Genomic DNA, 283,550 nt, shown 5'->3' with positions numbered 1-283,550 from the left:
TTCACCCCCATGTGTTGATGCAAGGCGTCCGCCATTTGCTGGCAAGTCATTCCTGTGTTGGGACACAGTGTTTGTCTGGCTGTGACCTAGGCCATATGGGCAGAGGGCATTGTTGTCTGCTTTGGAGTCGCACTATGTGATTCTTGGTGCCCAGCCTCCCGCCATCCGGGTTACCGTGTCATGTGTTGTTGTCTTCTGTGGCCTGTGACTTGACATTGTCCAGCTGGGTGCATGGGGCATGGTGGCAGCAGTGGCATGTGCCTGCTCATGGAGTGTGGTTGAGTAATGCGATGGCTTGTGGTGGTTGCGTGCCTGTTATTAATTTTGGTTGTGGTTGCAGTTCCCCCCATGTGAGGTGTGTTGTTTGTGTACTCACCCGGGTCTCGGAGTCCTTCTACTCCTTCAACTGCCTCCACCGGCAGTATGGCCATCACCCTCTCCTCCCAGGGATGGTACTGTACGGCTCTGCGGGAGGGCCCTCCTCCGGTGGCGTTGGCCTGGTCGTGTTCCTCCTGCCTCTTGGCTCTGACCCTCCTCCGCAGATCGTACCACCTGTTCTGGCAATCCTGCTTGGTCCTCCTGGTGTCCGCAACAGCATTCACAGCATCGACGATGGTCTGCCACATGGCTGTTTTGGCTGCCTGGCTGGTGCTTCTGACCAATGTTCCAAAGATCTGTGGCTCGACTCTGAGGATTTGATCAACAAGGACCTCCAACTCTCGGTGACTGAACTTTGGATTCTTGGTAGTGGGCATGGTGAGGGGTGTGGGTGGGGATGGTGTGGGTGTGGGGGGGTGTGTGGATGTTGGGGGGGGGTGTGGATGGTTGTGTGTGTGTGTGAATGTGATGAGAGGGTGTTTGTGAGGGTGGTCGTGTGAAGGTGTGCAAGTGTAAGGTGTGGTGTAGCTTGTAGTCTGGTTCTGTGGTGTCTGGCAGCAGTGAGTCTGTTGCAAAGGCTCATGGTTTGTGTGTGTGGGCCCTTTTTATTGGTCCATGGGTGGGTGTGGCAGTTTTTGAATTTTGGGTGGGTGTGTTATAAGGAGTGGTGGTGTATTGGGCCTCTGTTTGTTTTTGGCAGTTGCAGGTCAGTGATTGTGTTATTTTAGTGGTTGTTGGCCATGTTTAGTGGCTGTGTGCCTTTCGAATGGTGTATTGTTGTGTTGTTTTATTTTGTCCTGGTTGTGTACGTGCGTTTTGAGCGTGTGTACGGTGTGTACATGGGCCATTTGGTTGTACGATTTTGTCCTTGTGTGTGGCTTTGTAAGACTCGTACATGCGGTTGTGATGTTGGGGCATGGGGTGCGCTCCGTACTTAGGAGGTTGTGTTGGGGGTGCGCCAGGAACGTACTGGGGTGGGGGTACGACTGGAACGTACTGGGGTGTGGGTAGACGGGGCTATGACACGTCCTGGGGTGGGGGTACGACTCGAACGTACTGGGGTGTAGGTTCACGGTGGTACGACACGTCCAGGGGTGGGGGTACGACTGGAACGTACTGGGGTGTAGGTACACGGGGGGTACGACACGTACTGGGGTGGGGGGGTGTACATTGACGGTGGTACGACACGTACTGGGGTGGGGGGGGTGTACATTGACGGTGGTACGACACGTACTGGGGTGGGGGTACGACTGGAACGTACTGGGGTGTACATGGACGGTGGTACGACACGTCCAGGGGTGGGGGGTGTACATTGACGGTGGTACGACACGTACTGGGGTGGGGGGGTGTACATTGACGGTGGTACGACACGTACTGGGGTGGGGGTACGACTCGAACGTACTGGGGTGTAGGTTCACGGTGGTACGACACGTCCAGGGGTGGGGGTACGACTGGAACGTACTGGGGTGTAGGTACACGGGGGGTACGACACGTACAGGGGTGGGGGGTGTACATTGACGGTGGTACGACACGTACTGGGGTGGGGGTACGACTCGAACGTACTGGGGTGTAGGTTCACGGTGGTACGACACGTCCAGGGGTGGGGGTACGACTGGAACGTACTGGGGTGTAGGTACACGGGGGGTACGACACGTACTGGGGTGGGGGGGTGTACATTGACGGTGGTACGACACGTACTGGGGTGGGGGGGTGTACATTGACGGTGGTACGACACGTACTGGGGTGGGGGTACGACTGGAACGTACTGGGGTGTACATGGACGGTGGTACGACACGTACAGGGGTGGGGGGTGTACATTGACGGTGGTACGACGCGTACTGGGGTGGGGGTACGACTGGGACGTACTGGGGTGTAGGTAGACGGGGCTATGACACGTACTGGGGTGGGGGTTCGACTGGAACGTACTGGGGTGTACCTAGACGGGTGGGGGTATACATATACGGGGGGTACGTGTCGGACGTACGGGGGCTGGGGGAGTGTTGGGCGCGTATGCGGGCACATGTCTCCATGGTTGCTGTAGGAGTTCGGTGCGGACGGTGTTTTTTCCATACGGTTGTAACCTCGGACGCACGGGATGGATCGTGATTCCTCGGTCGGACTTGGATTTTCACGTTTGTACGGTAAATCGTCCGAGGACGTGTCGGACACATTTTCCGACACGAGGACGTGTGGGGAATGATTCCCAGTGCGGTTCGTATGGACTTTTTACCATGCGAATCGTGATTGCCAGTTCGTACGCCACTTGTACGATTCGTACGGTAAAAAGACCCGATACGAGTCGCACGGGGGAATTTTTTACCGGATCGTGATCGGCACCAGGGTGTTAGTAATAGTTTGTATACGGTTTTATAATTTACGTTGTGTTCCGTGTTTGTGGCTTTGTTAGTGTTTTGTTATTTAGGTGTGTTAAAGTTTTATAGTGTTTGAATAATGTTTGTAGTGATGTTTTTAGGTGCATTATGTGTGTTTGTGTGTGGGTGGGAATGTTTGTTTCTCTTTTGTAGGTTTTACGGAGAAGATATTTTCGTCTCTTTCAAACACCTTTTTTTTTTTAAGGAAGTGTGGATTAGTAGTGTTTACTAATCTTTATTTTACACTTCCTTTATTGTTCGGGTTTCCAGGAGCGGTTATTTACCTTTTTAATATTTTTCGGGATTTTTATGGTTAATGGATAGTCCTTTTTTGGCGTAGACGTTTTTTTCGAAAAACAGTTGTATTTTTCCATTTTATTTGGATTTCTTTTTGATACCTATGGATTTTGAACTACCTGGATTTATTTGGAAGGAATGTTATTATCCCATTGGAGCAACTACACAGGTAAGTTTATTTAAATATTGTAATTGTGGGTGGGCAAATCTTATATATTTAATATTGTTGTTGTGTACTTGGTTTGTTTAATTATGTTGTCTAAATATATGTAGATATAAACTATTTATATATTTTAGACCACATAATTAAATATGTGATTTAATAAAGTGGTTTATTTATGTTGTGATAGTTGTTTTAGTAGAATTGTGGGTTAATATTTTGGAAAGGGTTTAGAAGAGAGTTTGAGCTATTATATTTAAGTACTCAAGTCCTCTTGTGGATGGGTATAGCTCTACCTGTTGTTGTAGGTAATTATACATTTGAGTAGTTTGTCTAGATTGTTTTGGTTTTAATTGTAGGACAGATTGATGCATTCTTAATTCTTGGAAACTTTGTTCCTTTTGTATGGCAATTAGTAGTTTTTGTAGTGTTGGAGTTGTTCTCCCAGTAGAAGTTAGGAATGCATTATGCCAGCCCTCGACGGCGTTGTTAGTTTTGGCTTGTTGGTTGAGTGTACTTACATCTACATTACACCAAGGTATTTGGAACTTGGGCTGACGTCTATGGCCTGATCTGTGTAGTCTCCCCACCCAGGTATCCTCAAAATAATCTAAGAGGGGAGATAACTTTACTTCATTTTGTTTGTAGAATGGACTTTCTAATAAAAGATTGTAATGTTCTGCAACATCTGTGGTTGGTACATAAGCTAGGGCTGTTAGAAGTTTTATTTGATGTGCAAAACTTATGTTTGTGGCATATTCTACACATAGGTGCCGATTACGATCCTGTAAAAACCGCGTACGAACCGTCGGTCGGAGCGAATTCCCCGTCCGACTCGTACCCGGTCGTAAAACTTTACAAACATGGAATTACGATTCGCACGGAAACACCATTTCCGTACGAATCGTAAAAAACACCGACCGACGAAAATATACATACGAATGTGATCCGGGAATGCTGCGACGTGACGTCAGGACGCTGTCAGGCAGCGTTTCACGAACCAGGAATTACGGTTCAAACCGACAGCAGTCCGGACGGCAATATTTTCACGGCACCCAAAAAGTGCCGCAAAAGCGAAGTACGGCGCGAATCGACCAGAGTAGGTGGCCCGGTACGCACCGTACCCCCCCCCAGCCCCCGTAGGTACGCGCCGACCCCCCCCAGCCCCCGTAGGTACGCGCCGACCCCCCCCCAGCCCCCGTTGGTACGCGCCGACCCCCCCCCAGCCCCCGTAGGTACGCGCCCACCCCCCCCCCAGCCCCCGTAGGTACGCGCCGACCCCCCCCAGCCCCCGTAGGTACGCGCCGAGCCCCCCCCAGCCCCCGTAGGTACGCGCCGACCCCCCCCCAGCCCCCGTAGGTACGCGCCGACCCCCCCTGTGTGTACACCCGTGTACGGTGCGTACCCCCCCGTGTACGTTCGAGTCGAACCCCCCCCGTGTACGTTCGACTCGTCCGCCAACCCGTGTACGTTCGAGTCGTCCCCCCACCCGTGTACGTTCGAGTCGAACCCCCCCGTGTACGTTCGAGTCATACCCCCACCCGTGTATGTACGGTGCGTACCCCCAGCGCGTAGCGCTGGGGGTACGCACCGTACATACACGGGTGGGGGTACGACTCGAACGTACACGGGTGGGGGGACGACTCGAACGTACACGGGTGGGGGGACGACTCGAACGTACACGGGGGGGTACGCACCGTACATACACGGGTGGGGGTACGACTCGAACGTACACGGGGGGGTTCGACTCGAACGTACACGGGTGGGGGGACGACTCGAACGTACACGGGGGGGGGTTCGACTCGAACGTACACGGGGGGGACGACTCGAACGTACACGGGTGGGGGGACGACTCGAACGTACACGGGGGGGGTTCGACTCGAACGTACACGGGGGGGTACGCACCGTACATACACGGGTGGGGGTACGCACCGTACACGGGTGTACACACAGGGGGGGTCAGCACGTACCTACGGGGGCTGGGGGGGGGTCGGCGCGTACCTACGGGGGCTGGGGGGGGGTCGGCGCGTACCTACGGGGGCTGGGGGGGGGTCGGCGCGTACCTACGGGGGCTGGGGGGGGGTCGGCGCGTACCTACGGGGGCTGGGGGGGGGTCGGCGCGTACCTACGGGGGCTGGGGGGGGGGTCGGCGCGTACCTACGGGGGCTGGGGGGGGTCGGCGCGTACCTACTGGGGCTGGGGGGGGGGGTATGGCACGTACCGGGCACCTGTTTGGACGTCTTCATGGTTGTTATGGGAGTTCGGTGCGGACGGTCTTTTCACCATACGGTTGTACATTCGGACGCCCGGGATGGATCGTGATTCCCCGGTCGGACTTCACCTTTCACGTTTGTACGGTGAATCGTACGAGGACGTGTCGGACACATTTTCCGACCCGAGGACGTGTGGGGAAATATTCCCAGTGCGGTTCGTATGGACTTTTTACCATGCGAATCGTGATTGCCAGTTCGTACGGCACTTGTACGATTCGTACGGTAAAAAGACCCGATACGAGTCGTACGGGGACATTTTTTACCGGATCGTGATCGGCACCTTAGTGAAGATTTTTGTAAATGTCTCCATATACATTGGTTTAGATGGAAGTAACATCCTTGGATAGCTGTATGGGGGTACAGTTTTAGAATGCAATTTATCATGGCTTGCTCAAAGTCTATGATAATTCTTTGAGGGTAAAAATCATTTGATTCTTGTTTTAGTTTTCCTAGCATTTCATTATATGTTGTGTTTTGTTTGTTAGGTAATAGTGCATAAATTAAAGGTATGGAAGTGTTGTGATATTGACCGTGTATTGTGTAAAGCTGGTAGAATGGTTTTGGGCATATTGTAAAGGTGCCATCCATCCTCCATGTTTGGCATTGTTGGAGTTTAGTTATATTGTTTGCAGTAGCAAACATTATGATTCTTTTTTCAGTGCTTTTGTTATCAAAAAAAATAAAAGGTTCATTATTGTGGGTGATAGTTAATTCTGGTGGAATGATGATATCTTGAAAAGTTTTAGGGGATGGTATAGTTGTCGTGGTTGATTTTTTGGTCCTAGCAATTGTTCTTTTTATAGAAGCAATTGATGGTAATTGGCCTCTTGCTTCTTTGGGCACTCTAGGTAATAGTTCTTTTAGGATTACACTTGTAGCAGTTTGTGAACCAGTGCTTAATTCTTTTATATTTTCAAGGGTTGATCTGACTTCTATTTCAGAGAGATTGGGTGGATGGTTATGCTCTCTTGTATATAGTACAGTTGTTTCTCTTGTTGTTGCTCGTCCGTAGCATTTGTTAGAATAATATTTAGAACACTTCCAGTTCACTTTTCGGTCCGTCTGCTTTTCTTGGGTGTATGTGTAACCCATGTAACACAATAGGAATTTTCCTTTCTGCGAAGTTATAAATTGGGCTTCTTCTGTCATCTTGATGTGTTAGAAATCTGGAACAAATGTATATGAAAATATATGCAATTGTACTTTATATATTTCTATAAAAATAGGAAACAAAAAACTATTTTATATATACTTACCAAGTGTTTTAGGTTGTATTTGAATGAAGATGTTCTTTGTAGACAAAATGCTGTTTAGTTGATGTAGTCTCTGAAAGTTAAAGAAGATATATTGTTTTGGTTGGTTTACTTTTTTAAGTGGGGTGGTATTGCTGTTTGGTATAGACTATTTTTTTTGTAGAAACTTTTTTTATTGTTTTACAAATCAACAACTCAAAAACATTCCCCTGCCTTCACCCGTCCCGGAAGTACCACACATTTATCATCAAGACCAATTATTCAGGAGAAGGAACAACCTTCCCACCCAGTTCTCTACCCCCCCCTCTCCCACCCCATGTCAATGTACCCCTGTCCTCTACCCCTCTTCCTATGTGCCCCTCCTCCCTAATAAATAAGATGCAGGAACCCAACCTCTCCCTAAGCAAACAGAGCCTTCCCTAATGCCGAGTGGTATAGATTATAGGTGTTTATTTATACAGGTTTTTAAAAACTTAAAAAAGAGAACATGGATTTGTTTAGGGGTTTAGGATGTTTTGGCGTTTGAGTAGGATTTAATTAATATTTTATAAAGTATTTTCATAGTATACTTACTTTTTAGTGAGTCCTTTCTGGCAATCTTCAATATTTTCTTTAGCTGTTTTGAGTAATATCTGTAGTGGAAACATAAAGAGATGGAATATATAAGTTAGTTATTTAATTGAGTAAAGATAAATTAGTGTTTTAGTTTAATTTGGTAGTTTAGTTAGAAAAGATTATTTACTTACGTTTTTAGAATAGTAGTAGGATGTAGGTTTCTTCTGTTTAGCAGAGTTTCTTCTTCGTTCAATGCTTTGGTTTAAGGCACAGTAGAAGACTTGTTTTAATTGGTTTATATAGTGGTTTTAAATTGTTTCTTGAATGTTATTGGTTGTTTTCTGTATGTGGCCTTTCTATTGGATGGTTTGAATTTTTTCAAGTTAATTGGTTTTGTTTTTATGGAAAATGCTAAGTAAGAGTATATTTAGTTTTAAAGGAGGAGAGTTTTAAATAATTATATATAAAAAGATTGTTTATAATGTGTTGTAATTGTGTAAAATGTGTTCGAAATGTGTATGTGATAATTATTTCAGTGTTTTTTTATTATGTTGTTAAATATTTAGATCGTTATAAATGTAATGTTTATGTTTAAGTAGAATATAATTGGAAAATGTATGTTTTCGCAAAATATTGTATTGATGTTGTTTAAAGTATTGGTTTTATTAGTATTAGAATTGTCGATATATTTAAAAAAAACAATATTATTGATGTCTATATTTTGGTTATCGATATTTGTTACATTTGTTATATTTATTTAATTATGTCGATATTTAGTATTGCGATATTGATGTGTGCGATATTAGTGTGATCGATATAATTGTATTACGATATTGTAGTGTCGATATTAGTGCAGTTTTTTAATTAAGTATACAATGTCGATAATTTTGATGTCGATATATTTGATGCGATATTTGTGTAGTTCGATAATGTGTCTTTCGATAATATGTCAGAGATCCACCCAAATTGGTATAGAGAGACAAAAGTAGATGATACGAATGTTTATTTGTGGTAGTGGGGGAGAGCAGTTAGGCTTATCAGAGGGTAGTGCTAAGCTTTTGTTTTACTCACAGAGGCAATAAAAGAGACACACACTCAAGAACAAATCCTTTGGGATTTAGGTAAGTAGCAAGGGCAGGCCCAATGTTCCACTAGCAGATTCTCTGGAGCAACCCGGATTCGGCCGGGAGCAGGGTGCTGAGGTCGTTGGTTGCTGGTGTGCTAAGAAGAAGGGGGCCACTTGAAAACACACTTTGAGAGGGAACTTAAAGGTAACTCGATGGGTCCCATTCAAGGGAACAGATTGCAAGGGCTTCAGGACCATGGGAGCACAGCTAGTTTGTCGGTACCCAGGTCGGGCGGGCTGGGTACAGAGAAGATGGGTCAGCCAGGCGGCACGCTCCAAGATGTCCTCCAGGTCAGGAGCAGGTAGATTGGAGAGGCGATTCCAGGACAGCTAGGCCACTCACAAAGTGGGTCTCAGGGGTCTCAACATCTCTCAATAGGTGCTTGCTTCCTGGGCACTTTCGGTTTGAACTCTTCATCTCGGTGAATGCTGCAGAGGGTCCGGAACCCCGGGTATTAATGCGGCACATCTCCTGTAGATCCTAGTGTTTCCACACTTGGAGGGGAGACAGATTTGATCCTTTGGGGATGGTGTACCATTTGTGGTTTGAGTGCTGCATCTGAGTCGCCGGCAAGCAGCAAGTCAGTGAAACCAGATTTTGCGATTCTGTGTCTGTAGCTACAGGGGAGCAGAACCTCCACTCCAAAGGAGTTATTTTACAATTTGTAGAAGGCTGTAGGAGTTCTGGGGTTCTTGCCATCCTCCCAGTTGCAGGTAGAGACAACATACCATGATTGTTGAGTCCTTAAGGCAGGCAGGGTTTGGTGCCAATTTTCTGCAGCAGTCCTCGGGTCAACAGCTCTCCTTTGTCCTTTTCCTCTCTGTGACCATTGAATCTAAGTTGCAAGGTCCAGGTATGGCACCTAAATACTAAATTTAGGGGCATTAAAGGGGGCGACAGGTAGTAGCCAAAGGGCTACCTACCTTTAGGATGTCTACCCCCTCTAAGTGACCACTTCCTGTGGGAAGGGGCACTACCCTAACCTTAATTAGCTAAGCCCCTCTCAAAACAAGATAGAGGGAAATGAAAAGTGGACTCCACCTTAAGGATGGTGCTGGCTGAATGTGGATTAACCTGCTAATTTACCTAATTTGTCCGCCTGACCTTGCATCAAATGTGGAGCAGGAAAGGATGGTTGGCATCCTCCACTTTCTGGAGATGCCCTGGGTTGCAATTTCAAAGGCAGCACCACCTTTGAAGCTTCCTGCCCTGGAAGGCCATCCTGGCCTGGGTGAGGTGTGAAGCACCCCCGCCCAGAGCAGTCTTTGTTCCTGGCCTCTGAGAGCACTAGCTCTCACCCCATGAGGTCAGAAACATGTCTGGTAGTGGAAGGCTGGCAAAGACTAGTCCGAGACCACACCAGTGCTTGGTAGGTTTTCAGGGGACCCTCTAATGTCCCTTGTGTGTATTTTTAAATAAATCCATCCCTGGAAGATTTATTAGGACAGGATATTTAGTACCAAACATTTTAGGGTACAGTGAAGCCATCATGGAGCTAGAAAACTCGTGAAGACAAGTATCCATCCCATGTACTCTCGATAGCTTCCCTGTGCACTTATACAAGAATGGACTGAGATATTATAGGGTCATATCTGCTCATGCAGATATGACCACACATGGGATTCAGTGCACCTACCTTAGGACTCTAAGGCCTGCAGTAGGGGTGGCTTACCTATACCTCATACAGTGTTTGTGGACATGGCACACGATAATGTGTGCCATGTAGTATCTTCCGTTTTCTCAGTACCAAGGCATGCAGTCTGCAATGGCAGTTTGCATGGTCCTAGTGAGGGATCTCTAGGGTGGCACAATTTGTGCTGCAGCCCTAGTGGACCCTCTTCAGTCCCAATGCCCTAAGTACCAGTAGTACCATTTACTCAAGACCTATAGGGGTTGTTGAAGTTGTGCCAATTGTGGTACAGTTTTAGGGAAAGAACATTGGTACTGGAATCTTGGTTAGCAGGGACCTAGTATACCTCAGTCAAATATGCATCAAAATTAGGCAAAAGTGGGAGGGTACTGCAACAAACACCTAGTTTCTCACACAAGCTGTCTGCCCCGCCCACAGGCCAAGAGACTCAGCTAAACCTAGGAGAGTCTTCCTAGTCTTGTAGGCGAGGAAGAGTATAGAAACTGGCTAGGTTGTTGCAGGGCCTACTCTGCCTTACATCCTCCTGCCCAGGTCTGTCCCTCTGGGGAGCTGGCCTACCTCAGCAGTTTCAGGACCCAATTTAAAATGCTCTTTGTCTATCCCTTTAGTGTACCCACCCAATCGTTTTTGTTTGGGATCAGAGGTGTCAACCTCTGCTAATTCTAACTTAGCCAGGGCAACCCCTAGCATTACCCAGAGAGGTTACCCACACCTTCAGTAACCCCACCAGGACTAACAGGATCCGGGGCCTAGCTTACTATTTGACATTGGGTCCGACCTCCATGCCAAGGACAGTGCAGCCATGAAGGCTAACACTCAGCAGAGGCCACTGACAGCTGCCAGTGCCCAGAACCACACCTTTAGCTCTTCACTGACAGGTGAAGGAACTAACTTACAGACTTACAGGTTTTCTGGAGTTGAGTTCGCCTATTTGCTGCTTTAGAGTGGGTGATACTACCTCCTGTAGTAAATACCATTCTTCCACCCTAGGTTCTAACAGCTGAGGAGCCACCAACTCAAGCTGATCAGCTGCATGACTAGTCAGGACTTCTTGTGGGGCAGGTGGGGCTGCACCAGTGCCACTTTTGTAGTTCTCCTCTACTTGGGTAGAACCTCCCTGGCTTACTGGAACTGAGGCTAACAGTTGCCCATCTTTCCTATGCTTTCTCTTGCTCTTTTTCTTGTGGGGCTTACCTGCACTAGCTGCAGGTTCAGCAACCCCCCCCCCCGCCCAGAATCCTTGAGTGAGGACTGGCGCTGGACCAATACCTCTCCTTGGCTCAGACCAATCTCCGGGATTTCCAAGGAGACAGTCTAGTGGGAGGTCTTTACTGACTACCACGCTTCTCAAACTAAGGGACCCAGTTATTTCTAGAGACACTACAGTCACAGGCCTAATAGTGACCTCCCCTGGGATAACCCTTACTCTTTTTGTCTCACCTGGGATATACTCGTTGGAGAGAACCAGCCTGTCATGCACAACAGTGTGACTGGCACAGGTATATATCAATTCAAGCTTTATTTCCAATGATACCAAAAATTAAAAACAATTTTTGTCATCAACATTCCCAGTAAATGAAATAACAATTCATCAATTGACAACACTATTCGAATTTACAATGGACAATACAATTTACAATTAATTAATGAAAAGCAGTAACATTAACCAATAAAACTGATAAGGCTCTTAAAAAATATATATATAAAATCTTTTGTTCCTTTTTATCATTTCTCAAACTCTTTGCTGCTTCTAGGATATCTTCCATGGGCTTGATCATGCTGAATCCCTAACAGGGGATGAGTCTTCCTCAGTATTACCTGTGGGCCCGGTCGTCTGCTTTTTGGAAAGATTTGTGCGAATTCTCCAAGACCAACGTAAAAATTTAGCAATAGCTATTACATATGGCTCGTTGTTGTTGGTCATAAGGATGCACAAAGCTGTAGCGCTCGACCGTGTGCTCATATTGGAGCAGATTGGTTTTAACCATTTTTTACGGGGGATTTTATATACTGGACAAACAAATAAGATATGTGATACCGTTTCATCCTGCTCTTTACAGCACAAACATTTACTGTTGCTCATACTAGACCATTTTCTAGTATAAAAATTGACCAGGAGGCTGCCTACCCTAAATTGGAAATATAGTCTCTTATCACTGGGTAAAGTTATAAAATCCCAAACGTTTTCATATTTGGGAACAATCTTATGCTCCAGAAACAGACCAGTCAGTGAATTTGCCTTTTTGAAGTGTATATGGTCTGCTTTAACCATCGACCAATATGCCTCCTTAAATTCATTTTTTGATGGAAACTGGTTGCCTACCGGGTCCTCCCATAGATGACCCATTCCCATATCTACCAGCATAGTCTTAACCCTTTGGAGCCAGAAAACCTTACATGATTTATCTGCATCGATTACATCCTTCGCTGCCATTGCATAATGTGTGAGTTCTGGAGTGGACCACAATCGGCGCCAAAATGCTACTGGTCTGAATCGTACTTCCTGCACCAGCAAATTGCAGCCCAAGTCGGATAGCAGGGGTGTTAATGGGGTGCTTTGTGGTAGTCCAGTCAGAGCTCTCACATATTTATTCTGGGCCAGTACTAAAGGAGAGAGGTTGTTGAAGCCCCAAAGTTCTGCACCATACATTATGGAGTACCTGATCTTGGTGTTATAAATCTTAATTGCTGGACCTGTGGGCTTGGTATGGGAGAGATTAAATTCTTTTAATAGGACCCCGGCTAGTTGACTGTGTTTAAGGCCCTTGAGATCTATATGAGGCTTCCAATTTAGTTTTCTGCTCAGGGTAATCACCTAAGTATGCAAACACGTGCTTGTGTAAGACCATACATTTTGTCTTGTCTACGTTAACCACCAGGTTGTGATCTTGGCAGAACACCTCGAATCGCCTAAGTGCTCTATCTAGCCCTGCCTGTGTCTTCGAAATAATCAGGGTGTCGTCCGCAAACATAAGTAACAGTATTTTGGTGCCAGCAAGGGATGGGAGCATCTGTCGGGTGTGTAAGAAAATAATTTACGACCCCATTAATAATAATGAAAATAAGGTTGGGGCTAGAACACACCCTTGCCCCTCCCCTTTGAAAACCAGAAATCGTGGGGTTACATCTCCCTGGGTGCCACATCGGACTTGTGCAAAATTGTCCTCGTGCAATCGCACTACCATAGATAAAAGTTCTGCTGACATCCCTAGGTGATGCAATACTTCCCATAGCTTTTTAGGCGGGACCATATCAAAAGATGACTTAAGGACTACAAAAGCTGCATAGATGGTACCACCTGCTATTACAACAATACGCCAATAAATTAATAAAAAACGGAAAACTTGGTCAACGGTGCTTATATGAGAACGAAATCCTGCCTGAAGGGGGGATAATATATCTTTGGTTTCAATCCACTCCTGTATCCTGCTCAGCACTAGCCTTGCAGTAATCTTTTGTATGGAATCAATAAGGCTAATCGGCCTGTAATTGCTGGGGCAGGAACTATCCTCCTTTTTAGGTCTCGCTGGCGTTGCAGCGCGAAGCGCTGCCGTCAACGAGACTATTGTTGCCGTGTTTACTCCCAAGGGAGACAGACCTGGGCACGAGCCGATTCTGGTCTGGGCACGAGCCGATTCTGGTCTGTGAACGCGCTTCACAGTGGAACAGCTTGTGCGCATTAATTCCAGTTGAGTGCTCGTCTCCGGAAGACGTGCTGCGCCGATTCTGGTCTGGGCACGAGCCGATTCTGGTCGGTGAACGTGCTTCACAGTAGAACAGCTTGTGCGCGTTAATTCCAGTTGAGTGCTCGTCTCCGGAAGACGTGCTGCACATTAATTATAGTTGACTGCTCCAGCAGCCTGGGGCGCCTGTCGACATGCTGTGCTAATGATTACTGTGGGGTCTCATGCTGTGATAATTCTCACTTTCTGTGTTGTGATCGGGAGCAGGCGTATTACTGGCGCCACCGCCACGCCTTCATTAGTCATAAAAGCTGCATGGCAAGCGATAATTAGGGCGGCATGTTTTAGGACATTTTTAGCAATTACTTTGTTTACTTAGTGCTATTAGTGATATCTTTCGTGCATCCAATGCTCTATTTAAACGTGCAGCACTGAACATTTTCAAAGAAGGCGAATCAGCGACATTCATTGGAGACACGACCTATTTGAAGACGCTTGTTTTACTGGGGTAAGTTCTGTGAACTGTTTAGTTTGTTTACTTTATTATAGTATAACTGGCAGGGTTGGCTAAATTATGCGAGAAACGGAAAAATATGCAGGAGATGATGGTATGAGGCAAGTGTGGCAAATGTATAATTATGCGTACACCATATAAAAGCAAGTTGCAAAATGTCCGGTGTTGGGCGGATGGGTTCACTGTGCTGTTGCGTCGCCTGTAGGTGTGGTTATGAGTGCATGTGACTAGCTGGCGACATGTCCTTGTACTGTTACTTGCCTTTGCACTTGTTTTTTTTTTGCATATATATATAGCACGAACTCGACCCGAAGTTTATTGGAGCGCTTTACACGAGCACCGTATTTACATTACACATTCAGGCACGGGGAGATTAAGTGATTTGCCCAGAATCACAGGATGTTGATGCGACCTCGGGGCTCATACTCTGGTTTCCAGCACCAAAGTCGGCAGTTTAGCCGACGGACCACATCCTCGCCCTTGCCCTGCTGATTTTCAGGGACGGCTGCTCTGTCTTCACAAGGGTCGGGCGAACTATGACTCCGCTGCCTGACCTGGAACAGATCTGTTAGGTGTTTGTATTTATTTTGTTCGGTTTTTTTATTTAGCGCAAACTCAATCCGTAGGTATTGGAGCACTTTACATGTATACCACATCCATTATAGAAGGACACATTCATGTTTTGTAGGTACGTGGATGTTAAGTTACTCATAACCGTCGGAGCCAAGGCTGGTCTCTCTACCTCTGTGACTCCGGTTGCTGCTCGCGCCTCGTGTATAGCTGGTTTTCCTAGTTATCTGGCGAATACAAAAGCGGGCTTTGCTGTGTTTCTGTTTAAAGGCTACACATAAGGGGCTCAACTGATCGAATTGTAACCAGCTGTCCAACACAATACCGGCAGAAGGGCTCAGTGAGACGTACACTCGTAAGGGGCAGAGGTTACACTCCCGGCAAGTCTGCCTCAGCCTTCATTCTTCCGAGGTGGATCAATTGAATACCATTGATTGGGTAGTAGTTATATCTGTTAACCGAGCGTAGAAATGGAGCAAATTTAATACGGAGGGCTATTTGAAAAGTATAATTTTTTTCCAGTGTGCCAGATGAATTTGTCTTTATGTTCTTGGGAATTATAAGAATCTTGTAGTGTGTACATCAGGCAGGTCATGTGTCTTTGGAAAACTAGCACCTTTTTGTGATATTGTAGTTGCATGATAGTTTCACATTATAATAGTGGGGGCTCGGATGTCAAACCTCCTTTCCGGGTGTTGGTCCTTGCCAGCAGTCATCACCTACTGCCAAAGACCTGCTTTTTAAAATGTATATCACCTGTCCACCTCCTTCCCCTTCCGGTACCCCCCTCACTAGTGCCCTCTCTGCCTTTCGTTTTCACCCTTCCAGCCTCTCTTCCCCCGTTCTCTCTCGGTCCGCCATTTCTCTCCATGCCCTCATTTCTCTCTCCCTGTGCCCCCTTTCTCTCTCTCCCTGTACCCCCCTTACTCTCCATCCCATTTTCCCGTGACCCATAGCTTTGGCTGCAGGTGAGTTGGCATAACTCCTGTGAGAGAAGTGTCTCTAGATTAGGTGGCACGTGCCCCTGCTGGGACCATGGTCAGGCGTTTGTCTGTTACACAGAAAACCACGTCTCCGTTAGACTGCAGTTTGAGAGTATTTTTGGTTATTGTGTTTATTTACTGTACCAAATGAATCATGGTGGAACCGGGAATCTTATGCCAGAGCATCCCAGGAATCCAAAAAGTAAAACTGAAAAAACACATTTTGGAGAAAAATCATGTGATGTTGCAGAAATCGCTTCATCTCTTAGTGGTGTTTAATGTAGGTTAATTTACAAACCCCAGCCATCATATAAGGTCTCTGGAATGCCTTAGACCTGGCAGAGTCTCTTGATGCCCATGAGCAACAGTAAAGAGCATGTTCACCGCTGAAGAGAGTGACCACTTCACCATTCATCCCTTTGTGCCTGCAAACAGAGCTGAATACTTCACCTTTCACCACTTTGCATCTGCAAACAGAGCTGACCACTTCACCAGCTGAACAACATTTGCACAAGCGTCGCTGACACCCCGTACTACCGATTTTTTTATTGCATATGATGCCCCAATTACTTCAAGTACATTTGTTGTGATCGGTAGTCCCTGTCCCCTGCTATACATTCCATCGTAAATTTTTAGATCCTGTTTTTTGTATTTTTATTCATCCATTCACACTCCTTTACGTTAAAATAGCCATAGCTTTACTGTACAGTTGCTAGAATAGCTTATAATATGGTATAGTGTGTAATTTTTAAATAATCACTCCACTGCAAACAAAAACATTGATAAAAAACACTGCCATTTACAATGCCAGTAGCTCCAACTGCAACAAATGCGAGACCTATTGCATTGCAAATGCTTGTTTATAGATAGGAAGGATTTCCGCACCACGCCAAGATTCTGGGATAGGGGCTCCATTTGCAATAGCATTTGCTAACCAAAGAATATACCGTACCCAGTTCTCTTTATCATGAACAAACAGGCCTGCAGGGATACGATCTAAACCTGGTGCTCTCCCCCTGGGTACTGCCTTCAGAGCGTCCTCCACCTCTTCTTGAGCAAATAACAGAGGCAGGTCAGCCTTGGAAATTTTAAAATAAGTATCATCACCATCTTTGGCGGCAAATTGCTCCTCAAAAAAGGAGACCCGCGTGGCCGGGGCAACCTGATTATGCGGCTTTTGCCCTGACCCAACATTCCCCTATTTAACCAGATTCCAAAAAGTCTGCATATTTTTTCCCTTGCTAGCCTGGTGGAGCTCTAACCATCTTTGCTCGTCCCAATCCATTTTTGCTGCTACTTAGGTGGTCTTGTAAAAAGTTCAGGCGGTTCTTATTCTCCCCATGTCTTTGGATTTGATGGCTACAGACAACTGCCTATATGCCTCTCTGCAGCCTTTATTATACCACCTGTCCTGCCTAACTGATCCTTTGTAAAAAAGGGATTGATGTTTGCAAACACATCATCATGAACTTTGGTGATTGTGGCGTTACTGTTCTCTTGTGCTGTCATATTATGAAAATCTACTAGCGTTCTCTCCACAGCTGCTTTCGCTTGTGTGAGAGATTTTACATTAGTTACAATCCTACCCCATTTCACCCACCTCAGGTTGTTGCATAATAGAACTTCCGCGGTTTACTCGCAGATGTTGTTCGCAGAGGCTTTTTAGAACCCAGGGACAGCATCGATAGCACAAGCGGATTGTGGTCGCTTTCGTTACGCTCACATACCACCATATCTATGAGGGCTGACCATTGTTCGAGGTTGATGAGAATGTAGTCTATACGGCGACTTCTCAAACCGTTGCTATATGTGGGGGAGCCCAGCCTATCTGAGGGCGTTCTTCCATTAGCAGCCCTAAGTCCCTTCTCCAAGCATAATGCTTTTAATTGTAAAGCGGCCTCAGTCCATTTTCTTATTGGTGACAACTCTAGTGAGGAAATGCTCCATTGGGCATCTTCCTCCTCACTGAGATTGCCATCCTCCCTATCGAGGGGTTCGAAAGTAGTATTAAAATCTCCTACAATCACCACATTACTTGCGCCTTTAAGGTCGCCTAAAAGTTGATCTAATTTGGTAATTGTGATAGATTGCCTTCCTCTAGCAAGCCCCCTCGCATACACATTTATCAGTATTAAGTGATGCGTGTTATTTAAACTTAGGGAAATGGCCATAATATCGGGGCTGTCGACATGGACTTCATCAATTTTGTAACTTATACACTGTTTCACCCAGATAGTAAGACCTCCAGAGGGTCTGCCCTTCTGCCCCCCTACTGCCGGTTTAAAAAAATGTAAGTAACCTACGGGAAAAATCTGATTTAAAGACCACGTTTCTTGGCATCTCAGGGCAGTGGCCGGGATTCCATTCACCAGTAGGTGGTGGAAGTGTATACTCCCCTTTGGAATCATTAGCTCACCTTTAGGGCCCACTTCAAATGTTAAAGGCTAGCGTTACCTCCTCATCTGAAGAGTTACCCTCATAAACTACACTACCAACCCCTGAAGGTGTACTGGTGAGTTTGGTTTCAGGACAACAAGGGCCCCTGGCTAGGTGCCATGTCTTGTTACAGTTAAGGCACCAAGCCTTCTTGGGGTCCCAGTTCTTACCCTGGTACCCACCTTTGTTTTGTGAGGTATTTTGGGGCCCACCCTCCTGGACTGGTTTTTGGGGGCCTACAGAGGACTCCTTAGTTTTATCTTTTTCAGAGTAGTCCACTTTCTTCTCTGGGGGGGTCTTTGTGGCCTCTTTCTTTTGGTCACCCCCACCATGTCTAATATTGGACACTCTGGTTCTTCCCCAACTCTTGGGGAGAGACTAGGCCCAGGTCCACTAGGTATTGATGCAACCTTTCCTACACGCAATTACTTATCAAGGGTTCTTTTATGATCAAATTGTAAAGCCAATCATAATCATGCAATTTGCTACCTTTTAACCAACCACTTAGTGTTTTCAATGAAAAGTATACTAATTCAACCCAGAACTAACTGTGGGTTTTCTGAGCCGCCCTGAATTTAATTGTATACTCTTCAGTGGGGAGTTCAAAGCCCTCAATCAGGTTAAGCTTCATGGGGTCATAAGACTTAGCATCTTCTTCATTCAATGCCAAGAGTCTATCCCTGCATTTACCTGAGAAAAGTTCCCACAAGAGAGAGCTCCAGTGCTTTTTGGCAACGGTTCTGCTAATGCAGACTATCTCAAAAGCAGTAAATCATTTGGTGATCACCCTCTGCATATTTAGGGACAACTCATTTGAGAAGTTAAGGGTCAAAGAATCCCTCTCTCTCCCTAGGTAGTATGATAATTCTGCCACCACACATATGTCCTAGGCCCATCTCCTTTCTTTGCTTCTCTGTGTCCAGGAGTTGGGCTTCTAAGTTCAACTATCAGGCCAGTCTTTCTAGGACAAGCACTTCCTCTGAGGGAGCTTTCACTTCTGAGGCAGTGGTCCCCACCACCTCCTCAGCATCTTCTGCTGTATGATTCTCTTGGGAATCAATTTCATCCGCTGGATGATCTTTCTCATGTTCTGCCAAAAGTTTCATAAGCTTTTCTTTGGTAGCATGAGCTCAGGTTTTAACACCATAGACCCTACAGAAGGCACATAGCTGGGAGTATGACAACTCCATGTATGGTGTAAGGTCGAGGTCCTGAACTTGTTCCTGTGGGGTAGTAATTTTTCACTAAAGCTGGGACCTTTTTTTTGTCCTAGCTATAGTAGGATTTTTCAATTCTGAGTACAGGGACTTACCCTGGGCCCTCACAGTTAATTTTAAAATGTAGACAAATTGACCAGTCAAAACAAACAATTGGCTAAAGACAATTTTGGGATTTAATAATGTGGTCACTTATTGACAGTGTAATATCAGTAAACTCAAAGATGTAGACCCCACGTTTGATCCACCAGCTGGCTCTCTAAATAGCACACTAAAATGAGGTATATATACTCAGCAGAGAATCCAGTGAAACCCAGGTTGGTATACAGAGGCAAAAGTAGATAAAACGAATGCTCTATTTTTATATTGTAGGCGAGCAATTAGGCTTATCAGAGGGTAGTGCTAAGCATTTATTGTACTTACAAAGGCAACAAATAAGACACACACTCAAGAATAAATCTGAGACCAATTTACAAAAATAACACCGATTTGTATGACATTTTTAAGACCAAGAACTTCATTCTACATTAAGTACTTTTTAAGATAAACATTTTTCAAATTCGCTAAATAAATCATATTTGTGCGCAATGATGCACCCAGTGGCGTAGCTGGGGGGGGGCGGTGAGGGCAGTCCGCCCCAGGCGGCACTATTTTGGGGGCGGACAAAGGCATTCAGATAAGGTTCGGCTTGCTTTCGTTGATGTTCAGGGACGGGCAGAGAAGGAATAGGACTCGGGCAATGTCCTCTTCTTTTTTGTGCTGGCAGCTGTCCCCCCCATCTTCCTATTATTCCCTCTCTTTCTGTCTTGCTCCTCACTTACTGAAAACCGTAACTTGAAGAAACAGTTCACAACCTCTCTTTCCTTCTTTCATTTAGTTGCTTCCCTGTGAAATGGATCCAAAAAAGAAAAACACTCTTGCGGGAAATGCCCTTTTTCTGACATTTATCTATTCCAAAGTGCAGCGGGATGCAGAGAAATAGAAGGTTTTAAACATGAAAAATAAATACATAACTAAATAAAGCAAGACAGAGTGGTTGCAAAGTGGCCAGATTCGTTTTATTCACATCCAAACACATCAGCCTCACTTCACAGACTTTGCAGTGAAGCGCTACTTTTGTTTTCTCGTCTTTCTTTGAACAGCATTGTTGTCCCCAGGTGGGGAAGTGCACCATTCCTGGAGGTACTGCAATACCTGGTTGATGAATAGATTGGAAAACAAAATGTGTAACATGGCTCTGTGTTTATGGATGTGGTATTTTTAAACCATACTGCTTACGTTTATTAAGGATATAAGCAATGGACATTGAAACGGTTCCCTTCAGGGCCCTGTAGTCATGTCCTTAACTTTTCAGGTAAAAGCACTCGCTGATTTCTGAATAGTGAGTGAGAGATCGTTAAGGTAACCATGTTGTTTCTGCTTACATTTCACATGCTTTACTTAATCTTGCATTCCCTATGAGTGTTTGCTTTTACTTTTTTTTTTTAGGCAGCATATTACTCTTATCAAGTGCATAATTTGAATTGAGCCACATCCAAGTGTTTATAGTGGGCACAATTAGGTTGTAGCTGAAGGCAGTGTGTGTTTCTCTCAGTGGGGTAGTATGGTGTTCAGTGGGGGAGAGGATGTGGCACTATGGCCAGAGCTGTCGAATTTGGAACTGGGGAACTGGGTTTAGCCTTTATGACCAGTCCACCAGACCACTCTACTGAGGGAGCATATTCCCATGCTAGACCTTACAAGGCCCCACTAGACCTTAGAAGGCTTGATGTCTTAGCACAAGCAGGTGTACCCTAGTGGTGTCAATTGTGAGTTATCCTTGAAGGCCTGTCCACCACAATCCATAATGAAGTTCATCTCCAGTCTTGCGGGCAGGCCTACGAAGCAACACACCCTAGAGCAACAGTGATCCAGTCACTGTGACTCTGTCACTGAGGTCACATGAAGCTTGAGCAGGTTAAGGTGGTGCAAACGGTGTGAACGCACTGGGTACCTATTTCGGGTGGGTGCGTAGTGTTTGCAAGTATATTATGGTTTAAAAAAAACTTGCTGCCACCTTCCTGGCCTCCAGCAATTTTCAGAAACAATAAAAATGTCATGATAACTTCGGTGATTAATGTTCTTCCTAGAGAGAGATTCGAGTTTTGTCTAGTGGAAGGGCAGACTCCTTGAAAGGTAGCACAGAGGGTTAATATGCCTACTGCAAAGAACATGTACCATGCAGATCACAAATTGCACTGCTTTAATGTGGGGACCATGATGAATGGTCATTTAATGTCAGCTGTAGATGATGGATCCCTGAACAGTGACATGTATGTGCTTGTTTGCATTGTGCTGAGGGGATTACCAGGTAATTGTTCACGCAGCTCTATGATGGATGTCACATGCGGTTTTTCTGAGTCCCCAGATAGATCATGCAGTCTGTGTGTTCTCTTTTGTACTGCCAGTCACTGACAGTCACCGGTGTATTCAACTGTGTAGCCTTGGACCGTGTCATGTATGTGCATGTAACTTGCATGATTGAGGTAACTATTAGCGGCGATACGTGTCTCTCGGTCCTCTTTCAAGTGCTTGCCGTCCTTTTTGTCCAGCTGCCCCTCCCCCCCCCAACAGGGCGGCAATCTGAGGGATAGCCCCAGTCGCCACAAGCTCTAGCTACGCACCATTGATGTAAATGGGAGAAAATTGAAAAATGCATATAAAATCACACAGTTGGATGTCAAGGTTCACCTTCTGAATTTAGGTAAGTAGCACAGCCAGGCCCAATGTTCCACCAGCAGATTGTCTGGAGCTTCCGGGATTCAGCCGGAAGCAGGGTGCTGAGGTCGTTGGTAGATGGTGCGCTATGAAGATAGGGGCCACTTGAAAACACACTGCATAAGGGGACTTAAAGGAAAGTCTGATGGGTCCCACTCGAGGGAGCAAGTTTCAAGGGTATCAGGAGCAAAGTTGGTTGATCGGTACCTAGGCCGGGCGGGCTGGGTGCAGAGCAGATAGGTCAGCTGGGAAGCGCAGGTCAAGATGTACTTGCAGTCAGGAGCCAGCAGCTTGGAGAGGCAATTTTGGGACAGCTGGGCCACTCACAAAGTGGGTCTCAGGGGTCTTCATGTCCCTCAACGGGTGCTTGCTTCCTGGGCAGTTGGAGCCCGGATTGGACTCTTCACGTCAGTGAAGGTTGCAGAGGGTCTAGTACCCTGGGTATTGGTACAGCATGGCTCTGGTAGATCCTGGTGTCTCCATACTTGAAGGGAAGACAGACTTGATCCTCCGAGGCTGGTGTACCACTTGTGGTTTGGGTGCTGCGTCAGAGTGGCCACGAATCAGCAAGTCGCTGAAACCGGATTCTACGGTTCGGTACCTGCAGCTGCAGGGGAGCGGTACAGCTACTCCAAGATAGTTCTTTGGTGATTTGTAGAAGGCTGGAGGAGCTCTGGGGTTCTTGGAGGCCTCACAGTTGCAAGACGAGACAGCATACCACAATTGGCAAGACCTTAAGGCAGCAGGCAGGGTTTGGTGCCAAAGTTCTGCAGCAGGTCTTCCGTCCTCGGGTCAGCAGCTCTTCTTTGTCCTTTTTCTTCTCTGTGTCAGTTGAATCCAAGCTGCAAGGTCCAGGGATGCCACCTAAATACTAAATTTAGGGACATTAAAGGGGTGACAGGTAGTAGCCAATGGGCTATCTACCTTTAGGGTGTCGGCACCCTCTAAGTGACCACTTCCTGTGGGAAAGGGCACCACCCTGACCCTAATTGGCTAATTGCCTCTCAAACCAAGATGGAGGGAAATTAAAAGTGGGCTCCACATTGCCCGCCCCACCTTAGGGGTGGTGCTGGCTGAATGGGAACACACCTCCTAATTTACCTAATTTTCCCACCTGTCCTGCTAAATGTGGATCAGGAAAGGTGGGTTGGCATCCTCCACTATCTGGAGATACCTGGGTTGCATTTCAAAGGCCGCATCGCCTTTGAAGCTTCCTTCTCTAGAAGGCCATCTTGGCCAATTGGGAGGTTTGAAACACCCCCGCCTAGAACAGGCTTTGTTCCTGGCTTCTGAGAGTACTGGCTCTCTCCCTATGACTAGTCAGAGACCACACCAGTGCTTGGTAGGATTTCTGGGGACCCTCTAAGGTGTCCCCTGTGGGCATTTCTTAATAAATCCCAAACCTTGCATTAGTGAGGATTTATTAAGACAAGATGTTTGGTATCAAACATCTTAGGGTACAGTGAACCCATCATGGAGCTAGGAAACACGTGATGACAAGTCTCCAGCCCATGTACTCTCTATTGCTTCCCTGTGCACTTATAATATCGAAGAAAGGACTTAGATATTATATGGTCATATCTGCTCAATGTGGCCCCTTCGTTTGAAGTATGCATGCAGGTTTGGCCATCTGACTTCCTACGGCCAGCCTGACATGCGTCATTGAAGCTTCTCCAACACAGCTGTCTTAAACAGCTGGGTTGGAGAGCAGGTAAAGGCCTCAAGTGCCTTTTGGAGTGCTGAGGCAGCCTGTTCCATGCAATCCAGATGCTTCTCTCATGCTGCTTCTCAGCATGAGAGCAGCATCTGGATTCGATAAGGTAGTTGGCTGTGTGACGTCACCTCGCTCTCCAAGGAGTCTGGAGTCAGGGACTGAGAGCATCAAGGATGTACTGTAGGACAAGGTAAGTAACTTTTTTTTCATAGATGTTTATTTTAATGTGTTTTATTGTCATTGTTTAATGTATGTAGCACCCCGTCCCACTGTATTTTGATGCCACCAACCGCCACTGCTCTTGACCCACTTCCAATCACTCTCAGAAGCATTCCTGTAGCCCAGCCAATCACTCTCACTACCCAGAAATGTTCCGGGCAATACTACCTGGTAACAAAATGTAGTTGGGGCTGGGTGAGGAGTTGGTCTGCCGCACTGAGGGCCCCAAAGGAACAATTGATGCAGGGGGAATGAAGCAAAGGGGGGCCTCTTAGAAGAAAGAGGCACCCCGTCAGGCACACGCCGATCAGAGACAATTTCGGTCTCACACAACAAAGAGTTGCAAATGCTGGACCTCCCTGGAAATTAGGTGGTGCATGAAGATATGATTCGCACCAGACAAATCCGGTCACACACAATGAAATGTTGCAAATTCAGTATCTCTCCGGAAATGAGGCACAATGTCTGGTGCGCAATGATACGAGTCGCACCATACATTTCCGGTCACACAAACAGGCTCAAGTTGAGCACGAGGTAGAATGAGTCACTATTATGGGTACACCCTCACCTGTGAGGGTTGCACCCTGTGAATAGGACAATCCATGCAATCAGCATGCAGCCAGCGTGTCGCATGAGAGAGATGCGGCTCGATCGACGAAGCGGGCCACGCTGCATCCTGCAACTGGTAAATCCACTCACCACCAACAGGACGCTTAGGCATGTTGAGGTTCCCACGATGCAGGGGCCCCATTCCTTTGATGCAGGCACTGCTTTTGGGGCTCTGCACAAGGCAATATGGCCTCCAGGTACAGTTCGAAGTTTCAAGCTCACGCCGCTCTACCAATTGGAATCCAGCAGACGATGTGGGCACTTAAGAGGGAACCACTCTCCAGCTGTCACAGGTAGATGGTGTGAGTACCTCGCGGGAGGTGTTTGATGTCCCTGAGACCTCCACAAGAGAACATGGGGCAAGCCAACAGCCCTTGGAGAGCACACTTCAGTGCGTCACACACCAGTAGGTAGATAGCTCAGGCCAGCCACTATTCAGGGAGGGTTCTCGAACCCTTTCAACTGCAGTACTCCTCTTTGTAAACAACAGATTCCTCTGGTAGTGTGCACCATTCAGTTCCAGGTTCTCCGCTCCTACGTCCCTACTTGTGTATCTCTCCCCTGCTGAAGTATGGCACTAGTAGTTATACTGTAGTGTGTCTTTGAATTTGGGGGTGGCTTTCCCTTTGAACCACAGATGTCTACCCTACATTTCAGTCCTGTCTGCCATGAGGCTGTGGAATGCAGATCTTACTCTTTAGTGGGGTCATGACATGGCTTACAGAGGCCAAGTGTCAAAACCTCTCCCTCCAATCTTTCCAGCTAAGCCCTCAAATGGCAGATGTCTTTTGTTCCAGTTGCATGCCCAAACTTTATGGCAGTCACTGGGGAATTCACAGATGTGCTTCCCTAACCATCAGTGTGGACTAAAATGCCCACAAATAGTTTTAGAACAGAGAAATTCCCACTTCCTAGTAGTGGCATTTCTAAGCTCTTAAGAACAAAACCACTTTTACCACAGGAGAGGGTTTGTTTACCACAGGAGAGAGTTTGTCATTGTACATCCAACTATAGGAAACATAGGAAACATGATGAGGCTGCTCCTCTGCAATCTACTATTGCAGCCTGAAGCAATTCCACTCATCCTCCCATGTTAACCCATGGGAAGAGCCAACCTCACAGGTAGTAAAAACACACATGGGTATTCTTCACTACATGGGGAGAGAGCACACATGTGTGCCTACCCTGCCTTTCACCTCCCACCTGCTTCACCCCTTAAGACTTACCCTAGTGGTGCTCTAGTGGTAGTGAAAGGTACCCTCAGGATGGGCCAGTAGTTTGTAAAGGCCAACCTGAGCATAAGTGCAATTGCACACACACCGACCTGCAATGGCAGGCTTGACACATGTGTGCATACATATTTAAAACACAATAGGTACAAGTGTGCACACACCTAGGTCTGCAATGGTAGACCTGACATATATTTAAGAACATCATGGGTGCAAGTGTGCACAACCTGACCTGCAATGGCAGGCGGTACACATATATAAAGCACAATCGGTGCAAGTGCGCACACGCACAGGTCTGCAACGGTAGGCCTGACCTGTGTTTAGAACCACCATGTCAGCACCTCTTCCTAACATGTGCAGAAAAGGCGTGCACACTTTCACACTGCCTTTACAGTGGGAAAGTGCCCAGGCCCCAAAGGCCACAACGATAAAATCAGCAAAACCCAGGAGGCATCCCAGGGGAAGAGCTGACCCCTTTAGGTAGGAAAAACCCATATGGTGGTTCTTCCCTACCCGGGCAGGGAACACATATGTGTACCTACCCGGCCACTCACCTATCATGTGCTGTACCCCTTAGGACTTACACTATAAGTGTTCTGATGATAGGGTAAGACCCACTCAGGGTTGGCTACTAAGTGAGGAAGGCCAACCTGAGCCCAATACATGCTTGACAGGTTATTCTGGTGGGTGGCACCATCGGTGCTGCATCCCACTTCTAGCCAGTGCAGAACCCTCCCTGAGTATATGGTGTACCTTTTTAGAGGGCACCCATAGGTACAACACCTAAACCCACCAAGTAAGAACCCCTTCCTGGCATGTGTAGGAAGGGCGTGCGCACTTTCACACTGCTTTACCGTGAGAATGTGCCCAGAGTCCTAAGACCATGAAAACAGAGTCAGTAAAAACCAGGAGAAAAAAATCCAAAAGGTTTTAGGGAAACGCCCTAAGAAGGGTCATGTTCAACACAGATGGTTTAGTTATATATTCATTAGCATTCCTAATGTCTCTGTGATTAAATGGAATGGAGGGTATACTGTATAGAACGTGTATTATTCTGTTGTTTGATCATCCTAGTACACTGTGCTATAGTCCTTGAGCCAGATGTACGATGAGATTTAGCATGCACGAACGGGTATGCGACCCGTTTGCGCATGCTAAATCCTTGTGGGCCATGTACAAACACTATTTTGCGACTTGTAAATAAATTGCAACTCGCAAAATAGTGTTTTGTGACTCGCTATTAGCAAGGGGCGTTCCCTTCCTAATAGCGACCCCAAAGCCATGTATGAAGTTTTTGCGACCGCAAAACACTCGTAATGCACTCGCAAAAGGGAAGGGGTCCCCAGGGGACCCCTACCCCTTTGCAAATGCAGGGGGAAATAGTTTATAGGGGCAGGCAGTGGTCCCAGGGACCACTGCCTGCCCTTAAAATATGAAACAAAAACTTTTCTTTTTCTTTTTTAAATGCATCCTGTTTTCCTTTAAGGAAAACGGGCTGCATTTTTTTAAAAAAACCTGCTCAATTGAAAAGCAGTCCCAGACATGGAGGTCTGCTGAGCCCAGCAGGCCACCATCCCTGGGAGGGTCGGCCATTCCCAATGGGGTCTCAAATTGCGAGTGGCTCATTAATATTCATGAGCCTCGCATTTTGCAACCCCATTGGGAATCGCAATCAGTGTCTCTGACACTGTTGTACATTCTAAATTGCGACTCGCAATTTGCGATTCACAATCGAGCGCAAATTGCGACTCGCAATTTAGAATGGTCGTACAGCTGGCCCCGTATCTGTTATTAACTTATTGACAACATGACATTAGAGCACACAGATTTGGTTCTGTTTTCGTTTTTTTAAATATTTGTTGTAGTCCGTGTTAATACATGACCACTTGGTTTGTGTGCAACAGGCCTAGAATTACTGTTGTGTCAAAGATGGGTCACAATGTATCAGAGTAGACTGCTTTAACTCCGTCTTTGATCTCTCTCTCCCGTCCATGGTATTAGATGCGGTACTGCCAAAGTATTCTGTTTGGATTGTAGGTCACCACCACTCAGAGGGGGCAACATTGCGAGCATTTCCTTAAGGGCCTATATATTAGTGTATTTAGTACGTGGTATATTATCATTGCATGGCTACAAACTTTTGCTCCAAGTTCTGAACACCTGGACATTTGTTTTCACTTGTTTTTTAGAACCAGGACAGTTTGAAATGCAAGCGAGTGGAACTGTTTTTGAAGGAAGCGTATTGTAACGCCCTGAACGTCTCAGGATCGTTTAACAGACACGATAATGAGAACGCAACCACTTGTGAAGGTTTAGTTATTTTAATGAAGGCAAAAATAATACAAGGAATAAACAAAGGTTATAGTCACTGGAATCCTCCAGGCTAAGTACGTTACCAGCCCACAGCACGGATGGTCCTAACCGTCCTCTGCATATACGCCGATCCCGGCGTATGCCAACAGAGGGCAGAAATGAAATGGCCGACAATGCCAATCGGTAGGCTGTGAGGGGCACGAAGTGTGTTGGGGAGAATCGAGGAGTCAGGGAAACACCCAGCCGGGGTCTCTACCTGAAGGGAGCAGCCGCTCAACCTCTTCCTCAGACTGCACCGGGACGCGGAGTCACCTCCTGGTGATGCGTCACCGATACCCCAATCACAAGCAAAGAAGACTGAACCGAGAGCAGCCGCTCGATCGATCCTGTGGACTTCCGAGTCTGTAACGCGGCAAACACCTCCTGGTGTGCGTTACAGCTGGCAGTCCCTGTATCTCTGGTCGGGCTGGGAGTTACGACTCCAACCAGCAAAAGCACCACTGCGCTTTGACTCAGCCGAGTCAAAAAGCGAAGCTCAATGGTTATCCGGTAGAGCTTCCGGGTCCTTCACAGGTGACGATGGGGCAAGACACGGCCCAGGGAGTAAAGACTCGACCTACCTCCGTTCTTGCCTTACTGGAGCACCACTCCGGAACACTGCTTCTTCACTAAGCAGGTACGTCGGTGTAAACACAATATCCGACAGCGTTGTACCTCCCGGTTCCTCCCTTTATAGGGCGTGTTTTCCTTGAGTTATGTAACAGCTCTCCTGTTTACATAAGGGCGTGTTTTCCTTGAGTTATGTAACAGCTCTCCTGTTTACATAAGGGCGTGTTTTCCTTGAGTTATGTAACAGCTCTCCTGTTTACATAAGGGCATGTTTTCCTCCCCTCGCATGACAGGAATTCTTGACAGTACATCCTCCCTCTCAGCGGCTCCCCACGGGTCCAGCGCTGGCAGGAAAACGCCGATGGAACAAGGAGACCAAGCGCGGAGCATGAACCCCTTCAGCCGGTTCCCATGACTGCTCCTCCGGGCCATAGCCTTTCCACGCAACCAGGTACCACAGCTTCCCCCTGCGCCATTTGGACGCCCGTATGCCCGACACTTCATACTCCACCTCCGACTCCACGCATACCGGCCTAGGTGTCCCAGACGGCTTGGAGGGTGCTGGTTTGAGCAATGATACATGAAAGACAGGGTGTATCCGCAATGACTGGGGCAAGCACACCTTCACGTTCACGGGACCCATACACTTGGTAATTCGATAGGGGCCCATGTACTTGGGATGGAACACACTGTTCTTTCGAAACCTCATGTTTCTTGTGAATATCCAGACGTAGTCTCCAGTGCGGTACAGTGGCCCGGGCCTTCTCTTCCTGTCTGCCGCAGCCTTGTATCTTCTCTTGGCCTCTATTAGGACAACCCTTGAGCGCATCAACGTGTCTTTTATGTGTGCCACCCTGTCCGCTGTGGCGGGAATCCTGTCCTCTCTGAACGGATGTAGAAATGGCAAGAACCTGGGATGTTGGCCATAGTTGCTATAGAACGGAGATGACTGTGTGGAGCTGTGAGTGGCGTTGTTATAGGCTATCTCTGCAACCCATAGCAAGTCGACCCATTCTTCCCTGCCCTGGTCCACAAAACATCGCAGATACTGTTTGAGCGTTTGGTTCAGGCGCTCGGTTTGGCCGTCCGTTTGAGGGTGGTAGCTGGTGGACAGGGCAGTCTTAACATGCAGCGCAGTGCACCAAGTCTTCCAGAATTGCGCAGTAAACTGCGACCCCCGGTCCGACACGATCACCCCAGGTAATCCATGCAGTCGTACCACATTCTTTAGGAGTAGTGACGCCAATTCCCCGGCCGTAGGGACTCTCTTGCAGGGGATGAAGTGCCCCATTTTCGTCAAGTAATCCCCCACCACCAGTATTGCCGTCATCCCCTGGTCTACCGGTAGGCCCACCACGAAGTCCAGTGATATGCTATCCCATGGTCTATCCGGGGTCGGAAGTGGATGTAAGAGCCCTTGGGTTCGGCCATGGTCGGCCTTCATGGTAGCACACGTAGGACACTCCTGTCCCCACCTCCTGACATCCACTCTCATGGTTGGCCACCAGAAATGCCGTCCCATGCTAGCCACCGTTTTTTCAAAGCCCACATGACCTGCGCATGGAGAGTCATGGCACCAGATGAATGCTTGTTTCCTTAGCCTAGGCGTGGGTATCAATAGGCACCTGCCCTTCAGGGGTATCCCGTCCTTCAGCTGCCATTCTCTGTGACTAAGGAGCCACCTCCGCCATGCGAATGACCTGATCCCTCTCTTTATTCCCCTCAGGAAAGTATCCGGTTGGATAACCCCCAATACCATCCTCGGGGAAATGATGGAATGCTCGGTCGCAGGCAATGGTTCCTTAACTGCAGATTGACGGGACAGGGCGTCCGCCTTCCGGTTTTCCGTCCCCGGCCGATATGTGATGCGGAAGTTGAACCCCGCAAAGAAGATCATCCACCGCAGCTGTCTGGGAGAAAGGTGTCTTGTGGCCGTCATGAACTGTAGGTTCCGATGGTCCGTGTACACCGATACCACATGTCTTGCCCCCATCAACCAATGCCTCCATTCGGTGAAGGCGTCCTTGATAGCGAGAAGCTCCTTCTCCGCAATATGGTAGTTGCGTTCGGCGTCGTTGAGTTTGCGGGACATGTACGCAACGGGATGAAGCACCCCTGTGTCGTGGTTGCGTTGGGACAAGATAGCCCCCAGCGCCACATCCGATGCGTCCGCTTCCACCACGTAGGGGAGATCCGGATCGGGGTGAGCCAACACCGGCGCCTTACCAAAGGCGCTTTTCAGGGCCTCAAAGGCTTTGTTCGCTTCAGGGGACCAGACAAACTCCTTGGACTTCCTCAGTAGCTGTGTGATTGGGGCCACCAATCCTGAAAATCCATCTATAAACCGCCTGTAAAAGTTGGCGAAGCCAACGAAACTTTGGACGTCCTTCACGCTTTGGGGCACCGGCCATTCTTTCACCGCCTTGATCTTTCGTTCTGCCATCTCCTGTCCCTCTGGACTCAGCATCACTCCGAGGAATTCCACGGATGTGACGTGGAAGTCACACTTGCTGAGTTTACAAAACAGCATGTTTTCCCTCAGCTTTTGGAGCACAGCTTTGACGTGGTGTACGTGCTCCTCCACACTGGACGAATAGATGAGGATGTCGTCAATATATACGACCACGTAGATATCCAACTCCTCTCTGAATACCTCATTCAAAAAGTACTGAAAGGCTGCCGGGGCGTTGCACAGACCGAACGGCATGACGAGGTACTCAAAAAGGCCGAACCTGGTCTTAAAGGCGGTCTTCCACTCGTCTCCGTCCCTCATGCGCACCAGATGGTATGCCCCTTTCAAATCCAACTTGGTGTAGATACGAGCTTTCTTGACCTGTTCCAGAAGTACACTGATGAGAGGCAAGGGGTACCGATTCTTTACGGTTATCGCATTCAATGCCCTAAAGTCCACACAGGCTCTCAGCTCCCCATTAGCCTTCGGGATGAAGAAGAGTGGCGAGGCGGCCGGAGACTTGGACGGGCGGATGAATCCTAGCTTGAGGAGTTTATCCAGGTACCCCCGGAGATGCACGTTTTCAGGCTCCGTCAGGGCATACAGCCTGCTGCTGGGAACGCTGGCCCCTGGCACCAGGTCGATCTGGCAGTCAAACTGTCTATGTGGTGGTAGCACTTCCGCCTTCACCTCATCAAATACATCCTCAAAACTGTGGTAAGCCTGGGGGAGAGCCACATCTTTTTCTGCCGCTGTAGCCACCGTCTGACTCCCGCTCTCATCTGCGTCAAGGGATTCCGTTCTTATTCCACAATGCAGGATGCAATACGGTGACGTCAGTTCGATGCGATGTGTTGGCCAATCCACAGAGGGGTTGTGTTTCTGTAGCCACGGCAATCCCAATATGACGCCATATTGGGGCGCTCGGATGATGTTAAAATCGATTTGTTCCAAATGGTTCCTCCCACATCTCATCGGAAGGACCCCCGTGTGCTGCCCGATGGGCCCCGTCACCAATCGCCTTCCGTCTACAGCATAGACGTCTTCGGGTACAGCTTTGGGAAGAAGCACTAGCCCTAGCCTGCATGCCTCGTTGTGGTCCATAAACATGCCAGTGGCCCCTGAATCCACCATGGCCACAACGGGTATCCACTGGTCATGCACTCCCACGTGCACCGTGAGAAACAGGTGTCGTTGTCCCTTAGTGACCGAGTTGGAAAGTGAAGGGATGGATGAGTGACTCCGAGATGCCCCTTCTTTGGTCTGGGAGTCCTCTAGTTTTCCGCCGGTACGTCCACCACGGCTGTTACCGACCGGTTGGCCCGATAACGTGACGTCTTCGGTTTGGCAGGGCATTCACGTACGAAGTGGCCTTTTTTGCCACAATATAGGCACAATCCTTGTTTACGGCGTGACTCTTTCTCCGTGGCTGTGAGGCTCGCTCGTATTGCGCCGATGTCCATGGGTTCTCCCTTGGATGCGGTGGAAGTTTCAGGACTTCCCACTGTCACATAGGATGGAAGGGATTTTCCTTTTCTCCCATGATCCCCCTTTCTTTCACTTAGCCTATGTTCCAGCCGTAATACCAGGTTGATAAGGCCCTCACATGTCTTGGGTTGTGGGTCAATATGAGCCACGGTGTCCTTGAGCTCATCGCACAGCCCGTGATGGAAGAGCGCCGTCTGTTTAGCAACAGGCCACTTGGTTTCCGCAACCAGCCTTCGGAACGCGTTGAGATACTGCACCAGGTCGTTGGATCCCTGTCTCAACTCAAGCATTTCACGGTCCGCCGTGTACGAGTCAGCCCTTCTGTCGAAGACTTTCAGGAATTCCTCGCGAAAAGCACCCCAATCACATAAGATGGGGTCGTCCCTGCTCACCAGAGGTACGGCCCATTGTGCCGCGTTTCCAGCCAAATAGGATATAAGGAAAGCCACACAAGCCTGACTCGTGGGGAACGCCCTTGGTTTGCACGATAAATGTAGCGCCACTTGTGTGAGGAATACCTGCACTGTGTTAGGATCCCCACTGTACCTCTCTGGTGTTGCCAAGGGGACGGCTACCGGCATTTCTACTACTACCGCAGGGGTCTGGTTCGTGAGGGAGGTGCTGGGCGTGAGCGGGTCCAATTGGATAGCCTCCAGTCTGGCTTTTACATCGGCTGTTTCTTGCCTGGAGGCAGCCAATTCAATTTGCACGGTCGCTAAAGCAGCCAGCACATCATCAAGTGTTGCCATGTCTGTTATCGATCGGGAGACAGTTAGTGTTATTAAGGTCGGATATTTTGTAACGCCCTGAACGTCTCAGGATCGTTTAACAGACACGATAATGAGAACGCAACCACTTGTGAAGGTTTAGTTATTTTAATGAAGGCAAAAATAATACAAGGAATAAACAAAGGTTATAGTCACTGGAATCCTCCAGGCTAAGTACGTTACCAGCCCACAGCACGGATGGTCCTAACCGTCCTCTGCATATACGCCGATCCCGGCGTATGCCAACAGAGGGCAGAAATGAAATGGCCGACAATGCCAATCGGTAGGCTGTGAGGGGCACGAAGTGTGTTGGGGAGAATCGAGGAGTCAGGGAAACACCCAGCCGGGGTCTCTACCTGAAGGGAGCAGCCGCTCAACCTCTTCCTCAGACTGCACCGGGACGCGGAGTCACCTCCTGGTGATGCGTCACCGATACCCCAATCACAAGCAAAGAAGACTGAACCGAGAGCAGCCGCTCGATCGATCCTGTGGACTTCCGAGTCTGTAACGCGGCAAACACCTCCTGGTGTGCGTTACAGCTGGCAGTCCCTGTATCTCTGGTCGGGCTGGGAGTTACGACTCCAACCAGCAAAAGCACCACTGCGCTTTGACTCAGCCGAGTCAAAAAGCGAAGCTCAATGGTTATCCGGTAGAGCTTCCGGGTCCTTCACAGGTGACGATGGGGCAAGACACGGCCCAGGGAGTAACGACTCGACCTACCTCCGTTCTTGCCTTACTGGAGCACCACTCCGGAACACTGCTTCTTCACTAAGCAGGTACGTCGGTGTAAACACAATATCCGACAGCGTTGTACCTCCCGGTTCCTCCCTTTATAGGGCGTGTTTTCCTTGAGTTATGTAACAGCTCTCCTGTTTACATAAGGGCGTGTTTTCCTTGAGTTATGTAACAGCTCTCCTGTTTACATAAGGGCGTGTTTTCCTTGAGTTATGTAACAGCTCTCCTGTTTACATAAGGGCATGTTTTCCTCCCCTCGCATGACAGGAATTCTTGACACGTATTCCTTAAAACTTCTGTTATAAACCACTGCTTTGCTTCCGTTCCCGAAGTCAAATGCACTGATGTCTCCTGTGGCCATTTTTGAGAACTACATGCAATTGATTGGTATGTTTACATTTCTAATTCCAAATTACTACATTTCAGTCAGAAAGCATACCACTGTTAATACCACCTTAAACTCTCTCAAATTTGCAATTCCAGAATATTGCTCCATTCAAGAATCAACCGCTGTGCCCCCTTGGTTGTTGAAAAATGTTCAGGAACTTCATTAACTTGAAATGGACCTGGCTGAGGCATGCCCATTCATAGTGAAGTGTAAAGTGAGACCCAGAGAAGAAAGGCCTTTTGATCTTAAGGCACAGTGGAGCTATCCTGGCACCATCCCCATGGGAGATTGTCCCAGAACCAGTTTGATATGGTTGAGAAGGAGGGGGATTACATGTATACCTAGACACACCACTGGCTTGTCCACTATCCATGTGAAGGGTTCTGCCTAAGAATAGGGCACTGGGGGATAGTTTCCAGTAAGGCAAACAGGATGTGTTGCAAAAGTGGGAAGGTGTGTCCTGGGGAACTTTGTGCCCACTGGTTAGGTAGGCTTCGAGATTTCCACCCCACACACTGACTAGTGAATCCTAAAAATGAGGTACCCCATCACTAGCTCATCAGAAAAATGTTGGGGCCTGTGGAATAAAAGAATACTGGCCTGCTGTGTGTGGCTTGTGTGGAGACTTGGGGGTTTGACCTACTCCTACTTGGACTCAGGACTGAGAGGTGAACTCCAAGGGACAGCTGGCTGACCTCCTATGTGACCTCAGGGACACGATTAGCTGCAAGAATCCCTTTTCCTGGAGTGACCAGCGGAACATTAGCAACTGGAACTGGACTGGATCCTGCTCTCCTGTTTACCTCTGCTGGAGTGTGTTCTGCCCCCTAAGTGTTGTTCTTTAGGTCCTGGGGGCCATAGAAGAGAAATTGCTCAAGGTAGTCTGAAGTTGTGGCTCAGACTATTTTTGGACTGCCACGACCTCCAGAGCTTGCTTGCAGCAAACGTATCCGATTGTGAGGGGGCTACATTGTTTACAGCTTTAGGCCTGTACTGCTGGAGGATTTTGAGATAAAAAAAGAGACTAAGTCCAAAGGTAGAAATCTTGACCAGGCAAAGGTGTGAAAAGCATCTCACTGATGAAATGACTTCGGCTGGCAATTAGAATTTTCCCAATCTGAGACTGTCTCACTGAAACCAACGGCTTCACCTGGACCTTGGCAAACAGGTATCTGACTTCGAGTGGGTTTCATCTGATACATCTTTCAACCTTGTCCTGCTGGAGGATTTCAACTTCAATTTCAGAGACTGAGTTAGAAGGTACAAACTTACAGCTGGGTTGACCCGCTTGGTATATTTGTTAAATACTTAACACACTTTCCTTAAGTTAAGCCTGTTTGCTCTGTGCCATAGCTACCAGGGGTTGAGTCCATGTTTATTTATTGAACTTGCGAGTTGGGCCAGACAAGATTTTGTACTTATTACTTGGGAAGGACTCACAACCCCACTGTCCTATTTTCTTACAGTTTATTAATGAAACATGTATGAATGTATCTTTTCAAAAGTCAAAAAAGTTTGAAACTTATTAAATAATTATAACAAATACAACATTAACCAAATGGTGAAAATATTGGCCTCTGGCCAGATTAGGTTAACTAATTTCACTCCAACCTTAGCCACTTTGGTGAAAGTGTTATACTCTAAGAGCATCAGATTTTCCATTCCCATTCCAAACGTGACCACACTGGGGAAAATGTTAGACCTTGAAGGGTTTGGATTAACTGTTCCCACTCCAAACTTAGCCACTTTGGGGAACTATTAAACTTCAAGGCGACCAGATTTACTTTGGCGAATTGTTAAGCTTCAAGGAGACCAGATTTAGCCGCTTTGAATGAAATGTTGGTCTCTAAAGTGGCCAGATTTACTATTTCCACTCCAAACTTAGCCATGCTGGAGAAAGTGTTAGGCACTAAAAAGGTAAAATTGACTATTTCCATTCCAAACTATGCCTCTTTGGAGAAGGTGTTTGGCTCTAAAAGAATCAAATTTACAATCGCACTCCAACTTTAGCCACATTGAGGGAATTGTTGCATCCTATAGGGGCCAGAATATCTATCCCCATTGCTGTATTGAGAAAGTTTTGAACTCCAAAGGGGTCACATTTACTAAACCTCCTCTCCAAACTTAGCTACATTGGGGAGACACTGTAACTCTAAAAAGGCCAAATGTACTATTCCGACTCCAAAAGTAGCCACATTTTTGGCGAATGTTTGACTTTAAAGGGGTATTTTTAACTATTCCCAGTCCAAACGTAGCCTCCAGGCTTCACGCTCTATGAGTATGGCAACCGCATCTGCTGTTTGATAACTGATCACTACACCTGTGTTACTACCTTGGCCCTACTTAGGGGCCCAACAGCATTTTTTCTTGACAGGTCAGAAACACTGGCTGAGGACGTCTTGTTACCTGGCGAACTGGTAAAACCTCTACTCTTGAGCATGGGGTAGATCTTAAGCTAACTTGCCTTGTTCATGAGATACCATAGTTAGAATGCATTTGCGTTTTTTGATCTACATGTCTAGATCTATGCACTATACTAAAATGTCCCTATTCTGTTGGGAACCTAGAGTCTCGTTTTTTCTTGTTAGGTTGATTGCCTTGTTTTTTACCGTCGTACATGAGTGGGTAAATGTAATTGTGTCATAGGGCAGTCCTATTAGCGCTAGACACCGAAAATCTTTCGACTGGGTGGATTGGTCATTCCTTTTCCACACCCTACGTTGGTTTGGTTTTTGTGAACACTTTTTTGACATGGTGCAGACAAACTACACTAAGCCACAATTGCGTGTCTTGATCAATGGGGTGGTATCTGACCTCTTCAGTTTGGAGAGGGGGGCAAGGCAGGGGTGTCCTCTCTCTCCACTCTTAGCCCTTAACTTTGAGCCTATATCTGCCGAAATGCATGCAACTCTCTCCATTCGAGGCCTCCCATTCGGTTAATTGCAACACAAAATCTCGCTATTTACGTATCATGTGTTATTGTCCCTTACCTCCCATAAGACATCTCTGGGGGCTCTACAATCTGAATTAACTCTCTGCAAATAGGTAGAAGGTTTGCACATCAATCTGCATAAATCCTATTTCCTTAATTGAACCCTGTCTACCTATGACTTCGACACCCGGGTAGTCTCCACCCCTTTCCAATGGGCCAAAATAGACATCACTTACTTCGGTATCAAAATCACCCTGAGAATTGAGGACCTGTATCGTGCAAACTAATCCTGCTCCTACAACAATTTAAAGTTGACTTGAGAAGGTTGGCTCCCATGTAAATCTCATGGCAAGGTTAGATTCATGTGAACAAAATGACTGTCCTACTGAAGCTGTTGTATCTCTTTTAGGGGATTCCCATTGAATTAGCTTGTGACTTTCTGCCTGCGCTGAGCTCATTGGTGACCCGCTTCATAAGCTAGTTTCACAGGGCCCGCTTCCCATACAGATTAATAAGTCAGAGTTCGGTGGCCTTAGCCTCCCCGATTCCATCTTTACCACAAAGCGCCACAATTGAGAGTGATCTCTGAATGGTCACTACGAGAATCCAACAAACACTGGCTTCACATGGATATCATGAAATGTCATATATTACTTTTGTAGGGTTTGGTGTTGTGTTGCCTCTGACAACCCTTACAGGTAGAAGATTGCTCTGTAACATTCTTGCTAACATTTCTTCTTAGCTGTCTGCCAAGATCTTGTAATAAAAAATCATGAATTCATCTATCCATATATATGAACTGTTAGAACCGGGGTCACCGATTCCGACACGGTAGCTTGGCGTGAGGCAGGAAGGCTCCCAAAGGCAATGTGTAAAGCAGTTGTGCAGCACACACTCACAACTCAGTAATGCGCACACAATAAAGAGACACTACACCAGGCTGATTTGTAAAACAAGACCTTTTATCTCATTCAGGTCATGGCAAGTAAATTAATTTCAGTAATAGAGCAGATAATCTCAGGGCAACAGTAAATTCATTTCAGTAAATAGAGCAGATAATCTCATGGCAACAGTAAATTCAATTCAGTACAAAACATGCGTAAATTCAGTCAAGTGCATCAGGGCCTGAAAACTGCAGGCCGGAAAGAGGCAGTAGTAATAACCATTCCAAGAACAAGTATCACTGTAGGTCGGGGGATTGCAGGTTAAAACATAGGCCAAAATTAATTCCAGTACATTTAAGCAACTAGGACCTTATGGCAGGTATACATTGAACCTGGGAAACATTATTTAGGCCCCAGTCATGAAAGGCAACACTCTGCGTGGAGGGCTTCAACCTCAGTGACATTCCTCATGCAGGGGGATCATACCGGTAACGTCCTTTACACGGAGGTGGTGTCAAACTAGGCGGTTGATCAGCATCCTGAGGCCACTAGGGCATTCAGGCAACAATTCAATGGCTGGCCTCAGTCCCTATGCCGAGGGCAATTCAGGCAGGGTCTCAATCAGGAGGGGCTGTTCCCACCCTCCACAGTGGTCGCGTGTGATGGGGGACTCTGGCCGTATGCTCAGGCTCCCCCCAGCTTCCCCACACTCACCGCTCTGTTTCAGGTAGGGGAAGGTAGGCCCCACAGCAGCACCGGCCCCGCAGGATGTAGGCCGCCCCCTCACCAATCAGCCCACTCCGACCCTCGTGGCCTGGACTGGTGAAGGCTGCCTCTCGCTCAGCCTACACTCTCCAGGGAGACCCGGTCGGGGACAGTCCGGGGCCGCTCTCTCCAGCGCGGCCCTCTGCGAGGCCCGGGCAGGCTCCGGTCTTCTCCAGTGGCCCACGGCGCAGCAGCCAATAGGAGCGTGGCGTCCCGGGGGCACGGCCTATGACGTGGCCGGTGCCCTGGTTGCTATGCAACGCGTGCTCTTCGCGCCTCCGGCCTGCGCCACCGCCACGGCGGCTCTCCCCAGGCTACTGGGGCCGCAGAGGCGGACCAGACCACCGGATCTTCTTTGGGGGATGACTCCGGCCGCAGTGCTCCTCGGGACAACACGCTTGGCAGGCACAGCGCCACCTTCAGGTACCCGGGCAGCGGCGGTGATATTGGGCAGCCCGCGCTCTATTCCTCAGCGCCGAGGGGGCACAACATGAGCGGGCTAGCTCAGCGCTCACCAGGGGGGGGGAAAGTTCTTTCCATAAAGCACTGGGGTGGCACAGCGCTAGCGGGAGGCAAAAGGCTTTTGCAATCTAGCGCTTGGAGGGAGACAGCGCTTTACCTGGGGGTGTCTTCAGCAGCAGCAGCAGCGCCCAACTGGTCCCCGGCGCCAGTTGGGGAGATCTAGATAGTAGGAAGTCAGCGCTTTATCTCTCAGCACTGGTGGTCAGTGGCAGGCATTAGTGGTAGGAAGTTGCAGGGGTGGGGGGTTGAGTTGGCAGGCACAAGAGGCAGGATGGTTCCCTGAGACACACTGGAGTTGGTCTCCTGGGTTCCCCCCTCACTGGGCAAGGTCAGCAGGCTGGCAGAGTCCCTCAGCTATCTTGGGTACAGCAGGGCCTAAGCTCAGTCAGCCTCAGTAGTGTAGGTTCCCCCCTAGGCCCAACAGCCTATTCTCCGGCAGAAGTTCCCCCAGGTCCAGTGGTGCCCCAACTGACTACTTAGGTTTTTATCCTTTCCACTTATACCCCTAGGTCAGGTGACCCTCCTGAAAGGCGGCAAAGCATAACTCCTCCCTGGGCTGGAAGGTTCCAGGGGCTTCTACCATGTCTGTCTACGAGACCAAAAAGGCGGGACGGCAAAGATACAGTAACAGTATGTCCCAGCCTGATCCTAACTACTGGTGCGTGGGTGTACTATGGCCACTCTGCAGTAGCAGGGGCCTATGGCAGCCATCTTATTAGGAGAGAGCACCTGCACCTCAGCACTGTTTGGCAGTGGTAAGGCGCCCAGAGGCCTAGGTCCAACAAAATCATGGTGGCAAAAATGAAGCGAAAAGTGGAAAAAACGGGGTAAGACCACCCTAGGGCTGACAGGTCTAACATGAACATATAGATACCTATTGGGGCTTTGGGTCAGCTCTGTTCTGCCATTGGTCTGTCTTAGTGCCATTTACACTCTGCTTTCACCCATGACAGCACACTTCATGGGGTAGTGGTTCAGTCCACGTCATGACTGCATTTTCTGATCATATGTGTACATCCACATGAAATTGTCAGGGCTGATTGGCTAGACCTTTAATTTTCAGTTCCCTCCTTTTGTAGTCCCCCTGTCATTTCATGTCTTTGCTTTCCTTCTATTTATTTTAATGTTTCCCAAGAGGATACTACAGCTCTCCAAGCAGTACTAACGGGTCGCTTGTTTGCTGCTCCTTTCATCGGGAGTGTGCTGCATCCCACTTGGACTCTTCCTCTTAACCATGAGACCGTTATGGAATGCAGTTGTTCATAGTGTCTCATTGTTTAACCATTTCAAGATGGCCAACACATTTGTTCTAATGTGGTGGCCATGCTGGAACTTTAAAATAAAGATAGACTATTTAAATTACCTCTGCAAGACCGAAACCTGCTGCTATGTTTCGTTTCATTATTGCAGGCATATTCCTGCCTTCTTTAAACTACCACATGTTTTCTTTTTCTACTTGTAGCTTTTAATGTATCTTTCATATGCTGTTGAGTTTCCCTGAATTTGATGGCAGTTGTGGCAGAGAGTGAATACAGGAATTAGTGCCAATATCAGCAACTCTCCCCATCCCCCATACAGCAATCTCCTGGAGAAATAAACAGACAAGACACCTTTTTTGTGGAGAAAATTGCTGGTTTATTTGTATAACAAATATGCCAACATGGTGGGTTATCTTACGGGTGATCCAAGGGCAGGCAGCCCCTCGTCGCCTGCCCACTTGATGAGCCAAATTACACCGTGGCCATAGCCAATCGGTGTTTACCCGTTTTCGGGGAGGGGATAACCCCTCCCACCGGTGGACTGCCAGTCCACCACATTACTCGCGCCCCCCCAAAGGGGCGGAGCGTTCCAGGCAACCCCCGGTTGCTCAGGTCCACAACCGCCTGTAGGGCTAACGGGGCGCCGTCGCTTCTCCAGGGTCCAACGCGAGGACCTCCCTGGGGATATTTGGCCTTTGCACCCTTGTTGTTTCCCTGAAGAGGGTACCCCATACCTTTCAGCCTTCGGATCGCCCTGTAACTCCGCCTGCAACACAAAATAACAAGTTAGAAAACCTCTCCCACCCCACACCCTGCAAGTACGCCGGGTGAGCGGTAGGGAGGGAAATGGCATTAAGGGTCGTGGGAAAGAGGACGCCAGGTGGGTGGAAGAGGTATTTATACCTCACCCCCGCCCATTCCTGCCCGGATATGACGCAGGCGCGCAGGCACATGAGTCCATGAGGGACTCATGTGCCCTCATGTGGAACTAAGGCGGCCGCCCTCTTAGGAGGGTTCCCTTCGTGGACCACGGGCAGCCAACATAGTGCCAATATCAGCACCACTCCCCATCCCCCATACAGCAATCTCCTGAATAAATAAACAGACAAGACACCTTTTTTCGTGGAGAAAATTGCTGCAGGTTTATTTGCATAACTAATATGCCAACATGATGAGTTATCTCACGGGAGATCCAAGGGCAGGCAGCCCCTCGCCGCCTGCCCACCTGATGAGCCAAATTACACTGTGGTCATAGCCAATCGCTGTTTACTAGTTTTGGGTGCGGTGATAACCCCTTCCACTGGTGGACCGCCAGTCCACCCCATTACTAACGCTCCCTGAAGGGGACGGAGCATTCCAGGCAACCCCTGGTTGCTCAGATCCACAACCCCTCTGTAGGACTAATGGGCATCGTCGCTCCTCCAGGGTCCAACGCGAGGACCTCCCTGGGGATATTTGGCTTTTGCACCCTTGTTGTGCTCCTGAAGAGGGTACCCCGTGTACCTTTCAGCCTTCTGATCGCCCTGTAACTCTGCTTCATTTCTTGCAGCAGTACCCTTCTCCCCAGAAAAGTTAGATCATTCCCACCCAGGTGTATGACCAGCACATTGGGAGGAGAGAACCCCCCCCGGCCCCAGTCTCTGCTGCAGCTTCTTCAGCAAGCAGTTCCAGTGCATGCCTTGGTATCCCAGCCAAATTATCTCTGTGGCAGTAAGGACATGCTTCCATTTGCTGCTTTCTGCACACCGTGACACTCTCAAGACGCCTGAATGGCCAATCACCCAGACCTTTTTGTTCCTGGCAATTAAAGAAATGAAAGGTTGCAAAACATTTTATTGAAGCACTGCACAACCCAAACTACAAAAGCTAAAATGCAAGTCATTACACGCCACTGCAATCCACCGGCATCTGGTGCCGCAACGGGTTCCCCCGGGTACCATTAATGTTTGCCTGTCATTACACAACTTTGCATGTCCTCAGGCCCATTCTGTGACAACCTCACGCCCCAGCTGACTGAATAGTTATGACAGATCTGTGGTATGGGTTATAGGTATAATGGCGCCTCAGAGAAAGTGCACATCAATTCTCATACTTCACTTATATGACGGTGCTGTAAGGCGTAGAGAAACCACACACTCTACAATGGTAAGCAAAAGCTTGGCAACAATAATTTCTAAGTCCTCAGCACACGTAAATAGTATACATTTTCAATCTATATACTGTAAGGAAACATCAATACAATGAGAACAGAACACGAATTTCATATGAGAAGTCTTCTTCTTGTCTTCTTTATTGTTTGGGATTGTTCAAGCGAAACATCAAAATCACAGCCGGCTGTGATTTTGATGTTTCGCTTGAACAATCCCAAACAATAAAGAAGACAAGAAGAAGACTTCTCATATGAAATTCGTGTTCTGTTCTCATTGTATTGATGTTTCCTTACAGTATATAGATTGAAAATGTATACTATTTACGTGTGCTGAGAAGCTGACTGAATAGTGCCTATTCGTGTGTAGCCCATAACCCTGAGTTTTTCCCGAAGGTGTACTAGGATTATGCTGAATCTTAGCTTACTTCGCTGCTGAGTGCCGCACGCACAATCACAGGTATTTCTTTGCCTTTTCCGTTTCTGGCTGCCAAATTTGAATGACATTGCAAGCACCAATCCCGGGCGAATAAAAGGAAGCATAAATCGACAAGGGACTTGGCCTATTCCTGACCGCCTGTGTAGTGCTCTGGACTGTTATGACAAGCGTCAATAAGGCCTTACAATCACGTGTATCAGATCCTCTTGTGATACACATCTGCTGGGTAGCTGATGTGCTCCCTATCTGTAGTACCTTGTAGTTATTCAATGATGCCAACAGCGAGGCCATTGTAATCACCCGCTTTCCTCCTGTGCATTGATCATTTGGCTAAGCCATGGGGACCCTGGAAAGCTTGTTGAACCTCCTATACTCTGCCAAAATAGCAAGCACCACCCACTGTTTCCCCAAAGGGGCTCCCGTTAGAGAAGAGTGTGAAAATGTCTTGCTAGCTTGGCCACCACAGGCTAATATTCCTTTGTGACCATCCTCCCCAAAGTACGCGCCTGCCAGCTACTGGTGCGTCTAAACAAGAGGCCTTAGGGAAATGCCTGTCGTAGTTCACAATATCAGTGGTGCAGAAACATTACGTCGGAATCTAACCTGTGTAGTTTCATGTCCTGGTGCAGTTCTCAATTATGTGATTCCACTGGACACCTCTGCCTAATGTGCGTGACCTAGGTACTTGGGTCAGCTTGCTTGGCCAGCCCCAACTGGATGTACTGCTGCTGGCCGAGTCTAACGCTAAGCTCCGCATTGCACCTACTGCAAATACCCCCTAGATAGGACCTTGACCTTACTTCCTGTAAGTTTATAGGTGACTGTTTATATAACAGGTTAACCCCTTGGACGCGGGTTTATTTTCCGCGCTGTGCGGGAGAAATAAACGGTGGGTGGGATTCGGACGGTTCCCGGCCGTCGTGCGCACACGCCCACCGTGATGCATGATGGCCGGGAGCCGTCATGAGCATACAAGGGGTTAATAACTTTGCTGCCATCTGAATGTGGTCTGTGGTCTTTCCTTTTACTGGTTGGTACCAAATACTGCCTGACACATACCAAAGATCTACTGAAGATCTATCAGGTACTTCTGGCATACCTCCTGGCCTGCACCAGGCATAAATCAATTAGTGGTAGCAGCAAACCCCCGAGGGGTGGTATCCTCTCACACCGCATCCAAACACTTTCCCCCATCAGATGCTAAACCTGTAAAGCGATGTTCCTGGAATTTGTAGACGGTACCACTATCAATTACAGGTTACTAGCGTACTGCTCGCGTTTCCCAGGGCATGGCTGGTGGCCAGCACCACTTGTAAATCCCGTACCCATTGTGAAATCCCTACGTCTAGCCTAGGGGTGAATACGCAGGAGATCTACACACCCAGGAGTCAATAGATGGCCTTGGTTGATGAAATCAAATTGCACCTGTCAGAAAGCTCGGTGCGATGCAGCTGCCCCAAACTAATAGATCTAGATGACATAACGTAGTTGCCAGCCCATCATGGAAAATTACAATTAGGAGCCTGGAAAGGGTGTCCCATCAGATCTTTCCTAGGCATAGACAACAAATGGGGAACTGTATGCCCCTCCGCCATTTGGAGGGGGAGGGGAGGCTAGCCAAGGGCCAAGGTACCTGAAAGTAGGTTCTGTGTCGACCTATGGGCTATGTCTCCCCACGTTGCTTCCGGCTCCTGACTGGGGGAGAACCCATTCCCCTGAGCAACCCCATGTCTGTGCAGTCTCCTCCCATATGGCCTGCGTGTACTAAGATGCCATATACAGCTTCCTGCTAACCTTAAGTCAGTAACCAATACAGGGTAGCATGCAAAGCTGAGCCCACCCTGTGAGGTGTGTGCTGCCTAGTTCACCCTCTTCTGTCATTGCCTCCATGAATATAATCCACCCCTAGCCTTTCCCCTACAGCAAGGATAGAGGTTGGGCTGTATTTTGCAGGTCCAAGTATTGTTTTTGTTTTCACTAAACGTGCCTTTAATTCACATGCTGATTACAGCAGTGGGACCTGCCAATGAAGTTTTCCTTACTTAGAAGGCAAAAGGACATGTGAAAAGGCCCATTGAATCTGTGGCCTTAAAACTTGCTAGAAGCTGACTTTAAATGACAAACCAAATCATTCCACAGATGAGCTCACATTTATCGCGAAATTGGGTATCCTTTGCATTCAACAGCAGCCAACAAAAGTCAGTCATGTTAGCCCTAGTGGTATAGTTCCCGCCAGCCTCTACTAGTCTGTCAGTGGTCAAGTTGAAAACGAATGTTGTGCCCGAAGCTTTGCTCCTAAGCCTGTAGCTGGCACCAAGACATTGGCGGCAAACTCCCAAGGCTACTGAATCAGAATTATCTGCACTGGCAGGTTGAGGAGGAAGTACAGGTGTGAGACAAGGAGTTCTTAAACTAATGGCTCTCTTGACACTGAGGTTACGTGCAATTAAAATAAAGGTCAAAACCCCTATTTCACATGTCCTGACCACATGTCCCAACCCAGAGGTGAGAAAGATGAACCCATACTCGCCGAGCCCGACCATAACCGACCCGTTTTTTCATCGGTCAGAAGTAGCAGCATTCATCCAATAAGACAGAGAGAGGGCAACATGCCTCACTCCAGGTGGCCCGAGGACTTTGTTGGCCAAGCAGCAAAGTATCAGCTCAATGCAATAAATACAAACTCTACTCTTCCTGCATTGTCCCTTTCATCAAACGGCACCAAGGATGTATGCCTTGTCCTATGTCTGCAAAATCACCCCCACAGCACAAGTTGGCCCACCTCACGTCAGGAGGCCACTTCAGTTTGCACCAAACATTGCTCCTGCCCTGCTGCCAATCCTAGTAACATCACATCGTTGTTGTGGTCATCTCTATAATAGAGAGGCAGCGCCAAGTAGTGGCGAACTGTCACCATCGCCGGCGTCGACAATTAAGTGATGGTGCCGAGCACTGGAAACTACACGGTCAAATTTAGCACAGGTAAACCTGATGCTGTAGTTTACCGTTAGTAGTCCATTGCAGCACTTTTTGAAAGTCCAGGGGTGACTTTCTACATTGTGGATTTAAGCACGAGAGGCTGTAAATTCAATGCCTGGTTCAACTATGTAAAGTGTGTGTCACTAACTTTTTGTGGCAGGATGAAATATGTTTGTGTCCCTCTGCAGTATTCAATTCCCAATTCCTCTGTGAATGCCCCCGGTTCAGAGCAGCATGATTGCGCTGTGCTATGCTCTCTCTCCATTCCCCAAAATACTGCAGGAGTGTTACAACTGATGCCGTTTCCCAAACTCACACCCGCCTCGATATACAGGAGAATACTTGTTGGCCAAATGGTCCGAGAACCCTCCTTCCTTACACTTGGAGGTCAGCCCATGCCATACCTTCTGGAGCATTGTGTAATGTAACTGGACCCATAGGTATTGGTGTGCTACGTCGAGGCAAAAGATCGCACTGTCTGTCTAGGGATTCAAAGTCCCAAGTAAACAACCATCTGCCCGCGCTGTGTCTAGGGACCAGAGAGTGACCTCGCTGGAATTATATGCTACAGAGGACACAACAGACCCAAAACCCAGCAATTTTCATTGCAGACAACACCCACTGCCACAGCAGTACAAGCCTCGCCGCTCCGATAGGAGTTCCATGAGACTAAACTCCACTAATTTGCCCCATGCAAAGGTGCTGCATTTCTGATGCGAGGTGGGCGGCAAAACTGCATGTAACTAAACTATATCATTATTTTATGTATTATACTTTATTGGCGTTGTATAGCGCAAAATCGGCCGAAGATATTGGTGTGCTTTACATAAGCACCAGTTCAGTTAATTACTCAAGCACATATTCATTTTTTGTATCACAGTCTGCTGAGCACTCATCAGGCTCGAACCTGCACTCGCAGACGTGCAACCCCAGAGCAGGCCGGCTCGAGGCCACAGTCAACAGTATCCGCTCTGCAAGCTCAGCGGCCACAAGCGTGCGATGTCAAAGTATGTGTGATCTGCCGCCCGGGCTTTAGGAGGGATGAGAAAAGGAGGGTGTGGCCAATGTAAATAAGGGCGTGGCTTAACACATGTATGCTAAGAATCTGTGTTTAGACAAGTGAGCCGCCCGCCTTTTAAGTGTCTGTTTCCTTCATTGCATCCGGATATATGATATACAAGTAACATGCCTACAGCAAGTCATGACTGTTAGCTCTGTCAATGGTCGCTAGTTGCGTAAGATAATTAGCAGCACTCAGGATAGGCCTCACTCCTTACTCCTGCTAGCGCGGACCAGGGCTGGGGCACTAGCCATAACCCAGGTGAAGAGGCCCAGAGGCATAGCACTGGAAGCCCTACACCACAGCTACCCGCAGAGAAGCACAGCTCCAGGTGGGAAGTGCCGCCCCAGGGTCAAGCCCCAGAAGCACAGCACTGGACGCACTGCACTAATCCACCCTCTCAGAAGAGAGAACTAGAATCACTGCACCCCTACCTCCCTGGGGGAACCACGGCACTGAAAATACGTCACCTAGACATAATCTCAAAACATTTGCACTGAAAGTACTGCACCAAACCATCCCATGGAGAGCAAATCCCCATATGGAGACCCCCCAATCACAGCGCTGAATGCACTGCCGCCAAAACCCATCCCTTGTGCGCAGCAAGGAAAGGAATGCACGCAACCCGGCCCGCTGGGAGCAAATCCCCAGAGGGGGAAAACCCACAGCACTGAAAGTTCTGCGCCAAAACACATCCGTCGGGGCTGCATCCGCTGCCGTATGCATTGCAACTGGCAATGAGGTCGGGCGACAGACTGCTGAGGCCCCTGGACCGCATGGTACCTCACAGTGGCTGCACCCCTGCCACCCCAACGTCGCAGCCTGGACCCAGGAAGAGAGTCGAAGACCACCGCCGCATGCAGCCATAGCTACGACGCACCAAAATACCCCGAGTATCCCGTTGACACCCGGCTAAGACTCCTGACATTGCAGTGGGAGGCCGGGCCCTCTGCAACAATGCCCGCACCTGCCTGGGTCCCCCACCAGTGCGTGCCCTCCTCCGCGTCCCATACTGGGAGGAAGCCTGGGCGAAGCCAGGCGGCCTGTACGGCAGTGTAAGGAAGGCGGCCTGTACGACAGTGAGGCCTCCGGAGACGGAGGGCGGAGAGACGCACCTGGATGAAAACTTCAGTTATCTTTATAGAGACCAAAATCCCAGCACCAATCCAAAGGTGAACGGGGAGCCTGTACCTTTCCCCAGCGAGGCAGTTCTAGGTGCCGCCCCCGGGCCAGGGCCTAGCACCCTCGCCAGATCCTTAGCCCAAGCTGAGGGACACCTTCCACAGTTGAACCTGTGACTTGCAGGTGATACCCGACCTCGGCGGTAGGCAACAAGTCCCCATACCTGCCGGCCTCGAGGGAATGCTCGCCGTGGACCCAGTCCCTCCATTGCCGCGTCAGCATCCGGGGCCAACCACCCATAGTGACCACACCGTCATCCGCTTCATTCAACACGCATGCACAGACGTCACCCAAGGATTACACTGACACTTTCATTGTGGGTGAAGAACTGCTGCAGGTTTAATTCATACAACATAAGTATGACGATAAATGGTTTATCTTACGGGCGATCCAGGGCAAGCAGCCCCTCGCTGCTCCGCCCGCCTGGTGAGCCAGCACGCACGGTGGGTCGATGCCCGGCAGTGCGGCACATATTTATTTTCAGATCATCCACTGGGTCACGTGATCTGTCTCCTACTCCCGCCCCTTCTGACAGGGGCGGAGCGTGTTGTGGCACACCCCCGGTTGGTCAGGCCCCCCAACCGCCCGAAGGACTAACGGGGCGCCGTCGCGGTCTTCCCAGAACCCCCTTCGGCTCCTGGACCTTGGCTCGGGCACCCTTACTGTGCCGGACAGGGGTACCCTTACTGTACCGCCTGTCGCAGAGGTACCCTTACTGTACCCGTCTGCCTCCAGATCGCCCTGTAACTCCGCCTGCAACGCAAAAGAAAAACATTAAAACAGTCCAAGAACGCGCTGTCTCTGCCACGCAGGGTAAGCGGAATGGGTGGGAATACGCGTGTCCGGGCAGGAGCGGCGCACAGGAAGCAGAGGAGGAACTGGGCGAGAGGGACGCCTATGTGGGGGAGGGCTAGTCTCGCCCCCCTAACGGCCCACCTCCACCTGCACACTCATTGGGAGACCTCCTCCCTGGGCGCGGCCTCGCGCGCGAGGCAGAAGAAGGGGGAGGGGGAAGGCTGCGACGGGCGGCCACTAGAAAGCTGCCCTGCTGATGTCCCACTACGTGGGACGCGGGCAGCGGCATAGTGACCACACCGTCATCCGCTTCATTCAACACGCATGCACAGACGTCACCCAAGGATTACACTGACACTTTCATTGTGGGTGAAGAACTGCTGCAGGTTTATTTCATACACCATAAGTATGATGATAAATGGGTTATCTTACGGGCGATCCAGGGCAAGCAGCCCCTCGCTGCTCCGCCCGCCTGGTGAGCCAGCACGCACGGTGGGTCGATGCCCGGCAGTGCGGCACATATTTATTTTCAGATCATCCACTGGGTCACGTGATCTGTCTCCTACTCCCGCCCCTTCTGACAGGGGCGGAGCGTGTTGTGGCACACCCCCGGTTGGTCAGGCCCCCCCAACCGCCCGAAGGACTAACGGGGCGCCGTCGCGGTCTTCCCAGAACCCCCTTCGGCTCCTGGACCTTGGCTCGGGCACCCTTACTGTGCCGGACAGGGGTACCCTTACTGTACCGCCTGTCGCAGAGGTACCCTTACTGTACCCGTCTGCCTCCAGATCGCCCTGTAACTCCGCCACAGCTCTGGGGAGGCTACCATCGCTGCCAGAGCCCCCCTTCCTCCCTCCGCTGTTATAGGTGCCCTGCCCCTGCGAGCCAGCTTTTAGTGGGCTGAATTATGGGTCCTGTTCTGTAATCCGTAAATGCTGCATTAATTTGCAACACTACTCCGAAGCCCATGGCAGACTGACAAAGGATGTCTTTTGGCCCCACTGCCGTTCAGTTTAGACGTTACTGGTATTCGTAACTTTCTTAACTATGCCACTGCAGATCTTCCTAACGTAATTATGGGAAGATCTAGCACCTACCTATGGAGCCAGAACTGAACCCTAGCTGAATTCGTCAACCCATCGATTCCCTTCATAACCTAGCACGAAGGAGGTTTAATTTCAACTTTGTCTACAAAGGCGATGTATAGATAGCGTCATGGTTCCTGAATTGCTGCTGCTGCTGCGAGGATTGCATGATTTCTCAGCAGGGCAAAACATTTTAACGTAACTGCTAAATGGACGGCTTTTATCATGACCCCGGATAACGCCAATATGACTGACTGAGCTGCCGAAGGATACATCTCTCAGCTCCAAGACCCAAATTTGTGAACGTATCCCACCTCCCTGCCTCCAAGGAAAGGCTGAGCGAGAAGAGCAACACCTAAATCTGTTTCTCAGGCGCGTGACCATGGGCAAGGGGCGACTCCTGCCCCTGCCCACCATCCCCTATTCCTTATGGGAATTATGCCCCTACCGATCACTCAGTGATGTAACCCCCTAGGCATACCAGCTTCGGGAATCTGTCCGGCTAAACATTGCGCGCTGACAGTAAAGTTCACGCATTGAGGATTGACTAAGTCCTGCTACGCCCTTCCCATCATGCTCCTCAGAAGGAGGGTGGCGGGGGGTGTCCCCCACCACAACCCAGAGCATCCCCAGCGGTGCCAAATTCCTGCTCCGTTGAAGTAGAGATGCAGTGCACCCTGGGCGTGACCAATGTGCTATTGCCATAATGTCCCCTTGTGTTTGCCCCGCTGCCACCCCAGTTATTGGGACAGCAGCCCCCATATGCTGGCTGGCGGCGCCCCCTGAAAACGGTAAAAGTGTCCGTGACCAGGATCCCAGTCTCCTGCAGCTGCAGTACGCGACCAGTGATTCCGGTGGAGAATGCCACCCGAATGCTGCACGGTCAATAATGCCCTGACGCCCTGGGGCTCTACGTGGTCTTTACCAAACTTTGAACGACCGCACACTTGCTATATAACAACTATACCACCCACAAGCCGGGTGGAAGGACTTCATTGAAGCAACCCGAAATCTGTCTTTGGTTGCAGGGGAATGCCCCCCAAAGTACATCTGGACCTATTCCTATATGGTTCCTTCAGCTACTCCTCCTGCAGGCCTAACTCTTGGTTATGGTGCCCTGCTCAGTGTTCTGCAGGCTAATCGGCCTAACCATGAACTATCGGTCGATTTGAGACAGAGGTAAACCACGGGTTGCCATCCGCTCGCGAGCGGCGCACCCGCAACCACTTGGACAATCACGCCGGTAACCTTGTGCCGTGATTTAGGCCCTAGTGATGCGCTATGTGGTGACCACTTATTCTTTGCCGCTATGTCAGTGCGTCCCCGTATTCAATGCGATTGGGTCACTGAGCTGCACCCATATCTAACCCATCTAATGGCTCAAACCAGACTTCCTTTAGCATTTGATAATAACTACCATTCTATCTCGGTTGCGTAGCCCTGCCCGTCTAGGCACCCACCCGGGTGTCTAGGTTACAGTTAGATATGTGTGAGTTCCCCATATCAGTGACCGTTGAAGGCGGCCCACATAAGCATGGTGGCGGGGCCGAGTTGCAGGCTTAAGCATACCTCTTTTAGACTGTCGGCAGCGACCTGTGTTTAACTGTCACTAACATGGCAATGACCGTTCTACGTTAGGACTATCTCCCCATGGTCCGCCCTGCCCAAGGACTGATGCACCTGGGAGGGCGAGGCCGTAAGGAATGGGGGGGTGGGTGTCGAGACAAAAACAACAATGACAAACGACCCAACCCCCCTTTCAGCAAAAGGTTGGAGACGAGCGACACGTGGTCACGTGTGGTCGGGATCGGACTGCGCGACCCTTGCTGTAAGTAGCACTTTTATGACGCGCGAACTCGACCCGAAGGTACGGCAACACTGTGCATGAGCAACCTATTTACACACATATTCGGGCACGGGAGTGAGATCATGAGCCGCCAGGTCCACGACCCTAGGGAACCCAGGCATACCAGGTCCAGCAGCTCGCATACATATGCGGGCACGGCGATAGTCATTGATTTACCCAGCGTCGCAACCCAGCGTGAACTCGATCCGAAGGTAATGGCGCGCCGTTCATGAGCACTGTATATACATGCATCATCGGGCACGTGGATATTAAATTATCTGCCCAGAGTCCCAGCGTGACCCGCCCGAAGGCGTTGGAGTGCAGTACATGAGCCATAGGTATTAACATACCTATTCGGGCACGGTCGATTAGTGATTAGCTCAAACCGTAATGTGCGCGAAATTCATCGAGCGCCGGACACAAGCACCGACTGAATAACCCATTCGGGTGCAGGGGGTGTCGTAATGCCCGTAATCATCTAATGCGCGCGAATGTGGGCACAAGCAATTCTTGTGAATAATACGTGCACTTGTATCATGTGTCTGCATTATAGGAAGCCAGCAATACATGCTGCATATTTATCTAGCGTGAACTCGACCCGAAGGTATCGGAGCAAAACTTGCGAACTATGCCTGCACTTGTATCAAGTATCTGCCTTATAGCAAGCCAGCACATACATGTTGCATATTGTATAGCGCGAACTCGACGCCAAAGGTATTGCACCGCGTGGGGGGATTAGTAATACCCGTGATCGCCCGATGTGAACAGTGCATGTACTGGTATCATGTATCTGCCTCATCGGACGCCTGGAATTACATGATGCATATTTATATAGTGCGAACTCGACAATAAGGCATTTGGAGCACTTTACATGAGCACCGTATTTACATTACATCCTCACGCAGGGGGTGCTTAAGAAATTCGTATCATATTACCCGATCCCCAAAACCGGATCACGCGAGCACCGCACCCGATTTTCCATTGAGGTGCGGGGGGTTCATTAATGCCCATGATCGCATATGTGAACAGTGCACGCACTTGTGTCATTTATCTGCCATATAGGAAGTCAGCAATACATGTTGCAGAATTATATAGCGCGAACTGACCTGAAGGTGTTGGAGCGCTTTACCTGAGCACCTTATTTACATTACACATTCAAGCACGGGGAGCTTACAAGATTCGTATCATACTAAACGATCCCCGTGCCAGGTCCATTGCGCCAGCCGCACGCAGCCCACTGCATGCCCCCCCACCCTGAACGGCAGCGTAGCCGACGGGGGGCGATAACCTTAACCAGGGAGCGCCACAGGTGTTGCACCTCCCGCGATCAGCGGGGACCCAGGCAGCTCCCAGCCGTGCAGTGCTGGTGTATTGGGGCCGTGAACCCACGCTAATCTCCAACCGGCTCCCACGGCACAGGGTATGCGGATTCTTAGCCGGCCGCCCCCCCCTTAATTTACTCTGCTCGCGAAGCCGGACCGAATACGAACTATTTCCCCCTTACGGGTCTCAAGGCGCAGGGGGCCACTATGGAATTGGAGGCCTTGTCCAAAGTCACATGGGGCCGAGGGTGTCACCGGGGATCGAACCGTGAGCTTTGTGCTCCAAAGTCGGGTGCCAAGGCCACCGCACTACACCGCTCCACATTAGGCCACAGTGACTGTTGGCATCACGCTGCTGCGACGCTTGGGCAGGGGATAGTCTAATCGATGCCGAAAATAGATTTTCCACAGCTTGCCTCTTTATAGACGGGGCCTCAACAACGCTGACTCATGGTCAAACAGGCTCCTGCTACAGGAATCAGGACATCATGACCCACACCTCGCCCATGGCCAGAACCGGAAGATATGGTGCTTTGCTGGACATCACCACCGTAACTGAAAGACGCAGCAAATTAATTTAACTGGAAATGGTGCCTGGCAGCTGCCGCCTGCATCGCGCCAGAGGCCCAGCCAGGTAGAACATATCGCGAGGGAGAGGGTTGTCTCGCGCAGCACTGGAATCGAGCTGCGGTGCAGGCCGCCACCGCGACCCTGGAATCAACCCTGGCGCAGATCCCTATCCCAAAGAAGCCTGCAGCCAGCAAATCCTGCCCTTTTCTTTGACAAGGTGACAGGAGGGTTCTTATTGTACATGCTTAAAAAGCGCGAAATGGACCCGAAGATATTGGAGCGCTCTACTGAGGACCTCTCTCCGCAAAGTAGGGGTTATCCTGTTACCTTGGAGTGGAGTGGGGTCGGGGGCAGTGGCGCACCGGAGACGGAGTAGGAGCAGCGCGGGAGCCGCTGTGCACCTCACTGCTTCCCGCCACGGGGGTCTGGTCTGGGCGCTGTGGAGGCAGTGGACGCGGCCCCGAGACTCTAAAACACCAACCAGATTGAGATCGAGGACCTCAGCCTCGGTCCTTGACTACATGTAGCTCTTTATGCATATCTTCTTTATCTAGCGCGAACTCGACCCGAAGGTATTGGAGCGCGTAGCACCGTATTTACATACATATTTAGGCACGGGGAGATTAAGTGATTTGGCCCGAATCACAGAATGCGGCTGCGGCCCCGAGACGCGAAACACCAACCAGATTGAGGACCCGAGCCTCGGTCCTTGTATACGTTTCGCTCTTTTTGCATATATTCTTTATCCAGCGCGAACTCGACCCGATGGTATTGGAGCCCGTATCACCGTATTTACATACACTTTTAGGCACGGGGAGATTAAGTGATTTGGCCCGAATCACAGAATGCGACCGCGGCCCCGAGACGCGAAACACCAACCAGATTGAGGACCCGAGCCTCGGTCCTTGTATACGTTTCGCTCTTTTTGCATATATTCTTTATCCAGCGCGAACTCGACCCGATGGTATTGGAGCCCGTATCACCGTATTTACATACACTTTTAGGCACGGGGAGATTAAGTGATTTGCCCCGAATCACAGAATGTGGACGCGACCTCGCGGCTCGCCCCCTGTATTCCTGCACCAGAGAACGGGGCAACCAGAACACATGCGCGACTGTACATTAGGGGGGGGGGGGTAGCACAGAGACGGGAACCCAACGGGCGGTCATACATATCACTTCTTTCAATATACCGCCTCGCCCGCCTCTACCCCCACGACCCCCCAGCCGCGGCACCTGGTACGGCACTGCGGCCTTGGAGGATGCTAATTTAGCCGGCGCCACCCGCCTGGATGTAGCGGCGCCAATTTTCGACCATGCAGCCCCCGCACTAGAAGCACCTCCCTATGTAGCATTGGACCAACCCGAAGGTAATGGGAGTGCTTAACGTGAGCGCTGGTTAAAGCGCTGTTGTAATTGTGAGGGGGGGGGAGCAGGAGTGCCTATCCCCCCCCCAATATTATTTATTTCATGTGCGTTTAAATAGCGCGAAGGTATGACGGCGCTTTACATGAGCATCAGTTACAAGCTTACATGAGCAGCCATCAAAATATTTATTTCATGTAGGTTTGTACTGCGCGAATGTATGACGGAGCTTTACATGAGCATCGGTTACCATATTCATTCAATGCAGGTTTGTACAGCGCGAAGTAAATGAGCACCGGTTACATTATCAGACCACAATCGCTCTCCTACAAGGCACGATGCGGCCGCGGGCCCGAGCTCGAAAAACCCCGCCCCCCGGCTTGAGGACATGAGCCAGGCCCTTGTGAAGGTTTGCTCTCTAAATCTGTATTCGTTATCGAGCAACCGCGCGACCCGAAGACATTGTAGCGCGCAGCACCGTCATTAAATTAATATTTAGGCACAGGATTAATCCCCTCATCACAGAATGCGGACGCGGGCCCAGGATTCAAACGCACCACGCCGCTTGAGATCGCTAACCTGGGCATGCCTGTATTCGTTATGTAGCGGGAAAACAGGCCGCAGTTATGGGCGCGAAGTAGCGGCGTAACGTATATAACATACATCTTTAAACATGGGGAGATTAAGTGATTTACCCCGAAATCCAAGATTGCGGACATGGCCCCGCGACTCGAAAACCCCGACCGGATTGTGTTTGAGGACCTGCGCCTCAGTCCTCGCAATCAGATTCCTTATCATTGTTCCTTATCCAGCGGGCACTCGACCCGAAGGAATTATCGCAGCGCCCAGGAGCAGGCAGGCCGCAGGGCCCAACCATCGACACCAGGGGCCGGGGCCGCAACTCAATGGCATCAGCCATGCTTGGCCCGCACTCCCCAACCTCCGCAACGGTCCGGGCGAAATCAAAACAGCGTGCTCTTTAGCCCAACCCCGCCTCCCCAACCCCCCATGCCCCCATCTTGCGTCCCCTCCGCCCGTGGCGATCCTCGTCACAGGGCCCCGTCGACCTGGTACTGCCCAGGGCCGGGGCGGAGTGGGTACAGCAAGACTCACCAGAACAAGAAGCGTGGAGGCGACGACAATCAGCAGTGCCACGGGGACCGGAGGCGCACGAGGACGGAGCGGACGACGGACCGATGCAGCGAGGTAAGGAGCGAGGTAAGGCGAGGTGGGAATACGTGTGTCCGGGCAGGAGCGGCGCGCAGGAAGCAGAGGAGGAACTGGGCGAGAGGGACGCCTATGTAGGGGGGGGGCTAGCCTCGCCCCCCTAACGGCCCACCTCCACCCTCATTGGGAGACCTCCTCCCTGGGCGCGGCCTCGCGCGCGAGGCAGAAGAAGGGGGAGGGGGAAGGCTGCGACGGGCGGCCACTAGAAAGCTGCCCTGCTGATGTCCCACTGCGTGGGACGCGGGCAGCGGCATACCCTTGATACTCCCGGCACCTGGAGACGAGCAAGGGAAGTGAGGCTGACAGTGCCCGCCGTCCCATACCCTGCCCCCTAACCGAACAGCCTGTTCGGGCCTAGGACCCCATTCACCCCGTGGGCAGAGGGACCCTACCTCCTCACCCCTCAACAAGGCACTGTAGCGCCTCTGTCCGCCACTGATCAGTGACCGGATAGGCAGGGGGGTGCTCGTTCGGACCCATTGCGCATGATTCTGGTCTCCCCCTGCTTAGGGGTAGCGGGGAAAGGACCGCCTTCTCAAGAGAGGCTGGAGGGAATCTCCCTCTCAACTGCCCCCACCAACCAACTCGCTGGTCACTCCCAGCTGCCCGGGATGCAAAAGGACTGAAGGAACCTTGAGTGCCCGGGGCAGGGTCCCCTGCGGGCATGTTATGTTATGTTACAGTGATTTATAGCACGCACAGCTACTCATGAGTGTCCCGGCGCAGAATGCTAAGGTTAGTAACTGTAAAGAGCTAAAAGGGGATACCAATTACATAAACAACAGTGTTTTTAGTCTTTTCTTGAACAGACAGAGACCGTGAATGCAGCGCAGTTCAAGGGGGAGAGAGTTCCAAGCTTTGGCTGCTTTGAAGGCTAGAGAACCACCTCCCATTCTCACCAGCCGAAAGCGTGGGATCGATGCTAGGCACTGTGAGGCGGAACGCAAATGCCTTCGTGGAGTATAAAAACTAACCCGTTTCCTCAGATAGAGGGGCCCTGATCCATAAAGGGCTGAGTGGGCCATCGTGAGAGCCTTAAATTTGACTCTTCTTTGAGCCACTGGGAGCCAGTGCAGATCCTGCAAATGGTGTTTTACGCTCGACCTGCCTGAAATACCCATCAGAGCTCTGGCCCCAGCGTTCTGAATTACTTGGATTTTCTTAAGCTGATATCCTGGTAGGCCAATATAAAGTGCATTGGCATAGTTAAGGCAGTTAAGAATCAAAGCACGAGTGACCATCTCCCTGGCAGACTTAGGTAGTAGAGGAAGAAACTTTCTAAGGGACTTTAGAGTGCCAAAGCATTGGCCTGCTAGTTTCTTTACTTGCGTAGAAAACCTGAGATTTTCCTCAAACCAAACATCACCACGCAGTGGCAAAAAAAGGGGGGGCAGCCTGCACTCACCAGCCTCACTGCATCACAAGACAGCGTGTCCAGGCAGACCAGCAACACGGCCAAACGTTGTCAAGGGTCGTGGGAAAGAGGACGCCAGGTGTGCGGGAGAGGTATTTATACCTCTCCGCGCCCACTCCTGCCCGGAAATGACGCGGGCACGTGAACCCCTAGGGGTCCCCCAACACTGGGCTGACTCGTGTGCCCTCATGTGGCACTAAAGTGGCGACCCTCTTAGGAGGGTCTCCTTCGTGGACCACGGGCAGCCAACAGAGTCAGTGGATGGATGAATTGATGCATGAGTGCAAAGATGAGTGACAGCGTGCATGTATGATCACTTATTGAGGGCCAAATGCAGCAATGACACAAAAGGCACTGCCATTCATGAACCAGACCTACAGGCACTGCCTATACGTCTGTTGCTTGTAATTGCTTGTTACTGTTGATTTCTGTTACCACAAACATTGCCTCTGGCAAGCACAAATGCAGTCTCCCACAACCTGCAAAGCACATATACAGAAGTATTTTCAAGTTCAAAACAGCAAGAATTGCAAATTTGGTGCCACTTTTTAAGCTATCTGATTCGCTACTGGGGTGTCTCTTTTACTTTGGTGCCCAGGCCTATTTCCTGTCCCGGTCATTTCCAACATGTATTCAAAGCCATGAAGGACGCCTCCCTCCCTGCGTCGCAGAGCTGTCTGGGCCTGTGTGACGCCCCTGGAGGGAGGGGACTGGGGACAGGCGTGTCTATACACACAAGGTGACAGCAGGTCTGTGTGTTCGGTGGGACGGAGCAGCATAAAGGGTGTGCCTCTGTACAGTAGGATGGTTTGTCCCGTTGGGTCTGTACAGCAGGTGGGCAGGTACGGGTGTGTCCGATCTGTGCCCCGCCCCCATGAAGTAATACAGTAAACTCGAAACTGCAGCGAAACCACAACAAATAAACAAGACACTGCACGAGTGACGCTGCGGTGAGTACTCAGCTGCCTGCCCGAAATAAACAAATGTCTCAAAACGAGACTCGTGCATGAATTCTACTGCCTTTAAAATGTAATTCTAATGCCTTTTAATTCTCTTTAACAGGGCAGCTGTCACGGCAGGGAACGGGTAAAAGGTAATGATTCACCTGCGTCAATGTACTTTATTCGGAGTTTGCTGTCACGTGTTTTATTATGTAGCTACTGAAGTTTGTTTACGCGGTGACGATGCTGGTAGTTGTCCTTGCACCGTGAATGAAGGTGGTCCGTTTTATTGATCCAACATTGTGATCATCGCTCGATGTTTATCATACAGCTTAAGAAACGCTGGTGAAACTTCCACCTGAGCTGCGAGCCTAAAATGCTACCTCTTCCAAGATAACATAAGAACTACAATGATAGTTTCTAGGTATTGCTTTGGGTTGACTTTGGCTACTGGCAGTTTTAGATCTTAAACGGAAACCCACAACAAAAACGCCCCGAAGGTTTTGAACTCTAGTAAAATGGCGCCTTTCCGGGAGGGGGGTGGTATTGGTGGCGGCCGTGAGCTCACATGTCCTGTAGACCCAGCGCGTGCAGCGCTTCCTCGGGCGGGGTCACGAGCAGGGACCGCCGTCTGCCGGTGGCGCAGTTTGTTCTACGGCGGTAAACACAGGGCTGCCTTCTGCTGGGGAACCTCTGCAGGCGCGCCCTGGCCTCACGCAAACCTGTCACGCGTCACTCGCAGTGTCAACACTGGCCGGCAGACAGATGAGCGACAGACCCAGCACGAGACCTTCTGTGAAGCTCGTACGTTTATTTGAGGAAATATTTTTTATGCTGCTTCTGCTTTCAAATGAGCTAGCGAGGTCGTGGTTGCTATATCATTGCTGTTGAAAGTGTTTAATTTAATACATACGATATTGTACATCTTTGAAGACGTTGTTCCTGATTACCAGCGCTTGGAGGCAATGAGGGAGGAAGACGAATTTGTTGGTCTAGATAAAATCCGACACCCCCTGGGTCCGGAATTTAAATTCTGCCTTTTAGAAGTATTGCTTATGAAAATGTGACCTACCGTTAGGAGTTTAATGGTTTCCACACTAAAGTGTAAATGTTCAAGTATTTATTGGGCATTTTTTTCTATTAGTAATCTTGCCAGAACGTATCGAGAGATGCAGACTTTATCGCACCCGGTAATTACCAGGTGTGATAAATGATGCAGGCCTGCAGTGTGCAGTGCATACAGGAGTTTGCGCAGCGGTTCGAGCCAATCGTGTCGCTTATAATTAGGTCCACAGTGGTATCTCGTTTGAACTTTGGGTGGGCTACACTCACTGTTGTTCCCAAGCAGCACTTCGCCCTATTGAAAGCATCATGCAGCAGCACTTTCCTTGAACAGCACGTAAAAAATACGAACAAGCCACCCTGGCTCTTGCCTCATACAATTGGCTACCTCCAGAGACAACATTCTTGCACAAAACAGCAAGTGTTACATGTCGAGCACCTGCAACTAAAACACCCACACATAACTGGGACAGAAACTGAGAAACACACGAGCTCCCATGTAACCGAGAAACGGAAAAACTCCTGTTTGAAAAAAACCCTCTCTCCGGTAAAACAAAAAATAACAAACTGACTAGATCTTTCTCAGGAAATGCACATAGGGTCTGTAGTCAGTGCTTTAATTGGAAAAATAGAAGTGTAGGTACCCTGAACAAGAGTACCTGCTTGCAGGGCCGGCTTTAGGGCAGTGCGACCTGTGGAGGGGGTGCTGACATCAGAGGGGGATGGGCGCTGTGTTTAGCAATATTTTATGATTAGAGAGATGAGGAACACTTTTGCCCGAGAAGGCGGTCATGGGGGCGCCGGAAATGATTGTCGCACCGGGCGCCACCAGAGCTAAAGCCAACCTTGCCTGCTTGTTTCTGAGAAGTGGCAGTACTCTCCAATGAAAAGTATTACGTCACTCTTGAAAAGTGCTGATACTCTCCCTCTCAAAATGAAAAGTGCTTGTACTGAGTACCGGACAGTTCCGGCCAATTTGAAGCACTGTCTGTAGTACCCTAGGCACCCACCCCTGGAAACACCAACTTCAACGACACGACAGGCCTAAAACACATGCTTAATACATTGAAGTGTGTGTGTTCCACTCTATATCCCTTTTTTTTTCCATGTCTGGACATTCAACCTACAGCAGTCGCAGACTAATTCCAAGAGCCATTACACCTGAGATAGGATGAGTCTGTTGCACTCTTGTAACGACGAGCGAGATTCGGTTCCAAAGTACACTGCCTCCTATGTGGCCGAAGTGAAATTCCTGGGGCTGCCGATGACTTCTTCGTTCCCTGAGTTCAGACCCTCATTGCACCGCAGGTTGGGAGGAGCCCTTTGCTACCTGAGCTTAGATGTGTCGGCGCTGACTTCCTGTACCTGATGAACTTGTTGCTGCTATCTGAGCTTATACATGATGTGTCTTTGTGTAGACGCTGACCTACTGTACCACACTTCTGAAGATCTCGTTGCTGCCTGAGCTTAGACACCGTGATTACCTGTGTGTCGGAACTGACCTCCTGTATAGTTATCGTGATGCAGCAGTTGCTATCCGAGCCAAGATATGATGAGTGTTTGTGTCGGCGCTGACTCACTATACCATCGTTTTCATGATCATGTTGCCGTCTGATCTTAGACACGATGATTATTTGTGTGGGCGTTGACCTACTGTGCCGTTTATTACGATGACCCCTTTTCCTAAACACATTGATGAATGATGAATCTAATAGACGTTTTTGACTAAATATTGAATTCCAGGTTTACAACCTTTTTGTACACTGTAAGCATTTCTACAGAAGTGTGTTATTAGGTCTACTGTGTTATTCTTTGTAAACGCCTGTGTATATGTGTGTGACCAGCCCGTCACCGCCACTGTGTTAATCGTGTTCACCTTCGTATAGCAGTATATATGACCCACAGGCGCGTGCCAGGCTTCAGCTGCGCCCCGAGCCCTTCTTAGGTTCGGTCTGCGCTTCATGAAACACCTGTAAACCATATAACAAAAACATTTGCCGTGTCATTGTTTTTGTAGACGGTGTATTCGCTGTCTGAATCATGTGTTGAATAATTTATCACCCAGATGTATAATGTGAAGAGGCTGATATGCCGCTCTGAACATTGTGGTATTATGTATATGTAAAAAACACAAAACAATATTTTTTTTACTGGTGATTACATCTGCAGCATTCCTGGCCCTAGTGGCCTCTGTGAAACTAGGATACGCTCTCTCAAATCCCTGCTTCCCATTTGACGCGGACTTGTGATCTTTGGCAAATAATATTAGTCTTTACCGCATTACCTCCTCGTTAGTCTTCCTCGCCACATAATAACAAGTGAGCTTCAGCTCCACACCAGAACCCTCCAAAGCAAAAAAGTCAGCCTTCCATGCCTCCCATCCCTTCCCAATATGGCCGACCCAGTATACCCATGACCTCTATAAGAGGTGGACCGGCCCAACCCATCAGCCTGTTTTTTTCGTTCTGCGCTGCAGATTCTCCTGAGCATTTCAACAGGTAAGTTGGGGCCTGGGCCTGCTCTAGCGGTCTTACGGCCCGGGGGTCGAGGCCCTGCTCTAGCGGGCTCCTGCTCTGGGTGTTTTCCCCCGCCTTGTGCCCTTCCCCTGCCCCCTTGGTTTGCCTGCTCTGCTCTAGCGGGTTTCAGGTTGGGGCTCTGGGTGTTTGTCAGCCCTGCTCTAGCGGGCTCTCCTTGCTGGGTCTCCCCGATCCTGATGGCTCCGGGGTGTCGCTGGCCTCATCCTCTGTTCCCGCCCCCGTCTTTGTTATCTCCTGAGTGCCGGGTGTGGGGGCTCTGGTGGGCTGTGGTCGTGGAGGGTCCCCGGTGTTGTTTTGTCTCTGTGGGGCACTTCTCCCGATAGGCTTCCCACTTTGTTCCCTGCGAGGGTGGGTTGCCGGGCTGCGCTGGTCGCCTCGTTTTGTCCTTCGCAGGGAGAGTATGTGGCCTAATGGCTGTGGTGGTCTACCTCAGTGCTGGGGAACCAGGTTCGAGTCTCGGGAGGGACGCTCAACATTCTGTGATTCTGAGCAAATCACTTGTTCTCCCCGTGCCTGACAACAATGTCTCCCTCCGTATGTAATGGATCTGGTGCTCATGTGAAGCGCACTGGATTTGTCTTTGAGCGCCCCGGTGTTGGCGCTTGTTGTTTCTATCGCTTTTTCGTGGCTGCATGCTACGTGATGCTTGCTGCTGTGCGTGGCCGGGCGCGTGTCCGTGTGACCCACGGGTGTCCCTACCGCCTTCGGTGAGGTTGGAACTCGGCTCCCCTGGCTGTATGCCGGCCGTAGCCATTGGTTTTTCCTTTGTTGCTTCCGGCTCCCGGGCGGATATCCGCGTGTGCTGCAGGGAGCGCGCGCAGCTCCAGGCGGCCAGAGGTCGCACACTGCTGATTTGGCCTCGGCTCCCCTGATCCTGGTGGTACCGTGCTGGCTCGTTCCCCCTGACGGCGGGCGTCTGGTGAGTTTTGCCCGGATCGGTGCCCCTTGTCGGGTGCCGCGCGTTTGCACTCCCCTGGGGCGGCTGCATGGTTTTTCATGTATCCGTTTCTCTATAGGTCTGTTTTCCTCTTTGGCTGGCGAGTTTTCCTTGTACCGACGTGCCTGTGGTCCGTGTTTTTCACCTATGGGTGTCTCGGACCGTGTTTTGTTTTGTGCTGTCGCTCTGTTGTCACGTTTTGTCTCTTCCTTTGCGGATAGTCTCTCTGGCCTAATGGTTAAGGTCTTTGACTCTTACTCTGGGGGTTTGGTGTTCCATCCCTGGTCTTGCACTGTCACTGTTGGCTCAGTCTACAGGGTAGGCGATGGTATTTCCTTCAGTAGGGTGTCCTGGGGTTGGCTATCCTGCTGCGATGCGCTGTGTGTGGATGGTCTCCGGTGCTGTGGCTCATGGGTTCGTCTTGTGTCTGGTCCTGGTACGGTGGGCTCCAACTTCCTCGGGTCCTACTTGGGCTTGTTGTTTGGCGAGTTAGGTTTTTGCCTTGCTCTTCACCGTTCTGGTTTGGTTTTCGGTGTCCCTTCCGCCTTTTCGGTGCTATGTCCCCATCTGGCGGGCGCATTCGCTCGTCGTCCTGGCGGCTTTGTCCCTTCCTGGTTTTCCATGTGGGGTCCGTTGGGGTTTGGTTCCGACCTGGGAGCTCTTGGTCTGTGGTTGGTCTTATGTCCCTGGTGGCTCAAGCTCTGGCAGGGCGATGTCCATTTGCCCTGGGGGTTATGTTTCCTGCCCCGCTGGGGGTTTGTCCCGGGGCCTTGGATTCATGTTTCCTGTGTTGTCCCTGGATTTTTTCTTCCTTTCCGTGCTTTGGGCCTGCCGTCCTTCCGTCCTGTGGGCTCCTGCTCGCCGTTGTGTGGTGATGTCTGTGGGTTCCTGGTTGGGCGTCCTCCTTCGCCATGCTGTTGGTTTCTGCGTCTGGGGCCAGGCGTCTGGCACCTGTCCGCTCTTCGCTGGGCTGTTTTCGGTGATCTCCATGCCGGCTCTTGCCGCTCCTCCTGCTCCTGGGGGGCTTGCCCTTTTTCTTCCTGTCGGGGGCCCCGTCCGTGGCTTCCCCGTCGTTTATTGCTCCCTGGCTCGTCCGGCAGCTGCGCCGCCTCCTGTCCGGGTCGTTCTTCTCCTCGGCTCCGGCCAGCTGTCCGGGTGGTCTCCTCTCGGTTCCGGGCCTGTGCCCGCTGCCGGGCCGCTCCATTCTTCCCTGGTTGTTGGGCTGCCCTTTTCGGGTCCATTGTGCTATGGGCCTCTGGGGAGCATCGACTTGGTCGGGCCGGAGGTTTGGCACCCGCCTCTGCAGGGGTGTGCGTTTTGTGGGCTCTTTTTGTGTGTCACCCCCGACTGTTCGTGTTGGGGTTGTCTGCTTTTGGTGGGACCATCCTCGGGGTATGTTTCGAGTGTTTGTGGTCCTGGTGGGCGGGCGATACTTGCCCGGTTTGTCCAGTGGTAGTCCTTCCCTTCCTGATGGTCTCTGGCCCTTTTTTTGTGCCTGCCTTGCTTCCGGTTCCGTTCCATCTTCGCCTGTGATGGCGGTGGTGTTGGCGACATTTGCGTCCTCTCTGTGGCGCCCTCTCTGGTCTCTTTCCTTGCAGTGCTTGGGTTGGTTGCTGCGGCCTTTGTGGTGCTGCGCCTTGCCGTTTGGTTGGCTCCTCCGGCTTCCCGTACTTGGCGTTCCGGGCCCCTTGGCCTTCTTGCGCTGTGTGCGTCTGGCCTCCTCTGCTCTGGGTGGTTGGCCGGGTCTGGGCTGGTTTGCGCCTTGTTGTTTGGCGACCTGGTTCGTCCTGGTGCTTTGGGCTTCCTCTCTGGTGGGGTCCTTGTCTTGTGGTCTTCGGACTTTTCTTTCTTGGACCGGTGTTTCGGTTGATTGGTTTTCTGTCGCCCGTTCCTTGGCCTCTCTGGGATTTGTCCCGGCCCTGTGGGGGCTTCTTGTTGCTCTCCTGGGCGTTTTCTCCCCTGCTTCGTGCTCGGGGGTGTTTGCGAGGTTCACCCCTGTTGACTTTTTGGCTGGATGGTGCTGTCCTTGCCTAGGTCACTTTACTTCTGGATGCGGCTCCTGTTATCGTCTGCTCTCTTATTGTTACTGTGGGTCGGCCCACTTTGGTGCCTGGATGGGAGTTCTCCTGGGGGCGTCTGATGCTGTTTGCTTCATTTTGGGTCCCCAGTGTTGGCTCTTCGGCCTTCTCGTCTGGACTCCCAGCTTTGCGCTTCCTGGGGTCTTTTTTTCTTCCAGGGGTTCTGGGCTTGTTTGGCCTGACCGGGGTTTTTGTCCTGTTGGTGGTTCTCGCCTGGGTGCTTTTCCATTGGCAGCTGCTGCTGCGGTGGTTCTCTTGGGCATTGTTCCTTCTTGGTCCATGTTTTGCCTCTGTGGGCGCAGGTTTTGTGTCCTGCCTCTGCTTTCTGGCTTTCCCTGGCTGGCTTTTGTTCCCGGCGAGGTTGTTGGGTGCCCGGGGGGGCAGGGACTCCCGTTTTTTTCCCCCTGACGGGGCCCTGTGTTTCCGGTGTGGGTTTGTCTTCATCGTTTTTTGTCCCTGGTTTTGGGGTTCCGGGTCCTGTTGGCTCGGTGGCTCCCTGGGAGTTTTGTCTGGGCTCAGGCTTCTTTCGCCCTGCCCTTCTGTTGCGCTCCTGTTCCTCTTGGTTCTTCTTTGTTCGACAGGGTGGGGCCTGGTTGTTTGCTGGCGGGCTGTGTGCCCTCCTGGGTGCTCGCTTCGGCGGCTTGCTTCCTTCTTATGGGACGTTCCTGGGTCGGGTTGCTTGGTCCCTGTGCGGGACGGTCTTGGGCCGCCTCGTTGCCTTTTCCCTTCCTTTCGGGCTCTGTGGGTTTTCTTCTGCTTGGGGTCATCTGGTGGCCGCTCGCTTCCTTTCTGGTTGCTTGGCCATGGGCCTGGTCCCTTCCACTCTACGGCCTACGTGGGTGGTCCTTTCGGCTTTCTGCTTTTCGCGGTTGATCGGTTGGGTTCCCTTGATGGCCGGGTCTCTTCGGCGTCGTTTCCGGCACCTTCCTGGGTCTTTTCTGCCTTGAGCCTGCCTGGGTTCTCTTGTTGGTGTCGCGATCCTGTCCTGGAGGTCTTTTTATGTGGGTCGCCCTTGCGGTGTTGCTGTGTTGGCTGCCTGCGTCTTTCTTTCTCTCATGGCCGTTTTGTTGGGTCGCTGTGGTGGGGATGCCCTCTGTTTCTTCGGTTCCTCTGTCTGGGCTTTTGCTCCCCTCTCGCTTTTGACTGTCTGTTGGCCGGTCTTGGTGTGTTGGATCGGCTTGCTACTTTCTCTGAGGCCTGTTTGCTGTTGCTTTTGGCTCTGTGCGGTCTGGTTCCGTGCCTACTCTGTCCTCCTTCGTCCTTTGGTTGGGGAGGTTATTTTTGGCGACACTTCGTGTCTCGGGGGTCTGGGTTTTCAGACTTCCCGGTGTTTTTCTGTCCCAGGCTCATTCTTCCGGCTTGTGGTTGCCTCTCTTGGGTGGTCCTTCCACTCATCTGGTCTGTTGGGTTTCCCTCTTTCCTGGGCGTCCCTTTCGGGTCTGTTGGTTTCTGGTGCGTGTTAATGAAGCCGTTTGGCTTTGGTATGCGCTCACTTGTTATCATGTGGCGAGGAAGACTAACGAGGAGGTAATGCCCCGATTACTTACCGGTAATCTTCATGACTCCGAGTATAGTCTTCCTCGCCACATGAGTTCCCATCCCTCCCTCCCTGTCTGGCTATTGGCTTCATGTTTATGCTTGGTAGTTTCAGGCTGATGGGTTGGGCCGGCCCACCTCTTATAGAGGTCATGGGTATACTGGGTCGGCCATATTGGGAAGGGATGGGAGGCTGACTTTTTTGCTTTGGAGGGTTCTGGTGTGGAGCTGAAGCTCACTTGTTATCATGTGGCGAGGAAGACTATACACGGAGTAATGAAGATTACCGGTAAGTAAACGGGGCATTCGTTTAATTTGCTGTCAAGTGTCACTGCTTCCATCAGCCCGCGCGCCATTTTTAAGCGCCCCAGCGACGAACGTATCATTTTGACACGATAGTGCCTAGAGTCGCACAACGATGTATTAGCCATCCCAGCGATACCCACTTTGGCTTTTCTGTCGTTATTTCCCACCTTATTGGTGGCCTAAATAATATCATGTTGATTATTGCAATGATTTAAATGGCACCTAGGGCGCTTAGCCTGAGTAAGGAGGGGGAGGAAGAGGTGTGGCGCCAGGGCTACCGACTCCGGAATCTGGGGATCACGGCTCAATCCTGGCGCCAGCGGCACATCAGCCCAGCACCATGTGACCCTGGGCAATAGCCTGCTTAATCTTCCCGACGGCCCCCAGTGCCCAGAGACCCCCACGGGTGATTGTTCGCGCTTTACAAATGTGGATTATTATTATAGGGGGTGGTGCGCGTTAACGGAGACGTGTAGACGAGCCGGGGGAACCCAAGTGAGCATACGTCAGCTTTGTGTTTATTCTAGAAGAGAGGGCCGTAAAATACCACTGTTGACGAGGGTGGAGAGTAGCTTTAACAAAATGTCCATCGCAGAATTGATGGTGAGTGCGGGGAATAGTTTCCCAGCAGTAATGATAACAAACAATGAAAAAACATTGGCAATGTAGTCGTTTTGGATCTTTTATCTTCTGGGCATGCACAGCGCTCTCTGCTGCTAGTAAGGCACCGGGGCGTTCGTTTATTCTGAGCTGTTTTTATTTGGTTGTGTGTAGTGTTTCATGGTATGTGATAAGAAGAGGGTTTTGGACTGTTTTGTCTCATTTCACTTTAATTTATTTGAAAGTGAAATGAGTTTGATCTAGATTGAGATCTTTCTAGTGCCTATCTGTATGAATGGCTGTGCCAAAGCACTTTTCGTTCTTTGTAGTAAAACGGGTTCTACCAAGCTTCACTAACACCCAGCATAGCATGGGCATCGGCAGTGCAAGCTTCCCCGACATTGAGCACAGACAGCGGGTAGATGGCAGCAGCAGTGCACCTTTACTAACCAGGGGCTGCTCCCCTTCAGCCCTGCCGCCTGTGAGCCCACGGAGCCACTGCTAATTTGCATGACTACAGTTGTAATAATTTAATTTAGCAGTGTTCATGGAAACACAACTTTGGCGTTTCCATGAACTCTGCAGTGCGCAGGCCCAGCCCTCGCGGCCTTTCCACCAGGCTCCTGATGACAGGAGGAGGAGGAGGGGCTGAGCTGAGCATTGTTTAAAAACACAGCACTCTGTAGATGGTGGATGCCTGGATTGCCCATCTGAGCAGCAAAGTTCAACGAAAGTCCCCTAACACAGGCACAATCCTTTTTATTTAGCAGACATCCTGTACATGCCTCAGGCAGCACAGTATATCTGCGAAAATGGGGCTGCCAGGGCGCACCCTGAGGCCACCGAGGAGCCAGACAGAGCAGCAGGAGACGGATCCCCAGAATTGCCCCGGCTTCGGATAGGGCTGTACTCATGAAATAATTACACTCCACGCTGTACTTGAAGCGTAAAAGGCCATTTATTAGGACAAGGTTGTAAAACACAATTAATTAACCAAACACCAATTAACTATAACAAACACCAACATCAAACCTTTCATTCACTCCATCCATTTTGCCTTCACTCCAATTACTCTCTTCCCGTTTCAATCTGCAACCCCCTCCATCTTTCCAGTCACTTCTTCACTTATCTTTCAACATCCTCTCCTGTATCTCCTGCCGTCGCACTCTTGCATCCCACACCCTCATCATTCACCTGTCCCCCTCCCCCGAGGGGTAGGTGTGCCCATCAGTGACTCCCCATCCCTCCAAAGTACTGCCAACCTAAAACTACAACCTGTCCTAAACTGGCACGCTATGTCCAAATCATTACCTTGACCCTTATACTCGTAGGGTGGGCGGGTAGTCCAAATTAACTCTACCCTCCCCAGTGGTGCCAGGTGCAGGAAGAGGAAGAGCCTCCTCCCCTGCACCCTTATGTCACCTACCCTAATCCCCACCCTTGACCCACCCCCTGACCCTCCGCAGCTTGTCCTTCCGGTCCCTTGCGCAAAAACCCCGGGGGAAGACTGGTCTGCGACCTTACTTCCCCCGGGGGCTGGCATTCCCATCCAATCAAGAAGCTGGGAGACGGCTTGAGGTGGGTCTTCCTGCTGCTCTGAACTGGGTCATCTTGAGAAATCAGGACTTTCTGGTTCCAATGTCCAGCGCCGAATTCCTGCTCTGCTGGTGCCATGTAGCCTCTGAGTTCCCAGCAAAGAAAGAAAGGTAAGTACAAAAAAAATCTGTGTGGTTTCCCTGTGCATGTCTGAGTAAAAGTGTGTTTGGAAGTGATTGAGAGAGAATGACATTGAGTGAAAGCGTTATTTTAATATGTTTGAGTGAGTGTCAATGAGAATGAGAATCAGTGAGTGAGAGTGGGTATGAATAAGGAAAAGCTATGGAGTGAGTAAAGTAGTATGAGTTAGAATGAGTGAGTGAGGGGAATATTGTGAGAGTGGGAGTGCCTCAGAGGTGTCTCTATCAATAGTGCAGCAGATGCAGTTGTTCCTGGGAACAGAAGCCCTGGTGCAACTGCACCTGCTGTACTATTAAACAGCCCACCTGTTCCCAGAGCAACTGGAATTATGCGGCAGCGCAGGACCAAATTATGCGCCAGGGCTGAGTAAATTATAAGGAAAGAAAAGGCAAATTATGCGGCATTATGCAGCATTTTTTAGATAGTATTACTTCATTATTTTGTCAATTTTAAACTTGTTAACACTGTTTGGGCATTGGTTTTAGTTCTTTAGTACCAGTTTAACACCCACGTATAGCAATAAGTTACAGAAAGGTGACCAGTTGACCTTTGCAAAGGCTCTTCCACGGTGCAGCAACACGTGTTGTTGCATTTTTAGCAACTTACGAACTGTTTGAGCTAGAAACAATTTGTTTTTGTTAAAATCTGCAGATTATGTAGAGGATGATGGATTATGTGGCAAACATGGCAAATTTATAATTATGCCAAAATCCCAGTGGCTGCACAATTGCATAATTCCAGTGGCCCTGCCTGTATCTCAGGAGTTCAAATCAGAGCCCCTGTACACGAGTAGTTGTGAGTGAGGGTCAGTGATTGTGTAAGTGTGAATGTGTGCAGGTACGTTTGTGTGTGAGAAACAGTGAGTGTGAATGTATGGGTACTTTTGTGTGTGAAGGCGGCCAAGGCAAATTTTGAAACCAGTGAGGTGAACACCTGGTAAGTATTACAACCCACCACTTGCAGGGATCACCAGTCGCCACTGACTTGCACCCAGGCCCGGTGCCACAGGGAGACAGGTGAGTGCCATGAGTGTATCCCTGCTGCTTGCTGGGCGCTGTAAGGCAGACTGAAGCTACTACTGGGGCGCACTCTGCACCGGCCTCAGTCTGCACCTCTCTCGTTAGCAGAACCGGAGGTGGAGAGAAATCAAGAGCATGAGAAGGGGGGCCGAACACGGCACTCTCCCTTGAGCTTACTCAGAGCCCCGAGCTAACCGCTCTGTGCTGTAGTCAGTGTGTCACAGGGCAAAGTGCAAGACAGAAAAATTGCCCCTGGCCGCTGTTTAAACTGTCAAATGCAGCAATAGTGAAGGTTTAGTGGGTCCCTGGTCCCAGTGGCAGTGCACCTGCTGCACTAATAAAATATACGCCTCTGAAACTGTGGTGGGAGTAAGCAGGCCCTGAGCAGGCATGTGCAGGAGGGGGCTGCAGTCAAATGAGACACAGGCAAGGGACGAGGAGGGCGCGGCGGCAGTGTGTGAGAGGGGGCTATCGGGGCGAGGCAGGGGAGAGGAGGAGGGAAGGCAGGTGGGGCGGGCCACTACACAGGATATAGGAATACGAGAAGTGGACTGTCGTCAAGCACCATGTAAGCAGAGAGAGGTGCAGAGCAAACGTGCTCTGTGCATATCTGCACAGTACTGGTGCCTTGGCATCTCTGGGCGGTGATGCTCACAGCTAGAGTATGGGACTCTGGAAAGGGACTGCAATGATTACAGCAGCCACTTTTATTTTTGTCAAAGAAGTAGACGCTGTTCCAAGAGAGTAGTATGAAAGGCATCATGCACCTCCAGTGCATGGAATGGACTGTTCACTATTCGTGCATTGCACTATAAGCAGGGGTGTAGCCTGGTCAGTATGACTTGGGGGTGAACTTTAAATTTCCCAACAATAACGCTGGCACCTTATGTTAAAATACATTATACCACAAACAGGGCGCGCGAGAATTGTTTGAGGAGCAGTGGAAAGAGAGAGGAATGCAGATTGATAGGGGTACTATGTAAAAGAAAACCCATTATTTTGTGAAATAACCAACATTTTGAAGTCTTTCTAAACAGAGAGGGAGAGAGTGTGAGTGCGTTTCTGTTTTTGTGTGTAAAAGTTCCTGGTTTAATACGACAGACACCTCACCATATCCGACCGAAAGCATTTGTACCCAAATATTGATCACAAAAAAAAATATATATATGTGGGTTGTAACACCCCCTGCCCCCACCAAAGCTACACTCCTGACTATAAGCGCTCATGTGGCAATTTAATGATATAGGACTGATACTTCTAGTTTTTGCTGAGTTGTCCATTTCTTGAAAGACACCCTCCAAAAATTCATAGTTAGATGCCTGGAAGAAGTCAAGCACGGAAGAGATTTCAGGTTGCCTTGTATCAGATGTGAATAACAGGTTGCCTTGTGTCAGATGTGAATAACTCGTCTAGGCCTGTGTTTTCTTTGCATTCCTTTTTCTTTTTAGTTCTGTCTTTAACAGTGCAGAATTTAAGGAGTACCAGAGTCAGTGATCTACTCTCTCTTGTCATGAGACTACCTTTGATGTACGGATATTGTTAAAACAGCAAGCTGATCACACAGCTTCAAGAATAGCTTCAACACCATCCGCAAGTCCTTCAAATGGATCCCCCGACTCAAGGAAGACTATCACCCATAACCAGCAGAATGGACTACCGAAACGCCCTCTACGCCAGGATCATCAAGTCACTGCTCCGCAAACTCCAGACCATACAGAACACCGCAGCCAGACTCGTCCTCGGCATCCCTTGACATGAACACATCACCCAACACCTGCGTAACCTCCACTGGCTTCCCGTTGAGAAGAGAGTAACTTTCAAGATACTCACCCAGGCCTACAAAGGCCTCCACAACACCGGACCTCAATATATCAACGACAGAATCTCCTTCCACGATACCCAAGAGGAACCTCCGATCCGCCGACCTCACCCTTGCTGAATCCCCACGCATCTGCAGAGCAAGAACAGGTGAAAAAACCTTCTCCTACATCGTGGCCAAGACCTGGAACGAGCTGCAGATCAACATCCGACACGCCCCCACCCTGCACATCTTCAGGAAGACCCTCAAGACCTGGCTTTTCGACTGAACAGAGCTGCTTTTCCCCTCCACCAGCGCCTTGAAACGCTCACGAGTGAGTAGCGTGCTTAATAATTCCCGATTGATTGATTGGGCTCACGCCATAACTTGTTTTTTGCAGCCCGTGATTTGTGCACCATGCACAATCTGCTTCATGGAATGGGGCTATATGGGGGCTGCAGAACACCAACCTCTCGTATCTGGGTTGCTACCAGATGTTTTTGGGAAACGGTGTGGCTCGCATGTGCAAGTGCACACACGCACACCTAAATGTCTAATCTAGTACCCCTAGTACATTGATTAGTCATTGGGATATTATCCTCAACCTCCTTCGCTTGTGTGAACCTCATGCTTTTGCACAACCTTACATGTGCCACACTGTTTTCGGTTAATTTTTGTGACTGTTGAGACACCAGTGTGACCACGAATGATGAAGTACTTTTAATTTTCATTTGTATGCTGATTATTGTTGCAGCCTTGAGAAAGCTTAATAATGCACTTTAATATTTGTGGTTATTTAAAACAATTACAATTAAAAAAGAAAACTAAACTCATATTAAAACTGCAATTGATTATAGTTATTAAAACAAGTTCAGTTGGTAAAACAGAGGCCAAATCCATACATATTAAGACAGTGTAGTCAGCAGTTTGAAACATACTAGAAATGCTGCACTAGTGGGCTAAGAGAAAATAGCAGCTAATTGTTCCTTATTGATAGCAATACAATAATTTAATAAAGTGCTAATACATTGAGACAGCCATTTTACAGCCCAAATGGCATCCGAATAATCTTCAAGTATGCCACCATCAGGTTAGCTTCAACCGGAATAGCAGCAAATTGTTCCTAATTTGTAGCAGTGCAATAGTTTGATAAAGTGATGATGCAACATAAAAAACAACCATTTTGCAACACATGTGGCGGCAGATTGATCCTCAAAGCAGACTCCATGAGGTGTACTGCACTCAAGGGTCAGTTGTTTTTAAAGTACAATTTGTAATTATTAACATACATACTAGAAAATATATGTATATACATGCACACACACACACTGTTGTGTGTTTTGTTTCACGGCCAACAAAGGAGATTTTAAATATGATTGTAGGAAGGTAGGATCCTTCTGTATGGTTACCCCCACTTTTTGCCTGGTGCTAAGCTGTTATTGATTAGTCTGACTGGGATCCTGCTATTCAGGACCACAGTTTATCTGCTCTCCTCCTTAGATTGTTATGTTCAGTGCTTAGGTACATCCCAGATTGGATACTGGGGTACCCTTATAAGTCCCTAGTATATGGTACTAAGGTAACCAGGGAATAGGTAACCAGGAGGTCCCCCATGGGCTGAAGCATGTATTATGCCACCCATGGGTGACCATTCAAAATAGAACTACAGGCCTGCCATTGCAGCCTGTGTAAGCTGGTGCTAGCACCACTTACTAAAGATATAGGTTTCCTATATCTAGGGTCATCGCACTTAAAACAAATAAGTCACCCCTCTAGCAGGCCTTTGCAATCCTGAAGGCAGGGTGCTTGGTTCTAAGCGAGAGGGTCCCCCTGCATGAGCAGAGAATCCCTATAGTTTACGGAGTCCATTCTCCCGGGTTGTCAGTGAAGCAGCCATATACCATATAGAGGGGCACCGCTTAATTACGCGATGACCATCTCGAAACTGGCTGCAACAAATTCTATCATGTTTGATATCAAACCTATTGGGATCATACCCCCACACCGTAAACGGTGTGGGTGGTATGATTCCAAGCACTAGAAGAGCCCTCTGTTAGGCTCTCAGTGTTCCCGGCGCCAGCCTTCTAGACCCAAACAGCACAAAATGGTTGCTGCCGACCAGAGACACAATTCTGCCCTCCTGCTGCTGAGCCAAGCTCGAGCAGGGGAAGGCAGAACAATAGGCATCCTGTCACAGGAAGGTGTGACCACCACCCAGACAGGATTTAGTGTATTGGGCGCTTGCATGCTCCACTAAGTCTGCATGAGGGGCACAATTTGTGTCCCCGTGCATAGTCCAGTTCAAACCAGTCCTGGGAACCGTTGGCTCCTGCTCTGGCGCGAAACTGGACAAAGGACATGGGATTTACCTGCCCCCTGTCCAGACCTTCCCCTGGGAGGGACCCCCGATTCGGACCAACCCTTTCTTGAGGGTGCTCAAGGGCTTGCCAGGGTGTAGGTCCCTAGATTCGTCATGGGACAAGATTCAGATCAGACACCACTTCTGCTACCGTTTGGGCACTGTGGACTTCACTGGGCTTCGTTTGGGCCTGATTTCGTCTCCCTTTCAGTCTGCTGCATCATCTGTGCCTGTGCACCATACAAGAACCTTCCAAGGCCTGTGGGCATCAAAGACACCTGAAGGAATCTTCCTTGAAGTGAAGGAGTCACTTCCCTGCATTCGCAGGCACAGCAACTAAGTCGACCGGTTTGCTGATCCTGAGCTCCTCCCGACTCCCTAAGGTTCTGCAACACAGGTGGTGGTTTTCCACAGCTCTTGAGGCCTGCCATGCCCTTTTACCTAGTGTGAGGCCAGTATCCCTCTTGAGGGATGCAATAACCGAAACCCTGTGCACCACGTTAACTTGCAGTTGCAAAGGCTTGTTGGTGTCCTTCCACCAAGATCTTCGGGCTCCATGTAGTCCCAACCTCAAGCACCTCTAGTGACCAAAATCTTCGTCCACAGCGCATCGTGTGCACCGTGGCCTGCATCTTTTGGTGGGCTGCTCGAGGTCCTCTTGCGACTCCAGTGCCTCCGGCCTGTCGGTCCTGTCAGGGTTTATTTTGGGGCCCCTGATTACTTGGGGCCCGCTCTGACTCCCCTGCTTGTGGTGAGTCCCCTGGACCTTGCTGGTCCCGACGTTGCTCCTTCTTCAACACATGCATTAGTTGCATTTGCCAAGGCTTGGCGGGCCTCCTGCCGGACACCAACCCCTCAGCACTCGAAATCCTTCATGGAACAGCTCGTGCATGGCTCCTGGTCTTTCTCAGCATCGCCTGGTCCTCACAGCTGCAGAGTCATGGTCCTTGTCATCTCTCCTGCAACACCCTAAATCGGAAGGCATTTGTCTTCTAAGTCTCCTGGTCACTCCTGAGTGACATAGAGTCTGTCCCCTCTGCTTGCAGGTACCTCTCAACTAGAATCCACCTTTGGATTCCACCGAACACTTTCTCCTTCTTCAGCAGCGGCACTTTCCTGAATTCCTCCATTGGGTTCGACAGCGGTTTCCAACACTAATTCACACTTATGCACCCGGCTTCCCTGGTGCAGGTAACGTGGGTACTAGGGTATCCACAGGTGGGGTGGCTCTCCAACCTTCTGTCTTCAGGGTCCACTGGGAAGGGTCCTTAATCTTTAAAAATCCGAGCGCGACTTACGCGTAGAATTGTACGGAGCACACGGTTGTGTTCCCACACTGCACACACTTTCTGTTGGGTTCCTAGTCACTCACCTTGGACCCTAGCATTTCTACGTCCTCTCGACATTGTCTTGATCCAAGTTGTGGTTTATTATACCACTTTCTTAGTATATGGCTTGATCCCCCCCCCCCCCCGGGGTCCACTGTGTATTCCATGCTATTAACTGTAATTCTATGCAACGTATTGTGTGCATTGTGCTTATCTCCGTGTAGGAAATATCTAAAGGTGTTAGAGAGTATTGTATAATAAATACATATTTTTATAAATACCCTGTGTGGTTCTTTTTCACTTAATATATACTATAAGATTGCATTCTTGTAAAACAAGCTGCTTTACACTCCTTCTGGGCTAAGCCTGAAGGCTGCTCTCCACAGCTACCACTTAGAGAGCTTTCTAAGGTTGTCCAAGAACTCTTAAACCACCATAAGGTTTGTCTGGACTGTTGCAAGGTGCCCACTTACATAAGTGGACATCATCTACCAGGCCAGCTTTTCACAATGATACATTTTGATAATATGCTTTGGGTGTTAGCACCTTATTTACTCTTGCTAAATTAATTATCTCTGGGGTTAAGTGCATTACCTATGTACGACAGGGTGCAACGAGACACCACAGACACCCACTCACACTAATATGCTATTAAATGGCATAATAAGAAATGGGGCCCTCGATGCTCCTTCAAATGTCCAGATAATAGTCCTCAACCTGATGTCTCGTACGTTTCCATGAATGGGGAATGGATATGTTCTGATAGTGGCCCTTGCCTTGATTACCTTTACTTTGTTTGGTAGTTGTTTAGTCATATTTAGATAGGTGTCCTGACTCCTGGCGTCCCAGGCATCTTCATGATTGTGGTACAAACATACTCAGATAATTAACATACTGCTGGCGTCTCTCACCTTTCCCTGGATGTGGGATGGACATTTTTGGTAGTTACCGTACTCCTGATGTCTTGTACCTTACATTGAATGTAGGATTGGTATGTTTGATACTTACCATACCACTGGTGTCCTGTACCTTTCCTTGGATATGGGATGGACATGTTTGTTAGTTACCGTACTCCTGGTGTCCCGTACTTTTCCTTGGATATGGGATGGACATGTTTGGTAGTTACCGTACACCTGGAGTCCCGTACCTTTCCTTAGATATGGGATGGACATGTTTGGTAGTTACTGTACCACTGGTATCTTGTACCTTTCCTTGGAAATTGGATGGACATGTTTGGTAGTTACCGGACCACTGGTATCTTGTACCTTTGAATGTGGGATGGACATGTTTGGTAGTACTCCTGGGTCCCTGTACATGTCCTTGGATGTGGAGTGGATATGTTTGATAGTTACTGTACCACTGTTGTCCTGTACATTTCCTTGGCTATGGGATGAACCTGTTTGGTAGTTATCACACCATGGTGCCCTGTACCTTTCCTTGGATGTGGGATGGATATGTTCTATGGTAACCGTACCTTGATGTGCTGTACTTTTCCTTGGTTGTGGGATGGACTTGCTCAACAGTATCCCTTGCCCTTGTGTCCAGTTTCCATGGACATTGGATGGACATGATAACCCCACACCTAGCTTTATCCATACACATTGGTCTTTTTGAAAATAGTAATACCCTGGCAGCGTAAGGTGAACTTCACCCTATATACCTAGTGACACTAAGGTGATAGGGGTGGGGAGAGTTAAGGATGGCATCATTAAGTGGGACATATTGAGAGGAAGGAATGGGCAATTGAGAAAAGACAGGGCAGAAACTCAAAAATATTTACAGTGTGCTATAGACAGTTTCACAGTTAATTCATGGTTATCACAAGCAATAACACAAGTTATTTACTTAGTATTTTTTTTCATATAAATGGAGTCGATGGTACCTTTCCTCTTTTTACTGATTTATTGGTGCAGACTCGACCTGAAGGTATTGGAGCGCTTTACATGAGCACCAGTTATGTTACACACGGGCACATTCTTTTTTTTTTTTTGGTAGGCACAGAGAGTTTAAGTGATTTGCCCAGAATCTCAGGATGTGGTGTTGACCCCGAGGCTCGAACCTTGGTTGCCCAGATCCAAAGTCGGCAGTCTAGTCGTGAGACCATATCCTCTCTATTACGACCTGGCGCGCAACGCCCATTGGGCTCAAAGGGCTTCAGCCCCCCCCTCGTGTGTGTCAACCCGGATGAGATAGCATCCCGGGCACAAACACACTGTACACACACCGTTTTTGAGCTGCTGTGGGCGTCCGTCTTCTTGCAGCCGCACCCGAGTACTTCACAGGTCTTTAAAAGACCATTTACGACGGGAGTGACCCTTGACCCTGTTTTCAGGTAGGCCCCTCCCCATGCCGCACAGCACCACCTGTGTGTCCGTGCCTCCCAGCCTGCTGCTGTAAGTTCGTCGCCCCTGGATTCCATTACTGTATATTGTGTCTCTGCTCCTGCACTGCATTCTGTTTAGTTGTTTTTCCTTATTCAGTTTTTTGCCTTATTTCCTTAATTGCCTTGTTCTTGCCTTATTTTGTTATGTTTTACTGTCTCCCCCTTTTTTGCCTCCTGTATCCCCACCCGCTCGTTTTTCCTGCCGCTGTGTCCCCTGCGGCCCTGTCCCCCTGCTCGCCCATTCGCCGCCCCGCTCCCGCCTCCCAGCTGCTCCTCCCTCCCACCTTCCCTTATATGGCAGCCACTGCGCGGTGAGGAGAGTGACCCTTGACCCTGTTTTCTGGTAGGCCACTCCCCATGCCGCACAGCACCCCTGCGGCCTGCCCCCCCTGCTCGCCCATTCGCCGCCCCGCCTCCCAGCTGCTCCTCCCTCCCACCTCCCCTTTGGCACGCCTAAGGCAAGCCCGTCCGCACCTGGACCGCGCCAAGTGCCAGACCCCCTGGTCCCCGCGAACGCCACACAGAACGCTGCCACTACACCGCCAGCACCCTCCACGCACTCAACACCTGACGATCACACACCTGCTTCCTGGCCGCCCCGAAGCGCACCCAAGGTCCCTTCTCCTGCCGGAGCTGCAGATTCACCAGCCTCAAAAACGCAAAAACGCCTACCGTGACAGGACGCAACCACCTCAGATGCATACTACTGAACACCTGCTCCTCACGCAAACACGCCGTCGAACTCTGGGACCTGCTCGACACATCTTCCCCGGTACGTCGCCTTCCTGACAGAGACCTGGATGAGCGCCTCCTCGGCTCCCGACATCGCCATTGCCATCCCAGACGGCTTCAAGATCACCCGCAGGGACCGACCCAACAGAGTAGGAGGTGGAATCGCCATCATCCACAAGAACACTCTCAGGGTCTCGACCAGCACCGACGACTCCTCAGCACCGCCGAACACCTGCACTTCCAGATCCACACTGATCCCAACACCACCCTCAGAGGAACTCTCGTCTACAGAGCCCCGGGACCTCGGCTTCAGTTCAGCGACTCCATCACCGACTTCGTCAGCCCGCACGCCCTCGCCTCCACGGACTACATCCTCCTCGGAGACCTGAAATTCCACCTTGAGAACAACAACGACACCAACTCCACCACCCTGATTGACAACCTCGCCAACCTCGGACTCAAACAGCTCGTCACAATGCCCACCCACTCCAACGGCCACACGCTTGATCCCATCTTCTCCGCAAGCCCCCACGTCACCTTCAGCCACACCACCGAACTCCACTGGACCGACCATCGCTGCATCCACTTCACCTTCCGGAAACCCACCACGCACCACCGCACTCAACAGATCCCGCGCCGCAGCTGAAGCAAAATCACTGAAGACCAGCTAAACACCACCCTCGCCCGAAGCTTACCCACCGACACCGCTGCCCGCAACCTCAGACGTTGGATCGACAACTGCACCAACAGTCTCGCTCCAATCAAGAAACCCTCCAACAGGCACACTAACAAGAAAGCCAGCTGGTTCACCGCAGACCTCCAGGCCTCCAAGTAAACCTGCCGAACACTAGAGAAGAAATGGTACCGTGACACCAGACAGCTACGCAGCCCACAAGAACGCTATCCGCAGACACCATCACCTCATCAGATCCGCCAAAAGGGCCTCCATCAAGGACCGACTCGACAACAACGCACACAACAGCAAAGAAGCTCTTTAACATTGAGCAGAAACTCTCCAACCCCAGCTCCAACACCAACGACATCCCACCATCACAGGACCTGTGCGACTCCCTCGCCACCTTCTTCCATCGCAAGATCGTAAACATCCATGACAGCTTCAACAACCTGACCGCCCCAACAACCACGGACACCTCAGACCCCGCGGCCACCACCCACATCGATTCCCTGCTCACCTGGACCAACATAACCGACGACGACACCATCAAAATCATGAACACCATCCACTCCGGCTCCCCGTCAGACCCATGCCCACACCACATCTTCAACAAGGCTAGCGCTACCGTCGCACCCCACCTCTGCAAGGCCATCAACATCTCCTTCGAGATCGCGACCTTCCCGGAGAGCTGGAAGCACGCCGAGATCAATGCCTTATTGAAGAAACCCAAGGCGGATCCAAGGGACCTCAAGAACTTCCGGCCCATCTCCCTGCTTCTGTTCCCGGTGAAGGTCATCAAGAAGACCGTCAACAGACAGCTGACCCGCTACCTTGAGGAGAACAACATCTTGGACCCGTCCCAGTCCGGGTTCCGCAGCAACCACAGTACCGAGACTGCCCTCATCAACGCCACCGATGACATCAGGGCCCTGCTGGACAACGGCGAAACCGCGGCCCTCATCCTCCTGGACCTATCAGCCGCCTTCGACACTGTCTGCCACCACACCCTACGCACACGCCTCCACAACACAGAGATCCGAGACAAGGCTCTAGAATGGACCACCTCCATCCTCTACGGCAGAACCCAGAGCGTCTGCCTCCCCCCTTTCTGCTCCGAAGCCTCCGAGATCATCTGTGGCGAACCCCAAGGATCATCCCGACACTGTTCAACGTCTACATGGCTCCGCTCGCCCACGTCGCCCGACTGCACAACTTCAACATCATCTCCTACGCCGACGACACCCAGCTGATCCTCTCCCTCACCAAGGACCCCCTCACCGCCAAAACCCACTTCCAGGAAGGAATGAAAGCCGTCGCCGAGTGGATAAAGAACAGCCGCCTGAAGCTGAACTCAGACAAGACAGAGGTCCTCATCCTCGGCTCCACCCCCTCAGCCTGGGACGACTCCTGGTGGTCACCCGCACTGGGAGCAGCACCTACACCCACCGACCACGCACGCAACCTGGAGTTTATCCTCGACTCAACACTCTCCATGACCAAGCAAGTCAACGCCGTCTCGTCCTCCTGCTTCAACACCCTCCGCATGCTCCGCAAGATCTACAGGTTGATCCCCACCAAAACAAGAATAACAGTCACCCAGGCCCTCGCCAGCTGCAGGCTGGACTACGGAAACGCCCTCTACGCAGGAGCCTCGGCCTAACTCCTGAAACGACTACAACGCACACAGAACGTCTCTGCTCGCCTGATCCTAGACATCCCGCACCACAGCCACATCACACCACACCTGAGAGACCTGCACTGGCTTCTTGTCAACAAGAGGATCACCTTCAACCTCCTCACCCACGCACACAAGGCACTCCACAACTCCGGACCGGCATACCTCAACAGACAACTCACCTTCTACACCCCGAACCGACAGCTCCGCTCCTCCGACCTCGCCCTCGTCCCCAGCATCCGAAGAGCGATCACCGGCGGCAGATCGTTCAATCACCTCGCCGCCAAGACCTGGAACACCCTCCCCATCCTCCTATGGCAGACCCAGGACCTACTAACCTTCAGGAGGCTTCCAAAGACCTGGCTATTCGAGAAGTAGCAGCACCCCTCCCCCCGCCCAGCGCCTTGAGACCCTCACGGGTGAGGAGCGCACTTTACAAATGGATTGATTGATTGAACTAAGCTTTGTTGTGGTTTTCACCCTTACTTAGAGCCCCTGCATCTCGAACTAGACTTTGTTGTTGTTTTCACCCCTTCTTAGAGCCCCTCATCTCCACTATTGCTGGAAGTGTCAGTTCCCCCCACCCCCAGAAATGTTTAGTAGCCTCCCCATCCTCTCCCCCCCGAAATGTGGCTCTAGTTGCGCCTCTGATTACGACGGGCATGTGTTTACCCTAATATCAAACTAATAAAATACAGAGTTGGAGGAAGACGGTGCAGAGTGAAGGCAAGAGCAGACTAGTAAGGGGAAGAGTGCTGCAGGCTGAGAAGAATCGATCACCCATTCATTCGAGGACCCTGCGTTCCTGGGCTCTCGGGAGCGAGGTGTGACCTTGGTGAAAGTAGATGCTGTGAAAACAAACTCTGGGTACACCCTGGGGTGAAACGAGGATGATGTTCGGCTCCTGTATGTGTACTGCAGGGAGGTACTTAGCATCTAGAATTTTCCCGCTTTGCATAGTTGTCTTTATGTCGGAGTGGGTCTATTTGCAGAGATCGAACATGTTTCCAAGTCTACCGACCTGAGCGCAGGACATTTTAGGACACTGGTAGGGGAATGTAATCTTACAAAAATGCACGCCCAAATAAATCAGTGTAATCCCATCTAAAAGTCTGCTGTACTCACTCCTTTACCTATTTACCACGATTCTCCCCCTGTGCATGCACGGTATCGGCATGGAATCTATATTTATATCTTTTTATACTTTGTCACTTCTTTAGCATACACCTTGCTTCCAGAAGCAACAGGGAGCTCTACACATTTAGAAACAGCTATATATCAAATGTTTCATATTACGATCAAAACAAATAAATCTGGAACATGAATACTACACATTATGAATGTTGCAATGTACACTAGTTCTAAAGGTTCAAAACACCATGGTCCCAAGATGCAAGTCAGAAACAGCGTTGCGAAAATTCAGATGAGACAAATAAAATAGGTTTTCCTCCTACTGTTCAATAATCTGCGTGGAGCGTAAAGCAAGGATTTCAATACCACTCACACTTTTGGCGACGTGCTCACAAGAGTATTAACCCACAAAAACAATATTTGACTAAGGACTGCAACAACTCTGGCTTGAATTCGTTTGGTGAGGTCCAGTTATTTTTCAGGAGCAGGAAGATCTGCTAAATTTATATCCACAACATCTAGTGATAGTGCAGTTGCACCTATAATAGTAACTAACTTAAACAAAAGCAATACAATATGAAGTTAGAAAACCATGCCTCCTTAAGGCCATGTCATGAGCTTGTAAATGCCCTGATTGTTTGGTTTGGAAGTCAGTCCCATGGATCTTGAGAGGACTGAGATCCCTTGTAGGTATAGCCTCTTCACAGGCTCTGCCACTTCCGAGGATGGGAAATAATACTGTTGAATTTGGTTAGCAGTCTTCTTGGGTCTATGGTGGGAAGTGATTAAGGGGACTGGAGGTTGAATTGTGGTGCATTCATTGCTAAAGGATTGTCTGAATAAGGCAGCATTCTATTCCCTTCTACATACCGCGCGATCCACTTGTGATTTAAGAGAAAGTTCAGGGTTATATTAAAGATCCCTGTATTCTTTGGGTCCTTTCGCCATATTTCCCACTTTTGAACAGTGGTGGACCTCATGGAAGTGTGGTTGGACTCTGTGTTTTTGGTGGGGAGCCAGTGAAGGGTCAGTTACTGTTGGTAGTTAGGGTCCCTGCAGCATAAATCCTGTGGGTGGAGGGATCTTAGCATGGATACAGTGGGCTCCTGTTTTCCCCGGTTGAGGCTTATTCTAGTCACATGGTTGAGATCTTCACTAGTTTTGGGTGGGTTCAAGAAGATGGATTACATTTCTGAGTATGTTTAAATGGAAGGTATTCCTATTTACCAATGTGTTTATCTTTGGGATCAAGGGGTAACTTTGAATTGGAGGGAATGCTCAGTTTTACCCTTATCGAGGGCCATAGTTTGTTCGAACAGCAAAGTAGAGACTTCTGCTGTCTCCACCACCTATACGGAGTAATTTATATCTATTTAGGCTCCTTTCTCCCAGAAGAGATAGGATTAAGAAGATTTCTTGAGGAGTATAAGTAGTTGAGATATCATGCACTATGGGGCCAGTCCCTAATGGTTGAGTCAATCCGGCGGTGGAGTCACCTCTGTACATATGGAAGTGGTACTTTAGGCTCATTGTGCCTCTGGCTAAGACGTGTACATACACATAAAACAATTTCTAAGGTCACTCACAGTGTTAAAAAGAGCAGCCGTCCTCTGCCTAAGTTCATCCCTGGGCTTTAAAAAAGTTAAAGGGACTAATGCACAACTAATGAAGTTGGTAAAATGAACGTTGATGGAGTAGAAGACTGCATTAAAAAGTGAAAGATTTAAAATATAAGAAACACATTGTTGGGAGAAGTAGGCAACAAGCCAGATATAGAAGTAATAGAAAGAAAAATAATGTGAAGAATAGTTGAGGAGATGTAGACTTGACAGCAGATAAAGAGCGCAAGGCACATGCAGTTGGTCCTTTTCTCTGTCTGCTTAAGTCATAGAGACCACGAATTGTCTCCAGCATTGCACATGCTTATCTAAACATTTTTTTGACCTGTGTCTGTCGTGGTCTCTTTTCAGTCTGCTTGCTGTTTATGTATTAAAACGCTGCACTGTGTGCTCGCTGCCCTCTTTCCATTGCTCCCCGGCTCATATCACCACCTATAGGTCTAAGAGTACATCCTTCAGAAGGGTGCGATAGCTTGATTGTTGGTTAGGTGTTCCTGTGATCTGCCTATCGTTCTTTCTGCCAAAATGCAACAGGGCTTGAGTGTTAAATACTTCCCAGTACAATATGTCATATAGAGATGTTTAGTGGTGATAGCCATGTTTTTCACCGGCTGACACCACTCTCTAAAGTCACATCATGCAGAAGCCGCAGGAAGGTGAACAGAGGATAGATGCACAGCACACAGCAATGTGAGCACTCTCTGCCTACATGATAGGTCTTACCATAGAGCAGTTAGGTGTTTTTGGACTCCTGGGCTATATTGGAAATGGAAAAGGGGTTCAGAGGTTTGCTGCCTGCGGTTTGTGTGATTTCCATCACAAATGGATAATTAACCATTTCTAAAAGAATGGGTTGGAAAAAATTGTGAAATAATTGCCAAAAACCGAGTAAAGTTCAATGCAGTTTGCAATCCACCATTGATCTCACAACTCACACAGTACTACTGTGTATCGAACAGTATCGGCTATCTTCATAGGGTTTCCCAGTGAAGGGCCAACATGATGGGGTGCAACACAGGGTGAGCTAGAAACCCCTGCATAGAGTTGGTTTCTAGCTTGTGTGCTGTGGTTAGAGGTGGGCGAGCCACTTAAAACTCGAGCCAGGCTCGAGCCTGAAGCCTGGCTCAGGATCAGCTTACGGTTCTGTTGGATCCTCGAGCCCATAACGATCCGAGCTTGCACGTGACTTACGGTCAGAGTTTGAGACTGAGGAACTGGAGAAACAGGTTCGGGGTTGGCTCAACATTCTGTGATTCTAGGTAAATCACTTAATCTCCCCGTGCCTATAAACAACGCATGACATCCAGCAGGGTTTGTGTCACCACCGCTAGACATCAGCAGCAGCCTCAGATATTTTTCTTTGAGTTTCAGGGAATAGTATGAGTGGATCTTGGCAGTTGCGGCTCCTCCGCTGAGGCCCATGAAGCAGCAAAAGAAATGAAAAAACAAAATGATAATCACGTAATGTGATTATCAGTTTATTTTGTCCTCTTGCTGAGTCAGCTTACGTGAGGGGCCGGGGCTGCAGAGCAGGGGAGGAGTGGTAGAACATTCCTAAGTACGCAATGACTCTTTGGCAGGCTCTCTCGTGCCGCCTGAAACAGTCATACGCACTTTCCCTGTTCTCCATGCAGGCTGCATTACAGCCTGTGTGGAGAACATGCTCATCCCCCCAGGCCTCAGCTGAGTGCTTTGTCACGATGCGCAGACCAATCACAACTCTGCATTGCAACATTGTGATTGGCTGCGGGGAGTGTGGGAGCCCTGTTGCTTCCTGTTTCTACCAAGAAGCCAGGAAGAGGACATAGGCAATCCCCTCCTCCCCTTCCCTCCCACTTGCCCCACTGCTGCTTCCAGGTAGCAGCCGCGACTGGATCTCGGTGCTCGACATAAAGCCCCACCCCCTCACTATGTCCCCACCGCCATTCTCGCTCACACAGTGAAGCAATTTTGAAGTTGGCTTATCTGACACCATTGTTCGGTGCTCCCTCACAGCCTTTATATGATGACGGAAGCAGCTCTCTACACCCAGAATACATAAAGCCTCATCCCTCGAAATAGCCCCGCCCCCTAACTAGCCCCGCCCCCTCACTATGGCCCCACCCCCAATTTCACTCACAGAGTGCAACAATTTCGAAGTTGGCAGATCTGACACTATGGCTCAATGCTCCCTCTCAGAACCTTTCTATGATGATAGGAGCAGCTCCCTACTTCCAGAATGCATAAAGCCCAACCCCTCACTGTAGCCCCACCCCACACGCATTACGTCATAGGCATTTGCGTGAAAGAGATACACAGATACTAAATTTCATTGTGGCTGAATTTCCGGTTCTGCTGACTTAAGGCTACAGGGCACATATTAGGAAGAATATATGTCAGGCAGGTAGAGTAGTTTACTGTCAGAACATTTGCTATTGTCCTTGAAAAATCAGGCAAGATATTTCTCAAGAGGTGCGCGAGGGCTGTGTTTCTGTCCTTCATTTGCATGTGCCTATAAATGATCAGTTTCCATGGCTTCTTTTGTTGCACAAAAAGCAGTGGTTTAAAAACTTGTCACCAGAACCCAGGCAATATAGGACCTTATTACACCAGTTATATATTTTTTGAATTACATGTTTATTTTGGGGGAGTTAGCTTGAAAAAGTTAAATTTTTCTAGTGCAGCTAACAATGGTCATTGATAGAAATCACAATGTTTAATTTTTTTTAATCTTTCATGAATAAACTGTTGATAAAACAATGGACAATTGTCATGGCCGTTGAATTTATGTGACTCTTTGGCTGCAGCATTTACTGCATAATTATGGATTTAATACAGTTTACAAAGAATATGCATATAATTTGCACATTTCACCAAAAATGCTTTTTTAGTTCAAATGGAGGAAAATAATACTGGCAGAAAATTTGATGCATAAATCGTGATTTGCGAATGAGCACTAGGTAATCAGTAGCATTCTGGATTTGTGATAGACGCTGCAGTGGGTAGTCAGGTGAACCCATGAAAAAGAGAATTAGAATAGGCACGACGATTTTTTTTTACAGTGTTTTATATAGCGCAAACTTTACCTGAATCGGGTATCAGAGCGCTTTACATAGCACCAGTTGCATTACATGAGGACACATTAATTTTTGTTAGGCACGGGGAGATTAAGTGATTTGTTAAGAATCACAGGATGATCAACGTCATTGCCAAGACTCAAACCCAGTTCCCCAGATTCGAGGTCAACCGCCCTAGCCGTTAGGCCAACTCCTCTCCCTAATTGAGTATAGTAGCCTCAATAACCACATCAGGATTTGGAAGGAAGATATTGTAGATTTTTCCAGAGAAGTTTCAACATAAGGAAATAGAATGAGGAGGGTTTGCTAGCTTGGGTAGATAGAGGTCATGATCGAGTGGATTCCTCGATTAGAGCTGAGGCGACCGGAACTTGAGCAGAACCCAGCTGAAATGGCTGAAGGTGAGCAGCTAAGGCTTGCAGAATGTTGTGACCTGAGACTAATAAGATCTCAGTCTTATCTGTGGTAGTTATAAGGAACTTACAGCCCATCTATTAAAAAATCTTCACCAATGTTGGAAATCAATAATGGCATCATGATAATTGTCGCCCAAGGAAGTAGGAATCTGTGTGATATCGGCACACACATGAACCTAAGCCCAGCTGAACATATAGGCTCAGCCATGGGATGCATGTACAAAGTCAAGAGAGTAGGACTCAAGAAATTCCTCTGAACACTATGTGAGAGAGTTTCAAAATTCTTTGCTTGTGTGCAGTAGAAAAGATATGACTTAATCCATGCCAGTGCGCTTCCCTGAATGTCTTCCTCAGTCAGGCAAATCAGGAGAGGATTGTATAAGACTGTTTCGAAAGCAGCAGGCAGGTCCAGAAGGGTCAAGGCAGAAGACCTGCTTGGACTGTCAGAAAAGGAAGATTGTCAAAGCAGAGATGAAAGCATACTCTGTACTATGTGGTGGCTGGATTGGGTTGCATCCAGGATGTTGTTAGATCCAAGAAACTGAGAAATCGGTCTATTAGTAGCCTTTGCTAACAATTTTATAAGGAAAAGTAGGAGAGAAATTAGTCATAAAAATGAAGAAACGAAGGCTCAGAAGGTCTTAAAGTCGAGGGCTCACCAGGACGTGTTTCGAAGAAGAAGGAACAGAAAGAATAAGAACGGTTGTATGGCAGATGGTCAGTATGGCCAGAGCCGACACAGAAGAAAAACCCTGGTGCATACGTTTCGAAGAGACCAAAGAATGAACAATATTAAAGACCTCTCTTGTGGCATTGCAAGAATTAGAAATCTTAGCTGCATAATAAATAGCCTTAGTGGTTTGAATCAATTGCAGATTGCCTCTCATAGCTCAACCTTACTAAAGTTAGCATGTCCTTATGTCAGAAACTTTCCAACTTGTTGCCATGAGATTTAAATTCCTTAATAGCAGGAGTACACAAATGGAGCTGTCGGACAGGAGCACTAGAACCAAGCAGCCATAGCGAGAAGCACTACACCAAGAGCCAGGTTGATTCCGTGATTAAATTCCTTCAGGTTTTTATCCGTGGTGTGTGCAGGGTGAACTCCCTGACTCTTTAAGGGCCTTGTTAAAAGCCTCGGATGAGAATTTAGACTAAGCACGTTTAGAGGCACCAGAATTGAAATAACATTTAGAATTACTAAGCATCATTGGATAGTACCAGGAAAAAGTAATGAGCGAATGGTCAGTCCAAGATTAAGGGACAGGACAGCCACATTTGACCAAATCGCTGGGGGTGAAACTAAGATAAAGGCCATCCATGTGCAAGGGTTCGGTGACCCATTGGTGTAGACTTAACGCCGAGAGTGAGTCTAGCAGAATCGCGAAAACATGATTATCAGGGGCGTCTGCTCAGATAGTAAGGTTTCACAATACAATGAAGGAGGAGTGACTTAGAATAAGTGGAGTGAGAAAGTCTACGAAAAGAGTACCACCCTTGTGACAAATAGAGGGGGAGCAGTAGCATTATATCCTTGAGGCAATATAAGTGGGCGTAATGGCTACAGAAAAGCCAAGAAGCTCAGTGTACACAAAAGGGGTAAGCCCTGGCATGGCTCCTTTTAGATAGTCTCTTAAAATGATAGCTAAGCCCTCAAACTCCCTAGTTGGGTGGGAAAGATGAAGTGGAAAGACAAAGTGCTTTAAATCTAGGGGGCAAGCAACTGCCAAATCAGAAGAGGTCAAGATTCTGCAATAAACAGCAAACAAGCATTAAGCACGAGGTCATGAATTTCTAATAAACTTTTCACGTGAGCATTGACAAGTGCAGTTATTAGTGAACAACTAGATTGGTTGGGCATCAGTTCCAATGAAGCAGAAGTGGACATAGAAATAATGACTTGTGCCAGACAACCCACATGAGAAGCTGAGAAAAGGCCTGAGAAATGTTATAGGATTGCTTTAGAAGGATTGAGTGATCAGAGGGTATCCTAACAAGATACCAACACAGTGGACTTACATTGAGGCTAAGACCCACTCTTGTGGATCATCAGGCGGCATGGCTGGCACTCTGCATGGACGGGCACAGATAGGCTTGCCTTAGGATCACCTGCGGCTTTAAATGACCGCACAACATGAAGCAAAAAAAGGCATGGCCATGACCGTCACCAAGAAGGGCAACAGAAAGCTAACGGGGTCCTTCTGCAAAGGTTGTTTTGTGACTCCATATGCAGCATGCTTATTAACATTACTGCACATATTTGAAGATGAATCTGAACACTGCTATGTATCATATTATCATATTATTAAAGAACTCTAGGAGATGTTTATGCTTATGGGTACCAGGCTTGGGCATACTCCTATTTAAGAAGCCATGTGCCCTTAGTATGAATAGTACCCCAAAAGCCTGACTAGCATCATACACCAGAATAGCAGTTCTGCAACATACACAGGGTCTGGCAAGGCGCCAAAAGCCTAGTTTGCATCATGCACTAGAATGCCAGTACTGATATTTATTACCTTTCTTCATATACACCCAGGCGGATTTATAGAGAATGGCATAGCAATAAGAGTAAAGCAAGCAAATGGCTAGGTTTCAAAAAGAGAATTAGAAGTCTTTGTGCAGACATTCTGAATCAGGGAGTGTCCATCTTGAGCAGAGCTTCGCTTCTTAAACGTCGGGTTTTGCCAGAAAGATTACATTTTGGGCTTAGGTAATAAAGGTGTGTTCTTGTTTCTAGTCTGTATATGAGGTGGCTCGGGAGATGTTTGCTGGGATGTCACAGGGTGCATTTATCCTGATCTGCAGTGCACCCAGGTCTTGTAATACTGAGCCACCCGGAAGGGAAGGCTCTTAGAAATCCCCCTATCCTTCCTCCAGGAACTAATCTGGCAATATTGACACATCCACAGCAGTCTCCTCGGTACCTCTGTTTTGACTTGCAGTATTGTGCTCATATCCCAGTATGGAGACTCTCGGAGTGCCAATAAGCTCACTGCCTTCGAGGAGGGAGTTGAAGGAAGATGTTCCTTCCTGCCAGGTGTTTCGCGAGTTTAACAGATCTACGGCAGAGGTGGTTTTTTGTTTGTTGGTTGACGGTGTCAAATCAAGGAGATTTATTTTTCGCTATCCATCATCCCATTTTTGATAAAAATTAGTAGATGGATTCAAAATGTGCTTTGCAAATGCTGTCTGTTTCCTCTGTCCAAACCACCAGACACTTGTCACTGCTGGCGATGGGCCAAAGAGAAGCTCATTAGACCTGTGTAGGAATTAAGGTCTCTGTATGTGGCATAAAAGTAGCTTGAAACAAGCTAGTGATAGACAAGTGAATTGAGCACATGCGACAAACTGTGCACCCTTCTGGCTACCAGCTCTAATTTCAAAGAGAACAACTAGAGAGAGCATCTATCTGTGTAACCTTGAGTCACAAGCTCCATTAGTGATTAATATATTGTCCAGAACAATAATAATGTCCCTAATGCAGAAGTGTATGTGTGCGTATGTGTATATAACCGGTTCAGTTCCTGGCAATGCAGCATGTCCGGTTAATCCTCTTGCTGCAAGATATGGCATATATGTGTAGCCTGTGGATCGCTCCTTTCTATGCTAGTAAGATACCAAGCGTGTCTATGTACCTGTTGTAACAGATCACACATGTAAAGCCCCCATTTCCAGTATTGTACACCACAGTTTGATGGAGGTGTTTTAGTCCTGCTTAGAATAACTGGCAACTTGTGCAACTGTACTACATTTTGTTAGTGACATGGGACTGGCTGTTTGCCTGGCTAGTCAGACTAGGTACTTTGTGGGTCAGATGGGCAACCCATTCAGCTCTGAATGCAGTCTTTCCTCTGGAGGAATGCCAGAATACATGGCTGGCCAGTCCAGCCTTAAGGGAGTCTCAGGATACAGTGAAGCTTTGTGAGACACACACGAAGTAACTCTTTTCACCTGTGATGAGGTGCACACAAAATGGTGGGCAAGCAATTTTAATGATAAGAGCTTACATGCTAAGACTTATATTGGCAGATATCCCCATGCCTGAATAGATATCCAGAGTGGCAAAAATCATAGGACTTGCTATTACACACCTTCAGGACCCCCCAAAATCTGGCAGGTAGATCCAGCTATAAAGAAACAAAAAACAAGAATGTTTCAATGGTTGGCTTCAAGAAGTTGTCCTAATCTAGTCCTTCTCCTGTTTCCATGTACTCTATACTAGGGAGGAAAACCATGTTAGGACCCTTTATACTCTAGGCCAGTTGCAGCAGTCTTCAGAACATGCATCTTTGTATGACCCTCATCACCGTTGATTCTGAATATATATTTGAGTTTTTGATGGTACTCAGATGTTCTATACATGGACTTGTCAGGGATAACGGAAGTAACAATACACACCATATGTCCCTAATGACATCACAGGAATTGGCATCATATGACCTATGATCCCTACTCTTCCCAGGAAGTGATGTCATATAACCGTAACCCTAATGACATCACAATCATTGACATTGCTGAAGTATCATATTAACTGCATATTTACTATAACAATACTAAACAGACACATTTTTATTCTAGATACCACATATTTAGGGTGCTACCATGATTTTTTGCAAATGATGGGGTGTAATACTAAATTGCCTTGAACTGTAGCAAATGAGGAAAGTGAGCAGGACAAACCTCTTTCAGGGTATTTCGGGTGGGTTCTCCACCTGAGTCCATTTAAACAAAATGTGATTGTAGTGTATTTTAAAACACAATTTTCGCATTAATTTGCAATACACCATAGGTTCTGAAAGGGCACCCATTAAATATGTAAGCCCTTTTGTGGTATGCCAAGTCAATAAAACCTGAATCTCCTCAGGAGTTGAATACATTTTTTCCAAAATGGGCTATAGGTGCCCTCATACGTCATACCTCCATTGTGCCCAGCTAAGTATTTTGTCATGGATGCAGCTTATATGCCATGGGTACCCCTTATTCTAAAAAGTACAAACAATATGCTAGTGCCAGAATTTCGCCATTAGTGCCGTTCATATACTATGGATGACCCGTACGTCAAACATCACCTCTAGCACATCAAGGCCAGCATTTTGTCATGGTTGCCCTTCCCATATACCACGGTTATCCTCCTTTATGACAAGAATTATCTCCAATGCACTACCAACATTTAGCCGTGGGTGTCCAAAAACCAAAAATGGGCAGAGAGCAAGGAACGCTGAGAATTGGCGACCATAATAGTGAGCTGTCCAAGTGTTTGTGGCACTGGTTTTTCCACCTGTGAAACCAGGGGGCACAAAGGCAGTGCCAGGTTTCGAAAGAGACAAGCCAGGGGTCGCAGCTGTGACCCTAAAATAATGTCGATGATTCTACATTACATTTCTGTTTAGGATACTGACTCACTTATGTTCTCCATTTGCCTCTCAGCCATAAACCAACCCATTCACTTTAAAGTGTTGACCTCTTTACTCTATAAACTACAAACATTGAACCAAATTCACAAAGCTTTTTCTTAAAGTAACTGTGCCTTACTCCAGGGTTAGATGTCACTTACTCAGGAAATTCTAGAAGTAAGCCTTGCTTTGGGTTTCTGTAAGAATGTCTTTCTCATTAAAACCACTCTCAGAAATTGCATTGCTAGCAAGGCTTGACTATTCACAAAGTAACCATCATCAAAGACATGAGAAAGACACAACTTCTTAAAGAAAAGTCTTTCTGAGTCGGCCCACGTCATTAATCCTTACTGCGGGCTTTGTTCTAAGTTGTTAACCTTGGATGTGGAGAGACCTGCTGTGTAATCTTTGGTAATAACACCCATGCTTTACCTTGTGTTTCAGCATGCACATGCATGTTAGGAAAGTCCTTGCATAGGCAGGGTCATTGGACAAGTTGAGTAGCACACAACAGCGGGGGGATACCACAAGACCTCAGGCGCAGAGATCAGAATAATCCTCTGCTGAGAGCACAAAGTCTAACAGGATCACAGTCCTTTTGGATTGGTCCATAACTGAGATCTGGTTGCAGGTCCAGTTCTCTGCTGGCACTTGTTCAGTCTGTTGTGTATCTTACAGTGATACTTGAAAATACAGTTTAGAGATTTTTTTATTTTATTTTACACAGTTTTTATATAGCACAAACTTTACCCAAAAGTATCGCTTTACATAGCACCAGTTGCATCACATGAGGACTCACTCATTTTTGTTAGACATGGGGAGATTAAGTGATTTGCACAGAATCACTGGATGTTCAGCGTCTTTGCCGAGACTCGAACCCGGTTCACCAGATTCAAGTTCGACCACCCTTGCCGTTAGGCCAACTGCTCTTCCCATGAGCACTGAGCTGTTTCATCCCATTCAACTCATGTGAATGGGGCAAAATATATAACACGTTATTGCAGGTCAGATATTCGTGGATAATTAAATCATTTTTTTTACAGGTCCTCCAAAAAGCATCTTGCAGATTTGTGTAAGAAACCTAAAACAAAATTCACACAAAAATTGATTTTAGAACGTTTTATGTGCTTATGACATGTACAAGCGAAAGTTAGACCATACATATAACATGAAAATATATTTTGTAATACTTTCCCACATAATATTGTTAGCCATTTCATTTTTTACAATACTGTTTCTTTATACTTTTACTTATGTGTCTTGACTTAAAACTCTACATTTTGCGCCATTATTTTTTTACCATAATTGTCAAAGTGGGCTGACGTTTGTAATGAAAACCTGTTCTTACAGATTGTGGATTCAGTAAGAATGTATGTTTACAATAAACAGGAACTTGTGTCAATAAACAATGTTCAAGGTCATTGACAAGGAAGTAGCAATATTACCCCAGGCCTTATTACACAAGGTCCTCGGTTCCTGTTTTCAACCTCACTTCAAGCTCTCTCACTGCACATATTTTCATTATATATTTCCTTTTTTCCAACCCTTTGATTTTGTAGGGAGCTGTCTACCCAGTTGCTGATCTTTCAGATGCATAAGTAGGGTCAGCGCAGTATCGTCAGACCTCCTGCCAGGATGCAGAGGGCAAAAAAATCGAGGCCTTAGGTCTAAATGTGTGTGTACTGTGCAAAAAATATTTTGTCGCCTTCTCCCTGCCATAGCATATTTTGTGACGTTATTGAAAGAGACCCTCTTTCCATTGCAGGAAGTGACCTGTTATTTAAACAGAGGACACTATCCTTAAACAACTCATAATATGAATACAATGTACTTAGATTTACTCTGAAACAATACAAAATGTTCACAAGAAAATATGTCCTCCTTGCATCCCTTTAGCAAAGGGCGTCACTTTAGAATTAAGGCACCTTTTCGTGCGGAAACAACATTTTGAACAATCCCTAAACAACAGTGTGTGAGCTACGACATAAGTGTGCCTTGATGAAGCCCTATGTGGGGCGAAACGCGCGTCGGCTGCTGCATTCAATATAAAAAATAAAATGATTTCTGAATGATCTACAGCTACGTGGATATTGATTTGGAACTCTCCTGTAATATGATGATATGGATGTTGAAAGTGTACAAAAACATTTGGGATTAGAGTTACTTGTGTATGGTGTGCTCTTGTGTCTCTGTTTGTTAGGATTTATCTGGGACACAAATATTTGTGTATCCAGGCGTTAACACTCTGGGTGGATGAGTGTTTGACACTGAGATTGCACCCAATATTAGAGATAAAAAGCTTATTGTTGAGTTACCACCAATGGGAGACATTTTGATGTGCAGATCATACATAGCAAATCTACTGTACTGTATGAATATGACTCTCTATAAACAGTTGTCCTAAAAGCATTCATTTGTGGCATATTCTTGTGGGATAACCATTGTATGTAGCTAAGGGATACAACCATACTATATATACATAAATGAAAGGTTCCATATGTTGATCCATCATCAAGAGCATTAGCTAAAAATCTCTTTGGCTGAGAGTGGCAAACATGTTGGTGTTAAAGATACAACCCGCTATTGAACTGGATGTGTGTATAACAGAAAATGAAAGTGATCCCGCATTGCATTCTTATGTAAAAATCAAAATATTGAAATCACACAGTAGGATAAAATACAGTGATGTGGAGTCCTGTTACAAAATGTTAATTGAAAAGATTGTCATGAAAACAAGAAAAAAATAATTCGAGGATAGACAACAATTGCCCAGCACATCTTGCTAGATTTCTGTAGTGAAGAGGCGAGTGCTTAAAACAAAAGAGTTTTGAGTCAATTTTATAAATTCTAGTCCAATTTATCATTCTCTCCCAGGAACAACGTTCTAGAACTTCTAAGCGACTCTTATGTTAATTGTGCTAAGATTTATTTTCAAATCTGTGTGAGTGGTCAGCGAGTAAGTTGTCTTTTGGATTTTTGTTGCATATTTGAAAGTGAACCTGTATGTGGTACAATGTATATGTTCCAAGACATTGTTGATACATCTTCGAGTGTACAAAGATATGGCTGATGTCATGTTTTGAAACGATCGAATGTCTCCTAAAGCCCCTTATGCAAATAGGCATGCCTGCATTTGTTTATATTTAAATTGAAGTTTGCATAAGCAGCTGGCAAAACATGATAGTGTGTGATGCCCCTATATTCATTTAGTGCATGCAGACATGTAGTGACATGTGGATATGGCAACGAATGGTCTCATTTATTTGAATTCTCTTCCTATAAGACTGAATCTGTGTTCCTAGGAAGCTACCTATACCACCCATAGCTGGAGCAGTGGTCAGTATTCACCTTGAGCGAGGACACAACAGGTGGTAAACGTCAAGAGCACATTTATTTTTCAAGCAGTAGATGCTAGAACCACACACATTGACACATTAGTAATTTACTTGGGAGAAAACATTCTTTGTTCAAACATTAACTAAACATTAACAACAATGCCATTAATGCATGGAAAAGAATACAATTCATAACAAAGAAGTCTCTTAATTTTAGACAAGCCATTCAATAAAATAGCATGGCAACTGGAGAGCTACTGAAATACTCCTATTAGCAATACATTGATCAATTGAAATGATCATATGGAAATCACAGAGTGGGCACACAATTGTAATCAGTGTGGAGGAAGAGTAGACGTAGAGGGTCCAGCCCCAAGTAGCTCTATCCCTGCCGTTCTGTAACACCCCGAATACAGGGCGCGCTTCCAACACTTGGCCTCTTCCTGCCTCCCAGAACCCACCTAACTTTTTATAATTCGTTGGTGATGAAACTCTCAAAGGTAATGACTAGCCAGTTCACTCCTCGAATACCGGCTGCCTTAATCTCTTTGGTGGTGTGGGCACAGAGCTGAAACATCAGGAAATAGTGACCTCAGCGAGGACAGTGTAAAACAGGTGTGGTGCAAAATCTGCATCTGTATTGATTTACAAAGAGCTAATAACACAAAATGGTACAGGCAGTGATTCTTGTAAAGATAACAGGAATGTGGAATTCCTATAGCCCGATGCCCAGGGCATATTGTTTGGGGTCAAGGGCAACAAGTTTTCATGTGTATTTTGTCTTTGAGACAAGTAGGCCCAACCCCCTGCAGCACAAACCCTTTGGCTGACAATTTGTGTTACCACATACGGCACTGTCTGCAGTTAAGGTCATATTTGTGTCCATGTGGTAATGCTGTTAGAACTTGTATTTATGTTTCATTAATTGAACGCCTTTATTATTAGGGTGAGCACTCTAAGTAAATGTTGTAAGCTCAGACTGCACTACTGACAGTGGTTACAGTATAAAAACTTGTACACACATTTTCAATGTTTAGCAATATGAGGCTATGAATAATGCTCCCAGAATGCTCTCTGATTAGATGAAAATATTTTCAGAAGCTTGAAAGCAAGATTGATGATTCTTTGCTTTCAAAATAAAATGTTCATTAAAAAAATGAAAGTAGGAAAACATTTTTTTTGCTTAACTACTGTAACATTTCAGGTACTATTTCTTTGCATCATCATTTAGTAACATGTGATGATGCATGATAGTATTTCCCAAAAATATTCATAATGGAAAATAAGTGCAACCAGTTTCAATAAGATTATGAGAAACATAAAAATAATCAAGCATTGGAAAAGCCAGTAGGTCTGAAATTGGTGGTCAGCTTTTTAGTTTTGTCGCTGCGTGACTTGTTTTGGCATGGTTTTTGTAAAACATTATTGGTGCGGCAGCTGCCGGGCCCTCCCCATTATAACAAACAGCCTCATCTTTCTCGCCAATGAGCGTCATATGCTAAAAAGGCTGCAAAGCAATGTGCTGAGGGTCATAAGCAGGCATACAATCAATGAGTGGAAGGAGAGGCCGTTGATTATTAAAAAGCATTTATATGATATCTGTATAGCTTAAACCTAGCATATTACAAACATGACAATTTGAACCAGAAATCCAGTTCCAGTTCGTGACAGAGCCATGGAAGTGACATCAGAATCAGCTTCTTCAGATATCCTTTATCCCACGAGTATGTCAAGTCAATTACTGATAAAGCATTCTCAGTGAGGGCAATTTTCTGTTGGATGACGATTGTAATCTCACTGAGCTGATGTTAGAAATTGATGTTCTTTGACACATAAATGCCCTTATGCATCATTTGCCGCCTGTGTACCTGAAGCCACTGTGGACATTGGCTGCATTGGGAGCTTCAGATCTGCCGTAACATTGGATCTACTTTCAGGTATTTTGTTGTTTGATCAATCAAGTGACTTCTTCAGAAGAAAAAGATTTTGGGAAAGCTGTTCCTATGACTTTATAAGTGCTTTGCTGAAGTAAACGATTGATTGATGATGCCTTAAAAGGGATGAGTATGTGAAGTTAGCGGCACAGTATTCCAAGGGCGCTATGCTCACGGTCTAGGTTGAAGAACAATCAGTAACCCCCAACTCCTCTGCTTGTTTAGACTAAACGGACATCCCTTCAAACCTCTCAACTGGTGAGTTGTCAGTAATGGAGGAGGGCCGTGGAGAAGCGACTCCCTTTGATAACGCCTGGGTACGTGATCATCTTTCTTTACTGGACCTGGACCTGGACCTGAGCCTGCACCGGAACACTCTAGTCCTGGCCAACACATTGCACCCCCAGAGAGAATATATTCCCATTCGACATACTGTCTATTTGGTGAGAGAGTGTGGGGCTTGATGCTGTCCTGAACGCGTTTCTGGTGTGCGCATCCTCGGGACTCCCGAACAGCGAGATCGGGAAGGCAGAGAGTTCCCCATGCAGGAAAATGAGCTGACGCTGTAGGAAGGGATCCCTGTCTACTATAACTTAGTTTGCCATGCGACCCAGCCTGTTATTGCCATTTCTTGCTGCTTCAAAGTCTACCATTGGTGGTTATTGTTTATGATCTGGTGTAAATAGAAGTTCCTGGGAGCTCAGTTCCTTTCCCAAATACTCCTTTAATTTATTCTGAGATAACCTGGTTGGTGTACCGGCTACTCTCAGCCCCGGTCCTGAGGTGGTAGTTCCCAGCAAGGCTTTGTCCCCGCAATCTAGTGACAATGAGGCAGATGAATGGTACCTGACAAACAGAACTTGAGCAGATGTAATTAACCTTTGCAGTGGAATGACATGCCATTAAGGATAATTGTCGCTCACTGATACAAACATATTTCTGTGCCATCCTAGGAGTGAACTTTCAAGTCAGGAGTATGCAGAGAAGAGGAAGAACAACCCTGCATGGGGCACCCCAGAGATCAGTGACGTAAAAGGAGCCTCAAGTTTCAAACACATTATAATATGCTGTGTTACTAAGTATTCACACCCATTTGGGGAGCTGTGAAAGTATGGTCCTACATAACTAGGGTTTATATAAGGTGTCTCCTTACAAGAAAGCTGCATATAACCTTAGAGGGGACTTTTTGTAACAAAAGGTAGAACTTTATCCCTCTGTTAAATACACTGTGTTCCTGCACTTTCCCCACATCTCTTATTTCTTTAATAAGTAGCAGCTCTGAGAATCTTCTTGGTAATTTGAACTTCTTTCGACTAGAGATCAGCTCCATGATTAGGGAGAGGCTGGAACAGTTGGACCGGCCAGTGTCTGCCCATGCTTGTTCCCGTTGCGCTAGGACCTGGAGTCAGTTTGCACTGGGCACTAAGGCTTTCTATCCGATATCCCCAGGTTGAGGATGGGTTGCAGTGAGACTGCACTTGTTGATGCTGCTGGCCTCCAAGGTCAAAACTACCAGTCCCTGCCATTCCCTGCTTCAGCACCTGTGCTGTAAGTTTGTCCATGCATGGAGTGATGGAGGTAACCCTGCCACAAGAAATCCACTGTTCACTGTCAAAGGGGTCTAGGTTCACCGCTGTACTTTTCATCATCACTTGGCATGATGAGCTTCGCCACCAGAGCTCTGTTGGAGCTCCACTCACCTTGGGTGACCAAGCAGGCTGCCGAAGCAGCCTCCCAGGTGCATTGCTCATCTGATTAGACCGTGGTACGTAATAAGTCCAGATGTAGGTAGACATAATCTTGTCATAGGCTGGATGGATAAAGTACAAGGGTGCAGGGCCTTCCTTAGTTCCCCTTGTCACAACTGTATAACATTATGCAGATACCCCAGCCGGGCGGCTGATACTTCGTTAGGCAGATGTGGATCTCATACAACAAGGGTGCCCGTATTTCTTAGCAAATGACTGTTCCCATGACGGCCATTCTGGGGGTACAACGGAATAAAGATGCTGTGACAGGAGCTCAAGATCAGTCTACTGTTACTTCCAGATGGAAAAGCTGTGCTGCTGAGTAAATATTGTGTAAGCTTGATGCTTAGAGACAAGCTTCTGCAACAAGCTTGAACAGTGTGCCTAGGGGGGAGTCAACTTCTGTGACCTGCCTGGCCCTGCACTGCCTTTAGGTTGAAGGCTGGAGCCTGCATCCCTCAAACTGCAGCCCCAGGTACTTCCTGCCCTGTGTCATCAGCCTGATTAACTAACGCTGCTTCTACCAAATACACATTAGCCTTTAATTCCCCCACATCCCCATCTCTGAAGATAGGGCGAGAGACTGGAGGAAAACCATTTACTTGTCTAAAGGAAAGTCCTTTGCCCATGGGAGGCACTGCACTCCTTTCACTAAAGCAGGCTCAGCCCGTGGGGAGAACCTCTGACCCTAGAGACCTCACAGCGCTGTTGCTTCGGTACTTTCACTTTTGTACGCATTACCTCACCATAGTCTGATACTGCTGCCCTCAACGCCTTCTCCTCTGCCACCAACACAAGACCCGTGGACGGCCTCACTGCAGAGATACTGTGTCGTTGTCAGTCTGTCCAAGTCTCCATTCCTGGTTCTGACCCCCTTCCCACCACTGCAGTGTGAGTTGATCCCTGGCTGCTGCTCCATCGATTCTTTAGCAACCATAGTACCTTACCATTTAAGCTACCTTCCTGTTAGACCAGCAGTACTATTAACACCTGCCACCTACGATTCACTCACCCTTTCTGTGCCAACAGGTCTGAACTATCGTTGTGCTAGAGTTGATGGTGGCTCTTTAAATAGGTGCGTGTACCATTTCTCCCATATGATGGGGAAAACCAGTGCTATATAGCACTTCTTTGATTCTTGTGAATGCTTATGGTTTATGCCACTAACAATGCGCAGAGCCCAGGTTGTCTTTTACCACATTATTGAAAGTATTGTGCCTGGTTTCAGCAATACTTGACTACCAGCCCAGTCCAGTCTATAAAAATAATCAGGCGAAGCACACTCTTGTACCTATGTGTGTATAATTTGGAGGGCTGCTCTGTAAGCTGTCTTGGAGGCACTTATACCTGACACTTTATATTCAGTTTGATCTCACTTCGCCTACCCTTGAAAGGCCAGCCACAATGATGGGGTCCACGCCTGCTATACATAAAGAAGGAGTGACAGAGAAGTCGGTAATTATCACAGAGATGATCAACATTAGCCAATTTTTATTTCTGACAGACATCTGGGAAGACAATTCATTGTCAAATTCCTCGCACTAAGAGAGTGCAGCCTCTATCAGAAGATTGTTTATTTTATTATACGGTACATAATCCACAAAGCAAATTTAGGGGGGGGGAAACTACACAGTAGCTACAATCTTCTTTCACATGTTGAGGCTGCTTTCCAACAGGATAGGAAGCTGCTGTACCTTTAATACAAGTATAGACAGGCATTGCGTATTAATGGGTGTTCAAAGAAGACTTTACACCCTTTAAGTCTGCGTCCCAAAGCTATATTTGTTTGGCAGTTTTGAGAGAACAGCGAGCCCTGTGAATCCCCTAATAAGACTGATCGAATAAGGAAGGAACACACGTCCATAACCACATGGTTGGGCCAATCCTGCATAAAGGAGGTAATCCACTGGAGCGCTGTGGCTCTAATCAGTGATTACACCTCAGCTGCAGCAGCAGGACCCGTTGATGACCACTAACAAATCAAATATACCCAGGACTGAAAGAAAGATCCTGAAACAGGGGCAAGAGTTAGTCATCTGCTGAATAGACCTGAGAGTCAGCAGTCTCCATACGATGTCGTGCATGATTGCCAATGTGCGCAAAATAGAAGAAGTCCCTACAATTGAATGGTGAAGGCTGGCGATGGAGTAAACTTTAGTAAGGTCGTTTAAGTTCTTCTAGCTGTCTGCTGATGGATGAGTTTTATAAACCTCTCAACTACTCTCATAGCGCATAACATGCCACAGTCTCAATGGGATTCCTTTAATACAGACATTTTCATTCAATTCACTCCAGTCAGTGGTCTCACCTGGATCCTTTTCAAAGCTCGAGTAGCACTTCCTTTTCAAAGTAAGTATTTGAGAATTCAGCAACCTCGGATGCTGGGATCCCAAAGGCTTCATAAGGAGCAGGTAGAGACAAGTCTCATCCTCGGTCCACCAGTAATACTCCGATATCGATTGTCTAAACTCTATGGAAGTGCTGCAGGGCAGGGCTTGCTTTGGGATTGAGACAAGGGAACGGGATAACCCCTTGAGCTTTTGAGGGTCTAAGATGATTGATCGTATCAGTCAAAACATGTGGAATCAAGCATGTTTGCATACACAGGTCACTTAGGAGATCCCCTAAGGCATGCCCTCTACTGACAGGAACCATTTTGTAGTCTTACACTGTTTTTCAGCAAGACTAAAATGGCATACAGAAAAAGGCTGGGGGAAACGCAGAAGTTATTCTTGAGTGACACTGCCAGGAATTCCTTGCAAACTACTCCAAAGTGACTTCTCAAGGGCGACAAAGTCTATTCCCATAACCTTTGCTCAGATTTTACCATGCCTTGTTGCTGTGCTCTACTGAGCATTTCATCAAAGTTTAGCAAATGTATCACTATTTATGACAGTCCTGTAAAGTCTTAACTGTTCACCTTAGGAAATGTGGCTCACTGTCATTTCAGCTACCATGTACATGTAGAATATGGCCAGTGTTGTCTATTGCTCCAACAACACATCCTCAGTGTAGGCCAGATGAGTGGCTGCCATTGTGCAATCTCCTCAGGTGACAAGTCACATCCTAGGTCAATTCTTGTCCTTACTTAATTGATGTAGCAATTTAGTTCTCCCTTTATTTCTTCAATATACAGTGCCGCACAACCGAACCGGCATCTAACATTCACGTTGCTGGTGTTAATGTTAATGTTATGTTAATGTTACTGGGTATTTGTAAAGCGCACGGCTACTCCCAGGAGTGTCCCGGTCCGGCGCTAGCGACAAGAAGGACCAGTGACAGAAACACATCTGTGGCGTCTCAAAGCCGCGGATCATGCAAACAGCCAAGTTTTAAGCTTGTGACGGAAACACAAAAGATCCTCCTCCCGACGCAGCTCAAGCGGTGTCCTACAGTATCCCATTATTAATTCAAACTACCCATTCCACTGATCCCACCAGAACGTTTCTATGACTTTGCTATCTATTACATCTCTTAACTATGTTAAAATGAACATCTAATTAATGGCCAGCCACTTGTGCCACACTTCCAACATGCCTCATAGTCACCTAACGACCCCTTTTTATTAACCAAGCAGACTGGTGATGGATTAGTTGATTAAACTTCCCAACTATGTTTCCCTACATGCAACCACTCAGCTGGCCCGTTCAACTTTCTACAGATCATCTTAATTCAGTGACAATGACACTTCTAACCGTACCCTGGACTGTGTAACTAGGTACCATTGTACCACCCACCCTGAGGCGACTCTCCTGCTTACTGTTGCTTTTCCAAACATTTCCGTCACTCCCTTTGCTTTCCTCAGTTACATGTCCAGTACACCATAGCACCATCTTTAAATCACTTCTCAGAACCAAACATTTGGCAAACAATTCATCTTCCACAAGGTGGACATCCTCTTCCTATCAGTCAGTACCAATAGCTCGTGTGTGTCTTATAATGTTTTCTACCAGTTTGTTCATTTAGGAACAACAAGAATGTGTATTGTGGATGATCAGCCAATATAGTGCATGGATTTTGCACCATGCTGACTTTGTGTTTTTGGATATACATTTGTATCTATATATGTATGTATGTAGGTAGTTGTATGGTGCAGACCTAACCAGGAGAAACAGAGCACAATGTAGCAGCTAATATTATGATTTAATATTGTTTCTAGAGCTGAGTAGCGTAGGGTATAGAGATGTAGTTTGTTTGAAGAGGTGACAATACCAAAGGGGATGATGGATGGAGTGTTTGAGCAAATCAAACACTCACCCCCAGTCAACTGATCTGTGTTTAATCCATTATCATTATTTAGCTTACTCCACCACCCCAGTTCAGAAATGGCCATATGCAAATCAGTCTGACCCTGTGCCTCATGGGAACAGTCCAGCCCGAACTGCCAAGCCATGTCTTCCCTGGACCGGAAACAAGCATCCTGGGACCGGTTTCGGGTTCATAATCGAGTCAGACTGATTTGCATATGGCCATGTCAGAACTGGGGTGGTGGAGTGAGCTAAAGAATGATGATGGATTAAACCCAGATCAGTTGACTGGGGGTGAGTGTTTGATTTGCTCAAGCGCTCCGTCCATCCTCCCCTTTGGTATCGCTTTGTTCGCCCTAAGTTGGCAGGGTATGCCCAGACGTGGGTCCCTTGCTCACTTTGCCACTGCATTCAAGATAGCCTGGCTGATGAGGGTTATGAACCCAAAACCAGTCCCAGGATGCTTGTTTCCGGTCCAGGGAAGACATGGCTTGACAGTTCGGGCTGGACTGTTCCCATGAGGTACAGGGTCAGACTGATTTGCATATGGCCATGTCTGAACTGGGGTGGTGGAGTGAGCTAAAGAATGATGATGGATTAAACCCACATCAGTTGACTCGGGGTGAGTGTTTGATTTGCTCAAGCACTCCGTCCATCATCCCCTTTGGTATCGCACCGTTTGAAGAGGTGAGGCATCAACTCTTTTCTTAATTGGATGGAGGTAGGGCATGTTGTTCAAGATCCTGGATGTGTTGACATAAAAGGCCTGCTTCCTGTTTTTTTGTTCCTTGCTGTTCTTCATCTCAAGTCTAGTGCTGTCTTGGATTTGGGCATGTCATGATTCTCTGGAGAGGGTTAGTTTGTTGGTCACACAGGCAGGAATCCCTCGGAAGATGATGCAGGCTTATACGGGAAGTAAGTGGAGTTCCATCAAGGGGAGTGATGTGGTTACATTTTCTCAGGCTTTTACTGAGTCATGCTGTAACATGTGGAATGCTTTTCAACAGTGACTGTGTAGTATCCGAAAGGCTGTGGAGCAAAACCTTGCTTCCATCCACAGGCAAGAATACTTGGACATCAGTTCTGAAGTTTAAAAGGAGGGATCGCTTAACTCTTTACACAAGGGAGGCCTGGCACTAGAGTGTCTTGGCGTTCTTGGTGAAGTGTTCCTTGAGAGATAGGCCAGTGTCAAGGGTGAATCTAACTGACTTGGTGTTGGTTAATATTTCGTAGGTGAAGCCATCTGGGCGAGTCTTTGAATCAGGTTTGGACCAGTTGTTTGTAGTTGATCATGAACACAAGGAATTTGATCTTGGTGGGATTGAGTTTAAGGTATGTGCAGGTAGTCATTGTCTGAATGGTGTGGAGGCTCTGCTTGAGTTGCAGATTGCTGAGAACTGAGGAGATTTCCATGGAGAGTTGAGGGCCAACAGCATGTTGGTGAAATTTGATGTTGCTACCAGTGGGTAGGGTTCCGTGTATATGTTGAGCATGCAGGAGCAATGAATGGAGCCATGCATTTGGATTAGTAACAGGAGCGAATCTCATTGATGTTGTGTGTGTTTGTTGTATGAGGATAGGATAGTCAACTGTGTCGATGTTGGCAGAAAAGTACTAAGTGTGTGATGGTTGTTTCCGTAAACATAATAATCTGAAGCCTTATTGGTTGTTGTGCAGGAGTGACTTAGCATTGAAGTGTGTAGAGTTTAGCGTAGATGCTTTTTCGGTGATATTGGCAATCGTGTATATGGGTGATGAGCCCGTAGTTAGCGAGGCCATCAGTTTCTAAGGTGGGTAACTTCAGGAGCAGGATTTTCTGGACAGTATAGAGGCGTTCCAAGAAATGCTTGAAAGATGCTAGGATTATGAGGGTGGGACCTTGTGTTAAGGAGAAAGCCATGAGAGAGCCAAGAATGTCGGTCGGGCCTGTGAGCAAGAGAGGTTGAAGATGACCATTGCAGGATGTTGCTCAGTGACATAGGTGACGGGAGAGTTGTTGGCTTGGTGCCCTTGATGTGTTGCTGAATTTCCTGTATCTTTTCACTGAAGAGGATGATATAGCTTGGTACTTGTCTGTGGAGTGTGGGATTGGTGTATTTAGGAAGGGGTTAATGGAGTGATTGATCATCTTGAAGAATGGTCTGTATTTTTTGGGCGCTTCCTTGAGCGTGCTTCTATACTGTTTGGCTTCGGGAAATGCAATAAGTCATCTAACCGGTAGGAAGAAAGAATTTAGTAGTGTGGCATTCTCAGGGAATCTGCCATTCTAGCATACCCTTTTCTTCCTCCCAAAGATGAGCCTCTAGCCAGTGAGGTCTTTGGTAAGTAAGAAAAATGTTGACTTGCTACCTCTTGGCTTTCTAGTACAGATTAAAGATCCCATTACCTTTCTTTTCTGATTCCAAATCAAATTATTTTTGCTGAATATGAATTGTGTTTTTCAGTCATGATTCCTTCCCGTCAAGTTCGCTAATTTTCTGTTATTTTGAGGCAGATCAGTGATGTGGAGTGGTCCTAATATAGGGAACATTTAAAGGAGCCTGCTTTGTAATAATGTGCAAAGGGTCAACACATGTCACCAAGAGACCACCCTGGTCAGATTGTCTGCTCTGTGGAGGTTGCACTGTGGCGGGAGTATTTATCAATCCAACAAAATATAGAAGCCTGGACCTAATTATGTCTTTCAAACCTGCTCTCAGATGAATCCAGAATTAGAGCAGATGTTGACAGGAGGGGGCCTGAGGCCAAACAGACGCTCTCACAGGCCTGCCTGCCACCTGCAATAACGTAAACAATTAACAGGTCCCTCCTCCTATTCAAGGCATGGCGCGTGCAGTTTCCTGCTGTACCCCTTAAACTACATCAGTTCAATACTGTCGAATCTGTGGTGGAGGTTGACTGAAAATAGCCACCGCAAGCTTTATAACCGCAGACCTTTTCATTTTACTTCTCAGTATCAAACAAAACAAACGTATTCATAGACCAGTGCATTCTCACTTTCCCACCGTCCTCCCACGTTCAACACATGCACATATCTGCGGTTATAACACCAAACAAACAGTGACCTATACACTAGGTCTGGGCCTGTGTTTAGGCACTGAACAATTTGAGCATGAAATGTATCCTTGGGTAGGACTCGAGGCATGGGGGTTCCATGGAAGCTGGAGCGGGGGCAGAAAGAGAGAGAGGACAGTGCAACAGAAGAAGACAGCAAGAGAGAATGGCCAAAATGTACAAACATTTTTGTGCTGTGTTTGCGTCACAAAAGTAGCGCAAACCTGCAAAAAATGTTGGGGCATATTTACAAGCTCCATTGCGCATCCGGTACATCACTTTTTCCCATGTTAAAAGTGTTGCACCGGCAGCGCAAGGGGCTTGTAAATAAGCCCTGTTGTTTTTAGATGTACTTTACAGGTAAAAACTTACTGTAAAGTTGATTCAAAGTAACGCAAAGCACTACTTTCCTTGACTGCGTTCCATGGGTGGTACATGGGCATTCCCCTGCAACAGTCCATGGTTTTTAACGCAAAACTCAATCTACTAACATCAGTTAACAGGGTTTTGCACCAAAAATATCATAGCTTTAAAATAGGCATTAAAAAGGAGAAATGCTTTTATTTCTCCTTACTTTTCCCATTTCGCATGTGTGTTGCACTGCACAGCACACATCCGAAATGGGAAATGTTTTAGAGTTTCTCTAGGCATAGCATTTTGAATTGGAAGGGTACCCTTGCAGTACAAAACCTATGCTAGACTCATGGAGACACCTTTGCATCAAGGTGCGTGCGTGGTGCTCAGCAGCCTAATTGTGTGCAGGCGCCAGCGGGAGAGCAGTCATATCACAGTAGATACGGTGCTTTCCTGCTGTCTTCCTCTCACGCAACGAGACACAGCAATTTTGGGTGCACTGCTGCATTATGTGATAGGTTCGTAAACCTGGGCCAATGTGTCTCTACTGATCATTTTGTCATTATCAAATGGCAGTGCTGAGTTTTCATTAGGCTTTGAGCAGTCTGCATCAATAATGTGTGACAATAATAAAGATATGATTCACCATTCCTGTCCCTGGTGGCGCCTCATTAAAGCAGATAATCCAAAGCATATTATGGGACGGAGCAGCTTTGGCTGGAAGAATAAAACAATGTAAATGGGTGGAAGGCAAATATTGAGAACTTAGCTGGACAAGTGTTTTTAGCGCATTCTGTTGTTGGTGGTGTAAAGTTATGTAACCTGCTGGGAAACAAATACATAATAGAGATTAAGAGAGAGGCACAGAGAATTCGGACAGAGAAAGAGAAGCATAGAATGAGTGGCTTGCAGTTTTACTCCACTTTCATGCGTATTCTCTGGAGAAATTTCACAGCTCATCCTTAAGGGAGGCTCATAGCGCATTATGTGGGTCAGGCCTAAGTACAATTACAGTAACGCAAAAAATAACATCTAGGGGGATATTTACAATACAATATTGAAGCGTGATGTTATGCCAAAATTTGTAGCGTCATGCTCCGACATTTTTTAAATGCAGGGATGCGCCGTATTAAAAAAAAACGGTACACCACTGCATTTCCTCTAACGCTGGCGCTCATACACTCTTGCGCCATGTTGCAAGGGTGCCTGTGCTGCAGGGTCGATTGTTTATGTGGAGGAAGGGACACTTTCCTGCACATAAACAATCCCGAAAGGTGATTTGCTGTTTTTATGTGTGCTGCAGAACGCAGCACACATAGAGCAAAATATGAGGAGAAATTAATAATTTCTCCTCTTATAATAATAATAATAAAAGAGCTTGTAAAGCGCCTGGTTACACTAGCTAGTGTGTCCCCGCGCTACGCCCGAAAGGTGCTACATGAGAAGCGATAAGAAACAGGGAGAGACACGGAAAAAGCTCTATGTCTGTAAGAGCCAAGTCTTCAGTTTTTTCCGGAACATGCTTTCGGATTGTTCCATCCGTAGCTCCAGGGGAAGTGCGTTCCACTGTTTAGCGGCCAGGTAGTGGAAGGATCGGCCCCCCATTCTTATTTTTTTTATAACTGGGACTTGAACCAGCCCTGAGCCCCAGGAACGTAAGGCCCTGGTAGGAGTATAGGGGGACAGTAGGTTGTGAAGATAATTTGGACCCTTCCTCATCAGGATTCGTTGACTAATGCATAGGGCCTTAAAAAGAATTATTTCCTTAACTGGGAGCCAATGTAAAGTAGTTCGGGCATTTTTGGACGGGGCTCTCCTCGGAAGCATCAGGACTAGGCGGGCAGCCGCGTTTTGGATGTATTGCAATCTCTGAACGCTCTTGCTACTGGCACCTAAGTAGAGTGCATTCCCATAGTCCATTCGAGAGGTGACAAGTGCGTGGACTAGGGTTTTCCTGGCAGATATCGGAAGCACATCTAAGACCTTCCGAAGGCCTTTCATTATGCCGAAGCACTTGCCGGCCACAGTCCTGGTGTGATCAAAAGAGAGCTTAGAGTCTAACCAAATCCCCAGGTTCTTCACCTGCTCCTTAGGAGTGGGGGTGGTGCCCAAAGTCTGTGGCCACCATCTGGGAGACCATAATGTGGTAGCCCTACCCACAATTAGGACCTCGGTCTTGTCACTATTTAGCTTTAAGCAGTTGTTAGCCATCCAGACTGTAAGTTCTTGTAGGCACGCGGAGAAGTTAGCGGCAGCTTTCTCCTGAGATTGGGACAGGGATACTACAAGCTGCGTGTCATCTGCATATGACACGACACTAATGCCGTACTTTTCAATGTTTTTGGTCAGAGGGGCCATATACAGATTAAAAAGCATAGGGCTAAGTATAGAGCCCTGGGGGACCCCTGACCCAGCCTAATGTTCTTAGACTAGTACGGCCCTTGGGATACTTGAAAGCTCCTGTCCTGGAGGAAGGAACTTAACCATTTCAGTGCCAAGTTGGCTAGTCCACCTTCCTTAAGACGCTGCAGGAGAATGGGATGGGCCACGGAGTCAAACGCGGCTCTAAGGTCCAACAGGATCACCGCCACCGTTTGTCCTGCATCGACCTGTCTGCGGATGATTTCAGTGGAAAAAAGCAGCGCCGACTCCGTGGAGTATGTAGCCCGAAAGCCCGATTGCGTGGGGTGGAGTAGATTGGCCTGGTTCATGTGCCGTATTAATTGATCATTGACCGTTTTTTCCGCAATTTTGCCAACAAAAGGTAAGAGTGAGATCGGTCGAAGATTCTCCAACTGGCTGCCACTGATCCCGGTTTGTTTTTTTATGGGCACAACCACTGCCTCTTTCCACCTTTGGGGGACTATGCCTGTTGCAAAAGAGAGGCTGATGAGGTGCCTAAAGTAGGGAGCCAGAATGTCCATACTCTCCCTCATATTTCTCGGTTTCATAAGGTCTTTCGGGGAGCCTGACTTGATGCTCAAAGCTAAGGCTTGGAGGTCGTCCAAGGATGGAAGGTTAAAACTGGATAGGCAAGCAGCCTCCTCCATGTAACATGCTCCCAACCTATCGGACCTCCCATTATGTGCCTCCTCCGGGAAGGTTGAGTAGATTCTCTCTACCTTATCGGAGAAATAATCAGCTATCAAGTTGCATGACTCGACTGAGCCATTACTGGGGACGGAGATTCTGTCAAGAGATGATCATTCTTTAAAGATCATGAACAACTCTCTAGAAGAGTTCTCGGCTAGTTCGATCTTCTTATTGTAATATGCAGCTCGTGTCTTCCTTATTAAAGAATGATAGTGCTTGAGGCTGGTCTTATAAGTGGCCTTTCTGTTTTCAGAAAAATCTACTCTCCATCTACGTTCCAAACGTTTACAGGAGGATTTCGCTGTCTTCAGCTCCTCGTTGAGCCAAGGTGCGGATCTAGATTGTCTCCTAGGAGCACTGGAGGCCCATGGTGCCACCTTGTCAAGCGCCTCACTAATACGTTGGTCTAAGGCACTACAAGCAGTTTCTACATCACTCCCACCTGGTGGTCCCCCCTGCGTTAAAGCAAGATTGAACATAGTTCCCAAGAAGCTGGTCCATTTTCTCTGGGGTCTGCCTGGGTCAGATTTTAGCACAGCTTGGGTTTTGGGAATCATAATGCTAAAGGGAACCATATAATGATCTGTCCATGGGACTGGAATCGGGGTGTTGACCCTGAGTTCCCCCCAGTTGGCAAAAATGGGGTCTAGTGGGTGTCCAAGCTGATGAGACGGGAGAGTGGATTGTAGCACTAAGCGAAGCGCGGCCAGCTCCCGACAGAGCTCTTGTGCTGGAACATTGTCCCTATCGCCAAAGTGTAGGTTCAGGTCACCCAGCACCAGCACCTTGGCATATCGCAGTGCTAATTGTATGGCATGTTCTCTAAGACTGGTAGCGAATTGTGAGATTGGGCCAGGTGGTCGATATATCAAAAGACCTTTAATAACATGGGAATTGCCCGCTGCAATTGTGAAGAGGCCCGCCTCACTGGCCTCTACTGCCACCCTCTCCAAGGCGCATTCTATCGACACTTTATGGATCACCGCAATCCCACCCCCCCCTGTTTATAGGGCGGTCCAGTCTTAAGATCCCATAATTCGGGAGGAGTGCCTCGAGGATATCAGGTGCGGAGTCCTCGTTCAGCCATGTCTCAGTTAATAGCAAGATATCCGGTTGGTGATCCATGAGAAGATCGTATAGCTCAAGTTTATGCTTGCTTAGCGACCTACAGTTGACTAGTGTCATTTGGAAGTCCTTAAAACATTCCCCTGGTTTATTATCAAAGAATAGGGGCAGTAATCACATTTCTGCACCTTGGGACCCATCTGTATGCTATGTGCACATAAGTTGGTTATGGGGGGGCGCATCATGCGAAGTTCTTCAGAAGTGTACCTGAAAGCAGTTAGAAGGTGGGCAGGGGTTCTGGCCCCGGGTCCCGGCCAGCCGCGGATGGGCGCAGACGGGCTTGCCTTTGGCACGCCAGAGGCGCGCCTGCTGCGCGCGTCCACTGCACGTCCTTCTTAGCATGCGCCCTAAGTAGTCCCCTCCCGCCTCCACACTAGACCGCTGACTTGGTCCAGAACCGGGAGACTGGAAGCACTACTCCTTCCTTCCCTGCCCTCCATTCAATCGGCACTGCAAAGCCATGACGGACTGGGGCGTGGAGGAGTTATACAGATATCAAGAGAGTAAGTGAATTTAAAATTTAAAAAAAGCAATTTACAAGACATTCAGCGCTATTGTTGCCCAGTTAGTTCTACCGCGAGTCAGAGCAGCTCCCAACAGACTCTGCCACCGTCTGTCTTTGCCGCAGCGCACACTTCCTGGCATGCGCCCTAAGTAGTCCCCTCCCGCCTCCACACTAGACCGCTGACTTGGTCCAGAACCGGGAGACTGGAAGCACTACTCCTTCCTTCCCTGCCCTCCGTTCAATCGGCACTGCAAAGCCGTGACAGACTGGGGCGTGGAGGAGTTATACAGATATCAAGAGAGTAAGTGAATTTAAAATTTTAAAAAAGCAAGTTACAAGACATTCAGCGCTATTGTTGCCCAGTTAGTTTTACCTTGAGTCAAAGCAGCTCCCAACAAACTCTGCCACCGTCTGTCTTTGCCGCAGCGCGCACTTCCTGGCATGCGCCCTAAGTAGTCCCCTCCCGCCTCCACACTAGACTGCTGACTTGGTCCAGAACCGGGAGACCGGAAGCACCATCCTAAGACCAGGTTTTACCTGGCCTTATTTTTTGACGCTGCCCCATCCTTGTAAATATTGGGCAGTGTCAAAAAGCAATGGGTGTTACGGCGGAACGCCCACTGCAGTACCCATTGCACGCCCCTTTCACGCTAAGTGAAGCGTGAAAAGGGGCCTTATTTACAACACGGTGTTAAGCCACATTAAGTGGCTTAACGCCGCAATGTAAATAAGGAGAAGGGGTATCGCCACCAGAACGTCATTAAAAGTGACGTTCTGGGGGCGATACTCCCTTGTAAATATGCCCCTTAATGTGTGTCCAAATCATGTCTGAAGACTGTACGTTCTTCATGAAACAATTGCAGATGCAGTAAGTATTTGTAGAAAGGTTCGGCTTATGTGGTACGTAGTCAGAAGAATTAGATGGTGTTTGGTAAGGAGAGCGTGGTGTGATGGCATGCTAGAGTGAGTACGATAGTCAGGTATTTAGCAAAGATGAGGAGGATGTAAAGGTAGGAATATAGAGAAGAGGATGTGGTGCAAGAAAATGAGATGAGCAGGAAGAAAAGGGAGACAGATGGTGGTTTTAAAAGATAGAGAGGTCTAGCGGTTGTTACTTGACCGAAATGTCTGTCTGTATGGAGATTCAAGAAATAAAACAATTTTGTAGCCAGGTTAGCATATTGCGTACAAGAAATATAATATACACCTCTATTCACCTGACACTTCTCACTCTGCTAATACAGGTGTGACATTTAGATTTGTGCTAAATCAGAGTTGAGGGGTGCTCACCAGGGGCCGCATTATAGAGAATGCACTGCCCCCAGGGCAGCCGCGAACTCGCACTGCCCTGGGGACAGTGCATTCAGGTGAAAAACAGAGCGGCTTTGAAGCAGTTCTGTGTTTCACAGTGCAGGTGACAACCCGCCTGCACTCTGAAGGGGGATTAGAGATCTCCTTGCTGGCGGGTGCAGTGAGTGACTGTACCCACCTGCAAGGGGATGTCTGGTGGTCCATGGGACCACCTTTCCCCCTTCCAGAGCACTGCGATAAGGGGGAGCACTGTCAGTGCGCCTCCTGACAGCTTCTTTGCCTCTGGGCCCGTGTCTGTAATACGGCACGGGCACAGAACCAAAGGGATTCCCTCATTTGCATGGAGCCATGCCCCAATGCAAATAAGGGAATGCTCTCTGATGATAGCGCTGGCACTTTATGTGCGCCAGCGCTATCTGTATTACAGAAAGGGACACGTCTGCAGCCCCTTCTGTAATACCTAAGTGCCTCCAGGGCGTGCAAAGCCGGCACAAACGCCCTTTGCACCCCAGTGGCACACCGGTTATACAGCCCCAGATGGATGAGAATATGTATGTAACAGAATGTTACTTGATAAAGTTATGAAGAGAACCATGGGGTACTGTAGCGTTTGTTTAGCGCTAATTTACATATTTGCGCGCTCGCGCTAAAGAATCACAGGAGCCGGTAATTTACACTTTACACGTGGCTCCCGACTAACTCGCCGAGGCCACGCCTCTTTATTTATATTCGCCAGCGTCTGACGTCACGCGTCAGCGCTAGCGCACTCCGGCAGCGCGGAAGGCTAGAACGCCTCGCGCGCGCCGGACATTACACTCCTTCCAACCTTTATCAAAGCAACAACCAACTAACACAAAATTCAAAATGAACAATGGATCTGTTACCAGTCTGCCAGTCCTTGCGGGTCACACCAGATAGCCAGCCAACTGGGACGATGGTGCGGGGTTCTTCCGCAGGCCATAGCGGGATTGGCCACCTCTGGATAGGGCCACCTCGGGGGTCCTGCGCTTTGGGATGGTGTGCTCCTCCTGGGACGGGGAGCAGCTGGGCAGGTTACCCCCAGGAGTGGCTGGCAGGGACTGGGAGTCACAATCTTCACCCGGACCTTCCTCCCCCACCTGGTCTCCGCTCAGTTGGCTGGGGCGTCGTCCCTCTGGCTCGAGCCTGGGACGTGAAGGCGTCCCAGAATGGACTTTCTTGAAGAAGGACACGTCTCGGGTAACAGTCTCAGCTCCTCTTTGGGTGGTCACCATCGTGCCTGTCCGGCAGGTGACGGTCCATGGTCATGGTTCGAAAGGGAGTCTGAATTTGCTTCCAGGGTATCGGTCCTTGACATACACCTGATCTTGCCATTGGATCGTTGACTCCTTGGCTCCTCTCCGTCTGCTGGCTTGATCATTCCAGCGAGTCCGATTGGCCAGAGTCTTCTCGTTACTGGCCTGTACCGGAACCCAGGTCGGGTGGTGGGGAAGCGTGTCACTCACTATTCTTCCCATGGTGGCCGTTCCCGGCGCTGCCTCCGTTGTGACATGGGGGGTCATCCGGTATTCCCTCAGGAAACTATAAATCGCCCTTTCCAATGGAGACCCGTCCGCCATGGCTATGCGTATGGTCTTATTGAGGGTCCGCATAAATCTCTCCACCTCTCCGTTGGCTTGAGGCCAGCGTGGTGTCACCTTACGATGATGGATCCCCCAACTCCTGAGGTATTCTGCGAACTCCTGCCCTTGGAAGGGGGGTCCGTTGTCGGTCTTGACCACTTCAAATATGCCATGAGTGGCGATGGTTTTCTCGAACTTCGCTATCACCTCATTGGCTGTCTGGCTCCCCACTATTTCGACCTCTGGATATTTGGTAAAATCATCGATGATGACTAGGGCATAACGTCCATCTGGGAGGTGTCCGAAGTCGGCACTCACGCACTCCCACGGCCTCTGGGGGTTTGCCTCGGTTACCATTGGGTGAGGGCGGTCCGGCTGTCCTGCCGCTTGGCACCAATTGCATGTTCTCACAGTCTGCTCTACCATCGCGTCCATGCCAGGGAACCATACCTTGGCTCTGAGCCTGCCCTTAGTTTTCACCATCCCTTGGTGCCCTCTGTGGGCTAAGTCTACTGCCTGCTGGGCAAGGCTGGCCGGCATGACCAGTCTGGGGCCTCGTAGAAGACATCCTTGGCCGTCGATAGACAGTTCTCCCTTTATTCCCAGGATGGATTCCAGTGTCAGTTTGGCTTGGGGTGTCCTCCGACTTAGCGATTCTTGGATTGCCTTCCAATCCCCTGACCCGACGGCCTCCGCCGCTGCTCGCAAACATTCGTCTCCTCTCGACGCTTCGATGATTGCGGCTAGGCTCATCGGAAGGGGTCGTGACCGCTCCGTCACAAACCGGACATATTCTTCTGTGTCCTCTGCCTCTTCCTTTTCTTCCGTGGTGGCTTTCCGCGGGTGCCTCGACAGATAATCCGCCGGGTTCGTGGCCTCCGGTTTGTACTCCACCCGGTAGTCGTACCCTTGTAACTGGAGTATCCATTTTTCGATTCGGGGTGGTGGTTTCGATGCCGACCCTTGGAAGAGAGGTATGAGGGGCTTATGATCAGTCGCCACCGTGAAGTGGTGGCCATACACGTATACGTGAAAATGTCTGCAGGCCCAGTGAATGGCAATGGCCTCTCGCTCAATCTGCGAGTAGCGCTGTTCTGTCTCGGTCAGGGACCGGCTCGCGTAGGCGATGGGGGCCCACTCTCCGTTGCTCTGAAGCTGAGCCAACACCGCTCCCAGACCATAGGGCCTTGCGTCCACCGCCACGTTGGTGGGCTTCGCAGGGTTGAAGTACGATAAGGTGGTCTCAGCCGAAAGGGCTGCTTTCGTTGCCTGGAAAGCTTGCTCTTGTTCGGGACCCCACTGCCATGTGGTCGATGATTTGGTCAATTCCCTGAGAGGCTTGGTGAGGTTGGAGAGGTCCGGGATGAAGCGTCCGCAGAAGTTTACCATGCCCAGGAAGCTCCGGGCTTCCGAGATGTTTGTTGGGGCGGGGGCTTCCTGAACATCCTTCACCTTGTCCGGGTCTGGGGCCACTCCTTGATCCGAGAAAGTGTACCCGAAGAAACTAATCTTGTTCTGCAGGAATTGGCACTTCTCCCGGTGCAGGGTCAGGCCTGACTCCTGGATCCTTTTGAGGACTCCCCTCAACCTCTGGTGGTGTTCCTCTATGGTTGACGCATAGATCAGCAGATCGTCGCTCACATTGAGCACTCCAGGGAGCCCGCTGAGGACTTCTCTGTTCAGTCTTCACGGGGCGATGCAGGGCTGCCTCCATGTGCGAGGCCCTCGCCTGCGATAGCTCCTTTGACCGTCCTAGAGTGAGGATGTCCGCTAGGGGCTTTCCGTCTTCCTGGAGGACAGTGACTCAGAGCTTGGACGAGTAGCACCCTTGTATGATCTGTCCTCGGATCTCCTCCTGCTCATCTCGGAATCCACACGTGCTGGCTAACTCCTTCAGTCTGCCGTGGAACGCATCTAGGGACTCGTTTGCCTCCTGCTTGGCTTGACGAAAGATAAATCTTTCATAGTCTCTGTTCGCCATGGGTTCGAAATGGGCGTTTAGAGCGTTCAGCAGCGTGAGGTAAGTCTTCGACGTTGCCTCCAAGATGGTCTTGTAGATGCGGTGGATGTCTTTGCCTCCCAGGTGGAGTAGCAGTGCTCTGCGTCTTTCCCTCGAGATGCCTGCCCCCTCAAAGTATATTTGTAGGTGGTCTGTCCAATCCCTCCAGCGCGGGGCAAGGGACGACGGGGCACCATCTACGACGAACGGCTCCAGGACGGGAATCGACGCCATCTTGGCACGTGCACAGGGTGCTGCGCAGACCGTCTGCTTCACTTCCCCTGGACAGATGCAAGTGGGGTGACGCCCTACGCGCTTCCGGTGTGGTCCACCCTTACCCCTCTCCCTGCGGGGTCGCGTCACTCATGGAGCTAGCAGCAGGGGCCTGGGGGTCTTGACGCCGCAACAGGGCATGGGCCTGCTCTGTGGCACTGTACAGGCATGTGCTGGCAAACACCAAGTTCATTATCAGCCACCAGGAGGTCGTTGGGCAGTGCTCCCAGGGCACATGGATGGGGCTCTCACCTCTCCTCCCCCGCGCAGCACCAGCCGCCTCTGCAGGCTTCCAGGGGTAGATCACCGATCACCGGCCACCAGCATGGTGTAGGCCCTGCAGGGACATGGGCACAATTGACAGGGTCCAAAAACACTCCCTCGTCGCCAGTGTAGCGTTTGTTTAGCGCTAATTTACATATTTGCGCTCTTGCGCTAAAGAATCACAGGAGCCGGTAATTTACACTTTACACGCGGCTCCCGACTAACTCGCCGAGGCCACGCCTCTTTATTTATATTCGCCAGCGTCTGACGTCACGCATCAGCGCTAGCGCACTCCGGCAGCGCGGAAGGCTAGAACACCTCGCGCGCGCCGGACATTACAGGTACTTTCATGCTTTACTGAATCATGTCTATACATAAGTATTTAACATCCTTTTCTTCGATTCTGGACATTATTTGAAACTGAAAGAAATGTCTCTGCTGGTCTATAAAGATTAGCAAGAAGATCACACGCACACCTCCCGAAGAATGTTCAAACTGAGGTCAATGTTAACCAATTACTACCTTCTGTTTTGTAAGCAAGAAGTTAGCCATCTGAGAGACTGTTCCTGAATACGAATCTAGTTTGTAAGCATAAAGCTGATCCATCGGAGAAACTGCTCTTGAATTCGAAATGTAACCTGAAACCCATTGATGGATTCTTTTGCTTTAATATCGAGTAAGGAGTTGTGAAATTTGCAAAAATGGCTTTTGCCTACTTTGTGAATTTGTATTCTAAACGTTCACCAACAATGACAAGTTGTCAAAGACTTTACAAAATAAAAGATGAAAATCCTGACAAATTTAGGATTTTGCAGGAACCTGTATTTGTCACCTGTATTAAACGTAAAGGGTGAATCATAATTTCACACATCACTAATATGGTCATGGTTGCTTTGTTATTTTGTCTACTATGTAGACTCCTGTTTCAAGGTGACTTGCAAAAGAAGATTGTAATCCTCCTCTGCCCCTCCATATACTGTGTAAAGTGTATTTTCTCAACTTCGCTTGGACTTTAAACGTATAAGAAAATGAATAACGAAGCAAGAAGACTTTAGCTACAGTAGCAATGAATACTTAAAATTAGAATTAATGCAAAACAATTTATAATTAATATGAAACCCAAAGTGGCAAACAACGGTGTCCGAAGAATTTTGAATGGGTAATGCCTAAACCAACATTAGATTGTTCTGTCCTGTCATGCGAGTACTGTTTATGGCGCAGGCGTGGCAGGATGGGCTTGTAGGGAAAACAGATATTACTGTAAAGCAAACATTGATTTTGAAGCTGACATAATATCTGTTCATTTGGGCTTTAATGATTAAACATGTACACGCGCTAGTGGTTCCTCACAATTGACGAATGGTAGATCATGCTCTTACTTAGCTGTTGACTAGGTCAGTCGCAGTTTATCGCAAAGAATGAGTTCCCCCAACAATAGCGTATCTTTCATCAGTCTACCTCGATTTAGTGGTAACAGTCTTGTATCACATGCTCAACATGTTTTCTGTTGGGTTGTATTCTGTTAACTAAAGACGGGAAAGGAGAGTCAATCTGGACTTGTGTCTGCTCACAGGCTGAAAAATTTGTAGAAAGACATCAAAGTAAATGAGCAGTTTATGGAAAGATGGCAAAAAGGAAACATTGTTACAGCGGTGGCTCCTCCACAGTGGCGAAGGAGCGTTGTCCCACTGGCTCAAAGCCAGCAGCTGAAAAATAAAAAGATATTGTATTATCATTTTATTTTTCACCTGCTGACTGAGCCAGCGTGTGTAGGGAGGGGCGGGGACATGGGAGGGAGGAGTGGAGTAGACTTCTAAGTGTGCATGTCTGTTTGCCCGGCCGTCTTAGGCCGGCCAGATAGACATGCACAGTTAGGTTTCTCCAACTCAGCTGAATTGCACAGCTGGGTTGGAGAAACAGCACAGACTCCCGGTGCCTGAGCGAGCTTTAAACCAGCCTGCTCAGGCCAATCCCCTCGCTGCTTTCACGACATGACGGGTATTGCACAGGGAGTCTCTGATGATGTCCCAGTGTCTGTTGGAACCAGGAAGAAGAGCAACACCGAGGCACGAGGTGGCCGGCAGGTTCAGGTAAGTATTTTTTGTTTCTTTAATTGTTAACTCCCCAACCCCCCCCCCCCCCCCCCCCCCGCCCCCCCGGACCCTCTCCAGCCACCCCACAACTTCTTGTTTTTGTCGGCCACCACTGCATTGCTAATGAGAATTGGACTGGTGTTTTCCAAATGGGGATCTAAGACAACTGATTTTATCTAGAAGGAAAACTGTGGTTTGCATTAAAGCCCAATCGTTAGTTTAAAATATTAGGTTGGAACCAGTTTACTATTGCAACAACATCAGTAATTAGTTGACTTCAGCCCTGATTTGTGAAGTTTTTCTGGAATCCATGACGATATCTGGTGGATACTGAAATTTGTTTCTGGACGAAACCTGAAGCAGTTCTAGACGATGCCCTCTCACATTGGTCGTTTCATAAGCAATCTTTGTTATGAATTTCTTAACATGTTTCTTTATCTTGAGTTAATGGCTAAGTAGCTAACCCTACTGACTTTGGAACTCTAGAAGCGGGTTCTGTTCTCTGCGTTGGCAGATCACCAAAAATCTTTTAATTCTAGACAGGCTTTACCTGTTTGTGCCTTAAATGGTAAATATGTGTAATCAAATGTGTAAATATATAATGTTTATTTATATAAATACATTGTGTTGTCCTAATTATACACCTTCCATGAATTCCTGCTTTCATTGGTGTAGTCTTAATTCGACCCACCTGGCCTTCACCTCATGTTTGACATGCACCTGCTTTAAATAAATTACAAATCAATACTCTGGAATAGTTTGTATTTTTGTATATAAAAACGAAATGTGTTTGAGCCATGCTCCGTTCTAATACATTCGAGTCTCCTGGGGTTGTGGGGGACTTGGCATCACTCAGGGCGTTTGACACATAGTTTCATGATGATCCACCAATTTATATTAATGCAGGGAATTTGCTGTAGGATACTGTGAATTTCAATTGTAGTGTGGAAAAATAAATATGAGAGATTAGAGCCATTGTTTAACTTATATGTGGACCCTGGCTGTATATTTGTAGGGCTAATATTTGGTATGCTTCTAAAATGCAGTACTCTCTTCAAGAACACAGATTTATCAATGCCAACTTTAGCTGATCCTGTGGCTCTTGTCTTAGTATTGCCTAGTTGTGTTATCTTTTTTCTGATCATCAATATGGCTGTGAAGTTAGTCTAATGTCTATATTAATGTTCCCTGAAAGTGTCCCACACTCTAGAGAAAGTGCCTCTCAAGCAGAACATGTATTAAGCACAATGTATAACTTAATGGGACCAACGGTCCATTTGTTTTAGGTCATTTTTATTCCTCAGACTCATTTCTAGGAGATAATTAATACTTTCACGAAAAGCTGTGTTGATACCATGGTAAAATCATAGTGAAAATCAAGTCTGCCAATACAAATGAAAAAAGGAAGAGAGACTTAAGCATATCTTAATGGAATATTTTCCATCTCCCCAATGAAAATAACATTAAGGACCATGTATTAATTAGGAGGAATATTTTGTATATGATCAGGTTGATGTTTAAATTTACAAGCATAAAACTTTCTTCTCAGAGTATCTATCCAGGAAATTTCTGATTGGGTTGCCAGATAATGTCCTCGGGGTTTACTGTATTACAGAGCTGCTAATGACATGAAGTGTAATTTTAATTTCCTTGGGGTATATTGTGAACTTGGGACTATTTCAAAACTATTCAAGAAGGGTCGCGCAATACAGTTTCTGACCGAAGTATTATAAGCAGTGCTTAATTTAAGCAAGTGGTTTCCGGTGATCAGGACTACACTTGATCATCAACACCGGCGCTGTAGGCGTGGGTGGATTAAGTTATTTGCCCAGAATCATAGGATTTTGAGCCGACGTCGAGACTCGAACCTGGTTCCCCAGCTCCGAATTCGGCATCTCTGGCCATTACTCCACATCCTCTCCCTGCTTTCATGGTTCTCTTTTAGGCAATGCTAACAGGAGAAATAGGTTGGTGCAAGCTGCCTCCCAACGAGAGCCTCGGTACTTATTTGTTTTACAAATTAACCACTGATGATAAGATATTGCTGTATCCGTTAAATGTTCATATGTACTGTCCTTCAATACATCCAGGGGGAGAGGTGGACGTAAACCATCACACACCCTCCACAAGATTTCAAATCAACACAAACAGGTGCGGTCCATAAGTCTGGGTTTGGAGAATGGTCAGGTTTTCCACATGATGTACCTCTTGACGAATTTGTGACTACAGAGGGCATTGTCTCCTCCCAGACCAGGAAGCATGGTAGTCCTTAAACTAGTGAAGCACTATTTATGTCCAAGGCAGGACTCACCTTGATATTACTAATTTTGCCATGCACTTACTAAAGTTAGGTAGGTCAGTTTGTTAGGGACCCTTGGCTCTGAAGAATGCCTATGACCTGAATTGGCTAAGAATAGGGCAGAAACATGTTGGCATAACATGGATGGATTAGGCCATTAAGCCTGCACTCCATCCCATTATTGTTTTTAAACTATACCAGAGGTCCCCATTAATAAAGTGATTGCCTGGGTTTACCTTTCAGTATTTTTAGTTTTCTGGATCCCTTTCTGTCCAGTAGAAATGTATCTCCCTTTTTTGGGTTGAGTTTGTCCTGGTGGTATCCTCCTACTAAGTTAGGGAGAGGTTGCCTATGATGAAACATGACACAAATGTGGGTGATGCTTCCTCTTCCAGTAAGATTGGAATCTTTTAAGGACATTTCTTTGTACCCAACTAGGGCTATTATATTGGCCTAGACCACAACAGGTCAGCCACGTCAAGCCACTGCACCTGTTTGTGTTGATTTATATGTACTGTCCCCTTGCTGGGTCCCTTCAATAAATTCACTTAGCTGTGTTCCAGGACAAGATGAAAAACAACTATTAAGAATCATTGTCTGTTGTTGCATTGTAGGAGGAAGTGATGAGATGGAATCTCATGTTTGGGCTAAGATCCTATAAATCAGAAAGGATATTTTAAACAATTTAACCCGTTCTTTTTTAATACTTACATTTAACCCACACGATTTCAAGAGCAACAATAAAGAAAATCACAAGATGCTTTGGCCCTATGCTATCGGTAGCATAATCAAATAAAATTAATCTGTAATAAAAAATAATTATGATAATATCAATAGCAATATTGACATCATTAACAATAATACAAACTATTTATTAGTGCACTCTACAAACCCAGTTGTCTGTATATGCTTACATCATAGGCACTGTCATTACCCAGCTAATGAGTACATTTTATCAACTTTGAGAAAATGAAAGGCGGAATCATCCAGCCTAAAATGTTAAAACAAAATGTTTGCAATTCACTTATATTAAAGCAATAGTTTGGCAATTTATAGAATCCAGGGGATCTTTATCACAATCAGGTTGGTCTCAGCAAAGGTGACATTTTACAATTCCTTTCTTGGAATTTGTTGAATGTCTTGAGAGGGTATAGTGCAAATAACTGTTCAAACTTATGTATTGATTTGGGGAGAAAACTCGCTGGGGCTTAGAAGGTTTCTCTTTTTTTAATGTTATTGATTTAATAAAGTAATGTTTACTCCAAGTATTTGTAGAGGTCAGCAATGCTCTTATAATTCCGTTTTTGATGCCAATACCAACACCTCATATAAAGCTTCAAGGATTTTAGAAATTCTAAAGCTATATCTGCAAGTCTTAAGAATAATTTCCTGTATTTAGATAGTACTACAGTTGCGCTGGGGGAAGGGCAGCTTATGCTAGACTAAGTGGTCTGCAGAGTGTTTAACCTCTGTGGGTTCCAATTCTATGTACTATCAAAAAGAATAGGTTTAGAGGGATGAAACCTTCATGCTAAAGGCACCCCCTTCCTTAGCCTGCAAGGGTCCCATGCATGTGGGATTCCAGCTCAGGGCCTGTTAGAGCACAGATATAACATTTTTACATGAGATAAATGTATATGTGTCCTCCACTGAGTCTCAGTAGCTGATCAACCCAAAAAGTAATGTTTACATGGGCAGCTAAAAGAATTATAGGATACATTTATAACTGGATGACATTTGTTCTAATGAAGCACCAAGATTAGGAAGGTGAAAATGAGTTCTCATAACATTGGCATCAGAATGTAAGCAGATCAACGCATGGAACGTAACGCTGTGGCCCTTATCACGAGTGCCCCGGTAATTGGTGTGATATTTATTGCACATAACAAAACGTGCTGTAATCCCTTGCACATGCATGTGATAATACTTCCTTTGGCTGTTTAAATAATCAAATGAAAAATAGGATATGTCCACTGTAGAAATATTTTTTAGGTTGTGCCTGGGCAGTGCATGCGCTGCTTTGCAAGCCATGCTGTATTGGAGTATGTTCTTCAAGCCTCGCCCAGTCTCCGCCCATATTTGTCATTGGCTTGTGTCATTGTCATTCGTAAATGCTGGCTTCTGATTCATTATTAGGCTTGTAAGTCCCTCGTATGTACAGCCTTCTCTTAATTTGTAACCTCCCATGAGGACTGGCCTTTTACTTCAGTTTTTACACGGTCCGTCTTGTTTAATATGTAAGCACTATTTTCTTTAATGAGTTTCTCTTACTGCAGAAGGGTGTCTCGTGCGCAGTTGTGACCACTAGCTTGTTTATTTAACTCGTAGCAAATGGGTAGGTAACTCTTCTGGGGCCATAGGAGACAGAAGGGGGCAACTCAGTGATGCTTTCAAGCATTTGGAATGCAATAGGTCTCGCATTGTAGAGAGTTTAAGCTATTGGCATTGTAAATGACAATTCCTTTCATTTATGGTGTAAAAACCAAAACATAAATAAAACGTATTGTCATTTACAATGTCAATAGTTCAACATCTCGTAAATGCGAGACCTATTGTATTGCAGATGCTTGTTTTCTTTGTAGATTCGACTGTACCCTGCTGCTTAGCCAACCCAGAGAAAATGCACAATTACCAATACACATCAAACCCACATTAGCTGACAATCACATCACGTGTCATAGTTGTACGTTTGCTAAGATTGTGTTCCAGAAAAAAATGACTCACGGCCATACACACATTTTGGCGCCACAGGCTAATCTTTTTATTATTATGTTTATCTATCCAGGCTTGGGCTTGTGATCTTTAGGACCTGGACATGGTTTGTGCACAATGCTGTTAATCACAAAGCTGTCTGCTTCAATGTGTATGTGTCTGGGAATTAAAAAGATGTCTGTCAGGCTTTTCATGACTTTGTGATTTACAAATGTAACAAATGGTCTATTACTTTCAGATATCTGGCTACTTATTGGACTGGCTTGTTATGGGAGGGCCGGACATGTACAGCGCATGTCGTGAAGCTCAACCCTCCATGATTATCAAAGTATAAGGCGTGCACAGGACTTTTGCTAGACAGGGGTCTCCAGCAAGTGGTACAGGAGAGGATTCTTGCAGGGCACATCCTGTGGTATGACAGACATCTAATTTCTATCCTTCTATTAAGGAGTTTGAAACGAAACCAGATATGTTAGCTCCCTCACAGTGCATGACCGGTGGTACGTAGGGTTCTAGCAATTTACAGGAAGGATAGATTTGCCATATGTGCATTGAACATTCACTTATTTATTAGAGAATTCATAGAATACTGTAAGTTGCCTTCTGCGTACTTTAAAGCGCTCGAGGGAACTCAAAATATAAAGTGTAGTTTGGGGGCATTATGGGGCATTATGGGTCCAATGAGTGACAGTAGAGTCACAGTCCGATATTCTTTAATTGCCGCCTCTGGGTTAGTTGAAAGCAAGCTGGAACAGTTCAGTTTTCAGGCCTTTCTTGAAAAAGGTAGGTTGGCAGTATCTGCTGCTACCGGACGGGTGTAGTGGGGTGAGGGGAGGTAGACGATGAAAAAAAAGAAGAAAGGTACTTACCTGGAGCGGTCGGCTGAAGCCTCTCCTCAGGCCTCCTCCATCTTCCTTCCTGTCTCCAGTCCTGGCCGGCAGGAGAAAGCAGCCGGGCACACAGGCTCCCCTGGGCCAATCACAATGCTGCAATGCAATGTTGTGATTGGCCCAAGTGCCGTGGTTCGCCGCGCAGACAGGGACAGGGAGCCTGTGCATGTTCCTCACCAGGCTGTGTAATGCAGCCTGGTGGGGAACATTCAAAGTGTGCATGATGTTTTTGCTGGCCCAAGAGGGCCAGCCAAACAGTCATGCGCACTTAAGGAGTGCAAACCACTCCTCCTCCTGCTCTGGACAGCCACGCCACTGACTGCAATATGAAAAATAAAATGATAAGAACGATACGTTATTATCATTTTATTTTTCCTTTTGAGCAGTGGGGCGACGCTCCACTGCCTTAGATGAGGAGCCGCCACTGTAGGTTGGTTCTGCCCTGAAGCTTGGAGTCAATTGGTACACTGTCTGAGTCCCTGGACTCCTAGAGATCTAACTCCATCTTTTTTACTCTGTGAACACTTACAGTGCGATAAGGTTTGCTGGAGCGGAAATCAAGTTTCTCTTTGAAATGTCGTGGATGGCTTTTTCTACACATATCCTGGGAATGTGCCCCAGTATGATTTCTGCATAGTGCTAAGGGCTTGGAATATTATCCTTGCATCTACTGGTAGCCAGTAGAGAGCTTTTAAGGCTGGATTATGTGGTTGTGCCATGTTAGGTTCAGACATATTCTGGCCACTTGGTCATTGAGGGGGATCTTTATGGGAGGCTTGCATATCATTTGCACCATACAATGTGCTACATGCGCGATACGAACCTCTAAGTCAGATTTGTGAAGCCATGCAAAGCCACTTTGTGTGGCTCTGAGTAGCCTCATCAATCTGGAGTAGTGCAACGCAGTACAAATTGCTTCATTGCGCTACTTTACCCTGGGTAGTCGTTCCATGGGCGTTGCGTTGCGGAGGGTGTTCCCATGCTACTCCCATGGATTTTGATGCATTCCCAGATTAACAAGGACGTGTAAACATGGGAATGCGCCACAATCTTATGCCTTCCCAGGAGAGGCATAACAAGAAGAAATATCTTTATTTCTCCTCGTTATTTCCTCCTTCTATGTGTGCTGCATTCTGCAACACACATACAAAGAGGAAAAGTCTCTCAGGATTGTTTTTGTGCAGGAAGGTGCCCCTTGCTGCACACAAAAATCCTGCATGCAACGCAGGCACCCTTGCGCTATGGTGCATGGTTGTCTGTGTTGTTGCTAGGCTGCCAAAATGGTGCTAGTGCAAGGAAAAAGGACAGGATAAATATGGAGCATTCATGCCCTTTCCTTGTAACGCCACTCATCAACGTGACTTGCTATGCTGCCCTGCGCAAAAAAAGTCATAAATATGCCCCGGCGTCTTTGAGCATGACGATAAGTTTCTTGGGAAGTTTGGTGTAATAGTGTTGCTAGGCAATTCCGAGGGCTGTTGTCAGCTTCACCAAGTGGTCAGTCAGAGGAATGGAAGGATTACCGAGAGGTAGGAGACCTGCAGGTTAATTGTCTTGACCACTCTATTTATCAGGGGAATTAAGAAAAAACAGGGTCAAATATAAGTGCAATATTTCTGACTTTCAGTTCGGTGGAAGATGATGCTCATAGTTAGACAGGCAGCTAGAACGGCATTATGGTGGATTTATGACCTTCTATTGTAAGGATTCCAGTCTTGCCTCTGTCCAGAAAAGAAAACTCTCTCTTTGAGAAGAAAACATGGTCCACACAGGAGGAGATGTTCGCCTGATTTTCACACTTGTTTTTCAGCTGAAAGCGGATTTGAGTTTCACCGCCTTACATTCAGAGGTTAACCTAGTACTGCTTGGAAAACTGCACCAATGGATGCATGAAAGAAACGGCCCCCGCGGTGCTCTACATGACGTATTATGAGTTGTCAATTCCATTGTCCTTATACAGACCTGTTGACTCTGATTGGAGAAGATAGACTGGATCTATTCCAAGGCAGAACCAATGATCTCAGCCCATTCCATGAATCTGCTCAGAGGTATGATGAGGCTCATTGTGTCATACACTTTTGAGATGTCAAGGAGTATTAGTGTTCTGTTCTTGATTTCACCCAAAGACAGCAGTAGTTCCTTTCTGACCTTAGCCAGGATGGTTTTGGCACCCGCTGCTGGCTCAAACCCAGAGTGGTAGTTATGAAAGATAAGGTTTAGTTGGAGGCTTTCCTGAGACTGACTTGTAACCTCACTTTCCATAATCATGATAGGCTAGGGTTGTATAGAGATAAGCTTATAGCTGGTCAGGGCATTCAGGTTGGGAGATGTGGTCGCTAGCAGGGTGTGGCAGTGTACTTCAAAGGGCCTTTTTCAACTTTGTGCACGCAGGACACATTAAGATCAATCATTAGAGATGGAAGGAATTGCTTTGTTCTGTGTAGGGCTCTCGTGGTATGTTGGAAGCGTCAGTCTCTCTGGCTGATCTTGCTACTTTCTCTTTGGTTCTTGCTGGAAAGAGGTGAAGGGATATGCCAAGATCTAACTGGTGCAAAAAAAAAGGCACGCAAGAGTGGGCACGTATTACTGTGTGTTCTTTTGTAAATCAGTATCATTGGACCTTGGTGGATAAAGTAGAGGGGTGGGTATCTCTAAGGAAGATGTGATGCACCATGAGACCCCAGTGCTAAGGTTGGAGGAGAACCACAATTTGGCATGGAGGTGAGGTCAGGTGGAGAGGTGTAGGGGTGGGAATGCTAATTTGGGGGGAGTTTAGTTTCATTAGAAGGCACTGCACAGTCTCTACTGTTGACACTGACCCTCCATCCCTTTCTGGAGTTTGCTTGACTGAAATCCTACAGCCTAGTCAATGGTTATCTAGGAAATTTAGCTGAAGAGTGCATGATAAAGCATAGAGTTGTGTGGGGTACAGCACATAGTGGGAGACAGGGCATGGAGGAAAGAAACAGATTCTCCGTGCTCGCTGCTCATTAATCTCATTCAGAAAGCTTGTTCAAATTAAAGTCACTATTTCATGGGGTAATAATAATACTGAATATATGTCTAAGATGTAGGGTGCTATATGTATATGAGTTGATTTATGCTTAGGACTTAAAATAGAATCGATAGGCAAGTACCGGTGCAATATTAATCTAATCTCTAGAAACCGTCCCAGTCCCGTACTCTATGGCATATACTTATTTTGTTGTATTTCGTTTTTTTTTATAAAATGCTGCATGAGGCACTTGGTGTAGGAGTACGAGTGAGGGGGCACATACTAGTCCTGAGGATGGGGAATACAATCAATCTGCCGACTGAAGAGGTAGGGTATGCTGGCAAGAACTCACACTCAGGAATGCTGATTTTTTAATGCTTTTAAAATCATGGAAGAGAGACAGACAGCAAAAGACTAGTGAGGCAGAAAGACAATGAGCAGTTTTTTGGCTTTAGTCACTTAGCAGCCTAGCAGTTCCCATACAGAGCTGGTGCAGTCTCATTCAGGGGTTCACTGGAGGGGCAGACAAGCTCCTGAATTCTAAACCTAAAAGAATTCTCCTCCAACAAAAATTAAAAAAGAATCAAGTCAAGTCAAGTCAAAGTATGCTTTATTCGAATATCATTCATAAAAGCAAAAATACAATTACAATAAATAGTTTCATACAATGGTTAAAAATAAAATTAAATTATGATCAACGATCAAATTCAAAGCATACATGTCATGACCCTATAAAACGTACTGTTCTTTTGGCGGTAAGTGATTTAAGTTTAAAAAGACACAAAATAAATAGTTGAAAAAAATGCTTTTAAAACCATAATATAAAAATGGAAATGCAGAGAAAAATGACATAGGAGAGAATAATCAAAAGACTAGCAGTCTCTCCCTAATCATGAGAATAGTCAAACGACTAGCAGTCTCTGTCTAATCGACCACGCCCAGCCTAGATATTTTGCAGTGGCTACTGAAATCCATGACAGAGTGCTGGTACATATAATGCGCAGGGCCACTTTACCACTGGTTGTTCCTAGATTTTTACACATTGGGGACAACCAGTTACGCCTTGGGACCACGTAGAACTTACAGGCAAATAGAAAATGACCAATAGTTTCTTTACTGATACCACAAGCAGGGCATCCGTTACAAGATCCCCCTTCCCATTTTGATGTCAAGAATTTGAGGGGAAGTGCACCTGCTCTCAGTTGGAAAAGAAGCTTTCTTTCCATGGGCCTTGTTATAATGTCCCAATATGGTTCTAGACAAGGATACATCTTGGCCTCTAGGAACTCTCCGGTCATAGTGCCGGCGCTCGAGCTGTTCCAATGCCGGCGAGCAACCATCTCCCAATAAATATTTTTTAAAGTGCTTTTGGATGGGAAACTGGCTCTCGCCGGATCATCCCAAAGTGAGCACAGGCCGAGCTCAGAAAGGGATTTCCTAAGTGATTTTAACCATCCTATTTTGTGAAAAACATCGGACCTTATAATGTCTAAAAAACCATCTACATAATGAGAAAGGACAGGAGTCGTCCATAACCTGCGCCAATACAGGATGGGGCGAAGTTGTACCAGGTCTGAGATTGCTTTTCTACCCAGATCATATTTAAGGGGCAACAATGGGGTACTTTTAGGGCCGCCTGTTATTGCCCTAAAAAATTTGTTCTCTGAGGATTGAAGAGCATCAACCTTTTCAAAGCCCCAGAGCTCGGCACCGTATAGAGCGGAGCCTAGAGCTTTTGCTTCATACACCTGTAAAACAGGTTTTACATGTTTAGTCAATGATTTTCTATGCTCTGTACAAATAGCACCTGCCAATTGCCTATGTCTAAGTGTAGCAATGTCAACATGATGCCGCCAGTTCTTCTCGCTAGATATATGCATACCCAAATATGTAAAGGTTTTCACTACTTCTAGCGGGCGATCATTTAAAATAATTTTAGATTTAAAGCTACGGTGGGGGTTGAATGTCATAAGCTTTGTTTTGGCGATATTAACCTCTAGTCCATACTCCCCACAAACTTGGTCAAAGATAGACAAGGCACACTGCAAACCGCTGGGGGTTTTAGATAGGATGAGCGTGTCATCTGCAAACATTAAAATAGGGATTTTAGTCCCAGCTAAAAAAGGAGCGTCCACTTGTGCAGAAGTCATGCGAGCAACAACATCATTGATGTATAAGGTAAAAAGGACAGGAGCCATCGAACATCCCTGCCGGACTCCCCTCTCTACAGGGAAGTCCGAGGTTACCGAACCGAGTCCTCCCCACTGAATTCTAGCGTAGTTAGATTCGTGTAGCCTCATTATCAAGGACAATAAATCGCTAGGAAGACCCTGCTTGTTTAGGGCCGTCCAAAGCTTAGATCGGGGGACAAGGTCGAAAGCGGCCCGTAGATCGACAAAGGCCGCAACAAGCTTCCTTTGCCCAGCACCACCGTCTTCCATTGTAACAGGGTGAAACGGAAAACCTGATCCACCGTGCTTGTGGACCGTCGAAAGCCAGCCTGGAATGGTGAAAGAGCATTAGTCTCATCCACCCAATCCAGGAGCCTATTGACGATCACACGAAAAAGAATCTAAAAAATACCATTCTGTTATTAACAAGGTAGCATATTTGTTTAACATGCACATTAATAAGCATTATTAAGCATTATGCTTCAATATTCTTCCTCTAACCTATTTGATGCTTTGGAAAAATGCAACACAAAGGCCTAAATGTATTAAGCTTTCACGCAATGCAGAGCAGCATCCAAATAACAGAACATGATGTTTATTGTTACCAAACCAAATAGTACTCATTTTACCACCCTCGGAAGGATGAAAGGCTGAGTGGACCTGCTAGGATCTTAACCTGTGGCCATGAAATCAAACACAGACCCTTATAGTGGACACATTAGTCCACTAAGCCACCAGACACAGCTCCAAATATGCTGCACTACTTTGAAAAGCATAGAACTGGAAAACACAGCACAGAGCCATATGTAATAAGATTGACCTGCTGCTGGTGCCCTCCCTTGAGCCTGGTGTGGTGACTTGGTTGTCACCTCTCCTTTCTTTTGTGCTGCTCTTCCCTACTGCTCAGCCAGGATGAGTGTGGAATGCGTGGTGATGTCATGAATGCATGGGTTGCTTGGAGACTTGTGAGAGTGTCAGTTGGTGGATGCAGGCTGAGCAGCAGGGAGGATGCTCCTGGTGGGGCTACGTAATACCATCTTATCTACCATTCTACATCTTGTGTAACTGGAACTTAACCTCTTCAGTGCCCATGACGAGATAGTCTCGTCATGGAGCACGGTTGCGCTGTGCCCATGACGAGACTATCTCGTCATGAACCCCACCCACTAATGCAACGCCCGGCACAGGAGGGGGAAAGGGCGTGGCACTGAAGGGGTTAATAAAGCATCATCTTTGGAACTTTCTACTTGGCTACTTGTGCACCTCCTTACTTCAACACATGGCATTCAAACAGGCTGCGATGTGCCATCCACAGTTTCCTACCGTGACGAACAGGCAATTGTGAGCTATCCAGCATAGGAATTGTACTGACCGTATGCCTTTCCGGTACAGATTCTTGAGCACAGACAGCAGAAGGGTCAGATGCATTGGATGTGTGCCGTGCACTACAGTACCCTTGCGATGTGTGGGTTTGTCGGGGAATCAAAGTATTCCCTGCTGACTGACATGATTTTACTTGGTGTTAGTTTTTGATACAAAATCCAGTCAGGCTGCCTTAGTAAATCAGCTTTTGTGACAAAACCTACAGGTGTGTGCAGTGATCCTCCCCAAGAAACGCCCTCTTGATGCAAAAGGATTTCTGTCTTGCCTCTGTTCAGGCAAAGAAAACTCTTTCATTGAGATGAATACATGGTCCACACAGGCGGGGATGTGTTGGCCTGATTTTCACTCCTGTTTTGTAGCTGAAAGTGGAAAGGACAAAGTGGATTTGGCTACACAAAAGGCCATCTTTCCAGCGCAAAACACCATTTGCACTTGAAAGTAAACCCCTGCCGCCGCTTTGCACCACTTTGCATTGCAGTCGCACCGGTGCACGCTATGAATGAATCTTGCCCAAGGACTAAGCAACGCCATAGCACTGACGCGACCCGCCAAAACCAAACAAAGTGGGGAATCCCGTCAGAGAGACTCCGTGAAATAGGCAGTGTTCATGTTCCACCTTCTAACAAGACAGCGGCTGGTGGACATGTCAAACTGTTTTCGATCCTTGTAGTGGTAAGTGGACATCGCGCGAGTATCGCACAATGCCTGATGAATATAATTGTACTTTGTATTGGTTTGAAATGTGGCTCACACATGGAGGGTTCACTCAGTGGAGGTTCGAACGATGTTAGTCAGTTGCCGTTCGTGCTTCTATCTGGAAGGATGCTCCGTGCGTTGGGTGGAGTTGTACATCAATAAACTCCTTTCTTCAGGACTACTTTGGAGTACCCGTGATTATTCTACAATCCTGTATTCTTTGACTGGTGCTAGGACCTCATGACGACCACCTCTATTGGAAACCCCCTACTGTTGCACGAGTATCGAGCAACATTCCAATGAAGTCATTTAGATGCAATGAACGATGCAACCACAATGCATGTCCGCTTTTGATACTAGAGTGTATCATGCACTTAGCACAATTTGTGCTTTCTCCTGTTTTCACTGCCCACTGTGCTCGGGGTCATTTGTATTTTTCACCTTGATCTGTACATCAGGTGCAAAAACACAGGGAGATTCCAGTGCAAATGCCATTTGTCTTGGGTATTTTTGCAGCTGTAGTTACCAGTCTGGCGTAAAGGACCTCATAATGGACTATTCAGTGTGAACCTGTAGGACGAGGACTTCACATATCATGCTGCCAGCAACCCAGCTAAATTCAATCAGACCTCAGGAAGGGGCAGGCCTCTCCTCTGGAAATACCCCACCCCGATGAATGCACATTGATTAACCGAAGGAAGCCTGTAGCCAGATGCAACGGTTTCTCATCACACACACACACTCTCTCTCACACACTCCTCTATCTTTTGATCAACTTGTCCAGACAGTAAATGTCGTGAGACAGATAAGAGTAAGCATGTTGCCACTATTGTATATATACATTATTTATAAATGAGATCCTTTGTTTCCTAGCACTTGTAAAATTATTTTGTTGTATTGCATCAGCCTCAAAATGTGTTGTTTGGCTGGAAAAAAAGCCCAGTAGACTGCGTAGGCGGGCCTGACCAGCATAATCCCCGACAGTTGCTTGCCTGTTGGCAAGGAGGGTTTAGCTGAACAGGTGTGGTGCCTTATGTTGTGCTTGAGGCTTTTGTCCTCCTGAAAAGAGCTTTGTTGACATGTCTGGGTTGCTTGTCCTTAATGCAGGACACGTTAGGGCGCCTGGGCGCATATGCACTACATCTGTATTGAGAATAACATTACCGCACTCTTTAGATTGGAATCACTGGTTGCTAATGAAAACACCTAAACATTAAAGTACCTTAATGATGATATACAAGCATTTTACCCAAGCACTGTACTTTTATTTTTTATGAACGGCACTTGTTTGAGATGCTGCATTGACAGATTTTGGACAAATGTTTACGTATGGCTCGCTGTAGGAGAGATCACAGGAGTTTTAAGGGCCAAACAGCGATGCTATATGTGGAAATGCAGTAGAATAATGCGTGCGTAAATCAGTTTGATGGCCACTTCTGTTGGCAGTCTGCCGACCAGCTCTACTTTCTCGTCATTGAAGCACAGAGCGAACAAAGGCTACAACTGCTGCCTATCAGCTGCTGCCTGGGAACAGACAAGCAAAAATTCAAAGAAAAACATGAATTAATACACAACCCTTTTATTATATGTTGACATGTGGTGGTGCCTCTAGGTCTTTGGCTAAAGTATTCCTCAAGAACTGTAAGGGTGAGTAGTAGGCATGGCAAACCTTTCCCCTGCCACCTTCTGTCCTTCTGCAAAACATTGCTACATTGCTCTGCCTTTTTTATGACTAGAGTCGTTGTTTTCCCTTTAACTAAGGAATGCTTGGTCAAGTGAACATTGGTGTAAGCATGGTGAATGAATTCCATTCTTGAAAGTTGATTTTTGTCATCCTCATCCACCATAAGCCATGGCTTGAATTGTCAGTCATAGCCTCTCAGTTTTAAAAACTACCAATGGTGGTGGTCATAGTGATGCTACGGACACACTTTGCTGTCGGAGCGCTTACTGGTCTCTTCTAGGGCATCTAGCCGCTTCCTCAACCATGAATCTGGCATGCCCCAGGTACACAGCCAAACCCACTCTTATTGAAACTGTAGGAAGCTGGCTCTGTGTGTACTATACCAAAGTGAGGTATGGTGTGCACAGAGTCCAATGGATCCCCACAGAGGTTTTATAGAGGCTCAAGTAGATAATACTAATGCTCTCTTTTGTGGTAGTGTGGGCGAGCAGATAGGCTTATCAAAGGCAGTGCTAAGCAATTGTACTCACACAGCCAATAGATGATACATACACTAAATGGCTAAATCCAAGACCAACGGTATGTAAAAATAATACAATTTAGTATATTTATTTAATAAAACCAAAGATACTTTGTTGCAAGTAAATACGTTTTGCAATATCATTGCTTTTCAAAGTAAAAAGATGACTCAGTGCATTTTCAACAATACAATGTTATCCTATGGGAGGAAATACAATCAGCAGTTGAGCGTCGGGAAACCATCGGTTGATCTCCCCAACGCCCAGGGGTTCTGGGTGCAGAGGTGTCCTTTGGGGTCAGGAAACAGATTACTGGTGCAGGTCGCGGATGGGGGCTCGTTGTGCAGATGCTGCAGGTGTCGACGTGGAGTCTGGCAGGGGTCAGCCAATGGTGGACTCTTGCTCAGAAATGCCGGGGATCCTATGCTGGACCGGTGGGCCATTGAAACTTGGGTCGTGGGTGTTGGGTGCAGAGGTAGTCAGTTTTGCGGTTCCGCAAGCATAGGTTTGGTCTTTAAAGTTGTTTTTCTTTTGGACAGGTCCACTGTCCACAGGAGATCGGTAGTATTTAAGGAAGGTAGGCAGTCCTCCCAGGATTTTGGAGGTCACTGGTCTGTGGGACGAATCGTGGGAGCTGCAAAGTTCGAAGTTTACAGACAGGCTGGCAGGGCTGGAGCAAAGTCAGTGGCTGGAGTTTCTTGTCATGCAGAGATCGGTTCTTCTTTGTCCTCTTCTTTGTAGGTCATCAGTAATCTGAGGATTAAGGTTCAGGGGCACCCTTAATACTAGTTTTAGGGCCTTACAGGGATCAGAAGGGATTTGCCAATGGGTTACTTACCTATAGGGTGCCTACATCCTTTATATATACACTCCCTCCGGGGAGGGGGCATATCCCTAACCCTATTGGCTAGAGTCCTCCAAAACAATGTGGAGGATTCTGAAAGGAGGGGATCAATTCAGCTCAGAGCACCTTAGGGTGCACACCTCTCTTGCTTACTTATTTTCCCGCCGAACTTGCAGCCAAAAATGGGGCTTCGTCAGTGGGACAGGCGTCTCCACTAGCTGGAGAGTCCCTGGTCAGCATAACAAAGGACGGTAAGCCTTTGAGGCTCACCGTCTTTCTATGCTGTCCCTGCTTGGGAGTAGGTGTGAAGCACCTCCAACCAGAGCAGGCTTTGTTTCTGACCTCTAAGGGGGTCAGAACCATGTCTACAAGTAGGAAGCTAGCAAGGACCAGTCAGGCACACACTAGCGAGTCATTGGGATTTCACGGGGCACCTCTGAGATGCCCCCTGGATGCATTTCTTGATAAATCCAACACTGGCATTATTTTGGGTTTATTAACCTGAGATGTTTGGTACCAATCTTCTTGGAATTCAGTGAAGCCATCATGGAGCTGTGGAACTCGTAGTGACAAGCTCCCAGCCCATGTACTCGGTATGGCTTCACTGTCACTTATAATGTCTAAGAATGGACTTAGACACAGTAGGGTCATATCTGCTAATGCAGTTATGCTCTCACGTGAGGCATAGGGCACCCTGTCTTAGGGCTGTAAGGCCTGCTGTAGGGATGAATTGCCTATGCCTCTTGCTGTGCTGATATGCTTGGCAGACAGGGATGTGCGCCAAGTCGACTCCTCACTTTTATCTTCACCAACACATGCAAGCTGCAGTGGCAGTATGCCTGTGTTTGGTGAGTGGCACAATACATGCTGCAGCTCTTAGAGACCCTCTTTGGTCACAAGGCCCTTCGTACCAGTGGTATCTTTTACAAGGGACTTATATGTGAGCCAGAGATGTGCCAATTGTGGAAACAATGGTACAGTTTTGGGAAAGAACACAGGCGCTGGGAACCTGGTTAGCAGGTCTCCAGTGCACACTCAGTCAAAGATGCATCAGAATCAGGCAAAAAGTGAGGAGGTACTGCAACAGAAACCCACTTTCCTACAGAACCTACTTCATTAGCCTTATGATCTTCTGCACTGTGTGGGAGGGAGACTCTACCAATTGCTGTGGACCTTGATGCGCATGCATGCTCTGTGATTAATTGTATTTTTTATTACTGCAAGTAAATGCTGTTCTGTCACCAGCTGTGGTTATTTACAGCTGAACTTGTCGATTATTTGAAAATGTATTCCAAAGAGTCCATAAGTAATTAGGCTGTTTGTGTAGCAAGTGTTTACCTGTCTTCATCCATTAATGTGCTGCCTGTGGGCGATGGTGCTTATTTTGTGAAGCATAAATTGTATTTGCAAAGGAGCAAGCTTACTTCGCACTGCTTCCTTGCAATATCTTGCTAATGCTTAATGTGTCACCTTAATTTTTACTTCCCAAATCTTCTGCTTCTCACAGTCCCTTAAACATGATCCAAATATGTGCTAGGAGCTGTTCTGGGAGTGGAGAATTGATGAATTATTATAGTAATAATTCCTATTGAAGATATGCACTGTATCAATAATTCTCAGGGAGACGTGTGCTACTAAAAGGAAGGGTTCCCTAGGAGAATTAATCTGTCACAATTAAGTTCTGAACTGTTTCAAACATTTTCGGTACAGTTTGGTAACCTTGCGATATAGCAGTGTAGTTGAAAATTAGCAACATTTTTGTATGTTTGAAAATTTCCCGAATTGAAAACAAATGGTAATATTCTTTTTTGGAGGGTAGATACTGGCGTAACCAGTTTTCCCTGTAATTCTTCTTCTTTATGTGTGGTTTCTGTGCACACCTTCTTGCTGTGTGTCCAACTGAGTGATGGGATATGTCCAGGCACGAGCACACCTCCATGCGAAATGTGGAGCTGAACTCCCTCTGACAGTCTTTTTATAAGTGTTTGAAAATACTGCAATGTAAAGCATGTTGTACAGTTCAGAAGGGGATCTGATTAAATCACCCAAAAAATCAAGGTCTGTCACATTATTAAGTCGCATCACTATCCTGCAGCAAAAAAGACATGGGACACATTCCCTCCACATCACATCACAGCAGAAAATAGTTGTGGCACACGCAAAACCATGCCTAACTGAACAAATCATACCACAGCTTAAAAGTTAACAATTGGAAGTTTGTACCAAGAGAAATGTTATCTGGCACACATTCTTGAATGGGTGATGTAATGGTCATCAGATGTACAGCCCCTGGGAATCGGGAAGAAGAAATCGAGCAATTTATGTGCCAACACCAAACAAAGCTCAATCATTTGCAATTCAAAAGGTCTTGCATTTGTGAGAGTTTAAGCTATTGGCATTGTAAATTACAATGCCTTTTATTTATCTGTTTTGATAATCAACGCAGAAATAAAATGCATTGTCATTTACAATGCCAATAGCTCAAACTCTTGTAAATGCGAGTCATATTTCATTAAGCACCCGCCATTGTGCTTGGAAAATGAAAGCGGACATGGTACGAAGAGTGTTGCAGGAAAGGATGCTGGGCCTGCAGTAGGAGAAACCCATTAAAGAAAAAAGTGCGTACAGACTAAATAAGACATACTGTGTAAGAACAGAAGTAAAAGGGCCAGTCCTCACGGGAGGTTACAAATGAAGACAAGGCGGTACTAAGGAGGGGCTAACAAGCCTATTAACGAATCAGAAGCCAGTATTCACAAAAGTCAATGACACAAGTCAATGAAAAATATGGGTGGAGCTTCAAGTCTATACTCAAATACAGCATGCCTCACAGAGCAGCGGATGCGTTGCCCAGGCTCAACCTAAAAAACCCAGGGCTATTGCTAAGCTACCAAAGGGTGTGTATATCTTTGATGATCCATCCCTTACTGTGCTACAGAGCACCCATTCTCTTTGTCTCCTCCTTGTTATATGTCCTTGTCTCCAAACATGTTTTCTTTTCCCTATTTCTCTTCTTTCCTTTCCCTTCCAGTGATCTCTTCTCTTCTCTATTTTCAAATATCCCCATCCCGACATTCACTGTTGCACTCCTTGTCACTCGCTTTCACACTTACGTTCACTTACCCATTCATACATTCTTATTCACTCTGTAACCCACCCTGTCTCTCCAGCTTACATTAACCCAATCACTTACTTACGCTCACTTTATTTTTCAGCCATGTTTACTTTCTCACCCAATAGCTGTCACACACTCAGCTCCTCTCCCTCACAACAATAATTTCCCATTCACGGAGTTTCTCTGTCTTTTACTCGCATTGACTATCTCACTTAGGGATATATTCACAAGAACGTGTGATAACTACCGCAAGAGTAGCTTAACACAACTCTCAACATCGCAGCCCATCGTGGGAAAATAACCCCGAGTCAACGTGGAATTCACAACAAGGTGGTACCATGCGATAGTCTGCCGGAACTGCGGACAATGTCCGTGATACAACCACCTCGATAGAGATAAAAACACGAACCACAACACAAAAAAACCTGCGATGGGCCAAAGCGCGATGAGGAAATCAGCGATAAGCAGCGCCAGGCCTGCAACACACACCTGGCAGGCAGGAAAAATCACCATAAAAGTAGAAAAAAAAAACCACAAACTGACCAACACCCAAGCACCATGGAGGCAGCCGGAGCAGGCGCAGAGGACGAGCGCAACCCCACAAGCACTCCGGACGACCAGCCTGGGACCTCGGGGACAGGGAAGGACAAGGACAAGAAGAAGAGGAAGACGAAGTTCAGTCTGCAGGCGAACAGGATCATAGTCACGGAGGTGATGGAACACCATCAACAACTGTTCGTCACCTCCAACGTTGGGCACCAAAACTGGAATATAGCGGGACATCGTGGACAAGGTGAATGCCGCCGGAGAGCACAAGAGGACAATGGACAAGGTCAAGAGACGATGGAACGACATCAAGCGGAAGACCAAGGAGAAACTCGCAGCCAACCAGAAGGCAGCAATGCAGACTGGAGGTGGGGGCCCAGCGCCACAGCTCGTGCTGGATGACATGGAGGAGCTGGTGTTGACCGTCATCAGTGTAGATACTGTGGCCGGAGTTGGGGGACCGGACACTGCTCGACAGGACAGAACACAACCGCAACAGGGTGAGCTACCACCAGGTACTGGGGGGACGGGTGGAGATCAAGCAGAGCACAGTGCACACCATCAATGACTCTGGTCATAGTTCAGATCTATAGACTGTCACAATGTACAATGCCATGCTGTCTGAATGTCAACATGTACCATGCGGCTACATACATGTGGACACTTTGCAATACACCATCTCCCTTGCACATTGCAGGGCCACCGTCAACACCCCCTGGAGAGCAGTCCCAGCCACTCTTCACTGATGATGAGGAGGACAACCCCAGCATCGACGCACAAGCCCTCCTAGACATCATTGACATCATCCGCGACTCACCTCCAGGATCAGGGCTGACCAACTGCATCGAGGAGACCCCACCCTCCCCCCAAACCACCCTGCAGGAGAACCCCAAGGCCCTGGCAGTCTCCCAAGACCCCCAGGAACAACACATGGCCTTCCAACGCCGTGTGATGGAGGTCCAGAGGGAGACGGCTGAGCAGGTGCGGGTGGGGTTCGACCTCATGGCCACCAAACTGGACACCATATATGGCTGTCTAGGCCCGCTCCATGGTCTCCAACAAGCCCTGATTGATATCGCTGGAGTCCTGACGTGGAGAGAAGAACACCTGTCTGCTCAGAGGGGCACCAGCGACACCAACCGTGAGCTGGAACATTCAAAGGCTCATGGAGGACATGGTGCGGATGGAGGCGGAAAGGATGGCAGCCACAGCTGCACATCAGCGAAATGTAGCTGGGATCTACCATGCCCTGCAGATCATCATCATGTCATTGCTGCCACAAGGCGTGGCGCAGATGAATGATGCTGCCCCCACACCATCCACATCACCGCCCCCTGGTGTGCCATTGCCTCACAGTGGGGCAGACGTATCGACTCTGGCACCTGATGTGACAGTGTCACACAGTGCCTCAGCCGGTACTGCAACACCCACAGGTGGGGCAGAGCACACATCCGGGGACGAAGACGTGGATGGGTTTGTGATCAAGAGGCACTAGCATTCATTTCCCCCACCTGGCCTGTTTCTGCTTGGTGCCGCACATGGCCTCATGACCTTCCACTGACCCCCGATACACTCCGATGCACTCACCTTGGATAGCGACATGGACTGCCATATCCTGTTGGATGACCAATGACACGGCAACCAGACTGCGGACTGTACCCTTCCTCTTCCTCAGTATTTGTCATCCCCGAATAGACTCTGGCTGGCCCTCCATGGGCCCATATTGTGTAGTGTGCTCGGCATTGCCCTGTACCGCTCCAGCTGCAGAACTTCACTGGATGTGCAATAAACATCCAGCGACGCACTGCTGTTTCATGTCTTTCATCATTCATGTATGAATGTGTGGATGAATGTAGGGACAGTGATTTCCCTTGCGTCAATGATGCTCATCCTATGGGATGCCAGTCAGAGGGTGCTCATTGCATATTGTGTACCAGGTCCGGTGAATATTACAACAGGGACACACGCATCAGCCACTTCCATGTGCGGACATGGACTGAACCACGCCCAGAGTCCACGATTCATTGTTGCAAGCCCTGTGCTGGTCCGGCATACGGCAGGCCAGACCACTCCGCTAACGCTCCGAGGGGGGCTGCCATTGCTACACGTCGCAGGCGTACTCACTGGTGGTGTACTGGTCTAGTTGTCAGCATGTCACAGCCACTCCCTGAGGGCAGGTTTGCACGCACACCACACCCATCCGGCACAGGCGTCACAGGCCATGTGACTCCGCCAACATAAGGGGCCGACTACGTCACATTCCCCTCTGCCGGTGGTGACTGGATGACGGACGCTCCACGGTTCTCAATCATAAAGGGCCCATGAGTTGTTGCGCACAGGGTTAGTGGCATCTGAGGCCTTGAGGCCGCCATAGGCCTACCACCATGTGGAGCTGACTGGGGTTGCACAGGGTTAGTGGCACCCGAGGCCTTGTGGCTGTCACGGGCCTACCACCACGTAGCACTGACTGGGGTTGCACAGGGTTAGTGGCACCTGGAGCATTGCGGCCGAAACAGGCACCCCGCCATAGCACGGGGACTTTGGGTGCACTGAGTCAGTGGCACCTTAAGCTGCTGAACGGGTGTTCAGCCTGCGATGATGCCCCGTCCCGGCGGTCCGGACAGCTTAGGTTTTGTGTGCCCTGCTGGACCACAGTGTAGGCCAGAGCTAGCGGGCAGTGCGGGCCTACAGCCACGTGGCATCGCTTCCGCGATCCCGGAGTTGGTGGCACCCATTGGGCTGAGCGGGTGTGCAGCCTGCGATGATCCCGGGTGCACTGGTATGTCCTATGCCATGGAGTAATCAAGACCCATCACCAAACGTGAGACCTGGTGGCCTGCAAAGCATGGCTGCATGATGTGGAGGGTGTCTTGTTCGCGGGCCCCGGGCTTGTGGCTTGCAGCGGCACGTGGTGGAACCTTCGGTCTACACGCCGGTGGTGGAAGGTGAGCAGTGAGGCCTGGGTGTGCATGAGCGGGCATGCTCCGATGGGCGGCGGGAGGGGCTGGGGTGCCTCTGCCTGGGTGTGCATGGGCGGGCAGGCAATGTTGTCTTGTGCAAGTGTGTGTACTGTGCCAATCATGTATCTGAACTCTGTTTCAGATGACGGCTCTGTCTCAGATGTGTGACCTGGTGTACTGCTATACATACCGGCAAGTGGTTGGAGGCACACCGGTGGCAGCAGGTGCGCAGGGGCAGCACTCTCTCTCTCTCTCTCTCTCTCTCTCTCTCTCTCTCCTCTCTCTCTCCCCCTCTCTTCTTCTCTCTCTCTCGCTCTCTCTTCTTATCTCTCTCTCTCTCTCTCCCCCTCTCTTCTTCTCTCTCTCTCTCCCCCTCTCTTCTTTTCTCTCTCTCTCCCCCACTCTTCTTGTCTCTCTTTCTCTCTCTCTCTCCCCCTCTCTTCTTATTTCTCTCTCTGCCTCTCTTCCTCTCTCTCTCCTTCGCCCCCTGTATGTCCTTTGATGTGTGCAGGACACACCTTCTCATCATGATTTTTGTCTTGCAGGCTGTGACCTACGGATTGTCCTGAGGGGAGCCGCCATGTGTCTTCATTTCATTTCAGTGTTCATTTTAATAAAGTTTAATTTGTTGCTTCGAAAGTGAATGTGTGATGCTCATTTCTGTGACGACACATGCATGTCACCAGTTGTGATTGTGTGACATCAAGCGGATTATTTTGTACATGTTTAGGTGTAGCTGATGTGGCATGTCTTTGGTCGGAGGGGGTGCCGGGGAGGGGGTTCCTGGGGGTGGTGGCGGCCTGCATGTCCAGTTGCTCAGGTGCATCTGTTGCTCTTCAGGTGTGGCTCTGGGCGGTGCTCCCTTTTGTGGTGCCGGCTGCGGTCCGACTTTGCACCAGGTCAGAGCAGGTGTTATTATCCTGCTGCTAACGCGCCTTATCGCCTGTTTTGTGTTCTTTTTTTTTTTTTTTTTTTTTTTTGAAACCGTTTATTGCAATCTCAAGAATATACAAGTATGGGCCTACAACCTTCCGGCCGGCCGCTAGAATAACAGGAGCATATGACATACATACAAAAACACTGGGCGGTGCAGAGAAGCAAAATCAGGAGGTATCAGCGTCGTGGGCCACATCACTCTGACCCCACAATACGGTTTCATTTTATACACACAACACAAAAACCACACCCGCAAGGCATCCCGCAATCGAAAGTAACAGCACGTGCTCCCCGGATGGGGAACCCCAGCCAGCAACAGGAGTCTAAAGAGGGGAAAGGGAACAGATCGAGGACTGGGGGAACTCCGTGCTCGGGGCTATAGAAAGGAGTCAACTAAGGGGACGGGGCTGGTGAGGCCGCAGGCAGCAATGGTGGCGCGCAGATACCCCCGCGGTAGGCGTTCCAGGGGCCCCATACTTTCACCCATGCCCCAGGCTTACCCCTCGCCACATACACCACCTTTTCCCGGAACATGCACCAATCCATATGTTCTTTCCAGGCCGACACCGTCGGTGGCCTCTGGGTTCCCCACAATTGAGCAATGTCACGCTTAGCTATCATATATCCCAGAGTCACCCATCGCGTCTGCGGGACCGAGTAGTCAGTTGGTTCCCACACATTCAGCAGGCATCTCCTCGCTTCAGGCAGCAGCGCGACATGCGTAACCACTCGCAGAACCTCATGCACACCACGCCAGAATCGCTCCACCTTCGGGCATTCCCACAAAATATGCAAAAAAGTCGCCAAGGCACCACACCCACGCTTACACAACCCATCCTCAGCATAGCCCATACGCAGAAGCCTTGGCCCCGTCATGTAAACCCGATGGAGTATCTTAAGCTGGACGAAGCGAAGGCGAGCCGGTATGGCCACCTCCTTCGGAGAGGCCATCGCGGAAGTCCAGTCTTCGTCGTCCAACTCCAGCCCGTCGGCAATCCAAGCCTCGCGGAGGCCGGTCAGCAAGCCCGAGCGATCATTAATCAATTTTTTGTAGATGAGGGAGATCGTGCTGTCCGGAACGTGGCCATCCAGCACTCTATCCTCCAGGGGGGAAGACTCCGGGATGGAGGCGACGTCTGGGAAGACTGAGCCCAGCGCGTGACGGACCTGCAAGTACCGAAAGTATTCACTGCCCTGCAGCTGAAACTCCGTCTGCAGCGTCTCGAATGTTTTAAATCCCCCCCTCGTCCAGAGGTCCCCCACTTTACTGATGCCGATCGTGTCCCACTTCTCGAAGCCCTTCGAGGTCCACAGGGAGCCCAATCTCTCAGACGCGTACAACGGTGATGCCCGGGTCAAACGGTCCTTCCATCCCATAGCTGCGTTAGCCGCGTGCCATACTCGCACCATGACACGCGTAGGTCCCGTCAGGCGGGGTCCGGGCGCGCCAGAGTAGAGCGCTCGATTATAGTCGCCACCAGGCAGGAGCATCTTGTCCATTTCAAATGCCGGGTTTAAGGCGGGCCCGTAAAGGCCATGATTAATTGCAGCTAGCTGGGAGGCCCAGTAATACCGTTTAATATCCGGGAGGGCAATCCCCCCGTCGTACCATGGGAGCGTCAACTTCGTCAGGGCAATACGCGGCCTCCCGTCCCAGAACAGGCGGCGCTGTAGACTCTCCACCTCACGGAAGTAGCGCGCCGGGACTAAATCCATAGTATTCTGGAGAGCGTACAGGAAGCGTGGCAACGACATCATCTTAAACAGTGCCGCCCGGCCGAGCGGCGAAAGCGGCAGGCGCCGCCAGCGCACGACGTCCTCCTTCAAGCGCTGGAGGGGGGGAAGCAAATTCCGCTCGTAGCGGGCCTCTGGGTCCAGAGTAATGTAAACCCCCAGGTACCGAAACCCCTGCGAGGCAATCTGGATCGGACAGCCCCGCGGGAGGACGGGAGCCTCCCCGGAAAGCACATACACACATGATTTAGCCCAGTTGATGACAAGGCCTGAGTTGCGGCCGAATGAGCGCAAAACATCAACCAGGACAATCAGTGATTTGCGCGGGGAGGCTAGGTACAAAAGGATATCGTCAGCGTATAGGGACACGCGGTCCTCATACTCGGGGGTCCATCGGAGACCACGGATGGAAGGGTGCCACCGCAGCCACTCCGCCAGGGGTTCCAAGGCCAGCGCGAACAGGAGCGGCGACAAGGGACAACCCTGTCGCGTGCCCCGTCCCAGCTCGAATGGGACCGATACTCTGCCATTCACCACCACCTGCGCCAATGGGCCCGAATACAACAATTTGACCCAGCTGATGAACCCCGGGCCAAATCCAAACTTCGCCAGCATAGCCCAGATGTATGGCCACTCGAGCGTGTCAAACGCCATGGTGGCGTCTAAGGACGCCAATATGGCCGGCTCCCGCACAAACGGGACACGCGCGAGCACCCCGTGCAAGCGCCGCAGATTAAGGGCCGTGTTGCGATGGGGAATAAAGCCGGACTGGTCTTGGTGGACCAAATCGCCCACCACGCCGACCAGCCGGTTGGCTAGCACCTTGGCGAGGATTTTGGGCTCCGCATTCAAGAGCGAGATAGGCCGGTAGGATGTAACCCGGTCTCGAGGTCTCCCTTCATTGTGGATCACCACGATTGTAGCCAGGCGCTGGTCCGGCGGGAGGGAGCCCAGCGAGTGGGCCGCCAGGAACATCGCACGGAGGTGGGGTGCCAGTACATCCGGTCGCAGCTTATACAACTCGATAGGGATGCCGTTCGGGCCCATGGCCTTGCCGGATGCGACCGAGCGTATAGCGAGGGCAATTTCGTCGGAGGTAGGAGCGGCATCTAACGACACCCTGTCCTCCACCGAAAGGGAAGGCAGCGCGATATCCCTAAGCAGGGCATGGGAATCCTCCTCCGAGCAGGGAGACACAGGGGAATACACCTCGCGGAAATAATCCGCGAAACAAGAGACAATGTCTTCTGGCTCGGTGACACGCACACCATCCATCCTCTCAATCAGCGGGACCACACGACTCGCTCTCTCCTTTTTGTCCAACCATGCAAGCAGTTTACCAGCCTTATCACCCACATCATACAGTCGCCCCTGTTGCTCTCTATAGAGGCCCCTGGCCGCCTCCGTGACGAGGGCCCTGTAGGCCGCCTGCTTAAGTTGTAGGACATGTAGTGCAGCATCCGTCACCCCACCCTCTAGATCACCCTCCAATTCAGCGATTTCGGCCTCCACCCGGGTCACCTCCTCCTGCTCGCGCCTCCGGGCATGGGAAATAAAGGAGAGGGCCTCCCCTCTAAGAACTGTTTTGAAGGCTTCCCACAGGGAGATAGCCGAAGGGACGGACCCCACATTCTCATCGAAATACCGCTGCAAGGATTTAATCAAATCAGCGCGAATAGTGGGGTCGCGCAGATACCAGGCATTGATTGGAGCTACCCTGCCCTCCCCCCTCGGGAAGACATCAACGTGCAACAGGAGCGGGGAGTGATCTGAAATACCCCGCGCCAAATGGCGCACCTCTCCTACCCTCCCAACATAGGCCGCAGGGACAAGGACATAATCAAGCCGTGAGAGGCTACCATGGGCACCCGAGTGGAAAGTGTACTGCAGCTGCGTGGGATGTTTTAAGCGCCAGCAGTCCACCAATCCCAGTGTATCTAAGAAGCCGGACAGCCACGCCTGCGCCCGGGGGAGGTCCCTAGGGGGGTGACGATCCACGGTCCCAGAAACCACCGCGTTGAAGTCCCCCCCAACCACCAGAAGCCCCCCCGGAAGGTCAAGGAGGAGGCGCCCCAAGTCTGCAAAAGTCGTAGACTGTAACCCCGGTGGGACATACACTGATACAAAGACAACTACTTTACCCTCCATTCTCCCCACTAAGACAGTGTAGCGTCCCCTCTCATCATGGCGCACCTCGTCTATTTCCAACGGGAGCGAGTTCTTCACCATGATGCCCACCCCCCGTGAGCCCGACGTGAAGCCCGAGTGGGCCACCAAGCGATAGCCACGTCGATTCATGGCACAAAAGGAATTACCAATAAGGTGTGTCTCCTGCAGAAAGACCACATCTGGCGAAAGTCGTTTCAAATACTGCAGGACCACACCTCGCTTAATCCTATCCCCCAGTCCGTTAACGTTCCAGGACAATAAAGTCAGGTCCCTACCCCCCATCACATACAGAAGCCATCATGCGTCCCCCGGAGAGCACCTTGAAAACACCAATACAATAAAGGGTTTGCCTTGCGGTAGAAACGAACAACACCCCACCCCAACCCACCCATCCCAACAGAACTCCCCCTCCCTGCACCCCTGCATGAGCCCAAACAGCCCCCCCAAAGTGCAGTGTGCCTGTCGCCCCATGAATGATTAAACTAACTAGTCCCCCAGAGGAGGAGGGAGAGCCCCCAAGAGACCCCGTACCACCTCCACAGGAGGGAGACTTAACGAACAATCAAAAATGACAACAATGTAGTCCAGAGCGAGGCCTACTATTAATCCCTCAGTCCTGATCCGGCGAGCCCTCCCCTCCAACCGCGCCCCCCCCACCCCCCCGGCCCCGATCCCCGGGCAAGGAGTCCAACCAGTCCCCGGCCGCCTCTGGACGATCAAAAAAGTGCGTGCGGCCATCCACCTCCACCCGCAACTTAGCTGGAAAAAGCATCGCATACTTGAGGTTCAAGTCCCGTAGACGACGTTTGACTCCGAGAAAGCTCAGTCTCTGCTTCTGGACCGCTGGGGTGAAATCAGGATAGTAGTTTACGTCCATATTGTCCAGTCGGACCGGTCCTTGTTGCCTAGAAGTCTGAAGGATAGCGTCTCTGTCCCGAAAGTTGAAAATCCGGGCAATAAGAGGCCTCGGAGGGGCTCCGGCCTTAGGTCTTCCTCCGGGAACCCTGTGGGCACGTTCCACCGCAAAGAATTTACTCAGCCCCCGGGGCTGGAGATGGGTGAGAATCAGGTCCTCCACAAACAGGTCCGCCGCCGCCTCCTCACGTCCCTCCGGCACCCCGACAATGCGGACATTGTTCCTCCGGGCCCGACCCTCGGAATCCTCCAGTCGACGATCCATCAGGGCGCTCGCCTGGCCAAGCCGGCGCACCTCCTTTTGGAGGGCCGCCACGTCCGCTGTAAGGCCCGAGGTGGTGTGGGCCAAGGAATCGACCCGGTCGTTGGTCTTGGATAAATCAGCCCTCACCAGGCCAACATCCACGTGGACCGAGTCGATCTTTTGCGCCAGTGTGTCAAAGCGCTGGTCCACCGAGGCCTTCATCTCGGCGATAGCGCCCATGACATCTCGCAGGGTCAGATCCGCGGGCAGCGCAGGAGCATCAGTCGGGTCCTCAGGGGACCTACGCGGCACCTCGGGAGATCCCTTCTGGAGGGTGTAACGGTCCATGCTGTTGGACTGATGGGCTGCGCCACGGCGGGTCGATTTCACCTTTGCCCGGTCGCCATCTTGCTTTGTGAACATGGTTTCAGTCCCCAAATCGTGCCAATCACCTCGGAAAAGGCCGATAAACCAGTTCACGGGCTTCGGGGGGGGGGGGCAATCACAAGTCCGCAGGACGGATCACAGCCGGCGGGCCAGCAGGGCACCCCAACGAGGCCACACCACCGCACACCGCCCCGCAACCCAACCTCGCCTATACAGCAAGGAGGGTGCAAAAGCGAAAGTGAAAGTGCGGGGTACGCGAGTCGCCCAGCCCTGCCCGCCGCTGTTGATCACTTTGTCTCCGTATCGCCCCGTAACTCCAATCCGGGGGGCCGGCGTGGAGAAGGCCGCAAACCTCAATCGGTGCTCCCGCCGGTGTCCGAGGTCCAATTTGGAAGCGGAAAACGGGTGACACCTCAGCTCGGGCTCACCGACACAGTCCCCTCATTTAGGACAGGATGTTTTCAGGATTTATGTAGGAGGTCACGGAGGTCCTCGGGAGCCTCGCACCTACGCGGCCATCTTGGTTGCGCGCTAGGCTCCTCCCTGTTTTGTGTTCTTATCGCAGTTCTATCTGGTCGTTGTGACTGTTGTGGAGTTGTGTTGTCGCGGCTTTTGGCACGGGAACGCCTACTCTGCATCTCATTAGCGATAGTTGCGGGGTCATCCATGGCGATGTTTTTTGCGGCTGCTATCGCGGGTAAACTGTTGCTGTGGGCTGTTAACACCAGCTTGTGATTGGGGCGATAAGTTTATCGCAACTTTGGCTGCGATAAAGTGCCGTTAAGTCGGCGATAGTTCCTTGTGAATATGCCCCTTAGTGTCTTGTTTTTTCTCATTTATTCTCACGGTCATAAAACCCTTCTCTCACACCCAGAATATTTACTCACTGTCTGGGAAGTGATAAGAAATAAGCACAGAAGGATGGCATTAATGGGCACCTAAGCACCATAGAGACGGGTAGAAATGTGTCATTCCAGCAGTATAAGCCTCACCGTATATTCAGAATATAGTGCACGACTCCACACTTCCACTATTTTGTGAGCCCTTGCACTAAAAACTTTTGCTTTCTGACTTCTTATTCCAGAGGCCAATGGTGAGGGCCCTCTTAATTTCCAGCTTCGTTTCTAGAATGGGTATCTTCTGTGACTTAATTTGACATGGTCCAGAATAGGAAATATAATGAAGAAATCTGTGAGACTTGTCTCTACCCCATGACTCCCTGTACAAGCATTATGATGATGTGGTGAGATAATGATTTGTAGTTATAGAAGTAGCCTCTTTAATGAAGACTCCTACCATCACAGTTTTTAGCTTATGTGTCATTAACGCAATCTGATAGAAAGCTCTGCAAAACTGGTACTAGTGAACCAGAAAGGTATGTAGTGTTACATCTGTTTTCACAGTAGAGGCTGCATGCAAACTAGTATAATGGCATAAATCCTTATTGGACATGATAGGAGCTGACCTGGGACACATTATGACCAAATAGGAGACAGAATGGGAAACAAGTCCTCGATATCGAGGTTACCCAGAAACGCCAAGCTGAAGTACAAACAATTCAGTTACATCCATATGACCTCTATGGCTACCAGGCGAATGAATTTAATAATTGGTGAGGAGGCTGCAGCTTGTCCTAGGTGTGCTTTCTGAAATGTGTGGTTTTACCTTACGACAGTGATTCTTAACATTTTGACTTGTGTGTACCCCCACTTAATCATTACTGGAACCACGGGACCCCCACGAAATCACTGTTGAAATCCGAGGACCCCCTTTGAGTCAATACTGGAGTTCGAGTTCCTTCTCATTTACAGACCGCTTAAAAGTTTTCAGTTGTATATTTAACTTCTTTATTTATATACACTTTATCAATCTCTTAATATTTCGTTTTCTAAGTAGTTGCGGATGCTTTGAGTAGGCCTCTCAGTGTTGGTGAAGCGCCTTATATCAGTGGCATGGAAAAGTGAGGCAACTCAACCTATCGACAGATGGGAAGGGGATCTTGCAAAATGGGTTAGATCTGAGAGCCTGACATTGCACACAAGGGATGAGAGGGGTGTGCAGAGGAAACTGGGGGAACATTTGTGGAATGAATTTTTATATAATCCCGATGTTACGTCGGCTACGTAGGCTGACCAGACACGTAACCCTGTTACAAATTCTGTGAAGGCACTAGTTGCAGACTCTCTGCCCCTTACATTATCAGTGGCTGATAAGTTTTTGTTTAGCCCCACTTACACTAATCAAGCAGCAGAACCAAGCAGTGGGTGGTTCTTTTGAGATGATTGTAGAGATACTACAGGACATACAGCAGGATTGAAGCAATTCACTCTTTACAATTTACAATGATACAGTTATGGATCATGTCATTGGAATAGCAGAAGAACGAGCACTTGTAAGGCACTGTTTATTTCTCTAATGCTTAAAAAAGAAGCCTCTTCACTGTAGGCTATGTGTGTCACTTTCTTTAGCTTTACGACAGTAAGGTAAGGGAGGCGAGTATTAAAGATTCCTTATGAAGTAACCATTTCAGCAAGTCAAAGTATTGTCTCTTAGACTAGGAAATCAGTGCATATTGAGCAAGCGTGTAATATGTTTATCAGTGGCAACATTTCCTAAAAGTAAAAGTGCATTTTATTTTTAAAATAGTCTTGGTCGATTTAACAAGGAGCATTGGGAAATGATTTATTAGCTGCTAGGAGGAAAGGATTCGAAGGGATGCTGAATGCAGAGCCACCATTATTTATTGGGTTACAGGCTCTCTATGAAATCTGCCAACATGGCTGACATTTTCTGCAAATTGAAAGGGAAAGTTTGAACAATTGTACATTGGCCACTGAAACTGATTCAAGACTTATTTCACATAGGCTACCATGCAATGTGCCAGATGATAAGAAGTTATGATCACTTCTCACCTGTGGTCTAGAGGTGTGTCTACAGCTCTTTCCTAAATTTGAGCAGGTTTGGGGCAGTCCTGGGGTACATAGCAATTGTTCTTTGAGATCCTGAGTGTGTAACAATTCAGTCCCTTCACTGTTCAGAAAAAGTTTAGGAAGATTTTGGGTCAAATATAAAGTTTTAAAAATTGACAGGAAATTTAATTCTGATTTTGCGATGTGATTTGGATTGGATTTAACATCAACATACATTCTTCATTTATTCATGGTTGTGGGGCCGTAACCCACCCCGTAAGGCATAATATAGTACAGTTGTGTGCAAAATGTCTTTGTAAAAAGTAGGATTTATCGTGGCTTTTATAGATTTCTTGTGAACAGGAAAATGTTAATCATTTGCAGATAGAGAACACATATTTACAATTTTATTTTTCAGAAACAAAATGTCTCATCAATCAAGACCAAACTATTTGCACTTTGTTGTCCATGACTTCCAAAATGGAGGAGAAGAAGAAGCTGGTCATCAGAACAGGCCTATTACATCCATTGCCCCTGTGATCACAGAACATCAAAGTGACATAAATACCAGGTATTTGCATTTTTATTTATTTTATTAAGCTTTATAATAATAATAATAATAATAGCATGTCATGTTGCATGCTTTATTTATAGTTACCCATTCATATCCAAATAAAACCTCTACCCAGGGAGGCATTATAATTCTATCACTTTTACTATTTATTTAGCACAAGACCCCTTTGCCAGACTAGCCGACAAGCCCATCTTCTGCAGGAGTCACGCAGTGGGGACAGGGCCTATCCTTGTCCTCTCACTTTTGGTGTGCAGTAGGGAATGCATATATTCTATACCTTCGCCATGATCCAAATAGAGTATCTATCCTCATGGTAATTACAAGGGGATATGTGTTTCAACCACTCTCTAAGTCAAGTTATGGTGGTCTTCCCTTTTACCATTGCAATTCCAGACCAGCAAATCTCCTTGAAGCCTCAGGGAACTGTTGTGTCCACTCACCAGCTCAACTAGCAGGTCTCTCCAGATGTGAATGTCCATTCGAGCATCTGTACTAGCTCATATATCTTCAGAGGACTAGTTTACTGGAGGGGATATCAACACCAGCTGCTCAATACCTTTCATGTTCGATCAGAGTTTGCTCAAGGGTCTTCAGGCTGCCGCAAGGAGAGCAGCGCAGTGGCATCCTTGGCTGTACATTGATTTGGTTACGTTTCCGAAATAAACCAATTTTGACTAATTGATTTAATTTGTCTTACAGCACAATGGTCTGTAAGACAACACATTCCATATTTTAAACAATTTTCTTTAGATTGTAGGAAGGCAATATAGCTATAAGTTTGGGAAGATTTGGAATCCTTTGAGAAATTTGTACCAAATGACTGCTGTCAAAATGACTTGCCTTATACCTAAACTCCACACTTTAAATTTACATTTTCAAGGATGCCTATTGAAAAGGTTTTATTTTGTGTCCTGTTATTGTATACATGTTTTACAAGAAAAACTTTACTAAAGTACGCTTCCAGCTTTATGTTAATGGTGCTACTTGACAAAATGATTTGACATAGGGCATTTACTGTGCTTTGTTTTGTTTATTCCAGGTCTGCCATCCAGATTGCTACTCGTCTAGCAATCATAGGAGATGAGCTAAATCAAATTTACAGATGGAACTTTCAAAATCGGCTGGTCCGTTTTGCACGCACATCTTTGTGGCGGTACATTTAATTTCTATGTTACAAAATACTAAATAGTGTGCTTTGCAATCTAGTGTGTTGATACAAATAATGTCAATGGGCCCGATTCACAGAACTAACTTAAGACAAAATCCTAAACTTACTACCATTTTCGTATTCACAGAAGGCACTTACTCATTTTGGTATTCACAGAAGACACTTACTCACTTCGGTATTCACAGAAGTTAGGAGTCCTAACTTTAGGACTCCTAAATGCCTTCTGTGAATACCAAAAGTCTTAAAATTAGGATTTTTCTCAGTTTAGGAGTCCTAAAGTTAGGATTCCTAACTTTACTACTACTAAACTGCGAAAAATCCTAATTTTAAGGCTTTTGGTATTCACAGAAGGCATTTAGGAGTCTTAAAGTTAGGAGTCCTAACTTTACTACTACTAAATTGAGAAAAATCCTAATTTTAAGACTTTCGGTATTCACAGAAGGCATTTAGGAGTCCTAAAGTTAGGAGTCCTAACTATACTACTACTAAACTGAGAAAAATCCTAATTTTAAACTTTCGGTATTCACAGAAGGCATTTAGGAGTCCTAAAGTTAGGAGTCCTAACTATACTACTACTAAACTGAGAAAAATCCTAATTTTAAGACTTTCAGTATTCACAGAAGGCATCTAGGTGTCCTAAAGTTAGGACTCCTAACTTCTGCCTTCTGTGAATACCAAAATGAGTAAGCGCCTTCTGTGAATACCAAAATGGTAGTAAGTTTAGAATGTTGTCTTAAGTTAGTTCTGTGAATCGGGCCCAATTACTCTTCCTAAGATACTATGCCCTTTGTGAGCCAGCTTGCTTAAGACACATTTGGATTCATGTAATGTGGAGTAACAGTTGCTATCTCTTCTCAAATCAAGGAAAATATGTTTATTTAAAATTAATTTCTGTTTTTAGTCCTTATGGTCAGGATCAGGACATTTGAGACCTACCCAGATAACACACTATTGATTTAAATCAGTGATTGCCCCCAGTGAGGCAGTTTCTAAGCTGTATCAATCGGGCAGTCCTGCCCCCATGATCTGAAGAAGGGCTGCACTCCACCCCAGAAGCTCAAGCAGCAGATTCCCTACACAGGTAGCCTCCCACTACAACTCGGATGATATTGAAGGGGAGAAATCCACCTCCCCATACAAAGGGCCTCTTGAAACAATATTCCTTCCAAATGTTGATTCTTCACGATGAATAGTTACTCTATTTCCCCACCTGGAATAATGATGATGAATTCCAAACTAGAGCTGCATTACATTGTAACCAACCTGAGATCATTTCATTGGCATTTGAGAACCACACATTTTAGGAAAGATTTGTAACGTCACAGTAAGACCTGGAGTTTTCTATGCAATGTGCTCATTCAAGAAAGCACTTGTCTCTCAGCTCTGTTGACATGTTTCGATGTGACTTGCTGTGTGCATTGAGGAGCATCGTGTAGCAGAGAAGCATAGCTTTTCTCTGGAGCTGGTAAGATACCTCATTACTTTAAACCAAACTTTCCTTGCAATTGGTCTAACTGAGAAGTCTCCCATCCACCAGCATTCTCCACTGTTGAGGCGATCCAAACGGCAATTAGCTAAAAGGACTAAGAAATAGAGAGGAGGCCCTTCACATTAAGGGAACAGTATATAAAGTAAATATATAAATAAAGACAGTGTAGTGGTTTGATTGGTGGGATATACCCAATAGGTTATATTCTTGGTAATAATGGAAGTTTTTATTCTCTACTAATTATCTAAAAGGACACACACTCTCTAATATTCTGCATCTGCGCAGCCACTCTTACATATATCCTATTTTCAGGTCCTCTGCCCCTGAGTTTAAAGCAGAGAAGCACCCCCACCCGCTCCGCTCCAGTCTCCTCAGATACAGCTTGACCAAGCCACCACTGCTATGTAGCAGCTTCTGTCCTCGGTTACTCTGCAGCAGGTCAGTCAGAGCCCTCAGTGTTGTGACCAACCTTGCTGCCCCATCAATGAAAAGAATATAATCACCTCTCTGTGCTGTGAAATGGAATGTCCATGAGCCACGGCGAGACAAGGAAAGCCTGTACCACTGCAGGGAGGTTAAAGTGACAATGACGAAAATGTACTAGTTTACAAGAATTGAAATGTGATATAAGTCTAATTATTGCCTGTAGAGAACCTTTTATCTTTCACTCTTGATCTTGTTCACCTTGTAAATACTGGTATTTATTGCAAAGATTGTTGTTATATATTATACCTGTCACATAAAGAAGGTGCCAACATGCCTTTGTGAACGATTCATCTTACTTGAGCAGAAGTACCATGCGACCAGTGTGAACGCACCGGGCGCTGACTTCGGGTGGAGGCGCCCTGTATGCAAGTTTATTATGGTTTTAAAAGCAAGCGTAGAGGTGATGAAGTAGACGTAGCTGAGCAGTGTCTTTGTAAGTTATTTATTAGGTCCATAACATCACTGGAAGCAGCCCCACCAGGAGCAGCCTGCCTGCTGCTCAGCCCATCTTCAACTGTAAACACCCCCACCAGGCACCCAAGCATTCCACTCATGTCCATCACACCAACATTCCATACAGAACACTCACACTGGATGAGCAGCTAGGAACCAAGTAACAAGGGAACATTATAAACACAGGAAGCTACCACACAGTAAAATCCAAATAAGTGAATAAACCCACAAAATCTTGTGTCTAGCTCAGCCTGGGATACAGTTAAGCAACGTTTGGCTGGTCTTAGAGAAGAGACAGCAGAAGATGCTGCTTCTGACAACAGCATCAGACTTCTTCAAAGGTCAGTGACCCTGCTGTGTTGACAGGCAAAGCAAAAAATGCACATCTCTACGGCGCTTCTGCATTATGTGTAGATTTGAGAAAAGCCACACTTTATTTCACCCTGCATGTGTGTTTTTGTTCTCCCTGCACATACAGCAGCTCCCTCCACATTTGGAAACTAAACCCACAGGCCCTTTCCCTTCCTCTGAGCACAGACACACAACCCCAGACAAAACAGAAAAGATTTCGCCTGACCTTTCAAGCCAAGCCACATTCGCAGTGGAGGTATCTACTGGACTCTGGAAATAATCAAAGCCAATCGCTGGCATCCTTCTCGGGGCAGCACCTGTGGTATGTGTTGCACCTGTTCAACGTAGGGCGTGTTTCAGGTATTCCACCTAATAAACACCAACCTCTAGGCCCAGTATGGGCCCGGAAAGATGGAGGTGGCACACAGCTTTGCATTCCTCTTCAGACTGTTCGGCTGTCTTTCTCTCCTCCTGTTTCTCACAAGCACTTTCACTGTTCGCTCCCTCCCCTACACAGATGCACACATCCTAGGATAACTGCGTTTTTCATGTTCCCTTTGGCCGATTCAAATGTTGAATGATCATTTATAAAAAAATTACACAGGTGAAAAGAAAGCTGTTTTCCACAGTTAGGCAACATCGACTTAGAGGCCCTGCTGATGGGGTCTGCAGTGATGATTACAGCATCAAACACGCATGTTTAGTGATGAAAATGCAGCCAAATGAAAGTTTGAGGCCCTTAACAAAATCCCAGCGTTTGTGGGGTTCTTTGATTTTTTACGTCTTGAGAAACAGCTGTAACCTAGAAGGTAATTGTTATTTGCTTGGCCACAGCCTGAGTACCTGTGCTGCAGAGAGGCACAAAGGTGCCATCCTCTTCGAAAAGATTTTGAATGTGTGCACACCAGGAGCTGTTTAATCCCAGCCTGGTGCTGGCACCTGTTCAGATTGTTAAGGGCCTCCACTAATTGCAATTCCACATGGGTGCTATGTAATGGTTTTTTTTTTCTTTTTTAAGTTCAAAATGTTTTATTGAATTTTCATAATAATAAACATATACAGACAATACAAAAAACATTGGCCATAAGCGAAAATACCTATATAAAATAAGAGATTTTCAAAAGCAATCATAAATTACAATAGGTAAGGATGTGTAAAGAATCAATTAAAGGGGGGAGGATAAACGAAAAGGGAAGGAAGGGAGGGAGCCATGAATAATTACAATGTCAACTATGAGGAAGTAGAGCTACATTCATCATATAAAAATTAAGTATAATGACAATAAAACGGTATATCAAGTATAAATATACAATTATAGAGATAAATATACATCTATAGGTAACCAAAAAGAGCGAACCAAATTAGAGTTATGATTAATCCCGTTCAGGGATAATTGAGCACCTCTTCTTGTAAAAATGACCCATGACCACCAAGCATGAACTGATAATGTCGAAATATCCTTCCAGCAAAATGTAATGGACTTTAAAGCAGCTGATATTAGGAAATTAAACAGTTTACCTTCTAATTCAGTTAAGTTATGCAAAAGAGCAACAGATTTACATATTAACATTTTGTAAGAAATAACATCATGGATATGAAATATTTGTTGTACAATATCCCAAACATCAGACCAAAATTTAAAAATTAATGGACAATCAAAAAGCATATGTTGTAATGATCCAGGAAGTAATTTACAATGCCAACAAGTGTCATCTTGCAGCAGTTTAGCACGAAATAAACCTACTGGAGTCCATAAACAATTGAATAAAATATAAGAATTGGTTTGGTAAAGCGAAACAGGCAGCCAGCCTGAAATACTATTAAGCCAAATAATCTTCCAAGTATCGTTGGACAAAGAAAGTGAAAGCTCAGCATTCCAAAATGTTGAAATTATATTTAAATTGTTTCCTATAGAATTAGATAATTTTTTATAGAAAATAGAAACAGTATGGGATGACGTAGAGATAGTTCGAATATATATTGCTAAATCTGCTTTAACATTAAACGGAATACCATGAGGGAAGGAATCTAAAATTGAATTGCATAAAGACTCAAATTTAATAAAATCAGATTGAGGTAAACTAAATTTCATTTGCAAAGCTTCAAAAGAAATAAAAACATTGTCGAAATAAATATCTTTAAGATAAAAGATACCAGCTTTAATCCAAGAATTCCAGAACTTAACATTTCTATTCAGTTTAATAACATTACTATGCCATAATGACAAATCTTCAGTAAGGACCATAGGGGATAAAAAATTTGAATTCAGGTCATTAAAAATGAGTTTAGTGGATTTGATAATAACCGATTTTTGCAAATATTGTGACCTGTTACACATTGTTAGCAAAGTGGTCAATGGAAAAGGATCTACAAGAGACTGCTCTATATGAAGCCAAGTAGGATGGTTATTTAAAGAGGAAGGAGTAAACCATATGGAACTTTGTTTCAGTATAAATGCTTTGTGATAGAGAAAAAAGTCAGGAAAGCCAAATCCAGCATTACACTTGGGTATTTTTAATTTTTTATAACCAATACGAATTGATTTATTGTTCCAGAGAAATTTGGAGAGAAGTCTATCAATATCTTTATAGAATTGTAATGGAAATTGAATAGGAATCATAGCAAGTGTATACATTTTTTTAGGAGCAATCGTCATTTTAATGGAGTCCATTCTACCCCACCAAGAGAGGTGGTGTGAAGACCATTTAGACGTTTTATCTTTGAAATAATTCAGAATAAAGTTACTATTTAATGTTAATGTTGCTTTTATGGAGGACGAAAATAAAACCCCAAGATATTTTAATTTATCTTTTTGCCAAATAATATCGGTCATGGGTAACATATCAGGAGTACAGAAGATGTTTAAGGGGAAAAATTCAGTTTTATTAATGTTAAGTTTATAACCAGAAACCATGGAGTATTTTGCAATAATTTCTAATAAGGAAGGCATTGAGGATATAGGATCGCTAATAAATAACAGCACATCATCAGCATAAGCTAAGGTTTTGATATAAACATCCTTAATCTTAATACCTTTAATATTAACACATTTTCTGATATGAGTAAGGAAAGGTTCAATTCCAATTAAAAATAAAAGTGGAGAGAGGGGTCATCCTTGTCTTGTACCTCTAAAAAGAGAAAACTGACTAGACACTTGGCCATTGATAAATAAACGAGCAGTAGGGGCATAATACAGAGCAGAAATCATACGAATCAACGAAGTACCAAAATTAAATGATAATTAGGTTTGAAATAAAAATTGCCAATGGATTTTATCGAAAGCTTTCTCTGCATCCAAAGCCAGAATTCCTGCGGGGGAAATTAAAGTGGAACTCTGTTCAATAACGTGTAATAAGGTTCTTGTGTTATTTGTAGAATATCTATTCTTCATAAAACCGGATTGATCAAGATGTATAATAGAATCTAATACAGGGGACAATCTAGAGGCAAGTATTTTAGCATACAATTTACAGTCTTGAATAATTAAAGAAATAGGGCGATAATTTGAAACAAGAGTGGGGTCTTTATCTGGTTTGGGAAGTACAATAATTAAAGCATCAGTAAAAGAACCTGAGATCGTTCCTGAAGAACCAAAAAAAGTAAAAAGTTGAAATAAATAAGGCAAAAGTTGGGACTGGGTACAGGCACTATGCTGGGGGGGGGGGCAGGCCGTAGCCTCCGCATTGGTGTAGGGTGGGGGGGTAATTTACTGTTTCTTTTTAGTTCTATGGGCCTTTTTCTTCTATGTCTCTGCGCTATCCTTGTTTCCGATTCGGGGTCCGGGTGTGGGGTGGATTGAGTGGGGGCGGCTTTGGAGGGGTGCGTATTTACTCATGTGACTATCCTGTTATATAACTGCATCGCCTCACTGTCTGAGATTTTCTATGGTCGTTTTTAATGATGCTGCTGCTCTCCCGTGTGATGAAGCCATCTTGCGGACTCGAATCTCCTTGGTTCTATCCTCTACTGACTTTTTCCTCGATAAAATTATTTTGAAAACCTTAAAATTAACCTTCACTTCTCCTTCCCCTGGTGTCAAGGATCTCTCCAGTGTATAACTCCTGAATCGTTGCTAATCTTGACCATTGATGCACAGGGGATGTAATGTTTGTCTCAGTGCTTAACCGTTTTGTGGCCGGCCTGATGGTTGTAGGCCCGTATTTGTTCTTTTAATATGCACAAATAAAGGTTTTTAAAAAAAAAAATAAAAAAAAATAAAAAAGTTGGGACTGGAACTCTTTATAAAACTCAGCAGGGATACCATCTGGGCCAGGGGATTTATTTTGTTTAATGGATTTAATGGCAGTTAAAATTTCATCTGCAGTAATGGGTAAATCTAGCCCAAGCCTATCCGATTGTGAAATTTTGGGCAAATCACATGTATTTAAAAAAGAGTCCAGTAAGAAGGGATCATGAATATCAGGCTTATTATATAAAGTAGAGTAAAAATCCAAAAATTCCTTCACAATATCATTATGAGATATTGCAATTTTACCATTAGGGCCATGAATTGAGGTAATTTGCGTTCTATCTTTTTTTATACGTATATAATTAGCTAAAAGTTTCCCAGATCTGTTGGCATTAAAACTGAATTTGGCCTTAGAATTAGAAATTTGGATGCCAGCTCTTGTACTAAGGATTGAGTTAAATTCATATCGAAGTTTTTGTAGTTTGACTTTGAATTGGGGATCATTTGACGAAATAAAAAGCCTTTCAAATTTCGCAATTTGCTTTTCCAAACTTCTAATATGTGCATTGAATGTTTTATTTTCGTAGGCCATAATAGAAATAGTTACACCCCTAATGTAAGCTTTAAAGGCGTCCCATCTATTGACCATAGAAGTGGATCCTTCAGGGTTGAGTAAAAAGTAATCTTGAATGGCATTTAAGAGTTTGGGCTTATTATGTTCATTAAGAACAATTCCAGTATTCATACGCCATCTAGTTTGGTTGGTAAAAGTTGAAGTTAAATTCAGAACAAAAGAAATCAAGGCATGATCTGAGACGTCAATATTACCAATCTTAGGAGACTTTGCAGATTGGACTAGTTGCGTGGAGATTAAGAAGTAATCAATTCTAGAATGCGAATTATGTGGATTAGAGAAAAATGTAAAACATTTTTCTGTAGGAAAATGCAAACGCCAAATGTCAACTAACTTGGTTGTATGAATAAATGATTTAAAAGCATGAAAAACCTTAGGAGGACGAAATTTAGTACTAGATATTCTATCCAATAAGGGTTCAGCAATAACATTAAAGTCACCTCCAACAATTAAAGGAACTTTACCCAACTTTAGAACCTCAGTGGTAATATTAGACCGAAAATGAGGGTCATCTGCAGTAGGACCATAAACATTGAGTAAAAATATGACTGAATCTTGAATTTTAATTTTAGCAATAATATATCTGCCTTCCGCATCCGAAATTTTACTTAAGACTTGGCAATGCAATTTTTTTGCAACGAAAATAGCCACACCATTTTTTTTTCCAATAGCAGGTGATGAAACAATAGTATCTACCCATTTCTTCTTCATATAATTTAAGATTTTATCATCTATATGAGTCTCTTGAACAAAACAAATATCTGCCTTACAACTACCTAAATAATCTAAAATTTTTGTACGCTTAACTGGATGACATAAACCTTTAACATTTAGCGAAACAACTTTAATATTGTGGATATTAGCCATAATGAAGAGTGAAAGAATAAAAAAATCAAGAAGAGGAAATAAAGAAAAGAAAAAGAACAATAATAAGAGAAAATAGTAGCTCCAGAACTAGTAAATAGACAGGAAAAAATTAAAAGAAGGAGAGAACGACAAACAGGGTACAAAAATATCAAGGTTGAAACGCACATACGCTTTACAAGCATGACCGAGCCGTTGGAGCCCAATGTAGTAATAAACCATTAACCTGTCAGAAAATACGTAAATTAGCTATAATCAAGTAGTCATGAGTATCCATGGAATGCTGTGAACGCTGATCCAAAAACTGATGCAAGTCGTCAGGACGCTGAAAAGATTTAGAAAGATTGTCCTTCCAGATACGCATTGTTGAAGGGACAAAAAGACCATATTTGAACCCAAGACTTCGCAGTTGAGGGCGAAGAGCAGTAAATTCCTTGCGAATGGAAACTGTTTCCTTAGCAAAGTCTTGATGAATAAAAATGTTATTCCCATTGACCATCAAGAAAGGAATCTCTCGTGCTGCCTTTCGAATCAAAACCAAATGATGATGCCTGAGGACTTTGAAAATCATTTGACGAGGTTTGGTATGTTGAGGATTGCGATGTGAAGGAATTCTATGGGCCTTGTCAATCTCAAATTTTTCTGGAAATTTAATTTGTAGAAGGCCAGGAATCAGATTTTCCAAATACGATCTACAGTTACCACCTTCCACATCCTCTGGTAAATTAAAAATGCGTAAGTTGTATTGTCTATTACGATTTTCCATCTCAAGAAGTCGGGAAGACAAAGGTGATATTTTCGCTACAAGAGGAGTGAAAGTCTCAAGCTTAGCCTTATTATCTTGTATTTTAATTGCATTATCAGAGATTTTCATTGACAGACTCGCCATTTCCTTTCGAACATTTTTAATCTCTGAGGCAATAGAATCTGTGTTGACACGGAGCGCCTGAATTTCCTCTAAAATTAAGGATAATGAAGGTTCTACTGACTCTACCGCCTTTGATTTAATTGGCGGAGGTGAAACCTGCTGCTTCCTTTTAGGATGAATATTTTTATTATCCATGTTGTAATAATATCAAATTGGTCCCTATTCAGGAGGAATACAGTGTGATAGATAACCATACACTTAGAATAGAATGTATGTCTTTTGTCCAGCCAGACAAGAATTTATTTTCATAGTATTTTTCAAAAGTAGTATCAAATAAAACATTCAAATGACAAGTGGGCACAGCCGTGACCAACAGAACACAAGACAGAACAATGAACACAGAATTGGCCAAAAGGCAAGCCAAAATGGGTCTGTACAGTTGTTCTCAGTGTAGACAGACACAAATTAATCATTTAACATCATTGCACAATGTGTTATAGCTTGAGTCTAGTGCATAGGGTGTTTGGGTGTCGACGACGTTTCGATGCCACATTAAATATAGCGATACAAAAGGGGGTGGTGATGGACGGAGCATCAGAACCAATCAGACACTCACACCCAGTCAACAGATCTGGGTTTGATCCATCACCGTTCTTTAGCCCACTCTGCCACCCCAGTTCAGACATGGCCATATGCAAATCAGTCTGACCCTGTGCCTCATGGGAACAGTCCAGCCCGAACTGCCAAGCCATGCCTTCCCTGGACCGGAAACAAGCTTCCTAGGACCGGTTTCTGGCATTTCAGCCGTCTTCAGCCAGGCTTGCTTGAATCCAGTGGCAAAGTGAGCAAGGGACTCATGTCTGAGCATACCCTGCCAACTTATGGCGAACAAAGCGGTACAAAAGGGGGTGGTGATGGACGGAGCATCAGAACCAATCAGACACTCACACCCAGTCAACAGATCTGGGTTTGATCCATCACCGTTCTTTAGCCCACTCTGCCACCCCAGTTCAGACATGGCCATATGCAAATCAGTCTGACCCTGTGCCTCATGGGAACAGTCCAGCCCGAACTGCCAAGCCATGCCTTCCCTGGACCGGAAACAAGCTTCCTAGGACCGGTTTCTGGCATTTCAGCCGTCTTCAGCCAGGCTTGCTTTAATCCAGTGGCAAAGTGAGCAAGGGACTCACGTCTGAGCATACCCTGTCAACTTATGGCGAACAAAGCGGTACAAAAGGGGGTGGTGATGGACGGAGCATCAGAACCAATCAGACACTCACACCCAGTCAACAGATCTGGGTTTGATCCATCACCGTTCTTTAGCCCACTCTGCCACCCCAGTTCAGACATGGCCATATGCAAATCAGTCTGACCCTGTGCCTCATGGGAATAGTCCAGCCCGAACTGCCAAGCCATGCCTTCCCTGGACCGGAAACAAGCTTCCTAGGACCGGTTTCTGGCATTTCAGCCGTCTTCAGCCAGGCTTGCTTGAATCCAGTGGCAAAGTGAGCAAGGGACTCACGTCTGAGCATACCCTGCCAACTTATGGCGAACAAAGCGGTACAAAAGGGGGTGGTGATGGACGGAGCATCAGAACCAATCAGACACTCACACCCAGTCAACAGATCTGGGTTTGATCCATCACCGTTCTTTAGCCCACTCTGCCACCCCAGTTCAGACATGGCCATATGCAAATCAGTCTGACCCTGTGCCTCATGGGAACAGTCCAGCCCGAACTGCCAAGCCATGCCTTCCCTGGACCGGAAACAAGCTTCCTAGGACCGGTTTCTGGCATTTCAGCCGTCTTCAGCCAGGCTTGCTTGAATCCAGTGGCAAAGTGAGCAAGGGACTCACGTCTGAGCATACCCTGCCAACTTATGGCGAACAAAGCGGTACAAAAGGGGGTGGTGATGGACGGAGCATCAGAACCAATCAGACACTCACACCCAGTCAACAGATCTGGGTTTGATCCATCACCGTTCTTTAGCCCACTCTGCCACCCCAGTTCAGACATGGCCATATGCAAATCAGTCTGACCCTGTGCCTCATGGGAACAGTCCAGCCCGAACTGCCAAGCCATGCCTTCCCTGGACCGGAAACAAGCTTCCTAGGACCGGTTTCTGGCATTTCAGCCGTCTTCAGCCAGGCTTGCTTGAATCCAGTGGCAAAGTGAGCAAGGGACTCACGTCTGAGCATACCCTGCCAACTTATGGCGAACAAAGCGGTACAAAAGGGGGTGGTGATGGACGGAGCATCAGAACCAATCAGACACTCACACCAAGTCAACAGATCTGGGTTTGATCCATCACCGTTCTTTAGCCCACTCTGCCACCCCAGTTCAGACATGGCCATATGCAAATCAGTCTGACCCTGTGCCTCATGGGAACAGTCCAGCCCGAACTGCCAAGCCATGCCTTCCCTCGACCGGAAACAAGCTTCCTAGGACCGGTTTCTGGCATTTCAGCCGTCTTCAGCCAGGCTTGCTTGAATCCAGTGGCAAAGTGAGCAAGGGACTCACGTCTGAGCATACCCTGCCAACTTATGGCGAACAAATTCGGTACAAAAGGGGGTGGTGATGGACGGAGCATCAGAACCAATCAGACACTCACACCCAGTCAACAGATCTGGGTTTGATCCATCACCGTTCTTTAGCCCACTCTGCCACCCCAGTTCAGACATGGCCATATGCAAATCAGTCTGACCCTGTGCCTCATGGGAACAGTCCAGCCCGAACTGCCAAGCCATTGCTCAGACGTGAGTCCCTTGCTCACTTTGCCACTGGATTCAAGCAAGCCTGGCTGAAGACGGCTGAAATGCCAGAAACCGGTCCTAGGAAGCTTGTTTCCGGTCCAGGAAAGGCATGGCTTGGCAGTTCGGGCTGGACTGTTCCCATGAGGCACAGGGTCAGACTGATTTGCACATGGCCATGTCTGAACTGGGGTGGCAGAGTGGGCTAAAGAACGGTGATGGATCAAACCCAGATCTGTTGACTGGGTGTGAGTGTTTGATTGGTTCTGATGCTCCGTCCATCACCACCACCTTTTGTACCGCTTTGTTCGCCATAAGTTGGCAGGGTATGCTCAGACGTGAGTCCCTTGCTCACTTTGCCACTGGATTCAAGCAAGCCTGGCTGAAGACGGCTGAAATGCCAGAAACCGGTCCTAGGAAGCTTGTTTCCGGTCCAGGAAAGGCATGGCTTGGCAGTTCGGGCTGGACTGTTCCCATGAGGCACAGGGTCAGACTGATTTGCATATGGCCATGTCTGAACTGGGGTGGCAGAGTGGGCTAAAGAACGGTGATGGATCAAACCCAGATCTGTTGACTGGGTGTGAGTGTTTGATTGATTCTGATGCTCCGTCCATCACCACCACCTTTTGTACCACATTAAATATAGGGCATCATCTTCAGGACAAACAAATAATGCACTGCTGTCTTGATAATGTATCACACCTTTTTTACAATTCTTTACATACAAAAAAGGAGCAAGGGGAGAAAAAGGGGGATAAAAAATGGAAAGGAAGAATTTTAACCACATTTGACACAATACTAGGCATGTTTTCAGCATAACGTTTGTGACTTAAGTGCTTGGAGTTGCGTGAACAATGTGGATTGAATTTGTTCACGCAACTCCAAGCACTTAAGTCACAAACACCCTATGCACTAGAGTCAAGCTATAACACATTGTGCAATGGTGTTAAATGATTAATTTGTGTCTGTCTATACTGAGAACAACTGTACAGACCCATTTTGGCTTGCCTTTTGGCCAATTCTGTGTTCATTGTTCTGTCTTGTGTTCTGTTGGTCACGGCTGTGCCCACTTGTCATTTGAATGTTTTATTTGATACTACTTTTGAAAAATACTATGAAAATAAATTCTTACCCGGCTGGACAAAAGACATACATTCTATTCTAAGTGTATGGTTACCTATCACACTGTATTCCTCCTGAATAGGGACCACTGTTCTCTATAACATGAAATTGCCCAAGGTCCCTGTCTTAATTCCTTTGGGTTCCCTTGTTCTGTAAAATAGTAATAATATCAAAAGCAGAATAATAATAATAAAAAATAAAATAAAATAAAGGAATTGCAAAAATAACAGCAAAAGAGCAAGAAAAGGAAAGAAAAAATACTGCAGCAGTGAGAAAATCCTTAGTAGAGCTGGTGCAGCAGCTATAATGGGCTATGGGAGTGGCTAGGCCCAAGCCAGGCCCTTTCCTGAAGGATTGCTCCGCCCCCTGACATACAAAGCTGGGAATACCTGAAGGCAGAGCTGGAAGCAGAGGCTGGATACCAAGAAACGCCTCCAACACCATCCAAATCCCCAAGAAAACCACAGCACTCCACAGGTATGGACCCTACAAGTTAAGCGACCTCATTTGCGCCGCAAAACTGACAGGAATCGTCGTTGTAGATCGAAAAACGGGCGAAAAAGCGCCGGAGCTCTCTACGCGGCGGCCATCTTGTTTCGCGCGCTCGAGCGTTTCTTTTCGCTGTGTAATGTTTTTAAAGAGAAGTGCTATCCCTGAGAGGAAGAAGCTTACCAAACACCCCCTGAAAGCTGCGCAGTAACTTAAAATGCCTATCACCAAAGAGCAGAGTTCCTGGCGCTGCACAGCACTGGTAGGGGTGTTTTTTTAGGAGATGTACTGTGATGTTAGAGCGGTCTGGAGTGCTCTGACTCGTTGTTATTTCTGGGTTTGAATATACACTGGAACTCGAATCTTTGAGAAGAATAAAAGTGCACTGTGGGCTTGTTTTAAATTCAGCCTACAGCAAATAATTGTAGTATAATATCTCATATCTTCCGTATTCAAGGTGGTCCTGAGTCTGGTGGGTATACAAGGTGATGGATAATTACCATCAGGTGTGTTCCCCTGCCTTGGTCCTTGCTAATTATCAGCTCTAAGATGTGAGGTGTCCAGCAGCTCATGTAACATACCCTGACGCTGGTCTGCCATTCTGCATATGGCATGATATTGTAGGAATTCTGCTGTCACCAGGTGAAAGACCTCAACAGAATCTCCCAATGACAACAGTTCCCCAGTGTTGTCCCGGTCCGCCACTGTCATGCATCCTGCTGTTTCCACTCTCATCATTCCCAGTCTCCTATCAAACAGTGTAAGTTTTGGAATCCTCCAGAGTAGTCATTGCTGCGCAAAGGGGAGTGTCTTCCCACTTTGGGTCAGGAACTTCTTCAAGACCTGGAACATCAAGCATGGTGTTTTTTCCCTTGTTTTGACTGTTTCAAAGAGGACAGGCATGAAGTAATCACTTCCAGTAGGTTACTGTGTATGGTATTTTCATCTCTGAACCAGCCTGTGAACTGCAGCTGTGCTGCCTGGGACCCATAAGCTCCCTTCTTCACATCTGCATTGTATTCTCAATTTTGACTCTACTTTTTGCCCCCCGACCAAGTACATTAAACGCTGTCCTAAGCAGTTTAAAGGCCTAACGTGAAATTGGGAACATGCAGCACTGAAACAATATAAATACCTGTGGAGCATTACATTTTAGATATCGTATTCTTCCTGCAAGTGGCCATGCTGTCAAAGTCTCTTGATGTATTGATATCATGAGTCAGGCTGTCAGTGTCCAGTTCATTTTACCAGTGGGCCCGATTCGCAAAGGGCCTGCGCAATCGTGGCGGGACCTCTTCACTCGTGGCTGGACCTCCTCAATGAGATACTGTAGTTCAGGTTCCCGCCACGAGTGCATCCCTCCACCATGACTGCGGGCCTCCACCACGAGTGCTGAGGCTCTTTGTGAATTTAGGCCCGAGTGCGTAACCATGATTCTCAGGTATTTGTAGCAGTCTTGCTCCCATGGGATATCTGAGTGCGGCAGCGTTACCTTTACTGTTAGCCAGTAAGAGCCCAGTTTCCATCAGTGACTTCTGCCTGTTTATGCATAGTCCCATCGGGTCGCTGAAGTGTTCCACTGCCTGCATCAACACCACTGCAGATTCGGAGTCGTGACAGGTTGACTAGGAGATCATCTGCATACAATGACACCGTATGTTTACAGTTGTTCACTGCTATTTCCCAGTTTTTAAGGGTGTTATGCAGTTGACAGGCTGGGGATTCCATTGCCAGGGCACATTAAAATGGCGACAACGGACACCCTTGTCTCGTGGCCCTTTCTAATTCCCAGTCCTACAATATTACGCTGTTAGTCATGATGGTCTTATATATATTGGCAGGACAATTTTTTTTAACATTGGCCCAAAATGCATAGCCTCCACCACTGCACACAGATTTTGCCATGACACTTTGTCAAAGTCCTTTTCCGTGTCAACAACACTAGTGCCTTTTCGTTACCTTTCAATGTGGTGTAGCCCTTCACGTGTGGTGAGCGACTAATACTAAGCTCTGTTCTGCCAGATATGCATCCACATTGGTCCCTACATACCAAATGTTTAATTATTGTGTTAAGTCTGTCTGGTTGCTAGTATCTTTCCTAAGATTTTATTGTCCGCATAAAGCATGGATATGTCAGTATGTTCTGTAATCTAAGGGGTCCCATGCTGGTTTAACAGAACTATTATTAAATCCTCTGTCCTTGATCAAGGTAGGATACCTTCCTTTAAGGCTTCCTCGTAGACTTGAAACATTTGATTTGCCACTGATTCTCTGTAGAGCTGATACCATCCTGCTGGGGGCCATCTGAAGCGTAGGTATTTTGTGTGTTAAGTGTGCCAGTAGCCTCTAACACTTCATATGAGGTTATAAGGTGATCCTATTCCTCTCTTTACGCATTGGAAAGATGCCACAGACCGAGTATAGGGTATTGGCAAGTATGTTAGTGTAATACTGTCCCATTTTACAAATAAAGCGTATCCTGAAACACAATATGCACAAACAAACAAGGAAACAATCATTGAAATCTAAACCACAACACATTACAATGAGATAAAATCAGAGCCTTCAGTTGAGCAATGAACCCTGCAGGACACATTCAACACACTTGTTTACAAAGTGATAACAAATTACTGTCTGGGGCAACTACTTTTAAACACCCGACAGAAAAGGCAGTCTTGAGGCAGATACTAGCGTATTGCATGATCTAAGTCAGAGCTAGGGAGGTCCTGCAACTATTGGATCTGTTTAGAGCAGACCATCATCCTGAACAGAAATGCACTTACTGACCAGAAAGCAAAACAAAATGCAGAAAACATACATCAAACTGGCCCTGCTGAAGAAAGTGGAAAACCACAATTATTCCTACACTGGACTGAGGGTGATCCAAAAGGGTATATACTTAGGTGGAAGAGGTGTGGCGCAGTGGTGCAGCGGCCATGGCGACAGCCTCCGGATCCTGGGGCTTAATCTTCCCGACGGCCCTCCAGATCCGGGACACCTCTCGGGAGGCCCCGCAGTTGTGGGGGAGTCTCTGCACTCGGGGCAGAATCTCCACCATCCAGTGGGGGCTGCCGCCATTAGTGCGGAGGCCCTTTATGAATGTCTCTCTGTCTCTGTCTCTCTCTTTATTTTTCCATACCTCTCTCCCTCTGTCAACCACTTTCCCCCAACTCACTGTAGGGTTTATGAAACACAAAGGGCAAAGTAAATAACAATTCAGAGACAGAGAACTTGGCGCTTGGCCCTGTGTACACTTAGCCACATTGTCCATTGACCAAACATGAAACCAACCTCTCCAAATCCAAATAAATTAAGCCAGCCAACATGCGCAATCTTATTAAAGCCGGTAAAAAGATGTAACCAGCATCAGAATCAATCAACGTCACCACCCATCAAAACTGAAATACATACATAATTGGTTTATCAAATCCGACAAATCAAAACACTTTAATAATTACTTGTTCAAAAAGAAAGCCAAGCAAAACTACTCTCATTTAATGGGCTGCTTTAAAAATTTCACGGTCATCCTATTTCTGCCTTTGTTGGGCCAATTACGAGTTGTCTGGTATTCAGCTCGGAATCCTCCATCATGCCCTGGAATTACCAATGCTGCAGGCACTGGTAATTCAGGAAAGGAATTACACCTAACTATAGGGCAATGAGAAATTATTGGAGGATTGGTGTTATTGTATTAATTCCATCGTTTCCCCAAATTCCATGCACCCAGACATTTCGCTTGCTTTGAGCAGGTTAAAAGTCTGGGCGAGCAACTTAGAATTTGTGGTGTTCCAGTGTTAATTGTAATTCAAGTGCGTAAGGTAACTCGGGTCCCATCATGATTAATGTGTCTCTTGTAATCAGCTCCCATTTGTACTTCATATTTTAAAGTAGTACCCAAATGTCTGATATCTTGGAAGCACTGGTGCTGAGGGACTAGTCAGCCCTTTAAATTAACAGACAAATAATTAAGAAATATCACAAACAGCAAACAAAGTGTATGTTATGTTAGGTGGAATTTGTAAAGCGCGCTGACACCATGGGTTTCCTGGCGCTGTAAAACAGAGGTGAATCAGGGGTCAAGAGAAGCAGAGATTAGCCAAGTGAGGGAAAAAGGAAGGTTTTGAGCATTTTCCTGAAGTGAAGAAGAGAGCTGCTAGATTTGATGGACAGGGGAAGAAGATTCCAAAATGTGGGGGCAAGGTAGGCAAACCGACAGTCGCCGAATTTTTTAGTTTTAGTTTTGGGGCAGATTAAGGAGAGCTGAACGAAGGATGCGCGTTGGGCGGTATGGATTAATGAGTATTGTCAGGAAAGCAGGACTAGAACAGTAGAGGGATTTGAACGTGAGGCAGCCCAACTTAAAAGCCGCCCTTTGTTCTATAGGTAGCCAGTGCAATTTGTGTAGCAGAGGTTTGGCCGACTGCCATTTGGGAGTTTTGTAGATGAGACGGGCTGCTTGGTTCTGTACAACCTGAAGGCGATGCAGCAATGATTTGGGGAGTCTGTGGTACAGGGAGTTAGAAAAGTCCAGGCGGGAGAGTACCAGGGAGATGATGACCTGAACCAGAGCGGCTGGTAGTAGTAGATGGCTGACTTTACGGATTTTGCGAAGCTGGAATGTACATGAGGAGATCACAGTGCCCACATGAGATCTGAGGGAGAGTTCGGTATCGATGGTCACACCAAGACTTTTTACTGATTTCGCAGGAACCGGGCGGGGGGGACTAGTTTATTGGGCCAGAACTGCGGGCCCCAGTGAGAGGGGCTGGAGCCGGGAAGAAGGAGCTCAGTTTTACCAGGATTTAATTTTAACTGGTTATGGTCCATCCACTCCTGGATGTGTAACATGACAGAGTGGAAGTTGTTAACAGCATCCAAGGAGTTGAGTGGAAAGATGATCTGTAAGTCATCAGCGTAATTGTACACTGTGATATCCCAGCTCAGAAGCGAGTGAATCAAGGGACGGAGGTAAAGGTTGAATAATAGGGGAGACAGGGAAGAACCCTGAGGGACTCCACAGGTCGTGTTGGTTTTATACGCTGTGTAGGGGCCCAGGCGGACGGCCTGTGTCCTGCTGGTCAGGAAAGATTGAGTCCATTTGAGGGCGGGACCCTTGATGCCTGCCCGCTCGACACGGTGAAGAAGGATGTTGTGGTCAACCGTGTCGAACGCGGCCGACAGATCCAGGAGTACGAGGGCCTGGGGGATCCCCGTATCAGCGTTCCTCCTCAGCGAGTCCAGGACTGCTAGAATAACAGCCTCGGTGGAATGGGCTGACCTAAAGCCGGCCTGATTAGGCTCCAGGTAGCAGGAGGCCTCGATGAAGTTGGAAAGACAGCGGGTGACGTGAGCCTCCATTAATTTGGAAAAGTAGGGCAACAGCGATATGGGACGGTAGTTAGAGAGTTCCTCCGGGTCCATGCCAGGTTTCTTCAGGAGAGGCACTAGAATGTCATCCTTGAAGGATCTGGGGACAATACCGGTGCTGAGAGAACCATTCAGTGGAGGTAGAATGCAGTCAGGTAATTTGAGACAGACATCCCGTAGGACCGAAGGAGGACAGCAGTCGTTCGGAGAGCCTGATTTTACCCGGGATGCAAGTTCAGCTAGTGAGTTGGGGTTAAGGATGGGAAAGTGAGTGAAGGTAGGTGAGTTATTTGAAGGAGAGTCTGGGGAGAGTATCTGAGGAAAGGAGGGGATGGAATCCTTAATTTTATTGATTTTCTCGATGAAAAAGAGGTTAAGAGCAGCACAGGTCTCTTGGGTGGGGACCTGACCCGGGAGAGTTCTGTCGTCTGAAGTGAGTTCGTTCATGATTTTGAAGACCTCCTTTGATTTATTGTCCGCAGAAGAGATTCTGATTGCGAAATGTTCCGATTTGGCTAAGGATTGCGTTTTTGTATTCTCTGCGAGCTGTCATGTATTGCAGTCTATCTGGTGCAGAGTAATTGCGTCTCCACGTCCGTTCCAGCTGGCGGACCTTCAGTTTGTGTTTCTTGAGTTCGCCAGAGAACCATCTGTGGGAGTTGTGATGTCTGGTACAGGGGAACTTGGTAAGGGGGGCGAATTGGTCGCTAGCCGACATTAGCCAGGTACCGATATCACTTTCTAACGTGTCGATGTTGGCAGATGTAATGATAGCTGGACGGGTATCGGCTAAGGTCGCGAGAAAGCCTTGGAAGTCGTAGGAGTTCCATTTGCGTGAGAGGCCACCAGCCATCAGAGGGGCGGGGGTCCTGCCTGTGACAGTGAGGATGGTGTAAAATAAAAGATTAAGTAGTACTAATTATTTTAGATGTAGCAGGAGTAGAGAAAAACTTTCAGGCGTACTCACGCATGCAGTGCTTTAAAGCGACACCATGAAAATTCCAAGGAACAGACTGTTTGGTGAAACGCCGTGGTAACCAAAACACTTGCACACTCTTTTATAGCATAGCAGGAGAGTAGGGTGGTAAAACCGCTCTAGAAAAGCACTGTTACTGCAGGATCACAGTATTACTGTGGGTGGTTTTACCTCCTGATTCAGAGTTCACGGTTTGCAATGGGGAATGACCTGAAAGTTTTGTTTTAAGGAACGTTAAACCGTACACCATCCCCAACTCTACCTGTTTCCCCCAATGCTAACTTTTTAAAGTAATACCTAGAGAGAGATTTGCATGCCATCCCATCCCTGTACAAATTCCTGAGCAATTCACGAATGTGAAATTATTTGTAAACACTGTATCCGAGGCCACATTCAGACACTGAGGGCCCCACTTATGAGGCCCTACCGGCTCCATTGTGCCGCCGGAACATCACTTTTTTGACGTTCCGGTGACGTGGCTTTTCATGGCCTTATAAATATGTGCCCCTTTTACGCAGAAAACTGATTGAAAGGGTGTTGCTGGGGTCGTTTCCAGCAACATCCATGGCTTTTTGAAACTGCCCCAGATTTACGAGAAATCGAAAGTCTGAGGCAGTGCCAAAAACGTACACCTCCCCAGGGGAGGCGTAAGGGAGCAACAACAAGGAGAAATATCTTTATTTCTCCTCATTTTTCCTCTTTCTATGTGTGCTGCATTTTGCAACACACATAGAAAGAGGAAAAAGCCTCTTTGATTGTTTTTGTGCTGGAAGGTTTCCCTTCCTGCACAAAAATAATCATCCCGCAACGCAGGCACCCTTCCGCCATGTTGCAAAGAGGCCTGAATTGGTGTACAGCAGCCCATTGTGCGCTAGCGCAGGGAAGAAGGACAGGAATGCGCCATATCTAGTAGATACAGTGCATTCCTGCCCTTTTTTTTTGCCGTAGGGCAGTGCAGCAGCAAGGTCTGCTGCACTGCCCTACGGCAAAAAAACACATTAATGAGGCCCTGAGTGAGTAATGCAGGCCATTGTTCTGTATATACTCTCCCCAAGGATGAAGTGTCCTCCTGTACTGGCATGAATGAACAATGAGATAAACCGCAAGCATGAGCCTCTTGTGAATGCTTATATGAGGTTCTTCAAAATCCAACGCTAATATACTTTTAACATCAAAGCACTAATCACCTTACTCCCCTTACTAATTGTCCTTTCTTCGGTTGTATTCCATTGCTCTTACATTAAAACCCCCTGATGGTTATCTATATGAATCTCTTATTCAAGAAAAATGCTTTTTTCATGCTTTGCATCTGAACAATAACTTAAAAAATTACATTATTTTATAGGATGGCGGCCAGTGTTTGCCAGCTACGTGTTTCAGGTATTTTGAAAAGTGTTATGAAATGGTTTACGCGGCTTGCGAAGAACAATTCAAGTCAGAGGACTGTGGCCTATGGAGGAGACTGGGTATGTTCATATGCTCTGTTCCTGCTTTAATTGTGTTGGCTGGTTCTTTCTGGTGGGTGTGTAGCAAGCATGTATTCAAGAAACTTGTTGTTGACCTCTTCTACTGTGACCCAAATGTTGAAATCCACCTAATCCCAACCATGATCTTTGTTAGTGCACCTCAACTCAAGGATAGCTGTGCAGGAATGTATGCAGGTCCATGGTTAATAGGCATGAAACTCTTTCTTTTCAATTATTGTTGTTTTGGAAGATTTCCCCAGTAGTAATGTGAAGTGTGTGTTATATAGGACAAAAGTCACATTGTTAACATTTATCTTACACTTCTCCACCCTCCCTCTGTCAGAGACACAGTCCTTTGGCCCAGTTTATTGAAGACAATTTATTATCTGTTAGTGCCACATCCTGTGGTTTGCTGAATGGTCCCCGACGAGAAGAAAGCAGGCAAACAAGATTACATATGGGCAATGAACTAAAACCTTACTACACAGATTCAGAAACGATTACTTAGACAGTGCCTGTTTTACACACCCTGTAAAAGCTTTGACCCCTCTTGCTCATGTGAACAATTTAAAAACATCCCCACCGAAACAACTGAAAAAATGTGGAAGTTCAGAGGGACACAAGTTGCATTTAATTACAAAGTTTTTTTGGCATGTAGTGGAAATATGTCTTAATCCAGACATGTCTTAACAGACATTTAGAAAATGCGATTATAATCAGCCATTTCAGTTAACTCTCCAGCCAATATGGGCCTTATGCACGTGGGCCAATCTGAACAAAAATAAGAATATTTGGGGTTAGTAGTAGGATTGGTAGCATACCGGTACTTAGGCATAGACAGGGTCTTTTATGTCCAGATAACATGTGGCAGTGATGAGGGTTCGAGCAGACAAAATATCGTCTCCCTCCAGGGCACCCACATTCAATAAGGAGGCTGACATAGATTAACCGGAAGCTGTCCTAAACATGGAGCACAGAACATTATACCCTGAAGAAATAACTAACCCGTGGTCTTGATTGCAACAGCCTTGGTTTCACTGTGATATGTGTGGCACTTGTGGTATGCTGATACTGTAGAGTTCAGAATTTAATAGGTATGATTAATTGCACCTATTATGCTGATTCCCCAGTGAAATGGAAAATAACATGCAGATCTTGGAGTTTTATGCCGGAAAATCCACATACTCCATCAATACCAACAGGACAAGGTCTAAAACAAGGTTGTGTTCTTGCTCCAACATTGTTCAATCTCTTTATTTCAGATCTGAGCAAAGCTTTGGATGAGGCGAAGTCACACCCGCTAAAACTGGGACAACAACCTCTGATGTCACATGGAGACTATATAGTCCTCATGAATTTAACCCCTATTGACCTTCTAAACTTGCTTAACACATTGGCTGTTTACTGGGCAACAAACTGAATGACAGTTAATTTAGACAAAACTTTAATAGTCCTCTTCGGAAATGGCCGCAAAAAGAAGGGCAATTGGTACCTGGGAGGCAGTCTAGTAGAAAAGAGTCCCGGCTACAAATATCTTGGGGTGTGGCTTCATGAGCGCCACTCTCCCAGGCTTCATCTAAACACACTGGAGCCTCGCCTCATTTATCACTGCTTTTTAGAAACTGCACAGTAAATTCCCCACGCCAACTTGGAAACCAATTCTGGCAGCAATTAAAGCAAAACTAATCCCAATGCTATCCTTCTGTCACACAGAGGAAGGCTGAAGCCTGCACCGACAGCCGGATACAGCGGGAACGATTAAGACGTATGATAACCCCTTCCCCTAAGGAGAGATGTCTATGAGTAATTAGATAATGCACACTACACGGACATATCCCTAATTGGGGAAAGGGAAAAAAGGGATAAAGAAACTGGAGCGCAGCTGCGAGACCTCAGGACCAGGATATCTTCGGAGGGACTGACCATCTCGCGTCTTATCTGCCACCCTGAAGGCCCTGGAAGAGAGACCACACATTCATATATACGTACTACTCTTATGTCTTACCCTCCTTCTCCCTCCCACTTTATGTGCGTGTACTTACTCAGGGATCGGCTGCACGTCTACATAAAATGAGAACAGTGGCAATGCTTCAGGAAGAGGAAAAATCATATTTAGACATTGTCACTCATAGTCTTAGAGGCACTTATCTGAATGAACGCCTCTCTTAGACTTCCGGGAATTCGTGGCAGGGCCCGCCTCTGCCTCGAGCGGGAACGGGTAATCCAAATCCTCCAGGTAAATACTCCCTATCGCCTCGACCTTTCAGTCAGATTGGGGCGAAGGAGTAAACGTTCCAAAAATAAACGTCTTCAAAAACGCTGTGTCTCACCCTTCCCTTCCTTTCAGGGAGGCGAGAAACAGAGCGCTTGCACTGTTCTGATTTGTGCTGATTGATAATTAAATCCAGGTGACTGTAATCCTTTCAGCCCGCAAGTCCAGTGCAGGAGATCTCAGAGCGAGAGAAGCGCTGCCACCGCTACGAACTCACTTTGAGGCTTCGGGGCTTTTTCTCCGGTGGGGGCGAAGGCGCGCACTTCCGCGTTGTACACTGACTCTGACAGGCCGAATGCTGCCGTGTCGCACTGTTCAGCAGGCAGCTATGCTAATCCCGCGGGGTCTTTTCCCGCGAAGGACGTAGCTCCAGCAACCCCACTGCAGGGGCCGGAGTCTGGCGTCTGCTCAATGTTCCTGCGTCTTCCGTGACCATCTGCGGGCGGAAACCGGGCAGAGCAGCAAGAGGATTGTCCAGGGAATTCAAGGGCGGCTTGGCGGCAGTAGGAGTGCTCCGACAACCTAGGCAGGCAAGGACGTACTCAGGTGACAAGCCTCGGTGAGAGCGTGGGCGGAGCTTAAGTACCATAGGGGAATGTCCGGTTTCTGTCTCTAGAGCGTCTGGGACAGGTAGTCTTACACTCCTAACTCACACAAGCTGATTCTATGCTTCATGTGTCTATCTCCGCCTAGTTCTGACACCTACGGATCAGTAACCTTCCCGGGAAAGCTAATCCTATCTCTGAATCATGCCCAAAGTAAAGTCTTCCGCCTGATATTCCATCTACCACAGCACACGTCACCTACACAAATTAGTCTAGAGTTTTGGTTTGAAGAGCAAGGGCTAGCACAGCAAAGCGCCCTTCTCAAGCATCTGTCATCCTTAAGAAGGCCCCTACCCCCCTCCCTTCCCCGCCCCTCCCCGAATACACTAAAAGCATTCACTTGGAAAGAGATTCAGGGTAACAGCCAAACGAACTGCTGGGTCCACACGAGAAGTGAGGCCTTAAAATCACTGGCCTCGCAACATCTTTGGGAAGTACACCTACCACATAATGCCCTTAAACTCGCATTGAACAAACAAATTAAGCTATTGTCCTGGGCCCAAGATAAGCAATGCTTCCATATGCTTAAACACTCGTGGGTATGTATCAAAACATATCAATCGCCAACGCCACATAGCTATCTTTTTAAAATTGATTACGCTAAATTGCACCCCTGTCTTCCTCCTAACAATTAGCATTCGGGATCTTTTATTTACCCACTAAACAGTGGTGGAGGTGAAAAACACTTCATAACACGATGACAATAGCATACCTGAAAGTACCACAGACTCCGACTTTATGTTTGTTAATTTATTATAAGACCAAGAATAATAAGATGTATATACATCGTAAGATTAACATATAAAGATATAAGAAAATCAACACAGAGCCGATTCTACGAATATAAGTAATTCGACATAACAAGAATACAATGGTAAATTCGAGGATTAGGATGCAGCTTAAAATAGAAACAGAGTTGAGGTCTTTTTTTCATTAGGAATAAAAACAAATCTGGCCCTACAAAGTACTAAGAAGAGATGCTATCTAATGTAAATGTAAATGTTGTATACTTGTAAAGCGCACAGCTGCCCCAGCAACGGGGCGTCCCGGCGCTGTATACCACTGGGGAACCCATCCTGGCTTTCCCTGTGAGATGGGCCCTACTGGGCATCTCCAAAGTGAAGACAAGCATCCCCGGCGCTGATGGGGCCGTAAGTGGAGATTAAGCAAGCTGGTGCCCAGAGTTGCTGAGTGGGATCCATGGTTAGAGTAGGCACCAAGGCGAGAATTATCGAGTCCGCTGACCTTGCCCCAAGACCCTGCCGCGTCGGGAATCGAACCCTGGTCCCAGGCCGACCTCTGCTTCCGGGTCTGCCGCCTCTAACCAGTGAGCCACACCACTCCACTAATACCCTTCCATCTATTCCCAAAGGAGTCAGCACGTGTTGACTTCCTGAGAAGTACTCACGTCAGATGGGTTAAGGTGCTTAAGGCTAGGAGCGAGTTCTAAGATGCTCCTTTCTCTCTGAAAGCTAGCAGAAGTCTGGGGTCTCTGTCCCTGCGCATCATACAATATAGAATTCAATTCTTGGATTCATCCTGGTAAAATTTTCCATTGCAACTTTTTTCTATGTGGGGAGGTTCACGCCTTTTAATTAGGGATTCTTTGTTTGGTGTGGTGACCTTGATTCCCCAACCAGCCAGACACGAAAGATTTCCTCCCTTCTCGCTTCCAACTGTCTTCCAAGAATTCCTTGTATCTTCTCCAATCTGAAAATAACGAATTGGCATTCCAATACCTGCAGTAGGATGAGAACACTGCTATTTCTTGAAAACAACATGCATTCCATTATTTATTTCTTGAGAAGCCAAGGAGGTGCAAAAACAAGTACAGTCTTGGGCCTATGAAATCGGACAACTTAAACAATAAACGGTTATAATATATGATTATAAACTGTCCTGCTCTCTGTATGTGCAGGTATGACGATACATACATGATCATTTTATAAAATTTGCACTACAATGAATGAGTAAATTAATCTACTGAATACATGTTCATGATCATTAAACACTGCAAACGATATACTTGTGGGTAGATGCATGACAACTATGACTATAATGCACCCATACAAATAGAGTGCTGAAAGCGCTCTATATCAAAATCATCAAAGGCTTTTATAAATCCAGACTTTTTGTGATAAGATTCTGCCTTCTACTGGCAGTGGATGCGCTGCCACCATGAGCCCCAGAAAATAGTTTGCCGGCATGCTGGCTGTGTCAGGGGCCGGAGGAATAATTTTTGCGCATACTGTGAAATGCCGCACCCTGCCACCTGTACGCAGAAAGCTTATACGCAAACTTTTTAATGCTAACAGAATACGAGCATGCCGTCAAGCCTTGGTTTTCTGCTTGCAAGGCCGGAGTCCCCGAGTAACAGCCTACCTGGTAAAATGTTTTATCAGTTTGGAGCAGCTATTTAGAGTTGTCGCACAACCAATCTGAGGAACTATTTCCTAAAGGCTTCCCCTCTTTCATTTGCACTTTCCAGGCACTGGCACTTTACCTTGTGTATATATGTCTGGCGCAATTAAGGGCAATTACTGAAGAGTCCTCTTGTCATTAGTTTGCTATTGTACCTTTTAACAGTTTTTTATACTGGTAATATGCGCCTCTATTCTTCATTCTCATCTGCTATGCACTAGCTCCTTTTGGTAGTATTAAGGGCAGTTATTGAAGGGGCCTCGTGTTAAGCGTGCGCTTTTGTTTTCATACAAGGCACTCTTTTATCATGTAATGGTTTCAATTTACTGCATCATGATTGATAAATAAATACACATACTCCGGTACTTACCAAGCCTTTTACCCGGGGGAATAGTCAACATGTCTGACCATCTGGTGCTTACTTGGGAAAACCCTGCGAGGGCTGTAGACCCCTCTGACACACTGGTAACCGCGATACCCCTACAGTGCAACTCGGAAAAGAGCCGCCCCACGTGTCTTTGCAATGATTAGAACTGTGAGGGCTTGATTTCATTCTACAATTGGGCAATCATAAAACAAACTTTGCTGAACCATGTAGCAAAGGGGCTATTTGGACAGGAAGCCGTCAGTCTTTTCCCTGCTGGCAAGTCCTCAAAGGGATTTGGAGGGAGGTCGTCATATCTTTACAATCCTGTAATAAACTCCGGTTAGGTCTGGAATTGTGCTTGCTGTTACAAAGCAGCTGTAGTTTCCTGCCCAACACTGCACATCTTCTCTTTCCCCCCCTACTTGCATTCTGCAGCTTTTGCTCAATTCAATTACTTCCTCTCCGTTGTCTCCGTGATGGTGAGCAGGCTGTACCCAAGCTAAGAGAGTCCATTCTATTAATTACAACTTGTGTAGTGTTGAAGATAGCAAGTTAGCACATGTTGGTTTAATTTAAAACCTGGGGCTGACATTTTTGACTGTTTTCACACTTTAGTCAATGAACTTGCTCTAGGTTATGTTTTCCTGTGTGGAAGCAAACCTAGACCAATGTACGAGCTCTATCTAAACAACAGATATGCATGTGATTTAAGAATGCAGAATATGTGGAATTTAAGAAGGCTATTTCTTCTCTATGTAAGAAAAAATATTACAAATACAATTTTATTGAAGAATGAAGGATTTGAATAACAGAATACTATTGTATGTATGTATGCATATTGTATTGGTATAGCGCTAACCTAACCAAGAGGCAGCAATGAGCAGTACGTAGCTATATAGTCTGAAAAAAGATTTCAGCAGTTATAATATCCAAGGCAATCTAGACTCTGGGCCAACTTTAATTTGTTATGTTGTTATTTCAGCTTATAATGTGCACAAATCACCTTGGGAGGGGTATTTCGGCGCAGCATTGAACTCAGGCAAGGAAAGCAACACTGGTTTAGAAACAGCTCAGTCTTAAGAAGTTTTCTGAATTTGAGGTTATCTGTGCATTTCCGTAAGTGTATGGGTAGTTTATTCCAGTACCAGGGGGCCAATTAGGAAAAAGATCTACCTTCCGAATGGCATTTCCTGATTCGAGGAATAGTGAGAAAGGATTTGTCCGTGGATCTTGAGACTGCCTGGCTGGTGAGGTGTAAGCTTGGCTGCACGATAATGAGGTCCTATGCCATTCATCGATTTATGAGTGATACAGCAGATCATGAAAATAATTCTTTTACACACCAGGAGCTAGTGAAGCGAGCATAAAAGGGGGGTAGAGGTTGCCCTGAAAGGGAGATTTTGGATGAGGCGACCTGCTACATTTTGGATCCCTTGAAGTTTGTTAAGTAGTGTCTCACTGGTAGTGTCCAGTAGGGCGATACAATATTCCAGGCGGCTGATAACCAACGCTTGGACCAAAGTTTTGCACACAGAAAGTGGAAGTAAAGAAAGAAAAGACTCTTCGCAGCAGATGCATCATATGAACGCAGGTGCCAGTGGTAGCCACTACCTGTGCTTTCATGGTCAAGGTCTGATCTAAGCAAATGCCCAAGTTTTTTATTGTCACTTTAGGGGTAGGTGCTGCGCCTAGTTCCGAAGGCCACCGGCCAGGAGACCAGAGCAGTTGGGTTCTTCCAAAAAGCATGATCTCTGTTTTTCTGGAATTCAGCTGGAAAAAATTATTGGTCATCCAGGAAGAGATGGCTTTCATTCCGGCTGCAAAACGTGCTTTTATATTATGAAGGTCTTTATCAAAAGAACTTCATCAGCATGTGAAAGAGGTTTGAAACCAAAAGCTCTGATGGTTTCTGCATGGGGGGGCAACATAGATATTAAACAGTGTGGGGCTGAGACATGATCCCTGGGGCACCCCCTTGTCGAGCTCTATGGTGCGTGATCTAAAAGGACCTAGGTTGGTGCTCTGGGTTCTGTGCGATAGAAAGCTTGTGAACCATTGAAGAGCCATGATACAAATTCCTATACTCTTTAGCCTCAGAAGCAATCTATAGTGAGACACCGTGTCAAATGCTGCATCCAGAGAGCATCTAATGTAGTCTGTAACTGCAATAAGCGCAGTTTCCGTACTGTGCATGGGTCTCAACCAGGATTGGGGGGGGGGGGGGGTCCAAAATCCTATAAGATTCTAGAAACTCCATAAGTTGGCTATTGATTTACCCTTCTAGTAGTTTACTCAATAAGGGAAGCAGCGAGATATGATAATAATTGGACAGGCCTGTGGCTGGAAGATAAGCCTTCTTGTGGGTAGGAATGACCTGAGTGGCTGTCCAGGCAAGATGAGTTTTCCCCGAGCTGATTGAAAAGTTGAGTAAGGAGCAGATGACCAGGGCAAGCTGAATGGACAGAGCTGCTAAGACCCTGGCTGGAACCATGTCCCGGGGAGACCCTCAAATAGCTGCTTTTAGTGCTTTACAAACGGAGACTGGCCTAAGAGGTATGAAATTCCTTAGGGTGCAGTGCAATCCTCGGCCTACCACTTTCAGTCACCACTTTCTTGACTCTCTGGTGGACCCCCACTATAGCTGCAGCTCCTCTCCCCAAAACACCTAGCAAAAACCTGAGTTATTGCCACCTTTAACTTGAATTCTAAGGGACCTATTGGTTTTGTGAATACTTGTTCACATTTCTTATTTGATCAATAGGTTAGCAATGCTCCAATCAAACAACTCAAACTTGCTCTTTGTTGACATCAATACATGTTGTGAATATTTCAAAGCCTTACATTTTCTTCCCACAATAAAGAACATAAATAAACTTGATTTAAGCCCAATATCTAAATGTGCTATTACTATTAACTCTTAAAGCTTCTTAAAGTGCTGATATTTAGCTGTATCCTTTTGCTTTCCCCTCTGTAACATTTTACTCATATTCGAATTTATGACCCACTTTTCTGTTTTCACACTGTTTCAACCCTCTCCACAGGATGTGCATTCTCGCTTCAATATGTTTTCCACATTAGCCTGTAAATACTGGAGTCCTTTGCACTCCCTGGAGCACTACACTCTGGCATTCTCCTCTTTTTATGCCTCCCTAAAAAATCATCATGCAGCCGCGCACAGGTCTCCACGACTTCCTATGGCATGAGCATGAAAGAGCTGGTTGGCCTGTGTGAGGTACCTAAGGGAAAGAAAGATACTGGGCCTGCAGGAGCTTAATTGAGAAAGAAATCCACCCTGGAAATGTAGAGGGGATGAAATGATAAGGCAAGAAACCCCTGCTGCTTGTGTAAAGTCTAAGGAGGTTTGCTAACAGAGTCCATGCCTGCAAGTACCTTGGTGGGGGCACCCCATTGATAAGTGGATGGGACAGGAAGTAAAAAGTGCCATACATTAAAAAACGCAGAAGAATCAAAGGTATCCTCAAACATATATTAACAGATCCACACCTAAACTGGTCAAATATCAAATAGCAATATTAGCAAGTATTCAGACTCCAACAAACTATGCTTCACTTTGCAACTCAGATGGTACTCTCCAGGCTAAAACGATGGCTCCCTGTCCTTACTTGCCTATAGAAATTTTAAAATGTGGCGTGCCTTTTAAGCTCGCCCCTGGTAACACTAGTGGTACTCAAAGTTGGTCAGACGTCCTCGTCATCATTTTCAGAAGATGGATGGGTCATGAAGGTTTGGTAACTGAGTTAGGAATTATATCAAATAAAGACCTGATCTGCTGCTGGACTATTTTCAGAAAACCCCAAAAACCAAACTTGGCAGCTATACTGATAGAATAGCTTCTGAAATGCTATTCCAAATAGGGGTTTGCTGTCCAAATTTAAGAAAGGTGTGTCTATCTCCTCTACTTGTATCCCTTACTACAAGTGCCCAAACAAAGAAAATGAAAATGAAAAAAATGTGCGAAGGTCTGAAAGTACCCCACGTAAGTACCACCACAGGTGCTGCTGGTAGGTACTCACCAATATGCTCACGTCTTCATCATCGGTATCTTTCAAGACCAAAAATGAAATGTGTGGAAAATAGTGTGAAGCAAGAATACTCTGGTAGTGTGTGAACAGAATAGACTGCACAAGTAAATCATGTGTTACCCTATTATGACCCCCTAAGCTAACAATTCAAATAGGAACATTCTCTGGCACACTAGAAGCACAAGGCTTCTGTGAACAAGTAACTAGCAAGTGGATCACACATAAAATGTAAGACACTACGGAGCCATCAAGGCATAGGTTTAGAAGGGAATGCAAGTAAGGGAAAGGCACTACCTTCGCTAAATGGTAAAAAGACAAACCTGTTCAGCAGGACTCCCCGTTGGCACCATCTTCGCCTTAAAAACATATCACTGTGAGCCCATCTAATCTTTCCATGGAATACTCATATATCCAACATTTTCCACAGTCCATTCTCATACATCTCCATGAACCAGCACCCACGTAAGGAAAAGCATACAGTAACTAATACCAACCCTGGAGACCAAATCCCCGCCAGCACCTTGACATCACTTCCTTGAGACCACAGCCCCAGAACACCTTGATATCACTCTGTATCACATGCCTTAAATAACCTCCAGCAGTGGTTACACAATGTATGTGGCCTCCAAATTCAACATTACTAAAGGTGCAAGAGTCCGCCCCAATCAGTCACACTTGTATACAAACAATAGCTCAGATACTACTGAAGTCTTCAGTATGAAGAAAAGATGTGCTGTCTCATTAGAAATACACACCCTCCTCAAAGAATTAAATGGTTATTGAACTCCATTTAAGTCCTATGTATTAATACTCTCTGGAATCGAAAGACAGAGACAGTAAAGATCTAGCTCCTGTATCCCTCTCCTCAAACACAATCAATCAACCAGGCGTTCGTTAAGCGCGACTACTCATCCGTAAGGGTCTCAAGGCGCTGGGGGGCGGGGGTTGCAGGTTCCAGTCCATTCAGGAGGGGATCTGTCAAAGAGCCAGATTTTGAGGTTTCTTGAGAAGATGGGGATCGATGTTGTCTGTCTGAGGTGGAGCGGAAGGGCGTTCCAGGCTCTGGCCGTGAAGAAGGAGAAGGAGCGGCCTCCCGATCTCACCAGGTATGATGAGCTGATAGGCACAGTATAAACACACCTAAAACCAGGCCCTTGAGCAAGCTGTCATCTCTGTCTGGGACTGCCGCGAGGTGCAAGCCAATAACGATGGAGTGGCTGTTCTCATCCCAATGCCTCTTTGGTGCCTTTGACACAGTAGGCTGCTCTATCCTGATAGGCCGCCTGTGGCCCTTGGGAATCAGAGACGGGAATATGGATATCTTCTGTCTAATTAAACAGATCACTCATCTCCCCTTTCTATATTCAGCTCTATAAAATGTACCTGTAAGATTGTGAATATTTACAAATAGTGTGCAGGCAGTATGTGACCATGGAAACAGACATACAACTGATTCCGTTAAATGCAGGAGCAAGTCCCTTTGAAGGATGACTAAGGGAATGCAACTCTTTCATGTTGGGGGAAGGGGCTTGGCCACAGGAAACCTATTTTATTTATATGTGCAAATGTGCATTTCAATATGATATACCAGTGCAGATTTTCCTCCTCATGGTGAACTGCATATGTACAGTTTGTATGTAGAAATACTTTTACAGCTGTCTTACATTCGAGGATTACACCCTGGAATTCTTTGTGAATCTCTGACAATCAGGAGTCTTCTTCAAAAAATTAAATCCTTCAGAAGTACATATCCACTTTTGCACGAAGTGCTTGGTGAATTAGGCGCTGTGTACTTGTTACATGCTATTTAAACTACCTTGTGCCCAGCATATTCTGCACCTCAATTGCACTAATGTATTATGTATATGCAATCAAACATACATGCTTACGCTGCCTAGTAAGCAAGCTCCTTTTAATCTATAAAATGCTTCCAAAAGAAATATTTCACTAATATCATTGATCAGTTACTTTTTTTTAATCATATGTGATAATAATACAGACATGTAACTGCAGATGAACCCCAGATGTGTTGCACTGTATTTGTGTTTAATAAAAGTCATTATAACCGTTCAATTCTTTACTGTGGTTGTCAGCATGGCACAGGTTCCCATACTCAAGTTACATGTTTAAGACTCCCTCATTACACTGTCTGTTGATATTAATCAGTCACAATGTGCAATGATTTAGACATGTAGGATCATCTAGGTGGCTGTTTGTGGACATACAATGCCTAATATAGTGTGTTGTGCTGGATGTTGGGATTTTCCTGTGATTGCATTATGAAAGGGGTTGGGGTAGGTCTTTGCATCTTGCCAGTAAAAGGCCTGGGAGGGTGTTAGACCTGTCAGCCTTAGTGTTGTCTTCTTCAGTTCACTTCTGGATGTGGGGAAGGACTCTGAGAGGACTGCCCTACTGCCTGCGGCATGTTTTGTACTGCAGAGGACTGCCATGTTCCCTCAGGGGATTGCCCTGCTGCTTGAGACCTGCTCTCCTCCTTGCACACGGGACTTCCAGAGTGACTCCAAGGGCTAGTTGACTGGCCTGATCAGAGCCCCAGGGACAGAAAAAAGCTCCAACCGTCTTGTACCCAGAGCCTTAGTGAGTCCTGACCCTTCAAATAGTGTCCTCCCAGTCCTGGACCCTTGGAAGTTGTGCTAAAGATGCCAAGGTATCCCAAATCCAAAACTTGGGACTTAAAACATTTCTGTTAAAGAGTGCAGTGAGAACCAAGAGGAGACCATACCTACCTGCTTGCAAATTTGCCCAATGTGCATCGCTGGTCGTCCTGACTTCGCGGTAGCTCCTGCTACATTCTTCTCCACAGCAACAAATGCTGTTCAGCAACTCCTCTCTGGAAGGATACCCAGTATCCTGGAGCCCTCGGTGGATACAGCCTGCAGTTTTGTCCCTCTGGGGATTTCTGACTTCCATGAAAGAGACTAAGAGGCTCATTATGTCGGTCCCACCGACATCTGAAGCAGCGGTCCGACCACCAAATCAGTCGGTCCGACCACATGTGTGAGGGACCGACTGCTGCGGTTCCGACAGGCCCTGTGGTTGGAATGTAATCCCTACAATGAGGGCGGTGCCTACTCATGCACCGCTGTGGGAATTACAATGGCACTTTCTGACAACCTTTCAATGGCGGTCCGACCGCCATTGTAAGGCTGTCGCAAATGGACTTTGGGAGCCCCTCGCAGGGCCCCCCGTCCCTCTGTGGCCTATGCTATTAGGCCTAGGGGGGCACCACAAACATCCCTGCACCATGTGGCTGGCACCATGAGGTGCCTGCCACATGGTGTAGGGATGTTTAAAAACATGCCTTTTCCGAGCCGCAGCACAAGCCTCAATGCCAAAAGGCATGTTTCCGACCGTCTCCACGGCAGTCGAATCCGAATTAGGCGGTCCGGACTGCCGACTACCTGTCGGCCAGTCCCTTTTGCTGCAACGATACTGGTCGGACGAGCGTCCGACCGGCATCGTAATTAGGGCTTAAGTTCAAATGTAGACTATTCATGACGACTTTGTCGAAAGGCTCCCCAATGACAATGCTTCCTACTCAGACACTGCTGGCTGCCTTGCCCGGCTGAACTTTACCTTCTCAGACACGTATTTTTCTAAATTTCTTCCAAGTTGGAAGGTAAGTGGAGACTGGGCCCAATCCACTTTGTGTATCCGAACTCCGCTCCATCGCCATAAGCCATACCCTTTGACTGTGCCCTGGGCTCGTGTGACTAAAAATAATCATAATAATACGAGCATTTGTACAACGGGCACCTACCTCAGACGAGGTGTCTGAAGGCTATCGGAAAGATTAAGCAAACTATTGACCAGAGTCACAAGGTGCTGGGCTAACCTGCCGCCAGTGCCGGGGATTGAACCGTGAGCCCCCGTGGTCTGAAGTCAGCCGCCCTGGCAGCTGCACCACACCTCTTCCTAGATGTCCGCTGTTGGTGCTTTGATCTAGAATCTAGATTTTACTAAAACTTTTAAAAATTCATAACTTTGGTTTTACTGATTGGATATTTGTTGGTTTAGTGTCAAATAATGTATTCAAATTTACTCCAATTTTCTAAACTGGTGTGGGATTTTTCTTGTGTTGTTTTTCCACTTTATTACTGTTTAAGTGCTACACAGATACTTTACACATTGCATCTATTAAGTCTGACTGCTTTTGTGCCAAGCTAGCAGAGGTTTAAGTAAGGGTTAATGTAGTGACTTTTGTGGTTTCACCCTGACAAGGATTGTGGCTGTTGCTTGAGCAGAGTTTCACCCTCCTCAACCAACAACTCAATTTCTGACAGAGGGTGAAATTGTTTTCGGGTTTTCTATGTTGGGTGTAGAGATTTGGGGGTGCAGATCATTTGACCCTTCGCCTAGCCCGTGTAAGCTGTGTCATTTAATCCATCTAGTTGTGGTCTTCAAGTCTTCCTTCTGTACTGGGTACAACTTTGATTTCTTAGGGGTTAGTGACATGTGTATGTTAGTAGTTGTGTCGGGTGTATGGGTCTGACTATTGCAGTGTTTTTTAAGTTGATCTTAATGTCGGCTGCTGGATTGGTGACCTGTGCAATCCTAGCGTAATGGTTTGAATTTGTCCCCTCGGTGGTTCGAAATAGGTAAGTCACTCTGCAGTTGTGATTCAGCCCAGCACTCTCCTGGTTATATACATTGCCCTGTAACCCCGGTTCCCTTGTCTTGGTGCATCTGTCTCAATTTTGATACTCAGTAACCACCATGTAATTTTCCAAACGCGCTCAGAATATTTACATAGTGCAGCAGTCGCTAATGGCTTGCTCTCTTGGCTTTTTATGTTCTTCTGAGTAGATTCATGTCCGTGATAGTGGATTTACACAATGAAGAGCCTCTGTGGCGGTTGGCATATTTCACGTTTCCCTGGGTCGCAGCAAGTGTGGGTGGTGTTGATGCAGTTATGAGATGAATTATCCTATGATGGTGTTTCATAGAGGAAAGGCCCTGTGACCCTCCAATCTAAAATGAGTGTGTCAGATTCATGTCAAGGATTATCCCTGTGGAATGCTGTTGGTGGGTGTAGGAGTTCTGGTTTTTCAGCCCTCCAACTAAGCTGTACCAACTATGGCACTGTTGTCATGAAAGGGCTCACCTAAGTGAGCTATGAGATAGATGAATGAATGTAAACGGAACACCAAAACAGAAAGGTAGACAAATAGCTAATCAGACCAATACGTACACATACCTGTTAATGGAAAGATCGACAGACCAAGACATATCTGTGTCTCCAATGGGTTTAGCAGCTGGAGGAGACAGGGCAGGGATCTGCTTTGTGTCTTAGTGAGAAATAGCTTTGCTGTCTACAGTGAACAAAGAATAAGTGTCCCCGGCCTGTTTCTCACTCCATGGCGTTTCCGCTGAGACTCGATCTGCGTTCTAACCCCTTTACTTTTTCCCCCATCGTCCCTTTTTGCTCCATTGGTCTTGTTTTTTTTGTTTCTTAATGCTCTAGTCAACTGTTAACTGAAGTAACGTTGTAACGCTGTACATCCTCTTGTAATGCACCCCTTTACTTTTCCCCCATTTCCCTATTTACACCATTGGTCCTGCTTTTTTGTTATTCTAATTGCACTAGTAACTGATGTTACTGTAACTCATGTAATGCTGTAACTGTAAATGAAACTTTAAGTTCGAGGCATATGAGCTGCACATTACACACTTGTGCATAGATCGCCATCTGGTGTTGGGCCCGAATGTTTGCAGTTGTTTTTCCTCTTGGAAAGTCTTTGTAAGTCACGAGGTCGGTGACTCCTCCTTTGGATCGTATTGCGCATGGGCTTCGGCTCCATCCTCAGATTGTTTTTTCTGCCATCGGGCTCGGATGTGATCTTCGCGCTCCGGTTCCGAACAGCTTCCAGTTCGACGATCGACGCGCAATCCTCACCCCAACTCGCGGTATTGTTTTCGATCGCGATCTCCCCACTCGACGCGCCTCTCATCGGCGAAAACCTTCGATTCCGGTCGTCGACGACGGCCTTCGGGCCTACCCAAGCTCTGGTCCTGGCTAATGGAAAGGACTACCTTCAAGAAGTGCCCTCGATGTGGGTCCAAGTTCCCCCACACCGATTACCACGAAGTATGCAATCTCTGCCTCTCCCCTGAACACGAGGCTCGAGATTGTCCGGCGTGTAAGTCCTTCCGGTCCAAGAAAACCATTCGAGACCGAAAGGCTAGAAGAACCATGGCACACTCGTCGACAGCGATTCCAGACAACATCTTCGGGGAAGGCATCGATGCTCCAGAACAACACCACACCGACGAGGGACTCGTCAGCGCCTCCGAAGCCGACGATTGAGATGTGGAGGACATCACTCCGGCACAGAGGGTCGTGAGTACTAATCTACCCCCCACACCCTCGCCGGCACCGAAAAAGGCTTCGGTCACGCCTTCGCCTCCGGGCCTAAGCAAGACCAAAGACATTGCTTCCCACACCGCACCTTCGGGCCCAGTAAAGAAGCCGATTAAGCCTTCCGCCGGCTCGGGCTCGAGCCAGCCCACCATCGGTGCCGATAAACACTCTTCGACACCGAAAAAGAAAATGGCCTCCACTTCAACACCGAGCCCCGCACCGAAACACTCAGTGTCGAGAACCAGCTCCAGCTCCTCGGTGCCGACACCATCTTCGGCACCGACAAAAGCACACAAGGCCACCGGCACCGACACTTCGAAGCAGAAATCCACCTCGGCGCCGACCAAACAAACAGACTTTTCCAAGCATAGTTCCAAACAACGAACCAGCGCGGATAAAGCCAAAAAACCAACGGCCCCGACGCCTTCGGCGCCGACGGACCAACCAACATCACCAGAACTTTTTACACCGGATCCATTACAAAAAACACTAACCAATGATCCTAAAACCGGACATTTGATGCTCTCCATCAAAAAGAGACAGCTGGATAAACCTGCTCCGCCTCCACCTCCAAAGAGGAAGGGCTCTGCTACCTCTCCTTTCAGAATAACTTCCCCACCTCCACCGCCTCCTCCACCTTCCCCTCCTCCACCTTCCCCTACTCCACCGTCTCCGCCCCCACCTCATAATTCCCCAACACCCTCTCCGGATGATGATGATCAGGGGGATCCATATGATGACATAGGAGACGTGCCCCAAGATTTACCTACAGGGGAACCCACTCCCACAGGCTCCCCAGACCCATGGGACGATTATAATATCCCTGACATCCCTAACGTCCCACAGGATGATCTCTACCCTTCCAGACCTTCCCCACCAGAAGACTCACTGGGGTTCAACCATCTACTACAAAGGGCGGCACACTATCACAGGGTAGATCTCCATACCGACCCCGTGGAGGAGGATTTCCTCCTCGATACGTTTGACACCACACATAGGACTACCTCCATATTGCCTATGCTCAAGGGAGATATAAAACATGCGCGAGAGGTCTTTAAAGACCCAGTCAGAGCCAGGGTCATTAACCCGCGCATTGAAAAGAAATATAAATCCGCCCCTACAGATCCCTCCTACATCAGAGGGCCAGTACCACTTGATTCTCTGGTAGTGTCCACAGCACGTAAAAGGGCCAACTCCCAAGCGTCTGGCGAAGCACCACCACTTGTCAAAGAGTCTAAACTCTTGGACGCATCAGGCAAGCGTACTGCATCCCAAGCTGCCAACATATGGCGTATCGCTAATAACAAGCGCTACTAGCCAGGTATGACAGGGCCCATTATGATGAATTAGAAGCCATAATGCAACATCTCCCTGATAAATACAAACCTAGGGCCAACGAGCTAATTCAGGAGGGCAAAACCATTACTAATACCTCCATACGTTGTGCCCTAGATGCAGCAGACACAGCCTCCAGGGCCATCAATACTAGTGTCCTCCTCCGTCGCCATGCCTGACTAAGGATCTCAGGTTTTAAACCGGAGGTACAGGCCTCCATCCTCAACAATCCCTTTGACCAGGAACATCTGTTTGGCCCAAAAGGGGATGAGGCCCTAGAAAAGATGAAAAAAGACACGGACACGGCAAAATCCATGGGAGCTTTACAATCACACCCTCCCAGGCGCTCCTTTCGCCGCTCTTCCTTTCGGAGCACATCCAGAGGCTACTCCTCCGACACCGCTTCCACTTCATATAAGGCCCCTACCCAGTCCACCTTTACAAGGGGCTACCAAAGAGGCGGCTACAGGGGTAACAATAACAAAGGCAGAGGCAAAACAAACACCACCCGCTCTGCCACCGCACCTACCCAATGACTTCCCTCCACTCCCCCCAGACCATCCCACTCCGGTCGGGGGCAGACTCCAAAATTTCCTCCCTGTCTGGGCCACCATCACCTCAGACAAATGGGTAACACAAATAATTTGGTCAGGCTACTGCCTAGAACTAATATCTACCCCCCAAACATTCCACCCAGACAACGCCCAATGTCACAAGAACATCTAACACTACTAAAGCAGGAGGTAATCTCCCTCCTACAGAAAAGGGCGATAGAACACATTCCTACCAACCAACGAAATATGGGGGTCTACTCCCTATATTTTCTCATACCAAAAAGGGATGAGACTCTGCGGCCCATCCTAGACCTCAGGCCCCTAAACAAATACATACACTCAGACCATTTTCACATGGTAACGCTTCAGCAGGTACTTCCACTGCTTTCCCAAAACGACTTCCTGACCACTTTAGACCTAAAAGACGCTTATTTCCACATTCCAGTGCACAACGCTCACAGGAAGTTCCTCAGATTCGTAGTGGACGGCCAACACTACCAATTCAAAGTACTCCCGTTCGGAGTCACAACAGCACCACGTGTATTCACCAAGTGCCTAGCAGTGGTGGCAGCACACCTCAGGAGACAACACATCCATGTCTTCCCATACCTAGACGACTGGCTAATAAAAGCCAGTTAATACAGCCAGTGTGCACAACACACATATGCCACTATCCAGCTACTTCACCAACTGGGCTTCACAGTAAACCACGCAAAGTCCCATCTACAACCATCCCACATAAAACAATACCTCGGTGCCACCATAGACACCTCAAAAGCGCTAGCCTACCCCAATCCTGCCAGGATTACAAGCATTCAGGCTCTACGCGCAAAATTCATGGCACAACACTCCCTTCCAGCTCGAGTGTTTATGCAACTAATAGGGATGATGGCCTCTTGCATCTTCATAGTACCTCACGCAAGACTCCAGATGCGTCCGCTCCAAGAGTGCTTAGCGCGCCAATGGAACCAGGCCCAGGGTCAATTAACAGATCTGATGTTGGTAGACAGTCGCACCCATCGCTCTCTGCAGTGGTGGACCACCACAAAACTTTCCAAAGGTCGACCGTTCCTGGACCCGGTTCCCCAGATAGTACTAACCACAGACGTTTCGCTCTCCGGCTGGGGAGCTCATCTATTACATCTCACCGTGCAGGGCACATGCACACCTCAACAAAAGTTACTCCACATCAACCTTCTGGAGTTACTACCGATCTTCTTAGCCCTAAAATCTTTCAAACACAGATTTCAGGCAAGGCAGTCCTAATCCGCACAGATAACATGACAGCCATGTACTATATTCAAAAACAAGGCGGCACAGCTCTCTCAGCTAGCACAGAGCATATGGAGATGGGCCATACCCCAGAAAATCTTTCTCCTAGCTCAGCATGTCCCAGGAGTCCAAAACACTATGGCAGATCTGCTCAGCAGACAAACACAACAAATCCACGAGTGGGAACTCCACGCACAAGTTCTACACCCGTACTTTCAGATGTGGGGGCATCCACAGATTGACCTCTTCGCCACCCACGAAAACACCAAATGCCCAAGCTTCGCCGCCAGATTTCCACACCCATTGTCCAAAGGAAATGCGATATGGAAGAACTGGTCAGGCAGATTTGCGTACGCTTTTCCGCCTCTCCCACTCATTCCACTAGTGGTGCGCAAACTACAACAACATTCCCTCACACTAATCCTAGTAGCTCCAACTTGGGCCAGACAACCGTGGTACACCACACTGCTGCAACTATCTGTAGTACCACACCAAAAATTACGCCTCTCTCCACACCTCTTAACCCAGAACCATGGAGAGATCAGACACCCGGACCAAGCTCAGCTCAACCTTGCGATCTGGCTCCTGAAGTCCTAGAATTCGGTTATCTAAATCTTCCCCCTGACTGTATGAACGTCATCAAGGAAGCTAGGCGACCCACCACTAGAGCGTGCTACGCCGCCAAGTGGAAACGTTTTGTTGTCTATTGTCACAACAACACCATCAATCCCCTAGACGTCTCCATTCAACACATCATAGGCTACTTACTCCACCTACAAAGGTGTAATCTAGCCTATACGTCCATTCGCCTGCACCTCGCAGCTATAGCAGCTTACCTACAAAACAGGCAACATCTATCACTCTTTAGAGTACCTGCCATTAAAGCCTTCATGGAAGGCCTTAAAAGAATAATTCCCCCCAGAGTGCCACCCTCACCTGTGTGGAACCTAAATATCGTTCTCACCAGACTAATGGGGCCTCCCTTCGAACCACTGCACAAATGTGAACTCCAATTTTTCACCTGGAAAACCGTTTTTCTCGTAGCCATCACTTCCCTCAGAAGGGTCAGTGAGATACAAGGATTTACCATTCAAGAACCTTTTCTACAAATGCACCATAACAAAGTTGTTCTCCGTACCAACCCAAAATTCCTCCCTAAAGTCATTTCTCCTTTTCACCTAAACCAATCTGTAGAACTACCAGTATTCTTCTCGCAACCACAAACTGTTGCAGAAAGAGCTCTCCACACACTAGATGTCAAACGAACCTTACTCTACGTCATCGATAGAACACAACCTTTCCGTAAGACCAAACAACTGTTTGTCTCTTTCTCTCCACCACACAAGGGCAACCCCATCTCCAAGTCGGGGATAGATAGGTGGATTGTCAAATGCATTCAGATTTGCTACTACAAAACAAACCGAACGCTATCCGTTCCCCCTAAAGCCCATTCTACACGTAAAATAGGGGCTTCAATGGCTTTTCTAGGAAACATCCCATTAGATGATATAAGCAGCTACATGGTCAACACCACACACTTTCACTAAACACTATTGTAGATGTGCAAACTAAGCAACAGGCTAGTGTGGGCCAGGCTGTACACAAAACATTATTTCAAACCACTCCAACAGATACGGGTGGTCGCCGCTAAGGGTGGGTACTGCTATATAATCTATGCACAAGTGTGTAATCTGCAGCTCAAATGCCTCGAACGGAATATGCTACTTACCAGTATGCATCTGTTCTTGGCATGTAGAGCTGCAGATCTACACACGCCCACCCGCCTCTCCGGCTACCTTTATCTGTTGCAGTTTATCTCATTTAGATACAACACACATGGGCATCTTCACTGTTTATTACTACGCTCCATCATTTCCCTGCTGGCGAAAAACAATCTGAGGATGGAGCCGAAGCCCATGCGCAATACGATCCAAAGGAGGAGTCACCGACCTCGTGACTTCCAAAGACTTTCCAAGAGGAAAAACAACTGCAAACATCCGGGCCCAACACCAGATGGCGATCTATGCACAAGTGTGTAGATCTGCAGCTCTACATGCCAAGAACAGATGCATACTGGTAAGTAGCATATTCCTTCTCATGTAAAGCGCTCTGATACCTCTGGGTCTAGCCAGCGCTAGATAAAACTCTTCAAATAAATAAAGTCAGTTGAGTAAGGGGGGATGGTTCTGCGGTCAGTGGCAACTGAACAGCTGGCCTTTTGTTCTTGTTTCTGGACTAGTTAAAGTTTTTTCAAAGCCCGGGTGAACTCTACCCAGGATGAACTGCATGGACTGGTAGCCTTTGTTGCTGTCTTTCCCTAATCTGTACATTATCTACAGGCACAGACAGACTTCCTGTGTTACAGAGAGAGTTTATAGGAGCAAGAGCTATGGGAGTACAAGGTGTTCATTTCCCTAAAATGTTTGGGCTTCTGAGAGGATAGGAACATGAGGGTTTTAGATAAAGGCCATTGTTAAAAGTGAATGGGACCTGGTACAGTCTCATCTCAGATCAAAAAGAAAGAGTATGCAGTTCCTCAGAGAAAAGGGGGAGTGAAGGTGTGGAGAAGAGACCGTGAGAAAGAGGAATTCCTCTTTTCGGAACTAGGGTCCTCACACACCCAGCAAGCTAGGTGTCATGCTTCATCATATGGACCTGCTCCTCGTCGGGCCGGCGCTGCAATGCCCGACGGGCACCCTTAAAAGGGGCTCTTTAGCGGAGATCTTTAGTTCCTGGCCGTATGATGCAGTGTGTGTGAGAGGGACCTAGTGGTGTAGATGTGAATGCAAGTGTGTGGTTAAAACAAGTTGGAAAGTCCAAAAATAGAATTTTATTAGGAGTGGCTCTCCACCTGATTAAAAATGAAAACAGAGTGGCAGCTGGCTGATATTATGATTCAGCTTGGCTATGCTCTTCTGTGGTGGTCGACATGTTTCTTGCCCGGTGGTCCTAATGATCCGTGGCAATTCTTCAGGACCTACTGAACTGTCATTAATCTACACAACGTGGTGAGTACAAATGTTACCTGCCACACGTTATATGGAAAACGATCTCGCCATATGTCTAAGGGGACCTAAGAAAAAAAGGAAAGTTTTTAGGAAGGCAACCCAAGCATAGGCAGTGATTAAAATTAGTACTGTACAGGTAGATCTCACATAGTAGTGATTACCCCCTCGACCAAATGGCACAAGTATACGTCCATTGTCACCAAGTGTCAAAATATCCTATACAGTGAGTAGGTATTCTCCTCCAAGAGTGAATGTAAAAACAAGCTACATAAAACAGAAGACTGGAAGTGTTGTACTCCCTATGAGGAAGTAATTATGAAGTGACAACAGGTTTCTTCATTGCCCGGTGATCATTAGGACCACCGGGCAAGAAACATGTCGACCACCACAGAAGAGCATAGCCAAGCTGAATCATAATATCAGCCAGCTGCCACTCTGTTTTCATTTTTAATCAGGTGGAGAGCCACTCCTAATAAAATTCTATTTTTGGACTTTCCAACTTGTTTTAACCACACACTTGCATTCACATCTACACCACTAGGTCCCTCTCACACACACTGCATCATACGGCCAGGAACTAAAGATCTCCGCTAAAGAGCCCCTTTTAAGGGTGCCCGTCGGGCATTGCAGCGCCGGCCCGACGAGGAGCAGGTCCATATGATGAAGCATGACACCTAGCTTGCTGGGTGTGTGAGGACCCTAGTTCCGAAAAGAGGAATTCCTCTTTCTCACGGTCTCTTCTCCACACCTTCACTCCCCCTTTTCTCTGAGGAACTGCATACTCTTTCTTTTTGATATGATTAATTGGGCACGTATGCTGGACCTCCTATAAACAAAAGCCCGCCAGTCCCCCCTTCTTGATAACACAGTCTCATCTCAGGGCAGAAGGACCTAGGTTGCCAAAGCTCTCACCAGTGTTGCTTCTCTGATGAGTTTCTTTAAAACAAATTCGGTAAATTGATTAATTCTCTTAAGGAAAATGGTCTTGATTATATGGGAATACCATAATTACATGTGCGTAACTTACGACATATGTACCATTGGCATGATTCACATGAAAATCTGTGTCCCTGTCGGAAGGAAGTAACTTGATAAAATATTAATTAATTTCCCTATCTAGGAACAACCAGAGTTGTGAATGTGTTGCAAAGGGCTAAGAATGCAATAAAGGTGGAAAGGCGCAGAACCCTGCTGATGCCATTCCAAGATGTCCGAGTAGATACAGATGTCATTAGGAGCATGCTGCCAGTTTCATATGTTGTGGCCACAAACACACATCAACACATACCTTATTAGAACATGGAATGTTGAGCACTCCATTGAAGACAGTAGAGTGCTCCGGGTTTCTAAAGGCTGGTAGAAGCCTGGATCATCAACATTCAATGTTTGTTCACAGGGGTTGCTGTGAACAAAGGCCTCATGGAGCCTGAGGGGATTTCAACCCCCTCGGGCTCTGTGAGGCCTTTGATTTACAAATTAGAACAGTCTGTCCTCTAGGTGCTGAATGTTCTAATAGCCTTAGAGCCCTTCGTAGCTGGCTCTACCAGCCATTAAAGGGCCGCTCCTTTGTTAAAGGCCCTGATTCTGTAATGGGTCTTTAATGATTGGTAGAGCCTGCTACGTCGGGCGCTAAGGCTATGTTGAATTCATGGTCAGTTTTATCTGAGTCCTCAGTCCACATAGTGCCATGTCCGTGTCTTGGTTCAAGGAGCATTGAAGAGATAAGAGCAGATCCTGCCCAGACCCACGAATTTTGAAGGAGTAGACCAACATGAAACTGCTGTTGAGCAGAGTACGGTGAATGTGAATGGAGGTGTGTGTTCTGTTGTTGTGCCTACGAGAGGCAATTAGGTATTGAGGAAAGGTAGGCATAGGCTTACGAAGCAGGTGCATTCATGTTTGAGGTCATTTGGGCCAGTGACTACAAGAACAAGTATGGATGTAATATTAGCTTAAGGAAGAATCTTAATTTATATATTATGTGATGCAAGAGGGCAACAATGTGTTGTATGTGATATTGTATTTATGTTGGGCTGTGTTCTTTCATTTAATGCCGCGTCATGTGTTATGATGGGGTACATTTTGGTATGGAGTGGTATGGTATGTCAGTTATGGTTTAGTGTGGTGCAGAATTTCATACAGTAAAATGCTGTGTTGCAGTTATGGTATGTTATTAGGTGGAACATCTCACATCCATATTGGCCAGAGTGGTAATGAGGTGCATTTGAACTCCTTTCTTTCTCTACTGCTCTAGTTTGAGGCTGGGATAGCGCTCGATAAGAGATATTCCCTTAATTTCACAGATAGTTCTTTGGTTCTCTTTCTTTACCAAAGCTGACAGAATGGTCATATTTTGTCCCATTAGACACCAACAAAAACTTTAAATGTAGGGATCAGGTAGATCAGAAGATCCAACAGTCTTGATGTGGTATAGGCGTGGGTGGAATGTTAAGGAGCTTGTGGGAAGGTCAAGGAGAAGCTCAGTTCTGTTTCAATAGTCTAATTCGCCCTAAATCAATCAAAAGTGTGTTGAAAAAGAATGATGGAACAACCCATCTTAAAGCAATTTATTCCAAATATTAGGGTGGAAAGGTAATAGGGTACAGAAATAAGTCCTGAAGAAAGGACATGAAGTAATTCAATACTTCAAGCTCTCATGAAGTACTTCACGTACCCATCATAAGATTGAGTGCCCAATACAAACAGTAAATAAACAGCAGATTATGTTTATCCCACAAGAGAAATAGTGCCCACTTAACTCCAGCTTTCCGCAGGCTAAGGTGTCGGGATAATATGCTGAAGACCATGGCTCATTTGATAGATAAGCATATCAGGGGTTGCAGAGGTAGGCACAGTGGTTGCTAAGAAGAACATAAGCATGCAATACCTTCTGACCCATGAAGGGCAATCCTGGCAGACATTAAACACAGATCAAGAAAGAATCATTAGGTATGCACACGTAAACTACACACGATCTAAAAAAGAAACTTAAGTGTGAGCTGCGTGGTAAATATGGATATGGCATGAATACATTATGTGCACAAACTTTGAGTAGGAGTCAAACAGCGAGCATTCCGAGTGGAGTGACAAAGGATTGGCCACAGACAAATGATTCATATTTTGCTTACTCCTACTAAATATTAACCTTTGGATCATTCACAGCATTAGGAATTATTTTGCTATTCAGAAGACCGAATTTACACACGAAGAAATCTGCTTAAGTTTTGCAAAAAGTGTACCAATTAACTCAATTGTTACATGAAATGTGTAGGACGGGGTGTAATGGATTAGAAACATTTTTGGGGAAACAGTAAAATGTTTATAAAAATTGGTAAATTGATTCATTCTCTTGTCTCAATCAAATGTGAACACCATACTTACACATACAAAACTTACAAACCTTAATTTTTGCATGATTCACATAAAAATCTATGTGAATGGCTGCATTTCATAAATTTAGGGCACAAGTAAGTGTAACATATATTTTCCTAACATACTCATTTTACACTAGACCTTAATATGAACATGTCCTTGTGTTTTTATTTTCTGTATAAAGTCATGAAATACCTATATTTAACATTTATTTACATTTTTTTCACTTTTTTTAAATAGGTTTCTACACTTGCTCCCAATAATGTGTGCCGCAATGTGACACTGACTGTCCTGTTTGCTGCTGTGTCCGGAATGATCATGTTCGAACTCTACAAATAAGACAAATGGTAGCAGTAACCGACCGTTGCTGGACTTCGGCTAAACCAAGTTTGACACCCAGGAGGTGGCATTTTTGTTGGTGTTTTTTAATTAAATTCTTCCTTCTTGAAATTGTTTTGATACTTTTAAAGCCTAAACCAGTGCTGGGTCACTCTGAATGTTTCATACCATTTTGTTGTGAAATAATGTTTTTTTTAAATGTGGTTGTTACTGGCTAACTGCCTGTGGTGTATTGATATTGGAACATGTAATAGTCTTTTATGAAGCAGTTTTTAATCAAATATTTGGTTTCTGCTCTAAGAACACTTTTTTTAATGACTGGTTATTGAAAAGATGTTTTTAATAAGGGACTCCAAACTAATGAAGTCAGAAGGATTGCTGGCCAACCTTAATTATTTTCTAGTGAGAATCGTGAGAAAAATAAAATGTATACAATGATCACCATATTCATAGTCCAATTTCATTTTTAATTATGCTTATTGTTACAAAATCACTGACGAACTCCATTCAGCTTATTGCATTACATCTTTAACTGGCGCAATTAAGAAGTCTAGTAAGTTACATTATGCTTGTGAAAGATGTTTTGCCTGGAAAGAAGAGCGAGTGAAGAAACGAAACTGAACATAGAAAAAAACATAAATAGAAAGAAGGTGCTATTGGAAAGAATAAAAACAACAACAATACAAAGCAGGACTTGCAAGTCAATTTCAGTAGGGGGTTTTGGGGAAGTCTGAAAATAAAAACATTTTGGGGAGATTCAACCCATGGCATGCCTTACAATTTCCAGGAAAGTGCACGTGTATTGACTTATTTCCTCACAGTGACTGTTGCTTTAAGTTTTTGCTTCCCATATGTATAGGAAATGAACTAACTGGAACCAAATCATTTGCATAGCAAGAGAAGATGTCCGCAGGAAGGAAGTAACATACTGTACCGTTAGCGTATTTACATATCAAAGTGGAAGATAGACAGCACAAGGTAACTAATTCTGCATCTTGACATTGGGAAAATGTACCATAAACAGGGCCAGAGGATAAGGCATTTTTAGAAAAAATAAATACATGCAAATTTTTTGTAGATTAATAACCCAGTGCACAATTAAAGACATACACTTCGGCCGATCGGGACTCAAGAATACCAGCCACCTTTATTTAACCGTATAACTAGCATCCTGGCTAGATCCCAAATTGTTCGCTGGGAATATCATTGATAACCCAGCTTCCAAACATTACCACACAAAACCAACTCTTGTAGGAAACGTGAAAAAAAGAAATTGTAACTAAAGAACAAATCGAGCCACTACTTTCTCAAATGATTGCCTTTGACAATGTTACAGAAAACTAACTGTCAAACCAAACCATTAGAAACATTTTATAGCTTTTATTAAATTTGGGAGACTAACTGTAAAACTAGGCCATTAGAAAACTTTAATATCTGCAGTCATTAGAAATGACAACATCTAAAGACCTAGGGCCAGATGTAGGTAAATGTGAAATACCGATTTCTTATTAGCGAATTTTACCGATTCGGTATTAAGAAATCGGTATTTCCTATGTAGGTAAAGATTTGGTAAAAAATACCGAATCCTTAATATTCCTTATTACCGAATCGGTAATTGAGATTCGGTAATAAGGAATACCTACCCATTCATTTCTATGGGCTTGATGGCCCATAGGAATGAATGTGAAGACATTCACTATTAACGATTCGGTATTACCGAATCGTTAATAGCGGGAGGTATTTCAAGGGTGCTAGGGTGTCCAAAAGACACCTTGTTGCACCCCTGAAATGTGCATGTGTGCACATGTGGCGCACATACATGCCCTAAGGGCAAAAACGTGCTTTTTGTAAGGAAATCGCTTCTTACCACCAACTTGAAGTTGGTGGTAAATAGCGATTCCTTAAGGCTGAGGTGCACTGTTTTCAGTGCTTCCTACATTGCATTTAAGGAATCAGTATTACCGATTCCTTAAATGCAAGAGCAATAAGGAATCGGTACTTACGATTCCTTATTTACCGATTCCTTACCTACATTGCACATGGCTAAATACCAGTCGGTAACGCTGAAATTTACCGAATTTCACCGTTACCGACCGATATTTAGCCACCTACATCTGGCCCCAAATGAAATAAAAGAAATTCATTAGCACTTACAGACAAGAAAGTAGTGAATAAAATTAGGACCGGGGGGAGCCTATATAAGGTGGTTCCAGAGTTACAGTGCTTGAATCCAACACAGAGCGCAAGAATTCGAGAGATGAGGTTCGAATGCATCTATGGATGCAAACATTGGTGAATATTGCAGGAGAGTTCGGGCGAAAACCTTGAAGCAACTTCTGCTTCAGAGCGAAGAGGACTACACAAAATGGCAGTTTGTGAGCGCTCCTGCACCGGACCTCCTGATATGCAAGTAAAGAGTCTGGTTTGCGCCTGATTTTGACTGCACAGTCCTTGTTCCTGCTCACAACAAGATATTTACACTTGGAATCAATCCCTCTACTGAAGCGGAGCTTTTTCTGCCGACCGCTGACTGACTTTAAAATGGCGGATTGGGAGCGATTGGAATATTAAACAGCATATACGCCTGCAATTCCATAACGATCCTTACCATACCTGATACTAGCACCTCTTGGCCTCATCTGGTATCCAACTACTGGGGCGTCGATTCAGTTCCTTTTATGCATATGTTGACTCATATTTTAATTGATGCCTGACCCTGTCATGACGGCGCTTGTGATCACTCGCTGACCGATACGCCGATAGAACTGTGAAGCGTAAGGAAAGGGGTCAAGAGAGATCTGCTGAGTGGTCTAGATGAATGTAATGTGTGGATCCCAAATACAGTGACTCTGGATTTACTTTGTTGATATCTGTGGATCCCATTGTCTCTGCTCCCTGCTTCAAGCATGCTGGTTTCTTATCGATGAGAGACAATGCCGAACAGGTTGCATGGTGTAACCATGGAGTGTTAGCCCGAACTCCTGTGTCAGCGCCTGGTTTTAAACGTGAATTCCTTATCAGACGTCAGCTGTTGTAGCCTATACCAGGGAAATACCTGTCACTTTCAGGTTCTGAGTCAGCGCTTATTTCAACAGGGGAGCACCTGATACAATAGTCATACTGCCGACACCTGATTTATAGAAGATCACCTAACCGGTCACTTGTAGCTGTGATTTGACATGTGGTAGCATCGGACACTGATAGGCTTTGAAGTTACGCTTGGTTTTATAGAGGTGCAACTTATCGCGCACTCAATCAGTTTCTCCTAATCTCAGGCGGTTCTTACCACTTAACATTTGGTTACACCCAGGTGGGTCGTCTTGCTGGTCTAGAAGGTTTTTTTCAGGGTGTAGCACTGGTACCTCCATTAGTTTCATTAAGCCCAATATGTTCTGGGTCTTATCCATCCTTCTTCAGTATAAAGGACTTGAAATGGCTGAGAAGGAGTCTAGACTCCAATATAAAAAAAATAAGGGGGAACCCTCCTTGTCTGATTCTCCTATCAAGCCCAAAGCGGACATTAATAGTACCATGGAAATGATTGTCATAAAATTAGCGGAAGTTCATGACCTTGCAAAGTCCACCAATCAGAATACGGACACTATGCACCTAGAACTAACTGCTATTCGCGCTGACATGAGCATTATTAATTCTAAGCTATCAGTGGCAGAACAAAGAATTAGCGATGTTGAAGATGTTTCTTTTAAGTCCTGCAAGGAATTGATGTCGTTCAGAGGCTTAAACGACCACGATGTCTTCTGTTAGTAGATATACCGCATTTTGTGATATCCAAGTACTCTGGAAAGTATTTCCTTCTAATAGTATTGATTCTAGAGTTGCTCTGTTGGCAGTTTGATGCTGCTGCCGTCGCACCTCCTACATTCGAGATATGCGGGAGAGGGTGGGAAGGGGGGGAGGTGTGGAGAGGTTGGGCGGGAATGTCCTGAAATTGTGGTTGGCCATTGGATGTGCAGTATTTTGTTCTTCAGGCATTCCCAATTGTTCTTTTCTCATTTTTCCTGTCATCTTTTATTTTCACTCTTTTTTTATTATTCTCTCTCTCCTATGCCATTTTCTCTATTAGATTGTCTGAATTTTAGTTTCATTAGTCAAGAGTATCTAAGTTCTATATACGTAATGATTTCTATTGAGTGTTCTGAAGTGTTTATCAACATCATAGAACTTAATCTAGAGGTTGAGATTCTCTATACAGTCTACGTGATCCATACACCGTACTCTCAGCTTTCTATGTGATGGCTCAATGTAGGTCCTATAATTTAGCGGAAGATCTCAATATAGTATCTTTAAACGTCAAAGGTCTTAATCATCCAATTAAACGCCGCAAAATATTTGATTATTTGGCTAAAACTAAAGGGGATATCATTTTGTTACAAGAAACAAAACTATCTAAAGAAGATGCTAAGTTTATTAAATATAACTGGATTTTTCAAATGGCTTGCTCTCCGGCAGAACATAAAAAAAGGTGTAATTATTCTGATATCTAAAAAGTATAATATTTCGCTGGAGTCACAGACTCATGATAGTGAGGGTAGGCTATTGGTTACCCACTTAAAGAAAGGTGAAGATTTTATTCATGTGGTGAACATATATGGACCTAACACAGATGATCTTGTCTTTTGGAATGGTATCTCAAGCACCATAGAACATCTTCCTCAAGATGATCTTATCATAGTTGCTGGTGACTTTATAATTCCATTAGATTCAATAATTGATAGACAGTCTAAATGCCATTATCATCTTACCGGCTCACATGCCATAATTCAGAGTATATGTTCTAAATTTAATCTCAAAGATGCTTGGCGTCTTCAATATCCAGACACCAGAAATTATACTTTTTATTCCACTCCCCATAACTCTTATACTAGAATTGATTACATTCTCATTCCTGGTTCGTTTACACATTTCATTGAACACTCAGATATACTCCCCAGGTTAGTGTCAGATCATTCATGTATTAGTGTCAAATTGGCGGGTAGCCTTAACGAACCTACACCTAAAAGATGTTGTTTTAATAATGATTTTGTGACAGACCCGGAGGATAAAAAGAAAATTGAGGAAGCTATCATAGATTATCTTACACATAATGACTCCAATGTCAACACTCTTTGGGATGCCTTGAAGGCTACTATTAGGGGAATAATTATTGAGATTAAAACAAAGATAAATAAACGTATGAATGCTGGATTGATTCAACTTGAACAAGAAATCAAAACCTTGGAGTCCTCTCATGCTATGTCTTTACACAATACTACTATTCTCAGTTTGTTAACACAAAAGAAACATGAATATAACAACATTTTGAGCGAACGAGCGGGAGTGTGGATCAATAAATTCAAGCCCTTAATCTTTGTAAAGCCAATAAAGCGAGTGAATTACTTGCTTCATATCTTAAATATAAGCAGAACCAGAATGTTATCATATCTATTTAAGATGCTTGTAACCAAATTCACACAAAACAGAAGGATATCCTCAATACTTTTAAGTCGTTTTATGAGGGGTTATACAAAAACTTTAATTTAGAGGAGTGGACCCGATATTTAAATAGGCTTAAACTTCCCCAATTGTCTGAAGCAGACAAGATTACATTAGGACAACCTATTTGCCTTTCAGAAGTTGAGAAGTCGATCAAATCCTTGAAAGATAATAAGGCCCCAGGCCCAGATGGTTTTACAGCCACCTTTTATAAAACCTTTTTCGGATCAACTAAAATCGACCATGCTGAAAGTCTTCAATCATATAGCGAATAATGGGACTATGATAGACTCTATGTCAGAAACCAACATAATTGTTATACCAAAAGAAGGGAAGGATCCCGCTTTACCTAAGAATTGCAGACCAATATCTTATCAATGTAGATTGTAAAATGTATGCAAAAATTCTAGCTACACGACATAATACTGTCCTCCCACAGTTAATCAGTAATTCCCAAGTTGGACTTCTCAGATCTCGTATGTCTAACGAGAATACCCAGTTGTTGTGCCATGTTCTAGAGAATGCTGCGATTAAAACAGATCCATCCGATGGGGTGTGGCTTGGAGAGCCAGTATGGCGGCTGTGTTTTAGGCCGTTTCCGCCAGCCCGACGATTATCCGACGCATATCCTGGCATCCCGGACCTTCTGGGGGCGCCGTAAGGTGTAGCGGAGGTGCAGTGCCTGGTTCTCCCCCCTCCTCCGTGAAGATTGAGCACCGGGGGCCAAGGCGGAGACACGATCCGGCAGCAACACGGGAGAGGCCTGGTGGTGCGCCGGGGGCCTCGGGGGTTGCGTGCCGCGTCCCCGCGGCGGGAGAGGAGCGGCCGAGGGAGCTTGGCTGGGCCGGAGAATGTACCTGGCGGCGGTGGGCGGCCGGCCCTGTGGTGGGAGGCTTGTCCTCCATCCGTGCAGCGGAGACCAGCGAGAAGGAGGTGGAGGGCTCCGGCGGCCGGATCGGGCCGCGGCGGTAAGGAGGAGTGTGCAAGGCGGGAGAGGCTGCTGATTCTGGGCCGGTGCAGCACCAGGGGCACACGAGGGCGGAGGCGGCCGGCGACAGGGGCGGTGGGCCACTGCGTGGCAGTATCCTGGTCTGTTGGAGTGGCGGCGGCATCGGCGGTGTGGTCGGACCGCGGGGGTTTGCGGGGATCTGGTTGGCTGCCTCACCTCGGAGCCTGGGCCCTGGTCCCCCCCCCTGAGGGCCTGTGGAGTGGATGGTGATCGGCAGCTGGATCGGGCCGCGGGGGAGGACCTGCGTGGGGGTCTGCCTGTGTTGTGGTGGCGCACCCCTCATTGTGGGGGTCTGCCTGTGTTGTGGTGGCGCACCCCTCATTCGGCTGCAGGGCGGGTCACGCTGGGCGACGGGGGAGACGCTTGCCCCGCATAGGGGTGTCTTGCCCCACTGAATTGCGCTCACATACGGACGCAGGAGCCTGGTGTTGCCGGGATGGGAGTCTGAGGGTGGTTCCGAGCCTCGCGACGCTGCTCTCCGGAGGACACTCAGTGGTGGGACTTGGTGGTGCGTCTGAGTTGAGGCGCAGATGCGGGGGATTGGGTTGCTGGCTGGCGCCCTGTGGCCCTCATTGAGGCCTGCTTAAGGAGTTCCGCTGGATTGAATTGCGGATGAGCGGGACGGACTATTGGGGGCGACGCAGACTGCAGATCATCCTAGCCGGCGTGAGAGGGTACAAGTCACCCGGACCCGGGGCGCAGTCGGATCGGGCCGTTGGACCAGTCACCGCTGGGACTGTGGACTGTTCGAGCGGGGGCGGGCGAGCCCTGGGTGCACGTGGTGCTGGCATGACCAGAGACAAGGGTGGCGGTGGCGTGGCCAAGCAGGGGCCCATCGACAAGTTTACTGGTCCGGGGGCTGGGGCCACCGGAGGTCATCCAGGAGTGGTACCGGACAATGCGGCCCTGATGAACGCAATCACCCAGTCCAGGGACATGTTGGATGCCAAGATAGGGGCGGTCGGTGCGGATGTTACCCTGCTGCGGCAGGATTTACGAAATGCAGTGGGTCGGATCACGGAGGCCGAGACGCGTATCTCTGGGGTGGAGGATGACGTTGCAGAGTTAAAACGGAAGGTGGCGGCGATGGAGACTGTCCAAAGGGGCCTCATGCACCGAGCAGAGGATGCGAAAGGACGGGCCCGACGTAACAACCTCAGATTCGTTGGCTTTCCGGAGGGCTGCGAGGAGGGAAACATGGAGCGATTTCTCACCACTTGGCTAGAGGGCTGGCTTCCCCATGACGCGATGTCCAGGTGCTTTGTGGTGGAGCGGGCGCATCGGGCTCTCCTGCAGAAGCCCCCGGTGGGGGCCCGCCCACGGCCGGTCATCGCCAAATTGGATTCTTAACGGAGAACAAGGATGCTGCGTAGTGACATTTTTATTGGTGGTGCCGGGATGTCTTGAACTGGGCTTAATCTACCGTCAGATGTGACCTGGCGGGAGTTCTGTCTGGAGGTTGTGGGCTGGGACTTGGGGATCCATTGGTCGGGGAAGCCTGCACCCCCCGTTGGGGGTGGGGGTTAGCCCCGCCGCGACAGATACTTCAAGGGGTTTTTTTGAGGTATGGGGTGGGGGGTTTGTTGGGGAAGGGTTGTTGTTGTTGGGGTCAGGTTGCACGTCCACCACACGTCCACTGCAAGCTGTATGCACGCCCGAGGCTTCCTGGGAATGAAGGACAGTGATGCAATCCCTCATGGCTGACGTGTCTGGTGGGGGGATGGTGATGCAGGGAGGTCTCTGTATCCTGAGCTGGAATGTGCGAGGGGTCTTGGATAAGGTAAAGCGGGGGGGCCATACTCTACCATGCGAAGCGGGTGAAGGCAGATATTCTACTGCTGCAGGAGACTCATCTCCAGGGCACAAAGGCCCTCTGCTTGCAGCAGTATGGGTACCAACAGGTATTCCATGCAGGCTTTGTGCGAGGGTCTCGTGGGGTGGCTATCCTGATACATCGCAGGGTCCCATACACGCACGAACAGCAGTGGGTTGATGGGCAGGGTCGTTACTTATTTCTCCGGGGTAGGGTAGGTGGGGAATCTATGATCCTAGGTAGCGTGTATGCCCCTCCCCCGTTGCAGTGGAATCTCATCGAGTGGCTACAATTGTTGTGGGCCGATATGCCGGATGTAATGTCGGTGGTGGGTGGGGACTGGAACGATGTCATGAGCACCAGGGTGGACAGGTCAAGGGGGGTGGAGGGTCGTGGGAGAGAGTTCCCTACCAAATTACATTCTCTTGTGACAGGCCTGGACTGGGTGGACACCTGGCGGCGGGCTCATGGCGCGGTTCGGGAATATACGTATGTGTCGGCAGTTCACCACTCCTTCTCTAGACTGGATTACATCTTTGTTCCCCGGGGCATGGCTGGGAGAGTGATGGAAGCGGTTATACTGCCACGGGGGCTCTCGGATCACTCCCCAGTGCTCGTACGTGTGGAGGTAGGCAGGGGACGGCAGCCGTTTCGTTGGCGTCTGGCGGGGTGGAATCTTAAGAAGGCGGAATATGCAGCGCATATGGGAGAGGCCATTGCACAGTATTTGCTGGCAAACGTGGGCTCCGTGTCGAGTGCAGCTTCTCTGTGGGAGGCGATGAAGCCCACGCTGAGGGGTGGATATCTCGTGGTGTGCAGCAGCTCGCAGGCAGCATAAAGAAAAGGTGATCCGGTTGAGGCGAACATAGAAATTCTCGAGCGACAAAGCCGAGAATCGGGGGATGCACTGGAGGTGCGTAGACTTTTGTGGGCGCTACAGGAGTGCGCAGCCTTACAGATGGATGAGGCACGGCAGGTGTGGCTGGCGACGCGCAGTAGAGTGTACCAATGGGGGGATAAATGCAGTAAGATGTTGCATCGCCTGTGTCAGGGCACATTTCACGCGCAACCCTTACCAGGCGTGCTAGATGCGGAGGGTAACCCGATTACTGACCCTGAGCTAATTGCTGAAACTTTTGCCACATACTTTGCGGATCTTTATGCTCCCAGGGAATGCCTGTCGGCGGAGATGGTGGAGAAGTTTATTGTGGATCTGCCCCCCAGGGCGCTATCTGATGAGCTGCGGGACGGGCTGGAAGCCCCATTGACAGTGGAGGAATTGGGGGCGGGCCTGGGGGAGCTTAACCCTGGGAAGGCTGCCGGCCCTAACGGGTTCCCGAGTGAATTCTTCCGTCGGTACCAGGCGCAGTTGGCCCAACACTGCTGCGCGGTGGTGGAGGAGGCTGTGGATAGTGGTCGTCTCCCTCCGGATTGGAGGCATGCAGAGGTGGTGGTATTCCACAAACATGGCCGTCCCCAGGAGCACCACGCCTCATATCGTCCCATATCTCTCTTGAATGTGGAGGCTAAAGTTCTGGCGAAGGCCTTGGCCAATCGACTACTGCCTCATATCACATTACTTGTGCACCCGGATCAGGCGGGATTCATGCCCCAGCGGGCCACCCGGCACAATATTAGAAGGGCGCAGGTGGCGATTGCGGCGATCCAGAGGCTGGGGGAGCCGGCGGCAATACTATTGGCAGACATGGACAGGGCGTTCGACTCCCTGAGCTGGGTCTATCTATTTGCTCTGCTTCCTAGACTAAATTTGGGGCCACGCTTTCTTTCCTATGTGAAACTTCTGTACACGGGGTTGACGGTGCGGGTGGCGGGGGCCACCTCCTCTACCTTTGCTATACAGAGGGGAACGCGGCAGGGGTGCCCTCTTTCGCCCTATTTATTTGCTTTCGCCATGGAGCCTCTGGCTGCCTGGGTGCGGGTGGACGCCCTGGTGAGGGGATTTGAGTGGGCCACGGGGCTCTCGGATAGAATAGCGTTATATGCAGACGACGTTCTCTCTTTTCTGACGGCAATTGACAGGACGGGGCCACGGCTTCTGCAGATAATGCGTATCTTTGGAGAATCATCGGGTCTATATATGAATCGCCGCAAATCCACGCTGTGGGTGTTGGGAGGTCGGTCGAAGGTGGGCTCGTGGGCGACCGAGGTCCAGTCGGCTTGAAATACTTGGGGGTGGTGCTCTCAGATGTACCGGCAGTGGCCTGGGAACGTAATGTGACGCCGGTATGGGATCGTGCTCGGGCAGACATTCAGATCTGGTCTCGTATGCCACTGACGCTGTTTGGTCGATCGGCTATCTTTAAGATGGTCGCGCTCCCCCGACTCCTGTACCAGTTACAGAACCACCCCTATCCGATCCCGCCCAAATGGTTCCGGGTGGTGAATTCTGTATTGGGTCAGTTTCTGAGGGGAGGGGGGACGGTGCGAGTGGCCATACGTACGTGCTTCCTCTCTACTTATAGCGGGGGTCTGGCGTCTCCGGATTTGCTCTTGTATTATCAGGCCTCGCACCTGTTGATCCTCAACGAGTGGTGGTATGGGGAAAGGGGGGACCCGGCGTACGCCCTGGAGCGCTATCTCATGGGGAATAACACGCTGCACACGATATTATACTCTGGGAGGCTGCGGAGTCACCTGCCACCAGTCACTCGAGTGGTGTTCACGGTTTGGAGACAGGCGTTGAGGCACATGGGATGGTGGAATGTCCTGACCCAGGAAAGTCCTCTGTGGGATAATGGGCGGTTGCCACAGATGGCGGCCCTTCGGGGGTGGGACGACATAGGCATCTCCACCCTGGGCGATGTCCTGAGGGGCACGACCCTGAAATCGTTTAGGGATCTTCAGGAGGAGTTCCATATGCCACAGGTGCGAATTCTATCGTTACCTATAGCTGCAGCTGCGTCATGCGCTGTCTCCTAGCCTGCAGGGCTTGGAGTCCATACCCGAGTTCAGTCCGGTTGAGGCGAAAGTTTTTATGGGGAACCTACACGACAAAAAGATTTCGCGCATTTATAGGTCCCTGGTTATACACTGCTGCCCTACGTTACGGAAACTACAGGAGGACTGGGAGGCGGATGTTGATGGACTGGAGGAGGAGGACTGGACGGAGGCCCTGGCGTCCCCGCGGGGGGTGGCTATAGCCATCCGCTTACGCCTTGTCCAGTTCAAATACCTACACAGAGTGTACTACGCTAGGACACGGTTGTGGTGGGCAGGAATGATTGCCTCTCCGGACTGTCTCCGTTGTGGGCGGGCGGAAGGCACATTTATACATACTGTATGGCAATGTGTGGCATTGGACCGCTTCTGGAGGGGAGTATTTGCCTGTCTTTCAGAGGTACTGGGGTGGGAACTTCTCCGGGCACCGAAACTGGCGCTGCTGCATGTTATGGAGGGGGTGGGGGGAATATATACAAGCGTCATCTCCTGCTCCTGGGCCTAACTTTGGCAAAACGAGATATTGCTAGGGCATGGAAGGCGGTGAGGGCTCCCTCTGTGGCGGCCTGGATAAATGGTCTGGACTTCTGCATGGGACTGGAACAGCCTATCTTCGTGGCCAGGGGGTGCCCGCGTAAACACTATCGAATATGGAAGAGATGGGCGGAGTACAGGGGCCTCTGGCTAGACCCTCCGGCGGTGGAGGAGCCTACGCAGTTGAATTAAGACCGGAGGTTGGCTTATGAGGAGGAGTGGGCGGGAGCAAGGGGGGTGGTGGGCTTGGGGTGAGACCCGCGGAGTGCTCCTTTGGTGCTGTAGTGGGGGGGAAATGGACTAGTGCGACCTTTGGGGGGGGGAGGAAGGGGTGGTGGGGGGATAGGGCAATGTCGTTAAACGTCACTGTGTTGTGCTTGGTTGTTTATGGGGGAGGGGGGAAAAGTTGGTTGCTGTAAGGTATGTCTTCTGTTTGATTTGGCGGGGATCTCTGGAGGGCAGAGCTCTGCGACCTATATGCAAATTGACCAATAAAATCTGTTTTTAAAAAACAAAAAAAAAGATCCATCCATATCTATCACATTAGATGCAGAAAAAGCCTTTGATAGGGTCTCTTAGGCTTTTTTTAAACATTGTATGCACACGTTTAATGTGGGAGAGCCCTATATAAAAATGGTTATGTCCCTTTATCTGAAACCTTCGGCCCGTATTGCTGTTAATGGCTCTCTCTCTGAATCTTTTACCCTTCAACAAGGTACTAGACAGGGTTGTCCCCTGTCTCCATCTTTGTTTTTGTTGGCATTAGAACCTTTTATCCAGGATATTAAATTAAATACGAACATAAAGGGAGTTAACATTAATGGCGTCCAGGTTAAATTAGCTGCCTATGCAGATGATATTCTAATAATGACGGAACAGCCGAGGGCTTCAATTGAAGCTTTGATGTCCACGATCGCAGAATATTACATTCATTCTGGATATAAACTTAATAGAGACAAATCAGAAGTAAAACCACTGAATGTGCACTGTACCAAAGATGTTTAGGTGATTCGGGTCTGACGTGGCAATTGGGATATATAAAATATTTGGGAATTTAATTTGGAAGTAATATTATTGACACTCTTCATAATAACGAGAAAGTATTACTGGAAAAGATTACAAAACTTGGACTCTTGGTCCCTGAAATTTATTACATGGTGGGGAAGAATAGAAACCATTAAAATGATGATCACTCCTTTAGTTAATTATCTTATAAGCATGTTACAACTCTTCCTGACGGATGACTTCCATTGTAGATTAGATAATCTTCTCACTAAATGTTTATGGCGTGGCAGGAAGGCTCTAATTAGTATTAAAAAACTAAGACTTGATAAATCTTTGGGTGGTGTGAATTTGGCTGATTTTAGGATATATCAATTAGCTTTTTTAGCGAAGCAAGGTTCATATTGGATTTCTCCCCTGCCAATTATATTCCGGTGTGGTTGAAAGTAGAAAAAGCTATTCTTGATACCCTCAATCCTCTGTCACTTCTCACATCTAATCAGCTTTATCCAACTAGCTCTAAATCGATCTTTAAAAACACAAAAATGGCACTTCTGCAGATAGATAAGAAACTCGAGAAGGGTATCAGGGGATCTAATATGGTATCCTTATGGTATAACCGTAGAATAGTATATAAAGGTAAAAGTCTAGCTTTTGATAGTTGGCTTCACAAAGGTATTTTTTTCCCTTATCCGTTGGAACATGCCTGGTATCCAGTTATATTTTCAGATCTTCAAAGCAGATATAATCCAGATAACATTGAATTCTATAATTTTTTTGAAGGTGAGATCGGCATTAACAAAAGCCAAGCTATTCAACACACAAATATCCTTATCAATGTTTGTGACAAAAATCAACGAACTGGGCCATCAGGTTTCCCATATTTATAAACTTCTTAGCCCCAAAACCTCTAACCTCAATAATATTCTTATCACTTTTTGGGATTTGCATTCCTCTGACCCGCTATCTGAATCCTTGTGGCCGCAGGTGTGGAGTTCAATATTAAGTAATAAAATATCTCCAGCACTTTCCCAAACTAAGGGCCCGATTCACAGAATTAACTTAAGACAAAATCCTAAACTTACTACCATTTTGGTATTCACAGAATGCACTTACTACTTTTGGTATTCACAGAATGCACTTACTACTTTTGGTATTCACAGAATGGATTTACGACTACTAACTTTACGTCGGCACGCGTGCCGGAAATTCCGGCCCGGAGGCGGGGCTTCCGGCCCGGAGGCGGAGCTTCCAGGCCGGAGGTGGGCATTCCGGCCAGTGGCGGAGATTTAGCCATGGCCAAAATCTCCACCTCTGGGCCGGAAGCTCCGCCTCCGGCCCGGAAGCCCCGCCTTCGGGCCGGAAGCTCCGCCTCCGGGCCGGAATTTCCGGCCCGAGTGCGAACGTAAAGTTAATAGTCGTAAATCCATTCTGTGAATTCCAAAAGTAGTAAGTGCATTCTGTGAATACCAAAAGCAGTAAGTGCATTCTGTGAATACCAAAATCGTAGTAAGTTTAAGATTTAGTCTTAAGTTAGTTCTGTGAATCGGGCCCTAAGTGTTGGCTTCTGCACAAAGCTTTTTGGACTCCTGCTCGGTTACACTCCTTAGGTATTCGAGATGATCCATTGTGTTGGAATTGTAATTTAGAAACTGGTGATTTAGCCCATCTTATTATACACTGCAAGTCTGTGGTGCCATTTTGGGATAAGATTTTTGATTTCCTATCTAAAATATTTAAATGTGAATAGAAGAGAGAATTCTCTACATTATCTATGGGTTTACTAATGGTGGACACATGTAATGATACGGACAAAGCCCGCCTCGATTTTCTGCTTACGTCAGCTGTGAAGATGGTTCTTACTAATTGGAAAGACACGAGTAAGACTTCATATAAGGGTTGGTTAAATTGCATCACGCATCTTAGGGGCGCTGACAACATTGCTTTACAGAATCCTCCATGGAAACCTTCGTCTAGGTCGCTGTGGAATACATTGGACAATTATTTCAACTTCTATAATCCTCTGTGAATTTACAAGTATTGTTTGCAATCTAGGTCAAATATACTGTATTTTTGTCTTTGTTCTTTTCCTTGGTTTTGTTTTTGTATTTATAATGTTGGTTTATTTCAGCTCCATGGGTCTATTGGGAGAATTTACCAACTGCCTTAGTACATGGTACTCTTATTTTCATTTAGGTTGCCTTTTGTTGTTTAGTTATATAGGAACTCTCTATCTTTCTTCTTTTCTTCTTTATCCCCTTTTATCTTTCTTCTATCTTCTTCTTTCCTCTTCATTATTGCTTATATATGGGTTTGAATATTAAGTATTGTAATTGGGCAAACATTTCAGCTTATGTTCTTATATAATATGGGGTTGTTTGTTTCACCTATATGTTATCCTAACCATGATATGCTGATCTTTTGTTTATTTGAAAATTCAATAAAGCATTTGAAAAAAAAAAAGAGTTCCTTTCAGAAGGCGCTTGTCCCATCAGCACAGAAACATGCCCAGCTTCTCTACTGCTGATAAAACTACCATTCTGTCTGTCGACCTAAAGCCCAATTGCTCGTTCAACATTACCGACAAAAGTGATAGAAAAGAATGCAAACTTTCTGCATGTGAGCTGGCTGTAAATTGTAATCCTTTGGATATTAGACACTAGGATTAAGGAAAGCCACAACAAGGTTCACTCTTGTGCTTACAGGAAACATTGTAGGTACTTGTAATGCCTTTAACATGAGAGAAATCAACACTAATGGTCTCTGAAGTTTGGAAAGTTTTTAAACAGTGGGTGAAACAGGCCCTTTCATTTGAAATAGGTACAAGGCAAAGAATGATAACATGTTAATTGATTCAAGTCCAGTAAACTCGATTCATCATACATTAATGTTTTATAAAAACGGCAGAACTGTGGGTTTGCAAAAGCTAAATATTTATTAAGGAACATATGACACATTTGAGTTCCATCTGCTTGGATAGCTGTATGGCACAAACAGGGTACATTCTTCTGCATGAGGTGAATATTATATTGAATCTGTGTTCTGGGAGTGGATAGGATTGACAAAGACTGTAAGACAGTATCCACAGAAGGTTTGCGCATATCCTCAAACACCAGATAAGACTACTACAAGGTTCTTTCCAGTAACACCCAAGGCACAGATAAAGTGTCACATATTGTCAGAGGAAGGGGAGATATTTTCAGCGGTGCCTGGCTGTGAATCTGGACCCTGCTGCCTTCACTATGGAACCTGCAAACCTCTTGTGGGGACTACCTGTTGTGCTTCTCCAGTGATAACAAGCAGTGCTACCTCAATCTGAAGCAAGATGCTCCCCTCTCTCCTATCAGCATAAGTGTGTGGTCAAGAATTTAGGAGTATCAAGTCCCTATTAATATATTCCCCATGGCTAAAAGGTAAGCAAGCTGCAGTATAATACAACACAGTACAAGGCTATGTTCTGAGGGATGAATCAAAACTATGTTCTTTTCAAGGGTGGTTGACAAAGAGACATGATGGCCCTTGTCTGAAGTCTGTAAGTTTCCATTGCTATACTGACAAAAAACATACTGACTTTCGATACAGGCACTGAAAAGCATCCTCCCAATATACGTGCTCTCTTGTGCCAGTTATTTGTTCTGAAAGAGGGGCCTGTAGGAAGGTGCAAGACACAGCTGGAGAAAAGAGCCATTCAGATCATAAAATTCCTATGGAAGGGATAGAAAGGAGTCAGGAGTGATAAAGAAGAAGGCCACTGGTACCTCTAGGCAAAGAAAGTCCACTTCCCTTCCTATAGCACATTCATGAATTGGGAGAACAGTGAGCAGCACCTTCTCTCTAAAGTCATCAGTAGGTACGTTAGACCTCACGAAGAGTAAGTTTAGAGACCTTATTAGACCGATACGAGTGTGACACATAATTAGATGAGCATGATGGAAGTACATACACAAAATATGATATCAAAATATATAAATCACCTGAAGATTAGTGCCTTTGCCAGCACACCTTATTATTCTCTAATTTTAGCAAATTTCTGTAAGTATGGCAGTGCTTACTGGGTGTGTCCTCCAACCAACCCAGCATGCCTCCAATGGGCATTTTAAACCAAATGAACAAACTTGAATTCAAATGTTAACCATACTTATTTTAATTGTAATTCTTCTTTATACTTATCGTGCATCTGTTATTTTCATGAGTTTCCACATGTTTTATGTTGCCAACAATACATTCTCAATTACGTTGTGTATGCATTATATTAATTTACAGACAATTGTTGTGTTAATCCATTCCTTTATCCTGAACCCCAATGTATTTTGAACCTTCACGGTCCTTCATCTGGGGGACATTTCACAATAGCCTCCAATATAAAACAAAATTAACCAACAATCAAATACGTCTATGTATATCACCTGAATGTGAAACCAACTTTTTAGGCACTTATCATTGTCAACAATACCAGCAAAAAACGGTTGGAAAAATTCATCACTACATTTACTCTACGATAATTGAATTCAAAGCACTTATAGGTTTACTGCATTATATTAACACATAAATATTATCGTTCAAAAAATGTCAAAAGCTCATTGGCTTACTGTCTAAAAGCTTTCTACAATAATAGAGCCTGCTTCAAGCTTGGGATCTATTTTACATGATGATACATTATCTCACACTTGAAATAACTACATGCATACGTGAGAGTGAATCATTAAAATACGTGATATGATATGGTGATCTTACCAGATCAATACACATTCACGATTGATGCAGCAATGTGCCTGCGCCCCAGCCATGCCCAACCAAGACCCCTTCAATGTGGCTATGATTTCTAGATTGAGTTAATATCAGTGATTGAGATGCAGCCTTAGGACCCGTCTTTCTGCAGGCTCATCTTCTGACTTTGCCTTCCTCCTCCTATTTTTTTGTTGAGTTTGTTTTTGTGGGCCTTAGGACCCTGTGCACTTTACCACTGCTAACAAATTCTAAAGTGCTTATGCTCTCTCCCATAAACATGCTAATATTGACTTATTCACAATTGGCATATTGAATTTACTTATAAGTCCCTAATAAAGTGTAACCAGGGCCTGTAAATTAAATGCTACTAGCGGGTCTGCTGCACTGATTGTGCAACCCACTTAAGTACCCCTTTAAACATGTCTCAGGCCTGCCAGTGCTGAGCCTGTATGTGCAGTTTTAAACTGCCATTTCGACCAGGCAAAATAAATCTTTTGCCAGGCCCAAACCTTTCATACAAGTCACCCCTTCTGTAGGCCTTGGACAGCCCAGAGGGCAGGGTGCAATGAATTTAAAATGTAGGACATGTGCTTTTAAGTTTTACATGTTGTGGTAGTGAAAAACCCTTAAATTCATTTTTCACTACTGCACAACCTATCTCTCCCATAAGATAACATTGGAGTTGCCTTATTATATTTTAAAAGTGTAATTTCCAAATAGGAAGAGATAACCAGTTCATGTTTGCTGTCTCTGGAATCACAATTTAAAATCCTAACTTGTGGTGAAGCCGAATTTTAACTTGCAGTTCTGAAATCGCCACTTTTAGCAAGTTAAACACCACACAAATGCCAATACTGACTCTGCTTCTGCACACCTTGGTTTTCCTTCCTGACTGCTGTATTCAATAGCAGTGATCACCATTTATTCTTAAAATTCATTAGTCATAACAATTTTGGGGAATTTGTGGAAAAAATTGCAATACACAAAAGCAAAACGTGCATTTCACAAAGATACATAAATTAAATCGTACCCACCCCACATAACTGCAACCAATTCCCATTGAATTCCAATATATGACACCACATCAAATACAACAAACAACTAGAACAGTTTTGAATTTGGCTGCCCTAGAGGAAATGCTATTTTTTACACACCAAATCAATTACTGTTAACTCCTTAATGGGCCAATCAACCAAACGGTGCCAAGCTGGATAAGACCAGGGTAGGGACCGGTTTTCCTTTTCTGGGTTCTCCTCAGGAATCAGAACTGTAGAGCACTAAAACATGATTTGTACCTCCACACAACACATCTCAAGTGGGTGAAAAATTAATCTTAACATATGGTCATCATCAATTTACCTCATGTCCGCACAATGGTAGATGAAATCACTGTGAAAAAACCTTCCATAGTACTGATTGACCTGGAAAATCAAACACGGGCTCATTACCCTCACTCTGTATCAAATAAAAACCTCCAGCCTTATCCAGTTTTAACACTACTCAGTGTAATCCACCTTAATCATCACTTTACAACCAAATTGTGAAAAATCCTTCTGCTGATGCAATCCTTCGTCCAACTTGGAAGGGAAACCGTTGTTCTGAACAGCTTTACAGCATCGCCTTTGGGAGATAAGGGGGGAGAGCAAGCCGACACAAGACCCCTTTCTGTGTGTGAAAAAGGCCGCTTTATTAAAACAGGTGCATATCACAATTTCAACCCTTGGCAACTGCCTTCCAAAACTAAAAACCTCACTATACAAGAATTTCCTGACCCCTTGTTCCTCCCCTCACCACTGCGATCCCCACATCAGATCCCCCATCCCACGAAATACAACATAACATTCCATAACCATAATCTTACCCCATCCTACACAATGTAGCATTTCCAAATCCTAAACTCCCCTGACCCTAATCCCTACCTGCCTTTGTGCTACTGTAACTAACCAACCTCTAATCTAATCTTATCCTACCTGGTTACCCTTTCCCTGCTCCTGCTCACAAACTACCAACATATAACAAAAAAACTACAGCCAATCCCGGCCAACTGTCAACCACCCGCCTGCACCTGTTCCAAGCGACACATACAATATATACGAACCCCTATGTACCTGTTCCAACAAATGCCACCAACAAAAAACCCAAATGACAAAATTAGAAAGCCATAAAAAACGCCCCCCCAAATACCTAAAAACTGGGGAGGGAGGGTGGGGACCAAAACCTATCTAGGTCCACGCTCCCAGCCACCAGGTCACCAAACCTAAAATGGTGGCTGGGGAGGCGCGGAAATTGAATAAATACCCCTTGGGCTACATATACAAATATTGGGCTACAATTGGGCTAGTCCTAATGTAGCCCAAAAACATACAAAATGGCCGCTCGCCGGCCAGTCCCCCCCTTCCCAATCTGCCCGGGGGGCAGACCTCGCCGTGCTCGGCTGATGTAACCTAATAGAAAAACAATCAATCCCCTGGTCTCATCCAGCTTGGCACCATTTGGATGATTGGCCAGTTAACGAGGAATTCACAGTAATTAATTTAGGGCCACATGTATCAAGCAATTTTTGCGTTTGCAAATGGGACAATTCTCAGAATAGGCCTGTTTGCAAACGCAAAAATCGTTTTTCACATGTATAAAACCCTATTTTGCGATTCGGTAACCGGATGCCGAATCAAAAAATGGGTTTGCAATTCGGTATTTGGAAGGGGAGTGTTTAGGACATCCCTTTCAAACACCAAATGGTAATGGTATGTATGAATGTTTTGTGACCGTGAATGCGTTCGCAAAACATTCGCATTTTACCACCAACTTCAAGTTGGTGGTAACCCATTCGCAAGCGAGAAGGGGTCCTCAAGGGACCCCTTCCCCTTTGGGAATGCATGCAAAAACCTTTTTTAAAGAGCAGGCAGTGGTTCCGCGGACCACTGCCTACTAATAAAAACAAAAGAGAACAATTCATTTTTGTTCTAAACATAACCCGTTTTCCTTTGAGGAAAATGAGCTGCATTTCAAAAAAAGGATTGCTTTATTTAAAAAAGCAATCACGGACATGGTGATCTGCTGACCCCAGCAGGCCACCATCCCCGTGATTTTAGCGATTCCTCGGGGGTCGCAAATTGTGACCTACCTAATGAGGTAGATCGATTTGCGACCCCCTACGAATCGCTATATTAAACTCTTGGAGTTTCAGACATTTGTAATAGCGATTACTTAATTGCAATTCACAGAAAATCACAATTAAGTAATCGCTATTACAAATGTTGATACATGTGGCCCCAGGTGTTTAAAAAATAGCACTTCCTCTTGGGCAACCAAATTCAGAACTGGTTTAGTTGTTTGTTGTATTTGATGTGATGGCTTATGTAAATAGATTTATTAAGCGCATGAATACCCAGAGGTGTCTTGGCGTTGGTGGTCCGAAGTAAGCAATTTAATGAACAACCAGGTTTTCAGGGCATTCCTAAAAGCAGACAAGGTCGGAAGTGATCTAATGGAAAAGGGATGATCATTCCAGAGGTTAGTGGCTGACACCCCAGCTAGTTTTGCAGAATCTGGGAGTTGCTATCAGTTTTGCTCCTTCTGAGCGAAGATGTCTTTTGGGGTAGCAGACGTCTCAAAAACTGAGGACCAGCGCATGACGTGCCCTTTAGGTAATACAAAGGGCCTTACAGATAATACAGCTCGTTACTGGGAGCCAGTGCAGCTTTTGCAAGTGTTTTCCAACTGATTGAAACTTGGGGATTCCTAACAAGAGCCTAGCGGCAGCATTCTGACACATTTGCAACTTATATAGATGCTTCTCAGACATACCAAGATAGAGCCCGTTGCAGTAGTCTAATTTGGCAAGGACCAGTGAAGTAACTACTGTTTTCTTGCTGTCCGTAGGGATAAAAGGTAAGATTTTCTTGATTACCTTAAGTAGAAAGAAGCTAGATGAAGGGACGGCTTTAACTTGTGCATAAAATTTTAGTATTTATAATCACGCCACGGTTCTTGGCCTTGGCGGCTGGGATGGGTGCCATCCCAGTTCATCTGGTCCCCAACTCTGTGACCAACTCGGCGAGAAATTGCCAGAAAGGACTATTTCAGTTTTATCTGAATTTAATCTAAGACAATGTGAGCTCATCAAGGAACTAACTGCCAGCATACACTCCCTAAATCTTTGCATCTGTGGCAGGTTCTTTTTTGATGATTTGTGTATCTGTTTATGATGGTAATGCCAATCCGAAAGCTCTGATAAGTATCGCTAATTCAGATACATAGATATTAAAAAGAGTGGGACTCAAAGAATAGCCCTGTGGGACCCCACATGGAAGGACAAAAGAAGGAGAATCGTACCTACCGAAGGCTACCGATTGTATTCTTCCAGACAGAAAGGAAGAAACCAATGTGAGGGCTTTGTCGAAATGGCGATAGAATTCAGACGATAAGTAGCAGATTATGATCGACCGCGTCGAAGGCCGCCGACAGGTCGAGCAGAATCAGAGCATCCAAAACTCTAATTTCATCTGTGGCTTTAATTAGGGCAGATTCGGTACTGTGTTCTGCCCTAAATCCAAACTGAGTTTCGTCTAGTTGTTATTGTACAAATAGAGAGTTAGCTGTTTATTCATAACTTTTTCCACCAGTTTAGCTGGGAGAGGAAGACGTGAAATGGGTCTGTAATTATTCGGTTCAGTGGGATCAAGGCTAGGTTTTTTCAGCAGGGGCAAAATAGATGCCCTTTTCCAAATGGAGGGAAACACACCCAGTATGAACATGGAGTTAAAAATGATGGTAAGAGTAGGACCCAAAATCTCTGGGGCTAGTTTAAGCATACTAGGGGGGAGAGGGTCATGTGGAGAACCTGATTTGGTCTGCTGGATAAGAGCTATGACCTTATCATTGGTAATTGGTTTGAATTCAGAGAAAGTCAAAACATTAGAAGAGTCAGCATTAGCTGAGACGCACCCATCTGAGAGTGCCTTAGTGGCGAAAGTGACATATATTTGCTCCACTTTCTTCCAAAAAGTTTGTGCTAAAGAGTTTCAAAAAGCTTGTGAATGCTCAGTTTCATTTTTGTCTCGCGGTACAGACAGTTTGGAGACTAATTGAAAAAGTTCCCTGGTGGAGTTTTTTGCCTCCTCAATTTGCTTGGCAAAGTAGAAGCGTTTCTCCGTCAATATCAGACTTTGTTATTCAGCGGTGAGGCTCATTACTGCAGAGCAAAAATTGTGGGAAAATAGGAGTGGTTCCCTTTAACAAAGAACTTGCTGGGACAGTGTAGCTGAGGGGGAGTAATCACAAAGACTATGGTGAGGCCCTAGATCCTCTGCTAGACGAAGGAGGTGAGCACGGCGGGTTGAGGCGGCAGCAGACAGGAAGTCCCTAAGCACTGTTTCTGGAACCCCATAATTAACTAGGACCTTGACGTCCTGCGCATACCGCAGAAGGCCTGGAGGACAAGCAATCCGTCGATTTACAACCACATCCTTGAAGCTACTCCAATTTACCCCTGAACTTATCACCACAGAGCTGCGCACATTGTTGGCATTGCTCTGGAGCAACCTAGTGATCACGCTCAGGCTACTCAAAATGGGGAGAGTATCCAGAAAGAAGGGGTTTGCGGTCCTGCATGTAGAGGATACAGAGCAACATACCGATGATGACGACGACGCACCAAAGAGGCGGAAAGAAAGTGCCCCTGGGGACCCTACTCTGGCAGATATTATGCAGGCCATCACCTCGTCAAGAGGAGCGCTGGAGATAAAGATAGATTCCATAGGACCAGATCTCAGCCTGCTAAAAGATGACCACCGTAAGTGAAACTCAATGAGAAATCTATAGAGGAGGTCCCGGAAGCGATTTCTACATTACAGCGCACTCTGAAAACTGTGGAAACCAGGATCAAGGTGCTACAAAGGAGAGCGGAAGACAGTGTGGGGCGCTCCCGTAGGAATAACCTGCGTATAGTGGGGGTTCCGGAACGAGACGAGGGGGCTGATGCTGTACAATTCCTGGGTGGAGGTGGCCCCGGAGGGTCTCTCCTCCTTCTATGCGCTTGTACCCGCCCACAGAGTCCCAGCTCGACCGCCCAAGCCTGGAGCTCCTCCCCGCTAGCTGGTGGTGCGACTTCTTCACTATTGGGACCGGGACCATATACTGCAACAAGCCCGGGAGAAACAGAACTTGCAGATTGGAAATAGTAAAGTGAGGATCTTCCCGGATTTCACTAGAGAGGTACAACGCCAGCAGGCTTCTTTCCTGACCTTCAAGCGGAAACTGCGCCAATTACAAATACCCTACGCCATGTTGTTCCCGGCACGCCTCCGGGTGATTGATAAATCGGAGACATATTTCTTTACTGCCCCGCATGACGCATGGGAATGGCTGGAGACCCGACAGAACACTGGAACTCATACCTCATTGCTGGGCTCAACCCAGTGGACGCCGACCACTCCTCCACCTCTTCCAAGAGCTCCTTCACCTAAATGGCGGAGGCTGGAGCGGGACAAGGCTGTGAAGATGGTTGCGGAGATTAGCCATGGAGGCGCTAGCCCGGACATGACCACAAATGAACATGGAACGAACAGATCTGAGAGCTCGCATCTGAGCAGACAAATGGAGAATCTGAGACCGAACTCCTGGACCTTACCCCTCAAACAGCAGACGGCATAGCCTGAAGCTCGCACATCAGGTCGTATGAAAATGGGATTCCTGCTGATGGGAGGTGACTTTTGCTGGGACCTGCGCCTAATGGTGGCGACCTGAGGGCACTGAAGCAGAAGCTTGGGCTACCACCTGAGCTAAGAGATTGAGGGGAGACCTGGGGGAGTTCTGTGTCCAACAGAGTCAGTTTACGCCTCAACACTTTTTGTGAATAACTGCTCACGTGTATTAGTTTGGATGGGAACTTGTTTAGTGGTACCTGTCCTGGGGAGGGGGTGTTGGGGAGTTCTTTTTGTTGAAAGGATTTGGTTTGGGTCCAGGCATGTCGCTATAGGGGGACTACTTAAAGATAGGACACGGTTCGCACAATGGAACCTGCCATAGGTATTAAATGTATATCTTGGAACGTTAGGGCAATGCACACCATGTTACGTCATCATAAAATACATACATACCTGATCAGGAGAGGGGTACAGATTTCCCTATTGCAGGAAACTCATCTATCGCAGAGGGAAGGAGTTGCATTGCAGCGAAGATGGAGGGGGCAGGTGTTTTATACTACATACTCAGCTTTTGCCAGGGGGACTCTGGTCTAGGTGCAAGCGGGTGTCCCTTTTCAATGTGTTAGTCAAATAATAGATCCAGAGGGCAGATTTGTGGTGATTTCAGGGAGATTGGACAGACGAGATATAGCGATAGGGAGTATTTATGCCCCTAACGTAGATCAACCTGCATTTTTAGCGCATCTTTCAAAGACACTAGCATCAGTATTAACAGGATCAGTACTACTAGGGGGGGACTTTAACTGTATTACTGATGTCAGATTAGACCGCTCCCACACAGAAATGCTGAGGCTAGACGTGACTGGCAGCATCACTGGGGGTTGACGGATACTTGGAGAGCCCAGCACCCGGAGGAAAGGGATTATTCCTACTTTTCTGCCTTACATGAGTTATACCTTCGTTTAGACTCGATCCTGTGCTCCCCGGATGTACATGTAGGGATCACCCTGAGTGAATATTCGACTAGAACAATTTCAGATCATAATCCATTGCTGGTGTCATTAGACTGGGTACGGATTAGACCGAAAATACCTAGCTGGCAGCTGAGGCCGGAAGCATTGGAGGATCAGGTGTTTTGGTCCACAATAAGCACCGCTATTGAGGATTACTTCCTAGCTAATGCCAACACAGCGACAAGCCCACTCATTGAATGGGATGCTTTTAAAACTGTTATAAGGGGCCGTTGCATTGGGGAAGTGGTGGGGGTGCAGACGGTTCTCCTACGAGATGTACAAAGCGCGGAACAACGACGTAGGGAGGTAGAAAAGGATAGACCGGAGAAAATGGATAGACAAGCTGACCTTCTTGCAGCCAGAGAAATATTGGCGACACAAGTAGAAAAGCTGCATTGTTTCGATTATAAGGCCTATATTGCTCGGGCTCATGCTGAGAGGGATAAGGCTGGAGCACTGATAGCTTGGCTGGCCAACCCAGCACGCAGAGGGACAACGATGCTTAAGCTGCAGGGGCGAGAAGACGAGGTCTATTATAACCAGCAGGATATTAATCACCAGTTTTTAGAATATTATACTGCCCTATACCAGAGTAGGCTCAACCCTGGAGTGCTAGAGGAGGTGGGGTAGCAAATGTGGAACTTCCTCAGGTTAATGCTGAGGCAGCAGAAGCCCTGGGTAGAGAAGTCAAAATTGGGGAGGTACGTGGCGCCATCAATCATATGGCCAGGAATAAGACACCGGGGACCGATGGGCTCCCAATTGAGTTTTATTCAACGTACATAGACCTATTGGTTCCCCAACTAGTGGCGCTATATAATGGGGCAAAACGTGAAGGCTACCTACCTGCTTCAACAAGGGAGGCGGTAATCATTCCACTTTTAAAGCCCGACAAACCGGCTTGGGACTGAACTGCATATCTTCCCCTCGCCATGCTCAACTTGGACTATAAAATCTTAAGTCGCATATTGGCAAGCCGACTGCTGGTCCACATGTCAACGCTTGTACATGTGGACCAGGCAGGCTTTATTCCGACCAGGAATACAGCGATGATTATACGTAAACTCCTACGGATATTAGAAGCGGACACATACCAAAAGGAGGAGGCATGCATTTTAGCAATCGACATCAAGAAAGCTTTTGATAGCCTTGAGTGGCCGTAACTTTTTAGAGTCCTGAGAGCGTTCGGGTTGGGAGAAACTTTCGTAGCATGGACGGCAATCCTATATAAAAATTCTACTGCTAGAGTTAGAACAGGAGGGCTGATTTCGGATGCCTGCGTGGTGGGCAGGGGAACGAGACAGGGTTGCCCGTTGTCTCCCCTATTATTTGCGCTGGTGATGGAACCTTTGGCTGAGCACGCTAGATCAGGCCGCCACTATCAGAGATTAGAGGTGATGGGACAACTCCAATATATAGCACTATATGGGGACGATCTCTTGATGTTCCTTGCTAACACAGGAGAAGCTCTAAAAGGAGCCAAAGATCTGCTCGGTATACTGAGGAGAGTTGCAGGACTTAATATAAACTGGAGCAGGACTTGCCTTTTACCTGCTCTTGCGGATAGGGTTGGACCACTAGAAACAGAAGGCGTGTTGTGGGAAAACTGATGCCTACCTTATTTGGGTGTTCAAATATATCATGACCCCGTAGATCTGCTGGAGGGCAACATAGGGCGAGCAATACAAAGCACCAAAAGTAATTTTGAGTTCTGGGGGACCCTCCCGTTGTCAGTAGCGGGTAGGGTAGCATTATTAAAGATGGTCGCGCTGCCTAGACTGCTTTATTATTTTGGATCGCTGCAACTCTGGGTCCCACACAGAATCTTTGCCCAACTCAACACACTGATTACGGGATTTTTGTGGGGCACCGGTAGGCGGACAGTAGCACTTACCACCATGATGAGGCCCAGGGCAGAGGGGGGATTTGCAGTGCCAGATTTTGAAGCCTATTACCATGCAGCTCAGTTGCAGTGGTTCACAAAGTAGATGGCGGGACGTCTCAGGAACGCAGAGGACCCTGGAGGTCTGTATCCGAGTTTGCAGCTCCTTTCCCGTGTGTTGCTGCGACTCCCCTTGAGGGATGGGACAGCCCCGTTGGACCTACGGGCAGTGCGCAGATGCTGGAATCGCTCCTTTGGACGGTCGCAGATAAGATCCCCTTATGCGCCAGAGATCCCATTATTGGTATGCGAGGCACTGCCCCATGGTGGGGACTGGCATAGATTACAGACATGGAGGGAGGCGGGAATCTCTACTATAGGGGATTTATATGAAGAATATACCTTGCTCCCTTTTAATGATCTCCTAGAGCGTTACAACCTCCCAAGAGGGGATTTCCTTCTACATGCCTCCCTGACAGCAGCTATCCGGAAACATTGGCAGGAGGGAATGGTGGAACTTCAGACCTCCCTGGTTTGTCAATATATAGTGATAGATGCTGGAACTTTTAAGGCGGTCACTTGCCTCTACCGACGCCTCACGCAGGAGATACACCGACCCCTGACAGCCCTACGTATCAAATGGGAAGGGGACTTGGGTGAGACCATCAACGGGAAACCATGGGGAGAACTGGTGGAAAGGGCTTGGAAGAGTACTAGAAATGCGTGTTTCCAGCTGATTCACTTCTTTGTTCTACACAGGGCGTACCTTACCCCGAGTAAGTTTCATGAATATTTTGGGGCCGAACAGCCTGCCCGAGGTGTAACCTGGAAGATGCAGGGTTTTTACACATGCTTTGGCACTGCCCGCTTCTGGGAGAGTTCTGGAGAGGGGTGGCAACTAGTTTAGCGGACACGATAGAACGTGGCATAGCACTGACCCCAGGGTGTTACCTTCTACATTGGTTCCCTCACACTGCCAGGAATAACGTCACTAGCAAGTTTATAGACCTGGGGTTGGTATTGGCTAAAAGGGAACTCACTAGCCATTGGAAGGCGAAAAATGCCCCTAGCGTGCTAAGATGGACGGGGGAACTTGTGAAGTGGGCAGAATAGTGTAATTAGAAAGAATTGGTCACATATAGGAGATTGAGTGACTTAAGAATAACATAATTTTTTTACAATTTTTTGGGGAGTTTTAATTCTTCATGTGAAATTTACATCATTACAAGATGGTTCTATTGTAACATAGTGGAATAAGTGGAATATATTAAGTTTGCATCCACTGAAGATGTATTTGTATGTTAATACAGTTAGTACATGTGGAAAACTATTTTTGTTGAAGGAAGTACAAATTTAGTTTTTAAATGGCATTGCAATTAGTATTTTGTACATTGTTAGTTTAGGTTTTGGGTTATGATTTATCATCATAAGTAGTGCGTATTACTTTGACAGCATGAACTGCAACTGCAAGTTTGTGTTGTGAGCTGTTCTGGACATAGTTGAGAACACCACTATAAGATGGCTACACTATGCTTCAGTGGCGCTCACTACAACTGATCACTCAAGTTGTGCATCACTTTGACGCATATTACACACATCAAACGATGCGTCCAAAAGACGCACCTCAATCACTGATGTTAACTCGATCAAGAAGTCAAAGCCACGTTGAGAAAGTCATGGGTGGGCACAGCTCAGACACGGACACATTGTTACAGGACCTGTGAACACATTTTGATTGAGTAAGATCACCCTATCTAATCATGTATTTTAATGATTTACTCTCACATATGCATGTAGTTATTTCAAATGTGAGTGAATGTATCATTATGTAAAACAGAACCCGAACTTTAATCAGGACCATAATTGTAGAAGCCTTCAGCCAATAAGCTTTTGACCTAATTTTATGAACGTTAATATTTATACATTAATATGAAGCAGTAAACTTATGAGTGCTTTGATAGTAGAGTAAATGTAGTAATTAATGTTTCCAACCGTTTTTTGCTGGTGTTGATGACAATAATGAGTACCTAAAAATGTGGTCTTACATTCAGATGACAGCAGGGCTAGTATTTTTTTTACCAATGTGTACAGAGTTTAGCCATTTCACACCATATAGACTTATTTGATTGTTGGTTAATTTTATTTTATTATGTAGATTATTGTGAAATGTCCCCCAGATGAAGGGCAAGAAAGGTCCGAAATGCATCAGAGTTTAGGATGTAAAAATGAATTAACACAATAATCGACTGTGAATGAATTTAATGGATACACAAAGTAATTGAGAATGTATTGGTGTCAACTTAAAACATGTGGAAACTCAAGAAAATAAGAGATTCACAAAAAATAGAAAGAAGAATTACAATTCAAAGAACTATGGTTTACATTGGAATCAAGTTTGTTAATTTGATTTAAAATGCCCATTGGAGGCATGATTCCCCAGTGCACCTTGGGACTGCACTTGAAAAAGTATAGCAATTATTTTAATAAAAAAATATATATTGAATCGAACAGCAAAACAGCAACTTTAGATTGTGCATTGATTTGAGAAGTTTGAATGAGAATAAATGGCTAAAATGTCTAATTTGCTTAGCATACTCAAAATGGTAAACTTTTTACAACTCTCAACCTCACCGCTGAGAATCGTCAAGGTTTCTTGCATAAAAGTTCTAAATGTTTAGACTATATTCTTACACCAGAGGAGTTAATACTAATTTTACAAGTACCCCTTGGATTCGCTCTACCATCATCTGTATTTCTGAGGATCATGATTTTTTATGTTAAGGGTATGACAGGTGGTAAGGCATTTCAGGATGACATTTTATCATAAACAAGATGCACCTATGCAGAAACATCGGTCGTTCATCTTCCAGTCCTTATAAGCATGAAGCAGAGATCCGCCTCTTCGAGACGATTTGTAGCTGTTTGCCCATTCTGCTGTGACAAGTAAGTTTTCTTCTGAGGATTTGTATTTTCTTGCCACCTCGCCCTTATGAATTACTGATGTACAATGTGCTGTTTTGTTCACCTCATCTCTGCTGTAGGGGGACCTGAGCAGTAAACAGACCACGCTTGTTTCACCTGCCTGAGTAGCTGGCATCATGCAGGATGGAGGTGTGAGCCCCACTCTTTTCTCCCGCCACCTTGCATTGTGCATGGATGGCGGAGAGTTTCCATGGGTCCTTGCATCAAAGAGTAGCATCTAGAGAAAGGGCATGATCCTGCTGTCATGAAGTAGTGACAGTTACGTGGTGGCTAACCTGCCTCTGTTTTCTGCTGACTTCATGTAAATAGTTTGCCTCCCGCCTGAGCTCTCTGCACTCACCAAAGCAACACTGGAGGTTTCACATAACCATCTGAGATGATGCCATTCCCTGCAATAATGCTTATGGGTTTATGTTACCTCAGTGTTACCTGTGCCATAATAATTAAAGTGCCCTGCTTCTGAGCCTGAAGGTTAAGGGTTCAAGGCCTGCTGTTACCTTGATCATGTATTAGATTGAAGTGCCTATATGCATTGATTGTTGCTTTTTTCATGCCGCGGGTTCTTCCCGTTCTTGCATTCAGATAGATTTGGTTGTCTACCTGTCACAAGGAAGGCTGTCCCGGTGTACTTCATTCCCAGGTTTATAAAATGGAGGGAAGGAATCGTAGTGAAAATAGACAATGTGGAACCTGTTACATGATGTGAGTGCAAGGCCTCTATGTTCCCCCGGCTAAGCATCATGTACTCAAAACTTCCCCTGATACTGTTGAGGGTGAGAAGGATGAACACAAACCTCTGTCTAACGAAAACTATATGCAAAGAACACACCTGCCAGACATGGTCCCACACATTCAAGAGTTGCTTGTTTTCCAGGAGCCGGAATCAGAGATCACTGACAGTTTTAATGTTCAATATAACACCACCGCTGCTGGTACATTGCATGTTCATCAAATTATTATGGGGGCCCGTACAGTTCAGAGCATTGTGCTCGCTTCATGCCCATAGGACCAGCCCATGCTGTCACAGGAGCCAGGAGCTGTTGCATTGTGATTCTCTGCCTGCTGACTCTGTGCATTCAATCAGGCGGAGAAGGGAGCAAGTTGGAGATTGCACGCAGAAAAAACTGTTGCCTGAGGTATAGGCAAGGCCTCTCACCGGGCTCGACATGGCCGATGTCAGACGTGCCTGGATATGGGTACCCTGAGACGGGTTAGTTATAGGTACAGCGTGTATAGCGCAAGTGTGATTCTTGGACTGATTTGCTTACCGGCTGCCCTCCTCTGCTCCTCATCTCTTGCATCTTTGTGGCCTTCCAGGAAGAGTTAAGCCGAGTTGTGCACGGGCTTGGGGTCAGTCTTCATCACGGGTCTGGACCAAAGCCCTGCATCGCTGGAGTGTACTTGCTGGCTCATGGTATTGAAAGGGCCGGGGCCATGATTTCTGGGCCCATGAGTTCTGGACTTATACTAGAAAGAAAATACGATGGTTCTTTTTAGTAGCATGGAAGCGTAGAGGGGAGAAAATGTGTTATTATTGCCAATCAGATCGACAAGAAATCCTTTGGACACATAGTAACCACAGACAACTACGTAAGGTTAGTTAATCTATTACAAAAGCCAGAAAAATATTGAACATAAAGACACCTCAAGACGAGAGTGTAAATGTACATCGGAATTAGCATGAAGCCAAATCTGTGTATCCAATTAAGACGATGTAGCATATGTAAAACAATTCAAGCAGCAGGATGCAGAGGATCAGAAAGCATGAGTCCAAGTTTCACTGCATTGAGGCTTGATGAGTAAAAGCATTAATCTATCCCTACACCAACACTAAAATGAAATCCCTACTTAAGCATCTTCAGAAAGGAGGACTAAAAGGTGTAAGCATGTGGAATCTTCCCAAGAAGTCTCTCCACCATTGATGGGTCAATAGCATAAAGCTATCGATATAGAGATTGTTTTAAGAAACTCTCCAAAGTCAAAGGAAGAAGTGGGCACTTTCACTACTCCCAACATTACATTAGTTCAGGTATCTTTCCCAAGAGTCCTTGCGGGTCACACCATCTTCTCTGAATACATTCCTAAAGGTAGTTTTCCTTGAGATAATGGTGTTCTTCTTGCAACAGTTTGTCCTTGGTTCCCAGGCCTTCTCCTGTGTGAAGCACAATTACCTTTCTTTATTGACTCAGGCTAGGCAATTGTAACTTCTTCTCCTTGCCTGAATAGTAAAAAAACACATTGTTCTAGCTAACGAGCACTTCTTTCACCTGCAACACAAAACGTGAGAAAGAACAAATTCCACAGCACACATGAATTTCAGCTATTCTAAAGCGCGAGTTTCCAGGGAAATGCATTTTAGGCCTACAAGATTCAGCTAACATAAGAAACCAGTATATGAGCTTTACGACTGTCCCGCAGCCTTTCCACCGTTCTCTCTCTCTCCCTAAAGAAATTCTCCATTTGCCTCACCTTCTGCCATTTGTATGCCCTTATCATTCCTAACAAAATGATCACACAGATCACAACAATTATGATTGGCTTCAAGAGGTATCCAAGAATTCCCTTTCCTAGGTCAGCAAACCAACTTTCAACTGCTCCAAACCCCTTATCAATCCTGTCCCATATTCCCTCAGTTGCCAGGTTGTGTATGATGTTACTTAAACATCCCCTCAGATCTTTACTATTGTCAGGGATGTAAGTACAACACTGTTAGATATTCAGCATCCGACAAACTCGGCCTTCTTTTGCTAGTAACAAGTCTAAAGCAATCCGGGGCTTTCGTGGCAGCATAGATTTCTGGAGCACGCTCCCACTATCCAGTGCTGGGCGAGTAGCGCTGTTGAAGATGGTGGCGCTGCCGCGCCTCCTGTACTTTTTTCGTACATTGCCCATATGGATACCGGCATCATTTTTTGAGCGGCTTCGTGCGCTATCCACGGGCTTCATATGGGGCTCGGGTAGGCGGCGGGTGGCTTTGACCACATTGCGGCGGCCAAGAGCGGAGGGGGGCCTGGCGGTCCCGGTCTTCGAGTGGTATTACCTGGCAGCACAGATACAATGGCTCACACAGGCGGTGGCAAGGGAGTATAGAGGCCCAGAGGGCCCGCAGGGCAGGTTAATTCCTCGCCATGTGCTCGCTTTCATAGTCCTCCAACAGCGGATGGACCTCGCCCAGCTCACTCTGGAGGAACGCACCCTCAGGCTGTGCTGGAACCGGTGTCAGAGGAGGGCCGCCATAGTCCACCCTTATGCCCCGGAGATCTCCCTGGGTATGTGCACGGCGCTCCCGCATGGGGGCGATTGGTCGGAACTGGCCGCGTGGGAGGATCTTGGCATACAAGTGGTGGGCGACTTATTTAGGGAGGGGGTGCTTTTGCCCTTCCAGGACCTGCAGGACTCTTATGGGCTCCCACGGGGAGACTATTTACTTCATGCTGCCCTCATAGTTGGCCTCCAGAAGCATTGGAATGTGGGGCTCTCGGAACCGCCGGTCGCCGCGGGCTGCCAATATGTGGTCATGCCCGCGGGGACGTCCAAGGCTATTACCTGCCTCTATCGAAGGCTGTCGATGGAGCGCTTGCTGCCCCTGGACACGTTGAAGGTTAAATGGGAAGCGGACCTTGGGAAGCCCATCCCCGAGTCGACATGGTCAACGCTGGTGCGGCGGGCCTGGAAGGGAACGCGTAATGCCCGGTTTCAGCTAGTTCAGTTTTTTACACTGCACAGGGCTTACCTGACGCCAGTTAAGATATTGCAATATTTTGGGGGCACGCATTCTCAGTGCCCGCGCTGTGGGGGAGATGGGGCTGATTTTCGTCATATGTTTTGGTCATGCGCGGAGTTGGGTAGTTACTGGGAGGACGTCATAGACTGCTTGAATCAAGTGACAGAGCGCACCATTGCTTCGGAGATGGGGGCCTGCCTGTTGCTTTGGTTCCCCCACACCCGCCGTACGAAGGTTACTAGTAAGTTCTATGACTTAGGGTTGATTATGGCCAAGAGGGAGCTAACCATGCATTGGAAGTCAAGGGTGGGACCTAGCTTTCTGAGGTGGAGGACGGCGTTTGCGAAATGGGCAGGCACGGAGGGCACACTTCGTTTGCAATTAGCGCATAGGAGGAACGACAACAAGGCATTAGCGACGGCCCGTGCATGGGAGTCATTGGTGGTTGAACTTCAGGGGCTGGTGTCTGACGGTGGAGGGGAAGGGAGCATACCTGACCGACAGGAGGAAGCGATAAGCGGGGAGAAGGAGGGGGGTCACGATGGTGGGTGGACGCATCCGAAGCGGCTGAAGCTGGGGGAAAGCACAAGCTGCCGGAGATAGGTTTGAATACCCCTGCACGAGTCATAGTAATAGGGGGGGCCGCATCTGGGGGAGGATAGGCAGACGGGGGCGCACTGACATGGGTTGCGGGAGGGAGTGGGAGGGGGGAGCCCAAGCAGGAAGGGTAACCTTTCCCATGTATACACAGTTGAAATGTCATATGTAACGCTCTTCGGTGGGGTGCTGGGGCTCTTGTGGAAATTATATTGGGATGTTGGTACGAAAATAATAAAAAATGTTTAAACAAAAATAAAAACAAGTCTAAAGCAAGACGGTTTTGCATCACCATCGCCCTTATCGAAACCATTTCCCCATCTATGAGCAACAGTTACTGAGCTGTGTTAACCAATAACTTATCCACAATGGTAGACAACCTCCTAATCTTGATGTCATTCAGCACCACACCCAAACTAGGTATCATCGCTCCAAATAGGTCTCCTACAATTTCACTAGCACTCAGTCCACGTTTTTCCCTATGGTTCGATTTTCCTTTCAAATCTCCCACAGAGTATATCTTTGGGAACACAACTTCTGCATAACAAGTACCATATCAATTGTTGGGAAGCCGAACATATGCATTCTTCCCACATACAAAATATACTTCTGGCACCACTTACACTGCCTCTTGAAAAAACATTTTCGAGGAACCATCAATTAGAAAGATGTGGTCACACACACTCTGTCCCACAAAAACAGTGTCATAACGGCTGTGAACTTGATGAATGCAAAGCTTGCCTCGTTCCCAATCCAAAGCTATTGGACCATAGTTTCCATTATCCTTGTGAGCGAACCCCTCCTTGGTCCACTCAACGCCTTCTTCCCTGTTATTAAGCTTAACAGCTAAACCTCTATGCCTATCCTCTAACTGGTCTACAAATCTCTTTTCTATGTTTGTTAATGTGCAGGTTAGATTATGTCTATGCGCATAAGCAGTGTTTAGTGTTACTGTGGGTACAAAATACTTTCCCATTTTCTCTTCTTGCTTGGAATAATCAGAGTTGTTCAGGTGTTTATAAACTGGCATCTCAGAGTAACAAATATTAATTTGAGAAATAGTACTTGTAATGACCCTTTCCAAAAAACATGCTAAGGAGCACACTACAAGTAATGCCATATATCAAGGGCAAGTGATATTTAATCCCTTCCTCGACCGAAGCAGGTAATTGCATACACATGTAAAAATCTCTCACATCCATAAAATTCACATATTCATACAGTAGCTTAGCATAAGCATTCAACGTACCCCCACTCTCTGTCCCTCAGCTTGGTGTGCGTTAAAAATTGATTTAGTAATGACTACAGCTATCACTATGATTACTCCTACAATAAGTGTACCTATAATACATTTGTACTGACGATTTGAATTTCCAGACTCCATTTTCAAAGTGGCTCGGTTTGTAGCTTTAAGAGGATCAACACACAGTCTCTTTTTCTCCGACCTTTTACTTATTTGCAACAAAAGTCTTTGAGCAACTTTTCTTTGGCTCTTGGAAAGTTCTATTAGTAGTCTTTGCATAATATTTACACAGCTTGGAAGTCTTCCCTAGCCCTCTTTCTTCTTCTAAATGGAAGGTCCCAATTTGTATTCTTCTTCCACTCGGGTCTAGGTTATCTTCTTTTAAGCAATTTTTTATGCAGTTCATGTTACATTCCTTATGAGATCAGAGCCAATTGCCTCAATGGCTCTTTATAACAGTTCTGCTCTCTATGCTGCAATCTCTTGAGGAGACGGTGGAGCTACGAAGCTCCGAAATTCGATGTCTTCCAGAAATAGAGTCAGTAAACCACTCAACCTCGGTGGATAAGGCACAGTCAATGACAGAATTGCATTAACCTCTATTCCAGGAACTCTCAACAGGATTCGCAGGATTTAAGCGACACTTGAACACCTCCTGGGACACTCCCTTGATTGCGGACTACTGGTACTCCGGTCGCCTCCCTTCTGTTCATTTCGCATTTGAACCAGCATCAACTTCTCTTTTATCCTCCCATATTTGGAATCCACCTCATCACTGCAATACCTGGCCTACGGCAGAATTTCGTCCACGGGCTTATTTTGCCAGCAGATCAAATGTTGCTGGATCATAACGCTAACTTACGGCCTCAGTCCTATCACAGACTTTGAGACAAATTGGCCCATGTCTTTAGGGTCAGGTATGTCTAACCCACTGTACTGCTTAAAGGCTTGTAACAGCCTTTCGTAATAAGCATGCACTGACACTTTAGGCTCCAGGGTCGTTCGATCTATCTTACCCAATCTATGTCCTGAGGGGCTATTTTCGACTGCAAACATGTGATCACATGTTCATATTTTTTCAAACCAACGATGAAGGACCATGAGCCACTAAATCCCTCTCCGGCTCAGCAGCAGGCCACTCAATGGCTATTTTACAAGCAGACCTTAGATCACTAGGAACCACAATTTCAAACAAGGTATTTAAGTCAATCCACAACACCTTCTAGATCTTTACAAAACTATCGAATTGTTTGTACCATTCGGCAGGTTTCTTCCTCAACCTTGTAAAATCATTTGTGAATGCAGCAAGGTCACCTCTACACCAAGGGAAATGCACATACCCTTCACTAGGCACGTCACATAGTGGCTAATCCTCAACTTCTGGTGTTCCCCCTCCTGAAGTGGGGTTTCACAGGTCACCTTTCTTATACTCTTCTTCTTAGACCACCCTTCCTCCCACCTAGCCAGCATACTCCAAGCATTTATTACGATAACCAACTCTCGGATATGTATCTTCAATCCCGTCACTCTCTTTTCCTCCAGCTTCTGTTCACTGTAGTTAAGCCTATGATTTCCCTGTAATATTTGCGTTCGAGAAAAGTCTACTCTGTACCTCTGAGCTAACTCTGACAACTTCTCATGCAATATTCTTGCCCTGCGGGTTACACCCTCTGCTACAAACATGTCATCCAGTTCATAGGTCTCTATTCTTTTCAAAGGTAAATTCTCACTGATGATCTCGTCTACCTCAGCCTTCTATCTCAGCACATCCAATAGCTTTTGCCTTTACTGCAGCCTTGATAGTTCCTTCACTCGATGTACTACTTTGACTCTCCTTACTATTGCTGTGATCTCTCAACCAGGATTCCAAATCTGAAACATCCAAAACATGCTGATTTCCAGAAGCTTCCTGACTTGTACTTGCTTCCGAGGCCACACCAATTTTTCCTATCGCTGGAGTTTCCCACATCTGTAAATATGAACTAGTGCTTGCCATGGGTATTGACCGTATAATACTGGAAGCAATTCGTACTCCCGAAGGAACAGCAAGGGGTACTAGATTCCATTTTAACACTAAAAATGGATGATTTCCATTTGTGCTCCCTGATCTTCCCAATCCAGTTCCTTCCACCTGTATGGACTGTTCTTGACTAAGGTTTCCCACTGAGCTCGGGTCATACACAGGAACAACAGCACCAATGGTGACCGGTACTGTAAGAGCTTCCGGTAATCGTAAAGCAGCGCTAACTCCATTCTGTTCAATGCCCCCTAAGGTAGACACTCCAGTGCCCCCTCCTACTGCTGATATCCTCCCCACAACTCCTGTACCGGGCCTACTTGAGCTGGTGTGCTTCCCACGATTTCTGCACTTCCCGAATCTTACCCCCGTCCCCTGATTGTGGATTATACGGTGGAGGATGCGCAGATAACAACCCATCAAACAAGCAGTTGTCAGGGTCACTACCGTTGTTTCAATTTACCTTTCTGCTCCTGTTTTGGGAATCTGCCTCTTCGACCAGTACTGAATATAACCTTTCTCCTTCTATGGTACGCACTTATCATTTCATAAGCTGTGCATCCCACTGTGCATTCTGATATGACCTCACAGTTTCCTTCATTCTCCCTTCGTATTTCTCCCTCAGTTTAGCATGTGCTGCACGCATCCAAGCTTCTAACGCATCAAACTATGTTGATCTAGGCAAAGGTCGCAGTGTAAACATTACTCCTCTCAACTGGTGCAATGCATCCAACCAAAATGAACCAAAACGTGGGAATGACCATTCACCCTCCTTTTCAGCGATTTTATGCTAATTTTAAAGCCAAATTATAGTATGGAGTCCAGCTTTTGCCCCCATATAATGTGCTGGAGTATCCTTGGGTGGTGCATCCTCGCCCACTCGAGTGACAACCCCATGATCACCCCTGAAAAGATCCCGTAACAACCTAAAACATTGCATGATTTCAATTGCTATTTCTTGTTTGAAAATTTTGGACGGATATTTTCTTCAACCACAACGTCTCGATGACTACCAACGAATCCCAGCGCGGCATTACACCAACCAACCTATCGCAGCACAGCACACTCTGACGACACATTCACTGCTTGCAGCAGCTCACCCCCCTTCACAATTTCTCCATGCACATTCACCCACACAATCGTCTTAAACTCCGTAATTACCTGCCACCTAAAAGTTTGATAAAATTAAATCATCCATGAACATCCACACATAGAGACCCTCGACCTGCACTGGTCACCAGAACTAATAAAGTTCACCCCTGTACACAAGGTTTACCAAACGATTCCCATACGTCCCATTCACTCAAAGTTCCCTATCTTAGGTGGAACTGCCGGTGATGTCTCACAACTCCTCAATTCTTCGGTCAGACCATCACAATTACAAAGGTGTCTGCTACACCTTTAATATATGTCCCAGGATCTTAGGCCACTTCGGAACCTGCAACTCAAATCTCAATCCTTGGACCACGTCCCGCCTGAAACCACTTTCACTCGACTCCCACACCAACTACGCAAGATATCACACAATCAATTAATTCCCGCAATCTAGCACACAACATACACCCTATTGATACTCACTCCTCTGCTCACCACTGATCCCGCCACACATCAGATTCCATCAATGTCTGCCGGAGTCTGTTGCTCTCCGTTCTCGGCCATTGGGCTCTATTTTGGGACTTTGGGGTTCTGGTTCCACTTTTCTAGACTAATTTCAGATTCTCCCCTTGCTTCATGTGTCAACCATCCTACTCTGCTACCAACTGAAAGGTTAGGACCTATGAGTTCTGAACCTATTCTAGAATCACAATCCGATGGTTCTTTTTAGCAACATGGAAGCATAGTGGGGAGAAAATTAGTTATACCAATCAGATCGACAAGAAATCCTTTGAACACATAGTAACCACAGACAACTATGTAAGGTTAGTTAATTTATTACAAAGCCAGAAATAATTGAACATAAAGGCACCTCAAGACAAGAGTGTAAAAGTACATCGGGATTAGCATAAAGCCAAATCCGTGTATCCAATTAAGACGATGTAGCATATGTAAAACAATAAATTCAAGAAGCACGATGCAGAGGATCAGAAAGCATGTGTCTACGTTTTCCTGCATTGAGGGTTGATGAGTAAAAGCATTAATCTATCCCTACACTAAAGTGACATCCCTACTTAAGCATCTTCAGAAAAAAGGAATAAAAGGTATCAGCATGTGAAGACTTCCTAAGAAGTCTCTACGCCATAAAGCTATCCAGAAAGAGCTTGTTTAAGATGCTCTCTCTCTGATGGCAAAGGAAGAAGTGGGCACTTTCCCTACTCTCAACATCACATTATTTCAGGTATCTTTCCCAAGACTGTTTGCGGGTTGAGCCATCTGCTCCGAGTATAATCCTAAACGTAGTTTTCCATGGGATAATGGTGTTCTTGCAACAGTTTGTCCTTGGTTCCCAGGCCTTTTACTATGTGTATCACAACAACCTTCCTTTATCTTCTCAGGCTATCCAGTTGTAACTTCTTCTCTCCTTGAGAAAGAACAAATTACACAGCACACATGAAATTCAGCTATGAATTCTAAAGCGAAAGTTTCTAGGGAACTGCATTTCAGGCCTACAAGATTTAGCTAACATAGGAAACCAATATCTGAGCTGTACGAATTTGTATAGGAAAGTTAGGCACATTCAATTGATGCATTTACCTACATGTACAATGACACAATTAATAAATGAAGTTAGTACATGAATAAATATCAGTTTCACAACAAAGTCTTCGAGTTAATATTTATTTCTAGCTACATTCACCTACGTTAAGTCTCCATGCTACTTTTCAACGACCTACGCACACCACGTTTCAAGTTAATATGTTTCACAATTCTAATACCTCATGTTAATACGACAAAAGATTATACGCGGGTGCGCTTAACACGTAATTATAATGCACCCATTCTAATAAAATGCGATTTCCGCTACATCAGTGTGCTGCCGCCATTAAGGGTACTGGATACTGGTGAGGGGAGGTAGACGAAGTGCCTGTGAAATGGCAGCAGAGGCCTGACTTTGCGCATTCAGAGTGCGAGTGCACACAGAGTTCCTTATTTGAAGCTTGTGGCTCATTACACCTGTTCTGCCCTATCTGTTGGCAGGCGAAGTTGGTTGCATTTGAAGTTACAGGCAGGGCATAGGGGTTGCGTGTGGAGACGCAGCTTTGAGGGCAGTGTGATTTGGCAGGAGTGCGCTGGGTGCCTGGGGCCTTCCTGAGGGTGGAGGTGGCCGCTGTAAGGCCAGTGTGGCTTGTACCTAGGGCGAGCAGTAAGTCAGGCCTTTATTTAATCATCACACCACCTCCTTCCCCCCGGCAACGACACTGAGAAAATTGAGCTCTGGGCATGTAATTCCATCTGCTTCAAAACAAAGAAATCCAACAGTTGCAATAGAGGATCCCAGAAGCAACTTTACACATCTCATTCTTCTATTTATGTTTTTTTCTGAAAAAGTCCTGTTCAACGAAACCTTCAATTCCTCTCTACTAGTACTTTCAGGTTCGGCTGTTCCTTCTACGTATTTGGCACACTCAGGTCCGAATATCTGGAAGTATAGCGGCCTTTCGCCAACTAATAATACAAAGGAGATTCCAGACTGGTTAAAGCCGGATATGTGGGACGTAGTGAGTGCCTCGGGTCTTCGTTTGTGTCTGGAGCTTCTGAGGGCTTGGGTCTCGGGCACCCTGAGGAAATATTGACAGCTGTCCCTTCAGTTCAGTCTTGCAGGGGAGGCCTTCTCTAATAAGGGTTCTGGTCTGTCCTATGTCATCGCAGTCATCTCGTCAGGACAGTGGCACACAAGTAGATCCAGAAGTAATTCTTTGTCCCTCTATGTTTCCCCCATCCAGGCCTTTAATCAACAAATTCCTCATGCTTCATTTCAGTCCACTAATCCTATGAATCTGCATATTTAACCACTACCAATCTAGGTGCAGAATCCACATTCAATTGTTGCCCACTTCGCGACTGATATTAACTATTCTGTAAATCACCTAATAGTCTACCTCAATCCAGTGTATCTATGTACTTGACCTCCCATATCTCCACACTGATTAGGACGGGTATGGACGAGGTTGATGGCCTTCTCCAGGACTTTGGCAGGGAACAGGAGCAGGAAGATGGGGCGGTAGTTTTAGAGCTCACTGGGGTCTGCCAATGGTTTTTGGAGGAGGGGTCTAACCACCACATGTTTCCATGCCTCGGGAAAGGTGGCTGTGGTTATGGAGGTGTTAAGGTTGGCGGTGAGCTGGTTACTGATCTAGTCTCTTCCCAGGTTGAGGAGTTGATGGGTTTATGGGTCGGTGGGTGCTCCTGAGTGGATGGAGTTCATAAGAGTGGCTACTCTTTGCTTTTAAAGGAGACATGGTGTCAGGCCTATTTCTCTGGGGTGTGGAGCTGCATGGGCCACTAGGCTCTCAACAAACGGGAAAGAAAGCGAAGGACTCCTGGTAACCAGGGTTCAAGAGTTCATAACAGAAAGAGTCTTAATTAAGCGTCCTACACGCTCTGGGTAGAAAATGAATGAGGACTCCAGGAATTAACTCACAAGAGGAACATGAGTTGAATCTAGGCACAATGGCACAGTTAACAGTTATAAGAGTAACAAGAAGGTATGATTGTCCAGCCACGTGTTGGGTGAACAGATGGTGAATAGAACACTTAACATCGCACAAATAAAATACATTTACAGTATTAACAGGTAGTGAAATTATATAAACATACAGAACAATACTGAATATCATACAGTAAAATCATCGTGAATTATTATTCCCACAATGTAAACCGGGGGCTCATGTTGGTTTCCACCAAAAAGCAGCTAGAGCAATTACAATACAGTACTGAAACCAGGCTCCTGGGTCAACGCCATGCAATGTTCATGATCAGTTCATAAAGTTCCATTGTTCATGAGGTTCAGATCATAAAATGACATGATCCAATGCAAGATGTGCAGCTAAGGATTTACTAGAGCCACCAACAGCTAATGTCCCTGAAACTTTATGTATACGGACACTGGTGCCCAAAATTCAGGACAGTATCCTTCCCACCAAATCGGATACTTAGTATCTCTTCACTGTCACAATAGTGTTAAGGGTTTGTGAGACACAAAGAAGTAACAACTAAGAGCACAAGGGGTTCACAACGGACAACAAAGGTCCTTAGCTACCGCTATTTGGGTAGTCAACCAGAAGCTTGCTCGACGCACAGGTGCTCAAAAAGGAGAACAGAAAATAAAATGCATAAAGGTTTGTGCAGAGAGGGTCTCACCAGCACATTCTCATCTGCACTTGCTCCAGTTGACCTCTATGGGAACCCTTCTGCATCCCGCGCTGGGGAGCCTGAGGGGCTCGGTGGGCACCGGGAGAGTCATCAAGTTAGGATAGTCAGCAGCTGTTGTGAAGGCTAAAGTGGTCTCAGGCTGTCAGGACTTCTTTGGCTAGCTGAAAGACAAGCCAACAGCAAGACAGGAAAGAAGAGCTTCCATAGGCCCACAGGCTTAGGCCTAGCCAGAAGAAAGTGACGAGCCCGCTGGGTTCACATTCTGGATGTACGTCAGCAGCAAATGTGCAGACATTATGAAGTCTAAAAAAATGATCAGTGCACTGTTAGGCAGCTACAGGTCGTACATATAAAATCGGGCAGTTGGTGGACACCTTCTGGCCAACCAATGCTCTTTGCATGTCACAGAGCTTGCATAGAAGGGTTTGGGGGCTTCCCCGATGAGACTACGTGTGTGGGTCATCAAGAGGATCGCCCTATTCTGAGAGCACATGAAAGGTGTCCCAGAGAAACACCAGATCTGCAAGTTTTAGTTGCTCTAGCAATTAAGTCCCCTACAAACTCTGCCAAAAATGCTAAATGTATAGAAACTGTTAGGGACAAAGGAAAACTTGTGCTGACGGCACAGCCAGTGAATTGGTACTCAACCTTCATCTCTATATAAGGCTGTTCATTATACGTGGCAAGATGTGCAGCAACCTTCCTTCCATTGTCAAGCTCAACAGGTCATTCCTGTTGATCATAACTCCAATTTGTTGATGATTAATATCTCAGAGCTACATGTGCCCCAGGCCCAACAACCAAGAATATTTTGCACACCTCCAACTCTCCTTCACACAATCCTCAATCATTCCCAAACCTTCGTACGACCCAGAGGTCTACCCTGCCACTGCCACTGCTACATATGGTGCTCAGTTTCTCCTTAGCTTGGGTTGCATTTAAAAGGAAACCTACTCATAGATGCACATGCCACACCACACCTCAATCATTGAAACAATGTACATGGTATCTACTTTCGTACCTTACCATCCTCCAGACTGGAGACCTTTCTTCTGAATTAAGTCATCTTCGGTAAAACATCTGCATCTAAATCATTGTAGCAAGTGTTTCTGCTCTAAAAGGAAAGAGCAGAAGAGCAAAGGAAGGAGGACACTGAAAGGGATCAGTGTTCTAGACAGAGTTATAAACCACTGGGGACTATAAAAAAGATACTGTATTAACAAAGAGCCACAGAAAAGAGAAGACAACCACCTTTCCAAAGTACTTGCAGTCATTACTGACTACAGTCATTAGTACACACGGCTGTCCTCCTACAGATGATAACACAGCTGATGGAGAAAAAATTGGGACAATTAGGCCCACTTGCTTCATTTGCAAGTGTTTGGAATTTGGGGAGCAGAAAGACATCAGGTTTGAAGAATAGCCCCTGGATGTGCTGAAGGCCAGGCCCTAGCACTGGCACAGGCTAGGGAAGCCTAGACTGGGCTTCCACAACTCAATCCCTCACCCTAGATAACCCATGTGGCTGCTTTGGTTAGAGAACTTAGCTCATACCCGGAGCAGTCCTTAACCTTGCACTCGGACTTTAGATGCAAGACTCTGCCTTTCTAGGATTTCAGCAAGGAGACACTCCAAACCAAGCTGCATTAGAAACCAAGAGCTCTAAACTCCATCCTGAGTATGAGAAGGAATAGTAGTAAATATATGGTATATGAAATCAAATCAGAACCACCACTGGACTGCTTATCACACTGGGGAGACAGCAAGGCAAAAATGGAACAAAAACATTACAGCAGGTTAAACAGGCATCTTTCTTAGAAGAAAAGACTCCAATGATAGACCAATCATTACTCGATACCACGAGAGACAAAATTACATTTTTAAATCTATACAGACACATTGGCATCTCTTAAGAAACAATCTTACATTAACAGATACTGCACCGACCTCACCACAAACATGCTTCAGGCAAGTAAAAATATTAAAAGACTTCTATGCCAATGACAATTCACTGATCACAGATATAAATGGAAGGATATTGGGATCACATGGAAAATGGAGGCAAACCAAATAAAACAAATTCAAGCAAAGTAGAGTGCATGGTTACAAAATACATAATTGGTTAAACTGTGGCAAGAAATACGTCATCCACCATGTCTCATACCCATCTGACGTAGCATAAGTAGGTGAAACAATCCACCCACTTAAAACCTGAATCCAAGAACGCTTTTGCAGCATTCATAAACAGGACCCTGGCAAACCTGTCAGAACACAATATCCAATACCATGAACATATCCGCACCTTCACCCTTTTTTTTGCTACTGGCCAGATTAAGAAAATCCAAAGACAAGAGAACCCTGAGCTACTCATATAAAGAAGGGAGAGCAAGTGAGTCCCCCGCCTTGATACAGTAATGCATGGACTGAATAAAGAAGTAGAGATGCACTACTGGCTACAAGTATACATTCTGGCTACAAAGAACCCCTGTTTCTTCTAACGACGCGAACCCTTGCCAGCGTTTCAACAATGTACCATGTCCTCCAATACAGACAACGATGTCCCAGGCTCTAGCATGAGGTACCACAACCAGAGACCAGTTATCTTGCTTCATCATAATCATTGGTGATGTAAAATGTCCTACTTTTCTCTATACATCGCGCACCACATAAGTGTGTCACTTTAAGCTACAATAAAGACCAGACTACGTACTTCAAGGACCGGACAGGAAATGTACAACAAATGCACTTTACTCGGGTGTGAGAAGTTGGCCTGATGTATGATGTCACTAGTTCTAGTGTACACCTTATATCAGCCCAAACAACCCTTATGGTGATTGGTTGTAAAGTCAACCTTATAGACCAGCTATCCTAGTGGTAGCATGGACAAGAGCAGTCTTAGGCTAAACTCTGAATGGCATGTGAAGCTAGCTGTGATACCATATATAATCCCTTGAATACCAAATGAAAGGACACCACAACAGATATATATATAAAATAAAGTGTATTTATTCTAGTCAAACCCTCAGCACTCTTTATGAGATTCGAGGTAAGTACAACACAGTCTTATTTATGCATACATTAAGTCACACAGGTAAGTAATACAGTTAGGCCCTAGGGGCCACGCAAACCATATACTAAAGAAGTGGTATAAGCAGTGGCGGATGGTGACATTTGAAAGTGGTGGGGCGTAAACTTTCTGTCGGAGTGCACCGTGGCGAGCGAGCGCAGCGAGCGAGCTCGACCACCTTAGAGGGGGTTCGGGGGGGTTTTTCCCCCCGAGAAAATTTTGAAAAAAAAGTGGGTAAAGGGTGCATTTTCAAGCAAATTTGAGAAGCACAGAGACTAGAGCTGCAAACACACATAGAGCCCACTGCAGAGGGTATGTTCTTAGGTGAAGTCCTGCTGAAACTAAAATGCATTAACATTATAATCTCAGTTTCCCCACTTAACAAAGAGAGTCATCCCCAGAAAATGAGTTTCCCATCCTGTTTCTTCATTACATTTTCAGACAAAATTAGGAACATTCATAGACCATCCACACATGCATTAAGCACATTGTAAAAACAAAAAAAAGAATCACGTACAATAAAGCACAAATACACACACACAGTCGCACATACAGACATACATACCATAACACACACTTACAGACATACACACTGTGTATGTCTGTAAGTGTGTGTTATGGTATGTATGTCTGTATGTGTGACTGTGTGTGTGTATTTGTGCTTTATTGTACGTGATTCTTTGTTACACAGGCACATCTTGAGACTCAACATAATGAAGAACATGACAAAGAGACAGAGGGAGCAAAAATGTTTTGTGCTGATGGAGAGTTAATGTATTCACATCATGCCAGGAAATGGGAAGGCAAGAAACCAGAACACCAGCCAAATGCTTCGACAAGAACGTTGGCCACAGCAATAACACTAATCGACCTATCAATGATTAAAAGACAACTGCAAACAACAGCAGAACCACCAGACACCGGTGATATGACAGCTCTTAGGAAGGAAACTCCATGACTGTGCAGTCCTGTCTCCAGTTGTCGCACTCATGGGTCGATCTGAGACCGAGGACCGACAGCAAGAAAGCTAAACACGAGATCTCTGCTCAGCTGCAAAATAGAAGGGTCCTGGCCAAGGGCCGGATTCACAATGCCCACACGTCTGAAGTGGGAAGTCTACCCCTGTGGGTCTACTCAGTTATGGCATTCATTATGAACCCTAAAAGAACTCCAGGAATCTAGTTCATTCATAAATTTGCAACACCAATTAAATAGGCAAAAATATACTCGGATGGAATTCCACCAGGGGAGAAATTCCTCAGGAATAAATTAGGCAGATATGTGTATAGGCCACTTTTTAAAATTGTAGATATGGAATATATTTGCCATTCCAAAACACCTCTAACAAATATGGATATGTTCCTGCCTCTCCCATATTGAAATGGTACCTATTCCTACCTTTCGCCAAAGCAGTTTTGCCTGCTTTCCAGGGTGGAAAAGTACCAGCAAACGGTTTGTGAATACCCACAAACCTAGGAAATTGTGAACACCTACTGAAATGTTAGGCCATGCTCCAGAACACCCACACTACTGCTTCTGCAAGTATTAACGCAGAAATTCAACCACACTAACAGCATTTCCGATTCCGATAGTCCGAAGTACAATGCGCAAGAGCAAAATTTCAGCGCACCCGATTCTATTTTTGTTCAATAGGAACTCAACTTGCAAAACCTTTTGTGAATCGAGCTATAAAGCGGTTTGACGCCTCATAGACAAAAAAAAAAAAAAAAAAGGACTGTTCGACGAGCTCAGAGATTAATCAAAAACAACTGGTTACAACAGCTGCAATGATACCTTACATGGGCCAGGGCTTGAATTCAAGCCTTTGGCTTCAGTGGGCCTTAGTAAAAAACACGAAGTAACACGTCTACGGATACATGGTCGACATACCTCCACATCAGCTGCATCACAAGCCAATTTTTGTTCCTCATATTAACTTGTTTTTTTATAGCACTTCATACTGCACTCCTGCCATTTCTACTCCTATGCAATTTTATGGTACTCAATTTTGAAGATTAGAAGGCTGCATCAGCCCCATGAATTGTCGCTCACCTCTCTTTACATGAGCACCAGTTATGTTACACACGGACAATTATTTTTTTTTGGCAGGCTCGGGGAGATCAAGTGATTTTCCCAGAATCACAGGATGTTGAGCCGACGCAGAGACTCAAACCTGGTTCCCTAGCTCCAAAGTCAGCAGCTCTAGCTGTAAGGCTACGTCCTCTTCCCCTTTGGTATCGCTGCCGACTGCCAGCGTCTGGTGATGGATGGTGTAGGTGGCACTGCTCTCTTTCTCTTAGATCTCTTCAGCGTATTTACTGCCATCACCCGTGGCAACCTTTGCACTTTTCCTCATGGTTTTACTTCGAGCTCCACATTATTCAATTTCCATATTTGGTCATTGGAAAACCTGGATTCCTCATTTAATCTCAATTTTCCTTAACAACACACATGACCCAATTTCTCCTGAGTTAGTTGACAATCTGGAAATGTTGTCCAGGGGACTTGTTTATGAAAAGGATTCAATCCCTGTTGACTAACGTTATGCCCACTTCGCCGGGCAATTATTAATACTGTCACTGGCTGCCCGCTCTCCTGTCCTTTGCTCATTAATTCTTTCACTGGCTGTTATTCCCCCTTTCCTCTATCCTAATGTTGGCTTGTATGTTAAAACTACAAACCAACAGGTACATGGTACAGCATGAGGTATCTGCATCACAGTGCACCTGTACTGCTAATCACATCTAACAAATTCAAAGAAAATGGAAATGGAAAAGAGGAAATGCATTTTTATTCCAAATACCACATTTCTAAAAATAGCCATCAAGTTTATGAAAGCAATGCAGCATTCTCAGAATGACAATCAATGGCTGCCCCGTGTTTCTATTGGTGAATGCTCTCCTGAGCAGGATGTGTCACCACGCTCCCAGCAGCGTGGTAGCAGTTCCCGCTGGGTTCTGTATACAAACATGGATGTCATTGGCTGTAAACTGCCCCTGGCAGCCATTTTGTTTACAGTAAACACCAGGACCTCTCCATTATTGGTCAGTAAATGTCACATGCGCTAGGCCTGTTTGGAAAACTTCCTCTCTCTGATTGGAAAAAAATAAAACAACTATATTTCCGGATTGAGCATCAGTTTTGCCCTATAATTCTCACCACTATTTTGAGGGAGAGATGAGGACAGGGTTAAATCATAGACAGCAAATCCGCCCTTACAATGCCAATGAAAATTAGAATTTAGCAAGCCCTACTTTAATATTAGTCATTCCTCGATACAGTTCAATGAGTGAATAATGTTTGTATTGTTCGCCTCACAAAGAAGCCAAATAGAATAATAAAGAGATAAAAATAGCACACAAACGTGGTGCCAACGCCGAGAAATAAAAAAAAAGTGCGCGCCTCTTAGCACGTTGCAGTCCTTCTCCAAACATTGCATGAAACCAACCAGCGTTATAATTGCTTCGAGTTGTAGCCAATTAAAGCGTAGGAACCGGACATTTAAAGGACAAAACACGACAACGGCTCCAGGTAAACAAGACACCGTAGCAAGGCTTCTGCCTCGAGGCATTTCAAAGTGCACGCAATGACACCGAACTAGTGGTCACAATAAAAAACGTCACAAGTGCGGCGACAGAATTTAAATGCCCACTTACACTTCAGGGCAAGTACGAAACCAGTGGGGCAAATCTGCGCACTTCTAGCCCCTCCTCTAGGCTTGTTCTACGGACGGGGTATGACAAAAAGGCATTCATTCATATAGTATCGGTCACTGTACACGCATTCATTTATGAATGCACGAAAGGGGGGCTGTTGCGAAACACATGAAGCCACACGTATCTGTCAAAAAACTCTCCCCGACTCCCGGGTGAGCACACGCAGATATAGTTATACAGTAGTCAAAAACTAAGACGAGTACACACAAAGTAAACACTCTCTTTCAGGCACACCTCCCCAGTGAGCGCCATATGAATGCAATTTAGAAAGCGATCCACACACTATGTATGATCTACTCCTGTGAAGATTTGTCCACACTTTATAAACAAACTGTTTCTCTCTCACACACACACAAATATCGAGTGTGACATACAGTGACACAACTTGCTTTAAATAGGATACAAAAACAAAAAGGTAACAACTAAATCAAACATCAAGAGAGCCATAGGGCAGAGATTAGAGATTCTGATGTGTAGTTCATAAGACATATATACATATTAAAGGTGATCAAAAACAAAAAGACTAAATCAAGGGCCAATATGTATACTTTAAAAATTACTGATGTTTATTGGTCCATTTGTATTTATTCATTGTCCGTTTAAATGCAAAATGTGCATTGCCTAGTCAGGAGGTGGTAGTGGGACGGGGAGGGAGGAAGGAGGGGGTTAAAAAAAAGTTCACTTACCTGTCGGCTGCCTCCGTCCTCTCCCTGGTTCTCGGCCATCATTCATTCCCTATGAGGGCTCCTTAAACACACTCCGCTCGTGCTGCCAATTCTTACATTACTCGCTTTTCTTCATGTCCAGGCCCGCGTTGGCGCCTCTCTGCGACTGCCCCTTCAAACGGTCCAGAACACCACGTCCCCGTGACGCAACCCGGCCCTCAGCCAATCCTGGCGCTGCAGCAGCGCCACTGATTGGCTGACGGCACAGCCTACTCCTCGCCCGCCGCCTGCCCATTTAGGAGACCGAGGGGCTCCTAATGGGCATGCGCAAGGCAGCAAAAATACAAGTACGCATGACTGGGCACGGAGTAAAAAATTAAGCTCCATGCCCACTCATGCGCACTTGTGCTGCCTTTCCCAAAGGCGTCTGACAATGATGTCAGTCAACATGACACCGGACCGCCCACGGTCCGACGTCATGCTGACTGACATTCACAGAGGGAGGACTCGGGAGCTGCGGTTGCGGACAGTCACAGAGGAGGGAGCTGCAGCTGCGGGCGCGGCGCGGGCGGGGGGGCTACGCCCCCACGCCCCAATGGACGCACCGCGCCTGGGTATAAGGACCACTGTCACGGAAATAGGATAGGCCTAGGCCTAGGGAATCGCTGGGGCTACACTACACTAGCAACAGCTAGGAAGTGGGAGGCCCATGGGATTCAGGTGCAGAGTGGAAACACTCACGCGTAATGCGTAAAAGTCGATAGAATTACTAGCAGTTCGAATTTAACAGTTTAAGGACACTTCTGAAGCAGCTAGAGAGTCGAGACTCGGAAACTAGACCCTAGGATAGTCACTACCCTTGTGAGCACCGAAGTACCCAAGTTACCTAGCCCACGGGCTGCGGGTGCATAGGTGTGAACTTGCGTCGGGTTTCGTCGTGGACTTCTATGGATGCCTGAAGGAAAGTTGCTGACAGGCGGTCAGTGAAGAGTGTCCGGTGGATCCCAAGGCTGGGATCAAGAAGAGAGGATACCTGCAAGCAGAAGGGACAGAGTCAAGGTCACTAGCCAGTGACCACGTGGAACCAGGAAGGAACCAGGCGATGTCGTGAAGATTGCAGGTGAAGGTGAAGCTTGTCGCTGCAGCCACGGGGACCAGGAAATGTCGAGGACGACCAGGAGGCGAGCTGTCCCACGAAGGCTCTTGCTGTCGGCGGCGTCGAAGTCGAACTAGGACTCACCAAGCCTTGGCAAGCGGAACCCACGAAGAACGGAGGACTTGCTTCTGGTGCAGACCAGGAAGGTCTGGGGTGCTTCTCTTTTGCAAAGAAGCGGGAGCCAGTCTGGAGGAGCCAAACCAGCGGTGAAGATTTCCGGGTGCGTCGTCACAAAGGCCACTAGCCAACGGGCAAGCAACCGGACAGGCGCGGCAAGCAGGAAAATGCAGAAGGGGCCAGCGCAGGACTCGTGGAGTGTGGGGGGCTGATCTTCGGTGCAGATGGTGCTTGGGGTTGGGGCTTCTCAATCCCCGGTGCACAACTTCGAGGGTGCCTCAGAAGCTGCGCTGGAAGATACTCGCCACTTTTCCCAGGTAGCCGGTCCCACGTCTCTCGTCGCCTCCACGGATGTCAGCTCGGCTGTGGATGTGGATCAGGGTCGGAGAAGTCTGGAAGTCAAGGCTCTGGTCGGGCTCGGCAGTCGGTCCCTCGTAGAACTTCAGCAAAGCAAAGGGTAGTCTCTTGATGGTGCCTGTTTGCACAGGGTTGCCACTCCTTGGCCACAAGGGAGATTCTTCAGTCTTCTTCTTTCGTCGAATGTCGAAGGTCCAGAGTTTCTGTTCAAGTTGCAGGTTCAGGATAATCTAATCTCCTGGGGCCCAGCTACCACTCTTATACTAATCTGGGGGGCTGGGTTGCCTGCTAGGTCACGCCTTATGGGTGGGACCTGGGAGGGGGGTGGTTACACCCCCTTCCCTTTGTCCAGTTTCGCGCCAGGACTGGGGCTGGAGTGCCCCAGCACCGGTTTGAACTGGACCATGCATGGGACACCTTGTGTGCCCCAGGCATGTCTCATTCCTTTCAGCCCTCCCTGCCCCAATACACTAAAGTCTGTCTGGGGAGGTGCTAGCACCTCCCCAAGCAGGAAACCTATTGTCCAGGCCTCCCTTGCCGGGATCACTCCCAGCAGCAGGAGGTCAGACTCGTGTCTGTGGCAGCAGCATCCATTTTGTGATGCTGAGGCTTTGGTTAGAGTTAAACAGCAAAGTAGGAGTTTAACATGTCTCTCCCTCTAGAAGGGAGGAATAATATCCTCATCACCAGAAATGGTATGGGGGTATTATTCCAAAGTGTTAGACACCTTACACGACATGTTTTGATAAAGCCAAACCATAGTTACCATAACCGTTTAAGATTATAAGGCACTTTAAGAGTATATGGTAGGCTATATCATAGAACAGCTATAAGGACATGGTTCCGAAAGCTGCAGACAGGCTCAGCTCATGCTAGAGCACCATCTCACATGTTACCAAGCACTCTGCCTCCAGGATTGTTAAGGCCTGCCATAGGAGTGGCTGATAGGTACACATGTGTCTATATTAAGGGTAGATATAGGTATACCATATCTTAAGCAAGGGGTGATTACACGACCTTGCCCCAGCTGAGTGATCAGCCAGTTGTGTCTGATTGGAAGGCCAGACCAGGGGTGGCATAATACCTGGGAGGCCTAGGGTACACCTATGCCGTGGGTACCTAGGGTACACTGTACAGGGTCCAATAAGGTGATCCTTACCAATTGTGTATGTACCTAGGGTACATGGAGTCCATTTTAAAGAGAGAGCAGACAGCCTGTGACCCTGAATGGCAGGATCTCAGGCCAACTAAGTCGAAAAACCAGCTAGACACTAGGCAAAAAGTTGGGGGTAACCATAGTCAGATATCCACCTTCCTACACAACCCCCCCCCCCCCCCCCCAAACCAAAGGAGATAAGGCTGGCCTTGACAAGGTAAGCCTCTATTGCCTAAGTGGCCATATAAGGAAGAACCAGCACTGGCATGGTTACCCCCTGTCTCATGGTCCACTAAGCAATCCCTCATCCTAAAGGTATCATAGGGTCTCCACCATAGGGAATCTCTACCTTGGGTGTGTCTTTGCAAAGTAAAAGGCTGGTGTTGAGATGGAGTACTGAAGTGAGTGTCCTCAAAGTGAGGCCTCAGCTTCCTCCAATCATCCTCCACCATGGATGCCTTTCTTTCTTTAACTGAGTTGCACTGTGCTCTCAGGGTCAGCCTCTGGCTACCTAAAGCTGGAGGCTGGGTCCCTTTTGTGGGCTTACTGGAGGGACAGGTCAGGTTTGGGGCCCTAAGGTCCGATGTTTGCCTGTACCCAACAGAATCCCTCTGGGGGAGGTCCCTAACTACCTGTAAAGGGGATCCCTCAGGAATGTTTTTAACCATCACCTGGCTAGGGCTACTAGCAAGGCAATCCTCATTCTTTTGATGGGGGGGGGTTTGTGGACAGGGGCCCTCTTGGGGTCCACTGGCCTCCCTGACCTCTGCAGCCCTGGGCTGACTGAGGCAGGGTAGAGAGAGGCAGGCTACCTGCACCAGACTGGGTCCCACCTTGGAAGGGGCCACTGACATCAGAGGCTCTGCCAGGCCAGGCCTGGCTACCTCTGGGGCAGTTCCTTCACAAGGGGTGAGGTCAGATCCCTGAGGAAGCTGACCTTTTCCTAATGTCTGGGGAGAGGGAGACTTTTCTTCCTCCCCACTACTCTCTGTTTGTGTGGAGTGATCCATAGTTTCAGGCTTCACTACACCTATGTCAGTCTGAGTGTGGGCTGAGACCATTACAGCCTTGCCAACCTTTTCAGGGAGGCACTCAGTTTGGGTTTGAGCTGTGACTGTCACAGCTCTGCCAATCTCTACAGGGAAATCTGTCTTTGCCTGGGCTGTGGCTACCACTGCCCTTCCAACCTTTTCAGGGAGGAAATCTACTTGGACAGGGGTTGTGGCTGGCACAACCCCACTACCCTTTTTTGAAAGGCCTACCATTTTGGAATGGGTGTCTTGTTCAACTCCAGCCCAAGCTGAGAGTTCTAAGTCATTCCCCAGTAAGCAGTCCACAGGCAAGGTTGGGGACACTGCCACCCTTTTAGGGCCAGTGACACCTCCCCAGCTGAGACATACCTCTGCCATGGGATGACTGTTCTGTTTGCCATCAATGTTAGTTACCTGGTATGAAAAACCATGCAAAAGCTGCTCAGAGGGAACTAGCCTATGGGCCACCATAGTGATGCTAGCTCCAGTGTCTCTGTAGGCCTCAGCTTTTCTAAAATTGATGTAGGGCTCCTGTCTGTACCTACCCAAAGTGTTGGGACAGGCAGTGAAGTTGGCAAACCCCATGCCACCATCACAGACAAGAGTAGCTGCTGTAGGGGAATTGGCTAAGCCAGAGTCCCCCTGTGTTCCCCAAGAAAACCCAACCAAATTTTTGGGGGCACTCCCACCACCTGGGGGATTACTGCTGACAGTAATAGGTGGTGTGACAGGAGTAGTTGGAGGAACAGTTTTGTTTTTAGCCTTTGGGCAACTGCTGTCAGTTTTCCAATGCCCAGGAGTTTTACACTCATGGCAGTAAGGCTTTTTAACTGTGGTAGAGGAGGGAGCTTGGGACCCACCACCCTGTGTGGAGTTTTGGGGCCCTGAGGAAGATTTCTCTTTTGCTTTATCCCCACCCTTCTCTTGAGGCTTGGTGGTATCTTTCTTTTGGTCACCACCCTGATTTTTAGGCCTAATCCTGGTCCTGACCCATTTATCTGCCCTCTTTCCCAATTCTTGGGGAGAGGTCAAATCTGAGTCTACCAGCTGTTGATGGAGAAGCTGGTTCTGACAATTACTAAGGATCTGCTCCCTCATAATCAAGTTGTACAATCCTGTATAGTCCTGCACCTTGCTGCCAGTTAACCAACCTTCCAAAGCCTTAGTGGCACAATCCACAAAATCAGACCAGTCCTGTGTCTGTGTCTTCTGGGTGTCTCTGAACAACAACCTATATTGCTCAGTGGTTAAGCCAAACCCATCTATCAGAGCACTCTTCAGGACTTTGTAATTGTTAGCATCCTCATCACTGACTGTGAGGAGCTTGTCTCTACCTTTATCAGAAAAGGAGAGCCACAAGATAGCTGCCCACTGACTCTGGGGTACCTGCTGTACTTTGCAGGCCCTCTCCAAAGCAGTCATCCACTTGTGGATGTCATCCCCATTCTGATATGGGGGGACTATCTTGCTTAGGTTTCTATGGTCATAAGACCTATCCCTATCTCTAGGAATGTTGCTGCCACCAGTGGGTTCTGACCCACACAACTTTTGCTCTCTGGCCAGAGCAAGCTTCTCCTTGGCAAGGGCAAGTTCTTCCCTTTCAATCCTCAGTTTGGCTTCCTTCATTCTGGCCTCATGCTCTCTCCTTTGGGGGGAAGTCATCCCCCTGTGGGATGAAGCATTGGAGCTTCTTGAGTGATAGGAGTGGAGAGAGTCCCCTGAGGGAGATATACCCCTCCTATTTCTCTTTTTAAGATTACTTGGGGGCCTGTAAGGGAAACTCCCATGCAAGCTCCCATGCAAGCTTAAGTTAGCCTGACTAAGTCTTCTGACTGGGGTCTTGCTACCTCCCTCTTCCTCTGAGGTCTCTTCTAACTCATCTGTATCAGTTAAGTCAGGGGTCTCTTCTGTGAAGGGGAGGCCCTTATCTACAGCTATGGCACCATACTTGGCAGCTCTTTCAGCATCATAGGCCTCCAGAAGCTCCACTAGCTGTCTAAGGGTAGGGTTGGAACCCTGTTTTAATCTCCTGGAGGTACACAGTTGTCTCATCTCCTGGAAAGTGAATGCATCATATCTAGAGGGAACCTGTCCAGGATTCTCCTCTCCTGAGGGAGTATCAATGTGATCTCCATTCAGGGACATGATTCTAGTGAGGGTGTGGTGTGTGCACCTACCTGCACTAGTTTTTTCTACTAAACCTCTCTAGTAGTTGTAGTCAGGGTGTGTTACTCCCTTCAACCTACAACCACTAAGTCCAGTAGGACTTAAGTATTATAATCCATGTTATATGTACCTAAACAATATCTGTGTGATCTTTCAATTTAGTATCTCAAGATTACAATGGTATTACAACAGCAAGCTCAGATCCCAACCGCTGCTCACCAATGTGAGAAGTTGGCCTGATGTATGATGTCACTAGTTCTAGTGTACACCTTATATCAGCCCAAACAACCCTTATGGTGATTGGTTGTAAAGTCAACCTTATAGACCAGCTATCCTAGTGGTAGCATGGACAAGAGCAGTCTTAGGCTAAACTCTGAATGGCATGTGAAGCCAGCTGTGATACCATATATAATCCCTTGAATACCAAATGAAAGGACACCACAACAGATATATATATAAAATAAAGTGTATTTATTCTAGTCAAACCCTCAGCACTCTTTATGAGATTTGAGGTAAGTACAACACAGTCTTATTTATGCATACATTAAGTCACACAGGTAAGTAATACAGTTAGGCCCTAGGGGCCACGCAAACCATATACTAAAGAAGTGGTATAAGGACCACTGTCACGGAAATAGGATAGGCCTAGGCCTAGGGAATCGCTGGGGCTACACTACACTAGCAACAGTTAGGAAGTGGGAGGCCCACGGGATTCAGGTGCAGAGTGGAAACACTCACGCGTAATGCGTAAAAGTCGATAGAATTACTAGCAGTTAGAATTTAACAGTTTAAGGACACTTCTGAAGCAGCTAGAGAGTCGAGACTCGGAAACTAGACCCTAGGATAGTCACTACCCTTGTGAGCACCGAAGTACCCAAGTTACCTAGCCCACGGGCTGCGGGTGCATAGGTGTGAACTTGCGTCGGGTTTCGTCGTGGACTTCTATGGATGCCTGAAGGAAAGTTGCTGATAGGCGGTCAGTGAAGAGTGTCCGGTGGATCCCAAGGCTGGGATCAAGAAGAGAGGATACCTGCAAGCAGAAGGGACAGAGTCAAGGTCACTAGCCAGTGACCACGTGGAACCAGGAAGGAACCAGGCGATGTCGTGAAGATTCCAGGTGAAGGTGAAGCTTGTCGCTGCAGCCACGGGGACCAGGAAACGTCGAGGACAACCAGGACCAGGAGGCGAGCTGTCCCACGAACGCTCTTGCTGTCTGCGGCGTCGAAGTCGAACTAGGACTCACCAAGCCTTGGCAAGCGGAACCCACGAAGAACGGAGGACTTGCTTCTGGTGCAGACCAGGAAGGTCTGGGGTGCTTCTCTTTTGCAAAGAAGCGGGAGCCAGTCTGGAGGAGCCAAACCAGCGGTGAAGATTTCCAGGTGCGTCGTCACAAAGGCCACTAGCCAACGGGCAAGCAACCGGACAGGCGCGGCAAGCAGGAAAATGCAGAAGGGCCCCACGCAGGACTCGTGGAGTGTGGGGGGCTGATCTTCGGTGCAGATGGTGCTTGGGGTTGGGGCTTCTCAATCCCCGGTGCACAACTTCGAGGGTGCCTCAGAAGCTGCGCTGGAAGATACTCGCCACTTTTCCCAGGTAGCCGGTCCCACGTCTCTCGTCGCCTCCACGGATCTCAGCTCGGCTGTGGATGTGGATCAGGGTCGGAGAAGTCTGGAAGTCAAGGCTCTGGTCGGGCTCGGCAGTCGGTCCCTCGTAGAACTTCAGCAAAGCAAAGGGTAGTCTCTTGATGGTGCCTGTTTGCACAGGGTAGCCACTCCTTGGCCACAAGGGAGATTCTTCAGTCTTCTTCTTTCGTCGAATGTCGAAGGTCCAGAGTTTCTGTTCAAGTTGCAGGTTCAGGATAATCTAATTCCTGGGGCCCAGCTACCACTCTTATACTAATCTGGGGGGCTGGGTTGCCTGCTAGGTCACGCCTTATGGGTGGGACCTGGGAGGGGGGTGGTTATACCCCCTTCCCTTTGTCCAGTTTCGCGCCAGGACTGGGGCTGGAGTGCCCCAGCACCGGTTTGAACTGGACTATGCATGGGACACCTTGTGTGCCCCAGGCATGTCTCATTCCTTTCAGCCCTCCCTGCCCCAATACACTAAAGTCTGTCTGGGGAGGTGCTAGCACCTCCCCAAGCAGGAAACCTATTGTCCAGGCCTCCCTTGCCGGGATCACTCCCAGCAGCAGGAGGTCAGACTCGTGTCTGTGGCAGCAGCATCCATTTTGTGATGCTGAGGCTTTGGTTAGAGTTAAACAGCAAAGTAGGAGTTTAACATGTCTCTCCCTCTAGAAGGGAGGAATAATATCCTCATCACCAGAAATGGTATGGGGGTATTATTCCAAAGTGTTAGACACCTTACACGACATGTTTTGATAAAGCCAAACTATAGTTACCATAACCGTTTAAGATTATAAGGCACTTTAAGAGTATATGGTAGGCTATATCATAGAACAGCTATAAGGACATGGTTCCGAAAGCTGCAGACAGGCTCAGCTCATGCTAGAGCACCATCTCACATGTTACCAAGCACTCTGCCTCCAGGATTGTTAAGGCCTGCCATAGGAGTGGCTGATAGGTACACATGTGTCTATATTAAGGGTAGATATAGGTATACCATATCTTAAGCACGACCTTGCCCCAGCTGAGTGATCAGCCAGTTGTGTCTGATTGGAAGGCCAGACCAGGGGTGGCATAATACATGCTGCAGCCCCTGGGAGGTCTAGGGTACACCTATGCCATGGGTACCTAGGGTACACTGTACAGGGTCCAATAAGGTGATCCTTACCAATTGTGTATGTACCTAGGGTACATGGAGTCCATTTTAAAGAGAGAGCAGACAGCCTGAGACCCTGAGTCGAAAAACCAGCTAGGCACTAGGCAAAAAGTTGGGGGTAACCATAGTCAGATATCCACCTTCCTACATCGGGCTCACCTCAGCTACAACTTACTGTTACATTGCATCTTCAGCTTACCTCTTACTGACCATTACACACCGACTACTGCCCTCTGGACCAGTTTCCTGCAAATGTAAAAGAATCGTTCATGTCACTGTTCATGTTATTCTGTAAATACTTCCCCATATTATTTTGTGCTTCACGAACACACTGAGATCACTTTTGTTTGAGAGTACAATATATATATATATATATATATATATATATATATAAATATATTTTAAATGACACCTTACTGTGTTTCACATGAGTATTTTGACAAGGCTACTCCAATTTACATTTGCGCTTTACTTTTGGCTTTGAATAAATTGCTGGAGCAGAGTTTTCTGTTGAAAATTTGTCGAGTTTTTAAGCTCCAGTTTTGTTTATATGTTATGATTAAAATCACTGATTTATAATAACTAATTTTTAGTTTTGTTTAAATGTCTAAATTAACCAACATTACTAATGAGAAAAACTACACGTGGGATGCATATATGTTGCTTAATAATAATGTGCGGTTTTACTAAATGAGTGTCGCAAAGGTGCTATTTGATTTGTATTTATGCTTTCTAAAATAACGTGTGCTAATGCTTTATTGTGTTGCGGAAGGCTAGATAATTACATACACATAAGGGTATTAGTGGGGAATAACACTGTATAATCATTATGATGTGGTAACGTTGTTTTGTGTTTCTTTTAATTAAGATGGTCTGTTTGGCCTAAAACAAGATGGCTGCCATTTACAGCCTGCACTTGAGTGATTGAATTTTGGCAGAAGGTCTTGCTGAACATGGTCGAGAGTCACCTGACCACAGCTTCTGCCTGGGTTTAAAATTTCCGTGAGGACAGCAGCTCTGGGAAGGATTCCAAATGCCCTTGGAAATGGACAAAGCCACAATGAACAATAACCAGTCTGCGGTGGCTCTGCTGTGATACCAAGGAAGAGCATATACGAAAGTAACATTTGTAAACTCGAGTTTCCTTCTTCCGTATTTTTATTTTTGTGATTTTTCCTGAGCGGAGGTTTTTTCTAAAATGTTGCAACCTAACATCCTTTCCTGCTCGCTCTGCTCAGCGGCTCAACGGATATTCAACATTTGTTTGTAACTTTTTATTTTGATATTTTCCCTATAAATATGCTAGACTAGAGAGGGTCCGTGCTGTTGTTCCCTTGCTGTCCCATTCGCGTTCATTACGTTCATGGTGTTCCTTGCGGTTCATCGCGTTTTGGACTTCTTCCTGAACCTATGCTGAGGACGGCAGCTCGAGAGACTTTACCGAGAGACCTGTTCTGACCCATTTAGCTAGAATAGGTAACTATGAGAATAATGATTTTGCTGTTGATTGACTTTCATTCTGAACTAATTTAGATAAACAATCATTTGTTTGAATACCGGTGTCGGGTGGTCATTTCTTTGTCATTTATTGAGTTACAGATGTATTTCCTATGTTTAAAATCATGACTCAGGACAATGTCTTTATGGTCCCATTGACCTCATTGTAGATGCAGATTGGTTTAGGTTTCTCTCCTATATTCAGTGTGGATAGAGTAATAGTGTGAATTTCAGTGTGATGGGCCCTAGCGTATGATGTGTGTATGTGCGTGTGACTGTAGGTTTACTCTGTTCGCGGAAGTAGGGAGAATTTATATGCGCCGATCTGCAGCAGTTTCCTGGTAGCAGTATGATGGTTAGATTATTGTCTTGATCTGATAAGATTGCTTGTACATAGGCTTTTTGATTCATTGATTATTGATCTATGATTGGTATATGTACTAATACTAGGTGTTGAAGTCGTCGTGTTGAGTTTTATGTAGTGCTTCTGGAACTTGGGAGCTGGTGACGGTTCCGTAGTAGGGCAGAGGAAAGTGAGTGCTGCTCTCGGGAAAAACGGGATTGTTGGAATTACCTGTATGTATGCAGGAAAAACGTGTGACAATTGAAGTTGCGCGTCACATTGTCTGGGTTCGGAATCAGTGACATCGTCGTGTGTTACTATTAGTGACATATTTTCGGTATAAAAGGAGTGCGTATGGTAGTGAAGGTTATCTGTGAAACTCTGGTCTTAAGTCCCAGGGATCCGTAAGGTTTGCCGTTAAAGCTTATCGCTGGAGAAGTAATAGGTATTCTCTGAACTTGTCTGAAGGACTGGGCAGAGGTAAGCGCTGCTTGGTTAACGCGTGTTATAATTCTGTAGTGGGACAGACTGTTCGCTGTTCTCGGGAAAGGCAGGATTCTGTGCATGTGCTATATTTTCTGGTATAAAAGTGCGTGAATGTATGAGCATTTAGTTGATTGTGAGACTCTTTGGAGCAGTCCTAGAGGAAACAGTTCATAGATGCATGTTAGAAGGGCAGAGTAGAGGGATGTGCTACTGTGTCAACAAGAGTAATTATTCCGTGGTAGAGCAGAGGTAAGCGCTGTTCTAGAGAGAAGCGGGATTCTTGTGAGAAAGGATTATTTTTACTATTCTGTGGTTAGCGAAGCAGACAATGGAGATGTTTATATGTTGTAACTAATAGATTTTGTAAAATCTGACACGAAGTCTATTGAGAAGGCTTTGTAAAGGAGGGGTAGACGAGTGACAGGAGACAGAGCAGAAGCGACTGCAGCGACTGCTGACGTCACATAGACCGCGCTGTGATTGGACAGTGGATCAGGACAGTGCTCGCGCTGTGATTCGTGCGTTGGTGTGAGCCGCGCAGGGATTGGAAGGAATACAGTGTGACGTAGACGCTCCAGGATTGGTGCGTTGGTGCGTTGGTGTGAGTCGCGTTGTTATTGGACAAAAGATCGTACAGTTGCGTAAGGGACTAGAGAATATTGGTAAACGTTAAAATGTATTACCAACCGGAGGAAAAGAAGAAGAAATCCTTGTTCGGTAAAATTAAGAGGTGGTTTGACAAGGATAAAAACATAATAACTAGAGAAGGTGAATTGCTACCTCCGACTAGAACTCCTGCATCTTTCATGGTTGCGAAATATGGGTATCATACCTGTATATGGTTAGATAACTGGGCTAAGTATACTAAGGAAGATGGTGTCTTAGCGTTCCCGGAACATGGTTCATTTAATTTGGCTGTGTTGAGAAATTTACGGGAGAAAATGATGTGTCTAGAGCCTAGACCAAGGCCGACACAGTTTGAGGCGTTGGTGGAATGGGAAGATGAGGTGCATGAGCGAGAAAAGCAGAGGAGTGGAGGCAATTATAGGTATCTTTTTGGGAGGAAATATGATCGTGAGACTCATCATGGTCAAATGAGGAGATGGCGAGATGCTAGTATGTCAGAGGGATTATATCCAATGAGGACAGTTGAAGAAACGGAAGGGAGGAAGGGTACAGAAAAGGTGCCTGATGTAGAAGTGAGAAGGTATGCTAATGATTACGAGGATGAGGTCTTGGATGACATGATTTACAAGAGACCACCTCCGTATAGACCAGAACCAGAAGAGAGCACGCCAGTTGCTACTCCGATAAGAGATACTTTACGAATTGTTAAAACTGAGGTTGTCACACCTGATCTGAAAAGTGGTAGCTCTTTCATGGAAAGGGAAAGAGAGAGAGACCGAGAAAGAGAGAATCGAATCGGTGATGAGAAAACAAGAGAATTAGCCAGAACCACATCTGAGCTGACTGAGAGAATTAGGGAGCTGACGAAAAATCTAGAAGCTGTTACGGTGCCTGTAACCATAGGCCCAGTTGTGCCTATTTTTGATAAACAAAGAATGGGTGAAAATGGTTTGACAGTTCCTTATGTTGGAAATGGTTTGGTTGGTTCTTGCACTTTGGAGGAATCAAGAATGAGGACTGGTGAAAATAATTTGAGGGAGTCAAGACATGATACTTGTAGTGGAGGATTAGATGTGCAGCCTAATTCAGGATTGAATACTGGTTGTTTGGGAGGAACAATTTTGGAACCACAGAGGATGACAGAACAAGTGGGTGCAGTGAAAAAGTCTACAGTAATAACAGCTGAAGATTTGAATGATTGGTTGAAGGTTCTTCAAAAGAAGGATAAAGATTCACAGGCGATTGATGTGGCCAGGTTGCGCATAGAATTGGAGGAGCTTATTGCAGGAACAATTCCTACAGATATACTAAAAAACCATCATGATGGAGAGTTGTTATTCATGTGCAAGAGTATTACCTGGAGGGCTAAAAGTACACATGACAGGTTAAGGGCAATAGCGAGTGAACAAGGAGTTGACATGGATAAGGTAAAAGCTTTGCAGAAGCCTTACAGGGTGGATTTCACTGACAAGGATATTGAAAATTTAAATGGTGTTGGCAGAACAGGGCAGATTAAGGAAATGATTGCCTTATTGCGAAAATGGGGTGATGTAGAAAAGTGGAAGGATAGGTGGTACAAGAAAAGGGAAGATTCGGTGGATAGGACTTATTCAGCTTTCCCTGTGAGAGAAAAAGAGAAAACAGTGGATGCTTATCCTATGAGAGAGATTCCTGGAGGAGGATATGTACATGTCCCATGGACTAGACAGGATATTTTGTCATTTACGAATGATTTCCCTCGACTGAGAGAAAAGCCCGTCGAGTGGTATAGGCAGGTAGACAGGTTTGTGAAATTGTCAAAGGTGCTGTGGATTGACCTGAATAGTCTGTTTGATATAATTGTTCCAGCAGACTTGTGGGCGGAGTGTAAAATAGTTGTAGATTGGCCTGCTAAGGAGTATCCAAGAGATCCGAAAACAGGAGCACCAGACCCAGAGGTCAGGAAAAAATATGATCAGGTTATTGTATTTCTGAAAAATAAGGTACCCCCGAAAGAGACAGATTGGGTTAAGATAGATCGAACACATCAGGAAGCAAAAGAATCAGTTCATGTTTTTTACGAAAGGCTGATACTAGCTTTTAAACAGTTCAGTGGAGATGAACACCTGGGTGACAAAGATTTGAGTCATTTTGTATACAGATTTGTATATGGCCTGAGACCTGAAATTAGTGAAAGAATACGAGAGCATACGGTTGATTGGCAGAGTAAAAAGATTGATGAAATCTTGAGACATGCAAAGTACTTCAGTGATGAAATTGAAGCAAAACAAAGAAAGCTGAAAGAGAAAGCAATGTGGGCACAGGTGAAGGTTGCTGAAAGACAAGAAGCACAGTTGGTGGAACAAGCAAATAATCCAGGAAATAGACCAAGATATGCAGGAAAAGGGAAGGGATATTTAGATGAGGCAAAGAAGAAGTTCCCTTGTCACAACTGTGGACAATTGGGGCATTGGAGATCCGAGTTTACCAATCCACCATTAGTGAGTAATGAAAATAAACCCTTGAATCAACAGGTGCAGAACGAGGGGTGTAATCATCAGCAGCAACAGCAGAAGGTTGTCAGACAGCAGAGCCAAGAGCCGAAACCGCCCTTGCCGCAGAATAGAGGATCCCAAAAGTATAACCAGGACTCAGGATTCTACAATGATGAGCAGGTAAACAAACCGAGACGTTCAAACCTGGTACAGCAGTACTGGTTAAAGAATGAGGGGAGTGAGTTTGAAGGGGACTATTGACGGTGCCGAAGAGAGGAGGAAGAGTGCATACTTGGTGCAACTCTAGAAATAGATCAGGCAGGACCATTTGTAGATGGGAAAATAAATGGGGAGAGTGTTACTTTTTTGGTAGACACAGGAGCAACGAGATCAACTGTCAGGTCAGCAGATATTAGAAATCTTCCTCTCTCGGATGAAGCAATCCAAGTAGTTGGTGTAGCTAATATACAGATTAAGACTCGTCTTACTGAACCAGTAAGGGTAAGAATAGGGAAATTTTCAGATATGCACAGATTCGTGGTCTGTGACACTAGTCCAGTGAACTTGTTAGGTAGGGACTTGTTGTGCAAGATGAATTGTACAATTTTCTGTACTCCAGATGGAATAGCTTTTGAGACACCAGATGAGGATGTGTTGTACCGGATGACTCTAGATAATAGAGAGAGTGAGATTGTTGGTACATATGCTGTGTTTAATCCAGATGATTTGCCTCAGGAGTTGAGACACACAGTAAAAACAGCGGTTTGGGATTTTACTGGAGAAGATGTGGGGTTGATGAATAATGTTGATCCAGTGAAGATTTCAGTGAAAAAGGGGATTGTTTATCCTAATATTCCTCAGTACAGATTGACACCAGAAATAATTGAAGGAATAACTCCTATAATTGACAAGATGATTCAACAGGGTGTTTTGAGAGAGATACTGAGTAGCCCGTGTAATTCAACGATAATGGGGCTGAAAAAACCTAATGGAAAGTTCAGGATTGTACAAGATTTGAGAAAAGTTAACAAAATTGTGGTGGCATGTTGTCCCATTGTGCCAAATCCTTCAGTGATTTTGTATCAGATTCCTCATGATGCTGATTTGTACACAGTGATTGATTTGTGTCATGCTTTCTTTTCAATTCCATTGCATCATGACAGCCAGCCGATTTTTGCATTTCGGTTTAGCCAGCGTATTTTAGCATGGTGTCGTATCCCACAGGGGTATACAGAGAGTCCTTCGATATTCAATCAGTTATTGAAAAAATCATTGGAGAGTTTGATCATGCCTGAAAGCTCAGTGCTAGTGCAATACATCGATGACCTACTGGTGGCATCGAAGACACGTGAAGCTTGTGAAGTAGATACCATAGCTTTACTGAATCATCTTGCAGATGGAGGATTAAAGGTATCTCCAGCCAAATTGCAGTTTTGCAAGAAAGAGGTGCATTATCTTGGACACAATATTGAAAAAGGTCTGAGAAAAGTGACCGATGACAGGATCAAAATTATCAGAGGAATGAGAGCCCCAATGACCCAGAGAGAAGTGAGGATGTTTCTGGGAATGGTGGGTTATTGTCGTCAGTGGATAAGTAATTTTTCCCTGATAGCGAAACCACTGATTAAATTGACCAAAAGTGAGGTGAGAGACCCATTGGAATTAGATGGAGAACAAATAGCAGCATTTGAAGAGCTAAAGAGCAGAATGTGTGAAGCTCCTGCTTTGGGAATGCCAGACTATGAGAAAGAGTTTGAGTTGTACTGCAGTGAGAGAAATGGATGTGCACTTTCAGTGTTAATTCAGAAACATGGACAACTAAGGAGGCCGATTGCGTACTTCTCATCAACACTTGACCCCGTAGCTGTGGGTTTGCCAGGTTGTCTGAAAGCAGTAGCTGCTACATGCAGAAGCTTGGAACAGAGTGAGGGTATAATAATGGGATATCCTGTAAGGGTATTCGTACCTCATGATGTGGCTATTCTTTTGACAAGAAGCAGGACTCAATATATGTCACATAGTCGGTTGACTAAATATGAAAAAATCATTCTGGGAGCATCAAATGTGACTCTTGAGAGATGTGTGAATGTAAATCCAGCAACGTTGTTACCAGATGCTGAAAATGTGAATGTGGGAGATTATGTTGATCATGATTGTTTGGATGTGCTTGACTACTGCACAAAACCTAGACCAGACATAAGAGATTTACCGTTGCCTGAGAGTGATCATGTGCTGTTTATGGATGGATCATGTTTAAGAACTGATGATGGTGTGCTAAGTGCAGCATATGCAGTGTGCAAGGTTTCAGAAGTTATGGAAGCTTCGCCTTTGAAAGGAGTAAGATCTGCTCAAGTGGCTGAATTGGTGGCACTGACGAAAGCTTGCAAGATTGGGAAGAATCTGAGAGTGACTGTGATGACTGATAGTCAGTATGGATTTGGAGTCGTTCATGACTTTGGCCAGCTTTGGCTACAGAGAGGTTTCTTGACGTCGAGTGGGACTCCAATAAAGAATGCTGAAGTGATTGGAAAGTTGCTTGAGGCGATACAGCTGCCTAAAGAGTTAGCAGTTGTTAAGTGTGCTGCTCATGGACAAGGAGATGATTTTGTTACTCTTGGTAATCGCTTCGCAAATGACATAGTACAGGATTGTGCAAAGAACAATCATTCGATCAATAGGGCACGAGAAAGGGAAATGTCTTTTTGTTCTGTGATGTTTACTAATGTCCTAGAAACGTGGGATGAAGTGAAACAGTTGCAGGATGAGGCAGGAAATGAGGAAATGAGAGATTGGATTAAGGCAGGTTGTGCCCCAAGAGAAACAGATCATGTTTGGATCTATAGAGATGGTAGACCAGTCATGCCTAACTCCATGCTGTCGACAATGGCAAGAATGTATCATGGCCAGGGACATCTGGGGAGGGATGCGATGGTTAGGTCATTCAAGCAAACCTGGTACAATGCAAAGTTCAGATTCATTGCAGAGAGCATCTGTCAGAGATGTTTGATTTGTCAGCAGTTCAATACTGGAAAGAAAACTGTGGTGAGTCTAGGAACAATAGGCAGAGAAGGAGGTCCTTTTACCAGAATGCAAATAGATTTCATTGAAATGCCCCAAGTGAACAGATTGAGGTATGTTCTAGTGGTAGTCTGTTTGTTCTCAAGATGGGTGGAGGCCTATCCGACTAGGAGAAATGATGGGATAACAGTTGCAAAGTTACTGTTGAGAGAGTTGATTCCTAGGTACGTGTTCCCAGTGACGATTGAGTCTGATAGAGGTGGACACTTCTATAATGAGCTCATGGGTTTAATTTGTGAAGCATTGAGCATACAGCAGACGTTACATTGTGCATACAGACCAGAGGCTTCTGGAGTCGTTGAACAGATGAACGGCACAATCAAAAACCGAATTGGTAAGATGTGTTTAGCCACTGGAATGAAATGGCCTGATGTCTTGCCTCTAGTGCTGATGACTATTAGGTCTACTCCAGATAGAACCACAGGTTTGAGTCCGCACGAAATCTTAATGGGACGTGCGATGAGACATGCATTTATGCCTGTCAACAAGTTGATGACGATAACTGATGACATGATTTTGGATTACTGTAAAGGCCTGGCTGACGCAGTTCATTCTGTGTTTCACCAGGTTGGAGAAGACGCTACCACGCTTGAGAAGAAGCAAGCTCATGATCTGAGTCCAGGTGACTGGGTGAGGATTAAGGTGCACAGAAGAAGAAATTGCTTGGCTCCAAGGTGGGGAAGGCCAAGACAAGTTATTCTGACTACGACAACTGCAGTAAAGTGTGCTGGTGTGAAAAACTGGGTGCATGCGAGTCATACTCTGAGAGTTCCAAATCCAAAGGATGGGACTGGTAAGGAGTATTTTGAAGAGTCAGATTCCAGTGATGATCCAGACACTGAACCAGTGAGAAGAGGGAAGAATCCTGTAAGGGGTGAAGAAGAAAGAGAGTCTAGTGATTCTTTCTTTCCGAGAGAGGTTTCAAGAGAAACACTGAGAGCCTCAGAGAAGAGGTCGGATTCTGTAAGAGTGCCTGAAGTTCCAACGAGCAGTGGAGAAGAAAGAGAAGAAAGGAGCAATTCCACAGAGACTACTCCTGAATCAGATGAGGAGGTTGAAGAACCACTTGAGATTATACCTGAAGAAGCAGGGTCAGAAGAAGATAGAGAGGGACAGATTGTGGAAGACCCCCGAGGAGGTGTAGGGAACACTTCTGATAAGCTAGGTGAAGGGACAAGTAGACAGCAAGAAGATTGCGTGTCGGAGACCCGAGGAGGGACAGAAATAGGGAAGTTTCAATCAGTGGTGGAAAAGACTGTGGAGCGAAAGAAAACTGCTGAAGAACAAGAGGCAAATGAGACGGAATCAGATGAGAGTGAGAATGAGAAATTAGAGGGTCGAGTTCTGAGAAAGAGAACTTGGATTGGAGAAAGGAATAATAAAGAAGTGAGACCGAAAAGGAGTGTAAGAGGAGACCTTTGGCCTAACAGGATAAAGAGGCTGAGGTATCGACTGACGCGAGTGAATTCATCAAAAGCTGAACAGGTGAACGAAGTGTCAAGTCCAGATCAAACGAAGGAAGAGGAGCAAAGGAAATCAAAGGAACCGGAGGAGATCAAAAGAATCAGAAAACCCAACCAAAAGTACAGGTCACCGGAATGGACTTATGTGGCATTGCCTGAAGGAGAAGAAGAAGCGGCAAAAAGTAAAGTCAATTCGGAGGGGATCTTGAGAAAAGTGGTTGAGGGAAATTCTGTTGGAATCTTAAAAGTTATCCTGACTGATATTGGAGAAGAGTCGGATGTGCAGGATGTTGTTGGAGATTTGATACAATTTGATGTTGCTGAAGAAGAAGTGAAAAGTGATGAAAATCCAAACTGAGTAAACTGAAGGAGTCACTTGGAGAAAAAAGAAAGAGAAAAATCTGAAATTAACTGTGTGAGATAATCTAGAGTTCCAAAACTCAGTAGTGGAATAGAAGAGGCTAAGTCAAAAGACACTGCCAAAGTAGTAAAATGGCTAACACAGAGAATAATAAAAGTAGTTGTGCCTTTTTGAAAAGATGGTGCAGAATGTGCTGCTGCTGTACTGGATTATTAATGCTACTATGGGGTGTACTAGCTTTACTAGTTACTTTTAGAATTACAATAGACACTTTTGGAATACATACTGGGAATATGACAAATGTAGAGAAGAGTTCACAAAAAGTAGTTCCGACTAGAAGTAGTAACATTTACATACATAAAGATAGGTCAATAAATGATTTTTCTAGCAATGTTTTTTCAAAGTTGTTGTACGAATACGTAAAGACAATGGAAGTAAGGGATTGCTACGTATGTATGCAGTTACCTGCATCCGTTTCAGAAGGTGTTACTTATCACCATTTACCAGCTACGTATGGGATTTCATGTAGTGTGTTAAGTAGTGTTTTTTATTTGTTAGGGAAAATAGATTATGAGATGTCTAACAAAGATAGCATTATTGAGCAATTGCCTATGAATAAAAGGTTGAATCCAGCTAAAGAAGCTAACATTTTTGGTGAGATTTTTATTGAGAAAGAAGAATTAACATTAGATTTCCTAAACATGGTGGAAGGAAGGAGAATGAGCATGCATGAAAAGGCAGGGAAATATAAAGTGAGTGAGACGATTTGGGATATTGAGATGGGAAAAGAGTTGAAAAATGGGGCTAGTCCAACTTTAGCTTTAGATGCACCACAGAAGGGTAAACTATGCATTACCAGAGGGAAATCCCAATACGATACTTATTATGTTGGGACTAGTGAGTGTCATGATACATACTTCATTGCAACCGGATAGGGTTTTAAAGGTGGAGAAGATCCAGTTTTCCCGGGAGTGTATTATGTTTGTGGGAACAAGGCTTATTACAAGTTGCCTGACCATTGGTATGGCACGTGTTATGTGGGCCTGGTTTTTCCCAAGATTTTTCATATAGATAGGATAGAAGATGTAGAACACATTAATTTACTAACACGCTTTAAGAGAGAAACTTGGTCAGAAATAGTAGGTGATATCTTTGGAGCTTTAATTCCAGCAGTGGGAATTTCTTTAAATGCATATGGGATTCGGAAACTGTCAACAGTGGTGGATCGCTTATCGACAAGTACCGCTAGAGGGTTTCTTTTGGTGAATACGGAGATGATTGCCGTACGTGCCATGTCTATGCAAAATCGACTTGCCCTTGATATTCTATTGGCCAAGGAGGGTGGAGTCTGTGGAATGCTGAAAGTTCAACATTGTTGCACTTACATTCCTGACGAAAGCAAAGACCTAAAGGTCTATATCAAAAATATTACTGATTTGCATGAAGAATTAGTACCACTGGTAGCTGAAAGTATCTGGACTAAGATAGCTAATAAGATAGTTGCTGTTAAGAATTTTATTGCTAAAATAGGTAGTACCTTTATTGGTAAAATATTATTTCCTTTGACATGTGCAATTGTTGCTTTATTGTTGCTAAGATTGTTGTGTTTGTGTTGTAAAAACAGGGGAGGGAAAAAGAGGAAAATTGGGCAAAATACTGCAAAGAAACAAAAGAGGTCAAAAAGAGACCCACAAGAAATAGAATTAGAAGAAATGAGGGAGAGTGTGTATTTGGAGACGAAGAGAGATGATGAGAGAGAGTCTGGTGTTTAATGTTGTGTTATAAAAGACATTTTCAATTTCTCCTAAATTGGGACTAAAATTTAGACTAATTTTTTTTTTGGGTTGGTTTTTGTGGTGATAAGATATCACCAAAGGGGGGATTGCTGGAGCAGAGTTTTCTGTTGAAAATTTGTCGAGTTTTTAAGCTCCAGTTTTGTTTATATGTTATGATTAAAATCACTGATTTGTAATAACTAATTTTTAGTTTTGTTTAAATGTCTAAATTAACCAACATTACTAATGAGAAAAACTACACGTGGGATGCATATATGTTGCTTAATAATAATGTGCGGTTTTACTAAATGAGTGTCGCAAAGGTGCTATTTGATTTGTGTTTATGCTTTCTAAAATAACGTGTGCTAATGCTTTATTGTGTTGCGGAAGGCTAGATAATTACATACACATAAGGGTATTAGTGGGGAATAACACTGTATAATCATTATGATGTGGTAATGTTGTTTTGTGTTTCTTTTAATTAAGATGGTCTGTTTGGCCTAAAACAAGATGGCTGCCATTTACAGCCTGCACTTGAGTGATTGAATTTTGGCAGAAGGTCTTGCTGAACATGGTCGAGAGTCACCTGACCACAGCTTCTGCCTGGGTTTAAAATTTCCGTGAGGACAGCAGCTCTGGGAAGGATTCCAAATGCCCTTGGAAATGGACAAAGCCACAATGAACAATAACCAGTCTGCGGTGGCTCTGCTGTGATACCAAGGAAGAGCATATACGAAAGTAACATTTGTAAACTCGAGTTTCCTTCTTCCGTATTTTTATTTTTGTGATTTTTCCTGAGCGGAGGTTTTTTCTAAAATGTTGCAACCTAACATCCTTTCCTGCTCGCTCTGCTCAGCGGCTCAACGGATATTCAACATTTGTTTGTAACTTTTTATTTTGATATTTTCCCTATAAATATGCTAGACTAGAGAGGGTCCGTGTTGTTGTTCCCTTGCTGTCCCATTCGCGTTCATTACGTTCATGGTGTTCCTTGCGGTTCATCGCGTTTTGGACTTCTTCCTGAACCTATGCTGAGGACGGCAGCTCGAGAGACTTTACCGAGAGACCTGTTCTGACCCATTTAGCTAGAATAGGTAACTATGAGAATAATGATTTTGCTGTTGATTGACTTTCATTCTGAACTAATTTAGATAAACAATCATTTGTTTGAATACCGGTGTCGGGTGGTCATTTCTTTGTCATTTTTTTTTGTTTTTTTTGTTTTTGAAAACCTTTATTGACAGTTCAATAGAGAGCAAGTATGGGCCTACAACCCCCCGGGGCCGGCCGCTAAGCAATCAGAGCAAAAACAGGCAAGTGTAAACACAGGCAGCACATCGGGGAGCAGAATCGTGATGCTAATACTGTGAACAGCGTAGGTAGGGCACCAGGAGAAAAAGGTTTTCGTTTTATAATGAAACGAGGCAGAAGGATCAGGTGCCAGACAATTTTCAAACAGCAATTACAGGTATGCAGAGTAATAGACGTAAACGATTTACAGCAATCTATTAGGTCAATGGCGCAAACACAAGAACATCAGGATGAGGAAGAATATCATAAGCAGTTGCGCCTGCAGTCCCCCGCCAGAACTCCCGGAGAGCACCCCGGAAATTGTGGTACACATAGAGCGGCAACGAGTCATAGCAGGAGGTGTATCACGCTGATCCCAGAAAAAGAAAAACAAAAAGAATCAGAGAAGAAAAAGGAGGCCATGGAAAAAGAGATAAAAGACGAAAGAATCCCCTCCCCCAACCCCCCACCCTGCACCTCTGCAGATGAGTACGGCCCCCCCCCCAGCAGTGTGCCTGTCGCCCTGGAACCAGACCCGAAATATAGGAGAATAGGGAAAAAGAAGTAGGAAAAGAACCCCACCAGACGGGGGGGTAGAGGAAGTATTAATAAACTGGAGGAGGGCCTTCAAAACATACCCCCGGCTTCTCCCTCCCGCACGGTAAGTTTCCCCCAAAGTGAACAATAAACAGCACAAACGCAATCTTCTCAAAGAAAGATGGGGAGCATTATGCACCTATTATGCTGTTAGCTATGCCAGGAGAGCACGCAACCCCTGAGCCCGCCCGTCCACTAGATGACCACCCCTGAAGGATCAGCCTTATCCCTGACCACTCTTTGGAATTCTGCCCATGCCTACCCCTCGACCCAGCACCATATCCGACGTTCCAAGGTAGAGGATTGTCCAAAAACGTCCGAGAAGCGACGCACACAGGTGGGGTGGAAGTCTCTGAGCATCAACACCGTCCGCAGCGTGGAGAAACAGGCTTCCCAGTGCTGCCCCAGGATATGCACTGCACTCAAGGTCCAGGAAGGCAGAAGCAGCCAAAGCAGACAATAGTTGCTGGAGTTGTCCCTGGATCGCAGGAGGGCACGTACTGGACGAGGCTACCACATCCCCCTCAGGTCCAATGCCTCCAGGACAGATCAGGCCCTCAGCTGGACGAACACACTGTAGCATACTGGCCTGAGTGTCCAGCCGTGCACTAACCTCAGGGGTGGCCGCCAAAGTGTCCTCCTGTGCGCAGTGTGGGTAGTCCCTGTGTACGTGCAGACAGGCGGGCCGCCATTGCCCCAACGCCGACGCCACACCGTCGAGCTTACCCCCCAAGACCCCGACACCATGAATCAAGGAGGAGTGAAGAGCACCAAGGGCCTCGAGGAGGCAGCCGTACCCCAGCACAGCTCTCTGCGATCGCGCCGCCACACTCCCAAAAGTCGCACTCTCACAAGCCCGCTGCGACCCAGCGGACAGGATGGTAGGCTTCATCGCAACAAGATGGCCGCCAAGTATGCCCGACCCTCACCGGGGCCGGGACCCTGGGACAAGCGTCTCGATGGCCACGTCGCTGGTGACCGGGTTCCGGGGGCAGGCGAAAAGTTATCCGTTGCGTGGTCACGGGCAACAGTCGTCCCCACTACGGACCCGCTCCCGTAAAAATCCGGGGGCGGCCCGCAATGATCAGGGCAGGATACGGGCGGCGGCCGGGCAGCTCACCATCAAAGGCAGGGGCAGCCACCGGAGGATCTGAGAATTGCACCCACGGGCATGCACTCGGTCCGCTACACCTGCCAGTAGAAACGACCACGACAAAATGTAGGCCGAGTTTGGCACCGCTCCGGTGGACCGCCTCCGCCCAGTCACAACAGGCCGCTGTTGTTGAACTGCCACCCGGCCACGGCGTCCACTTGAGGTCCCGGCTCCAGGGCCGCACAGGCCGCAAAGTTCAAATGAAAGTTTCTCCGGCGATACCGCAGCCAGAAACCTCGGAGTCACACAGTCGGGTGCCACTCTCCTTCAGAAACACGACCGCGTAGCACAGGTTGAGGATCTCGTGCAGGATATCCGTGCGGGATGCGGAGGTTTACGGAGCCGGGAGTCTACGCTGCCGTCCCGGTCGCCATCTTGGCTCCTCCCCCCCTTTGTCATTTATTGAGTTACAGATGTATTTCCTATGTTTAAAATCATGACTCAGGACAATGGCTTTATGGTCCCATTGACCTCATTGTAGATGCAGATTGGTTTAGGTTTCTCTCCTATATTCAGTGTGGATAGAGTAATAGTGTGAATTTCAGTGTGATGGGCCCTAGCGTATGATGTGTGTATGTGCGTGTGACTGTAGGTTTACTCTGTTCGTGGAAGTAGGGAGAATTTATATGCGCCGATCTGCAGCAAAATGTGTGTACCCTACATTTGTATGCACATGTATATTTTTGTCAGCCTTGAAAAATCCCCAGATCTGCAAGCCACTGTAGGATGAAACACGTGCTGGCTAAACGTCTGTCCAAACAAAATGAACAGCACTGCCAAGGACCTGGAAAATAAACGTACATCAAGGGGTGAGATATTTTTTCGTTTGCCCTTGAACAGTGATCTCTCTGAATATATTAAAAGGGACCCTAGGTATCTGCACTTTTGTAAAATCTCCTCTGAAGTGAATACAAGGCACTGGACTCAACCCGTGCTAGGAGTGTGGTTTAGACAATCCAATCAAACCTAAAAACTAGCATTTAAACAGAGGCTATATGAATCTGGGGGCTCTCCTTTTATGCATTTCAATACATGAAAAAAGGACAAGCGTCTTCCTCAAACCCAGACTACATCAGTGTCAGAGCACCGAGAACACTCGCTCTCGTGTAGAAGGGACCTACCATCACATCATAGGATGCAGAGCAATTGATACCTAAAGGTGTTGCTAAATGCATCTGGACATAACATTATTCAAAATATTACACCGCTTAGAAAAACAAGTGATAAAGGTGTAAAACTGACATAAAAACTGATACAAATATGTTGCTTTCCTTTCCAAATTTCAGTTCTCTCACCTGAATATTTAACGCATATGTAGACCTGACACAACAGATAAATGCAGCCAATAATTAAGGCCTCCTGGAGCCCGCCCGGAAGATGATGCTAAAGCTGGGACCATGTACAACAACCATTCAGATGAAAAGTGCTGGCGACCCATGTCTCCTGCAGCATAATAATACTAGTGTTTAATAAAGTAACGCTGTCCCATATTATTTATTTTACAGTGTAGAACTGTATGGTTTCTAGAAAGGATATTGACATTATTAAAATTAATATTCAATTGCGGTGTCTAAGTGAACAGATGCATTTGAGGAAGACAAAATCAAGTAAAGCTGGATTTGAGAAGATTTCAAACATCATGTGACAGTCATTCTCCAAAGATTCTTAAGGGGTAATTCTATTTGACAGAAGCCACACAGTAGACAAATTGATGAAGTTGGCCTGTTGCCAAGCAGATTGTTAATATCAGGCGGAGAAGAGGAGGGGGATCTATAAAAAAATAACCAAACAAAACCATTGTGATCTGAGAGCTATAGCAAGAGCCCTGTTCAACAGTCGAATAAACAGGCCTACAGATTGAGTCTTCAAATGATGATCGTTACAGCCATGAACCACATTTAGGTGAATTGCCAACCCCCCAAACTACGCATCTCACCATATTGATATAATCAAAATCTACTTTCATGCCCATGGTGGTGTGCAGCTAAGGCATACTCTTACTGTTTAGCTGTGTAAAATATAGCTTTTGATGGTCGTTCAATGGAGGGGTGTATAAAGGGGGACAGTGTTGCTTGCGGGGAGTAAATGAAGAACTGCAAACAATGTATGGTGAAGCGCCCTAAAGGAGACGGAGACCCTCATTGTTGTAAGACGAGCGGAGCCATAAGAACCAGAAAACTGTGGTTAGAGGAGGCCTACCTATTGGTGCTGAGGATACTCAAGTAACCATTTAGCCTTAGCTGTGCAGGATACATCAAAGGGAAATCCTTATCATTACTGCAGAACAAGCGAGGATCACATGAACAAGCATTCCCTGCCCACAGGAGATCCATGCCCACCTGTCCTGCAGATACTCAAGCAGCCCTTTACCAACGTTGCGTGGGACGCAGCAAAAGAAGGGGTACTCCCTCTTTGTTGCAGGACGAGTGGGGCCAAAAAAGCCAGAACTCCCTGCTGATGAAAAACCTACGCTGCATCTACTCAAGAGGCTCTTTACCTCTATTGTGCAAGACATGCCAAAGACGATCCTCCTCCTTGAAGCAGGAGCCAGAATACCCTGCTGAAAGGAGAAGAGAGCCCACCTGAGCTGCAACTACTTAAGCAAACCAGTTACTTACCTGTAAGAATGGTTTTGCAGCATTTAGCTCTTGTAGATTCACATGCTGTGCATGAGTCCGTCCTCAGCTAGTTGCATCTGTAAGTGTTTATTTTCCAAACCTTTTCCCCTTTATGGACGTCAACATAGGTGTCTCTAAGACTCACTCTGATTGCCCATAAGCTCACAATGTACCCAAATGTGACCTCTATTTTAGTTTTTAGGTCTCGCCTAGCGAATGCAGCGCATGCGCTGTTCGCCTTGGCGAGACTATTGCTGTCGGTTTTGCTAGCGAAGGGAGACAAACCATGTGCGCGCACGGACAGGCGATGTGCACACGCATGGCTTCTCCTCTCTGGCATCTCCTCTCACACTTCTCTCCTCGTGCGCTTCATTTAGCTTTCAGTTTCACTGGCAGACACGCGCGCTTGTTTTCCATTGCATTCTGCGTGTCTTTTCATTACAGCATTTCAGCAGAACACGCACGCGTAGGGACAGGAGATATGCACGCGCGCTTTAACACGGAGACAGCTTTTTGAAGCTTGGAGGATGAAAACAGCCCAGTGCGTGAAGAACCGTGATTGGCCTCTCAGCCTCTTCTGACCACGGCTCAGAGCTTGCTTGAATAATTAGAACAAGTAGAATGGAGGACGCAATGCGCAATTTATTTATTTATTTATTTTTAACAGGCTGGGTCCTGTCAGCAGGCCGTCCGTTGAGGCGCTCAGCTGATTTTTCGAATGAAAGTTTAAACTCGCAGGTTTGGCGACCTCAGCAAATCTTCAAGACAGAGAGAGCATTTAGAAATGCCCTGGAGGTTTCCATTAGCCTGCGCTGAACTCGGCAAACATGCCAGTGGAAGTTGGGCCGAGGAGGGAGCCGGACAGCGCTCGGGCTGGAACCCCAGGCCCAGTCTGCTGGCCCCGGTCTGTGTGTGCACTCGACCCTCCTGCGGGGGAACGGATACGGCGAGCATTGGCCCACCACCCCAACCTCGAGGCGGCGCTTGATGGAGACACTGAGTCACGGCGTAGTGCTTAGAAGCATGATCTGGGCGGATTACAAGTTTGGGCGCATCAGTGAGTGTTGCTGGGCACGAGCTAAGCTGTTGTGTGATGTCACCAATGTTTTGAACGGAAATGGAGGTGGACACGGAAGGTATACTACTTGCTTTTAGATCTTGTTTACATTTCTTATGCTCCACTCTTGGTATTTATGTGCTGGACGTGTCTATACTTTTTTTCTTATGTCTCCATTACGTTTCCCGAACATCTTTATATCTATCTGTCAGTATCTTCTAATCTGTATTCGTGTATGTTTTCCTCGGTTTTCCCATTTTTCTCTTCCCATTTATGTTGTCTCGATCTTTAGCTCTTTGTCTGCTCTTCTCTACATTTGCAATTTTCCTTGCTCTCCAGTTCCCAAATATATGTCTAAAGTCCTTGACGTGCTTTAATCTCTGTATTTCCTCTTGACTCGTTTTATCTGCTTAGTGCCCCCACCTCCTCCTATCCTTGGTGTTTCATCCGTGTTTTTAGTGTTAATGTCTTTTCTCTCTGACGTTTCCCTGAGACGCTCTTTAATTTGTGTATTGTATTTGTCTCCTTTAAATATCCATTTCTCCCACTGTCCTTTCCTTCACCAGTGAGGCGTTCTACCTGCTTTCATATTTTAATTTCATGCTCTGGTGACTGTCGCCAGTAACCGCATGGGAATGAACATGATTGATAGATTATCAACAGTGTACTAAGAAACAGGGCCATGGAATTCATAGCCTTCCTCTGAACCTGAGCAAGCAGTATATAGCTAAGGCTTTCTGTGGTGTAAGCTCAGTGTTGTAGGACACATTTTGCTTATTTTTGCTTTGTGTATGATACTGAGTTTATTCTTGCCACAGTTTCTGGTCTGTTGCCCATTTATAATTTTCCCTACTCGGGTATTCCTTAAATGGAAGGCTTTAACTATTGTGTTTTTACTGTTCGACGTTAGGTGATCAGCATGCACTAATGTGAAGTTCAGGGTAAATTTTGTAAAATTCCTTTCCCTTTCTTCTCACTATAATTTGAATGTGTTTGCAGTTCTGTATATGCTCCTTTTAATGCATTGTACCCTGTGTGCAAATGTCTGTAATACTCAATAACTGATTACACTCTCATTAAAAGCAAGTGGTAAGGGCATCTAAAATCTTATCAAACTCAAAGAGTTCAATTTAATATTCTCAATATACATAGGGCTTTTACAGTAGAAAAAGCATTATTACAATCCAGCTAACATGTTTCACTAAAGTACTTTGCTTTTTCAAGACTTAGACAAGCTATCATTTCAAGTTGTTGCTACTTAGATTAAAAATGTCGTGAGAACCTATGGTTTTTTTTTTGCCTGCCTTCTAAAATGTTAACCAAATTAATTTTTGCAAGACTTGGAAAGCCAATCACAGTTGTCAAATTTCTACGGTTATTAAATCATCATTATTCTTTGTCTTGTTCGAATTGTTAGTCTAAGCAGAACACCCCGGATAATGTTCGCCAGTCAGTTTTTCACCTCTCTTCTTCTGCAGCCGTAAGGCATACTAAGCACTGGGTAGACAACTACACAACCACCTACTTTTTTTACTTCGCTGATGTGAGGTGCACAACTGCTGGTTTACAGCTGGTAATGATTATCAATCTACTTTATTTGCTTTCCATTATAACTGTACTTGTTATTTTTTTTAATGTAAAACTCCCAGACTCCTATTGGGCTGGTTTGCGCTCTATAAAACCGTAGATAATTACAATTGTAGCATTTGTGTCATTGCTTTTTGGCGAATCAACAGAAATGTGTTCGAGTATAAATGTTGTACGTGCTATTTCACTTCTTTATCTCCAGAAGCACAGTCTGACTCCTTAAATGTATAGAGTGTAATTGTATATGCTTGCATTCAATATTTCCAAATTAGATCTGCTGGTTGGGTAAATTTGTATTATGCGGCTGAAGCGCTCCTCTGATAGTAGATTCAGCTATCTATTACTTGAAGGAAAACACAGGAACCGCTCAGCTGGAAAAGTTTGTCTCAACTCAACAGGTCCCTTATCAATTCCCCACAACTAGATCTTGACTACCAAATAAGAATTGGGACCAAATGAAGCCAATCTCCATAACCAATGCATCTCGATCCATGCCTTGGAAAAAGCCTGTATGCCATTAGGGGCGAGCATCGTGTTGGTGTACCTGCGGAAGGACTGTACATCATGAAACAATAACTGAAACGAAGAAAAAAAGAAACTAAAAAAGCATCTTTCTTCCTTAAACAGTGTTTCTGTGTTCTTATACAAATGTAAACAACCATCCGATCTTGTTCGTATACATTGAATGCAAGCATTCCAATGACACAGTGTGCAATATTTACCTCTTTTGTGGGCACTATGCATGGGTACACTATCAAAATGTAAGCGCATAACCGTAATAACCAGGGCATTGAAAGTCTGTGGCTCCAAGGGTCCCCTCTATGCTCGACTCCTTAACTGGTATTCAAGGAGTACCTTTCAAAGTATCAGAAATAAATAATTGGTAGCTATGTGGAACTCAAAAGATAAAATGTCAGAAAGCTAGGGCTTCATTGGTGCATGTCTTGCGTTAAGTTATCAAGCTATGGCTCTGTTGGTTGATGCCTCACAATAAGCTATCAAACTCTGGCTTCACTAGAGTACGCCTCGTATTAAGTAAGCAAGCTTACGCATCATTGGTGCATGCCTAACAATAGGCTATCAAGGTAGGGCTTAATTGGTGCATGCCTGATGTTAATTAATCACCCTTTCAGAAGCATTCTTAGGCTTAGACATCCCTGGGGCCAGAACTCAACAGAGGAAATAGTAGATGTGATTCGTCAAAGATGCTCTGCACAAACACATTAAGGCAATAAAAGCACGGTCAGCACTTAATTTAACCAGCCATTGTGTAATACCGTAGGCCTTAGCAGAATTTCCATGACACATGCATAGTTACTTGTGTGAGTTCAGGACAGCACAAAGTTTAATTATTTTTTAGGTCGAGCCTAGAGCCAGCGTGCATGCGCTGCTCTGCAAGACTTATTGTAGAGGCGCAGGGAATAGAATCCCCGCCCAGTCCCTGCCCATATTTGCCATTGGCTTGTGTCCTTGTCCGTCCTAAATGCTGGCTTTTGATTCTTCAATACGCTTGTTAGGCCCTCCGTAGTACAGCCTCCTTCATTTATCACCTCCCATGGCGACTGGCCCCTTTACTTCGGTTGTTACATGGTAGTGTTATTTAGACTAAGAGCTCTATTTTCTGTAAGGAGGTTCTCCTGCAGGCACAACATGCTTTGGTGCCTTCTTTACTCCCCCCTCCTCCGGTTGTGGTGCCTTCTTTCGTCCTCCCTCGTGTTGTTCGTGGCTTCTCCCCCCTGCCCGTTGTCTGTGCCTTCTTGCCCCCCTCCTGCTGTACCTTCCTTTTCCCCAACCCTCTCTCCCATGCTCCGTGCCTTCTGCCCGCCCGCCCTCCCTCCCGTTGTCTGTGATGCCTACCATTTGCAA

General features: G+C 46.6%; 1 protein-coding gene across 2 annotated transcripts; it reads left to right on the top strand.

The window, feature by feature from the left end:
- The first annotated feature begins 59,256 nt into the window (after positions 1 to 59,256).
- On the top strand, positions 59,257 to 202,561 carry LOC146855013 (bcl-2-interacting killer-like). Of its 2 annotated transcripts, XM_085652477.1 has the most exons (6): positions 59,257 to 59,488; positions 59,601 to 59,631; positions 153,322 to 153,474; positions 154,517 to 154,630; positions 176,027 to 176,147; positions 202,019 to 202,561. In XM_085652477.1, the coding sequence occupies exons 3-6, from the start codon at positions 153,329 to 153,331 to the stop codon at positions 202,115 to 202,117; spliced, it is 480 nt and encodes a 159-aa protein (XP_085508603.1). In that variant the 5' UTR covers positions 59,257 to 59,488; positions 59,601 to 59,631; positions 153,322 to 153,328; the 3' UTR covers positions 202,118 to 202,561. The 2 variants fall into 2 exon arrangements, with proteins under 2 accessions (XP_085508603.1, XP_085508604.1); XM_085652478.1 differs by lacking the exons at positions 59,257 to 59,488; positions 59,601 to 59,631 and adding an exon at positions 60,109 to 60,283.
- The last annotated feature ends 80,989 nt before the right edge of the window (positions 202,562 to 283,550 follow it).

The sequence above is a fragment of the Triturus cristatus genome, chromosome 4_1 (genome assembly GCF_964204655.1).
Source record: "Triturus cristatus chromosome 4_1, aTriCri1.1, whole genome shotgun sequence".
Classification (NCBI taxonomy): domain Eukaryota; kingdom Metazoa; phylum Chordata; class Amphibia; order Caudata; family Salamandridae; genus Triturus; species Triturus cristatus.
The sequence above is the reverse complement of the archived record's forward strand: the minus strand, read 5'-3'. Positions and strand labels throughout refer to the sequence as shown.

Coding starts and splice junctions, on each gene's coding strand:
- LOC146855013 (XM_085652477.1), top strand. CDS start 153,329: ATGTCTCATCAATCAAGACCAAACTATTTGCACTTTGTTGTCCATGAC. Junction 153,475..154,516: donor CAAAGTGACATAAATACCAG/GTATTTGCATTT, acceptor TGTTTATTCCAG/GTCTGCCATCCAGATTGCTA. Junction 154,631..176,026: donor GCACGCACATCTTTGTGGCG/GTACATTTAATT, acceptor ATTATTTTATAG/GATGGCGGCCAGTGTTTGCC.